This window comes from Anser brachyrhynchus, assembly GCF_964034855.1.
Source record: "Anser brachyrhynchus genome assembly, chromosome: 1".
In the NCBI taxonomy this organism is placed as follows: Eukaryota; Metazoa; Chordata; class Aves; order Anseriformes; family Anatidae; genus Anser; species Anser brachyrhynchus.
In genome coordinates this window covers 102,722,725-102,999,803 of record NC_137694.1, presented here as the reverse complement: position 1 = coordinate 102,999,803, position 277,079 = coordinate 102,722,725, and the positions used below count along the sequence as shown (strand labels likewise).

At 48.6% G+C, this 277,079-nt stretch overlaps 15 protein-coding genes and 4 long non-coding RNA genes across 65 annotated transcripts; 10 read left to right on the top strand and 9 right to left on the bottom strand.

The window, feature by feature from the left end:
• The first annotated feature begins 912 nt into the window (after nt 1-912).
• Nucleotides 913-23,467, top strand: ZNF384 (zinc finger protein 384). 26 transcript variants are annotated; one of them, XM_080585893.1, is made up of 12 exons: nt 913-1,003; nt 1,478-1,526; nt 2,310-2,499; nt 5,219-5,285; nt 5,436-5,676; nt 6,016-6,346; nt 11,049-11,129; nt 18,374-18,598; nt 19,248-19,430; nt 20,242-20,320; nt 21,173-21,331; nt 21,498-23,467. In XM_080585893.1, the coding sequence occupies exons 3-12, from the start codon at nt 2,447-2,449 to the stop codon at nt 21,771-21,773; spliced, it is 1,695 nt and encodes a 564-aa protein (XP_080442019.1). In that variant the 5' UTR covers nt 913-1,003; nt 1,478-1,526; nt 2,310-2,446; the 3' UTR covers nt 21,774-23,467. The 26 variants fall into 26 exon arrangements, with proteins under 26 accessions (XP_080442019.1, XP_080442002.1, XP_080442003.1 ...); XM_080585888.1 differs by having other exon boundaries at nt 988-1,003; nt 1,921-2,499; XM_080585891.1 differs by lacking the exon at nt 913-1,003 and adding an exon at nt 1,024-1,213.
• An 8,054-nt stretch (nt 23,468-31,521) lies between these two features.
• ING4 (inhibitor of growth family member 4) lies at nt 31,522-45,469 on the top strand. 2 transcript variants are annotated; one of them, XR_013948823.1, is made up of 9 exons: nt 31,522-31,663; nt 42,048-42,119; nt 42,513-42,679; nt 42,873-42,987; nt 43,309-43,417; nt 43,751-43,898; nt 44,297-44,358; nt 44,599-44,772; nt 44,866-45,469. XR_013948823.1 is itself a non-coding variant. In XM_080586073.1 (8 exons), exons 1-8 carry the CDS (start codon nt 31,627-31,629, stop codon nt 44,636-44,638), a joined length of 750 nt encoding a protein of 249 aa, XP_080442199.1. In that variant the 5' UTR covers nt 31,522-31,626; the 3' UTR covers nt 44,639-45,469. The 2 variants fall into 2 exon arrangements, 1 of the variants encoding a protein (XP_080442199.1); XM_080586073.1 differs by having other exon boundaries at nt 44,599-45,469.
• A 9,941-nt stretch (nt 45,470-55,410) lies between these two features.
• ACRBP (acrosin binding protein) lies at nt 55,411-69,614 on the top strand (the record flags this gene model as incomplete). The annotated part of the gene is made up of 9 exons (XM_080575826.1): nt 55,411-55,921; nt 60,029-60,123; nt 60,265-60,373; nt 60,936-61,341; nt 67,945-68,077; nt 68,280-68,459; nt 68,564-68,722; nt 68,795-68,881; nt 69,475-69,614. Coding segments are annotated over 9 exons (1,794 nt in total), but the record flags the coding sequence as incomplete, so codon positions are not given.
• Nucleotides 69,615-70,495: 881 nt separating this feature from the next.
• Nucleotides 70,496-74,301, bottom strand: LOC308192342 (protein Wnt-4-like). The gene is made up of 5 exons (XM_080585820.1): nt 73,080-74,301; nt 72,494-72,732; nt 71,643-71,774; nt 71,335-71,477; nt 70,496-70,970 (listed from the first exon to the last, which is right to left on the bottom strand). Exons 1-5 carry the CDS (start codon nt 73,142-73,144, stop codon nt 70,503-70,505), a joined length of 1,047 nt encoding a protein of 348 aa, XP_080441946.1. The 5' UTR covers nt 73,145-74,301; the 3' UTR covers nt 70,496-70,502.
• Nucleotides 74,302-74,498: 197 nt separating this feature from the next.
• Nucleotides 74,499-89,462, top strand: LPAR5 (lysophosphatidic acid receptor 5). 5 transcript variants are annotated; one of them, XM_080585775.1, is made up of 4 exons: nt 74,511-74,641; nt 75,060-75,288; nt 75,904-76,126; nt 82,965-89,462. In XM_080585775.1, exon 4 carries the CDS (start codon nt 83,283-83,285, stop codon nt 84,393-84,395), a length of 1,113 nt encoding a protein of 370 aa, XP_080441901.1. In that variant the 5' UTR covers nt 74,511-74,641; nt 75,060-75,288; nt 75,904-76,126; nt 82,965-83,282; the 3' UTR covers nt 84,396-89,462. The 5 variants fall into 5 exon arrangements, with proteins under 5 accessions (XP_080441902.1, XP_080441901.1, XP_080441900.1 ...); XM_080585774.1 differs by having other exon boundaries at nt 75,863-76,126; XM_080585777.1 differs by lacking the exon at nt 75,904-76,126.
• Nucleotides 89,463-89,610: 148 nt separating this feature from the next.
• Nucleotides 89,611-98,945, bottom strand: LOC308192363. The gene is made up of 2 exons (XR_013948753.1): nt 94,674-98,945; nt 89,611-91,587 (listed from the first exon to the last, which is right to left on the bottom strand). It is a non-coding gene; the product is annotated as an uncharacterized lncRNA (long non-coding RNA).
• Nucleotides 98,946-106,466: 7,521 nt separating this feature from the next.
• On the top strand, nt 106,467-128,052 carry CHD4 (chromodomain helicase DNA binding protein 4; the record flags this gene model as incomplete). 8 transcript variants are annotated; one of them, XM_080585683.1, is made up of 40 exons in its annotated part: nt 106,467-106,600; nt 107,385-107,546; nt 109,551-109,678; nt 109,865-110,056; nt 110,463-110,581; nt 111,033-111,274; nt 111,358-111,485; nt 111,615-111,750; nt 112,199-112,380; nt 112,512-112,751; nt 113,677-113,880; nt 113,987-114,192; nt 114,473-114,604; nt 114,902-114,998; nt 115,398-115,589; nt 115,688-115,888; nt 116,854-116,991; nt 118,930-119,051; nt 119,165-119,338; nt 119,676-119,817; nt 120,275-120,406; nt 120,514-120,631; nt 120,843-120,967; nt 121,263-121,500; nt 121,674-121,846; nt 122,003-122,183; nt 122,285-122,371; nt 122,541-122,626; nt 122,707-122,840; nt 123,308-123,452; nt 123,634-123,799; nt 124,174-124,283; nt 124,493-124,628; nt 124,876-124,953; nt 125,062-125,199; nt 125,292-125,400; nt 125,724-125,856; nt 126,864-127,059; nt 127,174-127,349; nt 127,470-128,052. In XM_080585683.1, the coding sequence occupies exons 2-40, from the start codon at nt 107,450-107,452 to the stop codon at nt 127,485-127,487; spliced, it is 5,751 nt and encodes a 1,916-aa protein (XP_080441809.1). In that variant the 5' UTR covers nt 106,467-106,600; nt 107,385-107,449. The 8 variants fall into 8 exon arrangements, with proteins under 8 accessions (XP_080441809.1, XP_080441808.1, XP_080441807.1 ...); XM_080585682.1 differs by having other exon boundaries at nt 122,538-122,626; nt 124,496-124,628; XM_080585681.1 differs by having other exon boundaries at nt 122,538-122,626.
• Nucleotides 128,053-128,185: 133 nt separating this feature from the next.
• Nucleotides 128,186-133,862, top strand: NOP2 (NOP2 nucleolar protein). Its single transcript, XM_080585756.1, has 16 exons — nt 128,186-128,368; nt 128,443-128,488; nt 128,573-128,649; nt 129,207-129,475; nt 129,774-129,817; nt 129,986-130,146; nt 130,963-131,162; nt 131,264-131,353; nt 131,433-131,520; nt 131,614-131,754; nt 131,942-132,081; nt 132,362-132,451; nt 132,750-132,872; nt 132,949-133,046; nt 133,148-133,278; nt 133,389-133,862. Exons 1-16 carry the CDS (start codon nt 128,266-128,268, stop codon nt 133,640-133,642), a joined length of 2,055 nt encoding a protein of 684 aa, XP_080441882.1. The 5' UTR covers nt 128,186-128,265; the 3' UTR covers nt 133,643-133,862.
• Nucleotides 133,863-138,653: 4,791 nt separating this feature from the next.
• LOC308192359 lies at nt 138,654-140,526 on the bottom strand. Its single transcript, XR_013948741.1, has 2 exons — nt 140,400-140,526; nt 138,654-139,895 (listed from the first exon to the last, which is right to left on the bottom strand). It is a non-coding gene; the product is annotated as an uncharacterized lncRNA (long non-coding RNA).
• IFFO1 (intermediate filament family orphan 1) lies at nt 140,027-161,792 on the top strand. Its single transcript, XM_080585760.1, is given in 10 exon segments — nt 140,027-140,310; nt 140,312-140,941; nt 145,339-145,399; nt 145,478-145,573; nt 145,894-146,034; nt 147,018-147,178; nt 148,099-148,219; nt 148,843-148,938; nt 149,109-149,239; nt 149,548-161,792. Coding segments are annotated over 10 exon segments (1,656 nt in total). The 5' UTR covers nt 140,027-140,194; the 3' UTR covers nt 149,651-161,792.
• On the bottom strand, nt 161,490-165,657 carry GAPDH (glyceraldehyde-3-phosphate dehydrogenase). The gene is made up of 12 exons (XM_080585831.1): nt 165,542-165,657; nt 165,059-165,101; nt 164,343-164,442; nt 163,920-164,026; nt 163,745-163,835; nt 163,458-163,573; nt 163,269-163,350; nt 162,948-163,099; nt 162,733-162,811; nt 162,382-162,465; nt 162,130-162,227; nt 161,490-161,787 (listed from the first exon to the last, which is right to left on the bottom strand). The coding sequence occupies exons 2-12, from the start codon at nt 165,079-165,081 to the stop codon at nt 161,718-161,720; spliced, it is 1,002 nt and encodes a 333-aa protein (XP_080441957.1). The 5' UTR covers nt 165,082-165,101; nt 165,542-165,657; the 3' UTR covers nt 161,490-161,717.
• A 110-nt stretch (nt 165,658-165,767) lies between these two features.
• LOC308192356 (C-type natriuretic peptide 2-like) lies at nt 165,768-170,434 on the bottom strand. Its single transcript, XM_080585841.1, has 3 exons — nt 169,846-170,434; nt 167,925-168,221; nt 165,768-167,661 (listed from the first exon to the last, which is right to left on the bottom strand). The coding sequence occupies exons 1-2, from the start codon at nt 169,942-169,944 to the stop codon at nt 167,943-167,945; spliced, it is 378 nt and encodes a 125-aa protein (XP_080441967.1). The 5' UTR covers nt 169,945-170,434; the 3' UTR covers nt 165,768-167,661; nt 167,925-167,942.
• A 4,558-nt stretch (nt 170,435-174,992) lies between these two features.
• NCAPD2 (non-SMC condensin I complex subunit D2) lies at nt 174,993-197,128 on the bottom strand. Its single transcript, XM_080585627.1, has 31 exons — nt 196,953-197,128; nt 196,752-196,827; nt 196,610-196,668; nt 195,992-196,173; nt 195,402-195,541; nt 194,946-195,073; nt 194,737-194,860; nt 194,508-194,655; nt 193,757-193,954; nt 193,089-193,223; nt 192,460-192,544; nt 191,695-191,866; nt 191,312-191,433; nt 190,166-190,375; nt 188,082-188,256; nt 186,355-186,439; nt 186,067-186,200; nt 184,968-185,100; nt 183,371-183,455; nt 183,106-183,267; nt 182,638-182,852; nt 181,340-181,451; nt 180,910-181,033; nt 180,539-180,694; nt 180,205-180,382; nt 179,091-179,185; nt 178,235-178,315; nt 176,003-176,189; nt 175,619-175,745; nt 175,320-175,487; nt 174,993-175,127 (listed from the first exon to the last, which is right to left on the bottom strand). The coding sequence occupies exons 1-31, from the start codon at nt 197,077-197,079 to the stop codon at nt 175,045-175,047; spliced, it is 4,206 nt and encodes a 1,401-aa protein (XP_080441753.1). The 5' UTR covers nt 197,080-197,128; the 3' UTR covers nt 174,993-175,044.
• A 77-nt stretch (nt 197,129-197,205) lies between these two features.
• MRPL51 (mitochondrial ribosomal protein L51) lies at nt 197,206-198,565 on the top strand. The gene is made up of 2 exons (XM_080585654.1): nt 197,206-197,494; nt 197,625-198,565. Exons 1-2 carry the CDS (start codon nt 197,239-197,241, stop codon nt 197,819-197,821), a joined length of 453 nt encoding a protein of 150 aa, XP_080441780.1. The 5' UTR covers nt 197,206-197,238; the 3' UTR covers nt 197,822-198,565.
• Nucleotides 198,566-201,878: 3,313 nt separating this feature from the next.
• VAMP1 (vesicle associated membrane protein 1) lies at nt 201,879-206,171 on the top strand. Of its 2 annotated transcripts, none has more exons than XM_080585656.1 (5): nt 201,879-201,954; nt 202,160-202,295; nt 203,084-203,242; nt 203,476-203,527; nt 203,929-206,171. In XM_080585656.1, coding segments are annotated over exons 1-5 (366 nt in total). In that variant the 5' UTR covers nt 201,879-201,952; the 3' UTR covers nt 203,946-206,171. The 2 variants fall into 2 exon arrangements, with proteins under 2 accessions (XP_080441782.1, XP_080441781.1); XM_080585655.1 differs by having other exon boundaries at nt 201,882-201,954; nt 204,503-204,703.
• A 7,380-nt stretch (nt 206,172-213,551) lies between these two features.
• On the bottom strand, nt 213,552-221,144 carry SCNN1A (sodium channel epithelial 1 subunit alpha). 5 transcript variants are annotated; one of them, XM_080564589.1, is made up of 13 exons: nt 221,013-221,144; nt 220,080-220,453; nt 219,402-219,657; nt 218,386-218,573; nt 217,501-217,601; nt 216,667-216,830; nt 216,245-216,343; nt 215,957-216,074; nt 215,598-215,676; nt 215,232-215,289; nt 215,049-215,104; nt 214,461-214,536; nt 213,552-214,241 (listed from the first exon to the last, which is right to left on the bottom strand). In XM_080564589.1, the coding sequence occupies exons 2-13, from the start codon at nt 220,427-220,429 to the stop codon at nt 213,915-213,917; spliced, it is 1,872 nt and encodes a 623-aa protein (XP_080420715.1). In that variant the 5' UTR covers nt 220,430-220,453; nt 221,013-221,144; the 3' UTR covers nt 213,552-213,914. The 5 variants fall into 5 exon arrangements, with proteins under 5 accessions (XP_080420715.1, XP_080420714.1, XP_080420711.1 ...); XM_080564588.1 differs by having other exon boundaries at nt 220,080-220,488; nt 221,013-221,141; XM_080564585.1 differs by lacking the exon at nt 221,013-221,144 and adding an exon at nt 220,697-220,860.
• Nucleotides 220,937-223,347, top strand: LOC308181381. 2 transcript variants are annotated; one of them, XR_013941440.1, is made up of 3 exons: nt 220,937-221,118; nt 221,815-222,864; nt 223,212-223,347. It is a non-coding gene; the product is annotated as an uncharacterized lncRNA (long non-coding RNA). The 2 variants fall into 2 exon arrangements; XR_013941441.1 differs by having other exon boundaries at nt 223,174-223,305.
• An 81-nt stretch (nt 223,348-223,428) lies between these two features.
• Nucleotides 223,429-226,556, bottom strand: LOC308181390. Its single transcript, XR_013941450.1, has 3 exons — nt 226,301-226,556; nt 225,204-225,850; nt 223,429-223,565 (listed from the first exon to the last, which is right to left on the bottom strand). It is a non-coding gene; the product is annotated as an uncharacterized lncRNA (long non-coding RNA).
• Nucleotides 226,557-233,399: 6,843 nt separating this feature from the next.
• TAPBPL (TAP binding protein like) lies at nt 233,400-240,130 on the bottom strand. 4 transcript variants are annotated; one of them, XM_080565283.1, is made up of 7 exons: nt 239,131-240,123; nt 238,772-239,014; nt 237,764-238,045; nt 236,833-237,171; nt 236,330-236,653; nt 235,492-235,584; nt 233,400-235,159 (listed from the first exon to the last, which is right to left on the bottom strand). In XM_080565283.1, exons 1-7 carry the CDS (start codon nt 239,177-239,179, stop codon nt 235,119-235,121), a joined length of 1,371 nt encoding a protein of 456 aa, XP_080421409.1. In that variant the 5' UTR covers nt 239,180-240,123; the 3' UTR covers nt 233,400-235,118. The 4 variants fall into 4 exon arrangements, with proteins under 4 accessions (XP_080421409.1, XP_080421408.1, XP_080421407.1 ...); XM_080565282.1 differs by lacking the exon at nt 233,400-235,159 and having other exon boundaries at nt 235,167-235,584; nt 239,131-240,125; XM_080565281.1 differs by lacking the exons at nt 233,400-235,159; nt 235,492-235,584 and having other exon boundaries at nt 235,591-236,653; nt 239,131-239,289; nt 239,469-240,130.
• Nucleotides 240,131-277,079: the final 36,949 nt, after the last annotated feature.

Sequence of the window (277,079 nt, the reverse complement as noted above, 5' to 3'; positions counted from 1 at the left end):
AGAAGATAAGAGAAATCAAGTGCCTGTGACAGATGTTAGTCACGCTGCCTCACGTGCTGCTGGAAGGTGCTTGGGGGAGGGGAGCGTGACGCTCTAGGCACAGTTCGAGAAAATTAACCACCTTGTCCCACTCCTCTGCTGGGAATCATGACTTCTCCTTGTCTGCTGTAGGGCGTTTTGACGAGCTCTCCCAGCTACCAAGCCTAGGGCAGCCCTCTTCTCGGAGGAGGCGCTCGGCTTCATTGCTTTTGGGAAGCACACGGAGGAAAAGGAGGAAAGCTGAGGGGCTACAGGGGACTTTGGGGCGTAGAAGAGGCCACAGCTCCTCCTCCCAGACGCAGGACTGAAACTGTTTGTTGTGTTGTGGGATGAGACGTGTCACCTTCAGGGGTGGTCTGACAACCACAGAAACAAATTACACAGGGGAAAAAATAAAAGGGATGAGCGTTTGTGGATATTCATCAGCAAGTGGAAACCCCCAAATTAACAAGGAAATTTAACTTCTTTACCGAAAGGGTTGTTAGGCATTGGAATGGGCTGCCCAGGGAAGTGGTTGTGTCACCATCCCTGGAGGACTTTAAGAGACGTTTAGATGTAGAGCTTAGCGATATGGTTTAGTGGAGGACTTGTTAGGACTGGTTAGGACAGAGGTTGGACTGGGTGATCTGGGAGGTCCCTTCCAGCCTCGGTGATTCTGTGTGATTCTGTGTGAAATTAACTCCCAAACTGATCAGTCAATCAAATCCTTTTATTTAAATACACCGACGGTCGTCCTCGCCTGACTCCCGCCGGCCGACCCCCCCCCAATTCGTGCATTATTCATGACCCCCCTCATGAATATTCACGAGGCCCGCCCGGGCCGGAAGCGGCCCCTCACGGCCGGCCTGGGGGGGGAAGCGCCGCGCGCGCGCGCCGCCCGCCGCCGCCCGCCGCCGCCGCCGCCACTTCCGCCCTGCCGCCAACCGCCGCTCCCCGCGCGCGCCGCCGCCACACGGCGCTTCCGGTAAAGCCCCGCGCGCTTCCGGCCCGGCCGCTCGCAGCCCCGCCGCGGCGGGCGGGGGGGGGGGAGGGGGAGCGTCCCCGTGCCGGCGGCCGCCGCGGCCCCGCCCCCTCGCGACCGGAGGCGGCGGTGACGCCATCCCGCCCCGCTCCGCGCCCCCGGAAGAGCTCGGGCCGCTGACCCGGAAGCGGCACCGCCGCTCCCCTCTTTCCGGTGAGGAGGCTCCGCCGGAGGAGCCGGGGTCGGGGTGGGCGCCGCGGGGCGGGGGGAGGCGCTCGGTGAAAATCCGCCGGGTGAGGGGCAGGCGGCGGGCGGGCGGGCGGGCGGTACGGCGGGGCCGCGCTTCCGGCCGTGAGGCGATCCGGAAGCGGAAGCGGCGGGCTGCCTGCCTGCCTGTCCGTCTGCCCGTCCGTCTGGCGGGCCGTCTGTCTGTCTGCCCGCCCGGCCGCCCCCGTAACGCTGGCGGTTTGTTCGCAGAGCCGGCCCTGGAAGGAGGAGAGATGCGAGAGGAGGGAGAGTGAGAGGGGTAAGGAGCTCCCGCAGCACCGTGAGTCAGCCTCGCCCCCGGGGGGGGGTGGTTGGGGGACCGGGACGGGGTGCGGGGACCCTCAGCCCCGGGGGGTCTCACAGGGGGGCCGCTGGGGGGGGGGGGGCGGCGCATGGGCGGTTCCGAACTCGTCGAGCTCGGGGTTTGGGGCTCAGGGCCTCGGGTGTTACGTTGGGGGGGGGGGTCCCGGTGTGCATCCAGGTGGGCTTGGTCTAAAGACGCGGCAGTGCTTGAACTTCTTGGCGCTTAGGAACTTAGTTGGAGGCGTTTTTCCATTTGATCCAATATCCCGCGTGGGCATCCTCAGTGTTTTGCAGCGATTAAGCCTAAAACCTCCTCGTTACCGACCAGTTATTCCTTGTTACTTGCACAGACATAAAATGACAACTTAAATCACTCGGGGCCTTTTATCACCTGAAAACTGCCTAGAAGATAAACGTCAGGTGTCTGGAGAATAAAGAAAACCACATTACAACTTAATCTCTAAATACCTGCGTATCCAACCTTGATTGTGCCTTCCAGAAACGCAGCCTCTACCTCACCGTGTACTTGCACGTGCTTTTGTCTGTGTGTTTATGATTAAAGTGATGATCCTGCAAAGAAGTATAAGCCCAGCACGTTAAGTATGCGGTTCTGTGAAATACTCTGAGAGCTAAACTTCAGGTTCCTTGTCCCTTGTGAGTTCCCTGGTTCACTCGGTTGTTTATTTGGTGTATGTAAATTTGTGGTCTGTACATAGAAGGTGTTTTTGGTTTATATCAGGAGGGTACGTTGACATCTGTCTGATACTAGACTGGTGCGTAGGAAGAAGGTCCCATCTCTGGCCTGTTTGTGGAAGCTGGGATGATGAAGGCACCGCAGTGGGAACACGCTGTGGTACAGGGTTGAAGCTCCAGCCCATGTGTGATAGTTATAGAGCAATTGGAAGGGTTACGAGCAGAGTTCTGGTAAAGTAAGTGTGAGCGGTGGTAAAGTGGGGGCTGTGGATAGGGGTGCATGTTTTCCGAAATATCCTTCAGCCTAAAAGTGGGATAGGGGAGGGACATCTGCGGGTGTTAGGACAGTAGGTTGGTGCAAGGATCTTCATCTTTGTTTTCTCCCTTTGGAAGATTGGCTTGCCAGTGAGATTGCATGAAAGCTTTGACTCTTACACCGTTTCTCCTTTTTCTCCACATTCTTATAACTTTGTTACACTTCAGTCTTTCAAGCTGATTTTTTTGAGGCCTGACATCTATTCAAGCGTGAAGACTGCTGGGTGGGGAGATGGATTTTAAGAAAGTGTAGTAAAAACAGAGTAGTCATCTTTGGAGAATTAATACAAACTGTTTTGTTGGTGGTGGGTTTTTGTGTGTTTTAATTTTTTTAAACATTTTGCAAAGCAAAGTGAACAAACGTTGGGTGCTTTGTCGAGTTCTGACAGGGGACGGGGTAGAATCAGGAGGCCACTGAGTGCCCCAGCCTGTGCTAGTTCGAATTTTACAGTTTGAAGATGGAGTTGCCTTTCATACTTTCTAAATAAGAAAGCAGTTACGAGATTTTTGTTTAAACTGTCATCTTTCTGTTTTACTCCTAAACTTTGCAGTTGAATCCAAGGAATCTGAGGCTGGACGATTACAAAGTTTATTTGAAAAACAAGCGTGTGATTATTATATGAGACATTTTTTTCGCAAAGTCAGGTTTGCTTAGGTTTGTCTTTATTTTTTGATGTGGAAGCTGGGCAAATAGAGGCTTACTCATTTAAAACAACAACCCCCTTGACTTCCCAAACAAAAAAAGATCCCTCTTGATTCAGGGGCTCAATTGCTAAGGAAGGCCTTATCTCTGTATGTATGCCCATCCCGTGGAAGAAAACAGTCATGTACTTAAGTGTTAGATATATAGGGCCTTGTTGTGGGCAGAGTACTTAATTAATCTGGCTCAGAAAAGAAATTAAAGGAAGCTAAGATACCTGCCCCATCGGATTCTGATTGAATCACAGCAATGTAAATCCAGAGTAATTCAGTCAGGCAGCTAGCAGTCTGACTGCATGCCACTGATGCAAGGTAAATAATTCATCCTTAAGTGGGTTTATTGGTTGATTTGTAGTGAGCAAGTGAGGCAGGAATACTTGGCTTTGCTGTTGTGTGAGCAATTCATAAAAACAAAATTAACAGGTAATTTGGTTCATTTAAATACTGCTACTCTACATAGAGGAAAACTGCCTTTGCATTTTGGCTCACACACAGCAATTCCACATGTATTTATTCTGTCCTAATATACTCCTGGAAAGTAAGGGTTTCGTGCTACTCGGGGCATGCTCCTCAGCTTATCTGATGCTCGGGATAGGCCCTTCAGAAACAATATTTACTCGCTAATTAGACTACTGCCACATCACAACAGAAATAGGACTGGTGCTGTTTGCAGATAGCTGCATGAGAAACCTGCAGTGTTTTGTTTTCTCTAAGCAGCTTGCTCTGCCAGGCATAGCGTTCGTTGAGCAGAGTTTTTATCGTGTTTGTTTTACCCATCAGATTTGCCATACTTGTTAAGGAATCGGCACCTCTTCTACTTCAGAAAATACCGTTTTGTGAATTTCTTGAGGTTTTCAGTAGCATTTTCAGAGCGTTGCAAACTTTGATTGCTAATGATACTGCACAGAGGAATGAGAGGATCAGAATGGAAAGGACTGGTGAATTAGATTTCCTCAGCCAGGTGTTTCTAAGAGATTAAGCCTCTGTCTTCAGACGGCTATCTTCTGGTGTCTAACTGGTCCGTGGAGAGTTGAGATAGAGCCACGGGCACCTGATGGGACAGAATCCTACAGAACCTTGTCCCAAAGACAGAACTGAATTGAGCAACAGAGAGCCCTTCCGTGATCTCACTTGGAAGTCCGTTATCTCAGGAGCAGGGTAGTCAGGTTGTTTCCCCACTGTGCAGTCTGGTTGGATGAAAGGGGAGGATCTGGTCTGTCAGGAGTATTGAGTGACATCTCCAATTTTCTTCCGAGAGTCGGACTGGAGCGGTCAGAGCAGTGGGCAGTGGGAAGTCAGGAGCCCTAGGTTTTACTTCTTGGTCTGCTGTGGCTGTCTGTTACCTCGGGCAAGTCTGTTTCCCTCTCTCTGCCTGTCCTTCTTCCTGTGTAACATAATGCTAATGTGCCCTTGCTGCATCTGGGTCCTTAGAGAGCTGGGGTGGAGGGACAGGCAGGGTCCAAAACTTTCACTGCTTGTGGGGTCAGACTGTCTGTGACAGTGAAAAATGTTTTTCAGCTGTGTTTGCCTGGATGCAGATGCACAGACTTCATCATTTATGGCATGTACTTGGGTAGAGGATAACTGGGGAATCTTAGAGGTGTTTTGGGTCAGATGTAGTCTTTTTTTTTTTTTTTTGCATGGAGGACTGGTGGGCAAGAGGCATTTGAGATGGACCCAAGCCTGTGGGAATAGCAGACATCTTTTTCTCTGAAAAATAACATGATTTGGGCAGATAGTTCAAAAGTGGGGAGCAGTTGCTTAAGTAAGAACGGGGAGATTAAGGAACTGTCGCAGCATCAGACTGAGTCAGTTCCCTGTTGGAGTCTTTTTGGGTTTAATGTTCCTTTTGTGTATGTGTGTGTGTGTGCGTCTGTCTGTCTTCCTTCTCCTCCATTCCTCTTCCCTTCCCCCTTCCTCTTCCCCCCTGTGCCCAGCTAGGATGGAAGAATCTCATTTCAACTCCTCCCCGTACTTCTGGCCAGCAGTGCCCACCGTCTCGGGACAGGTAAGACCGTTGTCTGCCAACCCGTTATGCTGGCCTTGCTTCCCCCTAGAAGTCCAAGCGCGATACACGTTTGTTGCCTTTCTTGCTCAGCCAACTGCTGGGAGGAGCTGTGGCACAGCGTTCTAAAAGCCATTCTCCCCACCCTTTTAGATTGAGAACACCATGTTCATTAACAAGATGAAGGAGCAGCTACTGCCCACAGAGAAGGGCTGCAGCCTGGCTCCCCCCCACTACCCCGCCTTGCTGACAGTACCCACCTCCGTGGCCCTACCCACCGGTATCGCCATGGACTCAGACACCAAGCCAGAGCAGCTGACACCACACAGCCAAGCCCCTGTGACTCAGAACATCACCGTGGTGCCAGTGCAGTCTGCTGGGCTCATGACAGCAGGTAGGGGACTCCAGAGATGTCTGCAGCAGAGGGGTAGGGGTGGCAGGGAATCCTGGAGAGTCCTTTTTGGGCCGGGGGTTATTCTGAGCATCTGCGATGGTGTGGACTGCCTTGGCCCTGGCCGTGGTTTCACGGCGGATCTCCGGGCAGTCTGTGCACCCGCCCTCTGTGCTGAAGTTTGGCTTCCAGCAGTGGAGACCGGGAATGTTTTGGGCTACTCTGTTCTCTTCTGTTTGGGTTGTGTTTAAAAGTAGACGTATAAAGCTTCCTTCTGTGAAGTGAGGAGGTTGGGCGCCGTTAGAGATGTAACACCTGACTTCCATCTTCGTTTGTTTGCAGGTCCTGGTCTGGTGATAACTTCCCCATCAGGTTCCCTGGTGACCACAGCCACCTCTGCACAAACCTTTCCCATCTCAGCTCCCATGATTGTCTCTGCGCTACCCCCTGGCTCCCAGGCAGCCCTCCAGGTGGTGCCTGACCTGTCCAAGAAGGGGACGACCACCCTCTCCGAAGGTGCTGGGGGTGGCGGGGGTGGGGGAGTTGCCCCCAAACCGCCTCGGGGCCGGAAGAAGAAACGATTGCAGGAGTCGGGGCTGCCAGAGATGAGCGACCCCTTTGTGCTGTCAAACGAGGATGATGAGGACCAGCACAAGGATGGCAAGACATACAGGTGGGGAGCAGGGTTAAACCATGACTGTAACGTTGCATGGGGTTGGGGGTGTGTTCAGCCCTTCAGAGGCTTACGCAGGGAAGAAGAGATCTTGGCCTCTTCCCTGTGGAGTCCCTGAGCAGAGAAGCTTTCAGATGCAGGGAGAGCTGAGTTTTCTTTCTAATCGGGAATGTTTGCAAACCAGTGGGTTGACCCCCAAAACTAAGGACCTCCTTAGTGGACAACCTCAATTTCCAAAATGTACAGATGTTAATATTGCTAGGTTGATTAACGACCAGGGTCTTATGGAGGCTGAGCCATATGTCCTTGATGCCACAGCAGGGTAGTATGGCTGGCGTACTGCCGAATGCAGTGCTGTTTGGTGCAGCTGGAGCACTTCTGGTGCAGTTGAAAGCCCTAGCGTACCGGGGTGCCCCTGAAGTAGGACTCCAGTCTGTCCAGTATAAATACCCTAGACTGGATGCACAGAGAGCTGGAAGTGAACCGTGGTGATAGTGCCTGCTCCTGTGTTCATTGCCCAATGTGCTCTCCTCCTGTTTCAACAATCCCAACAAAACGGGAAAAAGTACATTTCTGAATTAGGTATAAGGGTGTTTCTAAGCCCGAAATGTAATGGATGAGAGGGGAGAGTGTTCTGAGCCCTGAAGTTGGGTTTCTGGGCTTGGAGGGATGTGGCTTTAGGAACCTCTACCTGTGAGTCCTGGGAATGGGGGAGAGATTAGCTAGGAGGGAATGCTTAAAGCAGAGGGAAATGAGGGTGGTTGTTTCTGAGAAGGTGGGAACTGGACAGAGCAGCTGAGTGCTAGGAAAGAAAGGGAAGCAATGCGATAGTCTGTTGGCTGGGAAGCAGGAGCAAGTACGGGTGATTCAGTGATGGGCATTTCTCAAGGATGATCAAGATCAATAAGAGACAAATTAGCAGCTAGGTGAAAACAAGTAGGAGGTGGGTTCCTCGTTCTTCTCGCTTCCCTGCTATGTGCCCATGAATCCTTCTGAGGCAGACCGTTTCCCTTTAACCATCCTAGACCTTTTTTTCTTTTCGGTAGATTTAGCTACGTTTCTGGAATAAGAATAACAATATGAAGGCACCTACACAGAATCAGTGCATCCACCGCAGGCACTGTTTCATTTTTAACTATAGCATTTAAAAAAATGTTTATATTTTTAAATCAATGCAGTTAAATAGCTTCAAAACCAGAGCTTGGATCAGCCTTTTTATTCTCTTGCCCAATGTCCCAGTTTTTCCACTTTGAAAATATAATCAGCGTATGGTGAAGAAGGGTAGGAGTGTTAGGTAGCCTGCTATTTGTAATCCCACCATTTATTTTGGGCCCTAGCCACAATTCCACACTCAAGCTGCTTACAGTCTGGGTTGCTAATTAGGTTGTTAAATATGTATTTACAGGGGACACAATTGGCAGTGAATGCTAGAATTAAAGCTGAACCAAAGCTTTAATTATAGCTCCTTGTTTACTTGTAAGTTTGGAAAAAAAAATGCCAATGACCAGGTGGAGTGACTCAGCAGAAACTTCATGAACATGCACAGTCTGTGTAACTGATCATGGGGGAAAAAAATGAGTTTATATGTAGGAGCATGTCATCAGGAAGACTTTCAGTCTTCATCTTCAGTCCAAGTGTGGTACCTCTGCCTCTTCATCCAGCCCCCATCCCAACCCAGACTTCGTCTGGGCACTATTAAGGTGCAAGATAACTAAATTGGTATTTATTGAAGACCACCAAAGAGTATTTCTGCCTTCCTTGGGGTTTTCTCTTTGATGTTTTCCTTGTGCAAGTTTGGAACTAAAAATAATTGTTCAAAAATAAAAGAAAAGGCTGTTGTGTTCTGCAGCTGTGGAAGAGAAAATCTTTGCAATACAGTTTGTACGTAATATGCATATGAATAGAGTTGCAAGTTAAAACTTTGAGGACTCCTGGGTTCCATCTGTATTCTAGATTATGATAATTTGGGTAGTTCCCATTACTATAATATGCAGACATATACTAGCTAAATTAAGACCGTGTGAGGTTTGTCTACTGCTCCCTTCTCAGGCTGAAGGAGGAGTTGCTTGTGGTATACATGTGGATATGTTTGTATGATTTCATCGATTCTCATGGTGATGCGCTAAAGACAATCTAGTCAGATGCCTGGAAGGAGTTTACTATATTGATCAATCTGTTTATTTTTTAATAGTTTATTCCTAAAGCCTGGAAAGCTTTTGTCAATTTGATTATTTTTTTTTGTTTGTTTCGTTCTAAATCCTGTGAGCTGTCTTGTTGTGGGTGTCAGAGCAGGTGTCTGATGTTCCTAACTCCAGCTCCTGGTGTCAGCTCCAGCTTGCTGACGGCAGAGCAAGGCCTTGAACAGGTAGCAGTGAGGGCAGGTTTGGAAGGGATTGGAGCACAAAGATGATACCCCCATTGCAGATCAGTCCGCTGAATGTAGCGATTCCTGTGCCAGCAAACGGAAGATGTTTTGCTGCTCTAACATCTTTGGAAGTGAATTAGCCTGCTGTGAAATTGGTGCAAGAATCTTTTATGACTAGGTTTTTCTTTATAAGAAAAGGCGTGAAGCTTTTGCTAATTCAGGTGCTGCTTGCGGATCTTGGACACCTAGCCTTAGGATCAGTCTGGCACAGTCCTTGGTGCTTTGCTTTGTGATATTAGAAAAATGCTCATACCTGAAGGGGACAGCATCTGAATCTGTTCCGTGAAGCATTTTCCTTCGAGAGTAATGTCACTTCAGTCTTGTCTGGATTCATTGTCAACTTTATTAATCTTCCCTGACATCCTTGTAGAACTTACTTTTTCTGTGGAAAACAAGATCATCGAGAGAACATCTTTCTAGAAACAGGCAGTGTGCGAAGCACATGGTTTCTCATCAGAATTTTCAAACATGCTGAGGGAGAGCATGAATCCTGGAGACAGTAGTATCATTTCTTAGCACTGTTCTAGTGCTTGTACATATGCACTTCTTGAAGTTTGTGGTGTGACGTGTTAGACAAGGCTGATTAAATGATGGTTCAGCTTAATCTGTTCCAGATCATCAGTTTTTTGTAAAGGCTCCAGTTCTTAATCTGGAATGACTTTGCAAGCTATACTTCTGAACCTAGTACACCAAGAGCAAAGTTCTTGCCTTGAGAAGAGCCTTGCTGTGATACTTGTGACCAACGAGCTCTCTGTTTCCCACCGTCATTTGTGAGTTCCCTTACTTTCAGTAGGGTGTGGGAAAATTAGGGTGTTTTGGTTTGGAAAACAGTAAGCAGCTAAGGGACATAAGCTTCTGTGGTGTGTACAGGGAGAAAAAGTGCGCAGAAGCCCTGGAAGGCTTAGCAAGAAACAAAGATAAATGAGCTGTGGAAGGGGGAAAAGCCCAGCAGAGGACCTGTTAAGGAGGAGATTAGGGACACAAGAGGAGCCAGTGGTTTGAATACAGCAGGTGGGCATGTTCTTGGATAGCTTGTTTTCAGCCTTTTTTTTTCCTGCCGTATACTGGATATAATGTTGCTCATTAGTGATTTTCTCATGTTTTTTTTTTTCCTAGATTTGAAGTCAGGCGATTATGGCTTTTCTAAGCCACAAATATCTGTTAAAATGTGGCCAAATTTGGCCAAGTTGTAAGCTTTGAAAAAAAATCTGTTAGGCATGCCTTGAGAAGCTTTATACTTCAGTAGTTGAAACGTGCAAAGATTATTATATCCTCTTTGATGTTACTTGAGGCTTGCATGACTCCGGGCGCTGACCAGACTGTCCATCTGCACAGAAGAAGTAAATACACTCCGACCTCTAGACCTTTATGTGAGGCTGGGCTACTCCTGTACTCTCTCTGCAGTGATAGGCATCTTCTGATGCTGAAGGGCCAAGCACGCTTTTCCTTCAGTCACAACTCCTCATTCTGCTTCGGAAGGGAGTCCTTATGCCCGCCTTTACAGTAACCTTCCCCCCTCCAATGGGCTCAGCGGCAAGGTGAAAGAAAGCTTGATTCAAATGCAGTAGGGACAGGAGTGAGATATGGCTAGGACCTAGAGCTGATTGTGTCTAGGAAGTCTAGAAAGTTGGTAGAGCAGAGACGGGAAACAGAAAGGAGGGAGAAGAAAAGACTAGAGCCTACAAACCAGAGGGTGTGATGGAGAGCCTGTTTGAAAGGGAGAGGTGACTGAGAGAAGATGGGGAAAGAGCAGATCTACTAGGGGCTGGAAAACGAATAGGTGTCTAGAATTAATGGAACAGATGTGGACAAGAGCATGGGATGTGGACAGACAAATAGAACTATGAGAACTAAAATTTGAATATACACTGCAGTGGAGGATGAAGCTGAGGCACGTGGGTAAAGAACGTGGGACTGGGTCGTGGTGCAGGAAAGAGGGGATTGCAACAGGCTGAAAGGCTAGGGGCAAAGGGAGAATAAAGTTTGAAGTATTAGGCAGAAAGTTTGACCACATTCCCTCCAAAGCCTAGAAATATTAAATCCAATATTCCTAAATTTTGCCGTGTTTCTGCTGTCAGCACAAGAATGTGACTTCCTCTGGCAAAGAGCCTCATCCCCCTCTAATGCTAGAAAAAGATGTCAGACTACATTACTATCACTAATTGTCCTTGCTGTGGTGGCAGAGGTCTGTGCAGTGGATCTTAAGATTGCTGATGACCAATGTGGGTGTCGGTACGATGCCACATGTTGGAATTTCTGTTTGCTTTTTTTAACAAGTAGTTCCGTGAGCAGCGGAACTAATGAAGCCTGGTTTCCAGCGGCTCTCTCCTGTGTGGATTCTCTGATGTCTAATCAAGGGTGAGCTTACTAGCCTTTCCCTCAGCAAGGGGCTCCAAGAGGGTCTCTCATCTTTCCCAGCTCCGTATTTTTGTGAAACTTGTAGTGACTTTAAAATCCTTACCCCTTTTTTAGCTTCGGTTGAAATTGGCTTATGATTTCAAAACTAAGGAGGACAGGTGTGCATGAACTTCCATATCTACACACACTGTACACATAAGCTTTGCTTTGGATATGAGTGCTGTGCTTGAAAGTTAGAAATAGAAATAAGACTGACCATTTGCCTTAGGATATAAGGTGAAAGCTTGGTTTATGGCAAGTTCTCTCCCTTCTGCTGAGATGCTGTAACTGTGTGTGTGCATGCACAGGTGTTCTCAGCTCATCGTAGTACAAAGCAGAAGGAATTAACAGTGAAGATTCTTCAGTCATTAATTTTAATTTTAGTGCTTTTTACTTGTATGTCAGTGGAATGCTTGTATGCAAGGGAGTGAAGGGCCAGTTACAGTCTCAACTGGAGAGAGAGAACATCAAAACTCGTCTGTCACTCATCTATCTGATCACACCTTAATTTGGCCCTATTGAGTCAATGCACTTGATACATCCTTGATTATGTGACTACAGTTATTGTATACGTGATGGCCTGTCAGCATCCTGCACAATTACTTAGAGAAAGGAATAATTTTATCAAAAATAAAACAAAAATGAGTTGGGATTGTGGAATAGAGAAGGATGATTTGAGGAAGGCATTTGACTGCTAGTCTGAAGAACTGTAGGCTAAGTTTGCCTCTGCCACAGATTTCCTACAGTATTCTACAGCCATGTGGTTCAGGCCTACAGGTAATCATACCTTGAAGCATGTGCATATACGAGTTAGGTCTAGCTTTCGGTGGATTTGCATGCGCTGCAGGCTAGAAATGACCATAGACAGTTATCCTGAAGTAATTAACATTTGGTATTCCTAAAACCATAATCCCTTCGCAAGTGTCATAGAATAGTCCTCTGTTATGTGTTGGATCCTGTTTTGCTTTGCAGAAGCATTGGATCTTATATGCAGCACAGAAATCTTTCGGGAGCTGTGATTTAACTGTAAGCAGTATGAAGTTCTTTTAAAAGAAAAATAGTGTTTGCAGCTATCAGGTTAGCCACTCAGAATTATGTCTTACTAATTGTTTTTCACTCCCCTGTCTTCTGCTGCTCCTTCCCATTAAAAATAATGTAAACAGGGGTGTTGTGGAAATAAATGTGTGTCTGAGGAGCACTGATACTTCTGTGGGGGTCCAACAGAGGAGTAATTCTGCAATCTGAGGTTGGAATTGCGTGCGGTTGACAAGGCTCAAGGCTGTTCACATCACAGTGGTGATGAAGAATACTGAACACTTGCTTGTTAAGTATCTATCTGTGCAACATAATAAGGATGCAGTTCTGTGGAAACAGTCAATAAGGCTGTATCAGAACGTGCCTGCATTGCGGAGCCAAATTATGGTGACATAGATGACCTTACTTCTGGCACTCCCAAATTTGTTAGTGTTTTCTCATGGGGCTTTGGTGTTCTTTCAATTTTAGCATTAGGTATTATCACTGTACTAGGAAACATCTCATTGTATTTCGTTGTTTTGCTGGTCTCTTGCTAATGGTGACTGATTTCATAAATTGGTAGAGAAGGTCTTAGGCTTGATGTTGTTCAGTGATTTTGGAGATGAACAGAAAATCATGGCTGACAATTTACAGGTAGAAGCAGTCCTGGTGGATAGGTAAGGAAAAATAGGGGAAATTCTGCGTGGTTGTTAAGCCAGAACTGTTCAAGCAAAACGTGTTTTTATTACAGCTGAATGGAAGGCTTAGTTTCTTGGTTTATTAACCCGTGTGACTTCTCCCACAGAGTCAGGTATCGAAATCTAGATGCTCAGACACGATATAAAACAACCATCCAATTAGGCCTGGATAGAATTGGAGCAGGAGTTGGACTTGACGATCCTTGCGGGTCTCTTCCAACGTGGGATATTCTATAATTCTCTGAAGTGTCCTGTTGGCTGCTGTTGAACACCTTTGATCTAAAGATAAGGAATATTAGTAATGAGGAAACAGTATCCTGGAAAGCAATGACTATGAAAAAGACTTTTAGGAACTAAATGACATCATGTGAGCTCCCAGTGTGAGGCTGTGATGAAAGAGGGTAAATGCAGTTGCTGAAAGCTTAAGTGCTGAAGTGATTAAAAGAAGATAGGCAACTTGTGAAGCGTGCTGAAATACCACAAAATTCTGGTTCTGATATTTTTCCAAACGATCTTCGAAAAATGGACAAAACACAGGAATCCCCTCAGAAAACTAGAACTGGAAAAATGCTATACAGTGTTAAAAATATCCAGTGCCTTGCCAAGAGCGTGATGCACATTTGTTTTCTGTAATCTTATCAAGCAACGGAGTGACTGAAGGAGTGTGGAAATAAGTAGATTTAGATCTCAATGTAGCTGGTAGATTTGATAGTATACATGTCAATAGTGTAAATTGGCAACTGGAAGCACGTTAAATTTTTGATGTGATTTGGTGATACTCTAGAATTGGAGAAGCAGAGGTACAATTGTCATATGCTTTCATTTGGCATTTCTATACTCGGGCTTTATTTAGGTCTTATCCGAGTTTTGTAGCTGTGTCTCTTAAATGTTCTGACTCCTTCCCTCTGTCTCTTAAAAAACATTAGTAAGAAAGTGTTTAACTCCAGCTTTAAAAAATTGGGGAGTTTGAAGGTTAAATCAGCATTTATCATGCACTGTGCATCCATTATTATGTTATGATTGCATTAGTTACTTCATTAACTCTGCATTGCAAAGGCAGTAAATTTCTTTCCTTGCTAAATATCTGTTGACTCTGAGAGCCTAAACTTAACTAGTTTAACTTCACACCTTCATGACCTGTTTTTTATAAAAACAAACAAACAAAAACCCTTGTGGTCTAGTATTTGTATTTGTAGTCTAATAGAAAGAACAAGGGTTCAATTAATTTCTAAGACCAATCTCAGTGAATACTAGGAAATTGAATCCTCAAGGCTGTGTAAAAGCTTGCATAGTTTTTCACAACTGTGATATCAATTAATTAAGCACTTGATTGAAAAATGCTGTTAATCCACGTTAGGCAAATTTTACTATGAGATGGTATTTCAGATGTTATTTTATCTCATAACAGCATCTGATGAATGAGGCGGAACATTCCATGAAAAGTGGAAAAAAAAGGCCCTCTGTGTCTCAGAGTTGTAGTCTAGTTGCTATAAGCATAATTTTGTTTATGACTCATCGTGATGACTTTCATATGGGTGCAGAATTAGAATTGTGCATCCACCTTTTACTGGCATTTCATGATTTTTGAGGGTGTTTGTCTTAACATGCACATTCTTTTAATGTCTCACTTTATTTCTGTAGATTCCTTATAAAAAGAAAGGATTATAAACGTTGGAAGGGGTTGCTTTTGATCTCTAGCATATTGCTGAGTATTAAATTAACTATTTATATGGAGAAATACACCTCTGCGTTGTTAAGAATATGTTCTCCTAAGCTAAATTTGCAGAGCCATAACAAACAGTTGTAGGGATGTTGTATAATGCTCTCAATGGGAATGCTGCAGTCATTTCTGTTACTTGCTCTCAGAATACAATGGAAGTAGTAGTAGTTTAGAAGCACGATGGGGGGAAAAAAGATCAAAAATGTTTATTAACAAAAAAGAAAAGATTATTTCACATAGCACTATGTTCATGTTTAGCAAGCAGCACTGCCAACTTTTCCTATCCCCAGCAAGGAAAATTTCACTGAAATGAAACACTGAAGCATTGCAAGTGTCAGATGAAATGTTCTCATTATCCGTATAGATTTAACATTTTTTTGAATCCATGTTTACCCACTAGAGGGCTGATTGCATCTTCTTCTTTAATATTTGATGATGTCTGAGGCAAAATGCAAAACCCTTAATTAAATGGATCATTTGTTCCATTGAAAATGCCTGCTGCCACATAATAGAGAACTCTCTGAAGTGCAGCTTTCTGCTGTATTCCAGGGCTTTTTTAACTTACAAGACTTATGACTTTGTTAATGCTACATAACATTCTTGCCCTCTCAGGGCTAATGCTAGTTAGATTATTGGAAAACGAGTCCCTGCAAGATTTTTTTTAAATGTTGTTTGAAAAACACTACTGAAATGTCTACAGCTGCTAAATTCAGACAACTAGGGTTGGTTTCTTGTTTGATTGGTTTTGTTTTGTTCTTATTTTCTGGTTTGTTTGTTTGTTTTGTTTCTAACACTCGGATTTATCTTCCATTCTCATGCAGGTGCCAGCGAGGTTTTGAAATACCTTTTTTATACGTTTACTTTGAAAATGGAAAAGGACATTCAGTCTCTTTCTTTTCATTAAAGTTTATTCTAGGGAAATTCTGACCTGAAGGCAGATAACCTAACAAAGTAAATAAGTAAAGGAATTGGTGCACAGATATTATGGGAAATAAAGTAGATGGCTTTATGTCATTACAGACTTAATGGGTTGGACTGCTTAGACTTGATGACATAGTAAAGATCATGAATTTTTCAGAAAGGAATAGACTTTTAAAATACATGGTCATGCGTACAGCACAGAAGAGATTAGTGCCCAACGTTGTGTTGAAGCTCAAGCAAAACTTCTAGAAAGGTATTACTCACTGACGGGTAGCTGAATTCTAAAAATATTAATTGTAGGTGCTAAGCTATTGAGATTAGAACACAGCCTCGGAGTGTTGTTCCAAAGATGCATTATTCTCATGGTTGGAAGATCCTATTTCTTCTTGGATTTTTGAACTCATCCTGTCAGTTATTGTATCTCATGGTACCTTTGCTGCATAAACCAAGCCCACAGTAATTGATTTTTTTTTTCCCTGCATAGATTTATATGGGTATTGACCAAGCTATCTTTTAACCTTTCCCCCTAACCAAGATAGACTGGGCTCAGTGAATCTCTTCTGTGAAGTAGATTTTCCACACACCGTCATTCCCAAGTTCTCTGAACTTGTCTGGATCTTTCAGTAATTGTTGACTACATAGTCTTTAGCATTAGGCATGCTGTTGCAAGAATAGTTGCACCATTCCCACTTAGATACCTGCTATTCCCCTTTGATTCATTTAGCCATATTAGCACAACATCGCACTGGGAGCTTGTTCTCAATTGAATGATTCATCATCAGAGGAGTGACACTGTGGAACAGACTTCAATTGAGAATACTGGCAATAAACATCCACTGAGAAGGAGCTTGATAGAGTCATGCATGGGGTTATGAATTAATTCCTTGCGTTAGCAGAGAACTGGACTTGGTAACTCAGTGGTACTTTCGGTTCAGTGTTCACTTCAAAGTTCTTTCTAGCATTGCTTTTTTCAAGGATACAGTCGTCATCCTCTTAAGTATGACTTGATAATTGCAAAATACATATACTGTCTTCAAGTCTAGCTATCATGTTTCAGAAAGTCTGGAGCAAACTGGACAAGTGTTTGGAGATAATTTGGTTTATAAACCAAAAGCTACTTTTTCTAAAAGATGATCCCGATGTTCCTTCTTACTCCTTGTGTCTCTAGCAGACCTAGGGATAAACAGCCAAATTGCTTCTGCTTGTTGATTCCAGAAAGGATTTTTTTTTTAATGTGTGAGCGGGGAGTTAAGTAAGGATGTGTTTAGCTTGTGTGTTGTGTTCAGTTGTGCAATTAAAAGGAAATAAGAGAAAGATGAAGGTAGGAAATGCAGAAGCAACCGTTAGAGGTGATAATGAATGTAAAGGAAAAGAAACAATGTTATGGCAGGTGTGTGGTAGAATGCTTGGTAGGGAGGCATGGCTTCCAGTTATATGGCTTAAAATCAAGCTGTGGCTTTGAAGGGCCTGTGGAAGTTAAGGTAGGTGCTGGATAAATATTGCCTGCATTACATACACTAATTAGACTGCACACTTCATAAAAGCTTCTGGCTCCAACATAAATAGCCACAATAGTAGATGTAATGATGTATCGTCCTAGGAGGAAAAGAAATAGTTGAATGTGGGCACATGTAGTGGGTTTACAAACAGGATAAGCTCTCTGTGGTGTGTAATACTTGCAGAGACTTTTGTCACTGGGCATTTTTTTAAAACACTGGTAAAACTTAAGGAAATTCCCAGACAAAAACATAATCAACACACCACAGCAGGCAGAACAGAGGTCTTCTAGGTGGCATTTTTCCCTCAGATGTGACCCTGGAAGTTCCAAGTGCAGGTTCCATTTTGTCTTGTTTAATGGAGAAGTCTGCAAATGGAAGGACTTAAATTCAGAGAAACTTTAACTCTGCTCCGTGTTGTCACACGCTTTTGAAGGAAAAAATAAAAGGCCAGCAATGGATGCAGCCTCTATGGTTAAAATGACAGAGAAACAAAATCTTTTACCATCTTGAATTGTATAGCAGTGCAGGCTTCTTTTAACAACCTGGTGTCAAGATGGAGGAACAGTTTTTAACAGCAACATCCATAGCAGATAATGCCAACTGCTTCTTCCTGTTCAAAGAATCTGTGTTACCAAATATGTTTCTGATCTTTATGGGAACAGATGGGTCCAAACTCCTAGACAAAACATTTTAAAACATCAGTAAGATAGAATTGGTGAAAGCCAATTAAACCAGTGAAATATCTGATTATATTTGCAGAGTATCTTTGTGAGACCCACTAGGAAAGTAGTGCTATTGTTAATTTCAGCATTGCCTTCAAATACGTGAATGTCTTCTCCAAAAACGGGAGCAGAGTTAAGTGTTTTGGTCATGACTGCTTTTGCAGACTTTGCAGTACGTGGAATTAACTTTTATTATGAAGACACACCTTAACCTGGATTTTCAGGTTTTCCAACTTTTTTGACTGAAATAAATCATAGATGAACAAAATGTTTTTTGTCTGGGAATTATTATTCCTGTCCCCTTCAGATTGCTGTTGGAAAATTTCCGAAGTGCTACCCTGTCTCCCTTGTAAGCCTAATAAATTAATCTCTTTGATTCTTCCAAGACCTTTACTTGTGTGGCTGCAAGGTATAAGTCTGGTCTTTCCTGCCAGTTCCTAGCTTAAGTTTGTCCCTCTGGGACTGGAGTACTTGCAGCTGAGCATAATGTCCGAGGTGAAACTTCCCCTGATCCACATGGTCAGAAACTATCCTTTATTCACTCAATGTGGAAGACCCCTTCCAGTTAGAGTTGATAGATATTGGGGCTTGCCCCGTATGACACTCTCTCTTCCCCTCACCCCGGTCCCAGGTGCCGGATGTGTTCGCTGACCTTCTACTCCAAGTCGGAGATGCAGATCCACTCCAAGTCCCATACGGAGACAAAGCCACACAAGTGTCCTCACTGCTCCAAGAGCTTCGCCAACAGCTCCTACCTGGCCCAGCACATTCGCATCCACTCAGGGGCCAAGCCCTACACGTGCAGCTACTGCCAGAAGGCCTTCCGCCAGCTCTCCCACCTGCAGCAGCACACACGGTAAGGGCCAGAGGAGGCTGGGGGCCCTCCGCACTGCATGTTGCCGTCATCCCAGCATGCTGTGAGCACCTTCAGTGGGTGACTAGCTGGGGAGACCTTGCTGTTTTCCACAGGCTGGTCATGTCTCAAACACAACAAACCGGCAGTCGTGGTATCTGACACATAAGACTTGTCATTTACTGTGAGGGGCTGGGTGTGCGCAGAGGTTAGTGCTGCTTACTCTAAGGGGCGTCTGCAGTGGAGTGACACTTTCTGACAGAAGGTAGCGCTGGTTTTGTCAGCACGAGAGTAGAGTGGGCGTAGAAGGACTGTTCCCTGTCACCCCAGCCTAGTCCTGCCAAACATCTCAGTCCAGGCTTGCAGCCCCCCTGCTATTTCAGCCATAGGCTTCCCACACAGCTCTGCCAATGCCCCTCAGTCCAAACTCTATAGTTCCTCTCTCTGGATCCTCCCCCGGTGCGGACAGACCATGGTCTCTTGAATCCAAGGGGAGCACGGTTTGAGACCGAGCAAGCTCAGGCCGTGTTTGGAGTTCCTCTGTGTAGCAGATAGCGTGGTGCTGTCCCACCCCCTTTGTGCCCTCATTCCATCAGCACTAGCCAGATGGCGGTCGTGTCCAACTGCTGCTGCTCCTCCTCCTCTTCGGCAGGATCCACTCCAAGCTCCACACGGCGATTGTCAAGCCCCACAAGTGTCCTCACTGCTCCAAGAGCTTCGCCAACACATCCTACCTGGCCCAGCACCTCCGCATCCACTCGGGGGCCAAGCCCTACACCTGCCGCTACTGCCAGAAGGCCTTCCGCCAGCTCTCCCACCTGCAGCAGCACACACGGTAAGGGCCAGAGGAGGCTGGGGGCCTGGCCCTGGCCCCCCCGCGCTGCCGGCATGCACCTGTGGAGCACGCGCGCCAAGCATGCGGGGGGCGGGCGGGGAACGCGGCCGGCTGCACCCACAGAAGGAGGTGACCCACCAGAGTGGACGGAGTGGAGGCTGCGCAGGAGACACTGACCACGGCAGGGCAGAGGTGGGCACGTGCTGTCCCTGGGGATCCTTGGTCTTGCACCGCGGGGGGCACAGAGAGAGAGCAATAGAGAGAGAGGCATTGGCCGTAAGGGATCCTGGCACCATGGGGGTTGGACTGAGTGTGTGGAAGCTTGTCCTGGCATTGCAGGGGGACAGGGACACATGAACGCATTTCCCCAATAATGTGAAGGGAAGACTGTTGTAATGTGTATCCTGAGAAGGAACAGAGCTGTTTTCTCGGTACTGTGTGAGCAAGAGAATGAATTCCTCTTGGTCACAGTGTGGGACTCCTGAGCTTGGAGCAGGGAGTCTGGGCCGCCAGGCCCCTTGCCGTTCTTAGGTGACCCCCGTGCCAAGCTGGTCAGGTGTTCCTAAGCTCTTGCTCCTCAGTCCTAGCCACGTTCTGAACTCTGCTTGCATGCATATCTTTTCTAACTTCTAGCTGGACACAGGAGCTGGGCAGAGCTCTCCTTGTCCAGGTAGAACAGCATCTGGAGGCAATATCATCCCCTTCCCCGCACTGCTGAGCAGCTGTGAGATTGGATCACGGCATCAGGCCCTGGCAGTCTGCGCTGCCTGTTTGCTCACTGCCTCCTGTTTGTGCTCTTCCTCCTCGACAGTATCCACACCGGGGACCGACCCTACAAATGTGCTCACCCTGGGTGTGAAAAGGCTTTCACCCAGCTTTCCAACCTGCAGGTAAGGGACTGGACATGCCCTGCTCAACAGTGGGGGTGGCAAATACGGATGTCAAGCGGGAGGAGATGGAAAATGCTGGGAGGAAGAGTGAAAGAATACAGAAAAGCTGTTGAAGTGCTGGACAGGGGAGAGATTCGTGGCTCTGATGGCAACAGTGACCCAAATAAGTCACATAAGGAGTTGCATCCTGTAAAACTTTAAGATTGACTTGCAAGCAGTGATACCTTGTTAAAGTTCCTCTGATCTGTTCTGCAGAGTTTTCTAATGTATCTGGGGTAAGACTTTTTCTAAATCTCATACATGGAGTAAAATCTCTGTAATAGGTGTTTTTGTTTTACAATGGAATGGGGGACATAAGAATAGGGATTTAGGGAAGCAGAGATGGTGTGTCCTGTTACAATATCCTGGAGGAGGGGAACTGTAGAAAATGCCGAATGGCAAAAAGCTGTAAATGCCTGTGAGCAGTTAAAGAAGATCCTGCCTTGAGAGTTGACAGATGTGGAGAGTAAATGTGAAGAGAGGTAGAAAGAGGGGGGGGGGGGGGGGGGGAGACTGGGAATGTTGCATGGAGACTCAGAAGATGGGGATTGTGGAGAGTTAAGAGACTCTGCTCTTCAAATGCCTAATACGGCTGAGAAGATAAGGTGTCTGTGGGAAAGCTGTAGTGGACTGGGAGGGAAATAGCTGTCCTGTGCTAGGAGCCTGGAGTACCTTGCTCAGCATACTGGGGCTTAGGGAACTTGGAGCCTGACGGGAACGGAGCGTTAGAGGTAAAGCAACCTCCAGCGTTAACATTCGCTTCCTTACCTGTGCTTGTGTTCTCTTTTTTTCCACCCTGCTGCCAACCTCCAGTCCCACAGACGGCAGCACAACAAAGACAAACCTTTCAAGTGCCACAACTGCCACCGTGCATACACGGATGCTGCCTCGTTGGAGGTGCACCTGGCTACGCACACGGTGAAACACGCCAAGGTCTATACCTGCTCCATCTGCAGCCGGGCCTACACCTCGGTGAGTATTTGCTCCCCTGAGGGGGTGGCAGAAGTGGAAATACTTCTCAGGGAGTCGATCCTTCAGGTCCCATGGGAGCAGCCCCGTGAGCTGTCATATCCCTCCCTGTGGGCTGTGGCTTTTGTGAAAGCCGTCCCCTCCTCTCATGCCGTTCTTCCCGTTGCAGGAGACGTACCTGATGAAGCACATGCGGAAACACAACATCCCTGACCCCCAGCAGCAGGTGGTTCAGGCCCAAGCCCAGGCCTCTCAGCAGCAGCAGCACTTCCAGCCGCAGGGGGGTGGGGCAGCAGGGGGCCCTTCTGGAGACACTAACCCACCCAACCCTCCCCCTCAGTGCTCCTTTGACCTGACTCCTTACAAGACTTCAGAGCATCACAAGGACATCTGCCTCACTGTCAGCACCAGCGCCATCCAAGTGGAGCACCTCTCCAGCTCCTAGAGAGACCTCAACCCAGGGAGCAGAAAGCCTCTTGTGCATAGCCTGCGCCCGGGGCACTGCTTGTGCAGCGGCCCTCCTCGTGCAACAGTCTCCGGCCTCTCCTCCTGCAACAGCCTCTTCTGGCCGTGTAACCCTGTTCATGGCAGCCCCTTGAACAACAGCCTGTCTCAAGGGGGTGCTCCTTCTGTGCAACAGCCTGCCTGGTAGGAGGATGCTTCCTTGTGCAAGAGCCCCCTTCCTGTGCTGGGATCACTTCCTCATGCAAGAGCCCCTCCTTTCAAACCCAAAGAAAGGCCCCTGTTCTGCCTTCTCTCTCACTGTAGGATGTGCGTGAAGGGGGTGGGGAGGTGTTGAGACGTGCGTGGTGTGATGGGATGGAGAGATGGTCCTTGTACATACAGGGGCTTGGACACGTTTTCAGCGGGCCACAGAAGAACGTGGCAGGGTTCACAGCTGGATGGGTATTTTTGAGGATTTCCTTGAGTGTCTAAGAGAGAAATATCCATTCCTGTCCCTCCTGCTTGTGAAAGGGAGGAGGGGTCGCTTGTCCTGCCCCAAGGACTGGATGGGAGAAACCTTCTCCACAGCGGAAGGTGAAACCAGTGTGGGGGAGAGGTGAGGCTTGTTCTCTGGGCTGGACAGGTGCCTACACTGCCCGAGGGCTTTGGAGCGTTGCACTCTTTCTTCTCCCCTAGTGGAGAGCAATAGAGGAGTCTGTCTGAAGTAGCTGCTGCCTCTCCCAGCTGTCTGAGCAGCATGATGGCCAAGGCCCTGTAGGAATGTGGGTTCCTGCTCATTGCTCTTCCTGCCCATTGTGGATGATGTCCTAGCAGCTTGTACTTCTCCTCCTCTCCCTCCTGCTTCCCCCCACCTCCTCAGAAAAGCCTGCAGGCATCAAGAACAAACCAAAAAGCAATGGAGGGGAGGGTAAGAGACTGCCAAAATAATCATCACCCTTCTCTCTACTTCCTTTACTGAAAGGTGGAACAGCAGCAGTTCTGACTCTTACACACCTGTCCTGCCCCCAGTTTCCCAAAGGGAAGGAGGAGGAGGAGGAATAGACCAGTCTTTTCGAGGAGCCGGCAGGTGTCAGGGAAAGGCTAGCTTCTCTGCTCACCTCCCATCAGAGCGCTCTCCCAGGCTCCCTCTTGCCAAGACGGGCTGGACTCACATGGCAGTGGTGGCCTCTTCTGGACCCTGATCATGGGAGAGAATCCCCAAAAGGTGGACAGTGGAGAGAAAGGGATGAAGATCCCCACAGAGAGACCAATCTAATGAGAAGGGGGAGCCAAAAAGAATAAACTGAAGGCCCCTTGAATTTATATATATATATATATAAATATCTATTCCCCACCCCTGGCCCGCTCTGTCCTTGCTGTAACTGTTTCTATCTCTGTGTTTATAAAACGCATTATCCTGGCGAATTTTTATTTTCAATCTTTGTTTGTTTTTCCCTCTCTCTTCGTCTTCAGATTACCCCCCCCTTTTTTTTGGTCCACATGACTACTAGTCTTGTGTGTCACTTCTTAGTTTCTTTGGATCATGGAGGCTGACTGGGAAGAGAATGAGAAGGCAAGGGAAAAAGCATGTGTTGCACTCAAATCCTATAGAATCCCAGACTTATGTATGAACAACCAGTAGGGGCTTTTTTTTTTTTTAACCACCCTGTGTAGAAATAAATTGGTGTAAAAGGCTCCTTGAAGGTGCTGCTGCGAGCACCCTGCCCCTGTGACGTGTGTTCCTTCTCCACGCACCAAAACACTGCATGAGCATCTCGCTGCGGTGAGTCCTGAATGGCTGTGTGAACGCGAGCAGTGCATCCCTGCCTTTGGGCAGCCTTGTGGTTTGCACAATGAAAGCGAGGAGCTCTGCACCTGTGTAGCCTGCGGCGGAGAACTGTTTCTCTGCGCTTAGTCAGCAGGGTTGGCTGCAAATGGTTGGATTGTTTTTTAGATCCATAGATTAGGCCAGAAGAAGCCGTCTTACTCCTGCATTTTACAGGTGACATTTCAACCCATTTATCCTGTTCTGAGCCTCAGTAACTAATATGCTTTTGACGTACGTGTTCACAAAATGGATTGGCTTGATTTTGAGGCACAGGGACACAGCAAATCCCTTCCATTGGTAGCCTGCTGCAAGGGCTTTGTGTTCTTGCTTTAAAATATCTAAGCCTGATTTCGCCTTTGGATTTGTTTGGCTTTGGCTTCTAGTTACTAGTTCAGGTATGTCCATCCCACCGATTCAGAGACCCTTAGAGCACATTGGGGCTTTCTCCCCTGGTCTGGTGTTTAAACACTGTAATACCACCTCTTAATCTACTTCTTGACAAGCTAAACAGATGGAACTCCTTCAGTCTTCCACTGTAAGGGATTTCCTCCAGCCTGTGAATTATTATTGTCGTTTATTTCTACATCTTGGCAAATTCTTCAGTATCTTGTAGACGTGTTCATTTCAGAATTAAGTGTTCAAGCCCCATTGCCATGGACAAGGTTGCCCTGCCCTTTGCCTTAAGTCTGCAGAGGATTGCGTTTGCCCGTTTCTTGCAGCGTTTTACTGGAGCTCACATTAGCTGCTTATCTGGTGTGACTCCTAGATCATCTGAAGTCTCAGCTTTCCATGATAGTATTTTTCCCCTTTCTGCAGGCATGGTCTGAGTTCTTACTTCATGGTTACTTAATGTGAGTCTATATCAGAGTCTATTGTGTGTGAACAGACCTAGCTTACTGATGGTCCAGGTTATGCACCACTTGTCAGTTTTGTCAACCACAAACTGTATCAGTTGTTACTTTTTACTTTCTGATCCAGGTTGAAAATGCTATATTGCATCTGACCTACACTAACTTGAAAAGCGTCATTCAGTGCAACTTTTTATTAGCTTCTTCTTGAGACTTGCAGGCTAGTAGTCATTTCTTAATCTTCTTAGTATGTGATTATGTACAGTAAATCTTTTTGACTTACGGTGCTAGGTCAATGCCTTACAAAAGTTTAAGTATGTTGCACCTATGCAGTCCCCTTTGTTAAACCAAATGTATAATGATGTCTTCAAAGAATGAAATTAGGCTTTTTTTTTTCTTTTTTTCCTCTACAAAATCTATATCCTGTAAACCTTTGGATTATAGGTTTTATTCTTCATTCATTCATTCTTCATCTCAACAGCTCTTCCGTTATTTTGCCTCAGACTAATTTTGACATTGAATCATTTCATTTGCCTTTTGGGAATACTGTCATTGAATGTCTTACGGTATTTCTCTAATATCCCAAGTTGAATGAAAATTAGAATCAATGGGCTAGAGAGCTTGTTAGTCAACTGGAAAGACTCCTGCTTGTTTGCTGACTTTAAAATATATGTCCCCAGCAGATGTTGTCTAACTTCCTACTTTGATACTAAGGTACTGGAGAGAAGTTGCTATTTTCGTACTACTACTGCCACATTCTGTTTCTTTCTGAATATGGGATTAGAAATATTTTGTTGACTGATTGTCCTTGTTCTGTGTCACTAGCAATTTAATCATTTTTATTTAGCATGGATCAGTACTATTAGTAATATTTGTTTACTTTTTATTTTAAAAAATGAATGAAAGTTCCAAAATCCATATTATCTGTAGTTTTGATAGCTGCAGAGCTTTCCTTACCAGTTTTCTCTATTTAATAATACCTAATTTATGTCAGTTGCTGTCTGGCCTTCCTCTTTTCGATGTGTTATATTTTGGCCTTTTCTCTCTCTTTTTAAATTGTTTCTTCTTGCTCACAGACTTCCTCACTGAACCCAGGACAAGCTTTTACCCAGTTTCCCCCTCTTCCTTGATTGTGGAATTGGAGCTTTTTTGGCCATATAATAAATTTTTCTTAACAGTTTTCATTCACATTTTTCCGTTTTACATTTTTTTCTTATGCACAACTCAGTTTACAGTTTTGCTCACTTTGGCAATTGGCTTTGTGAGGCACAGACTCTGGATAGGTTTATTACTGCTTGTGGCTCTCCTCCACATGCCCATATTCAGTAGGAACAGGACAAAACTGCCAGTTTCTGCTCATGTTATTATCTTGTCTTGTATGCATCACCTCGAAGTCTGAAAAATTGACCTGTTTTGGGTGCAGTGTCTTGTATCAAGAAAACTAGTTTTGAAAATTGGAAGTATATTTTGCTGACTGGCTGGATTCCTTGGGGAGTGTCTTGCAAGTTACAATTCCTTGCAGTGTTTGCTTTTTTTTTTAACATGTTAAAGGTGCTTGAAATCACCTTACCTTGTTTGATTTGTTGTTTTCTAATGTCTTCTATCCTTCCCCTTCTTGGAATTGTTGCCAAGCATGGGGATCTATATGTATTTAAGGCTGTACAATTCTTTTGTTACCAGTTATTTCAAAGATATTGCTTGTGTTTGTGCAGTTTGCTGCTGTTCCTGTAATTTTTACTGTTGCCCAGGAAGAAACCAATGATTTTTATTAAGGGACTTTCCCATCAAGTTTCAGAAGTGCCACTTTATTCCAGGATTTATTTTTTTCCCCCTCATCAACGAAAAATTCTTATTTCTGTGTTTACCCAGGCTCCTGTTGGTGGTGTAGAAATAATTGAAAATACCTTATTCTCATTATCACTTACTCAAGTTTGTATCAGGTCTTCCTCATCGAATTTCTGAGGCTATTTAACACATATAAAGTACTTCAGGTGATTTTAAAAGTCTGGTTACTACCTGCAGGATGCAAAATATAACATCCACACAAAATTATCCCCTACTGAGATGAAGCTGCAATTTCCACAGTCTGCAGCTTTTCAGCTTTGTACACTCAAGGTGACAACAGTTCAATTATTTAACTTCCACTCACAAGAATGGAATATTCTCTTTACTTTCTCTTCAGCTCCCTGAATTCTTTAACTATGCATTTTCTTTGTGATGCCAATCCATTTGTTCCTGTGTGTCTGTACCCAAGAAGACCTTACATTGACTCTGGAGTTCTGCCTTAGGCTGCATCTAGAGTCTCTGCTGGAAGGCGGTAGCACTTTTTCTTCTTGTCTTTTCTGAATCCATTGTCAGTTCTAAGCTGGATTTTGCAAATTGTCACTGCTTTAAAAGGAAACATCACGTAGGCTGGAAATCATTTAGAAAAGTCACCCACAAAACAGTAACTGAACCTCAGCTGTGACTAATGATAGTATTGCTGCTCTACCATTCAGTTAAATCTTCAAGAAAGATTTAAGACTTTTCATAATTTAAAGACTTATGTTTAATCAACCATGTCCCTTATTAAATTTTTTTTGTTGGTTATCACTGCCATTAAAACTACCGTTCTATTTTACTTTTTTTTTTAACTTCATAGGGTCTTGTTATGCCTGTGTTCAGTACATTAAAGTATTCTGCTATCAGAAATCTTTTTCTTTTGTAATGAGTTACAGACCATGATCAAGCCACTGTATTCATCTTTCCAAACAGCTAAATTAAGTCAAGCTGGTTTAGGTATCTCACGATAAGGCTTAGCTCCATCATGTAGCATTTACCTATTGCCTTTCATTTTCCCTTATGAACGGCCAGGCTGTGCAGTATGTAGATGCAAGTCTTGCTACATTATTCCTAGACAGTTATTTTGAACCACCAAATTTATATGGCCATAAAAGAATATGCAATTCTTTTAATGAGATCTTTTTCATTAAATTAGATCAAATAACATTATGTTTCCTTTTTTAGCTGAGTGTAACCCAAATTGATTACACTCTGATTTTGCCAAATCAGTGTTAGGTTAACTGGCTTATAGCAACCTGGATAATCCCCCATACTTTTTCAAATATTTTTAAATGAAGGTATTTACTTGTTTTCTGGAACACATTCAAACTCCGAGGTTCTTCTGAAAGGAAAGTCCATTATTTCCATCTGCTTGCCAGATTATTCTTTTAAATCTTGATTGTGAGCTTCTAGCTATGCAACTTCTAGGATATTTTATGGGTAGATGGGTAGAACTAAACATCTTCCTGAATATCATGGACAATTGGTAATCTTTCATTACTTCACAGATTTGTCTACATCTTCCATCTTTCTTCATAATATAGAATATAATTGAGATCCTGCCTGTCTTCTATATTTTTATTATTTTATCATCTTTGTATCAACTAAAGGTTATATATCATGTCTAGGATTTTCTTCTAATATTTTGCAGGTGATGTACCTGAAAGATGCCCAAGTTTACTAGTACAGTTTCAGAACATAGAATGAAATCGCTCTGTACATTTCATTAACTACACAATAGGTACCTGTTCAATCGTCATTCCAGGTACAACAGATTAAATTTGTGTGCATGGTTTCTTGTTTCTGTATAGGACACCGAAGTACTAGAGAGATGTAGTGACTTGGTCCAACAAACATTTCGATTTCATGTAGTGTCTGTGTAATGAATGGAAAAAAAAAAACAACTGCAAGAAAAGAAATCATGACGCCAAAGAACTAGAGTCTATGCCTAGTTTTGCTGCTCAATTAGGATATGCTTTTGGAACGCGCACACTGCTATAACATGGGGCATTTGGCATCCTCTTCCGTATGTAAAGCTGATTTACCACCTTGGGGGCAGGTGCTCCAGTTCAACTGATGTTTGTGAGAATGAAGTGTGGGTACATCTACTCTTTTCTGAAGAGAAGGAAATGCAGAGCAGGGGCCTCTGAACTGAGAATGTAAAAAAGAGAAGAGTTGAATGTGTGCCTCTACAGCAAAAAGGGAACTAAACAAGAAACTTTGGAGTTGTAGGCCTACTGCTGCGGTATGCGTAACAATCCCTCTCAAGTACTGACTACCTTGTGGTCCTTGGAGAACACTTAAAGAGGTCTGTAAGGTAACTGAAAAGCTGGAGGCTTAAATTTTATGCAGATGTTCACATTTCCAAGGGAAAATGCGCAGGCATCTGTAGATCAATAAAGTCTGAGAACCTAGTCCAGACTACTTCAGGAGGCTGTTTAGTTTCCCTCTGCGAGATGCACAGGCTTTCCACTCACTGATCAGTCAGGTCCTGCATCAAACCCGGAGGTATTTATCTCCTAGCAATATGATGTAACTGAAGTAGCAAACTCCTGTGGGGGTGGAAATAACCCTTGGAGTTAAGCAGATGTGTCTTTGTTACTACAGTAGTTACATGATTATCAATATACAAGGCTGGGTGGGGCTAGATGTAGTCACATGCCTCCAGAGCATATTCCAGTTGAGGAAGCTTCTTCCTGCATCAGTGCTACAGCTTTCACCTGTAGAAGCATTTAAAAATATCATGCCTCTCACCAAATACCTGCAGTGGTGACTCTTCAACTCTTCAAATACCTGAAGTGGTAACCTGGATCAGGTTGCTTCTGGAACCCTGGGAGATACACTTCTACATGAACCTCAGTGCCTCAGCTTTTTAAAGCAAGAAAAAAGCAAACTTCTAGATTCAGAGCTCGGGAACTAGCTTTTCTTGAAAACGCTTCTACTGGCCAAAATGCCATGGGGTTATAAAAAAACTCCCTCTCCCATCTGATTTCCAACTTCATAGAGGTAGTTAACAAGGTTAAAATTCATTTGTATGCTTTGCTAAGGTTTACCATTTAGGTTTTAGGCAAGGATGTCTTTGCCCCGTCTTTTGTGTCTGCAGCTGCAACAAAGCCAGAGGGGTTTTTTCTTTCCATTTCATTGGTCCAGTATTTTGACACCTCCGTAGCCTTGACTTGGAGGATAAACTGAGATTCTCAGGTAGTCTCTTAACTAAATCAGTGATGTCTAAGAATGTCTGTTTCTTAAGATCAGCTCCATTCAGCACAGTAGCTCCAAACACAATGTATTTGGGGGTGCCTGGTTTAGTGTTGTGACAGGGCAGAGGAAGTAGACTTTCTAAGTAACAGCCACATCCTTCGCCTTATTTAAGGAGTGTAAGGCAATTTATACAATTTTAAGTACTTTAAAAACAAAGTGAGGTTTAACAATAATGTTTAGCTTAACTGAAACAAGCTCCTTTGCAACAGAACTGAAGAGCAAGAACGTTTTTTGAATAATTAAAAACATTGAGTAACTTTAATGACTTTTAATTACCCCATGCAACACTACAGGCTTGGGGCAAGTGTCTGGAAAGCTGTGCAGAGGAAAAAGATCTGGGGGTGTTGGTTAATGCTCGCCTAAACATGAGCTGGCAGTGTGCCCAGATAGCCAAGAAGGCCAATGGCATCCTGGCTTGTATCAGAAATAGTGTAGCCAGCAGGACCAGGGAGGTGATCGTCTGCCTGTACTCAGCTCTGGTACTCAGTGAGTACTCTGCACCTCGAGTGCTGTGTTCAGTTTTGGGCCCCTCAGTACAAGGACATCGAGGCCCTGGAGTGTGTCCAGAGAAGGGCTATGAAGCTGGTGAAGTCCTGTGAGGAGCGGCTAAGGGAGCTGGGGTTGTTTAGTCTGGAGGAGGCTCAGGGGAGGCCTTATTGCTCTCTGCAACTGAAAGGTAGGTGTGGGGAGCTGGGGGTCAGCCTCTTCTCAGAGATAATTAGTGACAGGACTAGAGGGAATGGCCTCAAGTTGTGCCAGGGGAGGTTCAGGTTGGAAATGAAGAGACATTTCTTCTCAGAAAGAGCAGTCAGGCATTGGAATGGGTTGCCCAGGGAGGTGGTGAAGTCACCATCCCTGGGGGTGTTTAAGGAGAGGTTGGATGTGGTGCTTAGGGACATGGTTTGGTGGGTGACATTGGTGGTAGGGGGACGGTTGGACCAGATAATTTGGGAGGTATTTTCCAACCTTAATGATTCTGTGATTTTAACAGGACTATTTGCATCTTCAGAACACAGAGGCTCAGTGAATTAACCAAACAGTGTATCAGCAAAATGGTCAGTAATTCAAACAGTTGCAGTTCATTTCTCATCACAGCTTCTCAGAGTTGGGTTGTAGGTTGCTAAAAGGCTTAATCCTAGAATGTCCCTATAAATACTGGTATGGTGCCTTGGAGAACTTTTAGGAGGAACAAAAAGAAACAAGCCTGGTCAGTTTTCCTCATGGACAGTACCTAGCAACAAGGTATCTTGAGCAATGACTGTTGTTATACAGTCTATTGGGAGAGTCGGGGAAAAAAAAAAGCAACATAGGTGATAGAGTGGGCAGGAGAAATGCAGATGAAGTTTAACATTTACCAAATACAAACCTGATGTCTCCTAAGCATTATGGATGCAAAATTAACCCTGACCTCCTGAACAGCAATCCTGAATTTAGGTCCTAAGGACGATAAGATGATAATTGTCTCGATTTATTTATAATTAAATTTGTGACCTAGCACATCTTCTTGTGTGTACAACCACTAGCAAAGAACAGTTTAGGGATGCATTCCTGAAGTCTATATCAAGTGTGTATCTCTAATCTAGAAGCCGTGTGTGGTGTATGGGCATGAAAGTAGTTCTGTCAAGATGGAGAAAAAAAGAGCACGGTAGATGTTGAGCTTCGCTTCATGGCTTTATTGGTTTGTTAGGTACCTTGGGTTTGTACCACAACCACCTTACTGCAAAGACCACCTCTGGTTATAATATAGCAGCAGTTTGTCACAGCTGGCAAATAACACGGTGAATGGAAACATATAGTGCTATAATGGACTAACGGCACCTCCCCACCCAGACTATCCACCAGGAGTGCCCAGCCAGCTTGCTGGAAATTATCTGAGGCCAGGGGACACCTCCGTAACCCTTCAGAAGCCGAAGCCCGGCGGTGAAGGACGCAGGTATTTACCCCCAACGCGCCGCCCCTCAGGGCCCAAAATGGCGGCGGGCGCCAAGCGCAAGCGCCCCGGATTCAGGGCGGAAGCGGCTTCACGAGCCGGGCAAGGGCCACTTCCGGCGGGGGCTCGCCGGCTGCCGGAAGCGGCGGTGTGTGCGGGGCGCAAGATGGCGGCGGGGATGTACCTGGAGCACTACCTGGACAGTAAGCGCCGCCGCGGCGGGGCGAGGAGGAGGACGAGGAGGAGGAGGAGGAGGGGCGCGGCCGGGGCCGGGGCCGGGGCCGGGGCCGGCCTGCCCGCCCGCACCCACACACCGCGTACCGGGCATGGGATCTGTGGCGGGCTGGCGAGCCCCAGGGCCGGCAGCCTCGCCCGGCTGCTCTCGGCCTGGCCTGGCCTGTGTCGTTAGGAAGGGAAACCTATTAAGAAAGGTTAAAATAATTTAAAAAGTTCAGGAACTGTAGTAAGTGATGCTGTGCCACGAAAGCTGAAAAGACACTGGGAGCGTGCAGGCAAGAATATTGATCTAGGGTCTGTGAAGAGGGAGCAAAAGGTAGGTAGAAAAGTTGGATGAGGACGAAAAGATACCTGAAGGATGGGGGCTAGACAGGAGGCGAATGTACAAGGTGGACAGGGAGTTAGTGCAGGGGGGGAATGCAGTGTTTCCTTACTAGGTAGAGCACAAGTGTATATTGAGAAGGGCTGCAAAGATAAAGGAGCGAAAGACTGGGATTTGAAACCAGTAGACGGAGATGAGGAAGAAGCAGCGCTGAGTGTAGAGAGATAGGGTAGACATTAAGGCAGAGATAAAAGAATCTGTAGGTTATCTTGGTGGCTAGAGAGTGCTCCAGTTCTGGATGTCCAGCTTCTGGATGTCAGTGTTACTGTTAGCTAAAATCCATGAACTCCATGGAAACTCCTCTGCTCCCCTCTAGTGCATACTTACAGAGAAAATTACAAGGTCTTATATTTTGTCTCAGCTGAGATGTGTGGTCCTGCAACTGAGTTAGAGATTCTCATCCTGCTGAAGGTGGGTGTTAATATGGTGGTGGTGTCATTTTTTTAAGGTGTGTCGCTTTACTTTTTTAAGTTCACAATCTAAAAGTACTTAAAATATCTGGCTATGAAACTGTTGGGAAGAGCAAAACAGCATTCGCTACAGTGGCTTTGCCTTTTTTGATTTTAATCTGGTATCCCGTATTATCAGATACAACGTTATTTCCCTTCATTGGCTAACTGCAGGACAGTTGCTGTGCTCAAATTAGAGTTTATTTTAGAAAGGCAGTTTATATGGATGTTAATATGTAGAGTTGAAGAGACTCCATCTCAGCCTTCGGTGAGTTAGTTTGCTGATAGGCTTTCCTGTCACAGTTTGATGACTTGTCTGTAGCTAGTTTTCACAATTCCAATACTTAGTCATTGCACCTATACCTTTTACCTGCTGTGTTGAAGTGTCCCCTTATTAAAAGTTTCTTCCTTGTGTAGATTCTAATTAATTAAATCTTAACTTTCCTTCTGGTACCTTAGAAAAAAAAAATGAATTGCTTGTGATAACATATTTTTCAATTTTCTAATTAGCCATATTGTTCTTCTCCAAGCCTGCTCTAATCTTTTGACATCCTACTTGAAATTCTGACTCTCTGAATGCGTACGGTCCTTTATTACCAGTCTTCATTACTGTACTAACTAAAGAAGTCAGGTTATTGTTCTTCTGTTGAGTAAACCCTTATCCACATTGGCCATTGTGTTTTTAGCTGTAAGCTCACGTTCAGGTAATTATCTACCGTGATATTCAAGTCTTTCTGTTCCTTAGAGATATGGTCTGGCATCCTTTATCCATCACTTATATTGATCATTTCTAAATGTATTAGCCTAAATAAGGCTGGATGGAACATACCTGTTTGCAGTCAGGCTGTATCTTGCTGTCCTAGTGGTCTGTTCCTTTCATTTTTGTTCTTCCAGTCGGTATCTCACTTACAAGTGACTTTTTTTTTTTTTGGTGGACCAAAAACTGCTTCATGTGTGATTTTCGTGAGTGATGCTGGTAGTTCTCTGTAATGCGCTGAAAAGCCTTTCTGATACCACATCAAGTATTTGATGCAAGTTGTAGTTCAATCATTGAAAAATATTTTCGCTAATGATACGTATATTCTTTAAAAAAGGAAAAAAGTTTATCAGGAAAGTTGGAGTAGGGGGGTGTCACCCACTTAACCTGTATTGTCACCCTTGTTGAATTCTTTGAGGTGATCCCAGATCAGCTGTTCCATTTCTTTTTCTGGTTTCATGCCTGCCTGATTGTTCTCCCCCTCACTCCTTCCTTTTTTTTTCTTGATGATTATTTCAATATATATATTTTTTTAAGTTCACTCTTTAAAAGTTGAGTAATGTTCCAAAATGTCCTGTAAACTGATGCAAATAAATAGTCCAGAACTTTTGGTCAGCTCTTTTCAAAATGTCTAATATTTGCTTCTGCTTGTTGCATTGAAATTCTTTTTAGTGTTCTTTTCGCATCTAATGTAGATGTGGCTTTCAGTTGATTTTTTTTTTTCCCTCCCACAGCATTTCTCTTTCATATCGTTTACTGGCTGGATCTGTTCGGGGGATGAATGAGGAGTGTGTGATGAAAGAGGGCAGTTTGCTTGTAGGACCTCTTCAAATGCTTGAAGAAAGGAAGGTGTATAATGAATTAAGTGAAGATTGTAGGAAGAAAAGAGGTGGTGTCATTTTGAATACCACCCTGACAAAGTGAGTTTGATTGATGTTTATGTTTCCTTGTAGGACACGCTTTTTACAGGTTCTCTCCAAACAGATTGTGCTGCCCTTAAAATGAGTGAGAATTTGTAGTCAGGGTGGCAGATGGGCAGGATGCTCATAGTTGCAAGTAAAGCGTGCTTTGAACAGATAATTCTGAATAGTGAGGATTTGTAGCATTGACATTTCAAGAGGTGCGTTTGCAATGAGCTGCCCTTAATCTCTTTACCTCAGTTATTCATTTTACTGGTGAGGGAAGTGGGCTATTCCACTGTGTTGGGAAAAAACATTCTTGTGTCAAAATAACAAGCACCTTGAAAAGCTGATTATTGAGTCAGTTTTTAGATTGGATTTTGGGTAGCGTATGTGTGACTCTATTGAGCAAAGAGGATAAAATAAAACTTTGAGTCACGGCATGTGAGAAACACTGTGTGTGAAAATCTCATGTCGTTAGGTAACTAAAAACCGTATGTTAAAATGCACAAAAGGTTTGACAGAGCTGTGCATATGGCCTTAGGTATTTCGGTTTGTAACTTCTTGAGTCCTCTGTTTTGGACTTCTAAAGGTTGGTGTTTTATTGTTGTTGTGTTGTTTTGTTTTACCTGGGAAATTTTTGTGGAGTAGCCAAGTTAACAACAGATCTCTCAGTAAAAGGTGTCTGGCGGTTTCTTAGTTCTGGTATTTTAGTAGCTTTTTTTCTTCTGTAATTTAAAACTGATTTTAGACCTAGGATTAGACACGCCTTTGCTCTAAGCTGTTAATTGCGAAGTACATTTGTCTGAAATGTCTTATGCTCCTAGCAGGTGTTCTTGCAGCAAAAAAATATGCATGTTCCTTCAGTGCTGAACCTCCTCACAGAGAAACTCCGTGTCTTGTCTACTCTGATCCCCTTCCTTCCTTCATCATACTGAGGCTGTCCCTCCAATGACAATACTGAGCCAAAGAATTCGGGGAAGGGGAAGAGGAGGAGTGTTTCTTGTTCCACTTCTGTTCTTCTTGCTTGTTTATTTGTATGGCTTTTTCCTCAGTTCTCCTTAACGACTGAAGTTAAGCATAAAAAGTTTTCCATCTCTTCAAATATTGTCCTCCTTCTGGTCTCAAAACAATTTTATGTCTGCTTCTGAGGGGAGAAAGCAAGATAATGAAGTGCTTTCCTTCACGCCAAGAAAGCAGTGCAACTTTAGGAGGGGGGAAACTATGGATGCAAATGAATTAGAGATGTAGAAAGGGATGGAGGAAGAATGAGATGAAAGAAAAACATGGTATTTTGTGGTTGCATGTGCATGAGAGCTCTTTAGAGGAGTTTGTGTTTGCTCAGACTGGAGTTACTGTGTTTGGCTCAGTATTTGCACTCTCACAGGCTTAGAAATACTGTAGTGGAGGCTTTGAGTGGGAGAAAGGAAAGGTGACTAATACAGATCTTCTGGAAGATGAGATGCAAACACTGTGTTTCCTTCACGGTTAGATGTTTCAAGAGGATTGTAGAGCTTCTTTGTACCAGGCATCACTGAAGTCTGTACATTTAGAGAACAATCCCAAATAGCCTTCTGTGAGTCTTTGCTCATCCGTGAAAGTGTCATGATTGTGGGGGTTATCTTTATAGCAGAGGGAGCTGCTGTTCAACCACACTTTCTGATGTCGGTGCATCCCTGTTTATCTATTTAGAGGATATGAAAATAAAGTATAGTGACACCACCCAAATCTTTTATAGCAACAGAACCGAGGAGTGTACCTCTCCTCAGCTGGCCCATTCACCGTGAACTGACCTCACTGCTCACCTTCCTGTGCTCTGCTTCTGAGGATATGTCCGACCGGTTGCACGGATAGCTGAGGTGAACGCAAGGGTCGTGTCTGTGGGTGTGCTTTCTCATTAGAAAAATGAGAAGATCAAGTGTCACCTTCCCTGTTCGTTCCAGCCAGCCTTGTCCACCACATATTTTCCTGCCTAGACTGATGAGGCTGTTGCTTTATCTGTCTTGCTGGATGTGAAACTTTTATCATTCCAGTTGGGAAGTGTGCACCGGACTGGAAGGAAATTCAAATTTCCATTTAAAGCTATAGTTAAGCTGGTCTGTTATTGAACGAATGTCAGTATAAAGTGTGGGTAAGGACTGGTAACAAAGCAATAAAAAATGTTTCCAGCTTTCCCCACCCCATACCTCTGTGCATCTAGATTCTGCCAACATTTAGTCTAAATTAGATCTAAACACTTGGGAGAGTCATCAGCAGAGAGCTAATAACCGTGTTGAGTTTGAGAAGCAGAAGAGTGTCGCTGGCCTGTCTGCTCAGAGGGCTGCTTGGTATTCATTACGTTGTCTTGGAGGCCACCAGTCAGGACCTGCTCCAGGAGCAGACGCTAGGACATACCTGCCTCACTGAACAGGATGGTGGAGACTACACACTGAGCTGAGGAGTCCTCAGTTGGTAAGTTAACACTGAGTTAATTGTGTAGTCATTGGGGGGCTTTCTTTTTTTTAAATCCTGACTAGGGAGGCGTCAAGTTTCCTTTGTTCCTGCTATCCTGCTGGTACATGGAGATGCAGCAGTTCAGGACTGTTCAATACCAGAAAACATATTCCCATGTAAGCACAGAGCAATAGTAGCAACGTACTCCCCAGCAGCATGGGAATGTCTCTCATCTCCTCCCCAGTGTAGCGTGTGGCCACACTCTCCTGTTCCTGCCTATCAAGTTTCCTGCATCATACTTCAGGTTTGCAATCTCTTAATACGTTCTTTCCATGTTGAACATTGTTTTAGTGTCGTGGACTGGAAGATGCTTTTCACCTTCATGAGGCTTTGGATTAGCTGTGTCTGTAACGCAGCACACATGTATGGAAAATTACAGAAGATCTCATGAAAGGGAGAGGATTTGGTGATTCATAGGTATCATTTGTTTCTGTGTGAAAGCTACTGGCACAACCCACACTAAGCTAATACGTTTATTGTTGTTAATGGCCAGTTCATTTAGAACAGATTTGGTCGTTGACTGGTGCCTTCATCAGAGTTGATAGAAAAGGGTTTTACAAGGCAAAGCGTAAAAAGGGTTTTACAAGACATTTTCTCTCTATTTCTTCGCACATCTGATGTGACTGTTTTGGCAAAAAGCCCTCTGATCCCTTTGGTGGTGGTCCCTGCCCTTGGAGATCTGTGACCGACTGGAAATGCCTGAAGTGTTGCAAGTCTCGTTTGACATGCCAGTCTTCCATATCCTCCAAACTTCTCACGTCAAGGTTGATCTTTAACATAGCGATAAAGTTCCCTGGTGTGAAAGTAACAACATAGCCTACTATCCTGGTTGTGGATGCTGTAGTATTGAACTAATATAATTTAAATTAAAAAAAAAAAAGGAGAGAAAAAGAACCCTCTTTCCCCCCCAGGAAAGGGTATGCTGTCTTCTGGGGAGTGTCAGCTTTCTGTGGCTATTGCACTGACTGTTGTTGCTGACTGACTCTGTTTCTTTGGGCAGTGCTTGGTGTAGGCGCACCCTGGTGGACTGGCGTGCAGTGCACTGGCCCAGAGCTTGGGATAGCAGCGCCGCAGAATTCCTGGGTGGCCTTGGGCAATTCGCTCTACTGTGCGCCTGAGTTTGTGAAAATGTGGGTAGGACTAGTCCTTACAGGGGTGGTGGTGAGGGTAACAGGTTGCAGGTCAGGCTGCATGTGCTGCTGTAGTGCTGAGCTCGACGTGAATAGGAAGAAAGGTGTATCATTATGCTCAGATTTCGATGGAATGTGTAGGAAGATCATTAACTGAGAACACAGAATAGTAGCAGCACATTAAAAGGGTTACGTTGCCTAAAAGGAAGGATGGAGGGTTATATAAGACATCGTTCCCCTTAATGAGGAAGCAAGGAAGTTGAAGATTGCCGTAAGACAGTTGACCCGCACTATACTTAAAATGCTACAAAATTCTTAAATCGCAGCGTACCAAAAAGTCCTGCGTGCTTCCCCAGTGAGATCCCAGCCACTCTTACATTCCGGAGGGCAGGGAAGTTATCCTGCCGTTGTGCAAGTCTGTCACAAGCAGGATTTCTTAATTACCTTCAGCAATGTGGTGTCTAAACTGTTTGTTGAAATCTGTATTGTTTAATAAAGCAACCGTGATTGTGTCTCAAAATGTATTTCGACATTTTTTTAATAAATGTAATCATACGTCCGGACGTGGGAGTTGAGTAGATGCCTTGGGAAAGTCACCATGTATTTGTGTAGCGCTTGGTGCCATGGATCTCTTCAGGAATTTGGACAGTCACAATACAAGCCCATCACTGGGCTCTGCTAAAAGACGTACAATGAGAGAATGCAGCATAATGAGACTTACCAGGTTGTGCCGTTGCACAGGCTCACGGGCTTGCTGTGTGTGTGTGTGTGAATTAACATCTGAGTTCAGGAGCTGGAGTTTAAATATGTCGCCTACGCTGACACCCTACATTTGGTTGTTTGAAAAAAATTGGGGGGAAGGAGAATGGTGATAGATTCTGGTTCTTGGAGGGTGAGCGCTGAGGGTCTGCGTGGTTCTTAAGAGAAAAGACAGCGCGGTTATGGATGCCTGTATGTGATAAGGAGAATGGGAATGGCAGAAGGAATGACAAGGAAAGAGGAGAGTAAGAGAGATGGAAGAAGGATAGTGAAAGGATAAGAATCAGGGAAAGGAAAGAAGGCTTTTGACGTGTGTTAAGGAATGAAAACAAGCTTAAAAAAAAGGTGGGGGAGGCAAAAACTCAGACGTGCTGATGTACGGGATGATCCTGCTGTGGCAGGAACGAATTGGGCACAGCGGGGCAGCATGTTGCTCTGTGTGATCTGTGCAAACGAGCACGGTAGCATTTGTGACAGTCCATGCTCTGAGCCAAACCGCTGGTCCTGCTAGCACTTCCTTCCCTGCACATCTTCCCCATCCTTGTCTTCCTCTCTTGCTGCTCTGCCTTTTGTGTGCTGAGAGGCCTTTGCTTTTCCTTATTTTTCTGTCAAATTGTTGCCTGTGACAGGGTGACTGCACCTCACTGGCCTGCTCTCTAGCAATCGGACATGTCTGTCAGGGTGTCCTGACTATGCTTTCTCAGACAGACAATTTCTTTTTCCTGTGATCTGTTTCAGAATCTGAGAACTGTTTGGGTATTGTAAAATACAGCATTTAGTCAAGAAGAGCTTGGGCGCATCTTACTGTGAGAAGAAAGCATAAATGGATTGCAAAGGGAAAAGGAGAAACGCAGGAGGAAGCAATTACAGAAATATCAAATCTTTTTGGAAAGACAGAGGGGAAAGGTGTTGGTTTAGTAAGAAAGAGGAAATGGAAATTTAAATTTTAGATTTTATTTTTTTTAATGGGACTATGGACAGCATCATGTAGGCCAAACAATTTCAGCAAGCGTTTGGACCACTGCGATAAATTCTGTGTGATGAAGGGCTCTGCTTTATAAGGGTCGAGAGGAGCTTTTGGTTTAAGCTGCAGAGATCAGAAAGCTCCCCCATACTTAGGTAAGCTAACTACCACAGAAATAGTTTATTGCTGGGTTAAAACTCATTTAGCTGCAGCTTTATCATGTTAGGCTTTTTGTATAGGATGTAGAGGTAAAGGTAGAACAGAAGCTTTCCAGGTGAGGGCACGTGATGGCGTTAGTGACAGCTGGGGACGGATTTTCACAGGGACATCTGTTTTAAAAAAAAAAAAAAAAAAAAGGCAGAGCAGAGTCCCTTTCAGGTTCTGTAACGGAAGCAAATTCCTGTCCGAATTTTTCCTGCTGTTAGCACATCGCTGTGAAACTTAGCCATAACCTCATTTAGGGTTGTTCTGCCCAAAGAATAGCATCCTGCTGGTTTTTTTGCTAGCCCAGGTGTTCTCTGAACCTAACGGTTTGTAGCCCTGCCGAGGGAAAACTATGCATGTGATGGAATGTGTGCTTTTAGCAGCTTTCTTTTTTTTAGGGGAGAAAAAGGAAATTACATAGATCTTTTCTAAAAACTGCCAAGTCAAGAATTCAGAAGTCGTGATGGTCCAGGATTAATAAACTCGGTGCATATTTGGCATACTGCGTGCAATGCAAGAACAAATACTGATTTCTTCTAGAGGGCACCTCTCCTAGAGGAGAGGAATGAGAAGTAGTGTGCTGCTGCATGAAACGTGTTTCATTTCTGCACAAATTGAAAGGTTTGGAGTCAATGAGGATGGGGATTACAAGAAGAAAAAGGAATGATATTAAGATACCTGAGCTGAATTTCATCCCTGCCATTAAGTTCCCTTTGTAAGCAACAATGTTTTTCAGTATTGTGTCACTGACTTTTTTTTTTTTTTGAGATGTGTTTTGAGCTGTAGGGTTGTAATATCAGCTGTGGGCTGCTCGAGCCTTGTGTAAAGTCTGTCATACTAGGCCAAAAGGAAGTATCAAATTTAGGAATATTCAGACAACCTTAGTTTTGCTGCTTCCTATTTTTTTTCAGAACTTGATTTTGCACTGTTAACCTTGGACACAGCGCGGTGATGTGTATGTGCTGCGTGATCATGTATCTGTGTGCTTAAGGACACCTACTACCTGAAAATTTCTCAGATACTTAAAGTAGAAATGGCAACAAAAACCTATTGAGGCAATAGCTTAATTACCTACAAGGACTTCGTATGTAACTTACTGTATTCTGTTTATGTGAAAAAATAAGTTTAAATATCTTCTAAGCCCAGTGAAGCCTACAATTGCTTTTACCTCTTGTAGGAATAAATTTCGCGGCCTATGTGTTGTACTTGTAAAAAAAAATAGTAATAAAAAAAAATATCTCTTTGTTTTTCAGGAAGTGTCTCTGGTGTAGAAGCATATGACAGTGAAAACAGAGACCACTGCTGGGGCCATTGTATTAGACAGTTTTGATTATGTGTAGAGATGCCTTCATTTACATTCTGCGTGTGCTGCAGAGAGGGTTCGGGAAGCAGGCATGCTTATGTTGTGTTTCTAAAGAGCTCTTCCTCCCCATCTCCCCCCTTTTATTTATACCTGCAAGAGATTTTTTTTTTCCTATCAGGTATAAAGGTAACAACAATCAGGCTTGGACTTCAGGTTAGTGCAGTGTTAGTAGACCTCGGTTTGATTAGACAGCCGTGGAAAATAAGAATTGTTTTTATCAGCTTTGTCAGTTGAGCATCTGGTGATGGCTAGGGGGTGAGTAGCATTGTGCATTGAAAATTAATTGACTCTCAGCTTCACGTTGCTCGTTCAGAGTTGTAGAAACATTTCTTATTCGTGATGTATAGCATCCTTGCAGATTATGGTATAGGAGGCAGAACAAGGGACGGGGGGGGTTAAGACTGCTGTGGCACTGCTTCCCGTCCCACCTCAGGGTTGTTTTTTGGCTCTGCAAAGTGTCTCCTACCTCTGTCTTTAAAATGCATGCTCTAAAATTGATTCACTTCTCAGTGAATTAACATTTGATCAACTCTAGTTTTGACGTCTTTGTGTAGGAATAACGAAGTGGCATTGTTTACCAGCTGTTGTGCTGTTTTGGTTTGGTTCCTTTGTTATTACCGAAGAAAGTTCTTGGTGGATACGTTGTATTAGAATGACTGTGCTACAGGTTTTGTTTTTCTGCTCTTTTAATTTAGGCCTTTCTGAGTGGCAGCCTTCCGTTAACTAATATGATCCTATAGAACTGTGCTCCTGGATTAAATATGTGAAGTATTTATAGTCTGTCTCCTTTACGGTTGACAGCAAACAGAGGCATGCTAATGTGAACCAGGAAAGCATGCTGGGAGTCACTGGGCTGGTGTACATGTTGTTATCAGTTGAGTTAGCTTTGTTCCTGCGTTGATACGGCAGACAGGAACCTGACTTCTCCATGTATTCTCCTTTTCCTGCAGGTATTGAGAACCTGCCTTTTGAATTGCAGAGAAACTTCCAGCTCATGCGAGATCTGGATCAGAGAACAGAAGGTGAGCATTGGAGAAGGCTTCTGTGATGAGACAGCACGCGGCCTGGCCAGCTTTCCTTCACTTTGCCTGTATCACAGGGTTCTCAGGGCAGGGAAGGAAACCTGCAGCTGCTCTTATCTTTTTCTAATCTATTCTTTCCTACCTTTATACTTTATGGTCTTTCCTAACAGAATCATTCCATAGAGTGATTCTAGGTTGGAAAAGACCTCCAAAATCATCTGGTCCAACCATCCCCCTACCACCACTGTTACCCACTAAACCATGTCCCTAAGCGCCAGGTCCAACCTTTCCTTGAACACCCCCAGGGATGGTGACTCCACCACCTCCCTGGACAACCCGTTCCACTAGCGTGTATGTAAGTGTATTTATTTATTAATGGTAAACCTGTTTCAGACCTCAAGTCGGAGATCGATAAGTTGGCCACGGAGTATATCAGCAATGCACGGACTTTGTCGTCAGAGGAAAAACTGGGGCTTCTCAAGCAAATCCAGGAGGCCTATGGGAAGTGCAAGGAGTTTGGGGATGACAAGGTTCAGCTGGCAATGCAGACCTACGAGATGGTATGAAGGGAAGTGTCTAGTGGTTATTGTATGAAAGGCTATACTGAAACCCCCAGTCCTGGAAGGCCCTGATCTCTTTTTCAGGCCCTGCACGCTCTTGCTTCTCTGCTCTGGGCACAAGCCCTGTCCTCTCTCCTCTTTGCTCTCTTGGGCTCTTTTCTGTGGTAATTCCTGGTCAATGTCATCTTTGCAGGTTGATAAGCACATCCGGCGGCTGGACACAGACCTTGCTCGCTTTGAAGCAGACCTGAAGGAGAAGCAGATAGAATCGAGTGACTATGACAGCTCTTCCAGCAAGGGCAAGAAGAGTGAGTACCACCACTGGGCTGCAGATTGATACAGGAGGCAGCCAAGTGACTGTGGAAGTGGTGGGGATGAAGGCAGGCACTGGAGTGGTACAGATCAAAGACTGTTACGCTGGAATCTGAAGGACAGGTAAAAAGATGGTGTCCTGGGCTCTTTTCTGTGAGCATATTCAAGGCCACTAGATAAAACTAAGATGGGGTGCGTGGCCCAAAGCCGATATACACTCCACAGCAGGAGTGCATTTTAGTGCTGGAGAGGTTGTTACTGTCAGGCGTCTGTTTTGACGGCATGGTAGATGCAACAACTTTTTCTCTTGTTACCAGAGGGCCGAGCCCAAAAAGAGAAGAAAGCTGCCCGTGCTCGCTCTAAAGGGAAGAATTCTGATGAGGAGGCACCAAAGACTGCCCAAAAGAAACTGAAGCTTGTCCGCACGTAAGCATTTAAGAAATTTGGGGAAATGAGGAGCAGCACTACAAATCAGACCAAGGGAGACTTAGCCAGACTTCCCTGTGAAGGATCTGATCCTCACCCAGGCCAGGCTGTGTGTCTTCTGTCTCTTTTTGGGAAGAAACAGGAAAGAGGCCTTTTATTTGTTTCAGGGGAGTGTGGCGTGAAGGGGAACGCAGGTCACATCGGTGGAGGTGGGTGTGTGTGCTTAAAAAGGAGGTGTGGCTGTCTCTGGCAAATAAGGGCATTGTCATGGGTGACACGAAGGGAACCGATGCTAGTTAATTTGCTGACGTGATTTATTCCTTTCTCCTGCAGTAGCACAGAATACGGGATGCCTTCAGTCACTTTTGGAAATGTGCACCCTTCGGATGTATTGGATATGCCTGTGGACCCCAATGAGCCTACTTACTGCCTCTGCCACCAGGTCTCCTATGGGGAGATGATTGGCTGCGACAACCCAGATGTAAGAGCCTGTGCATGATGGAGATGGGGGAGGAAAGTCTCCTACAGAATGTCTTGTCCTGCTTGGGGGGGGCTGATGTAGCAAGCAGTGACAGTAGGAGGTCTTATTTCAGATAGTTTGGAAGAGCAGTGATGTGGCCTGTTAAGTGCAACTTTCTCCAGGTTTTCTCCTGAAATGACGGGCTGCTTTTCGGCCCCACCCTTAGCAAGCACAGAGGGGAATTCTGCTTAATAACGTTGTATAGGTTGGGTGTGAGTCTCTGTTTTCTGACTGATCCCGTTAACATCGCTGCTAGGGATGCAGGAGTTTGTGATCAAATGTTGGGAAACTTCAGCAGTCCAGAAACAATGATTTCAAAAGAAAACTGCTCTTTAACTGACTGCTCTCCACCCCAACAGTGTTCCATTGAATGGTTTCATTTTGCCTGTGTGGGTCTGACGACAAAACCAAGAGGAAAATGGTGAGTGAGTGCTAAAAACAAACATCCTGGAGGGCCCATTGCTGTCTGGAAAGGGGAGGTCCTGGGTGGCAAGAGGGAGGATATTGTATATACGCACTTAGAAGTCCTCTTCAGAAGGAAAAATTGAATTAAGGCTTTGGTTGGAACCTTGGAAAAGAACTTTTGAGACTGTATCTTTGTATATATTTATATATGTGTATCAGGTCATAAATGCTGGCTTTTTACTTCCCTTTCTACCAGGTTCTGCCCTCGCTGTTCCCAGGAGAGGAAGAAGAAATAAAATCCCATGAGCCCTTAGCACTGCTGCAGGAGCTCTCTTCCCCCTGCCAGGGCCTCGTCCCAACTCCCCCAGCCCTTGGGGCCTTGGCTGGGGGGAGTCTTGCCCTGTTTGTGGTTTCGGCCATCCCTGGAATGGTGTGTACCCTCACGGCAGTTCCTCTGTGTTCTGTATCCCTGGTTGCTTCCAAATCCCTAAGGGAGGCCCTCTCTGTGTACTATTCCAAACAGGTGTCTGAACCTCAAAGGGAATGAATGAGGGCACCAGGGTAGCCACCAGATTCCCAGGGATTCAGGTAGCCCCTGATTTTCCTTGGCTTTCCTTCAGCCTCCTCAGAGTTCATTGCCTACTCTCTGCTTAGAGAACAAGGCTATGGGATGGGGGAAGGAAAGGAGGTAAGTCTTCAGTATTTTAGGTCTTCGATTTTCCTGGATCTTTTTCAGGAGAGAGGGAGTAACCAGGCCACTGCTTAATCTAGTGGGTTGGTTGAGAGACTGAAAACCTAATGTACTCCTTATCTTTAATCATTCCACTACTCTGTCTGGCATTGAGCTGCCTCTTTTGTTGGGTTGAGGAGGAAGGAGGAGTGTTTAGAGCTGGCTTTGTCTCCTTTACTCCTGGGGTAAACCTGCTGGCCTTTGAAGCGCGCTGTATGAAGGAGGAAGAATTTCTGGCTGCATGGCAAGAAACAATTTGATCTAGCCTGTCCTCTGGCTCCAAAATTCTCCCTCCGTTTTGTGCAGTGGAGCTTCTCCATTATGTTCATGATGAGAAGTTTTGGGATCCAAATCCCACTTGTATAATACTGAATTAAATAAAGTTCATTGGAACAAATACTCTGTTTGCCTTGCTGTCACCTCCAAAGTAAACAATGGGTCTCTTCAGTTATTTTTTTCTCTCTCAGCTCTGCTTTTGCACAGTGGCACAGCTTTCTTCATGTGATAATCCTGAACAGTTAGACATGCTGCATAAGTCAGGTTTGAAAATGTATCCAATATACTTAGCAAAGAATTACGTAGCTTTCTAGCATCTGTGAAAAACATCTGCCCATTTAGTCATGTCCCCACATGCAACGGGATGTTTATTCACATTTTTGTTGGATCACTTTTTCGTCAGTTATCCTCTCTCAAACAAGAGTGATGTAGGTTATAGAAGACCAACCCTCACTATGACTGTAGGACAGTACAGCTGAGAGAGTAAGCCATCAAGACAAAACGCGTGCATACAACAACACGGACACGTTTTTGAGATACCTGTTAACTTGCTCCCCAGTGAGTCACCTACACTTCAGATCACCTTGTTGCCAGAAACTCCACATGCTGTTAGTAAAATAGTATTAGGCTGCAAAACAGTTGCTGGAGAATTGTCTCTCTCTAGTGTCTGCAGGTAACTGTGAGGAGATGATCCATACTGAAGCTGACCTTTGTGTATTCCATTAGCTTGGTCTGGAGATTGATGAGTTTTTCTTCCTGCCTTTTCTCTGCTTTTCAGGAGGATTTAAGCTTTTCACATGAAACAAATGCTTTCCTCAAATAAGTAACTTTTATGAGTATTGGTGGATCATTTTTGTTCTTGTGGTCACAAAGCAGAAACTCTTTTAGGGGTTCATTGTTAAAACAACTCAGAGAGCTGTGTAGGTGGAGAGTGACACTATCACCACGTAATTGTATGGGGACCCTATCGGAGCCATCAGCTCAGAAGCTGATGCCAAGCCTCCTGTTCAAGTGAGTTAGCACTGGGTCGTTCTTTCCTTTTGCTTTGAGAAGGGGTGCTTGGGTTCCTGTCTTGCACAGAAAGATACTGTGGTAAATTCTTACCCAGACTGGCTCATGTGGTTGGTGTACTGCTGCCACAGTCACGATCCTGGAGCTTCCCTCCTTAAATATAGAAGAGGAAACTGCTGGAAGATGTTGGCTGTATATCTGACACAGTCAACAGGAGATGCTATGCCACCATGTATCTGTGTGAGAAGGCTGTGGCAGAAGGAGAATTAATTTATTGAGCTGGGGTTCATCCAGATAGCAAATGAGTGCTAAACTAACAGAACAAAAGAAGGGCATGGTTTGAAGTTGAAAACTGGCTTTTGGCAAAGTGCAGGGGTGACAAAGGATGCAAAAACTATTTTAAATGGTTTGCTTTTGATGGGATGTTGGCCATCACTGGATCAGTAATCACTGGATTGTGATGGCCAACATTAGCAGCAAGATCTCTAGGAAGTGCGGGTTAGAGAGGTGTTTGAAGTGGTGGCTTTCTTACAAAGCCACTGCTGATTAGGGATAATAAGTACTTTGTAAATGCATATGGTGTAAAGTGAATGCAGTGAGTGGGCAGGGGGTTATTGCATGCCAACCCAGGAAACAGGGTGACCTGTTGCTTAGGTACTGCTTACCGTGCAGACGCAGTTCTGTTCAGGGTACCTCTAGTTTGTGAAACGCAAGTCAGGTCTTCTGCAGTCAGTACAGGTCACTGAGGGAGGAGGTAGACCAGAATACACCTGTTTTCAGGCTAAAGCCTGGGCAGAAGGTTACCATTGTGTTCTTTGGGAAGAGAACAATCCCTGTTATTTTACAGTTCGTAGCTCCTGCTAGGCTTTTTGGTTGTTTACAGGGACGCAAATAGGTGGAACATCCCATCTACTCTTAACACAAAACACGTGAGAAACACCTAGGCCGGGTTCAGAAAACTGAGAGGAGTGCTAGGTGGGGAAACAGGACCCATTGGTCCTGCCATTGTGACCTGCCTCTGCTGGGTGAAAGGAAATTCTGTCCAGTGGTGTGTAGCATTCGGGGAACGTTTGCTGCAGGTGAGGGGATGCTCAAAAGCAAACTTACAGGAAGAGGAAATTTAAACAAAAATGTGAATGAAAACCAAGACTTTTAAAAAGTCTTACAGTGACAGATTAAAAATGAAAGGGCTTTAAGAACTAATGTTGGAAGAGAAGGAATGAAGACAGTAACTGTGCAATATTTAATAACCAAAGGGGGGAAATAATAGAATCAATAGAAGCTAGAAATTACAAAGTACAAAAATGAAGCCATTGGAAACAAAGCCTGTAAGTGAAGAGGCTAGAAACATAAGCAGCTTTTTTTAGAATGTCTTTTGTTTCTGGTATAATTGAACATGGCACGTGTCCATTGGCAACTGCAGATAGCAGAATTGTTTGTAATGAGAGGAGGGGGAAGTGTTCTGTAAATATTTATTCTGTGTTGGTGCTGGTGTCATATTAGGATGATGTACTTCCCAGGCAAACAGTAAGGAGGATTTTAAATAGCATCCACTGGGGTGAACAATTTTGATCAGTAATCTTCAGTAAATGCCATTTGTAGCCCTGTGAAAACCGCCTGAAGGCACCTGTGGTCTGTTCTCTGTCAGTTTCTGGAATGCTAGGGAAAGCCTCAAATGACAGAGAAGAGACAGTGCTGTGCTGGGCTTTAAGGACGTCAAGAGGACTGCTACAGGTCAGCTAACAGCAGCTGATACCAGTCTAGATGCAAAATACATACCAAATAAGCAAATTGCTTCTCTTTAAAACAAGCAAGAATTCCAGGTCAATAAAATAAAATTGTTTTGACTAGAAGTAGCGAAACAAAAAACAACCAACAACCAAAAAAGTCTGTCAAAATGACCTGATAAGATTTTTTGAAAAGGTTGCTTTTAATAGTTGCCTGTAGCACTGTTATAATCACTGGAATAAGCATCCAGAAGTTCATCTCACCTACAAGTTTACGATTGTAAGGGTTGTGTTAAAGTAATCATGAACTCCTTTAAAGAACTGGGTAACCCGCAGATTTGTTGGAGTAACTGTCAATGAAACACAACCACCCTCTAAGTGGAACTGGTGAAATTGCCTCTTGGAGTGATTGGTAATAGCAAGTAAAGTCAAATCTCAGTTTCAAGAAGCTGGAGCCATGCAGCACTGCAAGAAGTAAGACTTTTGCCAGCCTCTTTAAGCATATTTATTAATAAAAAATTGATCGTGCACACAAATGACTGGTTTATCTTCTCCAGCTCTAATTGTCTTAATGGTGGGCATCGTTCCTAGGTTAGCTGGGCAAGCGTCGTTGATAAGACTGTCTAGCAAAGTACACCCATTTGCAGTGAGCAAATGTTTTCAGTAATCTCTCATCCCTGGGACTCTTCTCTTGTGTGCGTTTTGCCACACGCAGGGTGTGTGGAAACTGTTCCAGCCATAGCTGTCACCCTGGACCAGCAAGGCTTTCGTCACCCGTTACAAATCTAACAAGTAAAAGTGTCGCCACAGGTAAAACAGTTGCCACTGCTCAGCAATAGCTTTAATTAAGCACTCTTAATTACTTATTACGTATTAAGTAAATATTATTTACCTCACTATACGCTCCATAGCGCTGTGGTAAACGGCCTGTTACTGTGTGTTCAACTGGTCGTGTAAGGCTTGCGTGCTGAAGGACAGTACTTCAAGCTCGATCGTAGAGTATCTTGGTGGTATTCACTTAGATTATTGGGGATGAAATTTTATGAGACAGTAACTGTGTGTGTGTATATATAATGGCATTGGAAACGCTGATTGGAAGGGACCCCCTGGAGGTCATCTGGTTCAGCTTCCCCTTCAAAGTAGGAGTGCTGTCAGTCCTAAATCAGGTCAGGTGTACGCTGGGTAGCAAGACACGCTATAGCAGAACAAGCCAGGGTAAGTGGCAGTTGGCTGTTTCCAGGTGAAAGGTGGTGTTGCTGAAGAGCTTAGGGCTTGCTTAAAATGCTGGGTAGGTCAGTTCAGAGACTCAAGTCGGCAGCAGAGAAGAAAAGTATTCCTAAAAGATAACTTGCTTATACAGGCTGAAAATCAGACCAGGTCCTCGCAGAATGTTTCTCACCACAGATATATGGATGCACCTTGTCAGGGAGCGGTAGTTACAGACCGATAACAGCAAGATTGCTCCCCTCCAGCATCTACAGAGGAACGGGTGGCACTTTCTTCCAAGTCCCAGAAAGGAGAGAGATGAAGGGTAGTTTAACGCTCACTTAGCTAGGTGAAGTTTCAGTGACAGTGTGGGAGGATGTTGAGGTGCCTGAGCTCAGGCTACAATGCAACCACAGTTGGCAGTCTCATGCAAACTGGGGACAGGAATGCTGGTGTTTCATTTCTCCTGGAGGACAAGGCACACTGCTCGTGTACCAAGCGCATGTTGGTAGGTTGTTTAACATAATGTGATCACCTGAACTTGGAACTGGAGTTCTGCTTCATGGAAGGGGCCTCTGGAGGCCATCTGGTTCACCCCACCTGCTCAAGCAGGGACACCCAGGGCAGGTTGCCCAGGACCACGTCCAGGTAGCTTCTGAAGATCTCCAGGGAGGGAGACTCCACAACATCTCTGGGCAACCTGTGCCAGTGCTTCAACTGCACAGTAAAGAAGTGCTTAATAATATTCAGAGAGAACCTCCTGTGTTCCAGTGTGTGCCCATTGCTCTTCTCCTGACACCGGGCACCACTGAAAAGAGGGTTCAAGATCATCTGGTGTTGAACTTAATGCTTTCAACAATGATGGTGATGGGCACAAGGGAACAGCAAACACCCAAGATTAAAAATCTGATGTGAAGTAAAAGGATGCCTTGGTGCAAACTTGGTGTCAAATATGCTTGTTTTGTCCTGTCCTGATATTCCAGTGTACCAGACCTGGCTATGATTACTCATGACTGTCTGATCGAGATTACTTCCTTGTTACCTACCAGTGCATCAATATCATCTCTGCAATGCTTTAAATAAGACATTAATCTTGTCAGTAATGGTTTAGATTTCTGGCTAAGGAGCTTGCAGAAGGCTTTGCTTGAACAGACCACATGCAAAGGTCTGTTTCCATGTGCAAAGGGTTTTATTTCTGTGCCTGAGCAGAAAGAGGATATTGTGTTTCAAAGATTAATAAAACAATTAATTACATGAAAGATCTTTCCTCTCCCTCAACAAGTCCAGGCCCAAAGTCTCCCGTATCACTTCTACTGTTGAGAAATCAAAGGACTCCGTTACCTCCACAAGACAAATTTATAAGAGGCTCTGTGGCTACATGTGGACCTGCTATGTAAAGAAGGACACAGTCCTAGAGATGCTGGTGGGAAGGGACCTCTAGGGCCTGGCCAGTCCTCCCTCACTATGGTCCTGTCAGCTTTTTATTACTGGGACTCATGTCCTGCACGAGGTGTTACTGACAGAATAATTCCTTGTCATCTGCTTGTTTGTCTGGATTGCCTAGAAGAGCGATGGAGCTCTTTACTGCACCTGGTTCTTCTTGTAGACCCGAGGTCCCACAGGTCCTTTTGTATGCCTCTGTCTCCCTGGTTAGTGTTAAAAATCAAAATAATAATGGATGTTCTCTCACTTCATAAAACTGGAGGGGGCAGGATGCTAACACTAAGTGCTGTCTTTCAAGTCTACTGCTAGGCAGTGAGCATACATACTCTCTTTGGCTGGGTGATTTGAGTTTCTTCATTCTCCCGTGGCGGGCTTCCACTGGGGAGGTGATATCTACTTGCAAGCTGACCGTAAGCATTTAACTTTTCTTGGGTAACGCATTAATAGAGTTAAATACTAGCAGAAGAAAACGAAGTGTGCTATCTTTCTTTCAAAAGACAACTGAAGGAAGTTTCTCCAACTCTGTTGCCTAGTGGTTACAGTATCAGGAGACACATGGCTGTTTTTATCAAATAAAATGCATTTCATTTACAAAAATAGTCCAACATCTTGATTAATTTATGGTAATTTATATTTATTCTTCCGAATGCATAAAAGAAATTAAAACATTAGTTTAAAAAAAGCATAATAATTTTTTGCCCACATCTTAAGGACAGGCAAACCTGTGATAAACACTAAGCTAAAGCCTAGTTTGAAAAAATGTTCTGTAAATTGCCTACTTTGGGCTGTTTTTTGAGGATTTAATTTTTGCACAATTTAGTTTTTGTACAATTTAATTTTGGTGGATTGGGTCATTGCCACTAAAGGGATAACTCATTCAAAGCTGAAAACGAAGCTGGAAGGAAAAAAAGGTTGGAATTATTTTTCACACATCAATGACAAGCATTCAGAAAAAGTATGAGACAATGAGATTTCCTTGTTCTGAAAGCCTGAAGGATTCTAATTATTTGCCACAGAGAGATTTAGGTGGGAAGGGGCCTCTGGAGCTCTGTAGCACAACCCCCTGCTTGCGCTAGGACTAACTGTGGTAAGGTTTTTCTTGCCCTAAAAAGACAAGAGCAGTTCATTCAAGCATTCTTGTATGAGCCCACTCCATTTTAGGTTGTATTATTAATTCACGAAACCATTTTTAAATACTGTTTTTTGCAATCAATTAAATATTCCATTTTCTAAATGACAAGGAAAAAAATGCTTCATTCATTATTTCCTAACAAAATAAAATGTAAATTAGGTTTCTGGATTAATGCACATTATAACTGTACTGTGCCTCTATAAATGTGAATAGATTAACATATCCACCAAGTTAAAATGAGTGCTAATCTTAATGTAAAGGCTATATTTATCAGCACATTCGAATAGCTCTCACTCAGTGACAGTAAACCTACAAAAATGAAGTGCAACTCAGAATGAAGATTAGGTAACCTGTTATTAAAGCCATCAGTTCATATCATTTTCGTTTAATTCATCACACTGTCTAATGCTTTTGTCGTTGGAGGTGGAGATGCCAGCCCTGCTCTGAGTGAGATGGTACCCGCATCCCTTCCCACACGGCTGTGGCTACCGGGAGGATGTGTTCAGCACGGGGCTACCGGGCAAGACACTGATTCTGTAATTCCTACCTGATCTTTGCAACCTCCATCTTTTTGAGTTTTCCGAGCTGACAGGACATCCTCTCCCCTAATCCAACCCCCACCCCCCAGTGCAACTCATGTAGCTGACACAGTCTAACAAACGTGGCCACTGCTGAGCAGAGGGGAAGGATCACCTCCCTTGACCCGCTGCTGATACTTTGCCCAATGCAGCCGAGAATACCATCAGTCTCAGCAGCAAGGGCACATTGCTGGCTCATGTTCTACTCAGTGTCCGCCAGGACCCCCAGGTCTTTTTCTGTGGGGCTGATTTCCAGTCGAGTGGCCCCCAGTGTGTGCTGATGCCTGGAGTTGTTGCTCCCCAGGTGCAGGACTTTGCACTTCTGGTTGAACTTCAGGATGCTCCCGTCAGCCCACCTCTCCAGCCTGCTGAGGTCCGTCAGGATGGCTGTGTGGCTCTCTGGTGAGTCAACCTCTCCCCCAAGCTTTGTGTCAGCGGGGAATTTACTGAGCACACTCTACCCCATCATCCAGCCCGTTAATGAAGGTGCTGAACGCGACTGAACCCAGTACTGACCCACTGCTCATCACTGGCTTCCAACCAGACTTTGTACCACTGATCTCTGGGCCCAGCAGTTCAGCCGGTTTTCAACACGGTTCACTGCTTGCCCTTCCAGCCCATACTTCAGCAGCGTCTTCATTAGGATCTTATGTGGAAGAGTGTCAAAGGCCTAGCTGAAATCCAGAAAGGGTATTCTAGCTGTATTTGCCATCTCTGGTCACAGCCTTTAGCTGTCTTGTGCTGAAGGCTGTGCACCACACACCATGCACCTGCACGGGGCAGAGTGAAAAGAAATAGTTGGGGAAGTGCATCATCATGTCATGTTCAGCACGTTTCTGTGCATTCACCTTGATCCTGGGATGCTTGCTATCAGCCCAGTGAAGGAAGGGACAATGTTCCCCTTGTAGCAGAGGAAGAAGGGCTTGTGAGCTACAGTCCTGGGGTTTTCAAGAGGTTTTCAAGCATTGCTGCTGTTAGTGGTGTTTGTGGGCACAGCAATCAGGTAGCTACAAGGAAAATGCATCTCCTTTCCTTGTAGCAGCAATGTGTTGCTATTCTGCTGCTGTGTTTACCTACTGCAGCAGTAAGGTGTGCTGTAGGCCCGGGGGTTACATCAGTATACATAAGCTCGCTGAGCTCTGACTAGTGCAGGAACATGGTCTGCTGGGAGCTCGGTCTTGTGGTGGTCCTGAAAATCAGGTCACAAATCTGCCTCAGTGCATAAACGATACAGCTTGTGGTGGTGCAGCCTTACAGGTGCCAATTTAACTCTCAGATGTCAGGAAATACTGGAATTAATATCACTCTCGTGCTTCACTTCACAGACCACTGTCATTCCCTAAGGAATAGACACCACCACCCCCCCAGCGTGGTGCATTGATGACTCCTGTTCAAACTCCTGTTTCTCCTGTCCTCATCCTTGCCCCAAGGATAAATTATTCTTTGCAGAAACTTGCAATACAAGTGTCCCGTAGCCACTTGGCACAAGCACAGCTGAAGGGCAGAGCAGTTTCTCCTGCACTCACCATCTCTCAACCCTGCCCGGTACACACTGCAGTTTGGTTTCCCCATGCACCTGTGGACCATAAGAGCTTCCTGAAGGATTTTTGACAACCTGAACCAAATCCAGGGTAGTCCACAGAGGTAAGCTGGGCTCTGGGCCTGAGCAAGCCGCTTTAAATATGTGGGAAGTACAAAGCAGCCAACCTGTCCTCACATCACTAAACACCATCTTAACACCTTAGCTACTAGAATATCAACAACAGATGATCTCCTTGTCAGCTCTTTCATCTTCTGCCTTGCATTTGAGCTCTCAGTGTATGTTCAGAGACTCTGGTCCATTCATTCATGTTTCCTGTTTCTGTATGCCATAAAATCTGAATAGGAGCTCCTGTGATAACACTGCATGTCATGCCACATTGGTGTGCTTCCCTAGGTAATCAGTTTCTATCAGCCACTGAGGTCAGCATTACATTCCCTTGTGAAGCTGCTCAGTGATGACAGAGCTCAGCCTGGGCTCCTTTGTCACTGGGGAGCAGAGGTGATTAACAGAACTGGGGAGCTGAGGGTGCTAGAGTTGTCTAAAATCAGCTTACAAGCAATGCATCTCAAGCTCAGCAAGAGGAGATGAGGAATCACATAAACCTTGTGAGCTGCAGCAGTGTCACCTATTTAATGAGTGGCAAGAGATAGCTGAAAAATTGTCTCTGTGTTTGTAAGAAGCTGTGAAAACATCCTAAAATTCAATGCTATTGTTAAATGGTTGGCTTTTTGGAACTGTTGCCTTCCTGCTCCTGGAGCAAATGACATCTTGTCTCCTGTAAGGAAGCGCAGAGCTACGTGCTGTTGGCAGATGCTTTTGCAATGCATGGCTGCAGTGATCTGAGCTTTCACCTTGTCAGCCTGCATGGCCGCTGGGGTTACTGGCAGATGATGCCCCACACTTGCAGCTGGTGCACCCGCAGTGCTCTCTGCAGCTGCTGCGCAGAGCAGAGCGGCTTGAATCTCCTGGGGTTTGCGCTAGGAACAACTTCTTCAGGAGCACCCTGCTATGCTTACACCTCCTTTGGGCTGTCCGACACTGTCTGCTGTGCTGGCAGCTCTCAGCCCAGGCTTCTGGATTGCTCCTTGTGCTTGCCTTGTCACCATGTCCCCTGACAGCTGCTCTCTGCCCCAGCTCTTTCATCTCTTGTGGCGTGGTGGTGCCAAAGCCCCTTCACACCCCCACATCACCAGCCTGCGCCTCGGGTCCCCTGCATTGCTCATCCCAGTGCCCACCAGCCCTTCCCACCCCCTGGTTCCAGGGGGGGCTCGTGTCCCCTTGTCCCCGGTGTCCCAGCTGTGACACCACCGCCTTCTCATTCCGCTGCTGCCAAGGACACCAAGCAGAGGGGTCAGCAGGACAGGGGTGCTGAGGAGAGGGGCAGAAATGCTGAGGCTGCCCTCCCTGGTGGGTGAGTGACCCCCCCCAGCTGCTGCCCAGCCTCCCAGGGGCATCAGCAGGGCCTTGGGACACCATACCCAGGCTGGGGGGACCTTGGAAATCCCTGCTGCTGTCCCCTCCAGCTCACACCTCCTCCTGCCCCGTATCTCTCACAAGACCACCCTGCTGGACCTGAACTGCCTTCCAGTCCTGCCAACGGTCCTTGGTGTGCTGGGCAGGGCTGCTCGTGGTGAAGGGGGCATCTGGGAGGGGTGGGCAGCAGAAGCTGCGCCGTGGGCACCTCCGGAGGCACCAGGCAGACAAGTCCCTGCTGTCTCCCCAGGCCTGCTGATCTGGCTGACGTCTGCCGCTGCGCCACCCGTGCCTCCCGCAGGCAGCCCCCTGTCTGACAGCGAATACCAGCTCTTCTTCTCCAGCCTGCGCCCACCCTGGAAGGCCCAAGTGTCCTGCCACCTGCGGCAGGTATGGGGCTGCCTCAGCCCCGCCGTCCTGCAGCTGGACCAGCAGGAGAACCACGGCCACGTCCCTGAAGGTAGGGCACTGGGTGCTCACCCCACCTCCCGAGGCAGTGGCAGATGCCGCCCCAGCTGTCACCAGCTGCCAAAACGCCACCAGATTGCAGGAACAGTGGTGGAATGGGGCCTTTGGTGGGTGTGTAGTCCAAATTCAAGCTTAGAGCAGGACAGTCCCAGCACTAGATCACCGTTGCTTTGTGCAGATAAATTTTGGAAACCTCCAAGGGTCGTTTCATTTCCCCTCTGGTCACACCTTCCAGTGCTTCTCCTAGGTTACCCACCTTTAATTCCACCCTCGGTATGCTTCCTTTTTGTGTTTGGGTTTGGCAAGGAGCGCTCTGTTCATCCACACAGGCCTCCTGGTGCACCACTCTTAAGCCTGAAGGAGGTGATTCTTAAATATTCACCAGCTTTCTTGGGCCCCTCTTCTGGAGCCTTATCCTATGGGCAGATCTTTCAAGAGGCCCCTCATTATCGGTGGGTGTGAAGTCCATCGGATGATCCCTCCTCATTAACTCCTCCATGACTGGGAGGAGGAAGCTATCATCAGTACAAACCAGGAACCTCCTGAAACACTTATGCCCTGCCGTGTTGTCCCTCCAGCAGTTTTTGAGATGCCTGAAGTCTCCCAGGAGGACTAGGGCCGATGAACGTGAGGCTACTCTTACCTGTCTGTAAACTAGGGCCTTCCACCTGACTGAACAAGTGCAGCTTCCCCGGCACCTTTCCACAGGTAACAGGCTGAAGCTCTGGCCACACCGATGGCCCTTCACTCAGCTCTTCAGTTCCTCCACACCTCCATTGAACTGTGTGTGGTGGGGAGGCAGGGAAAAAGTAAAATAACAGCCGCCACCTCTTTCTGAAGCACACTGAGTCTCGTTGGCTCTTCCTAACAGTTCATCTTATGAACTGAACAGCTCTTTCCAGCTAGATCTAGGGTTTAATTCAGAAGCTTGATTCATAGGTTCTCATAGGCCCTTAAGAAACCGTGAGCTGATAAGCTGCTTTTTTAAGTGTTTAACATCTCAGTAGACGAGAAACATCCCAGTTCAGAAAGTGCCATAGCAACAGCACCCTTTAAATCTCTGCAATCATCCTTTCCCTGAACCCCTGCATCAGTGAATTTAAGTGGCATAATTATATCTGTGCAGCTGAAAAACTTGGGACTACTTCTGTTGTATTTTTCTTCAGAGAGAAAAAAAAATAGGAACAATTTTCTCATTAAAAATATGTCTTTATATTTAGCTATGAACGTCAATGAACTGAATGATCAGCCAACTGTCTGTGCTTATTTGGACTGCAGCTTGAGGGCAACTATTTCTTGCCTGCCTCTGCAGCTGTGTCAGGGGAATGGTTCCATCCCGCATTGCCAGACCCAGGGACAGGTCCTGGGCTGCTCCCTCACTTGCTGGCACCTGCAGTCCATGATACCAAGGCTCTGGGTGCCACAGGGCTGCTGCTGGTTCTCCTCCAGGCAATGTCTGTCACCCCATCACTGTGGACCTCTGGGACACCATGGTTGGCACGGCAGTGCTTGGAGATATTCCCGCTGCTGCTCTGGGACCCTCTCTCCTCAGCACGTGCACGGCAGGCCAACCCACAATGCTGTAGGCCAACCACTTTGGTCCTTACCTGTCTCACGCTGGAGCCTCCTTCATCTCCCTCACAGCAGGGACTCACTGCTGAGGCCACACGAGCAGCTTAGCTCCTGCCCGCTGGGACCTGCATAGTCCCAGGCATCCTCACTTCTGTAGGGACATGTTTCGGGAGCCTAGGGGTTAACTTGGTAGGGCATGTGCCCTCACATGTTTTTGTCTATACTGCCCTCACAGATAACTGGCAGTGCTTTCTACTTCCAAATATTCATGAGCATTAATCGTGCTTCGTATGTGTGGCACTCAGGAAAGCTGGTAGGTTGTATTTTAAACAGGGAAAGTGCACACATAACCTTTCAATGTTCTTTGCCATGGAAGAACCGAGTCAGGATGATGTTTCCCTAATGAGTGTATGAAAACATCTTGGCTGGCTCCACCTTTCAGTGAAGGTGAAATTGTTAATTAATTGTTCTTGTTCCATGGAAGTACCCAGTGCTGGGAGATCCTGCACATGGACTTGGCCACAAAGTCCAGAGAGAGGGCCTCCTGACATCCAACAGGAGTTGTAGCTGCTTGCAGCAAGCAAATGGGCAGGGAGAGCACAGGAAAGAAGCAAAAGATCTCATGGATTAAATTAAACATGTAATAGTGGAAAGGCTCCTCTTGGCAAAAAGGTCAGAGGATTCAAAGAAAGGGCAAAGGGCAAGGGGACTGTCAGGCTTGTTCCCATCACATTGGGCATTTTTCTGGTAGACGGCTGAAATTCTGCTTTTGCTAGTGAATCTGTATGCTTGGCACAAGGGAAGAGGTATGATTTAGGCAGGGTTACGGCCTCCTGCTTATTGCATGGCATAGGGCCACTTCTCAAGTAATCAGCCCAAAGTGCACTTAACACTGGTGTTTTCTGCCTTTCATGTATTACGTGTTTCTCACTCCCTTTGAAGACTGCTGTCTTATTCATCATGTTGTCTGTATCTGCCTTTACTTGGTGCAAAAGGTCTGTATTCCCTGATTTCAATTTCCCTGATTTCAGGCCGTTTTCATGTTTGTAGCTCTCGTCCTGTCCATTGCTTTTGCCAAAATTAACAACCAAATTCAACTCTAAGCTAAAAACAAAAGAGCACGGGATGCTCTGGTCTCTGCACAATTAATGCCTAAAAATTTGGTTTCAAGGGCAATGTGATACGCCAATTACTACATGCTTGGCAATAAATGGGGGGAGGAGAGAGAGCACCTGACTGTGCAGCGTGCTGTGGCTGGCTTTGTGCACAAGGTGAGATGCTGCCACGTGCTTCTCCTGCATGCAGAAGTACAGGAGACACAATTACACCTCCACTGTTTGGCTGCCATGCGCCTACTAGTGCATGGGCCCTCGTCAGAGTGCCTTTGTCTGATCTAATTCCAGCTGCCTATAGAACTGAATAACGATGGACTGAAAAATAGGCACTCACATTATGAACAAAAGATGTACAAGTGTTTATATTATGAACAAGATGCACACTGGGAGAGTAGCAAGAGCAGTGTAATTTCACTGCTAATCTCCTCCATCTCCACCAGCACGTGACCCTCACTGGCAGGCCTTCATGGGACACTCCTGTGGTCACCACATTGTTTTCTGAGGGATCCTGAAGAGATACTCTTCTCTCTAAAGTTTTCTCCACCTGCTTGCATGTAGCTGGGCTGGGGGTGTAGTGCTTTGATGGGACCACAGGGGCTTCTTCTGGACTCCAGAGGAGCCAGGAGGATCATGAGCAGCTCCTCCACTCTTTCTGGGCTCACAGCCAGCTGCAGGGAGTGGGCAGGATGGCTGGAGGAGCTTGTGGGGCAGGTCTGGAGGCAGAAGACAGACCGAAATGGCAAGCACATAGAGCCTGAGGCTCTTCTGTGGGAATGAACAGACACAGGGATGAGCAGAGCAATCCTGCAGGGAACACAAAATTACCCCCTTCCCAAAATCTCCCAGGGTTTTCGTCTCTCCTGCATGACCTTGGCTCTCCTGCAATCACTGCAGGAAGAGCTGCAGCTTTTGACCCAGTAAGGTCAGCAGTACCTTTCAAGGCACAGGCCTGATCCCGTCATCACTTAACCCATCACACCATTACTTGCCTTTTTTTCTTTTAAGCCTTCAAGGACTATACTCCAGGTGGCCCTGCTTCAGCAGGGGTTTGGACCAGATGACCTCCAGAGGTCCCATCTAACCTCAACCATTCTGAGATTTGTGAGTAAAAACAGAGACCTTATCAGGTCCTGGAAACAAGAGGTTTGGATTTATGTAAAAAGGAAGATACCATGTGAAAAAGGGCAGATGGATGAGCTGAACCCCTGGATGGTGAATAGGGAAACAAGTGACATGAAATCTTGGTGGTTTTAACAGCACAACGCTGTGATCTCCACATGGGGGCAGACACCTCTGACTCCCCGTTCAACCACAAGCATGCTCTGAAAATACACATCTGAGAGGTGCCAGTGTTCATGCTCAGGCCAAGGGACGTCCTGTCCCCACCTCCCCTGTCTCTCACCCGTCTCTAGGACCCGTCTGCTCTGCCTTCCCGGAGGCACGGTGGTTCCAGACCTTCTGCCAGTTCGCACAGTACCGCTGCTCCAAGCACAAATTCTACATCAAGGTGAGGAGCGGGGCTGGGGTTGGGAGGTACAAGTGTCTCCTGCGAGAAGGAAGGTGCCGGCTTTAGGAGAAAGGAGCCCAGGTTGGGGTGAGAAGGAAAGTAAGAGGACACGGTAGTACTCTAGTTTTTCTCTCCACTCAGCGAATCCCATGTCCGAGTTTCTCTCCTCCAAAAGGCCTTCTTCATCCAGCAGAGAGACTTCATGCTGTGGGCTTCCAGGCGAAGGATGAAAGCTCCCCTACAGATGGAGGTATGGCTGTACTGGGATGCTCTGGGTGCCTCTGCTTGCCTGCTGACTGCCCACAGCTACTCTTCCCTGTAGAAAATCTTGGTATGAGGTTTGGGCCCATGGTATGCTGTGGGACTGGTGGACACACAGGTGGGAGCACGCCAGCACATGGCTTAGGGAATCCCCTCTTCTGTGCAGGTGATGGAGCACAGGCAGCGGTTGCTCAGAGAGGCTGTGGAGCTCCCCCGCCTTGGGGATCTTCAAAAGCCTCCTGGACATGGCCCTGGGCAACCTGCTCCGGGCGTCCCTGCTTGAGCAAGGGATGTGGACCAGAAGGCCTCCAAAGGTCCCTGCCAACCTCAACCCTTCTGTGATTCCATGAAGGGTCACAAGACTGGCAGAAACCTTCCCAGTCCCACATGTGTATGCATAAGTGCAGCAGCAGGAAGCATGTGTGCTGACTGGTCACAGCTATGGGGAGGCAGCTTTCTGTCTGGCCCCAGAAAGGTGCCCTCCACCTCCCGAAGAGCAGACACGGAGGCCAGCTCTGGTCCCCAGCCTTCCTGTCCTGTTCTCTCCCCAGCACTGGAGCAGGCACCTCTTTCGCTCACCGACATCCATCTGCACTCCAACGTGGACAAGCTCCTGAAGTACTCCTACGCGCTGTCAAGCCAGAAACCCTTGGCGAGGAAGCTCCCCCTAGCCCTGCCAGAGGTGCCGAGACCCTCGCGGGACAGGAGGCTGCCTGAGCCCCCACCAACCCTGCCGGTCCCGGCCCCCCCGGCCCCCTCACCATCCCACAGCCAGGCAGAGCGAGCCTGGGAGCGCCGCCTGCAGCACAGCGTCCGGCAGCTCATCAGCTTGGCCCTCACCTTGGAGACCTCGGCGGGCATGGAGGACTCTACTCCAGACCCCAACACCACGTCAGACCTGGGGAGCGTGCCCAGCAATGCCGAGGAGGGGATGCAGGAGGAGGCCCCCCGTGGCAGGTGAGGGGGAGACCCAGCTCCTCACCTGGTGGGGCGCTGGTTGCTGTATGCCGTGCATGCAGTCCTCAAAGGGAAATGTTCCTGGCCTGGCGATGTGAGTAAAGTGCCTTCTGACCGTGCCTGAGATTCAGTCAGGGCTTTATCCTATGCACGTGTCCCATGATACATCCCCATCCTGCAGCCAGCTGCGCGGTGTAATCACCCCTGCGCCCATCCGCCTCCCAGCTCACGTCTGCTGGCAGTGTGAGCAACCTGCAGAAGGAGCCTTCTTGCGGTCACAGGTCTTTGGGACACTGGGATGCACCACTGTCTGCCTGTGCTCACCTCCATGCAACATCAAGCAGGTGTTTCCTGAAACAGCCTGGTTTGAGGAGAGCCCTGAGCTGTGCTCTGTCCTCACACAGACAGAACTAAAGCAGCCCAAGAAAGAATTAAAAACCAGGAAACAGAGCTGGGAGCACAGAGCAGGCTGCCTTGGCAGGACCAGTGCTACTCCTGTTTTGAACCTTTCATACTTTGTGGTGGAGGACCACTTCCTCTGACTGTAATGCAAAGATTACTTTGCTTACCAAAGTCATAAATGGGCTGTCCAAATGTGATTTTCATAGATAAGTAATTTTGGTTTCACTTTGTTGCGGGCCAGTGATATTCCTGTAAGTACATCAGTTTGTGCGTGATTGCACACGTGTTTTCTACTGAAAACACTGCATGCTTCTACAGTTGTGCCTCAGATCCCGCTTCTACATGCAAAAATAAATTGCAGCATATCGTTGAAACTATAGTTGTTCCCGTACAAGGCTGCAGCTTATGTCATCCTCCTTCCTAACATTGTAGGAGGCTTTTACTGCCCAGCAAATATCTCCTGGTGTATGTACGCTAACGCAAAGTTACGTTTTGTTGAAGATACGTTCATCTTCCCTGCCACAGAAATTGAGCCTTGCTCTGATTTAGTTATATTGGGATTACCGAGGGACTGCTGTGATTACAGATGACACTCGTTGTTCTGCTGCAGAGTTCCTCAAAGGCACTAATGCTGACTGTGTCTGCAGCCTGACAGCCGAGCCCCATCAATCATGCTAAGCAAAGCTTAAATTCAAGTGAGATAAAAAAGTGAGCTGGGCTACGCCTGTCGGCTTTACTGCTCCCCACATCCTGTCTGCTCACAAGGGGACTTCAGCACATGACCTGAAACAGGAGCAAAATGCTCTGAGGCATCTCCACTCCAGCGAGAGTGATAGTGACGGGTGGGACTGGTCAGCACGCACGGGTGCTGTTCAGCATCTGGTTTAACATCGGGTGCACACAGTTGTGACGGGGCAGAGAAGCCAGGGCTGCACATCTTCTGCAGTCATATGTCTAGCAGGATATCCACCCCGCCTTGCTCGGCCCTGCTTGTGGCAGCTGCTCTGTGGTGCTTGGTGAAGCTAGCTGTGACCTTTAGAGAGAGAGAGATGGCAATTATATCAAAATAGAAAGGTGAAAAACTCACAGCACACTTTTGTGGTAGTCCTGTTAGCAGTGATTCATTGTGGGGGAAAATACGTGTCTCTTATTACATTTATTTATTTATTTTATTTCCTTTGTTGTTGTTGTTGAAAATTTGGCTGTTTGGTAAGTCCAGGGCCCGTTAATTGTTTCCATATCATCACTCTGTGTGGCTTACTTTGAAGAGGAGTTAGGTCTCATGGTACAAAGGATCCAGGATTCACCAGGCGAATGACAGGGAACTGGCTGCCCTGCCAGCACTTGGAAACCTCAGGTCCTAGAAACCAGAGCCTCCTATTTAACAAGGACCTGGCTGGGCTTTTGCACTGGTTAGCATTTGCAACAGGAACTTCAGGCAATGTAATGTCAAAAGTTTACCTCAAAGTGTAACTGCTTAAAGAATACAAATTTTCCCACAGTCTGCACCCGCTAGCTCTTGGCCAGGTGTTACGTCCCTTTCTTCCAATGACTCCTGCACCAGTTTACCTGCTGCTATCAGCCAGTTGGCTTGTCTTCTTGGCATCTGGGCCACCCGCAGGCTGCTAAGGCATCGCTGGGACTTTAATTGTCAAAGGTGATGTCAGGTGGCCAGAGATCCCCTTAGTCAGCTCACGAAGAATTAGAGAGATGTTTTTCTATAGTCACTGATTCAAAAAGATTTATTCTTAATATGTACTGTTAGAAAACCCTTCTCTGTTCTGAATGGGCTGGAACATATTGCTCCAGGTGACACAACACATCAACAAAGACTTTTTGGCTTCACAACATTATAACCATACGATGTATTGTATGGGTATGCTTTAAAAAAAAAGTAATCTACTTTTCTGTCTGAGGCTGTTAACATCGTCTTTTCCCTTAGTGGTTTTAGTTTCCTACAGCAACCCACACAAGTCAGAAGTCATAAAGTGCTGGAAAGCTGTTGTTTGCTCCTTATCGTCTTTTCTGCTTGCCTCACGCAACCAGCTAATATGAGGGAGGTTCAGCAGCTGAAAGTTAATGGCCCAAATCCTTGTCATTATGTTGAGGGAGAAGTGGATGTTGTCAACCATCCCTCTTCAGAGATGCCACATGAAGTGAAGTAGGCTGTGCATGTGTCACGCCATGTCTTGAGTTGCTAAAACAGCATGGGCTGTCGTCCAAAGTTTTCTCTTTTAGCCACTGAGGAATTACTGATCTCAGATGACAGAGTCTTCTCAACTCTATTTTTTTAGAGAGAGAGGTAGCAGCGGGGGGCTTCTCTGAGCACCACGTTGCCAGCTGTGGTGCCAGGAAACCAGCGGTGGCCCTGGGTGCGCCCAGAGCCTTGGCGTCACGGACTGCAGGTGCTGGCAAGCAAGGGAGGAGCCCAGGACCTGTCCCTGGGTCTGGTGATGCGGGATGGGAACCATTCCCCTGTTACCTCTAAGCTGCTTTCAGGGGCTAGCTGTCACTTGGGGATGTTGTAGAGTTACCTCACCCACCTGGTGCTAGTAAACCAACACACAAACGTGCAGCCGTTGTGGCCAGAAAGCTTCGCAGTGGAGATGTAGAACAGAGATAGAGCAGGAAATGGATGTGAAATAGAGAGCAGCAGAATTTCTTGGTAACCCCAGGCAGATGGCACGACTCAATTTCCTGGATGGGTGAGCGGATGCTACAGACACAATTTGTGTGCTTCTGCAAACATGGCCAACAGCAAAGTGTCAGCGGGCAGTGCTCAGGAGTATGAGGCTTTCTGACCTGGGTGAAGAGATCAGACTCAGAACAGACTCTGTTCTGAACCAAGTAGGTCATCAACATTCAGCAGATGTTTTATTGCTGCTTATGAGCTACTTATGGAAGCACTCTTCCTAGAAGAGGCTGGAGCTGAGTTCCCTTTTACTGCCCCTTTTCCTTGCAGTCCTCTATTTGCATCTTGTTTGGGCAGCACTTGCTGGACTGGTGCACGTGCAGGAGCAAGCAAAGGCTGTTAAGCCCGTTTAGTAACAGTCACATTCTCAGCTTTAGGTTGTCAATTATTTGCTTTATTATTTTTTTTTAAAGTATAGAAAGCTGGACAGTTTTTCTACCTTGTTGAGGAAAACACCAGAGCTATTCATACCGTGTTTAATGACTGTTAATATGCCTCTCACTTTAATGGCTTGATCATCCTGGTTTGATGAAGAAGCAATAAAATCAAAACGTGTCACTGGCATAACAAGTGAGCAGTGGAACAAGAGGCGATGATGATATATTTGCGGGTAAATCGTTTCAGGTAATTTTTGGAGAATAATGTCAGGTCATTAATCAAATTTGTGAGTCCCACCAAGATGACCCAGCTAATTTACCAGTTTTTTAAGGCCAAGATCCAACTGCGAATGAGCAGTCAGACTTCTGAGTGCTGGCAGGGACTCCCTTCAGCTGTCACGGGTTTATCAGCACAGCGGACAAAGAAATCTGGATCTCATGGGCTGCTCTGCAGCAGCTGCTTGAAAGAGAGAAACTGTAAGTGTTAGGTAATTCCCACTCAAAGAGCAATTCTCTATGGAGGAGAAGTGCTAGGTGTGCCCGCAGGCTGTGCCTGCTTCCTCTTCTAGTGAAGTCCAGCATCCAGTCACAGTAAAATGCTGAGAGGGTTTTATTAAACAACCACAGACAGGGTTTTCATGTGGGATCAGTACAGACCAGAGGTATTTTTTGCTAAAATTTCAAAAGCTTTCCTGTGAGTGTTTACAGAAGAACCAAGAAAAAAAAGATCATATGGAGTCAAGGGATGCAGGAGTAGACATAAGGGTCTTGCGGGTTCTGGAAGTGCTGTCTCCAGGATGAGCAGGCTTTGCTTCCCTTTTTTTCACTGGCACGTTTTCATTCTTTCCAGCTGTGTCTGTTACTGCTGTCCTGAATTTGCATTCTTTTGTCTTTTCTGAGCTCAGATCTTCCGTCCACAAACATATGACCAGGTTGTTCACAGTGTGGTGCATTGCAGTTATATATGCACAGGCTTGCAATGCATAGATTTCTAGGTTTTGAACTGCCCTCATTTTTCCAGTGGATGTTGTTGATGTGCGGTGGGTTGGCGCCGCTGCAATTTGTTCCTGTGTCTGTATCCTCGGAATACCATTTGCAGCCTGTCCAGGGTGCAGCACAACAATGTGTGTTGAAACAACAACTTCTCTTGTCTCAATGCAGGCTCAAGCAGCATCTGCAGCGCTGTGATAAGACAGGTTTGACCATAATGTCTTTTTTTAAAAATTAGCATGGAGGCATTCATGATATTTTCTACGACTGAGATTTTCCAGGTTCTCTTGTACCTAAATGAGAGTGATGCCTTCAGAGATCCTGACATGCTCATTTGCTGCTGCTTAGTGTGAGCTGTTTGGGCACAGGATCACTTGCTTCTGACTTGCTGCAAGTGCAGAGTATGTGCCGTGAATTCCTTCGCCCTTGGCAGGCCCTAGGGATGTCTTAGGGCTGGACCTCATGCAGCCTGCTGAGCTCTTGCTCTTGTATGCATGTGTGATGGACTGCACACAATTCCTGTTATATACGTACACAGCAAACAAGGCAAATGCTCATGTACACCTGCACACATATCCAGTGCATGTGTCCTCTTAAGCAGGTGCCCAAAACCTCTTCCCAAGTCCTAATGCTCACACATATTTGCAAGAGCACACACAAACACAGTGCAAATGCCTGGCATTCACACGTTTCAGCACATACAGTATAAACTGCTCCACTGTGCATGGATCTGTGAACACCAGTTGCTCCTTACAGCACTTTATCTTCTCGCAGAATGTAATTGCAAGAGCTTATTGGCAGGGAGATTGATCTCTTTTGTCCTTCAGATCTGGCAAATTTTCCTGATGCCCAGCGCAGGACACATAGAGCCATGCCTGGGGATCCCTGAAGAAAAAACAGTATCCCATGGCTGAGCTATAGCCCTCCTCCTGACTGAAATCTGGGATATCTTTATCAATCTTTAGCCGAGCCACAGATAAACTGTCTCATAAGCTGCTCTCATGGTAAACATCCTTCATTTCATGCAGCTAATTTCTGATTTGAATTCATCTCACCCTGAATTCCAGTCGTTATAAGTCATTGCTCTTCATCTGATGAAGAACAGAGCCTTCCGTCTGACTTCCACCTTGGTAAAAGGACAGACTGACTGACTGGCCACTCAACAGTGCCTTTGCTCAGCTAAGTCCAGCTTCTTCAGCTTCTCACTTACAGTGAAATTTTTCCAGGCCGTAGGAAATCTCGTCTTAATGACCTCCCTCCAGGTTCTCCACCTATTTCTTTTCTCTTTAAGGCTAATCTGAAGGTCTCCAAGAAGTCTCAGTCAGTCTTAGGACAAATCCTCTATACAGGTTAGCTCATGCATGGATTTTAAGAACATTTTAATATAATTAATTGCTGCTTTTTTCTTCTTACTTTCTGCCAGATAAAAAAAAAATTATCTGTTTATCACTGGATTTGTTTCCAGACACAGAAGAGAAATATTTAATGAGTGTTTTTACCTCTTCTGCTTCATTGCTGATAATTCACATGATCCCTGTCTAATACCAGTCTATGATTTCTGCTGTTCCTAAGATGGAAAACATTCTTATTGTCAATATCTATCCTTATACTGTCCTTAATTTTTCTGCCTTTGGCTTCCCACATCAGTCTGAATGAAAATTTAATTCACCATCATTACCAGTTTATTCCCCTTTCCATCAAAAATATTGTCTCAAGCAGGAGAGAGACTTAATAATTTGTCCATTTCAGACCCCAATGGGGCTGCCCTGTGATCAACACTCAGCAGGCTCTAACAAAGATCCCTTTGCTGTGCAGTTGGACGGACAGAACTACACAGCAGCTGCTTCAGTGGTACTGGAAAAGTTCCTGAACCTGTGCCTGTCCAGTGCCTCTCACATGTTCCTGAATGCGTTCCCATCCAACATGTTACACAAGCACATGCAGACCCTGCTGACATCCCCACTCCTCTGTGCAGTTTGGCCAGGATTATAAGGTTTCTTCAGGAAGCATTTTGCATTTGGGGTTGCCTTCCCCCATTGCACCTCCTCCTCCCCACACCCCTTCTGTTTTTATCTAAGGGTCTGTCTCTTCAGCTCATGAAAAGGGAAGAGAACTGACTTCCTCCATCCCTTTCTTTGCCAGCCTTTTAGCCCTGAAGAAGAAGGAAGCAGTGATGATCCTGTGCTATGCAGTGCTGGAGGGAATCTGTGTTTCATCAGTTGTCACCCAGGCCTGGAAGGAGATGGAAGAAAAAATCCTCGGCTTTGGAGATTCGGTAAGGATGCTGAAGTCCATCTTCGCCCCCCCGCTGTTTGCAGAGCTCCCTGTAGTACTGACAATGTTCACCAGCACTGCCATTACAGGTACCACCTCTAGGGAGTAGCTGAGCTGGGTGACTGGGTAGGCAAGACCCAAGCAGGGCTACGGGAGCTCCCCTGCCTCCTTTCTCCCTGACCTCCCTGTTGCACCAACCCTAGGTGTGCGACAGCCTTGGGCGGCGGCACATGGACCTGTGCCCTGACTGTGCCTTCTGCTCACTGAAGAGGGAGCAATGCCAGAACTTCAACAACCTGAGGCGTGTTCACTGCGGGAAAGGCAACTTCATCACCTACATCAACCCCCAGATCTCAGCCCAGCACCAGGCTACAGGCAACAAGGTACTGAGCACCCTGCCTCTGCAGCCGGCCTGTGCGAAGGCAGCCTGCTCTGGGTGGTGGGGAGGAGGAAGAAGCACAGCTCTCTTCATCCCACTCCTTTGCAGACCGGCTTCCCAGAGCCCTACAGCATGCAGTTTTCCCAAGGGCTGCGAGCAGAGTACTGGTGCAGCCAGATAGCCACCCAGGGCTGCGATGACCCTCGTGTGATGCTCTGGCTGCAGGCAGAGTATGCCGCCTTCCGAGCTGGGGACACCCCAAGCCAGGTGGGTGCCAGGTGGGTGCTCCCATCTCTCCTTCTCCTCTCCCACCCCTGGCTTTCATTCCCATCTCCCCAGATCTGCGACTCGGGTGGAGTTCAGCACCCCAGTTACTGCGCCTTCAAGAGCTACCAGTGTCTGCAGCACAGCCTCCACAACCAGAGGGTGAGAAGCAGCCAGTGACCTCGCCTTCTCCTCCAAGGCCCCACATGCTCCAGCCATCTCCAAATCCCTGCAGAGCTCACTGGTCCAGTGCTTTTCCTTCCAACAGGACAGAATTGGTTGTGTCTGGGAAGGGGGTTCAAAATTACTGACCCAAGCACAGAAGGTCTGCTGACATGTAATTGAAGCAGTGGGATTCATGCAGAGGTAGTAAGAGGTGTCTTCACAGACAGAGGAAGCCGTGGGGAGCCTCCCATCCGTCAGTGACGGATGTTCTTGTATTGCCTCTCACAGAGGAGCATCTCCCCCATATACTGTGTGCTTCCTAGCTAGCAACAAAACCCAGAAACCCCAGAGCAGGACAGAGGACTTACTATCCTGTATGCTGCAGGGAAACACAGTTCAGCTATCATCCACTCCCTAGCACTCTCAAGCAGGCTCTCCCCTCTGGTGGGCTCCTCTCTAGTGTCTGTGACATGGGGAGGGGCTGCCCCACCTCCACGGCTGCTGAAAAATGCCATCCCTCGTGGAGTCCCCTTTGCCAGGGGAAGGATGGGCAGCAGTACCAACCCTATGAACTCAGGCTCTCCTTTCAGGTGGTTCGCCATGGCTGCCTCAGAAACCAGACTTACCAGGTGCTGAGTAAGGAGGAAGGAGAGGAGGAAGTCAGGCGGTGGCACCAGAGGTTCCTCAGCCTCACCGAAGGGTGAGGCACAGTGGTGGGAGATGCACATGAGGCACAGGGCTCCAGAGCAGGCTCTCTGGAGCCGTGGCAATGCAGAGAACCTGGACAGATTCGGACGGCTCTTCAGAGACTCCTTGCTGGCCAGCGAGTTCCTCGTGGCCAGGTCTTCCCACCTGAGCACCTGCTCTGCATTCTGCTCAGCAGCACACCAGGATGGGAGCGACATTCAACAGCATTTCACTGTGCTGTCTACTCAAACTCACTTCCCGAAAGAGTTTTCTCCAGCCGAAGGAGTGGCTGAGCATCGGAGAAGGCGTTGGTCCCAGGACGTGGATTTAGACCCACCAGCCCAAGTGCCTAAGTCCCCAGCATCCTCTGGCCTTCCTGCCCCTGCAGGCCCATACCAATCAGTAACGCTCCCAAGGCTGAGTCTTATTTTATAAAGAGACCACAAACCTAACTTGTGCCCTTCGCTCTGCTGCTGCCACTCTGTCAGACCCCTGGAGACCCCTCTCACATCTGAGCTGACTCCCCCCTTCCCTCTGCATGGCTCGCTGGTGTTGCTTGCTCACCACTGCCCATGTGGCCCGTGTGATAAGGCTCTGAGGACAAGGCCTCCACCCCAGCCTCGTCCCCTCCCAGTGCAGGGGAAGGAGCAGAGCCAGGTACCTCCAGGTCTAAACACGGCACATGAGGAAGGAGTTAAAGTAGACACTCTGCTTTCTGTTGCAGCTGCTTTATTTCTAATGTTTAAGGGTTTCTGGGGCCTATGTCCTCCAACCCTCTGTCTGGAAAACAAGTTTAAACTGCAAAAATCCTGATGAGACTGGGGAGAAAGAGCCAGACAGGTTTCCCCCACACCCACCCTGCTTCCCCCCACGCTGTGCGCCTCTCCGTGGGCTGTCTTCTGCTCAGTCCCCGGCCACCCCCCGTGCCCCCTCAGCGGCAGCTGTGCACCTCCACCCGGTGGCGGCACTGCTTGCACTTGACGGAGCAGCACCACCTAAACTTGCAGCTGCACCGCTCCACCACCTCGGCCTGCGTGGTGTGGAAGCCCCTGCCGCAGCACAGGAGCTCACAGCCATCCATGGCCGGGGATGTCCGGTTGCACTGGCGGCCAGAGGTACCGAAGACCCCATGCCGGGGGTCCCGGTCACAGAAGTCTGGGCTGGCCAAGAGGTAGACCAGGTCGTGAGCTGTGTAGGGCTTGAAGCGAGAGCTCTTGGGCACCAGCAGCTTGCGGGAACCGACCCGCTGGGGGTGAACCTCAGTCGCCCCCTCAAACTTCTCCTTCAGGACGTTGCCCACCTTGCGGAAGGGGGGCATGACCCTCCAGCATGTACGCACCTCGCAGGAGCCTGACACGCCGTGGCACTTGCACTCCACCTTCATGTGGGCCAGGAGTGCCTGGGGAGAAGAAGGTGTCTGCCAGCCAGATCTGGGACATGATGTGGGGCACCTGCCCCATGCCGGTGAGCCCCAGGCAGCTGCCATTCCCTCACAGCCTTCCCATATGGGGCCTGACTGGGGCCTTCAGGAAGGGGTGTTCAGCTAGAGGGCAGGATCAACCAGAGGGATGGGAAGGGAAGGGGAGAAAGAGGGAGGCAAGGCAAGGCAGGGCAAAGCAGGGCAGCAGGACACAGACCTGCTCTGTGAGCTCGTGGCTGCCCTGAACTGCTACTCTGGATAAGGGGCTGGAGAGAGCTCTGCCCAGCCAAGGAGAAAGCCCCAGAAGCTCAGCTTGCTTCCCAGCTCTTGTTCCTGCCCTTACCTTCCTCCCCGCCTTGTTATTGTGCAGGTTCATGAGAGCTCGGCTGGAAGAGATGCCGCGGCTCCTCTCGGGATTGTCTACAAAGGCTTGAGAAAAGGCAATCCCATATGACAGGTTATCAGAGCAGCCTGACCACTGGAAACCTGCAGAGGGAAAGCAGGCGTGAGATAAAAAGTAAGAGGCCCTGGGAGGAGCTCCAGAAGTGCTGAGGGCTGTGAAGCAAAAGGAGGTCTCTTCCCCTGGTGAGGTCCTGCCCCATGGATCTCATCCTCTGTCACCTCAGCTCTGCTCCCGGCCTCTTCCATTACCTTCAGGGCTGACTCCTCGGATTTTGCGGTCGCAGCCACACTTCTCCAGCTCCCCACGGCTGCAGGCACGAGTCACGGCAAAGGCAACACCCGCAGAGGAGATGGCATGGATGAAGGCAGATTCCCGTGTGCCTGCACCGGGGTGAGAAAGGGCACCGGTCTGCTGAGCTCGGAGCTCTCCTTCATGGAGAGGGGGAAGGAATCGGTGAGATGCAGCAGGGGAGGGAGGCTGTTATTGCATGCAGGATCAATACATTCAGATGAAGACTGCTTAGGAGAAATCACCATCAGGACGTTCACCCGGTGCTGTGGTTCCTGAGGCCTGAAGCCAGCCTGCAGCACCTCCAGCTCCTGGGCCTCATGTCCCATTGATGGAGAGAAGTCAGCAGCCATGCTGCCCAGAGGCAACTGAAAGGGGAGCCTGGGGGTGAGAAGCCACAGAAACCCTGTTTATTTCTCCCTGTATGTGTCCTCCTGTGCAAGCATGTGCAAAACCTGTGCAGATTGGTTTTGGAGACATAGGCAGATCCTTTTTCCCAGGCCTGAAACAAAAAGGGACTGTGACCTTGAAGCAAAAGGCTTGATTTGACCTGATATTCCTGGGGGCTGGGCTGGTGGCAGGGGTTAGGGGCAAGATCTGCCAGTCTGCAGAGCTGATACCCAGCATGGTCCAGATGGGACCTAAAAGCCAGGACTGGCCAAATGATGAAATTTAGGTAGAATATTAATATTTGCAAAAATTGCTGTGTCAGCAGCTATGTTAGCATGTGAAGGAAGCCACACCAAGGGGACCCACTGCATATTGAAGGGACCCCATGCCAACCCTGCCAGCTCTGCCTGCCCCTGCTGACCTTGGATGGCGACTTTGCCGAAGACTTGCAGCTCCTGCAGGGTGGAGCAGTTCCACCGGCGAGAGTGAAACTGGTACTGGCACTCCTCTACAGCCAGCTCCGCTCCTCGCTTCACCGCCTCCATGGCTTCCACCTGCCGACGGCAAACCCGCACCTGCTCTTCCACCAGCCCCGTCAGACCTGCACAGACACCAGGGTCCCTGAGGGCCCCCCGCAGGGACGTCTGCTTGGCCAGGTGCCTGTAAGGCAGAAGAGAGTCCCATTCATAGGTGGGCTAGAGACAGGGTCATGCCTGCAGAGGATTAGCCCTCTATAGCTCTATTTTAGAGGAAAAATGGGCAGGGAAGGGGATGTGCACCCTCTTCTCTGTGGCAAATTGGACATTTTTGCTCCCCTGCCTGCATCTCTTCCATGTACACTGCCCCTCTCCCTTTGTGCTCACAGAGATGCTCCTTCTCAGATGCTGCATTTGGGTTGCCAAGGTTCCTTCTCCCACCCCTTTCTCACAGATCTGCCTGTTTTCTTCACAAACAGCACCTCCCCAGCTGACTTTTCAACCTATATAGTACGTGTAAAGTATACTTACAGCCAAGTCACAGCAAGGACGTCCTGCATCAGGATCAGCACCGTGCACAGCCACACCATCTCCATCCCGTCCTTGGCCTAACTCCACCTTCAGCCACAAAGCGGCAGCCACCCAAATCCCTGCCAGCGACCTCCTGCTGCCTGTGCCAGGCAGCAGCGCTCACAGCAGCTCCAGCACAGCCCTGCACAGAGAAGAGGTAGCCCCTGTCCCAGGCAACAACCATGGGCTACCCTGCTGTGCCTGTCAGCGTCAGAGACCCGGTGGCCCACAGAAACCTGCTGGATGGAGCACGTTCATGCAGTGCTATCCCCTACAGCTCCGGCAGTGTTGTGGGAGAGCTCTGAACTAGGGCTCTGAGGTGGGCACCCATCACAGGTAGCTCACGTGGCTGGGGATGGCATCAGTGCCTGAGCCCTGGTGTTTGATGTCCTGTAAGCGGGTGATCTGGTCGTCTTCCTCCGTAGACAAGTCACTTCATCAGCAGGAAGCAGCCTGAGATCCCGTTGGCAGCACACAGAGCTCTCCATGCAAGAAAAGCCTCGCAGCTCTCAGGCAGCTGTTGCTAGACACATGAGCTCGACACCGCATTGTCATCAAGTCCTGGGGAACCAGAGGCTTTCCCTGCTGTGCCAGTCCATGGGGGCAGAGAGGGGAAGACCTGCTGCCTGCCTTTTCCCCAGCCACTGTCCTTGGTGAGGCACCCTCATCTGCCTCCTCCAGGCTGGACATTCTTCTTCCCTACCCTGCAGCCCACATAGCTACAGCAAACAGACACAGCCCGGCAGCTTCCTGGCTCTCTTAACTCTTTCCCTGGCAGGTCTCCCTTCTACACCCCCTTCCCCCCATGTCAGGTCTCCCTTTGGCCCTGCCTTCCCCCACGGCAGGAGGGGCTCTCTCTGCCCGTCTCCCAGGAGGGCGTAGCATGGTGGCTGCTCCTCTTCTCAGAGGGCGATGTGAGTTGCATGAAACATCCTGAGAGCAAAGGCTGCTGTTCACTCTCTGGGCCTGGGAAGTACCGTCTGCTGTCTCTGCAAGGTGATAATCTTCACTCAGCCCTGAGGTTTCTGCTTTTCTTCTCTGAATCATTCAAAGAGCGAAACGCTGTGGCTCTGGCCTTGTTACGGTTCTTCCACCTCCTCTGTGTGCCTGCAAGCAGGTTAACACCTTTGCTGTGCTCGTCTACATCTGCCTGCACAACAAGGTCTGAAAAGCGTTGGGGTTTATCAGCCTTCCTCCCAAACCCGAGCAACTGCTTTGCTGCAGCAGGCTTTCCATTTCTCTGCTTGTCTTCCCAGCTCCCAGCTCCGCTTTGGTTCTTGCTCCTGCTTTCGGGAGCCGGTGCTCTGCGGCGGTGGGCATGTTGGGATCTGCAGCAGCACCAGGGTGTAGCCTCCAACACACACCCCAGCAATCTGGTCTTACCTGCTGGGTCTCAGGCAGCAGTGAGGAGCTCTGGGGGCTGCGCTGCTCGTCCCTGCAAGCTGAACCTCCGAGGGGCAGCAGCTGAGGGGCGTGAGCCCACCTGGCAGGGAGTCGTCTGTGGGCTTTTGAGACCCAGCGAGGTGAGTGAACCTGGGGAGCGAGGTGTGAGGGATGCAGTGGGGTGGCACAGACATGCAGGGCAGCTCTTCTGACACATGAGGTAAAGGCAGGGCTGCCAAGCTGAGCCGGGGAGGTGGGGGGAAGGCAGCGAGAGGCTCAGGGGAGGGGAAAGGCCCCACAGAGAATATTAGGGATTCTTTTTGCAAAGGGTGAAGCCCCCGCTCCTCAACATATTTGCAAGTCTTTCATGGTACAAGAAAGTTGGCAGGAACTGGGGAAAAAAAAAAAAAAGAAAAAAAAAGAAAAAAAATCACAAATAGCTGTGAGAACAAAGATCCCAGCAACTAGGAAGTGAGAAAGGGGGACTGGTTAAAAGAGAGAGGCACTGAAGCAAAGCAGAGTGAAATCAGCAGTTTGGGTGCTATTGTACCCTCCAAGGATTTACGAGCAGCAGGAAGATATATCCCTCATCGTGTCACTCCCTGAATGAGGCAGAACAAGGGACACAGGGAGTGAGAAAGTCAAACATAAGCCGTGACAGCCAGCAGGCGGAGGAGCTGGGAGCCCGTGAGCAGGGGACCTTCATCTGGGGCAGAAGGCAGCAGCTCTCCTGGTGAAGGACGACAGTCGGGATAGGAGCATTCCCATGATCCCCGCCTTCTTCCAGGTATGCTGGGACCACCGAGCAGAAACAGGACCTCAGGAAGCAGCAGAGTGCCAGATGGGCTCTGCAGAAGGGCAGACCCCCTCCCAGCTCTGCCTGGCAATGCTAGGTCTCCTAGCACCATGCCTCTAACAACAGGGATGACACTCGTGGCAAACGTGCCTTTGCCTACTGCGGGCACTGACACCCCGTCAAGAGCTCGGTTATTTGGGGTCCCTGACGCTTGCCAGCAGTGTGAAGCTGGGCCCCTGGGCAGGGCATCTGCCCCACAGTGCCCCCCCATGGGACCATCAGGACACCCAGCCACTGTGCTCTCTGGTGATTAAAACCTTTGTGTGCACGCACTAGCTCTCACTTCCCATATTTCACTTCTAACTTCTGTCTGGCAATATCGTGGGGAAGGGGAGGTTTTAATTTTCCCCGCGGAAAATTCAGCCATGGGGGTGGCTGTGTTATCGTGGGGGCAAAGATGAACAAATATTTGGCACTGTGACTGAGGGCATGCCTCCTCTGTTTCTCGTGCACCTGAGTATTGCGTCTTTCACAATTGCATTCGCTCTCATAGAATGTGTTTTAGCTTATCAGCTTCAAATAGCAAAGTTCATGCTTTGTGGCCAGTGCATCAGGAAGTGAGAAAGGAGGGGACATGAACTGCAGCTTGACAGATATAGAACCAGCCACGGTGGTGGGGACGGACGTGATTTGGATAAGCAAGTAGACAGAGAGCCTGCTTGGTTCTGTTGTAATTCAAGCCACTGGCAGCCCTGGTGAATGAACTGAAATCTCTGCAGTGAGCAGACAGCAAGCTGTCAGGCACCCTCAGCTCTTCACCAGCAGAGAGGTAAGTGAGACAGAAGCAGCTCACAAGCGGGATGGTCTGGGAGCGTTGGGCATGTGCTACCACAACTGATCATAGGGCACCAGGGAACCACCTAATGCCTCTTCAGTCACCCACTGAATTGAGAATTGCGTGGCAAATCTCAGTGTGCATTCAAACACGGGCTTTCTTTGGGGTCCTGTGATACTAGGAGTATCAGCAGCTTGCAGAGCTCGCTTGACATGGTGCCCGCAGTGGAAGTCCTCTTCCATGGGGCCCTTACGAGGTGAGGGTGCGTGATACCTCTAGACAGCGGGCAGTACCAGTGTGATCAGACTTTGTGAGTTATATACAGAGGTTTGAGCCCTGATGCCATGCACCTCATTAAAAACAAGACATCCCAAGTCCTGAGCCTTAGCTTTCGTGGTTCTAATTACCACAATAATCTAATTTCATGTTTAGAAAAAAAAAGGTGAAAAGTGAGGTTTAAATATCACCTCTGTTGAGTAAAAATTAACCACGTTTACACAAAAAAAAAAAAAAGAAGAAGAAGTAACTTCAATTTCTAAAACAAAACTGAGTGTTTTGCTGTTTTCTTATTTTGAGGTCTGGCACACTCCTTGTTATTTCCTCTTGGTGTCAGATCTACTAAGCCAGCTTGTGCAGGTTGTGTTCTCATTGGCACTGCTCTGCTCATTTGCTACCTGATGCTGTGCTTTCTTCCTGCATCTACAGGCAACCCCAGAGTGCACTAGAGATTAAATAACAAGTCACTCTCAGAAACACTTACTCTGTGGCATGCTTGGCAAGACTTTTCTAGCTCTCTTTTTTTTTTCTTTCACCTCATTTCCCTGCCCCATGCATAACTCTACTCTGCTCTCATAAGTATGGAGGACTGCATCCAGCTCTGGGGTCCCCAACGTAAGAAATACATGGATCTGTTAGACTGAGTCCAGACGAGAGCCACAAAGGTGATCAGAGGGCTGGAGTACCTCTCCTATGAAGAGAGGCTGAGACAGTCAGGGTTGTTCAGACTGGAGAAGACAAGGCTCAAGGGAGACTTAATTGCAGCCTTTCAAAATATAACGGGGGGGTTATGAGAAAGACAGACTTTTTACCAGGGCTTGTAGTGATAGGACAAGGAGCAACAGTTTTAAATTGAAAGAAGATGAATTTAGATTGGATATAAAGGTGTAACTTTCCATGATGAGGGTGGCAATATGCTGGAACAGGTTGTCCAAAGAGGTTGTGGATGCCCCATCCCTGGGCAAGACCAGGTTGGATGAGGCTTTGAGCAACCTGGTGTAGTGGAAGGTGTCCCTGCCCATGGCAGAGGGATTAGACTAGATGATCTCTTAAGGTCTCTTCATACCTAAACCATTCTATGATAAACCTGTGTCCCACTATGCTGTGGTCATTCATAATTTTTGTGGTGCTAGGCAGCAGTGGCTCAGGTAAGGTATTATGAGAAGATTCCTAAGACTAGGCAGAGAGATCTCAACTCATCTCATATCTCATCTCATCTCATCTCATATCTCATCTCATCTCATCTCATTCCAAGGCCTGCCTGTTTCAGCCCCTGTAAGGAAGTACAGCTATGGTTTCCCACCCTCCAAAATGAAAAGTCCCACAGGTTTGGCATGTCCTGTGGGATCTGCTTGCCTAGCAACTCTTTTTCTGCCTCTGATGAGAAGTGCTCACCTTGGGCCTGACCTGTGGCTTGTCCACTGCTGGTGCCACGAGGCCATCAGGAGCACCCCATACCAGCCATGGCCCTTGTGCAGCTTCCTAAGCACTTGGAGGAGGCACGTGGCTGGCTGTAGTCCATGCAGGGTGGTCACAAGAGAGTGTATGTGGGAGGGGAGTGCGACATGTTCTCTTTAACTGGTTTTCAGGTTGTTTACCAGCACTCGTGTTCTTCTCTCCCCTCACACATCATCAGCAGTCAACATTGCCTCCATTTCACACCTCTACCAGCACCTCTTCCTCCCTTGCCACTGCCTTCCCTTCGTTTTAGTTTCTTCATCTCCTTCTCCCTTGCAGAATTTGCTTAGAGTGTGTGTACATGCACACATCCATGTTGCTCCTCCTGTCCCCTTCCCGGAGCAAGAACACCAGCAACAAATTCAATTTCTGCCTGAAACTATGACAGGAAGAGGTATCTGCTTTGGTGGCATCTGCAGTTTGAATTACTCTTTTCTGTCTCCACTGGGGAAAAGGCCTTTAAGGGTTCATACTGATCTACAATGAAAGGTAAAAAGATGCTTACTCCTCCTCATGGGCCACTTAAGTCAGTTGCCAAATAGGAAGTTCCTTCAGGATTTCAAGACAGCATCTCATCACAAGGAGTATTATTTCTGTAGAAGAACGTTGGAGTCAAAATATCTATTTGGTTGCTCTTCTTCTATTGCTAGTTCAAGTTGTGGTACCATTCCCTGTGTGTACACAGCTGATGACTTGAGATCCCTCAGCAGCTTTTTTGTAGAGCTTGAGGTTCTTTTGGAAATAGCCACAAAGAATGCTGCGTGTGGCTTTTGAACATTAACTGACAAGGATAACTGAACCAGTTTCAGCCCTTCTGCCTCCCTGCTACCAGCCTGCTTTATCACATTTCCTCGTCAGCGATGAGCAGTCAAAACTGTACCTTCAGAGCTCTGCAGAGAAGTGCTCTGCTCCCACAGCTTCCTCTTTCCAAAGACTGTGTACATACACATCTTAAGTTGGGTCTCTGACATCTTGATTACAGTATCTATTACATCAGATTTGAGACTATCACCTTGTTTTTAATAACGCCATCATTAGTCTCTAGTAAAGCTCAGCTCAAGGATTCTTGCTTCTGTGTTTCCATCCACCCACAAAAAAGAAACACATTCACCTGAAAAAAAAAAAAATTATTTTTCACTCTCAGTGATCTTTGCTACCAGTTCAGAACTCTGTTATCTGGTGTCTCAGAGGCTTAAGGGCTAATACATAAGGAAAGACCACTCAGAAAAAGGAAAAGGTGAAGGTGAGTAGAAAATTAAACAGATTTATTGCCCCGGTGTTCATGTCAGGAAAGTCTGGAAGATTTCCACAGCAGAAACAATCTTTAAGGGGAAATTCATCAAAGGACTGTCTCTGATGAAAATGCTGTTATGAAGGGTTATAAAGCAGCAAGATTAAGTAAGCACTTATTAAATCTCTGGCTCTTATCCCAGTGGTCCTAAAACAACTTAAGTATGAAAGAAGTGACTATCTGTGGTGCTCACTAACAGACACAGTTTGAGGAAAGGCTTCTGGGAGATTTTACACCAGGGAGCCTGGTATCTGTGCTGAACACAGTTAGTAGAAGCAATAGAAAAAGAGGAAAAAAGTCAATTGGCATGCAGTCACATCTAATTACTGGGGAAGAGTCAACATGGCTTTTGTAAAGAGATGCTGTGCCTCACCGTCCTACTGGAATACTTAGAAGGAGTCAACAAGCACATGAACAGTGGCCTGTGTGGGTTTCCAAAAGGCTTTCAAAAAGGGCTCTCATGAATGGTGCTTAAAGAAATTTAGAGAAAAGGTTCATATCTGGATAAAAAGTTGGTACAAGACAGGTCAGAGAATGAGGGTAGATGGTCATCTTTTGCAATGGAGTTATAAGACATCCATGCTAGGGCTTGGGCTGTTTGATTTATTCATGAAGGATGAATAATGAAAAAACAAATCTGTTGGAGACATAAAATTATTCAAGTTAGAAAAGATGAGAGTGGCTGAGAAGAACTGCAGAGATTAGAAAAAGAGTGAGTGACTGGCCTTAAAATAACAGCTGAAATTTCATCTAGCTAAGTGATGAGAAAAAAAACAATCTGAACTGACCATTACTCCTAGTGAATGAGTTCTATGCCTACTCAGCTCAGTGCATACATATCTTCAACACTCCGTCTGTACAGTTTGAGCCCCTCACCACAAGGCTTACAAAGGCTGTAGAAGAGGAGGAAAAGTTCTGAGAATGGGTAACAAGAACATTCAAAATTACAGAACAGATCCTTAGAACAGAGGAGCAACTAAGAAGCTAAGACCCTTTAGCCTCAAAAAAATAAAATGAAAATAAAGTCGCTGAGGGGAAGTATGATACAAGTTTATTAAATCGTCAGTGATAAGGTGAAAGTGAATAGGAATGTTTTATTCCACTTTCTCTTCCAGTACTAAAACTAGGAACTGAATCTAGCTGGTGGTGATTTAAAGTGGGTACAAAGAGACGGTTCTTCACATGAGATGCAATTAAACTGTGGAAATCCTTGGCACTGCTGTCACTGGATGTTGTAGATGGTAAATTTTATATGGTTTCAAAAAGCAACTGGAAAAAATAATAAAAGATCCCTGAGGACTATTAAATATAAATATGTCACCTCTGGCTCAGGAAATCCCTGGGCTACAGTTTGTTGGAAACAGAAAGAGAACTTGAAGGAGTATCACTGCATAATTGCACTGTTCTTACATTATTCCTTCATCATCCATGATCTGAGCTAGAGTATTAGTTTTAGGTAAACCACTGCTCTCAAACAATATGGACCATATTACAGATTGTATTCTCTAGAGGTGTTTATTAAACACCAACTGACAAAAATAGGCTGTCTATCTAGACAAGTCACCTTCATCTGACAGCCGCATGGTCTGGGCACATGTTGGAGCAGGTCATGTTTTCTCACAGAGCCTGAGTCTCACTCAATTTGTCTCAGTCAAGATGAAAGTACTCTCCAATCTGTTCAATCTGGAGTCATTGCAGGGTTTTGGCTGTAGCAAAAGCTGGCATATCTCCCTGTAGTTTCTGTTTTTGAGGCATCTAATAATTTCACTTGAAACCAACAACATTCTTAGAATCATAGAATCCCAGAATCATTAAGATTGGAAAAGACCTTCAAGATCATCTGGTCTAACCATCACCCTACTACCAATGTCACCCACTAGACCATGTCCCTAAGCACCAGGTCCAACGTTTCTTTGAACACCCCCAGTTTGTCTGGCTGGATTATTCTATACTTTAAACTTAAGCAAGTCTTCACACAAAGTTGTCATTCATTTTTAAAGAAGGAGGAAAGCCATTCAAATGTATCCTGACAAACCAGTAGAATTTTCTCTAAGAAAAATGGCTTGGTGGTGGACCTTCCCAATGACACAAAAGGATGGGCAAATTGATAACTCTCTGCTCTTTATCCCCATTCTCTCATAGATGAGTTCCACTTTCATTGTCTAATATATAGTCACCACAGTGCATCTGTTGACTCAGTTCCCACCTATGAGACCAGCATGCCCTTCCTCTTTTTTAATAGATACTCCCTCTAGACCTGTGCATCGCCCTACAATGCCATCCAGAAGGTCTGACATGCCTGTCAAGTTGCTGGGTAGCTTCCTCTTACAGTAATATCCAACTTAGGCAATTTTTTTTCCTTTTTTCCTGCTGGTATGGGGAGTCTGCTATTACGTCTCCTGGAGCCTTCTCTTCTCTCAGTTGAACTAGCCCAGTTCCCTTAGCATCTCTTCACTAGGCAAGTGTTCCAGCCTCCAGATCTTTTTGGTGACCTTCCACTGGACTTACTCTAGTTGATCAATGTTTGCCAGGGCAGTGCTACCACTAGAATCTAGAGTGGTTACCAGCCTCACACTACTTAGGAGTCACGGACATGTTTGTCTGCATTAATCCCATGGGTTCCTTCTTTACTGTGTTCCTACTTTACCTGGGCGTTCTTTGTGTCTGTGGGACATGGACTTCTTCATACTTCACGGTGCTGTAAGCAGGAAAGTGATCTGCGGACATGCAATTGCAATAGGCACCATTTATACCATGTAAGAGAGCACCCCAAAAAGGAGCTAGAGCAGGAACTGTGTGAATGTAAGCTGCTCAAGGAAATTCAGCTACTGTAACATAAATCCTCTCTTTCCTTGTGCTTAGCTGAAATTTCATAGAGAAATTGAGGCCCAGTCATTTCTACCACCACATCAACCCTGTTATTCTGTCTTATAAATGCTGAGGAAGGAACTGAGATGGATGCCTTGGTCTCATTTGCACTCAAATCTCTAGAAAAACGAGTCAGATTTCTAGAAGATTTCCTTGGCCCTCCACATCTATCCATTGAAGTTTATCCGTTCTGGTCCAGTCCTTAGCTGGGACTCAGGTTTTTATGGGTTGTTTTACCTACAAAAGGGAGCTAGGGTGGAGTCAAGTCTAATTGTAGCGTCATTCTTTTTATCTGCAATGGTGTACGAAGTTCTGTTTCTCTGATACAAAACTACCATGCAGTTTTTATTCTCTTCTAAGTTCCTTCCAGCCAGCATTATTGCTTCAAAATGCTTGCTCTCTTCCTTGTTTTCCTTCCTTACTTCCTTACTTCCTTACTTCTTTCCTTCTTTCCTTCCTTCCTTCCTTCCTTCCTTCCTTCCTTCCTTCCTTCCTTCCTTCCTTCCTTCCTTCCAGCCAGCCAGCCAGCCAGCCAGCCAGCCAGCCAGCCAACCAACCAACCAACCAACCAACCAACCTTTCTCTATTTCTCTCTTTCTTTCTCTATTTCTCTTCTCCCCCCCGCCCCCGCCCCAAGTTGCCTTAACTACTTTCTCTGTGTGCTCTTATGCTGTCCCTTTCTTGCATGCATGTGCTCACAGCAGCAATCAAAACAATGTGTATTTTCTGGGACGTGCATATTCTGTACAACAGTTACCTTCTCTGTGTTCTGGCTTCCTCTGCTGTTTAACCACTTACTTTTCTACTGTACATTTTTCTTCATCTTTCAATTTCTTTACAAATTCTTGCAACAGAAGCCACCATGGTGGGATTTTGACCTTTCAAGAGATTTCCCCTTCTAACTTGAACTCTTATTTCTTGGTTTTCTGCTCTGCCTAGGAATTGTGCTGACACTGAATAACTGGGAATGACCTTTCATCACATCAACATCCCTGTAACCACTGGAAAGAATAGATGAACTAGAGGCTGAAGCAGACTACATTACTATCCCTGCCAGATGACCATTGACCAACAATCCAAAGCAGTGCCAGTCAAGAAAGAGAGATGTGCCCATCTAACTCCCAGTTGCAGATGAGGGGAATGCCCTACCCAGAGCTTCCTCGAGGGGAATGACTTTGTCTGGTGCTTTTCTTTCGGCCTTCTTATCTCACCAGCTGTCTCAGCCATCTCATTGAGATCCTCCCCTCACCTCTGGGCATGTTAGCTGACAACTCATCTCAGATGTGCAAGGATTACAAACAACAGCACTACCTCCTCCTGCCTGGCTACATCCTGATATTCATTACAGGTTTGGTACTGAATGTGGTGGCTCTGTGGATACTAGTTCGCTGCCTGCGCCTGAAGTCTGTAGTGATGATCTACATGTTCAACCTGGCTGTGAGTGACCTCACCTTCACGCTCCCTCTGCCACTGCGACTCTACTACTATTCCAACCACGAGTGGCCCTTTGGTGAGATCCTGTGCCAGGTCTCTGGCTCTGTCTTCCAGATCAACATGTATGGTAGCTGCATCTTCCTCATGTGCATCAACCTGGATCGCTATGTCGCCATTGTCCATCCACTTCGCTGGCGGCATCTGCGGCGCCCCAAGGTGGCCAGGCTCCTGTGCCTCGTTGTCTGGGTAGTGATTCTCATGGGCTCCATCCCCACAGCTATATACCACAAGCAAAACCACTGTGTGTCAGAGAATCAGACCACATATCTGTGCTTTGAAAGCTTTAGTGACAACATGTGGCAGAACAACCTCTTCCCCCTAGTTGTCCTGGCTGAAATCCTGGGTTTTCTCCTGCCTCTGAGCTCTGTGACATACTGCTCAATTCAGATCTTTCGGGAGCTCTGTCAAGCCAGCCAGACAAAGACCCTGCGACAGCAGAAGACAGTCCGTCTCCTCGTGGTCAACCTGGTCATCTTCATCATCTGCTTTGTGCCCTACAACACTACCTTGGCAGTATACGGGTTGCTAAAGGCCAAGGTGATTAATGTACGACCAGAAACACAGACCTCTGTGCGTGACGTGTTAATTAGGACAATGCTGTTGGCCAGTATGAACTGCACGCTGGACCCCCTGATCTACTACTTTAGCACTGAAGGTTTCCGTAACACCTTTAAGAAACTGCGACAGGGACAAACCTGGGACTCAGATACAGGGATGCTTAAGAGTCAGGTTGTGGAGCAAAAGTCAACGCAAAACCATTCTGCCACAAAAACAAAACAGTTCCCATCTAAAAATGTTATCTGTCCCAATGAATCTTTGCCAACTCTTCCTACTGCAGTATTTTTGAATGACCGTATTGAGGACTCAGAAATATAACCACAGGAAGGTCATAGCATTACTGAGTTGCAGAGTGGCCCATTCAATAATTACAGCGAGACTGTGGAAAGCAGCCCAAGGTAACTTAGCAAACTGTTTGAGGGAGCACAGCAGGCTGTATGTGGGTGAACATGATGATTCAAAGCTGAAGGATGAAAGGTTGTTTTTGAATAAACAGATACATTGGTGACATGGTCCCACCTGACTCTGTTGGTACAGGAAGCATAGTGGGGAACAAGTACTTGAAAAAAGTCTGCTGTGTCTAGGTCTGGTTCCTGTGATAAGTTGATCCTGCCTGAGCACCTCCTTGATGTACTGTAACATTAAGCAATTTTGAGAATAATCAGAACACAGATACAGTACTCATTGCTGACAGAGTGAATTTAGTAGTAAATATTGAGGGAAAGTTTTTGTTTTGTTTTGTTTTCTTGTTTTTTAGATGCCTCCAATTCAGTCTTAAGTCCAGCGTGGGGCACCTAAATAAATGTCTTAATTTTCCAAAAGAGTTGAAGCATTTAGCAACTCTTGTTGGAGTCAAAGAGAATAGCTGAGTATTTAGTACGCTTACAGAAAATAAGTTACTAATTGTAGAGCAAGTCATAGACCTTAGCAAAACCACGTTTAGGAAATACATTAAATGTGCTTGTGCAGCTGTACACACACACATGCAGCACAATGCCTATACATTTACATGAAGCAAAACACCTTGGGAAACGCTAGCATACTTGAGAATACACTCAGCACTCATAATGGCCCCAGGAAAAAAAAAAAGCGAGAATACCAATACCGTGGTCATTTCTGAAGATCACACTGACGTTAGTGCTTTGCACTTTCTTGTCACTTGGCCTCAGGCTGATTGATTTCAGCTCTGGGTGATTTTCACTGTCAAAGCGAAATGATGTCACAGAATGAGGCCACAGTGAAATACATTTGTTTGCACTGTTTGTACAAGCTTTCCAGCCTGCACTGTATGCTAAAGCCCTATAAATCTGCCCAGAAGCGAGAGATGCAGCTGTCCAACAGTAGTGCCAAAAAAAAACAAACAGTTATTCACTCCTGCTAGTGACCAAGGGTTACCTTCCTACTTGCACTGCAACTGAGCCTCTCTTTGGATTCCAGCAGGACCCAGGTCATCCCAGAGAGGGTCCATTACAGTATATGTGAAGTTGGTTGGTTTTGTTTGTTTGTTTTTGTTTTTTGAAAGAGTTGAAGGAATGGTAAGGGAAGTTGATGAGAAATGTTGTCTGGGGCAAAGTCCATGTTCTTAGGCTGCCTTCTAAATTAGCAATGAATCACATTTCAAATCCCTACCTTGTGAGTACTGGGGGGAAAAAGGTATTGCGATGCATCAAGATTTTGTGTTACAATACAGTTTAGGAGACAGAGAGATTTAGAACCCCCTTTCCAATCTCCCTTGTTACAGCAGGTGACTCCAGAAAGAAGTCTAGATGCTGAGCCTCTCCACAGAGACACTTGTGTCGCAGGTTGACCTGGGAGACATATGTCCTAGGCAAGTCAGCTGCACTACCTTTCTCATTGCATGCATCACCAAGAAGCCAGCCTAGAGATATGTCTGCAGATGAAGGACTAATGGTGTCTGAGAGATGCAGTGAGAGGGATGGAGGAGGGCTAGAGGGGCACCAGGTACTTCTGTTTTCAAAATTGAGGACTGCCATGTGAATGTGAATCACACGTGATATGGTGTAGCTGTAGAGGCCTGTGTGCTTATCTTCTGGTAGGTCTGATTTTACTCCTTTGTTCTGGGATTTATGGGGTAGTGGAGTGGTATTACAGCAAATTTCCTTGTCCCTCTTCTCATTCTTTCTCCCTTCCCCAGATCACCATGCACCCGAGCATCAACACAATGCCTTTGCTGCTACATTTTCTACCTTGCCCAGAGAAGCTGACTTTTTCTTTCCTTTTTGCTTGGCTAGATCACCACTGCAGATTCACAGAAAGATTCGGGTGAGAAGGGAGCTCTGGAGTCCTCTACCCCAACTCCCTGCCCTCAGCGGGTGGCAGGGATCATCAAGGGCTGGCTGCTCCTAGAGGAAGGCAGCCGAGAGCCCGGAGTGGTAAGGCCTGAGGCAGAGGACCGGCCCTCACCAGCAAAGGCCCCGTGGCACAGCACCCAGGCGAGGTGTGCAGGGCGTGTACGATGATAGCAGCTGAGCTCAGCTGAGAATCCAGGTTGTCCGATTGCCCATGGTGACGAGGCAAGTCCAAGGTCACACCAGGAAGTCGAGTCAGTCAGTCAGCTTTGGGACCGGGTCTGGAGGCAGTCACCAGGGCCAGACACAGGCTGGTGACTGCCAGACAAGTCCACAGTGACAAAGCAGGTCTTGGGTCAAGCCAGGGCGCCTGTCGATGGGTCTTGATCAGTATGGTACATGGCCAGGCGCAAGCAAGGCTGCAATCGCAGCTCAGGCAGGAGCCCTGGGCAAGAGCACGAGTTTAAAAGCACCTCAGGACAAGAGCTCCAGCTTCCCTGGATGAGGCTCCCAGCAGAGCTTTTCAGAAGCGCACCCCAAAATCACCAGAGGGAAGGGGAAGCCACTGTCTCTGACTTCGCTCTCTTGCTAATAGCACCCTGTATGTGGGAAGCATCAGGGAAAGCACCAAGGATGGTGCTCCCTGGACACCAGTGCACATTCCTGGTAACACAGGAGACCTCTGGGATGGGTGCACGTGCACCATCCTTGCACAGGTACCTCCAGGGCATACTTCTGCAGTTGTCATCCTCACAGAGGCACCAGACTCCCCAAAGCTGGGGTAAACAGGGATCGTTCAAGGGCCTGCAAGTTTGCCAAATATGAATGAATTGTCAGGTGGCAAACGCCACTCCACTGAAAGAAGCTGCTCCTCTGCCAGAGTTAAAGCATGCTCCCAAAACACAGAGCTTCTCAAAAAGAGCATGAGAAAACATCATCTTTTCTTGTAGTTTTATTCTTAAAAATAGCTAAACTATTTTTACCTGGAACATTTTATAAATATACCACCTCCAGCAGAGGAAATTTTAGCTCAAATATTTTGACAAAATTATAAATAACTGAAAAGTTGATCTCTTAATGGAACTCATCAAACAACTTAGCAATAAAGAGTGTTGCTGGCCACACTTTGTGCAGTGGGAAAGTTTCTGAATTTGGGTTTCTAAAGGCTTTCCATTATTGTTATATATAGTCAATGGTGTGCCCAGTGTAGGTTGCTGGCTTTTGTCCTCTGGGTTTTAAACCATTTCTAGCTTGCATTGGTTTTGTTTCATTTTTCAGAATTCTAGTCAAGTTTAATCACTTTGGATTCTGGAGGGGATTTGGGTTATTATTCTCTGCCAGAAAGAATGTGTGTTAGCTAGGTATTCTTTTTTTTTCTGCATTTTTGCTTTTGTTTGCCTGAAGTTTTTATTCCATCATGGGGTGATAAGTAAGAGAACATGTATGTACTGTCTTCCAGTGAAATGAGTCACTAGCCCTATATTGCTTTACAACTTAATGAGTACATATAAAACAAACAAATCTAAAAGACTCAGGGTATGATGATGCCCATTTCACCTATTTAAAAAAAGCTTTTGACACAATACTGATTGCCACGAAAGAGAACAACTATAAAGCATGTGTTTAAAACAGCAGAAACAAACAAAACCCATGAGGCAAAGGTATTCAGGAAAGAAAACTTAAATGGGAAAGTTCACCAGAGCCTTTTCAACCCATGTAAGTGACCCTTTATGCCCTATTGCAATAATTCTTTAATAAATATTCTTGCTAAGTATGTCAGGTGAAAAAAAAAAAAAAAGATGCCATTCATTACTCTCCTGCACTTTGTGTCATTTGCAGATGTGCACATAAAACAAATGTCTTCTTATCAAGTAAGACTAAACAAGTGAAAGGTCAGAGAGATGGCAAATGAGCACAGAATGCTTATTCTGTGTGGATCAGACAGGTTATCTGCAAAAGTCTTAAGTACATGAGGATTTCAAGTCTTTTGATTTCCAGAACAGACATCCACTTTTGGAAATGGCTCCTTGTTTGGACAATTTAGAAACATGTTGTTATTACTATTAATCATGATCCTAAATGATTTTTATGCTTTCTAGAAATCCACAGACAAGCTGGATTCTGCAAGTCCACTTAAAAAAAAAAAAAAAACATTTCAGAAGTCCCAGAACAAGCCAGACTTAATCTTAAAATTGTTTTTATTACTCCTTGTATTCCTTCCACCACATACGAGCTGTGTGTGCCTCCCACCACTTGGTGCATTCCTCCAACAAAATACGTATGTCGTATTACAAATGTCCTTGCCAATTTAAGTCGTCCCTGCTTTGGGCTTGGGTACTTTCTCCCAACACTCCGGTCTCTGGGAGTTGAAACAGTTGTCCTCCAGAGGTCCTTCCAACCTAAATAATTTTGTGATTCTCTGCTCCTGTGTTTTAGATGCTGATTTGGTATCCCAAGCGTTTTTCAGTGTTGCACAGAGAAGTGTTAAAGAGAGAAACCCTCACCCCACCACCAAACCCTACCAAATCCTGGTTAAAGGCTTCACAGTGTAGTGATGTTTGGTGGTGTCTGGTGCTTCTTTAGTATCACCCACTCTTAGAGTTCTTCTTGCTTGGATAATACTCTGATGACATCCTGACTGACTTCCAGCTGCAGCTGTAGCCCTTGTCTCTGCAGCTGAGAATCACTAGTTCGTCTAAGCCTCATGTTTCATTAATTTCTTTTGAAGCCTTTCTTTAAAATTTGTATATTCTGCAATGCTGACAGAATCTCAGCAGAGGCCTGGCCACTGCTGTGTTGATAGCAGTGTACATCCTGCTGACCGAAACCATCTCAGGGTTTCCTTGTGTTTTCCCGCATTTCCATGTCATCCGCTGTCTCTTCTCTTACAGTGCAAGAGATCTTTGAGCATGGATCATCGTTTGTTTGCCTTGCACACCATCTTGCCCAATGGGATAGTGGTCTCTAAGGACTTCCAGACAAGATGAGAAAAAATAGCACAATATCACTGAAAAACTTGCTATGCTGCTAGTTTTAGCAGAGGATAATAGGAATGGGTATGCTAAAGCCCAGCGTAGTTATCTATGCTTTAACCTATTTAACTCAGGTAGGAACAGTGACAAGGGAATGGTGAGCTAGCCTTCTTTGTAAGCTGTAACACCTCCCTGCTCTGCAAATGCTTGCCTCTGAAGAGCAGGCAGTCATTCTCCACTTCAGTCCCTGAAATGCAAGGGAACAAGAAAGCGCTTTCCTCCAGGGGGCAGGGGTGTAGGGGAAGGATCAAACTTTCCACCACAAAGTGATGATGAAAGACCTCTTCTGTGAGGTTTAAAAAAAAAAAAAAAAAAAAAAAAAGAGTAAAAAAGTAAAGGCATCAGTGAGCTACAAAGCAACCTGTCACTGCATCAGGAATGGACGCAGATGACAGGACCAAACCCTGAGAACGATGTGACACTGGGAACAGCCTGTCCCAGCTTCAGACAGACACCTGCAGGGTCCCGGCCTCTTCTTTGCCCTCCTGCGAGTCTGGAGTGTCTGTGTAGGTGAAAACACCGAATCAAGGCGTAGCGAGAGTTTGCTGAACTGGGGGTGGCGCTTTCACCAAAATTAACGTTTTGCGATGAAAAATTCACTTTTGGACAACGCTGAGCATTGGTGTTTTTTTGTTGGTTTTTTTTTTTTTTTCCGTGTTTCGGTGTTTTTTCTTCCTTTTAATCTGAAACCACAAAAGACTTAATCCCAAATAGCCTTTCTACGATCGCACTGCACACCCCTCAGCGCCCACCCACGCGTGCACACACTCGCGGGGTGTCAGGAAAAACACGGTGGGGGGGGTGGCAGCAGCCCCCAGCCCCCCGGCCCTGCCGCCGCCTTCCCGGCTCCCAGCCCGAGCTCTCCGCGGCCAACAGCGGCCCCCGGCGGCCTCACGGCGGCGGCGCTGCCGGGGCCGCCCCGCGGGACCCCCCGCGGGTCCCCGGAGCCTCGCCGCGGCCCCTGGAGGGGCTCCACCCGAGGATGGGTTTCCCCGGAGGGTCCTCGGGTCCTTGCCGGGGCTGCAGCAATGCCCGGCGGGGCGCGGCGTTATTTGCGGGGTGTCTCCTGCTCCTGAGCCCGCTCAGCCCTCGGGGAAAAGCCAATTAAAACATAAATAAATAATACCGATAATAAGGAGAAGAAGCTGTAAAAGGAAGGACGGGAAGGTGTGAGCGCCTCTTTCGCGGGGATGGAAGGGGAGAAGAGCGAGAAGGGGAGTTAATTTTGTTGTCAGTGGAGCAAAACCCGGGATGAGATGAAGAATGCAAAAGGAACACCAATAAAAGCCTTTCAGAGTAATCTTGCCCATCACACAGGCCCGTGTCCTTCGTGGGGACTTTACCTAATCACAGACCGGCAAACGCTGGATTCGCACACTTAGGGAGTGCTGCAGGAAAGGAAAACACTCACTAGGAAGGTTTCAAAGCCCTGCACTTTCGGTTCAGAAATGCCAGAATTAGTTTCCTCCTTGTGGGCTCCTTGTGCATAGGTGTTGCGGTTGTCCTTGGTTACACAATGAGATTGTTTTCTCCACGAAGTCCCTTCTTTGTTCCCCGCGTAGGAAGAACACTGCTCACAGAAAGAAGAAGAAAAGTAGCTATTTGCTCTTTTTTTTTTTCCTCATATGCAGTACACAAAACTATGAGCTATTTAATGCACATATCCAAACGCCACTCTGCAAATAGGGCTACCGATCTTCTCATTCCCATGCTTTTCTGTAGTATTTATCCTTACTGCATCCAGTGCCTTCATAAATTTGAATTAACTTCCTCCACAAGAGGCCCGTAAGCCAATATGGTATTACTGCTAATTTATAGGCAGGAAATGTTGTAGCTAATACATATGTTCTGAATTACCTCAGATGTCACTTTTCAGAGTGCTACATAGCATGTGTACATTTTCCATGCAGCTCCTACTGATTTCATTCACGAATACAAGACATAAGCAAGTCTGCAATTCAAACTCCAAAGTCTCAAGCTGAGAGCTATTACAAGAAGGGTCAAAAGAGCAGTGGTTTCCAGGAACAGCTTGGCGTACGTCCTGATGCCTGGTGTCACCTGGGGGCTCCGGGCAGAGGCAGGGGCTGCTGAGGTGGTGGCAAGGGGGTCGCAAACACCGTGTTGTGGGGAGGTGGATTCTTCAAAGGCTTCTTTATCAGTGTGTGAAATCTGGATAATGAGCAAGGGGAATTAGACATTTTTATTGATGAGCATCCATTTGATATAATTAGCATTACAAAAAAAAAAATTAACGGTGGGACAATTTGCATGATTGCAGCACTCAAGTCTCTGGTTACAGCCTATTCAGAGGGGAGAGAGAGGTTAAAAAAAAACTGTTGGGGAAACTTACTGCTGTGTGTTGGGGTAGTGGTCGCTACCGCACCGCACCTGAGATGTGGGGGAGTCTGGGTGGCAGCATGCACAGGGGAAGCCTTAGGAGAGAACTGACTTTGGGAGACCTGCGAGGGAAATCTCATGCAGCCATAGTAGGGCTGTGTCATTAACACTTGTAGAAATTATTGGCAAGGGTTTGTAAGCTCAGAAAGGATTGGTGATGCCACAAGATGGTTTGGTCTTGGAGGGTTTTGCAGTGGGTAGTGAGGCATTAATTTGCTGGACTGGAAATCAGAGGCTGTCTTTGTGATCTGATTGCCTTATTTGCGCATCTGGAGTGTAACCCGCACAACCACTATGCATGCTTGGAGGTCCAAAAGGACCTGCCTCCAGAGAAGGGAGGTGATGAGGGAAACTGGTCAGTCAGGAAGAAAAGCAGCGACAGAAAAGTACCGGTGTGATCTGGCAGCTGGTCAGGTGAAGTTTATTATCTAGCAAAAACACCTACATTTATAATCAATGTGAAAATGATAGTTCAGCAGTAATATGAAAATAAAATTTTGAAAGTAGAAGCAAAAGAGAGACAAAAAGGCAAGATAGGTTGCTCTACGTCATTCTGCACTTTGTACCTTCTAAAGTGAGGGAGAAGCAAGCTATTGGGCAGGTTGCTGTGACTTACTGGACAAGGAAGAATTAGATAGATGAGAAGCAATAGGAAAATACTCTGGGTACTTAATTTAGAAATGGTATTTATTGACTTCAGCTGTTTCATAGTAACTGCCAGTAACAATATATTGTCAATCTGATAAGTAGATCATTGCCACAGGGAGGCTGACATAGATGCTTCAAAGGAAGATGTCCAGACTCATAATTTGAGTTATTTTTGAAGCTTGGAAGGGCCCTGTCATACATAAAATCATCTGCTTTGTTTTCTTCAAACCCAACCCTATGCTACTCAGTTCCCTCCATACTGTTATTCCTTATGTCATTTTCTAAACATGCAGTCTGAAAGTACTAAGAAAAACAATTATTTTCCAAAAACCTGAGGCCATTTATGCCAAAAACATGATTCAATGGGGAGAGTAGCTTCCCAGGGACACCAAAACATGGGATGAAGCTGACTGTGCCTGCCTTTTTTCACCACTTCTCTTTCTGTCCTTGGGTTGACTTCTGCAGTCCTCTATAGGAGGTAGCTTTCACCAGTTTAAAATAAAAAAATGTCTCCTTCTGGCTCGGATTTAGCATGGAGATGGTTTTAGTGGTCTTGAGAAATAACCTCCTCAGAGCTGATGGTTGGATCCAGCTGAGCTTTGTACTGCTTTTCCTGCCTGCAGGGCTAAGCAGGGTGGTGGGTGGGGATTTCAGAGTCTGACAGCCCTTTTCCTTGCAGAGTTTCTGCTAGCAGCCGAGTGTCGAGTGTCGTGGAGGGTAGTTGTCCTGCTTTAATGTTTCAGATTGGCGGGGCACTCACTGCAACAAAGCCAGAAAGGAACGGGCAAAGGCTCTGAGAGCTGCTGGAGATGTTTGTGCTCCTTCCCAGAGGAACATTTTGAGATGGTAACAGAAGAGTGACCCTACCAAGAACGCAGTGTCTTCATAGCACTGCCTCTGCGCTTTGATGCTAGGGAAAACGTCCAGAAAGACATTTTGTTTTGTCTCTTTGGATTCATGCCACAGCAATGGATGCTTTTGGAATCTGAGATGGGGCTTTGCTTATGTCTGAACCTGCTCATGTCTGAATCTTGGAGCTTAGAGCTTCCCAAACCCGTATAGCTCACAACTGCTAGTTGCTACTCCTCATCCTGCACCAAATCCGTCTCAAGTTCCTTCTTCATGTAGCACAGGGGGTGGTTCCCAGACTATTATTTTGAAGAGTGAGCTGATCAAGGAGAGGCAGCATTACTTTCTACATCCTGTTAAAATTATATAGAGAACCCTAATTGGAAAGGACCCACAAGAATCATCAAGTTCAACTCCTGCTCCTACACAGGACCACACAAAACTCAAACCGTATGTCTGAAAGCATTGTCCAATTGATGTTGCTCCTATGGCTTCTCCATTAAAAAAAAAAAAAAAAAAAAGGTCTTGAGAGTCCATAAAATGTGAAAGACCACAGAAAGTGAGATTTCACTTGGCTCTACATGCAACTGCTACAGGGCAAACTGGAAATTTTGTTGGTAAGTTGCTGTGTCCTTGTTTTGGCTGGCTGGTGGGGTTTATTTGGCTGGTGAAGGATTGTTTTAAAGAAGATGGTACCAGAAAGACTTGAAGACCAGTTTTAACACCCAACATTGTTCCTATGTACAGCTTCTGGGGTTTTCCTATTGCTATCCTTGTTTCTCCTTCAAGTCTGGGTGACTGCATCTGTCAGCAAACATGCCAGATGTTGTTGTAGAAAGAAGCATGCCTGGGAATGGCACACCTTGTAGTGCTCTGTCACTCACTCAGTCTCAGTCTTTCCCACTTTATCCTCCACAGCATCACAGTGTTTCAAGAGGGTGGGTAAAGGAGAAGAAACAGAGCCTTCAACGGGTGTTGGGTAGACCCCATCCAGCTCTGACATCCTGCCTCACCAGCAGTTCTGGTGAAACCCCTTACAGCCTGGGCAGTAAGTGAGCGTGGAGGGCTGGTATGGTAATTGTAAGGGGAACTGGTATCATGACCTATAGGAATTACCCAGCTTGCAGGTGTGTAAGGATCACGGTTGTGAGCTTGTAGGAATCCGTAATACACAATCACACAGGGATTCCTTTTGTTAAACATCTTTATCACAGATTACTGCAAATTACTATTAGTAAAGGAAGTAGATATTAGAAGTTACAACAAACTACCAGCAGTAAAGCAACTGTACTTATGATTAACAACTTACATGCATGCCTATATATATATAGTATTCAAAGAGTTACTGGTGCAGCACTCACCAAACCTCTCCCAGGAGTGAAACTAATGAAGTGGATGAAGTCTGACTTCACAGGTGATCCAGGCACAGACTCTGCAGACAGCCAGGTGAGGGTGCAGTCCCCAGCGAGGGTCTGGTCTGTACAACAGGAGACTGTGAGTAGAGAAGTTCACGCAGGGAGAGATCTCAGAAAGAAGCTCCATTTTGGGTGGAAACCGAGTGATTTTTTTATATTAGAGACATAAGAGGGAATAGGACACCACCACCTGGAGCAGCTAGTAGATGTTGCTAACTTCTGTTTTTTACCTGGAATAGCCAATAGATGATGCTGTTTTTCATTTTCTCAGACCAAGCTTTACTTTCCCAGGCTGTTTTTCTGTTTTTCCAGATAGAGCCACCAAAAGATGTTGCCTGTTCCTACTTTCTCAGGCTGTTTTCCACCTTTTGAGACTATTTTTCCACTTTTCCAAATGATAAGTTTGTTGTTGTAGTTTTCTTCCTTCCCTTTTTTTTTTTTTCTTTTTTTTCCCCCATTTATCAAGGGTTTCTCAGGATGTCTTGGTTTCTCGGTAGACAGTTGCCCTTCAAGGATGCCAGCTGTGCTTTCCAAGGATGCTTATGGTTCCCAGGCCAGGTTCCCAGACCAACAATTTCCAACCTGGCAGACATTCTCTTCTGTACATATTTTTCCTATTATACCTAGGTCACCTTTATGGCTGGTCTCACCAAATGGGCAGAGCATGTAGGAATTAGGAAGAGGTACAGCTCAGGAACACCTTCCCCTTTTTCACATACAGAGCTTTCTTTCTGGTCTCTCTTCCCTGAACTCCCCACCCTCTCCCCTCTGTCACTCACCCCACCACCACCCCCAGAAATAAGGGGGGCTGTAGGATTTGTTAACAAAAGACATTAAAATAGATGAGTCTTGATTCATTTGGTTCAGTCTCGGTGACATTACTGAGGAGTATAGGGAGAGAGTGGATGAGAATGTGGGCACCAAAAGGGATGCTTTCTTGCTCGTAAGATGGCCTCAGGATCTCATTTATCAGGTGAAGGAAGCAGATCTTTTTTAGGACTATCTCATTTGTTTTCTTTCATGTGAAGAAAAGCAGCTCGAATTTCTTGGAGAATCCCCTCCATCTTACTCTTTCTTCTTTTTCCTTCTCTCCTTTGGCACTTCATGGTAGCAGTGCTGCCAGCCTGAGCACTCCCAAATCATGGAAATTCGGGAATGATGAGTTGAAAGATCCTGGGGGTTTGCCTTTGTCCCCAGAATAGAACAGATATTGGCAATTGCTTGTCCAGCTACTTGCCTACCCTTCCATCTGAAATCTCTTTGCCCAGTTAATCTGAGTGCTCTTCCTGCCCTCTGGCTTATTAATGCGCCTGTCACAGCTTGTTCTTTCCTATCTCTACGTCCAGTGTTGTTACTCCCTTCCCAACACTTTTAGCTCCCCTTTTCTCCTTATTTCGCTGTCTCCCTATTCCTGCCTTCTCTGCAGATCCCAAGACTAGTTTGCTTGTCCTAGTCTTCCCTCTCTCTAAGCTCTGCTTCAGTACATGTACAGTCTTTTTTTATTGATCCCACATACTCTGACTTCCAGTCTAGCCATGTTATTCAGCCAGTCAAGGCTCTTTTCTCCCTTTTCCACACCTTCTTTTTCCAGTAACTGCTCCTATCTCAACCCACATACCAGCTCCAGCATCGCCTGTCCCCAGACTTGCTGTCCTCCTTGCACTCCCTTGCTCCAACTCCACCTCCCCTGGGCCCAGAACAGCCAGCAGAGCACGTGTGCTTGCCCTGGCAGCTCAGGCAAAGCAGTGGTTGCAGAAAATGTGTGGCTTTCCCTCACAGTCCTAGACAAAATGCTTTTCTCTGCCTTTTTTTTTTTTCTTCTTTTTTCTTTTTTGAGTAAATTAAATGTTCAGGCTGAAGCCATATTAAAAAAAATAAAGGTCAGATTCTGGCAGACAGCCAGAGTGGAAAATTTCAGTTCCAATCATAAAAGTTATAAGCAACTGAACAGGACTGTCCAGACAGTCTAACTCCAGCTCTGCTTTTAACTTTCTTCTTGGTTTGCCTGCAGCTTGAACTTAGCACTTTGGGATCTGTCACATTTCTGTCCTTAGCAACTTGAGAATAACTGGCAGAAGAAAAAAAATGTTTATCTACTCTGCGGACTGATATGAAAGGAATACGGCACTTGCTTTGCCATAGATCATGCCTTCTCAGAAGCTTTGTCTGAACTGTGAGGCAGACGGGGATGGAGAAATCAGGCTTGATAGCTAGAAACAGCTGCTTCAAATGCAAAGGCTGAAACATTTATTTGAGAAGAGAGGGGGGCAAAACTGAAAACTGGAGTTTTTCATAAAATGGTTTGTCCATTTTACCAATGTCATAGGAATAAATCAATCAATTAAAAAGCAGTCTAAAAGTGTGGATTTTTAAAAGCAGTAGGCTAAATGTGGTTGTGTGTAAGCCTCATCAGAGATACAACATTTTGAACTGGTGTAATTACATTTGTTGAGTTCTTGCACTAAAGGATTAGACGCCTGCTCACTGAGTATAATCGTGGTGACAGCCCGCAGACTGGCACGGCTTGCTGCCTGGTACATGAGTGCCCCTCCTGGGCCTGCTTATGGTGCCGATGCTGAGCTGTTGCCGTTGCCCCTAAAGAAACATTACTCCTGCTCCCCGGGGGCAGCAGCCCGGCTCTCTGAGTGCTGCTATGGGCACCGAAGAGGAGGAGAGGAGAGGAAGGAGGGCATGCAGAGGGGAGGAGGGAACAACTACTGGTATGGCATGCAGGCAGGGGGTGTCCCCGTGGGGTCCCAGAATGGCCACTGAGGTCGGACCACCTGCCTCAGCTCAGGCCTCCTCCTGCAGCTCATGTGCTGTGACACGCTGGACTTTGCACTGGAGCAGGAGCAGAATATTACACGCATGCTTGCTGCTTGCTCTGCACACCAGAGCTGAGAGGAGCAGCTGCTGCTACAGCAGGCCAGTAATGGATGGCCAGGGTGCAGGAGCGCCTGAAGAGTAGCAGGTTGTTACTGAGTGTATGCTCAAACCACAAATCCACGCAATTAAAGCCAGGCTTGAAACAGTGCAAGTTCCTCCTCTGCATTAGGTGCTCACAGTATTTCACTGAAGAGACGTAACATTGATCTAAATGCGTCGTGTGCAGGCGGTACAGGTCACTCCTTGCAAACCGAAGCTCTGCGTTAGCTTGTTAGCTCAGCCTGACATCAACCCCTTTGGCCCTTAAGCTTTTACACAAGAGAAGTGAAGGACAGCTGTCTTCCTGACGAGTGGAGACCTATTAACGGGTACCAAAGTGCACAGAAACACGAAAGATATTGAGCAGGAGGCATTGTCGAAGGGACTCGGTGCTTCCAGGCTCTGAGTCCGGAGCTCCTTCTCCAGGCTACGGGGAGCGCTGTGTTTGTTCATCCGTTTGTTTCTAGCCGGTGCCAAAAGATCACGTGGAAACAAAACAGGCAGGCCCGACGTGTGACAGCCGGAGGAAAACGCACGGTGCTTTGCAGGCTGCACCCTGCACCACGCCGCGCTCCCTCCCCTGCAGATGCTTTCTGCGCTAACCGATCTGCCACAGGGGGACTCTGTAAAGCACGGAGTTTGCCAAGGGGGCTCCCGCATCCACCGCCAGAAAGCCACCAGACAAAGGGACCACACCTCAATGCCTTGTGCTGCCGTGTGCCGCTGGCGGGCAGAGGGCCGTCTGCGTGCTCCTGGCAGACCCTTCGTCCGGCTTCACCTGGAGCAGCGGCGGTGGGCTTTTGGCAGGAAAAGTAGGATCTTTCCTGCAATTCCTCTTGCTTGTTTTGAAACTCGCTGCTGCTGCTGCTGCTGCTCTAGAGCCTAATCCCTGCGCTTGTTGCGCGAGGACCTAATGGGATGAACGCAGAGGCACCTTGGCTGTGTTTGTGGTCCTCACCACAAAGGAAACATCTGGCTGCTCTGCCACCGCCTGTTACTGTTTCCGAGTCCAATAGATACTTGTAATCCACTGTTATTTTGGAGTCTCCATTCACAGTGTGGGAAACGGCATTTTTTCGGTCCTTTCCTGAATGCAAACATTTTACATTTTACTATTTCGCACCTTTAGATGTTCGGAGACTTTTGCTTGCTTTACCAAGAAATAAACGTATTTTGCGGGTGCTGAGCTGTGCTCACAAGGACGGGCAGCGAACGCAGCCGCCACGGCCACCAAGCGCTCAACAACGCTACGGTGAGCCGATAATAAACATGAGACGCAACAGAGGGACGGAAGCAGAGGTGAGCAAAACCCGAAGATGGTAATAACCACATCGAGGAGCAAAATACACTCCTGTGAGCAGAGGGCAAGCTTGAAGTTATCTTTCACAGCAGGCGCACGATAGCGCAGATGGGAGCAGGCAGCCCGCCGCCCACAAAGCTCCGGTGAGCCCACCAAGACGAGGGCCAGGCCTTCCCATGGGCAGCAGGGCGACGGGTGAGCCGAGTCGGGGCTCCGCAGCCGCTAACACCGCACGCAGCGGCACAGGGCCCGTCCGGACCGGGCGCGTTTGCCACGGCATCGCGCTCTTCCGCTGGCCGGTGGTGGCGGGCGGCGCGGTGCCCCACCGGGGCGGAGAGGCCACGGGGAGCCGGTGGCTTTGCCGGGAGGGTGCCATGACGGGGCCGGGGACGAGCCAGGACGGTGGCGGCAGTCGAGCCGAGCCGGGCCAAGCTGAGCCAAGCCAAGCCAAGCCCGCGGGGTCAGGCTCCTGCTATTATGGGATGGCGAGGCCCTGAGTTGGGGGGGGGGGGGGGGGAGAGAGAGAAGGGGAGGGAGGGCAGGCGGTGGGTATTATGGGATGGCGAGGCCTTCTGCGGCGGGGGAGGGAAAGGGAGAGCCCGCGACTATTATGGGATGGTGAGGCCTTCCGCGACCGGAGGGGGGCAGGTGGGTGGCAAGGGAGTATTATGGGATGGGCAGGCCCTTCTGCGGCGGGGGAAGTATTATGGGATGGGGGTGCCCCATGAGGCGGCGGCGGGGAGGGGGGGGAAGCACGCGGCTATTATGGGATGGCAGGGCCCTCTGCAGCCAGAGCGAGTGGAGTATTATGGGATGGCACAATTCCCAGTGCGTGTGACCGGGCGGTTATTATGGGATGCCGCTGTACCTACTGCCTCCCTGGGAAATATTATGGGATGGAGCAGACGGGGGGGGGGAAGGAGGAGGAGGGGGGATGCTATTATGGGATGTCGGTGCAGCCCAGGGCGGGGGGGCTGCAGCCAGAGCCGCAGTTCGTGGGGTGCCCATCGGGACCCCCGTTATCCCGCTGCTCTCCCGGTGTCCCCATCCCGTCCCGTCCCGCACAGGGCCCCTCGCCCCGGCTCCCCCTCCCCAGCCTCCCACCAAGTCGTAGCCAATAAAGCCGGCGGGAGGGTTATTATGGGATGGCTGCTCCACGGTGCGGGGGTGGGGGGGGTGGTTGCCATGGAGCATTTCCCGTGGGTGGCTATTATGGGATGGACTCGCCTTTGTGGACTATTATGGGATGGATGTGCCCGGCGCCGCAGGGTGGGGCTGCCCAGGAGGGCTGCGGGGGGACCTGGCTGGGGGGGCACAGCCTGGGTGCGGGGACGTGATCGGGACAAAAAAACCTGCAGGGGCCATGGACACCGAGTCGGAGCATGTCCTGCAGCAAGCCGCTGCTCGGTGCCCGGGGTGAGGGGACTGCCGCTGAGCGTTCCCCACCTCCAGGAGCCTGCGGGCTGCTGCTCTCCTTCACAGTGCGTCCTGCTGCCTTTGTAGCGGAGAAGGATTTAAAAAAAAAGAAAGGAAAGGAAAAAAAAAAAAGCCAGCCCTTCAAACCAGGACCCCAGAGCGTTCATGCAAAATAATAAAGGCATTGATCCCCAATGCATCTTTTTTTTTTTAACCAAGAAACTTACAATGTAAGTCCAAGTGTCGCAAAGGTAGGAGCTGGCAACTTCAAAAGCAAGAAATGTGCATGTGCATGCTGCAAGGCGAGACCCATTCCTGAGCAGTTTGTCTTAGAGCAGGACCTGATACACGATTGTTGCTTTCTGTACTGAGGGTGCAGCCCTCGAAGCTACCTGGCTGGTTATTGCCTGTTGTGAGACAGGAGAAAACCTCTCCCAGAAGTTTTCTTCTCCACTCTACCAGCTTTGCAAACCCCTGGCCATCTCTGAGCTGAAGGTGTCTTAGCAGATATCACCCAGAGCAGCAGCATCTTGGGGGCAAATGCACTCATGAAAATTAAAGGGAAAATGTAATTCCTCCTCCCTCCCCTCACCCCCCCTCCCAATTTGGATCTGAGTTATGCAGTTATACATGTACGTTTCTCAAACACACCCAAGTCCACCAGCTCTGTTCAGTGGCAGTGGGGTCCATACACAATTCCAATGAGATATGCAACCTCTAGACTCATCTGCGCTGTTCCTTGTAGCACAGATGTTGCTGGGTGCAGCGATGGAGAGACCTCTCCCAGATCCAGCTGGAGGTAGGAGAGGAAAGAGGAGTCTGTTCCAGCCTGTTGTTGTTGCTCTTTTTAATATTTCTGCTAACTGAGCTTAAGAGATGTGTTTCAGTGCCACTGATTTTTTTGCCAGGGCACACAAACGTTTGTACAGGACACGAAAATAGGTATCACAGAATTGTAATCTGGGCAGCTCAGAGCAGTAGGGCAGTATTGCAGTCCCTTTGAGACCACGCTTGCCTCTTCTCTGACTGAATCCAACTGTTTACTTCCATAAGAGGGTAACAGGGCATCTATTTAAGGAATTTTAAGGAAATAGGAACATAAAAATGATAATTAATAAGCAACCTGAACTTTGTGTCTTGCTTCCAGGTTTCATTATTCAGTGTATATAAAATTCTGTGTTAAAAGACTGGTAGTGTTGCAGGGTCAATTTTTTACAGTTGCATAACATTTATTTCTTCCATCTTACTAAGTGCTTCCAGCTTCAGAAAATAAAAAGGTGAAGATAACCATGGAAAATTCACATCTGAATGCCTGGTGTTCAGCAAAGTTCTGAGTAACTGAAAAGAGTTGTGATGGAAAATATCAAGTAACCTTAGCTAAAGGTGTCACTACCAAGCATATCTGTGATGTTTTTTAGAGTGAGCAGACTAGCAAGGCATACAAAGATAGAGATCAACTCTTCAGATTCACAGGGTGCAGAGCAATCTCCTATCCTCTCTCTCTCTCTACCCCCACCTCAGTGCTCCGCCACTGAGCACTGCTTCATGCAACACGCGCAGCCTGGCTGACGTGGTGCGGCTCTGGCTGCAGGGCTGTGCCATCCACCCTGCCCCCTCCTTCTCCTGGCAGAGCAGGAGGCGAGACTCAGGAGCAGTGCAGAACAATGTCTGAGCGGCTGCTCTCCTAACGGCGGAGTGGGTGCAGAGTCATGCTGCTGTGCGAGCAGTCCTCGGCTAGGTGGTTGTTACAGTGACGGGATCCTCCATTGACAAGCACGTTGCTGTCAAAAAAAAAGAAACACAGGTAGTCTGTTCAGTGGATCTTGATCTTATTCAGGTTGTATGCTAGTGAATTCTCTGTGTGCAATTTTGTTTCTGACTCCTGTTCCAGTGGCATTTGTTTGCTGCAGGAGCAGCTACTTGGGCATGACAGGAGAGGCAGTCGTCTCTTCCGTAAGAAGAAGAGACCGTTCCTTGTGTCGTTTGCTTCCACTTCTGACACCAAAGCAAAGATATGTCTATTGTGCCAACCAAGTTAATACTTCTTTATGAAACAAACAAACAAACAGAACAGGGGGGAGGGGGGCACCATGAAGAAGGCAGCAATGAAAATGGATCATTAAAATTTTTGATTTTTTTTTTTTTACAGATTTCGACTTTGTGGAAATCTGGAAGTGGAGAAGAGTGTCTTGGGCAGAGGAATGAGATCTGTAGTGTTGGAGAAAACCTGAAGAACTCAGGACGAATCTTATGGCCAGTGTTGGGGACACAGGATTCTCACAAATCTGTGGAATAGTGTGAAATGTGGGACTGAAGGGACAGACACTGGGATAATAGTAGTGAGTGAAAGTTTGGACCAGTTTCTTACTGATTTCAATGTACAAATTGAAACCTGGGAGTTTGATGCCCCTCCCCTGTCAGGATGGTCCGGGGCAAAATTCTCTGCATTACCAAAGAAAAACAAAGGCAAGGCTTCTCAGAAATCCAGAGATCGTCAAGGTTACTTGGCAGAAAGTGCAAGGCTTCAACTCAGAGTTATGGCAAGCATCAGTATGACAGGGAGAGCCTACAGGGTTGCTGAACAGAAAACTCGAGAGATGAATGAATCCACATTAACTACAAATGGGCAAAACAAGGATAAAGAAAGGCAAAACGTATCTGCAGCCGTTGGGGAACAGAGTCACATTTATGAATACATCAGATGATGCTAGTTTTACACAGATGCTGGTAGATAAGTTTAATGTTACTAGTTGTATTTAACCTGACAAAGAAAGAGGAGCTAGAGGCTAGAGCAACCCTCAGTCAGAGGAACGGCTAAAACGAAGAAGACTAAAACAGAAGCGGGTCTGTTTCCCAGGGCCCAAATGAAGTAACTGAGAGGCAGCATCACAGTACTCAGCATGTGAAACCATTAACACCTCCGATTTGTTACCGGACACAAAAGGAGCTAACAGAAAGCAACCTGAGAGACAGCAAACTGACCGCTAAGATCACGCTGTCGGTACCACTAGCGAGCCACGGTTACAGTGTGTTATCTGTGTCCTACATACGAGAGCTTAACGCCGGCCTGGGAAGCCTCTCTTCTTCCCAAAGGGCTCCTGTGTCCCTGCCCCCCATGCATGCCTCCCACACGCGGCAGCACTGAAATGCTCAGGGGGTGGTTTCTGGCCTCCGCTCACGCGTGAGTGAAAACACTGAGCAAGGGCCATGGTGAAACAACGGCACGCTTGGCTCTTGTTGTTACCGTGAAGAAACACGTCTCTGCTGAAAGCGAAACCTGAAGAGGACCATGAGCCTGATAAAAGGCTGGGGGCAGACGGTCCGTGGCTAAATGCGACAAGGGCAGTGCAGGCTGTTTGCGGGGTGGAGAAAGATGGGGCAGGTCTCCTGGATCCCCAGAGCGGGACACAAACCTTGGATGCGTTCACTTCACGGGTGAGGACTGTACCCCAGGAATATGGGCCGCGCATGGAGCTGCAGAAATAATTTTAGCAGAAACCCCACCACCATGTTGCCACGGGGATAAGCAGCCCCTCTTACCCAGTTAGCCTCAGAAACAGAGCTGGGCAGAGGTCCATGAGGAACCTTTTGGATAATGTGGGTTTCCTTAACCAGGGTGCAGGGATATCACGGCCATTTTCCCAAACAGAAGGGCGCTATAGTGTTGTTCAGGGCATTGACGTGGATCAGCAGGCATGGGAGGTTACACTGTAGAGACCCTGTGGTAATTGTTACCCAGACAAGTGCTATAGACTCCGAAGTTGCTGTTAAACCGGCTAAGTAGAGAGGTCGGGCAGCTGAGAATCTGTATTGTGGTATTGTCACAAAAGACATCTCATTGTCATTTGTAAGTATCATATTTCTTTTTTTAATTCATTTAATCTCGACCCTCAAAAACAGTGAAAACACCTTCATCATAATCGCTTGTACCCTGCATGGGATTTTTAGAGAGAAAAGTAAGGTTTCTGCTGGCTGAGAAACTCCAAGTTACGAAGAAAAATGAGTTGGAGCTGAGGCGGGGAAGCTCGGCGTTGATGACAATGTGTTCGAGACTTCAGCAAAGCGGTGTCTCATTGGGAAGCTTGGGACTTTGGGCGTCCAAGGCTGTAGGACACATGTTAGGGAAACGGTAGCAAACAGCCCTCAAGATCATAACCCTACTAGCACGAGTGCTACCAAGTGCATGTAGAGAGTGCAGTAACCCACCTTGAGGGGTCTCTGCCGGCATTGTGCCTCCTGCCAGGTGACCGGACCGCTGCAAGAGGCGCGCTGCGAGCACTGCAGTAACTGTCTGGGCTGGCCTGCCTAGCACAGGAATTTGGCATGGCTGTCTGCACTGCTCCCATTAGAGGGGATTACGGCTGTCAGCGCACAAAAGAGGGAAAAGAAAAGTCCTGCGGGGGTCCGCGTGAGCTTGGTGGTAGCGCTATCAGCCGCACGCCTCTGTAAGGCAGAATATTCTGTTAGGGTTTATCCACGTGAAGGATAGATGATAGCATCTGTGGTGTAGTAGCACGGCTCATTCCTGCCGCTTTCCCTCCGTAGAGCTGACGTAGACATAGCGTCGTCATCGTTCAGGCGAAGGTATAGAGGCAGGGGCAGTGCACGCGTGTGTAACGCGGATGGCTGGAGGAATGGTGGAATTTCGGTAGGTGTAAGGTGAACAATGAAGTCGCGTTTCAGAGCGCACAGCCCTGTCTGTGCCAGCAGCGCAGGAAGGGTGAGCACGGAGGGGCGGCTCGCGCTGCGGCGTGGCTGCATGCGTCGATAGCGTTACGGACTGCCCCAGAGCAGAAGCCGTTGAAGGGCGTGCGGACACAATGGTGGAGCTTGGCAGCGTTTCAGCACGCAGGTGCTCACCGCAGGGAGGTGGCAGGCTGGGGGCCACACGTGCAGGCAGGCGAGGTTTGCCGGCCAAACAAGACACCCTTGGCGCGCGGCAGAGGCCAAGGGGTGGCCTTGTGGGATATCCACGTGCACGGGGGTACTTCTGGTGTGGCGGGGCACACGCATTGATAGCAGGAACGCCAACACACAAGGTGTGTTTCTGTCTATGGACCGCACACGGTGATGGTGCCTGGTGGAGGGCAGCAGGTACAGAGGGGCATCACTGGGGCATGGACAGCTTTATAGGCACCAGCGCTCGCGACAGCACCATGCCGTGCGTTAGAGGCCCACATACATGGCGGGGAAGCGACAGAAGTCACCGCAGCACCCGCACAGCTGATGGTCGCTGGGGTCCTTGCCACCAAAGGGGCCCGCAGCTCGTGGGTGCAGGCGCAGGACAGCGAGCACACCCGCTGCGACGGGCACGGCGGGCCCGATCCCGGGGCACACACGCAGGAAGGGGCGACGACCCCTAGGGCAGACCCCACTCGGGGAGGCTCCAGCGGGCAGGACGCTCAGCCCCACCGCACGGGGCCTGTGCCCCGGTGCTCCCGGTGCTCCCGGGACCTGTGGGGTGGCACGGAGGGCCCGGGGCCCGGCGGCAGGTGGGCCGTGGGCGCGGCGGAGCCCCGCGGGCTGGCACGGAGGGCGGCTGTGAGTATTATGGGCTGCCTGGCTGGCTGGACGGTGGCTCCCGGCGACTATTATGGGATGCCTGCCCGCGCAGGGGGGGTGGTGGTGGTGGTGGCGGCGGTGACTATTATGGGATGTGCGCCTGGGGTATGACTATTATGGGATGTTCCGGGGGTTACTACAGCTTGCTGTCCACCCCCCCCCACCCCAAGCGGGAGGGCCGTGACTATTATGGGATGGCGGGCGAGGGGCCGCGCCGCGGGGGGCGCCTGCCCCGGCGCGGGGTCCCGGTCGCGGGGGGGGGTGGTGGTGCGGTGTGTATTATGGGATGTCGGAGCGAAGGGGTGAGAGGGTGGGGAGTATTATGGGATGTTGCTCGGCTGGGGGGGGGGGAGTGGGGGTATATTATGGGATGTTTCCAGCCGGGGAGGGGGGGTATTATTATGGGATGCCGGGCCGGGCAGTGAGTGGGAAGTTCTGAGGGGAGGACGAATATTATGGGATGTCTCGGTTGGGGGGGGGGTTGCCGGGGAGATGGAGGCGGAGCCTGTTGCCGGGGTCCCGGGGCATATTATGGGATGGAGGCGGGAGGGGGCGGGGCCTGGCCGGGTTTTTTCCCCTTTAAGAGGCGGTGCCGGGGCCGGAGCCATTTTCCCTTCAGCAGCAGCAGCAGCGGCGGCAGAGCGGAGCAGAGCTGGGGGTCTGGAGCCGGGTGAGGAGCCGGGAGGGGACGAGGGCGGGCAGAGCCTCCCACCACCTCCCGGGGCCTCCCCTACGCGGGCCGGCGCCCCCCTCTCCGCCGGTTCTCGTCCGCGGCTACCCCCGGGGCCGCGCTGTCCCCTCACGGGCGGCCGCAGGACGCGCCCCCCTTCCCCCTCCCGGCGCAGCACCGGGTCGGGGGGGGGGGGGGGTGGCCTCCCCGCCGGGCCCTGCCGCTTGCAGCTCGGCCTCCGCCCCGGCGGCCGTCCCCGGGGAGAGGCGGCCCCTCGCTGCCTGCGAGCCGGACTTCCCCGGCCCCGCCCCGCCCCGCGCCCCCGCCCGAGAGACCGTGCCCCCCCCCCCCGCCACCCCCGCCCTGCGCCGCGCAGCCCCGCTCCGGGCGGGGGCGCGGGAGCGGCGGGCAGCGGAGCGGGGCTGCGGGCGCCGCCGAGACGACGGCGACGACGACACCTTTTGTGCGGGGTCCCGGGGGTTCGAAATGACCTAGGGCTGTCGTTCCGGGCTGCAGGAGCTGGGAGGGTGTTCCCCTAGGACAGCTGCTCTGGCTGCCTTGCAGGGGATGAGGTGCTGACTCAGTTTAACGTCTAGTGCCTTCAAAGCCTGCCTCGTCGCGACTCCGATCTGATACCTGCTGCCAGCGTTTCTGTTATCCGTAGGCTCCAAACGCAGTGAAGTTGCTAGCTAAGCTTTCTCGCAAGGATCCTCTTGGTAGCACTATTGCTTGGAAAACCAGAGTTCGTACCTGCTATAACTTTCTCTTTTTCTTTTCAATGAAGTACTGGCTTGACTGGCAAGAAGACAGCACCTTCTATAAGCCCGGGCCTCCCCCAGTCTGGAGGACATGGCATCGGGCATTGGATCTCCCTCACCGTGCTCCGGGGGCAGCGATGATGATGAGATGGAGATTCTGTTGAACAACGCTATCCCCCAGCACCAAGGTATCGAGGGCCTGCAGGGCCCGTGTGTGAAGTGGGGTAATGCTCCTCTCACGATGGGTATGTGAAACGCGTGATCTGCGGGGGGGGGGGGGGGGGTGTATCATTTTTGACTAGGAGTCAGGCGTGCGGTTTTGATTTGGATATCAGAATCCTGGGGTTACTTCAAATCGCGAGGCTCGTGGCTTCGCGTCAGGTGGAGCTGACTTTGTTCCGAGACATCGCGGGTTGTCAGGGGCGCATGCTTTGAGGAGGTGTGAGGGGTGGAGGCAGTGTGTCCAATTCTGACAGGCTATGAAAATGTCTGCAAGTTTCATCTCTCACGAGTGGGGAGGGGAATGGGGGGCACTATGTGAAAGGGCAGAACGTCTGGCTTTTTCATCAGGGATCTCAGACCTGCTGACGTCCAGAGCCAACTGCCCTGGGCTGTTGCGTGACCCACTTTTTCTTCACCACACCCAATTATTGAGGCTTCTTGTGGTTCTTGCTCTGTGCTGTCTGCTCACCTTTGCTTTTCTTGTAGTCTTTGTACCTTGCCTTTTCCCTCTTGCTTGCATCCTCATCAACATCAGACTGGAGTTAGAGCCCTGGGTACTCTTCTGTTTCTGGTGGTATCGCTGCATGTCCATGGAGCAAGTCCATAAACATCTGGATTCTCTGCTTCCTTGTAAAATGGAACGCGTATCCTAATGTGCTGGACTGTAAGACAAGTTTGACTTTTCTTACCAGGTCATGCTGTAGCGTTGTTGTAGTATCATATGAGAAAATGTTGCATCTGGAAAGGGAAAGTGATGTTAAGGGCTTCTTGGCTTTTTTGTTTGCTTGGCTTTTTCTCTTGAGGTTTGACTCTAGGTGCCTTCTGGTCCCGCTAAAATCTTAGGTAGGGGGAAGATTGTCAGTAAGCCTTGTAAGGAAAATCTTGGTGAAGAAAAACTTAAAATCATTGCAAACTTAAGAGCTTTAGGAGATGCATTGGAAGGGATGGGACACTAGAGGCTCTAAATCGGAACTAGCAGGAAAGGAAGATGTGGAATCTCTGAAGGAACTGGTGTTGCAGGACCGTGCGAGTGAACAGATAACTAATTGGCTGGCAGTGTGTCAGGGATGCAGGGACCCCAAATTCTGAGAGCTCTACCTGCGTCACCTCATCCCACCGCTGCAGCTCTCTCGACCTGTGGCTTCCTCCATCCTGCCCAGCTCCTGTGGTCAGGAGGCCATTTTCCCTTGGAGGGAGAAGGAGTGACTCTGGCTGTGTGCGATGGGCGGGGCGGCAGGGGAGGGCGAATGGCTGGGCTGCTCCTGCAGACTGCCACAAAGGAGCAGCGGGCTGCCCCTGCCCCGGGGGCCTCGGGGAGCCAGGCCGCTGCGGGGAGCCAGGCCGCTGCGGGGAGCCAGGCCATGGGGATGGGAGCTTGCACCGCCCTGCCCAAGGGGTGAGCTTGCTAGCTGTTGGCATAGAGGGAAGGGCTGGGGGGAGAAAGCTGCGCCAAATCCAAATCAGAACCGAGCTGCTGAGTAGCAGCTTACCTATGGAGGAGGCCAAGTAGTGGCGTACTGGACTGTACTTTGCATGCTGCTGTAGGATGCTCTGCCCAGGTAAAGAGGTTAAGTAACTTATCTTATGGAGACCTGAGGACTGAAACAGTATCCTATTCATGTTCTCCAATAGATTCACTACTTCAACTCCTTTAGATGTGGCCATCTACTCTCTGCCCTTTCCTCTTATTCAGTTAGGGCAAACTTCTGGTCCTTGAGATCTGAGTGCAACTCTGCTTGGAGAAGGAATACTGTGGAAATAGGCCTTGTTGAAGGGAGGGAGGAAAATGTGTTCCTTACCATATGATTAAGTAGTATGTGTTATAAACTGTAACAGGGTAAGAGGTTGTAAATGCTTCTGTATTTGTAAGTATGTAGCAACTAGACAAATCAAGTGAAGTCTGTGAGAAGAGGGCTATGGTGTAGTGCACAGATGGGGGTTGAAATTATACGTCACTGTTTCCCCTCCAGAGCCTGAAGAAGAGCCGGAAGAAGAGCTTCTATCTGAAGCTGAAACACCCAAAATCAAGAAGAAGAAGAAGCCCAAGAAACTAAAGGAACCCAAAGTGCCCAAGCTCAGCAAGCGTCAGAAGAAGGAGGTGAGGAAAAGGATGTCTTGGATGATGCTCAATGGATATGTGGCATGAGCGGACTGGCTTTGTTGTTGACCTAGAGCAGCAGTCCGTTGTACAAATCCTCTAGAGCTTGGGGAGAATGTGGCATTTAGTGCTTATCCAGGGTATTTTCTCACAGCTGCCTGATCTTCTCTCTCCCTCCCTCCCCAGCTGGGGGACAGCTCTGGTGAGGGCAATGAGTTTGTGGAGGAAGAAGAAGAGGTTCTGCGCTCGGACAGCGAAGGCAGTGACTATACTCCTGGGAAGAAGAAAAAGAAGAAATTAGGGCCTAAGAAGGAAAAGAAAAACAAAGCTAAGCGCAAGGAGGAAGAAGAAGAAGAGGAAGAAGATGATGACTCCAAGGTGAGAGGATACCCTGCTGATAGACTGCTTGTTACTCGCTTCCGTGTATCCGATTTTGGGGATCAGTGCTGTTTGTGACTGTGCATGAAGTGGGGATGGTTCAGTTTCTGCCTCTCCTAAACTTGACTGACCTGAATGCTTTCCCATCTTGCATGCCTTCCTCTCTCCTACCTTAAACACACCTAGAAAGTATATTGAATCAGCAGACTTTTCCCACCTCTGATGTTCTAGTGAGGCTGTGTCCTATGGTAGTGACAAGTGAAGGGGGGGGCTGGAGGTGAAAATCCCCCAGTCTTGACCCACTGGGTCATCTGTAGATGAAAGGTATATGATAATGTAGATTTATGGAAGCTCTTTTGTAGAGCATGTGCTTTTGCTCAGAGTTGCTGTGATTCTCTTTGCACAGGAGCCAAAGTCATCTGCTCAGCTCTTAGAGGATTGGGGCATGGAGGATATTGACCATATCTTCACAGAAGAGGATTACCGCACTCTCACCAACTATAAAGCTTTCAGCCAGTTTGTCAGGTGATCTGCAAGCCTGTAGCACTTGGAAGGGCTGCTGAAGGGGGAAAAAAAAAAGATGGGACAAGGACTGACTAGGTTTCATGGTTTTGGAACCTCAAGACACATTAGAGACACTAGCATCCTACCTAGTGCGAAAACTGAAGCAACACTAAAATAATTGGTTCACATCTTTTGTTTTCGGTGATTGAAAATGATGCAAGTCCTTACTCCTAGTCCACTTTTTTCCCCCTAATGTGCTAAATTCCATTTTGATCTCTAAATCCTGGAGCATTTACCTCCACACTGTGTGAAGGATGGGAGTGGAGAGATTCATTGCCTGTTGAGATCAGAGATTAGAAAGGAATGTAGTTTGGGAGAGAAGTGCTGCTGAGGGGGGGGGGTAATGGGAGGAGAAAGAATCATCTAGACTTCAGGCTGGTTCAGTAACTCTTCCTTCCTTAACTGTATGCAGGCCACTTATTGCAGCCAAGAACCCTAAAATAGCTGTGTCGAAGATGATGATGGTACTGGGAGCCAAATGGAGGGAGTTTAGCACAAACAACCCCTTCAAGGGAAGTTCAGGTGCATCTGTGGCAGCTGCTGCAGCTGCAGCTGTTGCAGTAGTGGAGAGTATGGTGACAAACGTGGATGCTGTGCTGCCGCAGCCCCCTGTAGAGGTGCCGCTCAGGAAAGCCAAGACAAAGGAGGGCAAAGGTGAGATGAAAAATCGGACAGGGGTGGTAGAGAGTGATGTCAAGGCAGTAATCCTTTTGACTCACAGGCTCCTCTGTTCGCAGGACCCAATGCCCGGCGGAAGCCAAAGGCCAGTCCTCGTATTCCTGATATCAAAAAACCTAAAACAAAGAAAGTGGCACCTTTGAAAATCAAACTGGGAGGATTTGGCTCAAAGCGTAAGAGATCATCAGTAAGTGACCCTCCTTCCTTGATATTCTGAGGAGGAGCTATGACATGGTAGAGATGCTGGGATCTGGGTCTGATTGCTGTCCCCAGCGTGCATGCCTGAGAAGCACATATTTCTTCTTCCCTACCTCAGAGTGAAGACGATGATCTGGATGTGGAGTCAGACTTTGATGATGCCAGCATCAACAGCTACTCTGTTTCAGATGGATCTACCAGCCGTAGTAGTCGCAGTCGCAAAAAACTCAAAGCTGGGAAAAAGAAAAAGAAAGGTATTGCTGCTTTCTGTCAGTTGGAAACAGAATTGCAGCTAAGTGTATAGAGAGATGAGAGGAATGTCTGTGCAGCATTTGGGTCCTTATCAGCGTACTTGAGGGAGGAGAATCCTTCATGGAGGAAGGACCTGATATTACTTCCAGTAAAGAAAAGGTGTCCAGGAATTCTTTTTCTCTTTGGTAGAGGAACAGATAGTGCTGAGTTTCCCTGGCCTAAGCTATACCTTTAATTTCATGGGTAGAAGGAGTCCCAGGTGGTTTTGTTTCACTTCTGTTTCAGTTTTTACCCCCCTGCCTTGTTTATTACAAGGATAGAGAGATACAGAATCCAAAACTCACTCTGCAACTGTGTAGTCTGTTGGTGCTGAGGGAGCACCAGCCCTTGCTGCAAGAAGCTTGTATCTGCTGTGCCTTGTACTATTCTAACTTCCCACATCCTCTGCAGGTGAGGAGGACTCCACAGTGGCTGTGGATGGCTATGAGACTGATCACCAGGACTACTGTGAGGTGTGCCAGCAGGGAGGAGAAATCATACTGTGTGATACCTGCCCTCGTGCCTACCACATGGTTTGCCTCGACCCAGACATGGAGAAAGCCCCAGAGGGCAAATGGAGCTGCCCTCACTGTGTGAGTACTGGATTCCTCTGAATTTGTTGTCAAGGGGGAAGGTCAGTTGACTTGATACTGTTCTTCAGCGCTAACGAAAGATAATCATGAATGCGTCAGTCTGATTTTTTTCTGATTTCCTACTCCTGTAGGAGAAAGAGGGCATTCAGTGGGAAGCAAAGGAGGATAACTCTGAAGGTGAGGAGATCCTGGAAGATATTGTGGGGGATGCTGAGGAGGAAGATGACCATCATATGGAGTTCTGTAGAGTCTGCAAGGATGGAGGAGAGCTGCTATGCTGTGATGCTTGTCCTTCGTCCTATCACATCCACTGTCTGAATCCCCCATTGCCAGAGATTCCCAATGGGGAGTGGCTGTGTCCTCGCTGCACTGTAAGTTTCTGCTATACCACTCTCCTGTTGCTAAAAGAGCAGATGGATCTGTTCCCTTTTTGAACATCACATTTTCCTGGAAATGCTAGGTCCTCAGAGAAGGCTATTACATTTTTGTCATAGTTTGCTGAGGTCTGGATCTCTATGGTTGGATGTAGCTTGGTTGTTTTTACTCTAGAGAGCAGGAAGTACAGGATTACAGCAATTGAGTTTCATGAGGTTTGCCCATGTGTGAAGTAGTTGAGCAGTCTTGGGTCCAGGATGCCAAAGCTGTTTTCTTGGGCCCTGTGTGTATGTAAAAGCAGCAATATGAGTGCAAGCAAATTCAGCACTTAAATATTTTAAGCTGATACTGAGCAAAAAAGATTTTGTACTGCAGGCTCTGTAATGCCAAGCCCTCTCTTAGTAGATGGTCAGAAGTTTCACACTGTTGCAAGATGTTACTGAAATGAAGTATTATAAATGGCATTAGATGCTTTCAGTAAGTGATGAGGACTTCAAAGATAACGAACAAAATAGAATCTGCTTCAGGGTATATCCCTATACTGGGCTGATAGTTCCACAGAAAAACATTTTCTGTACATTGGAGTTCTGGTTGGATGGACTGACATTAAGCCCAGTAATTTGTGTATTTCATGTGGAACTTCTGATTTTTTTTTTTGTGCCCTGGGGAGACAACTAAATTAAGATACTGAATTGGATTCCCCAGTCTTGGTTGGGAGGGGAGGGAAGACAAACTAGAGAAAGCTCAGGGAAATGCTGGAAATAAGAGGATAAAAGCTTCCAAGCCCAAAGAGCAAACTCCACCTGTGTAGTAAAGCTATAACTAAGGAGGAGAACTGTGATGCTTTGAACACCCTCTACTCCTCAGCACTTGTGGTTAGAATACTTGCAGTCTGATATAATAATCTGTCTAACTTTTTAGTGCCCTGCTTTGAAAGGAAAGGTGCAGAAGATCTTGATCTGGAAATGGGGTCAGCCCCCAGTTGGTCCCCCACCACCACGTCCACCTGATGCAGACCCTAATGCTCCTCCTCCTAAGCCTCTGGAGGGTCGGCCTGAAAGGCAGTTCTTTGTCAAATGGCAGGGCATGTCCTACTGGCACTGCTCTTGGGTGTCAGAGTTGCAGGTGAGTTTAAGACTCTTAGCTATCCACCCTTATGATAAGGTTATTTCTGTGGGTAGTTGAGGGGGAGAGATACTTATGATCTTTTAACTCTTTGTCCTGACTCCAGCTGGAGCTGCACTGTCAAGTCATGTTTAGGAATTACCAACGCAAGAATGATATGGATGAGCCACCCTCAGGGGACTTCGGAGGTGAAGAGGAGAAAAGTCGAAAGAGAAAGAACAAGGACCCCAAATATGCTGAAATGGAGGAGCGCTTCTACCGATATGGGATCAAGCCGGAGTGGATGATGATCCATAGAATCCTTAATCATAGGTAGGGAAGGAAGCAAAGACAAATTACTCTCATTTAAATACCTGTCCCTGTGGAAGAGCAGGAGGATTTTCAACAAATGCCTTAGGGTTAAGGGAGAACTGATGAGCTAAGCTGCATTGTGAATGAGGGGGAAAAATGGGAGTTCTTTTGTTTATATGACAAACATTGTTCTTGTGTTTCTGTTGCTTCATTAAGGGATCCTTTTCTTCTCTCCCACTTGAGTGGATTGAGTGAATGCTGTCTTTTCACTGTGCTTAAGACTTACTGGTTTCTCCCTCAGTGTGGATAAGAAGGGGAATGTCCACTATTTGATTAAATGGAGAGACCTGCCCTACGACCAGGCATCATGGGAAAGCGAGGATGTGGATATCCAAGATTATGACCTTTACAAGCAAGCCTACTGGAATCACAGGTAGGAGAAAATATCTAGAGGTCACGTTCCTCTATCTCAACAGAAAGTATTTGAGTATGTCATTACCTAGCACTGGCTGCATATATGGAGATAGCAAAGAAACATCTTTGTGTTGCTGTCTCCTTATTCCTTTGGGCAGGAACCTTATACCTCTCCATCAGTTCATGAAGGTTCCAACTTTGTTCTCTTGATCATATTTGAGTTACCTGATTGCCCCCCTGTTCTTTGTGATAGTTTTCCCTTGGACTATTACAAAAGCCATTAAACTTGCATATTCTTGGGACTGTCTCTGCATAGGGAGCTGATGAGGGGTGAAGAGGGAAGGCCTGGTAAGAAGCTAAAGAAAGTGAAGATGCGGAAACTGGAAAGGCCCCCTGAAACTCCCACGGTAGATGTAAGTTACTGTTTACTGCTTTGGTGCCATCTGATGGAGCTGGTTATTTCGAGTGGGGCCGGGGCTTGGTAAATGGGCAACCAAAGGGGACAAACACAAGGCTTATAATTCCTTCCAGGCCTAAAAAGTAAATGGATTCATACAACCTTCAGACAAAGGCCTAGCTTTTCTAAACTGGAAACAGACTGGCTGGCTATTGGTAGAAAGAGCTTGTTTAAAAAAAAAAAAATGGGCGGGTTGATGGACACCTTCTGGCTCTTTGGGGATTTAGTACTGGACTTAATCTGGTGGTTTTTAATGGAGTCTCATCTACACTAGGGAATATGTATTGACTAGGAAAGAACTCTTGGTAATTGTATTGCTAAGGTAAATCTCAACTCTTCCTTCTTTCTGCTGTAGCCAACAGTGAAATATGACCGGCAACCTGAGTACCTTGATGTAACAGGGGGTACCTTGCATCCATACCAACTGGAAGGACTGAACTGGCTGCGTTTCTCTTGGGCTCAGGGCACAGATACAATCTTGGCAGATGAAATGGGTCTGGGAAAGACTGTGCAGACAGCTGTGTTCCTATATTCCTTATACAAAGAGGTGAGAGGCAAAACATAGCTGGGAGAACACTACCCAGGAAGATGCTGCTTGAGTGAGTGGATGCATTCATCTAATGGTCTTACTGATTCTGTTCATAGGGCCACTCAAAGGGACCCTTCTTGGTGAGTGCCCCACTCTCCACTATCATCAACTGGGAACGAGAATTTGAGATGTGGGCACCAGATATGTATGTAGTGACCTATGTTGGGGACAAAGACAGCCGGGCCATCATCCGTGAGAATGAGTTCACTTTTGAGGATAATGCCATACGTGGAGGCAAAAAAGCATCCAGAATGAAGGTACAGAACTCTGCTGTATTGCAAGCCTGAGCTGGAAGAAGAGATGCACTAGACTGGCTTTCAGCAGCCAAGATTCAGATATTCTGAAATCCCTGGGAACTGACTATACTTCTAGCTTTGCAGGGGAAATAACTACAAATCGATGGCTACTGGGTATTTAGTTAGACTCGTTTTCTAGACTGTTCTAAGCACTTACCGGTCTGAACCATACAGCACTGAAGAAAAAGGGTGTTGGCTAAAGCAATACTGGCTATAGGCAAGCCTTTTTATTCTTCTGCTTAATCTGTGAAGTTGTATATCATACTTCCTACAGATCTAAGTCAATGTCAGAATTGCCAACCTGCATCAATTTGACTCTTCCTCCTTAAGTCTGTATGAGGAACTGGCTGGTGGTAAAGCCACATCTAGACATCCGAGAAGTTGCGTCCTGTGCCCAGATAGGAAGGAAGATCCTGATATAGGTGGCTGTTTTTTAATAGAATTTTAGTCTAGCTACCAGCTTTTTTTTTACTAGGAAAAGTTTTCCCAGTGGCAGAGTTAAATAGGACTCCTTGGTTTCAGTTCCCTTGAAGTTTATCTGCACAAAGTACTAACAAATTTAAATTTTTCTGATAAGCTATTTATCTAAGTCTTAACTTTTTAATGAGCTACATATCACCAGATCTTTCCATAACATTCCTCTATTCACTGCTTATTTGTAAACTTGTTTCAAGACTTGGTTACTGTCCATAAGTAGTAAGTAACAATGGGGTTGAGGAGACTTACTTGAGTAAAACAAGTAATAGGGGTTTGAAGAACTGGAATGCTTGGGTAGTATTTTGAATCTGTTGACAGGAAACAGCGTGTCAAAACCATTTTTCACAGTTCAACCATGGCTTGTTGGAACAGCTTGGAGAGACCCTGCATCCCCTTTGTCTTGGGGCATTCCCTTATCTCATTATCATGTCCCTCGTTTTCCTTTGCAGAAGGAAGCTGCTGTGAAGTTCCACGTGCTTCTCACCTCCTATGAACTGATCACAATTGATATGGCCATACTAGGGTCTATTGACTGGGCCTGTCTCATTGTGGATGAAGCTCACCGACTGAAGAACAATCAGTCTAAGGTACAGAAAAGCATAGGTAATAAGGTTTATAGGCATGACATGTGTTGCAGAGATTGTTCAGAAGAATAGATTGCTGTTCCTAAGCAAGTAAGTTTGTCTGCCAGCTCTTAGTCATATGTTTGACAGCAAATTTGATGCATTATCTTAAAGGCGGGGAGGGGTGGGGGGATCAACCTTCATTTTGATTATAACTGGTAACAATTTCACTTGTCATGTCTCATTCATTAAAACAGTTTCCTTTCTGGTTGAGTAGGCAATTGGTATATACTGGAAAACTAAAAAAAAACAACTGGATGTTTTAAAAAAAGACAACAAACACACGCAAAACCTGGATGTTTTTTCTTAAAAACAGGCTTCTCTGGAAGCAGATCATATACCTGCAACAGCTCTATTCTGAAAGGGTTTACCATATTGAGTGTAAAACAAGCTTCGTGAGTACAATCGTCCTGCTTCCAGAGTAGTCTTGGTCTCTGCATTCATCGAGCTTTGTAGCAGAGCTAATCAGATGTTATAGAAATGGGAGAGGTGGCCAGGGGTGTTCAACAATGCCTGGGCAAATGCTGAAAGCCATACAGCTGCTTTCATACAAGGCTGCACCTTAACTAAGCTTGTTTTAATTCAGTTGAATTGACTGTACTTTCTTAATCCAGCCCCTCCCTAAGCCCTTGTGCTTTAATTCTGGTATTGATTTGTCTGTCTTCAGCTGGATTCTAGGGCTTAGTACACTAAAAACAACTGTTACTGGAAATCTGGTTTTATAGGTTCTTGCAGACTGTAAGAGAAAGTTACTTCTTTGTTTAAAGAAAAAAAGTTTTAGCTTTTCAGATCCAAGTGTGAGGTATCTTTCTAATATATCACAGCTGTGCTTGATATCCAGTTTCCAGATCATGTTTGATTGTAGGCCCTAAAACTGGATGTTGTTCTGTGCTTAGAACTGAAATTATTGGAAATGGTAAAGAACACTTACTATTCATACTCATGAACTGAAAGAGAATATTAAGTCTCAAGGCTTCACTATGACTAAGTTGCAATTGGTTATCCACCAAGACCATTAAGTCTACCTTTTTCTAGATTGGTTTCCTGTCCCTTAAGGACAGCTTTAGGTGTTTGGATGCAAGACAGATCAGCTTTTTTGACAGGTGGTGGTGTTTACCTACCAAAGGGTATCTTTTGCAGATATGAGTAACTTCCGTATTTGATTCCAAGAAAGGAATCCTTCTGGTATGGTAACCAAAATGAGTGGTGGTATTTCTTTTGATTTTGTTTGCCACCTAGTACAAGCTACTCTCACACTGTTTGATGCTGTATCATGTTAAGTTTAAAACGAGCAAACAAATGGCCAAGTTCATAAATTACTGCTTTGTCAATTTGTGCTAGCAAACACTATATACTTGTGCTTTTCAGTTCAGAACCTTACCTGCTCACTAGTTCTGTCTGGAATTACTTCATTGTTGTGAATACCAGCACAAATTACTTTAAAGGCACATTGGCAAACCCTTAGCTCTTTCTCCTCTGCTTGTTCAGAACTCTGGAATGCTGCCAGGATTGATATGAATAGGAAGACTGACTTAGTTATTTCTAGAAGTCTCGAGGCAGAGAAGTAAGAATGTAGAACGCTAATTTAGAGGAAAAAGTACGTAGTATAGCAGTCTGGAAAAGATTGGTGGTCTGAAAGCTTGTAACTTAAAAAAGCAAGGGAAACTTTCTAGCACCTGATGGCTTGTAGGACTTGCTGCAGTCATTTGTTATGCAGAAGAGTGATCCAAATAAGATCAGTCTAGTGGCCCTGACTGGAATGAGAGCTACTTGGAGATCTTATCCAAACAGCTGATACGATCTAAATCAGATTCTAGCTTGTTCTTTTTTCTAGGACTTTTTTTTTGTAGGATTGTGACTTAAGTCTTTGTGTCTCTCCCTCTTCCTTCCCTGCTTTTCCAGTTCTTCCGTGTGCTGAACGGTTATTCACTCCAGCATAAGCTGCTGCTTACAGGAACTCCCCTGCAGAACAACCTGGAAGAACTGTTCCACCTGCTGAACTTCCTGACACCAGAGAGATTCCAGTATGTCTTGCAGTGCAAGTCCAGGCAAAGCCTGCTTGTCTTCAAACTCCTATCCCCCCCTTTTTTTTTGCTTTTTCCTTTGTGGATTTTGCTGAATGTCTGTTTCTCTGCAGTAACTTGGAGGGCTTCTTAGAAGAGTTTGCGGATATAGCCAAGGAAGATCAGATTAAGAAGCTGCATGACATGCTGGGCCCACATATGCTGAGGCGTCTCAAAGCTGACGTTTTCAAGAACATGCCATCTAAGACAGAACTTATTGTCAGAGTGGAGTTGAGCCCCATGCAGAAGTGAGTGTGGGGATGGATGGAGCGTTTGCTGTGGAACTACTGTTGCTCTGTTCTGCAGTTCCAAAGAAGCTGCTGAAACAGCCTTAGCCTCACTGTAGAGCTTTCTGCACAGCGGATAGGAGGAAAATTTCCTGCTGCTGCTGTAGTTGAGGGGAGGAATAGTCCTGTGGTCTGATGTAAGGGTTAAAAGGATAGTAACTGCCACTGGCAGAGCCTAGGTAGTTGCCAGGTAGTGCCAGGAGCTGTACAGAAGTTAACAAAAGAGTATGTTGCTCTCATGAGGGGTGCCTGGGGCGTGTGTGTGTGTCTATATGTATATATTTTTTTCCCTTTTCAGGAAATACTATAAATACATTTTGACAAGGAACTTTGAGGCACTGAATGCACGTGGTGGTGGTAACCAAGTTTCCTTGCTGAACGTTGTTATGGATCTGAAGAAGTGCTGCAACCACCCCTACCTCTTTCCTGTGGCTGCTATGGTATGTCCAGTTGCTGACTTACTCTTATATAAGCAAATTCCCTGCTGGCTGTTACCAGGGAGACCGTGAGCTCCATGGCAAGTATGGAGGGATTCCCTTTTCATTCTTGTGCTTTTTTTCCCCATCTTGTATATTTCTGCCTTTATGTAAACATCACATACTGGAAGGCCTCTCCTTTTCCGGTATCTTTATTGAGAAGTAGGAACATCTTTTGATTCACACAGGATGAGGGAGACAGAGTAGGGACTGAGTCAGAAAGAAGAAGGGATCTAGGAGTTAAATTGCAAAATAAGTAGCACAGGCTGGCACTGATGTTTTGTATAAGTAATGCTATGCATTGTGGTTTTACTGAGTTAAATGACTAGACGTGAGTCAGCATCTGAAGAACACAGCTAGGGACTAATATCAAGCAGAAGCAGTTTTCTTCTCTTACCCCTCACTTTTTTTTTCTTTTTAGGAAGCTCCAAAGATGCCAAATGGCATGTATGATGGTAGTGCTCTTATTCGAGCATCTGGAAAGCTGTTGCTGCTCCAGAAGATGTTAAAGAATCTCAAGGAAGGAGGTCACAGGGTGCTCATATTCTCTCAGGTATGTGAGGGAAAACCTTAAAGCTGGGACTTCTGTTCCTGAGGAAAGGAGCCTGTTCTGGTATCCCCTTGTCCCTCAATTTTTTTGTGGTGATTTTTGATATGCAGATGACTAAAATGTTAGACCTTTTGGAAGACTTCCTAGAACATGAAGGATACAAATATGAGCGGATTGATGGAGGAATCACAGGCAATATGCGTCAAGAGGCTATCGATCGCTTCAATGGTAAGAATTCTCCTCTGTATTTTATGTACAAAATTAAATTTCTTGCTTTGTATGTGCTTAGTGTTCAATATGGGATTGTTGATAGTGGCCCGAGTCTTCTGTTGCTCTCTTGGAATCTTAAACTGGTAGTGATTCCCCTGAGATGGTAAAATCCTTGTTTGAGTAATGTGCTCTTCCTTGATTACTTCTGTTCTCTTCTTTTTTTTCCAAGCTCCTGGTGCTCAGCAGTTCTGCTTTCTGCTTTCAACTCGAGCTGGGGGTCTTGGTATTAACTTGGCCACAGCAGATACTGTGATTATTTATGATTCAGACTGGAACCCCCACAACGATATCCAGGTGAGTTTGAATGAGACTACTCACTATATGGAGTCTTTGTGAGGAAGAAGGGAAGTGAAAGCATCAGAGGGAGTGAAGGAGTTTGTGGTGACTTCCCTTCTAGAAACATGCAAAATTAGAGCAGTGAGGATGGGTGGAGGTGGAAAGTGAACAAGCAGAGGATTCTTCCAGGGCATGTCTTAACTAATGTTAAGAGCAAACATGAAGGCAACTGGGAAACTTGCGGAGGTAGGTGGGGTGTAGCAGGCAACTGCTTGTGTTGCTCTAGACTGTTCTGAGTGTCTCCCTCTTCCAGGCCTTCAGTCGTGCACATAGAATTGGACAGAACAAGAAAGTGATGATATACCGCTTTGTGACAAGGGCCTCAGTGGAGGAACGTATCACTCAGGTGGCCAAGAAGAAAATGATGTTAACTCATCTGGTGGTGAGACCAGGATTGGGCTCCAAGACAGGCTCCATGTCAAAACAGGAACTTGATGACATTCTCAAATTTGGCACTGAAGAGCTCTTCAAGGATGAGGCAACTGAGGGTGGTGAGTGCCTGAAAGTAGAACTGAAGGAGGTGGGGAAGGACTGAATCCTTAGCCTAGCTAGTAACTGTAGGCACAGTACTGATCAGAGCTCTACAAAGAGGTCTAGGGTGCCATATCCTCTCATAGTCCCTTGAGATCCACATAGCAGATGTCTGTCTGTGCTTCTCCCTCAGGGGATAACAAAGAAGGTGAGGACAGCAGTGTTATCCACTACGATGACAAAGCAATTGAGCGCCTGTTGGATCGGAACCAGGATGAAACAGAAGACACAGAACTTCAGGGCATGAATGAGTATCTCAGCTCCTTCAAAGTGGCCCAGTATGTAGTTCGTGAAGAGGAGATGGGGGTGAGTATGAGGTGGATATCAGCTAGGGTCTTCTGGTGAATTGTATAAGATCAGTTAAGTAAATCAAGCTCTGCTTTTAAGGGCAAGTAGGCATAAATCTACTCAGGCAGTTGGGATATGTAACATAAGGCTCTTAGTTGTACCTCTGTGTGGCAGGAGGAAGAAGAGGTTGAACGGGAGATCATAAAGCAGGAGGAATCAGTGGATCCCGATTACTGGGAGAAACTGCTCCGTCACCATTACGAGCAGCAACAGGAGGATCTGGCCAGGAATCTGGGCAAGGGCAAACGTATTCGCAAGCAAGTTAACTACAATGATGGCTCTCAGGAGGATAGAGGTACAAAAATCCACAGGAACCTGGGGGAAATGGGTGTAAGTATATGTTACTGGGAGAGTAACGGAGTAGCGTCTCAGGCTCACGTGCTGTTTTTCTTTCAGACTGGCAGGATGACCAGTCAGATAATCAGTCAGACTATTCAGTTGCTTCTGAAGAAGGAGATGAGGACTTTGATGAGAGGTCTGAAGGTAAGTTCTGGTGAAGCCAGAGTTCCTGGGTCACTTTCTCTGCATGTAGTAACAGCTGGGACTTTGGATGCTTGGTACACTTTGTGGTGCCCTTCTGTAAGGGAAGTATTCACGCAACAATATGCTGTGCATTGTCTCTCCTCCTTAGCTGCGTTTCTCTCTTCAGCAGCTCGTCGGCCTAGCCGCAAAGGCCTGAGAAATGATAAGGATAAGCCCCTGCCTCCTTTACTTGCCCGTGTAGGAGGGAACATCGAGGTAAGTAGCAGCAGGATAGGTCTTTAAATTCTAGCTGCTTCTATATGGCTGTTTCCATATCCATCTTTCCTTCATTCTAGGTCTTGGGTTTCAATGCCCGCCAGCGGAAAGCCTTCCTTAATGCTATCATGCGCTATGGAATGCCACCTCAGGATGCATTCACCACTCAATGGCTTGTTCGGGACCTCCGGGGCAAGTCAGAGAAAGAATTCAAGTAAGTGCATTAGGCAGGGATTGCAACATTTAGCCCCTTTGAGGAAGAATGAAAAATGGCCCTCTTCTGGCCTTTTTGTAAAATATTAGTTTGTCCTTTGCGGGGGGCAATGAGGAGAGACTAGGACCTGGGGGAGACTAGGGTATTGCTCCTAGTTCTCTTCCTTGGACTCAATTCATCAGTCACCAAAATCAAATGCTTGCATAGCCAGGCAAGCACATAATAATACCTTCCAAGTTCTTTCCAGGCTTACAGTTGCTTCTGGCTTAACATTAAGTCAGCTGTGTCCTCTGTGAATGTAACAGTTCTGTAAGGAAACTCTCTTGAAGGGGGCCTGGAACCTCAGAAATTGTCAGTCATGATGGTTTAGAATGCTTGGAGTGACTTCCATTGTCTGGGAAGGGGTCTGATGTATCTCCAGCTAACCTGTTTTGTGGTCTAAATTACTTGTCTTTTAACTGCTCTAGGGCCTATGTCTCACTGTTCATGCGCCATTTGTGTGAACCTGGAGCTGATGGTGCAGAGACCTTTGCAGATGGGGTCCCTCGGGAAGGTCTTTCTCGACAGCATGTGCTTACTCGCATTGGGGTCATGTCACTTATACGCAAAAAGGTAGGTGCCTGAGAGCACGGTAGCCTTTTCTCTCCATACAGCTTCTAGTTACTGGGGTGCTGAGCTACTGAGTTCTCTTCTTCCCCACCTATTTCTTCGTGTTGAGTGATCTGTCTCTGCTAGTTTGAGGACAAGTTTTGTATGACTCTTCCTGTGATGTCTTTCTCTCCTTCTCTTGCAGGTGCAGGAATTTGAGCATGTGAATGGCCGCTGGAGTATGCCAGAATTGGCAGAGATAGAGGAGAACAAGAAACTTTCACAGCCAAGCTCCCCCTCTCCCAAAACTCCAACCCCTTCAACACCAGGGGATACACAGCCAAATACACCTGCCCCTGTCCCTCCACCTGGTGAGAGCTTCCCCCTTGTGAAATCCTGTGTCCTGACCTCATCCTGGCTCTTCCCCTCACCGGAGCTGTGGTGGTGGGGCTTGGGGGTGGACACAGATCAACTTACCTCTCGTGTTAGGAGGGCTGCCAAATATATTTGCAAACCCTTAAAGGCAAGAGAGGACACTAGCTTTCCTTGGATGAACAGATATAAGTGAGAAGTCCTGTGTTTGTGGAATGTGGTTTCATCTTGGGTGTTATTGGTCCCGTTTGTTTGGGCATAATCTCCAGGAGTGAAGGAGATGTGTGTTTGGTTACAATGAAGGAAAGACCTTACTGATGGCTTTTTTTCCTTCTCTTTTCTGCTGTGCTGCTGTGGGATGGGGAATATACAGAAGAGGGAGTGAAGGTGGAAGAAGGAGCCAGTACCAAGGAGCAAGGAGAGTCAGCTGAACCAGAGAAAGAGCTTAGTACCTCTGCTACGGAAACAGAGGTCCCTATGGAGGTGGGTGTTGTGTTGCTTGTTTGCCTCATGCAATTGCAAATGTCTCTACTTCTGCCCACGCTTACAGTTCTTGGAACAATGCTTAAAGATAACTCTTAGGTCCTCAGAGTTGGCCTAGCAGTTTTGTGCATCTTTACTTTCAAAACTGATTTGACTGTATTCTGTTTCCATGTGCTGCTTTGTCTCACTTCTCAATGACTTGTCCTCAGCAGTGTGCCCAGCCTGTGGAGACACCACCACAGGAAGCAAAATCCCCAGCGAATCCCACAGAAGCAGAAGAGAAAAAAGTAGAGGAACCGGAGGTGAAGGAAAGACCAGATGAGCCAATGGAAGTTGAAAGCAAAGGTATTTCTAGAGAGGTTGTTTAATACCTTCAACATAACATGCACTAAAACAAACAAACATACAAATGTCTTCCTAAAGCTGCATCTTCTCTGCCCTAATATTGCACCCTACAGAAACAGACATAATCAGTGGGGGACAATTCCAGGACTTCGAACAGGGAGTCAGGGAGCAGTTTTAAGTTTCACAGATTCAGGAATAAAGCCTTGTACTTGCCAGCTACATTTTGTGTTCCCCTTTTCTCCTGCAGCTGATGTGGAGAAAGTGGAAGACAGAGCACCTATTGAGAATACTCCTGAACCTCCTATAATCACCTTGGATGAGAAAGGTGAGTCATGTTCCATCCTCTTCCTGAGTCTATCTTTTGCAAGGATTCATTGTGGGTTCAACTTGCCTTGTTGTCTATGTTCTTTCTAATGACTTCCTGTGTGTACAGATGAGAAAAAGGAGGATGATAAGAGAGATGTGGTGATGCTGCAGAATGGGGAGATGCTGAAAGAGTCAGTAGATGAAAGGCACAAGAAGGCAGTAAAGCAACGGTTCATGTTCAACATAGCTGATGGTGGCTTCACAGGTACCAGACATCTTTATATACCTGGAAGTATAAGGTACTACTTGTTTTCGTGAAATAACTTTCAATTATTTTTGTGTATCTTGCCTTTCCAGAATTACACTCCCTGTGGCAGAATGAAGAGCGGGCTGCAACTGTCACAAAGAAGACCTATGAGATATGGCATCGGCGTCATGACTACTGGCTCCTTGCTGGAATTATCAAGTATCCTTACCCTGATAGACCAGTTCTCTCCCCTTGTACATAAACTATTCCTGTGAAGGTGACCGTCTCAGGTCTGACTGCAGTACATTCAGTGAGTGTTTTTATCTTCTTTCACCAGAGTGAAAGTGATGGTGGGAGGAGGGTTTTCTTGTCAGCACAGTTAAGATTTAGTAGGACATAGTTCTCATTCCTTTTCCTTGGCTCCTGCTCCTCCCCTCTCTGCAACCCCTTTTCCCCCACCTCCTCTTGAGAACTGTGTCTGCCTGAGCTGCATATTCCCTTGTTCTCACTGCCTTTGTTTGCCTGAGCTCATCCCATCTCAGTCATGGCTATGCCCGTTGGCAAGATATTCAGAATGATCCACGTTACGCCATCCTCAATGAGCCCTTCAAGGGTGAGATGAACAGGGGTAACTTCCTGGAAATAAAGAACAAGTTCTTGGCAAGGAGATTTAAGGTAAGGTGCTCTCTTCAGTGTGACAAGTGCCTTTCAGCTGGATGGGCCTTTAAGAACAAGATGATTGCCTTGTTGAGCTTGATGTTTTGATTTTTACTTTTTTCACTGAAGGGAAGGTTTCTGTAGTGCCTTTTATTTAAAAAAAAAAGTTACCAAAATCATGTAGTAGTGTCATGATAGGAGTCCTTTTCTTTTGAAGTGGTGTTGAGGAACTTGGTTCAGTGCACTCTCCGCTTCCCCCTCCTCCCAATGTTGCTTCAACTGGCATGTAGGAGGCTGAAGGTTCAAGCAGCTGTTCCCACCACAAGTTCTGCCTGATGTGCTACAAACCATTCCATATACCTAAGCAGAATTTAGAAAAGTTGAATAACATTATATTGGTGAAAGAGTAGCTTTCGGTTTGTCCAAACCTACTTGGGAGTGACTACCATTTAGCTCTGGAAGTTAAGACCGACACAGATTAGGCCATGTAATTCCGAATCTTGGAACTAAACATTAATTTGATATAGTCTGGCTGATCAGCTCTGCTGTAATAGTATTCAAATTAATTTCTCCAAATGTCCCTGATATGCTGAACTGTTCTTTAAACACTTTCTGTACATAGCATAGGATACTTCTCACTCAGGTTCTAAGGAAAAGCTTTATCCCAAATGCTCCATGCAGAAAGAGTGAATGAGCAAGTAACTTGGTCCTCAAAAAGCCTTTAAAAATCTGAGCCATCTTAGCAGAGGAATAAGAATTTGAGTTTGTAGTAGTCTTATTAGACTAGACATACATAGCCTGGTTTTCCTGTGTACCTGGTCTGGCTTAATGGAGCTCTTCATTGTTTTGTGGTGTTTTAGGCCTTACTCAAAGATAAACAGAAGCTGGTGAAAGGGGTCTCGGGTGCAGAATCTCATCTTATGAAGCAGTAGAGAACTAGATCAAGAGCAGACTGAGGGGTGGTGCGAACAGGCTGCTTTTCCAGCAACTGCTGGAAGACTTCTCATTACTACCCTGTCTTGCAGCTCCTGGAGCAAGCACTGGTGATTGAGGAGCAGTTGCGACGAGCTGCCTATCTGAACATGTCAGAAGACCCATCTCACCCCTCAATGGCTCTGAACACACGATTTGCGGAGGTGGAGTGTCTGGCTGAGAGCCACCAGCATCTATCCAAGGAGTCGATGGCTGGGAATAAACCAGCCAATGCTGTGCTGCACAAAGGTGATTGTGTGTGCTAAGCAAGAGTGGAGATGTTTAGCATCGCTGCCCCCTCCTGTCTCTGTCCTGTGCAGCACCTCTGCTTTCCTCCCCTGAATGTGTCCGTTTATCTTCCAGTTCTGAAGCAGCTGGAGGAGCTTTTGAGTGACATGAAGGCAGATGTAACTCGTTTGCCAGCCACTATTGCCCGCATCCCACCTGTGGCTGTGCGCCTCCAGATGTCGGAGCGCAATATCCTGAGCAGATTGGCCAACCGCAGCAGTGAGCCCCCTCCACCGCCCCCTCCTCAACAAGTACGTACCCTTGCTCATCCCTAAGCAGGCCTGTCTAGGGGTGGAAACAGCCCTGGTTAGGGATGTGTTGATGGTATAATATGATAGTATTGATTCAGGTCGTGTTCTCTGGTCCTACAGGTGGCCCAGCAGCAGTGAGCCCCCAGCCCAGTGCTGTTAATCTTTCGGCCGAGCTGAAGTGACCCTCCCTCCCCTACCCCTTCACACTCTACCCCTCTGCCTGACATTCCTGACTGGGTGCTGTTTCCCTCCATGGAAGCTGCTGTGCAGGTCTCGGGGAGGAGGAGAGACTCCTTCCGCTGCAGCCAGCCCGTTGGAGCAAGGAGTGTGCTGAGGAGAGAGGGGGACATATGATGGACTCTGTACATAGTGACTGGAGGCCGCAGCGCCACGTCTGTTACACGGAGAGCCTGGCTACATTGCTCGCTGCCTTGGCCTGGGATTCCAGTTAATTTTTTTTGTTTTCTAATTTTATTTCGCGTTTGTTTACTGAGACGAGTGCACAGGTGAGACCAAGCAAAAAAAAAAAAGCCAGGACAGAGACAAAGCTACCTCCATCAAGATCCTTTTTAATACAGAAACTGACCGGACTTGTCCACTAATAACTATAATAAAAAAACACCAACAACAAAACAAAAAACATAAAAAACAGAGCAAAATCTTGGTAAAACTGAAAAAAAAAATAAAATTTCCTTGTATTTTATTTCGTTTCCCTTTAACAGCGTGGGGGGTAACAAGCTGTGTGGGGAAGGCGCTCTGTGGAAATGAGGGAGGGGCGGCCCTGAGGGGGAGGAGGGCGACGCCGCCATGTTCTGTGCCGCCGCCAATGGGCGGGCAGGGGCGGCGGCGCCGCGCGTGCGCGTGGCCGTTCTCGGCGGCGGCGGCCTCCACGTGTGGTGGCGGCGGCGGCGGCGCCATGGGGCGGAAGCAGGACCCGCTGAGGGAGAAGCGCGGCCCCGGGCGCAAGGCCCGCAAGCAGCGGGGGGCTGAGGTGGAGCTGGCCCGCTTCCTGCCGCACGGTAAGTCCGGTACGGCCCGGCCCGGCGCGGTGCCGCCGCCGTGGGCCGCCTGACCGCCGGTTGTCTTCCCGCAGAGGAGGAGAGCGGCAGGAGGAAGCTGTCCAGCCACGCGCGGAGGAGGTGAGGGGGGTCCCCTTCCCGCTGCCGGTCCCCGTCCCGGTGCCGGTCCCGCAGGGCCTGACGTCCCGTTCCCCTCCGCTGCAGGGCCGCCAAGAGGCGACTGGGAGCGGCGAGCGGCCCGGCGGGGAGGAAGGAGCCGGGAGGAGGGCGGCAGCCGGCAGGTGAGCGCTGGGCTGGCGTCGGTGTCCCTCAGGGCCTTGCTTTGGGGACGCCTTCGGGCTCGCTTCTGGGACATGCCGCACCAGGTAGGAGCGCACTCACTGAGGAGTAAAGCGGTGAAGAGTCTCTCTTCTGAGCTACAAAGCCACTTCTGAACTCGCTCTCTTTGTGTCAAGGTTGTCATAGGGACCTTGAGTAGATGAGGCTTTTAAGAGCACTGCGTTAAATCCTGTGCACCTGAATATGCTGTCACGGTAGGCAGGTGGGGATCAACACAGACTTCAGGAGTAAGGAGGACTTTACAATACATCAAAGTAAATACCGTAAGAATTTTACAACAGTGTTTTAACATGGTAGTCTACTTAAGCTTTTTTAAAGTTGCTTTGGAGAGAGTTAAGAACACGTCTTTTCTTTTTTGACTGGTAAAACTAATGTGGAGAGTAAGCAGACCCCTCTCATTGACAGGCAGCTCAGGTCCATTTTGCATACCAAGTCAAAAAAACAGGATAATTTCTTTTGAGAACAACACCTAGCTTCTAACTGCTTGTTCTGCCTGTAGCTAAAGAGCAGGTATCCCCTCAGAAGGAGACGCATCCCAAAAGGGCAGCAGGACAAGCCCCTCAGCGCAAGTCTGGCTTCAGTGACGGCAATGCAAAATGGCTGACTCCAGCCAAAGCCAAAAAGAACTTGTCTAAAGGAAACAATGTGGAGTTATCCAGCGATGGTGAGGTGGAAGAGTGCAGCTGGGAGATGGAGGAGGAGGAGGAGGATGAGAGTGGGGAGGAGATGGTTGATGATTATGGCGCCTCATCGTCTGAAGAGGAAGAGGTAAGAACTTTTTGCATTTAATTTTGCAAGAAATACTTGACTTTTCTGGCTGCAAAGACCCAGCAAGTTTAGGGGAGAAGGGTGACCTTACTGGGAGGGATGGATGATGAGGTGGTGGAGAGCTTTGTCCTTCTTCACCCCACAAGAGCAATTTCAAGTTTAGCAGCTGGTACCAGCACAGCATTCAATGTCTTTTTTGTTGTCCATTTTAAGCACAGCAGATAAATTTCGCAGATGGCAAGGAGTTAAGAGGGTATTCATCAATACTGTTTCATTAACATTTTGTCTTTCTATTTAGTTGCTGCCTATTGAAAAAGCTGCCCTGAAGCAGAAGTCTGACAGGTGAGGATTCGAGAACGTCGCAAGACAGCAAAATCTTTCTTGGTTGGATGAGGAACCTGAGTTGTTCATTCTTTTCTATCCTCTCTGACATCCAAGAGGCGACGACTGTGAAGAGCCTGTACAACAGATTGTTTTGTATAAAACGTCCATTCTTTTTCTTATACCTAGGGGAGGCCTCAGTGAAGATGACAGTGAAGAGGAGGAGGAGGCTGAGGAGACAGGCGGGCAGAAGACAGGACAGAAGGAAGAAGAGGGCAAAGATCTGCAGCTCAACCTAGATATAGATGAACAGTTCAAATTGCCAACTAACGAGCAGATTGAGAAAGAGAATATCCTTTATATCTGTGACATCTATAAGCCATATGCACGCAGCAGTACGGAGCCTGAGCACAGCTGAAGAGCTTCCAGTTTTATCATGCGTATTGTTTAGCAAGATGCCTGATGAGGCATTTTTAGATGAGCTGCCCTAGCAGTTGCTATGTAGTGCTACAATACAGTATAGCTAGGAAATATGTTATGCCCTGTAAAGGGCTGAGAGCCTGCCCCAATCTTCCTTCTTTTTAGTCCTAAATGCATATGGATATCTGTCACATAGTGTATTCCCCTCTACCCTGATTTCCCGGCAGGTGTTTGTCTAACCCGTTCATAGAGCCTCTGGCGGTAGCAATTCCAGCATACAAAGTGCTTGCTCTTGGGCTTTGGTGATTTTCATTTCCTGCCTCTCCCTGTGCAGTTTAATCTTGCTTCTTCTCTTTCTCTTCTGTTCCCTGTCGTTGTCTTTGGGGAACTTCTGGTCTCCTTTCTGATGCAGATAACGTTTTCAGCATTGGAAGACCTTTTTCATTGTCGTCTTTTTCCTATTTTTTCCTGTTTATTTAACTAACTAAACCATAGTCTTTCAAGTGTATCACAATTTCTGCCTTGTGAACTTTTCTGTCCAGTTCTGTCCTTTGAATCCCCCTCCTGGTGAACTCTGTTGGAAGCTTAAACGCTAAGTTCCGTAGATGTGAGTGATCCAACAAGGCCTTTCTGGTGCTTGGTGATGTGGCAATTCAAGACTCCCATGTGAGTGATTGTGCCTGTGAAGAAATTAAAATTAAGTGCAAGTTTATTGGTTGTTTGTGATCCCTTAACGGTCTTTCTACCCGATGAGCCACTGGACCTGCACATCATTCACCAGCGCATCAAGGGCAACATGGAGGTGCTGCAGGACTTCAAGGTGAAGCGGGAGGAAGGACGTACACGACAGGAGTACCTCGCGTTACTGCGCCGGGACATGGCTGCCTACTACTCCTACAGTGACTTCTTGCTCAAGAAGCTCATGGATATCTTCCCACTCCCCGAGGTAGAATCCTCCCTAGGCTGTATCTTGGCTGACAGGTGAGGATGTGGCAGCCTCCCTAGATCTTCATTTTTACCTCCTTTCTTTTGCTTTCTTCTGTCCAGCTGATAAACTTTCTGGAAGCCAACGAGGTTCCCCGTCCCGTGACCATTCGTACCAACACACTCAAGACGCGGCGACGGGACCTGGCACAGGTGAGCAGAAACCAGTGGCTGTTTCCTGCGCTGCCTGTCACACAAGGTTGTGCCTCAGCCCCATCTCGTTGTCTTGCAGGCTCTCATCAACCGTGGCGTGAATCTCGACCCCTTGGGAAAGTGGTCAAAAACTGGACTTGTTATTTATGACTCTTCCGTGCCCATTGGTGAGATCACCCTTCCTGTCACAGGGCTGAGCTGACCCGCTCTTGGCTCTCTTTATTTCATGCGTCTTCTTTTGTTCCACCTTCCCTGCGCAGGTGCCACCCCTGAGTATCTGGCTGGGCACTACATGCTGCAGGGAGCTTCCAGTCTTCTCCCCGTTATGGCTCTGGCTCCACAGGAGAATGAACGCATCCTGGATATGTGCTGTGCCCCGGGAGGCAAGACCAGCTACATAGGTACCACCCAAGAGCCTTTCTTAGTCTTGGGAGGGATGCTCTGCAAAGTGATGCGTTTCCACTAGTCTATGCGGAAAGGGGAAACAGAATGAGACTGAATTCAGGGAAAGAAGGGGGGCAGCTGTACCTGTGGGCAAAAGTGCAGGAGGTTTTCAGCCCTTTGCTGATGTGTTTTGCCCTCTAACAGCTCAGCTTATGAAGAACACAGGTATGATCTTGGCCAATGACAGCAATGCTGAGCGGCTGCGTAGTGTGGTGGGGAACTTACATCGTCTGGGAGTCACTAATGCTGTCGTGAGCAACTGCGATGGACGCCAGTTCCCCAAGGTATGTGCCTATTTGCTCCGGGGTGTTCTTCCTGTGCTTACCTCTATGCAGAGTTGTGCTGTCCCTTTAGCAAAGCTTTGTTCTGAGAAGTCATTTCTCACAGGAGAATGAGCAGAGCTGCAGGGGACTGTCCTTGTTACTTCATGTGGAAACATGAAGGTAGACAGGAAGGAACGAGAGATCTTTCCTGCTTTCCCAGTCATCTGGTTCCATTTCTAGTCTCAGTCTTGTTCTCAGTCCCTACCAATAAACATAACTCTAAACGCACGTCTGCCTGTAGGTACTCGGAGGGTTTGACCGCGTCTTGCTTGATGCTCCTTGTAGCGGAACAGGCGTCATTTCCAAGGATCCTGCTGTCAAAACCAATAAGGTGAGTGGCTAGTGGGGATGCTAGATGAGGGATCAGGTATGCGTCGTGAGAGGGAGGACTTTAGGGCAACTGCGTTCTTGGGAGATTTCTGTAGTAGGAAAATTGATTTTTTCCTGGTCTTTTCTATTCTTCCTGTTGCATTGGAGCTAGCTTTTTTTGAGGTTAGTTCTTCAGAAGACTCCAGAATCTCGTATATCTTGTGCCTTGTTCTCCTGTCACCCCTTCATCCACAATAGTTTCAGAAGCCTGGGGGTGCTTCCCTGTACCTCTGGCATCCTAACCTGTCTTTCCCTTTCAGGATGAGAAGGACATCCTGCGCTGTGCTCACCTGCAGAAGGAGCTGCTTCTCAGCGCTATAGATTCAGTCAATGCTGCCTCAGAGACAGGGGGCTACATTGTGTACTGCACCTGCTCCATCACAGTAAGTCCACACTGTGCCATGGTTATCTCCTCAGTGGGCTGGCGAGCCTTGGATCCTAATGTTTAATCTCTGGCAGGTGGAGGAAAACGAGTGGGTGGTGGATTATGCCCTGAAGAAACGCAATGTTCGTTTGGTGGCCACAGGACTGGACTTCGGCAAGGAAGGTTTCACCAGGTGCGTGCCAGATCACAAGCTGCACAGGTGACTGACTCTTCCTTGCTGACCAGGGTTCATCAAGGGCATTCTGTCATTTCTCATCCCTTTTCCTCCTCCAGGTTCAAGGACCGTCGTTTCCACCCGTCCCTCAAGTATACACGGCGTTTCTATCCCCACACACACAATATGGATGGGTTCTTCATTGCCAAATTCAAGAAATTCTCTAACGCTATTCCCAAGGCACAGAAAGGTAACCTGGCACTGGAGGTCTACTGAGCTGCCTCGGCCTGCTCTCACAGGCAGCTTACCACGCAGAAACCACATGGGTTCTTCCTACAGCACTTCTCTCTCTTGTTTCAGATGAAGAACCCGCTGTGGAAGCAGCAAGTCCGTCCACTGGCCCTGAGACTGTCGTGGAGCCTCAGCCAAAAAAGAAGAAACTTGAGGAATCAAAAATTGCCCAGGAGCAGAAAAAAAACCAGCCTGCTTTGAAGAAGAGACATTCTTTGCAGGGTCAGAAGAGACCTTTGAAGGCTGTCCAGCGTTCTTCCCAGAAGTCACATGCTCAGGTCCCTGCAAGGAAGAAGCATAAGGTGAAACAGAATGGACAGTGAGAGGAACTGCTCTTCCAGGTGTTGTATCCCTCCTTAGGGAGCAGAGGTCGGGGGGCTGTCCTGGCTGCGTGTGTACCATGTTGCTTTTCCTGCTCTGTGCAGATAATCACTGCAGTACTGAGTGCCCAGGACAGCCACAACAACCCCTTTCACTCCTTTCTCTCCTCTGCATCAAGGACTGACACGCTGACACATTAAAAGTTTTATACTCTTGTTCAAATCTTGTCCTTTTCCCTCAAGCATTGAATGGAGAACTCTGTTCCCTTTTTCCTTTGCAGCAGAGGCCCCTTCCACTTCCATCTGATGCCCTGGTTATTTTCAGTGTCTCTTCTTACTGCTGTTGTCACTCTGCAACATGGATGTTTGGGAGCAGCAGTGAAATCGTAGCTGCCTGAATGAGGTTTAAGTTGAATGGTGCCTGTCAGCAGAGCGCTTAGGGCAGGGCTGGAGCTCCTAGGTCAGTGCTCCTTTGATGGTCCCTAGCTCCATGTCGTTACTGTCTGCTGGTCCATTTCACTCTTGTGATTGTCCCCAGTTCTTCCCTGTGCTCGTCAGGGAATGGTTAGGGTTGGAAGGGACCTCCAAAGGCCATCTGGTCCAACCCCCTACGCAAGCAGAGCCACCTAGAGCAGGTTGCCCAGGACCATGTCCAGGAGTTTTGGAGATCCGCAAGGAGGGAGATCCCACAACCTCTCTGGGCAATTCCAGTGCTCTGTCAGTCTGTCTCCAGTATCTCCCAGTTGGCCTCCCAGACAGCAAATGGGGTTGCTGCTGGTCCTGGTGCTGTGCGATCATGTTCTTTTTGCCTGTTTGCTCACCCATATATATGGTTGGTTTTCCTCAAGATGTAACAAGCAATGGTCTGGGCTGTTTCTATTTTCTAGGTTCCTTTCCCTTGTCAGTGTGACTTGGTATTCTCACCTTTGATTCTGCTTTCTAGTGAATAAATCTTTTTCTAGAGACAATTTATAAGTAAGCTCTCTGCCACGAATGCTCTCCAGTGTCTGCTCCACCATCGTTCTGGAGTTGGGTTGTTTAGCCAGCTAACTTCACATGGGGCTTTGCCTTGGTTTTCTTCCCCACACTTTGGGTTTGCAGGAGAACTTGTTGTGCTATTACAGTGTTTTGTGTCTGGTTTTAAGGACAGCTGAATGCAGTGAGGTATAGGATCTGGGGAATTACCTTGCTCCTAGTCTTTTCCAGGTTCAGCAAGTAGTGAGACTGAGCATGAACTCCAGAAATACGTGTGCACACACAAGTGATAGATACAACCAACCTCAGACAGATTAGCAGGAACAGGAGAAATGGGCTATGATGGGTGCTGAGAAAAACACAAATAGCACTCAAAAGCGGAAATGGAAAAAATGGCCCAATCTTGTTCTTAACTGCAGGCTGATCGAAGTTTGGGTGTGTTAGCGGACCTTGTGAATGCACGCTTTGTAGATCTCTGGTTGCTGGTCTGCAGACTTGTGGTCTGTCCAGTATCTGGCTCTCAGATCTCTTATCCTGTTGGTTGGTTACTCCAGCTTGAAGTTTGATAGCATTTTTCAGATGCTCATGTTTGCAGAGAAATAAATATATATAAAGGTATAAATAGCTTAGTACGAAGATAGCGCAACTGGACAAACTTACTAACCAGGCAGTTTCCAGGTGACTGGCCCCTCATATATATTCCTCTCCATTTTCCCATGCTTATTTCTCCCTCATCTAGCTTGATGCCTCCTTTTCCCCACCTTTGATCCTTTTTAGCATTGCATAAAATTTACGAAGTACAACAGTTCCCCTCAAAGGTCCTGTAACAAATTTTCTTTTTCCTTCCTCCTGCTAATCTTCTTTTCTTTTGAGTTAAAAAGTCTCTGGCTGAACCTCTTCAAGGATACCCTTGAATGGTTGCTGTACTCCTTCAGTATGTCAGTCTTAGGAGTCCTGGTGTTTGTTACAGCCCTTGTTATCTTCTTAGGGCTTATGTATCCGTGTGTTTAATTTATTACAGCTCTGCTTTTTTTTTTTTGTAGTGTTGACTAGCCATTAAACATATCCCTACAGCTATAAATTACTTTTCCACCTGCTTCACAGCGAATTAGGGCAGGGAGGAGCCTCTGAATGAATCTGTCTCACTTCAAGCTTGTGTGGTGAAGTCTCCGGACTGCCTAATATATACCCTAGGGTTTTCTAGGGTTCAGAAAAAAATAAGTCAATGCTAGGCACTGATATGAATAGAAAAATTAGTAAAATGGAGAAGGTTACTTCCCTGTCTAAAATAACAGTGCATGTACTACTTCTGTCTGCATTTCGAGTGTCCTCTGTCAGGAAAAAAAGGATTGTAGGGATAGAAAATGTTCAGAGGACAAGTATAGCTACAAGAGGAGCAGCTAAAGCCTAGGCCTTCCTAGCTTGGGGAAGAGACCACGGGGAAAGAAGTAATACAGTGGTGTGTAAAAGTGTGAGTAACGCTGAGAAGACGAACAGCGAACAAATGCGTGCTGTTTTCCGATGAGAAGAACAGATCCTAGGACCCATCAACTTCACCATAAGCTTCTAGCATCCACAGGATGTTCCACGGTTGGTGTAGATGGCTGTGGAACATCCTGTGCATGCTAAAAACTTACATGGGTTAAAAAACTAGCTGTATGCACAAGTAAAAAATGGTTCCTTTAAGAGCTAGTAAACACAGTTGGCTCATAAAATCCATAAACCATGAATGGCTAAAGGCTGGAAGGGTGTTACGAGGAGGTGTCACTGCTTGCTTTGCCCTGTTCACCCCCTGTAGTCACCCTCCGCTGGAAGCTGCTTCTTAGGTGGACCTTTGGTCCAGCTCAGGTGTCCCTGGGAGATGGTCCTACTGCTGTGCCTGCCCTTTGTGTTCCCAAGGTGATCCTGAGCTCTACCCTGCACCTCCTGTCCCTCAGCTAGGTCCTGTACAGGGCTGCATGCGTGGCTGCAACAGCTTCCCATTAGGCTAAGCCCTGACTCTGCTCCTCAAGCCTTGTTTCTTTTCTGGTTCCAGCAGATTTCTCCAAGAGTGATAAAATATAGGATTTTAGCTTAAACCTGATAAGTGGAATTATATAGCAATCTCCCAGCTATAGCGTGGTTTGTATCTAGAAATGCTTTACCTCTGGAAAGCTGTGAGCACATCCTTTTGGCAGAGATGCCAACCTGTCTCACTTTGTTGCTGATACATACTGAGGTTCCTACACTGTCATGGAGCCTCTTGGCTTGGCAGCCCGTCTGTCTCGATAACCCTAGTGGCAGGGATAGAAAGTGCTTGGTCGGAATCCCACTGTAACAGCCTGGTTTCGAGCGGGTCTCCAAATTAGGTCAATCCCCTCTGAAAAGTGGGAATAGACAGTGTCTTCACCGGGTGAGTAAAACCAGTCTCTTACCAAACATCATTCCACTTGCTCTGCTTGCCTGCAAACCTTTCGCTATAGGCTGGGGGGAGATAGACGGAAGGTGGAGCTTTATTAGGTGGTTCTCCCCAACTCTGATTTTTCTTTCAGGCACTATGGTTATTTCTTCTCAGATAACATTGAGGTGGCACTGAAATGCTAACATCAAGCCGCAGAGGCAGTACCTTGCATCCAGCAGCTGGGAAGTTTGGTTGTTTGCCCCTGCACTCTGGTCTGAGGCTGTTTATCTGAATATCAAAGCTGTTGGTAGTATGACTTGCAAAAGCAAGAGTTGGGGCAGAGCAAGGCAAGAACTGAGACAAAGCAAGATTGCAAACAGAGCTGAGGAGTAAAAACACTGTCATGAATTAAAAGCTGGTCATGAAAAATTGGTGCAGTGTGTCTTGGGTATCTATTTCTCTGTGCCCTGTGCAAATCTTACTGAGGTGGCATTTAACTACTTCAAGAAAAAAAAAAATGGGCAAGCAGCTCTGTAATAGACCTACCCCATGTAATGAAGTTATTTAGGTAAACAAGGCCAGAAGCATGCAAAGCAAACTTGGAAAATGGAAGAAATGAGCTGCTGTGTTAATGACTGCCCCTGTGAGGAAAGTATTAACGCATGTTGTAAGATCTTAAGTAGGGATGCTACACCACTGCAGCCTTGCTGTGATGGAGGAAGGAAACCGAAGGCTTCCGGGGAAGAGGCTGAAGACAATATTGAAGGCATAATGGAAACATAAGAGAATCTAATAGCAATAAGAGAATCTAATAGCAATATAAGTCTATCACTGATGGCAGTGATGTTGTGTTCAAAACAGGGTTTGCAGCCTGCAGCAGCGTTGTCTCTTGTCAAGCTACATTCAGAGGAAGGGACTGAAATACTGCATGTTTCAGGAATTTGGGCACAACATTTAGATCCTGGATTACTGGCTCTTGTTGTACATAACCACATAGATACACTTCTAGAAGCTTACAGCAGTAGATTTTTGCTCATCTAAGCTGTCCATCTGTGTTCCTAATAGGCAGAAGGTGGAGAGCCTACGAAGTATGTACTTCACATACGAGAGCTGGCTACACAGCTGTCCTCGGCTGGTGCTTAAGGCGTTTCTCTCTCAAAAGAAAATATGTTTCCTCCTTTGCTGGTAGATAGTGACGTTTCTGTGTATAGGTTAGTATGGTGATTTCCCAGCTTCTGCTGGCAGCTACTGCTGCTAGTCCTTGATGCCTCCCCGTTTGCAGCCAAATCTAGGCAACTACCTCTGGGCTGCTGGCTTTACTAGGCAGAAATGTATCCAAAAGTTGTGTGCTCATTGCAGCCTCTAGCTGTAGACAGAAGCAATTTTAGGAGCAGGTTAAAGTGCAGCATCTTGGAGGTTGCAAGACTTGAAGAGTTCACACTGGATGCACAGTTCCAGCAGAGCCTGGTGCAAAGGAGGTTGTAATACTAGGGAAGGAGAACAGGGAGTTGGGTTATATGGGGATATTACATGCACTAGCATCATGTATGTCTTAAAATGACAGTCTTGAGGAAAGCAATGGAGCTAATTTGAGTAACAGGTAATATGTTCCATCTACGAAGCACCTGTGCCAGGAAGATGCATCAGCTAGTAAAAGGCTCTGTGATCTGGGAGAGGGGGAACATCTCAAAGGAGCAGTGAAAGTTAAAGCAGGGTAAGACACATGATTTTAATATGCAGTTATCCACCTGGGGAATCTACCTTGATTTGCCAATGAAGGGAAGTGGCAGAGTATCAATGTCTTTTTAGCATGCTGTCTGCAACTAGAGACGCAGTCCCCCAGAAGTACCTGACTTGAGCAACAGAAATTTGCACCGTGTGTTTTGCACGGGCTCAGAAAACATGGTTGTCCTTTCTTGGCCGTAAAAATCTGTGGAAGTAAGATAAACATCAGCACGTCTGTGACTAAGAACCTATTTTTACATCAGTTACGGTTGTAAGAGATGCAGTGAGGAACTCTGCCTATGCAAGCACCTGGGGTCCAGCAGTGCCACTGCTGAACGTGAGCTGATAAACACACGTTTGGAGAAGTGCCGTGGGTTTTGATGAATGGGTGGCGATGCCTTCCTCCACTGGCATCTCGTTGATCAGCTCCACTTGACGGTCTCCCCAGCAGGAGAGAAGCAGGCCACGCAGAGCTTAGGCAAGTGCTTGCTGCACAGGCCGTGGTGCTGCTATTGCCACTGGGATGTTGCAGGCTGTGGGGTTGCTCTACCTGCGGGGGTAACAGCAGGGGGGATGCGAAGGAGGAGGAGGGCTCCAGATTCCAAGAGAAGGGCTGCAGCATCACCTTTAATCCACACCCACCCCACGCTCATCCTTTGCTGGCTGCTCGGCTGAGACCCGAGGAGCTGGTTTGCACAAGCGCCGCGCTCAGCTGTGAGACACGAGTCCTGGGGGAACCAAACACATGTACAGCAAGGGAACACAGGGCCCGGGCATCCACGCTGGGCCGCCCAGATCAGCGAGTGTTTATGCACTGATCAGCTTGCTCTGCGTCCTCCCACTCGCTAACAGGGTTAAGGGCATCCAAGCATCTTTGGCAGCACTGACGTAGGGCTGGGGAGAGGGGCTGTAGAAGATGGCCTACGAAGGGCTTGAGTGGTGGGCAGGAAAAAAAAGATCTGAGTCCGCTCAGGGAACAATGAGGAGAAAGCCAGTCATGGGACGAGGCCGGCTGCCTCCGCACGACCTCCTGTCCGCTCGGGCTGGCAGCTTTCCGTAGGCGAGCTGGTGACGGAGCAGCGGCAGGGCTGCCCCCAGGCGCGGATAATGTGGGGCTTCGGAGAGGGAATCACGCCGTTTCACGGGGGGCAGCGCCGGGGAAAGCACGAAAGGGTCCTGCAGAAACAAAACGCGGCACAAAACACCGGGAAACGAGCGCTGGGGGGGTGAGGCGCCGGCAACGGGAGCCCGGCGGGCCCTCAGCTGGGGATGCCGGGGCGGGGCGGGGCGGAGCGGGGCGCTGCTTCCCCCGGCAGCCCCGGGACCGCCCGCTCCGCTCGGGGCCGGCCCCGGTGCCGCCGCCGCCGCATCCCATCCGCAGCGGAAGCCGCGCCCCCGCCGCCGGGGCCGGCCCCCGCTCCCCGCGCTCCCCCCGCTCCCCCCGGCCCCGTGGCCGGCCCCGTCCCGCCGCAGCCATGAACCCGCTGTTCGGCCCCAACCTCTTCCTGCTGCCGCAGGAGCAGCAGGGGCTGCCGGGCCCCGAGCCGCCGCCGCTGCCCTCCCCGCGCCCCGCCGAGCCCTTCGCGGCGGATCGGGGCCCCCCCCCCGCCGCCCTCCGCCGCCGCCGCCGCCGCCGCCCCGTTCCCCCCGCCGCCCGCCGCCATGGCCCTCCGCAACGACCTGGGCTCCAACATCAGCGTGCTCAAGACGCTGAACCTGCGGTTCCGCTGCTTCCTGGCCAAGGTCCACGAGCTGGAGCGGCGCAACCGGCAGCTGGAGAAGCAGCTGCAGCAGGCGCTGGACGAGGGCGGCCGGGCCCGCGGCCCCCCTCGCCGCGACCAGGCGGTGCAGACCGGCCTGGTGGGCCCTATCCGGCCGCTGGGGCTGGGGCTGGGGCTGGGGCTGGGGGGCACCCGGCCCGCCGCCCTCTGCGGCCCCGCACGGCCGCTGGGCTCCCCCGGCTGCCACCCCGGCGCCCCGGCCCAGGCGCCGCCGCCCTTGTCGGCCGCCTCCTCCCGCTTCATGCCCGGCACCATCTGGTCCTTCTCGCAGGCCCGGAGGCTGGGCCCGGGGCCGGAGACCACCCTGGTGCAGGGCCCGGGGGTCTCCTGGATCCACCCGGACGGGGTGGGTGTGCAGATCGACACCATCACGCCGGAGATCCGGGCCCTCTACAACGTGCTGGCCAAGGTGAAGAGGGAGCGCGACGAGTACAAGCGCAGGTGAGGAGGGGGCGGCCGGGGGGCCGCAGGGCTTCGCCCAGCCGGGGCGGTGTGGGAGAGGCTGGCAGCCCCTCGCCTGGTTTCTCCGGAGCCTGGGCTCCGGGAAGCGTGAGCATGGTAAGGCGAAAGGGACGGTGGACCCCAAAAAGCAGCTCTCGACGTTCGGATCTCCTCGCTCGCCTCCCGGTGTTCGAACGCCCTCGGGATGCTGGGGATGTGTTTTCTGGCTTCTCAGCCCAGCGCCCGGAGGAGAAACGCCTTCCCAAGCGGGGACTCGGATGGTGAAGGAATAGCGGGACTCCAGGAGCCGGGGTTTGAAAGGGGAGGGGATCTGGGGACGCTTAGGAAGGAGGAGCAGCCGGAAAGTAGGTGAGGAAGGTGAAGGTGCAGCAGTGAAGGAGCAGGGCAGGTATGGGTGGGAAGAGGCTGCGAGGAGGAGGAGGAGAAGGAGGGCTCTCTGGATACGTGGGGATGTGCTGAGAAGCCCTTGGGCAGGCTGGGCGGCTGGCTCCCCCGGGCCCTTTCCTTCCTGCCTTGCTCTCGCAGCCTGGTATCAGCTGGCCGGGGCTTTCTCCAGCAATCTCCCACCAGGCATTTTCAGGGCAGTTTGTGAGGCTGCTCCAGGACCCGCACGTAGGATGAGATCAGGCAGCGAGCTGGCGTTGCTGGGTCAGGGCCTGGGGGAGAGCACGGGGCAGGGCGATGCAGTTACTGGCTGTTTGCTGCCCCAGTGTCTGACTTTTGAAGAGGATAAATCGCTCTATGATGCTGTAGAAGCACTTAGTGCTTAAGTACCCGCCCAAAGGAGCAAAACACAGCGTGTTACCCAAGTGAACCATACTGCTGGCCGGTGCCTTGGAGCTGTGGGGTCTGGTGCCAAAATCAGGGCTTGGGATCTGAGTTGACACCTTACATTTCTGGCTTTATAAGGCGTCGGCTGAGCAGACGTGCCTGTTGCATGGCCGGTGCTCCAACGGCACCAAGAGAGGATTGCAGGAAGAAAGGTGGCGCCCCATCTTTCCCACTGATTGCCTCTGCTTTTCTGTGCACCTAAGGCCTTTTTATTAAGCAAGGGTCAGGTTCCTTCCCCGGGGGTGGTCTGCTCTCCTTGCGTTGCGTTTTTAGATCAGATAGCCTGGAGCTAGTGCTGCATCAGGGCAACCTGAGCTGGGAGCGGAGCCACCTTTTTGGAAAGGGAAAGTGGAGAGAGCGCCAAAGGAGGATGGGAGACGGTGTTTGGATACAGCTGGGATGCCAAAGCCTCTGTCTGGGCTTGTGAGCATGTAAGCTGCTGGGTTTGGGAGTGCCTGACTCTGTTTTGTTGGTTGGTGCTGATGAAACCTGGGAAGAAAGGAGAATTTCTGGTGGTTGTCCCTCCTGGGAAAGCAGGTTTTGGTAAAGCCTGCTGGCGTAGTGACTGAGGCAGCAGGGACGAGCTGCCGTGGGCCAATGTTGGTGGTGGGATCTATTTTTGGACGGTGTTACCAGGAGCTGGGAGGAAGCAGACCCCACCCCCAGACCCTTTCCTATACCGGGTCCCAAACAGGGGACGGGAGAGGAGGATCCCGTTTCCATGCCCTTGCCTGTGCTGAGGGCCAGCCCCAATGCCCCTCTTGCCTGTGCAGGAGCAGGGACAGCTCTGGGCTGCCGTGGGGACAGTGTGGACGGTGTTGTCTCCAGGCAGCCCTTTGCATCCTGCATGGGAGCAGAGGCAAGGGGTTGTATCAGTGCAAGGTGTGCTGGTGGTTCTTGTGCCTTCTGGAGGAGCCGGTGGGTCACGGGGCAGCATTGCCTTCATGCAGTGCAGCAGGAGGAGCTTCTCTTTGGATATGCAGGGCCTTAAGTTAAAGCCTGGGATCTAGGAGGGGTTTTAGGGGCAAAAGGAAGGAGAAGAGCTGCAGGAACCACACTTGGGAAGGCGTCTGGGGCTAGGTGTTCTGCAGGGGGGTGAAGGATGCCTGTGAGTAGCATACAGACCTGCCAAGCGCTTTGGGGTCTGAGAGTCTCATCGGGTCTGTTCTGCCCACTGCAACTATATTCCCAAGTAGTTGTCATCTTTGGATGCTGCAAGCACCCACTGGAAGCGTGGCGTGAGGAATGCCACAGTACACATGCTGCAACTGCCCTCCAGCAAGGCGTGCCAGGCTGCAGGGAGTTCACCATTAGCGTTAAGCTCAAATGTAGCTCAAAAATAGCACGAGAGAGAGAAACGTGCAGCTTCAAGCACCGAGCAGTCTGAGGGGCATCCTGCAGCGCCAGCCTGCCATAAGCGTGCAGCCGGGAGTAAGGCACCTAGCGTCTGCAGTAAATGGGATTTCTAGAGGTTTGGGGGTTCGCTTATTTTTCCACGAGAAATTTTGGGGACACGCACCTGAGGGAGTGGGATATGTGGGCTGTAGAGACGGCATCTTGTCCTGTCCCCAGCTTTGGGAGAGGTGGCCCGAGCTCAGCAAGGAGGTGGCTGGCTCTGCCTGTTGCTGGGACCTCGCTGTCTTCCCTCTCCCTTCAGGCAGGTCGCTGTGCTGTGGTGGCACGGGAAGGATGCGTGTCCCCCCTGGCGTGCCCTGGCGATGGTGGAGCAAGGAGGCTGCGAGCCGGGGCTGTATGGCAAAGCCTGGATCCGACCAGCAGCAACCTGGCAGAGGCTCCTGGCTGCTCCGGGCTGTGGGTGCAGTGATGCAGTCGGGTTATTATTAGGAGTGGTGCATTGCAGAACAGAAGAGGGAAATGGAGCCAGGCAGGAGACAAGCGCGAGAGAGAGGGGTTCGTGAAAGGATGGGCACGCAGGTTCGTCGCTTACGGGGCAAACAACCGTTCTTGCTTTCTGCCATTAGATCAGCGTTTGTCTGATCTGTACTCATCTTCCATGGCATCCATGTGAAATGAATTCTTCCAAGGTTTTGGAAGTCCGGGCTGTACAGAGACCCAGAGGGAGGTGGAGACCAAAACAGCGAGTAAGCTCCGTGCTGAGGAAGATGCTGACAATTTTTTTTTAATGGTGGAATGCGTTTTCTCCCCTGGGACAGAGGCCTTGTTTGAGCAGTTCCCATATAAGGAAAATTATACCTTTTGACTTTCTCTTTCCCTCCTTCTTTGTCTTTTTCTTCCCACAAAGGGATGCAAAACCCCTTTGACTCCCCTTCTGGAGCTGTGGGATAAAACCAAAGCTAGGAGCGCACGCTTTGTCCTTGTTTGAGTAAGGAGAAGCACTGCCAGCTTTAAGAGCTTAGAAATTCATAAGTCAGGACTCGCCCAAATCATCAGATTGTCTCCTTACCCTAGGATAACAGGAGTGAGGACTTTTATTGAGCTCTCTGGTTTCCTGGTCCTCAGGATTTGTTTTCCATGCTGGGTGCAAGTAAGCAGGAGAAGAGGTTTTTCCTGTCCTCATGCCATTTAAAAGCTGGGGTCGTCAGTGCTTGCAGGCATTAAACAGAAACCAGAGCTCCCAGCACCAGGCAGGGCCCAGCTCTGGTTGCTTTCCCAGAGAAATCCTGCTGTCCCAGAAGAGCCAGGGGTAGGACTTGGAGCAGCCTTGCAGCACGCTGCATCGCACGGGGCAGCAGTGGGCACGGGGTGCATGCCAACCCGTTTGCTCTCCCTGATTGTCCTTTAGCAAACAGTCGTGCAGCCTGGGGGCCTCCCAGCTAAACGCGGACCGGGCCAACGCCGCAGCACGGCCCAAGACGATGATCTCATGGCTGCGAAGCACGGTGGAGTCCGCTGCTGGGTGACGTGTGTCTGGGCAGGAAGGCTGGGCACCTTGCAGCTCAGCCCAGTGCGGTCTTTTGCACAGCTTTTTGCAAAGCCTAATGCAGTACCCACCACCCAACCCAATCGATCCGTGGGCTAATGTGGTGCAACCTGGCACAAAACGGGCCAGTCCGTCACTGTTCCTTGCAGGACAAAATATTTTTTATTCTAACCTTCACATCGAAGCACAGAACAGCAGTGTAATGTGGTCTGATATTAGACCGAGTTTTCTGCTTCTGAAGGGCAGGAACACAAATGCAGCCACAAATATGGTGGAGGTGGGCGCAGCTCTGCTGTACCCGGAGAAGCTCAAAGCCCATTCCCACGTGTTGCAGCTGCTGCGCGGAGCCTGCGGTTGGTGTCCCCAGCTCCCCCCACCACAGGAGCTGCTGGCCAGCCCAAAGTGAGGTCAGCGAAGAGCGTTGTGGAGCTGGGTTTGTGGCCAGGAGGGCTGACGGGCATTTGGCAGCTGTGGCTGCCTGGAAACAAACGGCAATGCATTCCTGGGCACGTTCTCCCTCCCACCCTGCTGCCACCCTCACCCCCTCCGGGATAGCTTTGGGGTGAGCAGCTGCCACTCGGTTCTCTCCAGCAGCCTGCGATGCGAGGCAGGTGGGATCTGACCGGCACGTTTCTCTCCCTAGATGGGAAGAGGAGTACACAGTGCGTGTCCAGCTTCAGGACCGAGTCACTGAGCTGCAGGAGGTGAGCATTGCCGCCCCTTTCCCCTGCTCCCCAGCTGCCCCTGGCTGATGTGCACGTCTCCTTCTGCCCTGGGTGCAGGAAGCCCAAGAGGCTGAAGCGTGCCAAGAAGAACTGGCCATGAAGGTGGAGCAGCTCAAGGCAGAGCTTGTTGTCTTCAAGGGACTGATGAGCAACGTGAGTCCGTAGCCCATCTCTGAGGCGGCAGCGGGTGTCCTGCTTGAGTGGTGGGGTCCAGGCTGTGGTGTGCTTCCTCAAACAGCAGACCTGCATGGAAAGGCATCTGTGCTGGCTCAGAGCCCCGTGGTGGGGCACATCACCACCACACAGGGGTGGTCCTGGGTGCAGTGAGCACAGTGGGAATGCAGGTGCAGTCCTGCAGCATGGGAATTATCTTGCTAAGGGAACGTGGGTGCTCTGGCTGCCGTTTGCCTTGCCTAACCCTCCTCCTCCTCTGTCCCTCCCTTGTGGTGCTGTGACCGTCACTGCGGGTTCAGAACATCACGGAGCTGGACACGAAGATCCAGGAGAAGGCCATGAAGGTGGACATGGACATCTGCCGGCGCATCGACATCACTGCCAAGCTGTGCGACGTGGCGCAGCAGCGGAACTGCGAGGACATGATCAAGATGTTTCAGGTGAGATGCGCCTGTCCCAGGCTCAACAGCCAGCTCTGGGGAGCAGAGTTCCCAAAGGAGGTAGAAGAGACAGCAACACGACCCCGCTAGGGGAGACACTTGGTCACCCTGCCCCTTACTCCTTGTGGTCCCTTGCTCTCTGTCTCTCTTGGATGCTGTGCTTTGGGAGCATCAGACAAAAGGGCACAGAGAGGAGTCGGAGAGCTCCGAATGTTGCTTCAAGCGTCAAGAGTCCCCTCAACCTCTTGCCAATCTGTTGTGTTGGGCCCTGGGACACCACAGCGATAGGGGAGCAGCTGCAGGAGGGAGACGAATTTCTTGAGTGTCTGTCTCTAACTCCATCTCTCTCCTTCCCCTTCCCCTCTCCGTCATTTTCTCTGTCACTCTTCTCTGTCTCTGTCTCTCTTCTCTTTCTGGATGTTGCTGCATTTCTGTCTCTCTCTCTTTTTTTCCAACAGAAGCAACTGGTTAGTTTCATTCAGTTGAGAAATTGTACAAATTATAAGCTTTCTATAAGGTTGGACTGTAAATATGGACATATTTCACTTTTTTTAGACTGTCTCTTTTTTCCCGTTTCTGTCGCTGTGTTTCCCTCTGTTTCTGGTCTGGGGTGGTGGGTGTTTTGAGTTCTTCTGCAATAAAACATCATTGTTTGTCTCATCAAATTCATGGAATTCATCTTTGGTTGCTTAGTTTTAATTTTCGAAAATGCTAAAACCATATTTTATTCATTGCACCACCTTCAACCTGATCATAATAAGCCCGTCTCTCTCTCTCTCTCTCTCTCTCTCTCTCTCTCTCTCTCTCTCTCTCTCTCTCTCTCTCTCCCCTTCTTTCCTTTCTTCCTTCCTTTCTTTCTCTCTCTCATTCCCTGTCTTTCTGTCCCTCCGCCATTCCTTCTCCCTCCATCTCCTCTCAACTACCTACTCCCGACCTCGGACCCGGCCTCGTTTCTGTAGTCTCTGCACTTGTCTCCCGTTAAGGTCCCAGCCTCGGTGGGGCGGAAGCGGGAGCGGAAGCAGGTCAGCGATGAAGATACGTCGCTGTCAGAGAGCGATGCCTCCAGGAAACCTGAAGAGGAAGAGGAGGATGAGACCACAGCCATGAGTATCAATGAGGAAATGCAGAGGATGCTGAACCAGCTGTGAGTGCGGCCCAGCCTCACTCTTGCAGAGAGCCTTGCCTCTGCTGTCCCACCTGCAGCAAGGTGCTTGGGCAAGCTGCCCCGCTCCTGGCGTGGTGCTGAGCCCCAGCTCTGCCACCCGAGGGGGTGCGTGGCCCACCTGGCTGCAGGCTGCGGCTTCGGGCTGCAGCTGGGGGCCGCGCTCCCAAGGGGAGGCTCTGTGATGGAGCGTGTCCTCCTGGCTCTTCTCCACCCCGCTGGGCACCAGGTTCCCCTGTGGGCACCCTGGATGTGCAGGCTGATGGCTGGGGAGGTAAGGGATGGGAGCAGTCTGCAGCTCCTGATTCAGGGTGAGGGTGAGGTGGGAGCTCCATCGGGGCTGGTGTTTGTGCCCCGTGCCCTGTGGCTGCACCAAGGTGGGACTGACCAGTACCTGAGCCCTCCTTGGCTGTGGGGAGGATGCTGCTCCCGGTGCCTGGTTGCACTCTGTAGCTGTGCCCTCCTGTCCCTGGGCGCTTGCAGCCCTCTCCCATCCCCACAGCCTCCTGAGGATGATGAGGATGTTTAATTTTCCCGTTAGGGCTTGATTCAGTTCCCCTGTGCCTTCGCCTCCATGGCAATGCCCTCCTGGGTGGCACGTGCCTGCTGAGCAGCAGTGCTGAGCCACCCTCCCTCTGTCCGTGCCCCTCCCCTCATCACTGCTCCTGGATTTTGTGAGTCACTGCCTCGGTTTGGGGCTCCTGACCGTAAAGCTGGCCCTTTCTCCGTCAGCTGTTGGTTTTGGACATGCCTGAACTCACCCATGCGCAGACGTCCAAGAGCTGCAGCCCTGCCCACGAGCCGGGGCAAGGGTTTCAGTGCCGGCACAACTCCCTGCTCTGCCTGTCCTCCCCGCGAGGGTTTTTCTGCTTGGTGCTGACATGCCGTCCCCTCACCCCCAGGAGGGAATACGACTTTGAAGATGACTGTGACAGCCTCACGTGGGAGGAGACAGAAGAGACGCTGCTCCTCTGGGAGGACTTCTCCGGATACGCCATTGCTGCTGCAGAGGTGCAGGGGGAGGTAACGGTGGTGCCAGCCTCCATCTTGGGTTTAGCCCTGGGCTCGTGCTTGCTCTCTGGGGTGCTTGGTCCTGCTGGAGCCTGGGGACCTGCTCGTTCAGTGACCAGGCTTCAGAGCCCCTTTGTCGCTCAGAGGCCCATGCAGATGCTTTCTCCAGTCCCAGATGGATCTTCAAGCTCTGCTGAGCTCTTGTGGCCCTCTCTCTGTCTCTGCCCACAGCACATCTAGGGCAGCAACTCTGCCCAAACTGAGGCCCCAAAGTCTGGCCAAAGCCCCTGCTGTCCTGTACCTTTGAACCTCAGTGGTCCGCTGGGGACATGTGGTGCTTGAACACAGCCTGTGTGTAGGGCATCAAGGCATTGGCTTTGTTCTCCAAAGTTTTTGGGCTTTGCTGGGCTTTTTCTGGGCTGATGTATTTGCTGTCCAGTGTGGCGTATCTCAGGTCTCTCTGCCACGTGTTGACAGGACTGACTCATGCCCCGTCTGTCACCCTGGCTATATTGCTCATGAATTTTCTTCTTTTATCCACTGCTGCCAGTTCTCTCTCTGATTTCTCTCTCTTTCCCCTGGTTCATCACGTTGGACGCTTGCCTGCCTCTAAACATGCTTTCTGCTCTCCCCAGCAACAGGATGACAGCCTGGAGAAGGTGATCAAGGACACAGAGTCGTTGTTCAAGAGCCGTGAGAAGGAGTACCAGGAAACCATCGACCAAATAGAGGTGTGAGGAGGAGGGAGTGAGAGAAGGGTGGGAAATGGGGGAGTGGGTCCCTGGAGGAGGGAGAAACCAACTGCTAGAGCAGGTAGTTGGTCACAGAGAGGATGTCATGCCCCCTTCTCTGCAGTGCAGTGTGCCCTGGGCTTATCTCTGCACCATCTCCCTTTTGGCAGCTGGAGCTGGCCACGGCCAAGAACGACATGAACCGGCACCTGCATGAATACATGGAGATGTGCAGCATGAAGCGAGGTCTGGATGTGCAGATGGAGACTTGCCGGCGGCTCATCACCCAGTCTGGGGACAGGTAAGCGGGAAGGCCAAGATACCAGTGGTAGTAGTCGGTAGTGCCAGTCCTGACATGGTGTGGGGAGAGGGCAGGTCCCGGAGCTGGGGCTGTTGGACTCCCAGTGAGCAGCCTCCGCGCAGGCCATGGTGCCGTGTCTGCAGAGGGTGAATTGCGCACTGGAGTCAGTTCTGACAGGCGAGGCCCCTGACAGAGAGAGGGGAGCTGCCATTGTGCAGAGGTGTGGGGCATTTGGAGCCGGGCTGGACACCCTGCCAGCACCCAAGGGCTCCCCCTGACATCGCCGTGCCCTTTATCCTTCTCCACAGAAAGTCTCCTGCCTTCACCCCGGCCTCCACCAGCGAGTCGGCGCCCAACGAGGAGAGCGAGGAGTCCGACCGGGATCCCCCCAGCGACGCTTCCATCAGATAATGAGGGGAGGCCCCGCTCCCTTGGCCCTCCGCTCCTGGCAAAGGGGTGTCTGAGCCACGCCTGGGAGAGACTGTCAGGGACACGGAGCTGCTGGTAAACGCCTGTCACCCAGGCCCACCCCCACCTTGGGGCAGATCCGCCTGCCGCCAGGTGTCTTGCGAATGGGAATAGCTAGGTAGACCCTGTCTGGGCCGCTCACCCTCCAGCCCCTTGTCTGTTCCTTCTCCCCGCTTCGGTTTACCTGCGGTTCAGGCAGGGTGGCCCCAAACTTGCCACAGCAGCGCTCTCCAGGACCTGTCCCCCAGGCCCTCTAAACCCACCTTCTCCAGGCTCTGTCCTGGTGCACCTGGCCTGCCCCCTGTCCTCCTCGTGCCGCGCAGGAGCCGAACTAGAGCTGTACCTCCCTGCAAACTGGACCTGACGCTGGTGCCAACTGGACCGAGCCCTGGGCTGTCCCCATCCTCGCTGCTCCCTGGGCACTGGGGTAGGCCTGGCGCTGTGCCGGGCACCGCCGCTGTCCCCTCCTGTGGGGCAGGGACACCGAGTCCCGCTCACCGTGCACTTTGCTTTGCTGCGCGTCGGTGGCGCGTTTGTTACAGAGACGAGGGATCATTAAACGGGACGGTTGCCTTTTCTACAGCTTCTCTGGGCGTGGGCTCTCACTGGGCTGCAGCAGGCACAGGACTGCATTGCTCGAAGCGGGGCCTCCTCTGCCCGGCCCTGCTCCCCGGGATGCTCCCATCCCTCGTGCAGGAAGGTGCTGGCGGTGAGATCCCTCTTTGGGCAGCTACAGGCCCTCAAAGGGCCACATATAACGCTGGTACTGCGTGTGCCAGGCTCCAGGCTTAAAATAAAACCAAACCGAGTTGTTTTATCTGCACTGATGCCGATGGCACCTTCCTCTGATGTGTCTGCACCCCTTCACCACAGGCCAGCATCCTCACTCCAGCTTTCTCCCAATTCCCATTTAAAAACCAAACAAAAAAACACTTACACAAAGCTGACAGCAGGCTGAGGTTAGTTGCTGAGGGGAATGAGTGAGCAATACTGAGAGACGGGAGAGGTTTGTGTTTCTGTGGAGGAAACAAAGCTGAACATGGCTTGTGCCTTGCAGAGACCTTCCTGCCTAAGAGCTGGGTCTCCTCTGCTACGTCAGCTTTTTACCAAGGTGTGCCAGAGCATCTCCTTACCTGTCCTCAGTTCTGCATCCAGCCTAGGGTGCCCCTGTCTCACCATCTCCTGTAGCATTTACCCGTGTGGACCTTGCACTTCCTCCTCCAGTGACGGGATGTTTTTGGATGGGAAAAGTATCCTGCTGAGAGGCAGTGTTTTGCAGGGTCGTCTGCAGATCAGTGGACCCAGGCTGCACAGCAAAAGCAGGTGAAGCTCCAGAGAAAAACACCTCTTGCAAAAGGCCCCGAAGGGAAGATAAAGTAGATCACAGTAGAGTTTTTTTGGATCACCCATAAGATTAGGTAAGGTAGATAAAATACGGGTTGGGGGAATGCAATAATTTACCTTCCCAGGTTTGGCTTGCATAACTAACGCTGTCGTGCACATGAGCACCTGAGCATTTGCACGTCACAATGCAGAGGGTCGGCGTTTAAGCAGGGTGAGGTCCTCTGCGCGTGGCTGCAAGACGTGTTACAGCACGTGTTGGTGTTTCGGCGTACGTGAAGCTGTCTGGTTAGGTCTGGTTCCTGGGGGTGGGAGGGTGAGGCTGTGCCAGCTGCAAGGAAACCTCCGGGCCAAGGCACTGCTGCTGGCCTGGGGACACTGCAGTTCGTTAGCTGATGGTCTGCTGCTGCTGGGATCAGTGCCACGCTCGCCTCTCACCGAGAAGATGGGAGAATGTTTGATGCATGCAGCAGTGTGCTTAATGCCAGCACAGGGGTGCTCCCCTCCTGCCCTTGCAATATGCGGTTGCGCAGACAGGAGGTCTCGGGAGAGACTGGGCATTCACCCTCGTGGCCTTACCTCCACACCACCTTCCCTGGTTTCCATTTCTTTTCCTCTTCCCTCTTATCTTTTCTTCCTAAAAGAACTGAAAACAGACCAAATACTTTAATCCATGGTTTTTCTTTTGAGTGATGATGCCTCACACGCAGTAGCTCAAAGATCGCTTTCTGTCCTGCCCAAAGGCTCTTGTGGTTCATGCAAATCCCCTTTCCCGTATATTTCCTTGCAGCATTTTCTGCCCTTTCTCTGATGTGGAGATCTCTATGACTAGCTGGCAAAGTCTGTCTCTCCCCGTGTGTAATCCATGGCATGCATATCTTGGCCTCTGATCTGTTTGTGCTGCTTCAGAAATCCACTACTCTAAAATATGTGTGCTGAGAGATTTCAAGCATGAAGAGTAGAAGGACCAACGTCTCTGCCTCTAGAAATCATTGCCTAGATGACCACCTGGTGCTGTCAGGCACCCGTGCACCAGGACGCATGGGTATCCCAGTCCCACACTAGTCAGAATCTCATTTGCAGTGAAACTGAGATGTCTCCATCATGCTTCTGCAAGATGATGTCCTTTGGTGAATTGCATTGCCGGTCACAGGTTCTGATTCCCACCAGTATGAAAGCTCATGAGATCTCGCTGGCAGGACATGCAATGCTGATCCTTTCCCTCTGTGACTTCTCAGCACGGGAAGCATGGCCCAAAGCCTCTGATGGTGACTGGACAATCTCCCCTGCATCTGCCTATCCTTCAGTAGTGACTTCACACCTTTGATGCTGGATATGAGGAGATGTGGATCTTCCATTTATGTAACTCTACTCTGTAGGGTCCTCTCTGTTCCTTTTGGGGAGTATCTAGCATGCTTTCTCTGGAACTGTGGTATCTAGGAACTGTTCAGCACTGTGTTGCTTCTTGATGCCCCAGCCTCACCCCTCTTCCAGGACACCTCACTGCAGCGCTGGCTCAAGAAGCAGTGTCAGAAGAAATTGTCTAGTGGAGACCCAGGTCTTGGCTGCTTAGTCTTTGTGAACACCTGTAGTCGTCTCATAGGGCATAATCATGAGTCTCGTTTATCCTCAGACCACAACCCATTCAAAATCTTTGTTTGGCCTAAGCTTTCTCAAAATCTTGGTTGCAGGGGCAGCTTGTCGGTGGATGGAGGGGGCCTTTTCCTATCCTGGACCCAGCAGATGAGTTGAATGTTGGAGGAGCAGGTCAGGTACACTCTCCAGCTGACCCTGCTCACCTGTGAACATGTTGCAGCTGAGCCTAATCTACTTCCTAGTGCACCAGAGTGGACCTTGGCATGCAGAGGACAAAGTCCTATCTCAGCATCCACGTATTAACGTGAATGTTTATTGCCCAAGTACAGTCCAGACATGGATGTGTCTTACTGAATGGGGTCCCATGGAAGGATGCATCTGGGCCAGTCCTTCTGCCAGCATCCATCTCAGGACCCTTCAGATGTGACTGCTGTCTAGTTATCTACATGACCATCCGTCAAAGACCATGGTTTTATGATCATGTCTCTGGACTGATGGTGAAGCCCTCCCATTGAGTATTTAGGCAGGCTGCTTCAGCTTCCCCACACTGTGGAAGTCCGTGTTGGTGCAGACTCACTGTGGCAGTCTGGGAACATGCTAGTGTTTGCTACGGCTTCTCTCTCTCCAACACTTGGACTATTGTGTATTGGTGAGGACAGGTGCAAGTATTTAACAGCAGTGGGAGTGGCATGAAAACCATCCCTTGATGCATCTTGCATCCCTTGATGCAAGAGCTGGGACATAACCACTTGTCAGCATCCTGCCTCCATAAGGCACCGGGGGAGACTGCCAGCCTTTGAGCTGGAGGGAGGGATGCAGTTCTTTACCTTGGCTGCTGTACTCCATGCTTTCTGTGCTGAGATCAGCCTCTTGGTGAGGTGCTCCAGCAGAAAATGCCAGGCATTTTGCTGTAAGACAGGACTAAGCCCTGTCTCCCTGCTGAATGTGTTTATGATCCAGTGGCCGGCAGAGTGGCCTCTCTTTCCTCTTTCATGTAGAAGGTGAATTTTCATACCAAAGACAGTGTCTGCCAAGATAGGCTGACTGAGTTTCTTCATGAAGCCTACCATATTTTCCCACATCACCCTCCTTGCACCTCATCACGGGGATGTGGGATGTTCTTACAGGCTCTAGGAAGGGTTCAGTCACCCAACCACTACATAGCCCAGGTAATTTTTCCTTTTGTTAAGCAGGTCTGAGCCCTCTCCCTCCCTTTGCTCATTCCTGGGTCCCATCTATTTTAGATCATACATCAGAACTGAAAAAGCTTCTTGTCTGTCTGTTCAGCTGTCTGGTGGTGCTTTCCACCCAGCAACCTTCTGCTGGAGGCTCTGTCCCTACCCCATGAGTCAGCTTTGTGTGAATTAGCTTTTCCCTGTTTTAGGATCCCTTCAATGGACCTAAATGTGGTGCTGACAGCCTTCACTGGAGCAGCTTTTGATTAACCTGTTTAGTATTCTATTTATCTTGTTCTTGTGCTAAGCTAGGAGGGCAGGAGCAATCAAAGCTGCATAAAAACTTGCTCTTGCTTCTATATTCAAGCTAGGAGATTGGCTTTCCCGAGCCTCATACCTCTGCTGCAAAACTCTTTCTATGTTTAGATGGCGGTGGCGATCTTCTAAGGAGAGATCTGCCTGTCAGCTCTGCAGAAGAGCTGAGAATAGATGGCAGGCCTTGTTTGAAGTCCTGCTGTGAGTCAGCCAAGGTGGAGCTAGGCCAGATGATAAACCCCCACCAGGGCCTCGGCTGTGTCAGCAGCTCTGTCGATTCCAGCTGCAGTCGAGTGATCCTAAGAGCACCCAACGGTGGTGCAGACTCGTGCTGATGTTTTCTACACGAAGAGCTCCACTTCTACATGAAGAGAGGTCAGAATTAACTCAGAACACAGTGGAGTGCTGTCTCCTTGGAGATGCATCTTATGATGCATGGGCAGACTCATGAAATCATCTGACAAGCCCCTACTGATGGTGACTAATGCTGGGAACAATTGGTAAGGCAGCAAGGAGGACTGGATGGGCTACAGGCAGCTTAAGGGAAGTTCGGTCACCATTGAAAATCTTCCAAAAGAAGTTGAGACTGCGAGAACTGTTTTAGATGTGAATTTGTTAAATGATTGAGTCATTTTTTTCTTGGGACGTGAGCAAGGAGAGGATGCTATAGGCCCCCTGACAGAAGGGGTGTAGATTTCTTAGCTTGGAAAGCAGCTACAATAGCCAGGAAGATACTAAGGTAATGCTATGGAAAAGGGGTTCAAGCAGCCACTAAAAGATGTCACCATCAAGTTGAATCAATATTACAACACGTGGGAAGAGGCAACAATTTAAGCTTCCGCAGGAGACTGTGCATCTGGGCAACATGCAAGAGGAACTAAAAGTTCTCAGGACAGGAAGAAATGTGATTAACTGACATTTTTGAAGTTCAACATCACATCATAGAACTCCCAGCTCACCAGTCTAACCCACTGGTAAAGGTGGAATAGGGAAGGGCAATCATGAATTGCAGTTGCAAGCTGTGCTAAAAAACACATTCCCTCTAGAGCCAACAGCAAAACAGTATGATCTGACACACATGTTCATTAGGGCTTTGGAAGGTCTTTTGTATAATCCTCAGTCACCAAACAAAACACAGTGATTTATTTCTTAAGTTCCTCTCTGCTTCATGTGAAAAGGAAAAATATGTCGTCATGGGAGACTTTGGATGGGAATACTAAAGAATATGCTATGCCATGGGGTGCTTCTCAGCAAGTTACAAATAATGGCATGCCCAAGTAAGGCAATGATTTTACATGTCCTTGTGACAGATGAAGATTGAGTTAGAATTGGTGGTTGCCTAAAGACAAGGAATCGACTGAGAAACAAATCAAGATATCACCCAGGACAAAAATATCATAACAGAGAACTGTATGGTATTATATAGCCTTTTCTTACAGTGGAATTATTTAGGAGAAGTATCAGGAAAGTGTGATTTAAGTGGCAGATCTTTGGAAAGATGAGAGGTTTTTTTTTCAGTTATCCGAAAAGCTGTGATTTAGTATGCATGAGAAGATAGCTTTCAGTAAAACAATTCCTTGAGTAAGTGGCCATGTGACAGTAGTACTTGAAAATAATTAATAAAAGTAATAAAAAAACCTGACCTCAATTAATAAAAATAAAATAAACATTGTAACAACTGCAGTGACTGTGTGTGGAGGAAGATGAATACAGGGATGACAAAATAATTGAGATGTATAAAAAAAGTTATATGAGTGGCTGATGACCTCAAGAATAAATACCTATAGGTGGATATCTAAGGATGCTAACACATTGTTCAAGTTATATTTAAAGGAAAATCAATCCTTGCAGTAATATAAGCCTTTTTCTTGACTGGGATTAAAAAAAAGTCCTAAATGAAGGAAAAAAAAAAAAAGGAAGTACTCATCAGATATGTCTGTTCTATATTTGCAAAGAGCAGAATGTGGTCGTAGGGGAATGTAGCACTTCCAAGCCATTAGTAATTACGGAGAATTCTTGACAGGATCTTCTCAGGATGAACACTTTCACTTTTCCAGGTACAGGTGACCTAGAGTGCGCTGATGGGGAGAAATGCATGGGGTGCTGTGGTGTGAACAAACTGCTTCACAATGCCTGAGGCTGCTTGACAGAGATGGAGTGAGTGACCCTGGAAAAATGCAGTGTTGCAGCTGCTTTTCTGCAAACATCATTTTAGAAAGTGCTCTAATCTCGTTGGTGGTGAAGAAGTGCTGGCTGCTGAAATTCATGGTTTGTTGATGTCGATTCTTAGATGAATTGGGGAAGACCCATTTAAAAATGACTGGGCAGATGGGTGAACAAATTACCTAAGTGATGAGCCTGACAGCCCACATATGGAAACCAATGAGAAACCAGCGGGGAGGAGAGTAAAAATCAGGAATAATGGAAGAAGTCTGCACGGACATGGAGGGAGAAGAAGTCGATCGACAAATCTGTTACCATTTTTGATATGTAGAGATGATATCCCAAGAGTCTCAAAAGGGGTAAATGCCTCAAACAAAATGCTGAGAGGCATTGAAATATAATTTCATAATTTAAGTTTTTAAATAGGGCTAAAACAGGCTCTGTTACCATACACATATAGCCAATATGTAACTATGGATAGATAAATCTAAGAGCAAGGAATAATAGTGTTTGACCATATCTGGGACAACAGGAGCTCTGGAAAGGCTGAGGAAGCAGCAGCCTCATGCGAGTTCTCAGCCAGTTGTTTTTAAACATCTTTTATTCCTGTTTGGCACTGGTGTGGTTTTGTCCTGGTTCCCATCACATTTTGCAGTAGTTGGAGCAACGAGTCCTAACTCTGATTCCAGGCTGGAGAAAAATGCTTTGAGAGTGAAAAGTTTAGTCTCTTTAGCTCCTCAAAAAAAAAAAGGCGAATGAGAGTTTTTGCCCTTGAGGATGAGCTAGAAGGCTGTTTAATCAGGCTGAGAAAGGCATACAAGGATTATGAGGAGTTGGGGAGGCTGGAGGCCGTACGCATTCAGTGAAACTTCAGCGTGCTCTTAGGGGTCCAGCACATACGCCAGGCTGGTAACTGAAAAGCTGGAGATTACAAACTACCTTTAAAAGGTTTGGCCACCCTTGTCTTCTCTAAATCCACTTGATCTTCAACACGAGTTACTCTTACTAGCAATCACATTGACAAATGCAGTCAAGGATGCAAACAGCCCTCAGAGGCATGGTTTATTGCAATGAAAGCAACACGGAGCCTACCCCACTGCTTCACTGTCAACCAGGTGCTGACTAACTCTTATCTTCGTGCTGGGCTTCAGCTGAATTGTCTTATACAGAGGTAAAATTGATATTTCTCTCTACTTTCTGGACTCCTTGGTGGGCCTTTCTAAAAATCTGCCATCACATCTGTAATTTTCTAATCTCTGGTGTCGGGTCTGATGTGCATAATGAATTACAGCTTAGTTAACTGTTCAGCTGTTTCATGCCCCAAACCATCTGAGATTTACACTGGGTACTGACAGGTTGCTGCTTCACATCGTGGAGATATTCTCAAGTTCACTTCAGTTGGCAATGGTGTCTTTGTCTCACCTCTGCTGAGGGAAAAATCTGTTATCTGGGAATACCCCTACTGATGGCAACAACATCGCTTTTACTTTTCTACCGTGGCCTTCCCTAAATGCTCCCATTCCATCTTATGGCTCTTTGGCAGCTTTCCTGTGTCTGAGATGCATTTAAAAAAGATTTTAATACTACCTTTTTTATTTCTCACATATTTTCCTTAAAACCTGCCTTTTTTAAGGCTCTTTTAAATTGAATTTGCTATTATTTATGAGTTTTTCTTCTATTTTCATTTGACTACAGCTACTGCTCTTTGAAGGCTGTCTCTTTGAATCTTGTGCAGTAAACTATAACACATTACTATTGTTTCTTCTAGGAGATGTACATTTAATTGAAAATAATTCCCTCGAGAAGATAAGATGCCACTGCTATAGTAAGATAATACATGGAGGTAAGTTAGCTGTGCCGTAGTAAGAAATTATATTCAGCTCACAAGAGTAAGCAACAAATTATTTGTTTTTGCAGTGTTTATAAATAAGATTGCCAAAATGTAGGCAGCTTGTTTTTAGTGAAACGCCTGCTTTTTGTGAGTGACTGTGCACACAGCACTGTTTGTGTACTACGACTAAGCTGTGAACCTGTGTTTTGTGAATGGCATCTGTTACAAAGAAGAGTTTGGAACGTTGTCATTTAAGGTGTTTGTCTCGTACTAATGTCCAATACGTGCGTTGCCTCATAGTCTTTTCTATCCAAGACCTGTATCTTCCTTGCACAGAGCTTTTTTATTGATTTGATCAGCCACTAGTTTACTTGAGAAGTGGACAGTTTGAGTGGCCAAAGCTTTCTTTTTACTGTGCTTATGCAGTTGCTATTTTGTTACATTTTGTTGTGCTATTTGCATAGCATGAATTAGTTTCCACAACTGCTCAAGATGATTTTTCACTACACAACATTTTGCTTAAGGCTGAATTTTCACGCTGACATCTTCAGAAGGTGGTCTGAGGACTACTCCAGCCATTTCTTGGGGAGTAATGCGTGTGTGATAGTGTGTGCAAAAGCCAGCGATGTATTAAATTATTTTAATATTTAAAATTGCCATAAAAGGGCATTTTCCTCTAACAGCACTGCTAATTATCATACCGCACCTTTATTTGAATTTCCTCTGTCTTAAAAAAAAGATGAAAAAAAAATAATTTGCAGTTGACCACCCCTAGAAATGATTGGCTGCCGGGGATCTCCCTTGGGTCGACTGGTGTGCTTTGTGTCAGCATAACCCTGCAGAGGACTGAACCCGTCTCGCAGGTACCTCTCCCTCCCAGCTGTGCTCAGAAGTTCAGAAACCAGAGTGGTTTCTGGCTAACCGTAGCTGTTCTTGGAGCCGGTTTGTCCTGGCAGAGTGGCATGATTGCTTCTAGCTCCTTTGCTGAGCAAGAACCTCTTTATGTCGGTCCAAGAGCCTGCCTCCCCTGAGCAATCGTTTCTATGAGTTTTCCTTCGAACTGTTTTACGAGCAAACCTAGAGCTCCTCTGCATAGTCAAAAATTCTTCTACAGAGTAAGAGTCAGCCACAACAGCAGAGCTCCCTTCTTTATCCCAATGGCCATCTTTCAAGTTGGCAATATATATATATATATATTTAATCAATTTTTTACAACAGAGCTGCAGTTTACTGGACAGTGTGGCACCGGCGGTGGCTAGACACTGAGCTAGATTTTCCATCTGTCCAGAGGGGCCTTGCTGTGGTGCCATCTGCAGGCACAGTGTCCGGATGCAAAACGAGGATTTGGAGGAAGGAGCTAGGGAGCTTGTAGGATGATTCAGGAAACTGAGCCCTCCAGGCGGTCTAAGGGCTGCACAGCTTTTTTTGCCAAGCTCTCTCTCATTATTTCCATACAAGAGCAACTGTGTTTTAAATTCTGTGGTTCCCAGCTTGCTCCCCCTAGCTGCCTGTATCATTCTTCAAGGAAGATTATAAATGGCTTGAAATAGTATTTTAATGAAAACAGAATGAAACTTTCTATCCAAAATGTTCACAGCAATTGCTGTTCTTCAGAACAACAGGTACTCTTCCTCCACTCCCTACTCTACCCCACCTCCCAGGTTGTATTAATTTGCTCTCGCTCCCACAGTAATTTGATAGGACTCTTTCTTGATAAATAACAAGATCTCTGCTCTAGGTGAATTTTTCAGGCAGCCTTAGCTTGCTCAGGAAACATAAGACTTAAATGAAAAAGGCAACTACCTTAAAACCAGGCTATTCAGTTCAAAAATATCTTAATATCTTTGTTTTACATGGAGAAAATAGGCAACTCCCCCTCAAGGTGTTTGCCTCCCAGCACTTCCATGTCATCAAAGGAGCCCACTGGCACGCACACAAGTATGCAGGCAGTAGCACACAGGGCAGCCATTCAAAGCACCCAAGCACAGCGATTTAAGACAGGATGGGACCCACACAGGGCATGCTTGGAAGCCTGACAGGGCCACGGGCTAACCCGCTCCATGGCAGAAACCCACCAACACAGGAGGGCTGCCTCTGGTGAGCCTCATCACAGCCGAAGACCTTTTGGCAGCTGAAATTTATCTCCAGAGCTACTTAAAGCTCCATCAGGGCTGTTTACAGGGTAAGTCAGGTATTGCTGCTGTCCCAAAGCTAACAAGCTGCTCAGAGTCCCAGTTCATACAGAAAGGTTGAATAACCTGCCTTTGGTCTATTTTCGCTAAACAAAGCAACTTTGAGTCATTGCCCCCAGTCCAGTAAACATTTAGTTTTTACACAGCTATACCACTGGAGACAAGCAGCTCCAGGAAACTGTATTCCAGCCCAAATCCTTGCTCCAGGATCAGGCTCTAAAAGCAGCTGGGCTGGGCTCCATACAGCAGTTCCAACCCTGCCTCCCTCACAGACAGCAACACGAACCCTCTGATACCGCTCACAGCCCCGGTAAATTTAATAGAAAAGGAGCGTCACACAGTTGTGGTGGCAGTGCATTGCTTATCTACCCTACCACTCATAGGTCAGGGAAGGCTCAGCTCCTGCTCTGCTTCCAGGAAGAGGTTATGCAGCTCCTGGCAGAGGGCTGATACTTGCAGAGATTTAGTACTCAAGCTTGACTACAACTGCTGCTCCTGCAAGTCAGGGCTGTGCTTAATTCTAGCTACCACCACAGGCCTCCTCCAGGGCAATTTGATTCACTTTAAACTCTGCAAAAGTGAATGAAAAATCCTCTTTGTAACTTTGCTAGTAAAGAAGGGGGAGAAAAACTGCTTTCTGTGCCCTTTTGCCAAATCAAATGCAGCAAAGTCATTTCTCAGCACTTCATTCTGCATGCACCCATCAGACAAGCAAATCCAGAGAGCTGGAAGGGAGATGGAGAAGCAGAGCTGCTTTCCATTCTACCGCAGTCTTGCAGTCACAGCCCTGCACCGCACCTTATTCTGGCTCAAGGGCAGAAGTCCCACCCCTCCCCGCAGGCATGGGTAGCTCATCAGCCTGCATACCACAGCTCCCCAGGCAGCAGCCTTGTGCTCAGTGAAGCTGGTTGCTTGCTGTTCTTTACAGATCACATATCCCAGGACTGCTCCACGCCTGTGCGTGACCAGAGCTGTCCAAACCACCAGCTGGCATTCCCCATGTCTCTGGTGCCTGGATTCGTAGCCTGTCAGCATAGAACTGGGCACGGAACACTATAGAGCACTTGTTAGAGCTGGCCCAGTTACGCTGGGCTGGCAGGCCCCATCTTAAAGCAGGCGCCTAACATTTGCCGAATTCCTTCTGATTTCCCACTAAGACAGACAAGGCATTTCAGATGGTGAACACTTTTATTGATGTAAGGTGGTACACAAACAGATCAGTTTCTATCAGCCTCTCCACCTCCCCCAGGTGGAGGAAGAAGTTGGAGGAGTGGGGGAGACAGAAGGGAACAGAACTGGCCTCTCACTGCAGGATGCAGAGCTGAGCGGTGGTGAAGGGCAGGGGCTCCAACAAAGGGTCCTGCTTCCCTAGGCAGCAGGGGGTCTGCATGCTTGGCTTACTCCTTGGATGCCATGTGGACCATCAAGTCCACCACACGGTTGCTGTATCCATACTCATTGTCATACCTGGAGAGACAGAAATGCTGTCAGGATCGACCTGTTCCTGTATGTTAATGCTCTTCCACCCAGAACACTTAAATGCCTCAGAAGACTTCCCATGCACTTCTTATAAAGTAGGCAACATCCCACCCACCTACCTTCCATTAAGGGAAGAAAGCTGCAGCCATTTCAGATATGAAACCATTTCCCTCCAGAGACTTTTACATGCTGGAGCCACCCCAACTCTACAAGTGCCTGTGTATCACCATGCACTGTCTGCTGGTGCTTATGAACAGAAGACAGGCAACAGAACTGCCAAGCCCCTACCCGACACAGAGAGCCTTCCCACCACCCCAAGGCAGTGCATACCAGGAAACTAGCTTGACGAAATGGTCGTTCAGTGCAATGCCAGCACCCGCATCAAAGGTGGAGGAATGGCTGTCACCATTGAAGTCACAGGAGACAACCTGAACAGAGAAGATGCGGTAAAACATTTTCAACCCCCCAGTCAGCTAACAGCCTGAACCAGAAGTGTCAAAAACAGAATTCCAGCAAGGCTGGTACCATCAGCAAAGTGACGCAAGCACCCCTAATCACAGGCTGATAATAGAAGCCATTTACCTGGTCCTCTGTGTATGCCAGGATGCCCTTCAGGGGCCCATCAGCAGCAGCCTTCACTACCCTCTTAATGTCATCATACTTGGCCTAAGAAGAGGCAAAAGTTAAGACTGTCAGATCCCAGCTCACACAAGTGTCAGCAGTGCAGGGGAGGGCAGGGAGGAAAAACACAGCTGCAGCCCAGACACTGGGAGCTGTACAGCAGTAGTCATACATGTCAGGTGCTTTTTTTCACCAAGATCATTTTTTTCTAGGGAAGAGATGGATGCACAAGGGGTAATTCCAGGTAAAAATAATCTTTAGAGGACGCAGGAGCAAGCCTGGAGATTGTTAGTCCTTGTCCACAACACTTACTGGTTTTTCCAGGCGGCAGGTCAGGTCCACGACAGAGACGTTGGGGGTTGGCACACGGAAAGCCATTCCGGTAAGCTTCCTGCAAGAAACATGAGTCAGCAGGGAACGGCACCCAGCATCCCTCTGCCAGCACGCCATTCTGCTAGGAACAGGTCAGAGCCAGCCAAGCACTGGCTGCCACCTCCTCCTTACACCCAAGGAAGGCCAACACTCACCCGTTGAGCTCAGGGATGACTTTTCCCACAGCCTTAGCAGCCCCAGTAGATGCTGGGATAATGTTCTGGGCAGCACCTCTGCCATCCCTCCACAGCTTCCCAGAGGGGCCATCCACTGTCTTCTGTGTGGCTGTGATGGCATGGACAGTGGTCTGGTGGGGGGGGGGAGGAGCACAAAAGTGAGAACACAGCTATGTCTCAAAAAAGCATCTCAGGCACCTCCCCTCCATCCCAAGGGAGGTAGGGAGTACAGATGCTTTTCTTCACACATGAGAAACCTGGAGGTAGGGCTCCCTCCTGATCAGCAAGCTCCAGACCTACCATAAGACCCTCCACGATGCCAAAGTTGTCATGGATGACCTTGGCCAAGGGCGCCAGGCAGTTGGTGGTGCAAGAGGCATTGCTGAGGAAGAAAGACATATCAGCCAGAGGCAACACTATCTATAGAGACGAGATGAGATCCCAAGCAGCTGGTCAAAATTCCAGGCCAGGAAGCATCCTTCTCCTTACCTGACAATTTTCAGGGACTTGTCATACTTCTCATGGTTCACACCCATCACGAACATGGGAGCATCAGCTGAGGGGGCGGAGATGATGACACGCTTAGCACCACCCTTCAGGTGAGCCTGGAAAAAGGGAAAGTGATTAGATAACCTGCAATGCCCCACAGCTAAGCAGTAAGACGCTTCCTCAGACAATCTCCTCCCAATCTTGAAGAACCCACAGGGTTCTCAGTGTGACCCACATGAAGGAGCAGCAGTATCCCATCTCTCCACATGCCACAGTGGCATACTTACACCAGCCTTCTCCATGGTGGTGAAGACACCGGTGGACTCCACAACATATTCAGCACCAGCATCTGCCCACTTGATGTTGCTGGGGTCGCGCCTGAGGATAGATGAAATCTTGAGAGCTGTTCTGCAAGACACTTGCTTTCATTCTCCAAAGAGGCAAGCAGAGAAAAATACTTACTCCTGGAAGATGGTGATGGCATGCCCGTTAATCACAAGTTTCCCATTCTCAGCCTTGACTGTGCCCTTGAAGTGGCCATGAGTAGAGTCATATTTGAACATGTAAACCTAGCAAGGAGAACGGGGAAGGAAGGTCAGACATCCTGGCTGCAATCTCCCCAGCCCTTGCTCTGCCTATGCCACAATCTCAGCTCTCCACCTTCTCAGTGACCTTGTCCAACTGCTACTCTGTACTTGGCTCTGCCGTATCTCCCTAGCTTGCACCACTATGTTTCGTTTGTCCCTTAATCCACCTGCAGCCCCACACATAGTTTCCATGGGGAGCAGCTAGAACAGAGCTAGAGGAACTTCTTGCCACACTGTGCTATCCAAGGAGATGCAAGGCACACACAGTGCCCAGAGGGGGCACTCCAAGGCAACTCACCATGTAGTTCAGATCAATGAAGGGATCATTGATGGCTACCACTTGGACTTTGCCAGACAGGATGGCAGCCCTGGTGACCAGGCGGCCAATACGGCCAAATCTGGGAAGAAAAAGAGATGCAGATGAGGAGGACCAGCAAGCAACATGCCTGACTGGGCATGGAAGAACATCCACTGCTCCTTGCCCAAAAGGGCAGGAGGGAGTCCCACACCAGTGTCCAAAGGCCAAGAAGCCATGGTTAAAGATTAAGAGCGACCCCCAGCCGGAGCAACCTCGGAAGAAAGGTCAGGCGCTAAATTTACTGAAAGCCCCGGGGGATCCGGTTACTCCTCAGCAGGGTGGGAGAAGGTCACATTCCCGGGGCGCTGCCGACACACGATCCACCTGGCGACCTTTCGATAGGGAGCCGCCGGCCCCACAGCCCGCACTGGGGTGCGGGGGACCCCCAAATGGAGACGGGGCCGTACCGACAGCGCCGGTACTTCCTGGGTGACTCACCCCGCGTCTCTGCGGGGAAGTGACTCAGCACCCCGCCCTCCCCGGGGCCGTTAGTTGCGGGTGCAGGGGGCCTCCGTGCAGCACCGCTGCTCATCCCCAAGTGCTCATCCCCGCGTCCTTCAGGCGACCTTGCCCCGTCCTCCTCCCCCCAGTGCACATCCCTGCAACCCCGCCCTGCCGGGCGCCTCCCGGTGCCGCAGCCCGGCCCTGGCGCTCACCCGTTGACTCCGACTTTCACCATCTTGCCTCTCGGGGATGTTCCTGCGGGGAGAGAAGCAGCCGTGAGGCGCGAGGACGCCAAACCCCAGAGCCAGGCCCGGCCGCCGCCCCGCCGCTCCCTGCCGTGCCCGGCCTCCCGCCCCGCCGCACCGTTAACGGGCCCCCCCCCCCCCACCGCACGTTCGGGGACCGCCCCCAACCGCCCCCCGCATCCACCCCCCCCCCCCCATTTTACCCGTGAAGCTCTCCCCTCCACCCCCCTCTCTCACCCCCCTTCCCCACCGCCTCCATTTTGTGCCGCCCGCCTTTGTGCCCCCGGGCCCCACCGCCACGCGGCCCCGCTGCGCACAGGGGGCGGCCACACGACGCCCCCCCCCCCCCCCTCCTCCTTCCCGGCCTCCAGCGGGGCTGCGGTGGCGAACGCCCCCCTCCCCCCTCAAAAAAAAAAACCGGCAGCCCCCCACACCCCCCCCGCCCGTTACCGGCTGCCTCCGCTCGGTGCCTGGCGCGCAGTGAGGAGGTGGCTCGGCGCCGCGCCGCCGCCCTTTATAGCCGCGGAGGCAGCGCCCCCCCCCGCTCCGCCCCGCCGGGCCGCCGCCGAATGGCAGCGCGGGGGCCGGGCCGGGCTACGTGCGCCCAGCGATCGCCCCCGCCCGCGCAACAAAGGGCCCCGAGGCGGGCGTTGGGTTGGGGGGAGGAGGGGGGCGAGGGTCTCTGCGGCCATGGGTTGTGAGGTGTGTGGGGGGGTGTCCCCCCTGTGTGTAGCAGGGCAGACAAAGCCCCTCGTGGTGGTGGTGGTGGTGGTGGTGGTGGTGGTGGGGTGTCGTGGTTGCAAAAGGGGGGCTGGCACCTGGGGGCTCGCTGCTGTGTGCAGCACGGGGAATGGCCTGCGATCCTTGGGCAACAAAGGAGAGGGTTGTGCTGGGCTGCTGCCTGCTTCGCTCCCCCTTTTTAGGCCCTCGCACGTGGCAGCAGTGGGTCCCCCAAGCCTCCCACACCGAGGGAGCAGAGGGTCTCCAGGCCCGCTCCCTGCCATCACGACGTGAGCAAGGATGGCCGCCGGTCCCTGCTCTTAGGGCCCCATTCCTTTCTCTGTCTCCCCTGCATGGGTTTAGCCAGGCGTGCTCTGAATGCGGCTGCCTCCCCAGCAGGCTGCGCGGCACAGCGTGAGGACCATGTTAATGAGGAACTGCAGCGCTGCTGCTACCCGCGGGACGTGACGGCGGAAATCCTGCCCACTGCCCCGAGAGCTGACGGCGTGCCTCCACCACCTTGGCCCGCCTTTTGCCGGCTGGCTGGGTTTGGGGTGTGTGAGAAGGGAGTGCTCCCCGCGTGACAGCCACCGTGGCCCAACTGGCACCCCACGTGCTGGAGAGCCTCTCCAAGCTGTGCCGTGCTGGCTCAGCGTGCTCCGCTGGGAAGCAGTGGGGCCAGTGCAGCCCAAGCCTGGGCTCTGTGGGACAGACCCACGCTAGGCTTGAAAGCCTCCATCCCTTGGGAGGGGGGTACCCAGGGAGCAGGCACCTGAAATGTGGTGCCTAAGATGAGACGGAGGGAAAGGGAGAAGGTTTGGGAAGGCATGGGATGTGGGCTTGCAGATGTGGAGGGCCAAACTGGCCTCCCTCACGGCTCAGCCAAGCAGGACTCCAGCTACACTCTCAAGATGGAGAGGGAGGGTAGGGGGGGGTGGGTGTCTAGCAAGGGGTCACACATCTCGTACGTAACCCAACTCTCCTTATACAGCTGCTATTCCCGGTGCACGGAGGGGCAGGCGGCTAAGTTTAGCCCCGGCCGAGGTTACGACCTTTTCTTAAAGGCCAGGGGGGGATAGCTGGTGCAGCACAGCCGCGGAGCTGGAAGGGGTGCGATCCCTCGGCGGGGGGGAGCCCCCCTGCACCCCCTCCACAGCAGCCGGCCGCGGGGTCGGGGGAGCTGCCTGGGCACCCCCTGCACGCACGGGAGGCCCTCTGTTTGCTCGGCAAACACTCCGGCAGCCGAGCTCCCCGCGCAGGGGGGCAGAGTGCGGGCGGGATGAGCCAACGCAGCAGCCCCGTGCCCCCGAGCGGGGCCCACGATCGATATTTCAGCCGGCTGCCCCCAGAGCCACCTGGCAGCGGCCCCGCAGCGCCGGCCCCGGCCCGCTGCGTGCCGCCCGGCCCACCCGGAATGGCGGCGAGCACCCAAAATGGCCCCGCGCGTGGGGGCCGCGCCGCCGCCGGGGCCGGGGCCGGGGCCGGGGCCGGAGCCGTGCCGCGGGCTCTGCCGCCACCTCCCGGCGGGCGGCGGCGGCCCGGGGTGGGAGAGGAGGTGCGGTGAGGGGCCGTGGGGGGTCCTGGCCCCCCCCCCCCCCCCCCCCGCGCAGCCCCTGGGTCTGAGCGAGGCGCCGCTCGCGGGGGCGGTGCTGTGAGCTCGGACACGGCAGTTAATTAGCTCTGTTTAATTAGCGAGCGAGTCCTCACGCACGAGGAGCGGGCTGAGGGGCAGCAGGAGCGCCACGCGTCTCCTCCACGCTCCTCGCCCGAGCTTCAGGGCTGCAGCCGCTGGCTGGCCGTGCTCCTTCCCGTCTGGTCCCGAGCTGGTCCTCCGCAGGCTCCTTCTCCACCTGCGGACAGGCATGGCCGGTGAGCGGCCCAGCAGCCAGACACTGGCTGGGCCCTACGTCCCCCACACGGCTCAGGCAACATGAAAGTCAGTGCTGCCATGTCCACGCTCGTTGTGTTTACCCCACCAGCACTCAGCTCTTTCTGCCCCACAACCCATCCTGGGGCCGGACCCCCCCCCCCCCCTCACTCCAGACACTCCCCACAATTCATGCCCTGAAGTCTCCCCTTACATTTGCTGACCCCTCGCTGCCGGCCCGCTCACCTCCAGGTCTCTCCAGGCCTAACACCCCAAACCACTGAAGGTCCCGATCCGATCCAGTTTCAGCCCAAAGCAGCCCCTGGGCACGGCCTTCCAGGCCCAGTCTCCAGGGAGTGCCCACTTGCGACTGGTGAGCGTCTTGCGCCAGAGCGGGGCACGGGCAGCTCTGGCCCCAGAAGGGAGGAACGGGAGGGTGGGGGAGAGCAGCTGAGGTCCCGAGCTGGACCCCTCCTCCTTTGTGTTCTCTTCTTCGGCCTGCGTGGATTCAGAGTCCAGGGGCAGCAGCTGGGAAAGGAGCATCTGGGAAGGTGGATAAACGGGGAGGAGATGTGGTAACAGTTGGAGGTGCCTGTGCTCCCGTTTCTCATTTATCTATCCTGGTGATAAGCCTTGCACCCCAAACCCACTGTCCCACAGCCCCACACCTTCCCCCGGACTCAGGCAGGACATAAAATAGTGTCTGTGCACGAAGCACTGCGTCTGTGACATTGCATCCAGACCAAGGTCACCAAGAGAAGGGCTAGAACTGCAGCTCCTGCAGTCTGAAATGATTTTGCTGTCCGTAAGAGCAGGTAGGAAGCTGGTGTGGGTGTGCCTCTCCGTGCACCCCTTGCCCTGCTGTTGTTAATAGGATCCCCCCTCTGCACTTGAAGATAATCAAGGCTTCAGGCCTTGGTCCTTTTGCTGATGCTGAGCTGTGCGCTCAGACTGCTTCGTGGCATTTTCCAGAGGGCTGCTGGGGAAGCAGGACCTAACCCAAATACTTGGTTCTAAAATAAGGGAGAGGCAGGCATGGCAGTGTCGTGGAAGAAGGCATGAGGAAGGCAGACTTCTCATCTACTAGGAAATTCTCTAGGTTTTCGGTGCAGGTGGGCATGTGCTAATTCAATTATATGCCTCTGTCACTGCCAGCAGCCTCCGGCTGTAGGGAGACGAGTCAGGAGGTACGCTGGGCCTGAGGAGGCACAGCATTACTGCCCATGGGGTCAGCCTGCGGTAGCTGTTCCACATCTATTCCTCTTGTGGATGCTTGCTGACCTAAGGCTGGAGATGCCTTTCTGCAATTTATCTCCATTCTGTTCAGCAGTGAGTTAATTGAAGCGGACACAGACATCTTCAGCGAGGAGTGAAAGCGTCTCCATGGTGAGTCATAGCAGAATCGGTCTTGTGTTTTTAGTTCATATCCTAACTACTTCCCTGCAGTTTTCCTTATTGGACAGGGTGAATGATGTGAACACAGTGTGTCAGAGCACAGGTTAGGGGTTGGAAAAAAAGAAGCTGGGTAAATTCAAAAGCCTGAAATATTGTTTCTGCAATTGGTGAGAGTAAAAGATTTACCAGAATGAAGAAGCCCTTAGCTAGCATCTGGACTCTTGGACTAAAAGAGGGCCTACTGTGGGGTATGACTGAGCTTAGGAGTGAAAATCCCAACATAACATGGTGCACCTTCCTTCTGAAATGTCAGAACCAGGCCACTGAGCATAATAGATAACCACTATGTACAGTATTTCTCACAGATCCCTCTGCATGCCTGCTTGTCACTTAATGCAAGGGACGTGGCTGTGATTTCTGCTGGCTGCTGGCACAGGGCTGAGTTAGATAGGACTAGTCTCTTTACAGCTAAAAGCCTGTGCAGGCAGTGTGGAGTCCCCCAGTCAGCCTGCCCCAGACCAAAGAGCACTAAAACACTTTTGTCTGTTTTCTGCCTTGAAATGCTAGTGCTCCCCAAGGAACTGCGTTATAAAGATACAGTCATCCTAGAGCTGAGGTTATTAGACTGAAGGGGAAAGAGCAGTGAGAATAGACAGCACCCTCTGGCAGCTGGAATTTGGGTTCACGACTCATCCCAGGTTCAAACACGACCTCCCCAAATTGCCCCTGCTACTCCTGAAACCTCCCTCAGCTCCATCCCAGTCCCTCCTACCTGTAGCCTCTGTCCTGGTAAGGACATAGCTTGAACGCTGGCAGAGAGCAGAACTGAGAGGAGGAAAAGTGAGCAAGGCCATGACTGGAGCCCCAGCATCTTCTTATCCCAGGGCTTGTGGGAGGTGAGGCAGGATCTGCAGCATCTGTGATCCCTGTCCCCTCCTTGCCTTTATAGCTTTGGTTCTGGCAGGCGCCTGGCCCCCAGCTCTCTGCTGAACTACCCCCCGGAGCTCCTTAACCTTTCAGCCCTTTTGTCCATGGTGATATATTTCAGGGTGAGCTCAGCAAGACCCCTTCCTCTAAAGAAAAAAGACACAAAGGTGTTTACTGAGTGTCTGGGATGACAAATGTGAGTTGAGCTGCTTCTGGCCAGGACCTGGAGGTGTCTGTTAGGGTCAGAAACAGGGTGAGACTTCAAGACACATCCTGAAGAAAGGTATTGAAGGCTGCGTTGTACAGTGATACTGAACACACTCCTCTTAGGCAGAGTGCTGTTAATGTTATTTCTTTAACCAGCGTGAGCATGAACTACAGCTCATCTGGTGACAGTCACACTGCTCTCTACAGGAATTGTCACGAATTCGACTGCACGACAACACGGACTCTAGTTTTTAATATTTATATATTGATGAGCCAGTTGGCCTGGGAACACAGAGCCTTGCTGCGGTAGATGTGTGAATTCCAGCACTAACTCTGTGGGATCTGTGGCAGTGACAGGAGCATGGGTCTAAATACATGTGGGCACACAACATGCACACTGGTTGTCCTGAGTCATTATTCAACGTACACCATCTGGAGGGCTGGGCTGAGTTTCCAGAGGAACCAGCACAGAAAAGAGCTCATCGAGGCTGAACTTGCACTTTCTCAAGCTCGGGCACACAATGGAAGTGGGACGCCGAGGAGCAGACTCTTACCTCCTAAATCTTCTGGCCGTTAGTTCCCCCCCTTTATTTACCTCTCCCATTTTACTGTAGTTTCTCACCAGCTGAACAAGGCAATGAGGTCACTGTTTGGAGACCAGAGTGCAGAAGTCAGCCTGGGTGTGAAGACAGAAACTAATCAGGAAAGTTTGTTGAGGGAGAAAAAGGGAGGACTGTACCCCAGTACAGGAACAGTAGTAGTTGTGCTAGGTGAGTTTAATACCTTCAATACCGTTCTTCAGTATCCTTGCACAAAGCAGTTGGGACAAAACTTGACAGGCAGTGTTCTGCTGTCTGTTATTTACTTTCTTTTTTTTTCTTTTTTTTCTTTTTTTTTTTTAAGAGGAAAATAAGAAAATGAGTCTTTTGCAGAGGTAGCAAAAGTCACAGTTCAGTTATTTGCCGTGTCTTACTTTTCTCCTTCCATCCCTCCCTTCTTTGCAAGCATTTTTCACCTGTAGATGCAGATTTGTGGGTCCCTTTCTTCTCTGCCCAAGGAGCCAGAGAGTATTACGAACCATTTTGCATCAACCCTGTGAAAAGTGAGCGTGGGGCTTGAGTCTGGAACGCTGAAGCTAGAAGCAGGAGAGATTTTGCACAGGTAGGGTAATGTGCGTGGGCATATCCAAGTATATTGACTCCACCACTGACCCATGGATGATGTTGGCTTCCAGGCAGTGCTCTGCTGATCCTCTCTAGCAGTCTTGTGTCACCCCTCACCCGGGCCAGCTATCCAGAGCAAGCCTGCAAATGAAATGGCTACCTATGCCTCTGGCTAATGGGCCCCACCGAGACATTTTGTGGGTGAATTGCAGGCATTACTTTTGTACCGGACTCTTACACCACGGGTGACTGCTGGAGAGTCACAGGATGTGCTGCTCACATGGGCATTCAAATGGAGTGCCTGTGTACAAGAGGAGTGCACGATGCACATGCACAGCCAGCCCTTCTATGCGCTGGAGCTCTGCAGTGGGAAAATGTGTGAAAGTTTCAGAGGGCTGGGAAAAAGGGGAGGGAGCGTGCGAAGTGGACATGTGTTCATCCCACGTGAAAGATGTCTCTGAAAATGTTATTCTGTGCTACCTGTTCACATTCTACCATCTTGAAGCAGCAGAGTCAGTCTGTCAGAGTGTTCATGCTGCTTGCAAGGTGGCCACAGAGAGAAAAATCTCAGTTTGAATGCACAAATTCTGTGAGTCAACTGTTTTCCTGAGTGAAAGGTAAGAAAAAAAGCAATGATGTTTTGTTTTTGATACAAAATGTGGTGGTGGTTTGGTCTGGCATCCCTTGAATGTGGTAGCTCCCATGCTGTAAAAAGAATGCCAGAAATGTGTTTGCAATTGCTGCAAATTCCAGCCCAGCTGCACGCAAACTGAGCTCTGCAGGGATGGATAGGCTCTGCGCTCTCAAGTGACTGGTCCCCTTCTTGGGTCCAGCAAAAGCTGGGCCTGGCAGGAGGGAAGGAGTCACTACTGTCCCATATGAAGCAAGAAACTTAGGAAACTGGAGAAAATGTAATATTTTTTTTCAAATCCTTGCAAATTTGCAAATCCCGTGAAGCCTGGGTAAATTGCAGGTACTCCTCGACTCAGGTGCAATGAAGTTGCAGCTGCTTTGTGTCCCAGATCCTTGCTGGGACTGCAGCGTAACTGAATAGTTGCTCTGTCATGTCCTGGCAGTGACTGTAAAGTAAAAAGGCTCTGGCAGACGACGAGTCCCTGATTGCCCCAGTTTTCTCAGTCTCAAATAGGTTATTGTCCTTCTTTCCTCTCTGGTGCTAACAAGTTTCTTCTGTAAAAACCCTTCCCCCTCTGATGCTGGGACACTGATTCTAGAGCTTGCAAGACCACCAGAAATGAGGTCTCCTGCTGAATCACAATCAGTCTTTTATAAACAAAATCGCTCAAAAGGAAAGGAGCAGGGCAAACAGAGAGTGGGAGGACTAGGAGCTGGGTGAAGTACTCTGGGAACACCCGTTGGCCCACGGTGATACAAAGGGCTGATGGTTGCTGCGGGCTCCAGCAGTAAGGACAATATTTGTGTCATTCCTTTAGTGCAATGGGTATGAGTCTGGAGCAGCCATGCACTGGAGTCCCTCAGAGAACGCAAACTCCACTGATCTTGGTACTGACTAATCCCCCCCACAGTACAGGCTGTCTCCTTCAGTAGCAAGTCATGGTCATCATGGCAACCACAAGCGGAGCTGCTTGTGAGCAAACGGCAGCAAATGGCTGCTTAAGGTAGCAGTCTCTGTGTGACTTTTCAAGCACCTCTTCCATCCACAGGACTTCTTTTGTCCACGATACAGAATTGCTAATTCCTCCAGTACCAGGAGAGGCTGGTGGGGAGAGGGGGATGCTCCACCTGAACAACCTGCAGAAAGGGACCATCAGAAACTCCCTTTTGATGAAATACCACTCTCACTTGAACAGGGAGTGCTGTGCCCATGGAAGAGGGAAGGACAGACTGCAAAGCAGCAAAGGATCCGCTGTGCCAGTCCAGTCACTGACTGCCAAACCTTTGTACTGTCTTAGGGAGTTGCTCTCTTGAAGGAAGTTTATCTGCTTGTAATGGAAAAGGGCAGCACATAGCCTGAAGGTAAGCCAACACTTAGACACAAATTTATGGCCAGATTGCTACCTCCATTCACACTAGGATCTCCCTCAATGAAGTATTGTCACACATTATATCATTCTCATAGGTACAGAAGATTTACTATGCACACTTGTAATGCCTTGAGCTTAGGTAGGAATCCATCATATACACTGTTTTTTCTTTTGTTCCCATTTGTGAGTGACATACGTACGCTGTGGGTGCTGGTGGAAGCATTGTGTACAGTACACGACTTGTATTTACTGTTTAATGCAGAGCTGCTGCCTCTGTTTCTTGTAGCCTTCACTGAATATTAATGGGGGGGAGTAGGACAGTATTGCTGTAACTTTCTGATCTTTGTATTTCATGCAATTGTCCTGTTCTTATAGGTGTGCTGGATTGATGTTTGGCAATATTATACGGTAGTAGCTGCAAGGGCACACATCCCCCTGGTGAGTCATGGGACGTAGTCCACATGAGCCATCTCCATTAATAAAGCTGACATGACACCCCATGGGTCCCTTGTTTCTACAAACTGCTAATGTGCTTACATCCATTGAGGTGTTGGCATAAAAACCATTCCCAGACCACTGCAAAACTATGCACTTTCTGACGCTTCTTCTATATAGCGATCAAAATAAACTATTGCAGTCTTTTGTCACTATTTACACAGCCGGACCAGAGGAGAACTGAGCAACAGGCTCTATTTGCTGGTAAACTGAGGATACCACAATGACCATAGGAAGAGGGAGATCCTCAGAGAAAGGATGGGGAAGATCTGAAGGAACCTGCAGACCATTCTGATTTCTGTCCAGCAAGTCACTAGCCTAAGAAGCATCTGCTTTCTAGGCAACTGACAGGTAAGAGGAAATAACTTGTACTATAGCCCTGGGACAAATGCCAATTTGCCTGTGAGACAGGAGGTTAAAGGCTGTTTATATGATTAACATTCAGTTAAGGCACTTCTTGTTCACATGATAGTCTAAGGAGTGCCAGGCCTGACTTGAGCACTAGTATGGCATTTCCAGAAGGAAAGAGGTGAAATGCTTGTCTTATTTGAAACATAACCATAATTTTGCATATATACATTTTTTAAACTTTTTGATTTGTATTCTTGTATGTTCTCTATTAAAGCACTCTAGACAGTCTAAATGAGCCTGTGTTCTCCCCCCACCTCCTTCCCTTTTCCCCCCATCCCTCACCTCTTCTTTGAGATCTGTAGAAGAAAAAGATGCAGGTAGCGTTCCCCTCAAAGCCATACTGGGCTCTACAGAGCGAAATCAAACATAAAATGGCCTGAACCCAGCAACGGTAGTGGTCCTGTGTTCAGAGAATCTGAAAGTTGTACTTAAAACCACATACAAGATGGGGAAGAAATGAGTGTTTTTTTATTCAGGCATTAGGATAGCTGCCCTTTCTCCCATTTTTTGTGTTTGTTTTTTTAAATCAGGGCACTTTCCACCAGCAAAGCCAGGGCAAACAGTCAAAACAGGAGGCGTGCTTATCACTGTCTTTCTTTGTAGGGATATCTAAAGACAGGTTTGGTCTTCTCAGCCTGGTGCATAACTTCCCTTTTCTCTTTGTTTAATGCACTACAAGTTTATCGGGTAGTTCAGACAACAGAAGACAACTGTTGTATGAAAGGAACTTTATTTTTAGTTTACAGATAGTGGCGGATTGTTGCCTCAGCGTAGCCGTCGGGCTGAAGACCTGGTGATGGGAGTTGTTCTGGTGGGGGTTTCTTCCTCTGTTAATTCTGCTGAAAACTCTTAAGAGAGTAAAGCATGTCAATAACCAGCATCCCCTACCTCGAACAGAAAATCTACCACCAGCCCATGCAGTGCTCTGAATCCCTACACACCCTCTGCCCCTTCCAGGGGGATGTTCTTGAGGTGCCATATCTATAGTCTTTCTCCAGGTCTCCACTTTTACCTTTAGACATACATGTCCAGTGACTTACCATCCTCAGAGCTGTTCTCCTCATCACTGGAGAAGGTGATAATAGTTTTTTTGCGTGGACGGCTCTTCTGGGCAGGCTTACGGTTCCGCAAAGTGCGAGGCTGGGGGGTGACAAAAGCTTTATCCTCATCCCTGTTAGCTGTGCTCAGGGGCTGGCGGCGTGAGCTTGCTAAAAAAAAATTAAAAGAAAAATAGGGAAGGTAGCAGACCTTCTGTCTGTAAGGGTGAGGAAAAGTCCCTAGGTGTCTCTACTATACTTCAGGATAAGGGAGAAAGACAGCAGTGTCAATAGGAAGATACCTGCTGTTGGCCTTCTCTTGGCTGGCTCTGGCATTGGAGTTCTACTGCCTTCCTGGCATGTCTCTGCTGAATCCAGTCCTCGGTTATGGCAGGCATACAGCTTCTGCTCCAGCTCTTCAGCCAGAGCCTGGTATAGAGGTAACACAGTGGAAAACAAAACAAAACAAAACAAACAAAAAAAAAAAACAGAAACAGGGTAGGGAAGAAACAGAGAGAACCATTACATCCACAGCACGGCCACTTCCTACCCCAGAATTTCCATCATGATCTCTGATAAATTGCTGAGACCAAGGAAGAGCCTGTTTAACACAGAACAGCATGTCTTTCCAATCATTATGTGTAAAAAGCAGTTTTCCTCAAGTGGACACTTCCCACCATCCTTACTTTAGTCTCAGGTTTGCTGGCTGCTCGGCGGAATCGAACCAGCACCGCTTGGAAACAACTGTAGACAGCTGGGTCCTGTAGCTTGTCTGCAAAGCAGTCAAAATTGTCCTGCAGCTTGTGAAGGCCCCGTTCTGAGATGGGAAGCAGATTAAGGCAGTGGGATAGATCCCGATATTGACGCTCATTCCTGGGAAAGACAGACTGCCCTTAGCTCATATGAAAAGGGCTGTGCAAAGATGAACACATCCTACGTAGAACTACAGCACATGGGGATAAGGCATTTTCCTGCTGGTGTTTCTCCCCTTCAATACATGAGACTTATGCTATTTTGTTACAAATCTGTTACAGAGTGCCCTGCCACACCAAGCACTTCACAACAACCACTGTATCCCAGAGATGCTGATTTAGTGCCTGTCAGAAACACAAAGGCTTCACTGTTAAAGAACACAGTTGTTTGTTTAGAAGGTGTCAGAAGTTATTGTTGGCTAGTAGTAAAAACACTCAGTGAGGTGAGGACTCTTCTTGAAGGGTCTTATTTCAACTAAAAACCAAAGAAAAAAGCTGGTTGCTCATATTTTTCATGTTTGAGACTGTCTCAAGCAGAAGCTATATTTGAAATTGTCTTTCCTGGCCAGTTAAAAGGCATAAAGAAGGCTATTTTCATTAATATGGCAAGTGAACAAGCAGTATCTGCTGTATCAAAGGACAACAAGGTCCAGGTTCCAGTGAAAGTTACTATTAAAAAAGGATCTAAACTGACATTTTTAATATAGTTCACTGTACCAGAATGGGAGGAAGAAACACAAGGCTGAAGCCCCTCTAATTCATGCTTACAAAGCAGAGGGCTTGCATATGCATTTTCAGAATGCACTATTCAAATGTGGACAGATAAAGAACAAAGCTGCAGCATCCAGGTGCTTCCATTTAACATCTCAATAATACTTGGCATGCTGCTGTTTAGAACTCCAGAAATCCTAAGGATGGTGGCTAAAAAGTCTTTTCTGGTAAGCTCCTGTTTAGCCTTGAATGAGAATCTTGCTCTAGAATTACCTCTAGTGTGCACTGAGCTGATCATCTTTGTAGTATGGCAATATTAGAACAGTTTAACAAAGGCTAGATGTGTCTTACACCCAGAAAGATCTTTACAAGTGTGGTCTGAAGAGCTCACCAGTGTTCCTGGGAGGAAGTTTTGGAGAGAGGGTTCACTCTCCACTCCAGCTCAGGAAACAAAATCCAATTATTTCTGAGAAATATGCTACTCCCTGAGGCAGCTGAGCAGGTCACATGCCCAGGCACTGTGTACAAACGGCCAAGATAAGCAGACACAGCTTTAAACCTCAAGGGCAAAGTCACAGCTACAAAGAAGGAAAACCATCGGAACAGAGGAAAGCTAGGTATGCCAAATCCAGTGGCAGATAAAGATAACAATGAAAATACACAGCGAAGAGGCAAATACACTTTTACTTTCTTTTTCTTTTTGAGAAAAAAAAGTGTACATTTATGTCAGTGAATTTACCTCTTTGGGAACAGGGGGAAAGGAGCAATAAGAAAACAAAATCAAACAGGAAGCAAAAAGATACTCTAGATTCATGGGATGGGCCTTGTACTACATGCTCTGTAATCAGCACCATGAGCAAGGCACACACATCTGTGTGACAGAGCAAGAAGAGCAAAGGAATAAACATCTTGCAGCACAAGCACTCAAACAATAAAACGGAGTCCCAGGCACAGTTAGAACTGAACGGCGCATCCACGCAGAACAAGGACAGGCCTCTCAACTAGGTAGAGATCAGCCCAGGCAGGACTGATAAGGAGATTCCAACTCCTCAGCTGAACACGTTAATTTCTTAGCTGAGTTGCCTCTAAAGAAGGACAACAAAGGTGCATAAAAGCCACACTTGGGGTATCTCCTTGCCTAGCTGTAAATGATATAGATCTAAATTGTCACAAAACCTTTCTCCCGAGATGAGGGGAGAGGGTCCAATCACAATGTAATAAATATATACAACTTCGACCTTCTGTTCTTATTCAAGTATTTTTAAGAGGATGACGGGAAAAAGAGGAAAGAAAACAACATCTGAATTAGGTCTCTATTCCTTGTATCTCAGCATTTGTGACATGAAGAATATGATGGGAGCCTGTTACCCCCCCCCGTACAGAAGCTGGTTTCTTCTAACAATTCTTAAGAAACAAACAGACTTATTTGTCAGAAAATTCAGGATTTAAACCCACCTGGCAGTCCGGAATCGCTGACAAAGTTTCTCCACCAAGCTCTCTGTCTGTTTGTCTTTTGTAATATATGAGAAGAGATGTCTGCAAAGGAAAAAAATAGCAAAGCTGAAAGCCCAGAGAGGAAACCCTGTTTTTGCCTACACAGTTGCATGCTTGCAGCTCTTCTACCCAGTGATCAGCTGGGTGGTCCTTCAAACATGAAGACTAGAGAGCCCTGCATGCCTCAGACTCTGTTCGGGAGAAAACGTGTTATATGCTGATGGCTTAAGTAGTAATCACAGTTGCTGTTGTGGGATAGCTGCTATGACATAATTAAAAGTGTGTTTGTCTAAGAGTGTCTGCCTAGTATGAAACTAAGAAATCAGCTAAAACAGAGACTCTTGCAGGTCTGGAGTGAGAAGCGCTTATGTCTGTGTGAGGTAGGAGGGATGCTGAAAAGGCTGAAGTGTCTACTTCTGAGCAGCTCCTTTCACAGAATGGATGAGGTTGGAAGGGACCTCTGAAGATCTAGTCAAACCCCCCTACCAAGCAGGGTCACCTAGAGCACATTGCACAGGATGGCATCTAGGTTGGTACTGAATATCTCCAGAGAAGGAGACTCCATAACCTCTCTGGGTAACCTGTAATGCAATTCTCTGTGGAGTCTTTCCACCTCCCCAACTATGTGGCTTTAGAATTGATTTTCCTTGGCATGACTTTCAGATGCAGACTATGAAAAGTCAGACTGGGGAGAACAAGTGAAAAGGCATTTTGTATGTCACTGTAGTTTCTCTTCCCTAGATACGGCACCCCCTTTGCATAAATGTAGTCATGGTCAAAACAGATTTCATTAACCCTCATCTCAGATTTCACATACTTCATAATAGTGCAGAAGGATTCTTCATCTACGCCACAGTCAGGATCTGAGAGGCGACTGATCATGTCTGGAAGCAGGTTATAGATGGTGTTACCCTGTGCAGGACACAAGGTTTTGCATGAGATACAGAATTATGAATGACTTGAGCCAAGACAAATAAGCTGCTTACTTAAAATTACCTCTTTTCTCCCCACTCCAAAGTACTGACTGAAAGCATCAGCTTCATGAAACGAGCTGTACACAGCCAGCCAAACCTATTCAGGGCTACTTTGCTAAAGCTAAGGAGCTTACAACTGCAACTCTTGATTTACAATAGCTCTGGTCTTTGGCAGACCTGGATGCAGTTTCTTTCTTTTCTAACCTGGTCACATCCCAGCACAAAAGTGTTCTGATAAAGGAAGCAAACACAGCTTAAAGAACTGCCTCCCACCTTGCCTGAAAGGGCCCAGTGCAGATTCCCTTTCCTACTGCTTTTACGTGGCTTAGTCAAAGCCACTGCAGAGATGGGAAACCAGTGTGGTCAGGTGGCTTGCTTAGCTTTTAACAGAGCAAGCCAAGACAGTAAAGTTTTAGCATCATTGCAGCCTCTCAGGCAGTAAATCTGAAACTCTGAAGGGCCTGTAGCAGCCTTCATGTCAAATAAACAGTATACAGAGGGGAACACTGCTATGGCTCTTAACCTGCTTGGACTGTAACTGCCTCAATTTAAGTATCTCAATGTCACAAAGCCAAGAGCAACCTTGAACGGTCTCAGAGATGATGCACTGACTGAGCCCTAAAGTCAGGGAACTCTTACAAGGTGTAAAGGTAAACTGCAGAAAAATCTGTTCCCAAACTTGAACTGGGCACACAGAAAAAAGTGAGTGGAAGAAAGCTCTGCTTTGGAGCCTGGTTTCCAATGTGAATGGACGACGTCAAACTCAACAGCATTAGGGTTAAACCAAACCTCATTTAGCAAAATTCCCTTTATCTACCAACATTTAGTCAACACAGAAGAGAGACAGACAATCTCTACACCACTGATACACCTTCATACGGACTCTTGCATCATTAACCCAGCCTTCACCAGCCTCCCTCCGCTCTTGTGAACTAAGGTTCCTGATCATCCACTTGCCTTGTTGGAGAGTTCACTGAAAAAGTTCTGAGCCACTCTCACGATTGCCTCTTCTGGGTCTATAAGCAGAGCTGCCATTTCACTCACTTGGCCTTTCACCTTTACCATGTCTTTGAGGATGAGGTGAGTCATCACCACTCCAGCCGTCTGCCTCACGCTTTGACAGGGGTCCCGCAACCTGACAGAAGCATACAGTTACCAGAGATGCTTGGCTGCCTTCTCTAAGTCACCATACCTATGACAGCCTACTCCACAAGCCAGCTCTCTGTTGTCTCCTTGCACTGACACTGAGCTCTCATCACCTGCCCGCTGCCAGCAATAAGCACAGCATTACCTGGCATAGAGATGTGGTGTCCATGGCTCCACCAGATTGGGGAAACGGATGGCCAGATCTCCTGCTGCAATGATGAGGTTGGATCTCACACCAGGCAGACTGGACTTCTCCATCATAGTGAACAGCAAGCGCAAGTGGGAGTCACAGAACTCAGAGCTGGTGGGACAGGGTAAAGAAAAGAAGGCATCGACACCAAAACCCACTCTCTGATACTAGCGAGACCAAAACAACAACAAATATATTTATATATATATATGAAAGCTCTTTTGCATGTTTTTAATTTATTTTTTTATTTCTCTCCACTGCAAAGGAGCTGCAACATTTCTTGTGCTTTGGTACCAGGGAGGTTTAGAAGAGACTATTGGCGTTACCTCATCATGCAGAGTTTGCCAAGAGTCAAGGCTGCAGCAGCTCTAAGTGCTGGATCACTGTAGAGCCCAGGGTTGTTACAGATCTTGAGCACCAGTGGAACAAAGGCAGAAAACAGGTGCTTTTCTAGAAAGTGGAGAATGAAGGCAGCAGATATGTGAGCACTATTTGAGCAGTACCCTTGAAGAACAATTACTCAGTTTATCCCAGAATTCCTGAGGACAATACCAACTGGATAATTCACTTTTGCCACAAAAAAAAAAAAAGCTCCAGAGAGGCAGAACAAAGAAAAAGTGCACACAGAAACTGATACTGAAAAAAAATGACAGTATTTATGAAGGAAACAGCCTCCCTCCTTCTAGCTGTGTTACCCAGTGTACCTTTTATGTCACTGCAGACAGAACCTGTACTCTTTAGTGGAGCCACACCTACCATCTAGAAGTTCTGTTTCACAAATACTGCGGATGAGCTCAGCCTCAGTGTCATCAGCAGAGGCTCCCACAAGGCCCAGTTCCTCTTCCATAGTGGTCTCATTTCCTGTGCTCTGTGCAGAAAGGACAATTGTAAAATAAGATGATGGGCAACAATAATCCTTTCCTTCATGAAGTACTTCTCTCTTAGAGAAGAGGTGCAATGCAAGTCACCAGCAGCATGACTACAGTTTGGAAGAACAGACTGACAGATAATTTTATAACCCACTTTTTCCTAAGAATTAAATGAAGCTGTGAAGGGTATCCAGGATTTGCTAGTCCAAATGCCACCAAGTACCAAAGAAAGTCTAAGTTACCGAAGCTAACAAGCTGAGACAGAAATAAGACACACCTGGCACCAATGCCCGAGTCCAACACAATTCAAGGGACACGCAAATCCTAAAAGCAAGAAAGAAGATCAAAGCAGCCTTCGAATTGGTGGCCTTGTGAGCAAGATTACAGGAACCTTATAGCAAGGAAAAAAAACAACACAAATCTGCAGGACCAAATCTGCATCCAACTGCTACTTCTGGGAAAATCTCATAGTAACCTCACCGTGTGTGGGAAGTTACTGATAAGCAGGGTGGATGAGAAAATGAAGTACAAGTTTCTCTGAACACAGCAGTGTAGGCATCTAATAAAGACTGGAAGCCTAAGTACACAAGACTTTTCCTTGAGTAAGGATAGGAAAAAGAAAAGAAATCAACCTTTCTGGACTCCAGAAAACACTGAGGTAGACCATGGTATTTGTATCAGACAGATCCCAGTAAGAAGGCTACTGTTAAATACTTTCATAATCATTCCCTGAGAGACCGTAGATCCTCAAACCTCTACGGATCAAGGTTCCAGAAGCCCTTTTGCAAAACTCAGGGTATGAATGAGTGTTCTTCAACACCAGCAGCAATTGCAAAAAGATTGTGATGCTAAGAAAGGAGGTGATGGGTGAAGAGGAAACCTTCCTGAAGCAGGAAGATAAACCTGGTTAGGATAACACCCTTCACTTCCTCCCTGCTGCCTGTTCCAAGCCCAAGAGCAGTTGGAATTTTACTTAACAGGATTGTCACAGATCTCAGTTCTCCTTGTCAAACCCTGACCAACCCATGTCCCCTTCTATTCCCACAGCGTGCGTTACCTTGGACATCACGCATCCCAGGAACATACTCACTAGAAGCTTGCTGTGGCAGTAGCCAGGACACTAGAAAAGCCCACAGGAGAAAACAAAAACAAACAGACAAAAACACCTCACAACTCAGTTCTCACCTGAGGCCTCTGCTTTGTTGTGCTGCTGTCAAAATTCTTCTTGGTCTTCTGCTCCTCCTTGAGGATGCGGCGTCTGCGCAGCTCTGCGCTCACAGACACCTCCAAATATGCTACCTGCTGCAGTGCCACCTGTCCCACAAGGGACACCAGATGCATCAGCAGGAACGTAGGGAGGCTGCTAGCACCAGAGACCCTGCTGGGAGAAGCCTCTTGATCTAGTGGAGAAAAATTATTGCAGTTCAGTATTAATTTGGACTCTACCCCCCCACCACCAGTTACTGCCAAATCTTATTAACTGTATAACCCAACTTCATTCTCCACAGACCCCTTCACAACACCCATATCCTTCCATGCCAACATCTCCACTAGCTCCTCAACTCTGTTTTCCTCTTGCAGTTACTCCAAACCACCCCATCACAGCACTGGAAACCAGGGGTACAGATTTTCTTCACCAGCTTTTTTCCTTACCAGCTTTCTGCCCATCAGCCTCCTGCAGCTTGTCCAGAACTTTCTGGCTGCACACCTGCAGGATGCGAGCACTTATCTCCTCTGCCCCTTCTGCTAGCTGGTAGATAAGTGTTATTGCTGCCTCCATGAAAGGGATCCAGTCACCACTTGGCTGGACAAAGCCTGATGAGAAAATGGAGCCATGTACCACGCACAACAGCAACAGCACAGGCTGTCTCACAGCCCAACTCCACCTCCTCCAAACCTCCTGCTGTCCTGAGCTCACCTTTACTCACAGCCTCAGTCAGGCACCCAAAGAGCATGTGTGTCTGGGGCAGTCGAAAAGGGGCTTTGTTCCTCTCCAGTGCTGGCTGCAGAGAGAGTAGATCTTAACCACACAACAGAACTCCCCCATGCCCTCCCTGGCACTTAATCTTGCTGTGTGCACAATCCCAATTAAAAGCCTGTTATGCCCATGGCAGTGACAGTCAGCACAGCTCTGCAACTTAACACACAGCAGGGATATTACTGACACTTTCGAAGACACTGTGTCAGCACCGTGCAGATTCAAAGTTTGGCCAGAGGATGACCCCAAACCAGATAGTTCCACTACTTCGCTTTAAATCAAAATAACTCCTGAAATCTCAAAATGACTCCCTGTATTTGATGTTATTTTGCTCCTTCATTCTCCACAATGAAGGAGATGGAAACCTTTAGAGCATCTTCAGAATTAGCAATGGTAAATCAATAAGATGCCCTTGGCTATGGGTATGGTACTCCAGCACCCATAAGCTTTTGTTTAAAAGCAAAATATCATCACTAGAAATAGTGGAAGACAGCTCTGGATCCAACATCACCTTGCACTTACAGTGATTAGAACACTCTGTATCACTCCCACTACGTATTAGCCTGGGAATAAGATAACCCAGAGAACTACTAAAACAAACCTGACAATGCCTTGGATATCCCAGCACATCTGTGGCTATCTGATCAAAATAGATGAAAAGAAGCTACTGCTTGAGATTCTAACAGCTTTCACTAGCTGGAAACAAAATTTCTCAATTTATTATAATCCTATTCTCCATACTAAACTTCTGGTTTGGGGCAGAAGAGCTACCACAGTTAGTCAAGTATCAGTCCCTTCTCACATACTAACTTAACTGCAGAGTTAAGTAAACCTAAAATTAAATTACAACTATCTTCAGAACATTTAAGAGCGCTGTAACGCCCATTAATTCATGAAGGTCCTGCATTAATGTCTGCATTCTCAAAACAGAATGATCATGTTGTGTGGAGGAGGGCTGCTTTTATACTGGAACTCCTGAATTGAAATGCCCTAAATATTTGAGTCAGAAAAGAAAAAAGCTTTTCTTTGTTAATGCACTTGGGGGGGAAAAGGTATAAAATGTTCTTTGACAGAGAAGCCATGTGATAGGTCACCAGTTACAACGTGAATGAGTTTGAAAATCTTTTGTCTTATGCTCAGCTGTACAGCTGCCACTCCCAAATATCAATTAATAGGGAGGGTAAAGGCAACAACAGCAGAAAATACCAGTAGATGAAAGGATTCCAGGACCAAGGAGACATAAGTCAGCTTAGAACTGGGAGTCTGACTGAGAGAAGCGGAAGAAAAACAGATTTTCTTGTGTACTGGACTCTCTGCTACTTTGAATTCAACCTGTTGAATAATGAAAATTTTTACTGCATGTTCACTGATGTGTGATAAGCTTTCCTGACAGTGCTGCTGAATGGTCTCAACAAACAAAAAATACCCCCCTCCCCAGCTAGTAAAATTCTCTCTTATTTCTTTTCTCAGTATAAGCTACTTCCCACTTTTTTAAACCACTATTACTGTGACCTCATGGGCAAACTGGAAGTCTTACCTTACGGTTACTGGCAAGTTTGGAGATTGTATTGCATACTTCTTGCGCCAAGCAATAGTCTTCACATACCTTCTCAGACAACCCTACTGTCACCAAAACATCCAAGTTGCTACCTACGATCTCTGGCTTCCCTCTGTGGAATAGAAGACACAGGAGTGCTATGTGAGGTGCTGATTAAAGTTTACAGTAAACATACATAGACAACAGAAATGCTCCTCGTACCTTATGGAAAGTACCTTGTGGGGTCAAAAAAAAAAAAAAAAAATCTTTACACCCACCTCCCCTTTCTACCTGTGACACTAGGTCCGTTCTTTAGAATGTACAATTAACAGAGTGAAGAGGGTAAAAACAGAATTTAACATATTTAAAAAGGAACCCTGAAGAAATAATAATCCTAATGGGTTAAAACAAAAGCTAAAAGTCACCCCCTTTAACAGATTTCTGGAGAAGAAAGTGTTGTTCTTATTCCACAAATATACCCATGGTCTAGAAACACAGTGGCCCAGATATCCCCTCGTGGGATACCCCAGAAATCTACATTTTTGTAGAAATTCCATGATTTTAAAAGTATCTTAATTTTGAATTTATGTTTACAATTGTGCTGCAAGCACATGGAATGGGGTGGTAGAAATACCTTGGGAGAAATATCTAATACTCAAATTGTAGAAGCGCCTGTTCGCTCTTACACTAGAGCCAAGACCTTTACAAAGGATGTCATGAAGATCTACTTCTGACTGATGAATGACTGAAGTAGGAAGAGCAACATGAAACTAGCAGGTAAGCTAAATGCCTAAGGGTTACTAGGTTGTGAAGTGGAGGAAATGAAATTATAAGTTACTTAAACAAAATAAATTATAGTGCCATTACACTCTTTTTGACCACAGAAAGGGAAGCAGATTCTTTTCCCACTGTGCTAAGGCTCTAGGCATCTCCTTTCAGCAGCTTCTCTTGATTCTTCTCAAAACACAAATGATCTGATTACAATTTTTTAAAGCTGCAGAACCAAGGGTCAGTTGATGCAGCACCAACAGTTTTTCAATAAAAGTCAACTCCATCTACATCCTCTCACTCACAGGATCACACTGGGCCCTAGGCTCACCGTGCCATCAACCCCAGCAGCATCACAGCTGCACGTCGTTCTAGAGGCGAGCACTGCAACTTTTCTGTGAACTGCTCCCACAGCAGCTGGATCACAGCAGGTTTTATTTCATCTTTCTGCACAAACTCTGAGATCTGGAAAAGAAATACAGTAAAACAAGCAGTGAGAGGCAGAGGAGGATGGATGGACTTCAGACCAACAGACATTCACAGCAATGACTGCCATTTTAACATAACAGATATTTAAGATTACAAATACAATCTAAACCCAGACCAAGCAAATACTTACTATTTCTTCCAAGCACTGTATTGTTCCTAGCGAAGCATCCACCATGATGAGAGAGAGAGAATGCACCAGGTTCTGGGCCCTGGCCCTTTGAAGGGAAAGAAAAAAAAAAGAAAAAGCAACTGTCATGATTACTCACTTACTCAGAGAGTTGAGGACAACTATTAGGTATCAGATCTGATTTCTGGGGACAAAAAAACTTGCCCTTCCACGAGCTATAGTTCTCAGAGTCACCCAGACCAAATTTCAGCAAGCACGCCATGAGCTCAGAAGTCCACTGCTGTTCTTCTCAATGCTCCGCACCAAATGCCCAACAAGAGGCATCAGACATTTCCCAGTTTCCTCTTAACCACAAGTCACAGTACTACTCACTAGAGCATAAGAAACTGCAAAACTCTCTGTGAACAAATAAGGCCCGAGATCAATCTGCAGGAGAGTCATCTCCAGTCATTACTAGGTGTGCTGTTTGCTGCCCTGGTGGTGTAATGAGGGTGAGGTATGGTACCTCTCACCAGGGATCACACTTATCTAAGTGAGCATGCATCCAACGGTATTTGCATGTGGTCAATTGCTAAGAAAAAAAGAGCAAGTGCCAACACTACAGGGAAGATTCAGCTTCTCTCTCGTGTGGAATAACAAGCATGCAAGTGGCACCCAGCTCCCACTCCCCAAATTCTTGGTAACAGCAACAAATAAAGACCCCATTAACATCCTTTCACCCTCTGTGTGCAGAGGTTTATTACAGAAAGATTTAAGATTGATCTGAATGAAATGTGTGTGAAAGCACCTGAACCATAATAATAAAAACCACCAACCTTGTGTCGTGTGAGGGATAAAGAAACTGTCTTAATGAAAAAAAAAAAAGTCAAGGACAAAAGTGACAGCAAGAAAACTAGTAAACACCAAGGAATGTGCTGTTCACATCAGAAGCAGAATGCCTATACTCAAATAAAGACTATAGCATGCATGACTTGTCAGCAGAAACCCTGAGGTTTGGGAACAAAAACTCTTAAGTTTCCACCAAGTTGTATGCTATTCCTCTTATAACCACCCAATTGCAAGAGAGACAATACTGTTAAAAAAAAATAGAGGAACAGACATTGGGCTACAACATTGCCCAAGGAGGGTGAAGTCCCATGTCTCCAAGACTGGGAGTCAGCTGCTATGGGCTGATCCCATAAGGGATTGAAAACCTGTCCAAAAGTCAGTTCACTGTTGCCAATCAAGAACCCAACTGACATGACAAATATTCAATAGCTGACGCCCCTTGACCCCAACACATGGGGATCCTACTCAGATCATTGGAACAGATGCCTCCTGGTGTGGCGCTTTGTATGAGTGAAATTTATGAGAAAGTTCAGCGTGAGCACCTGATAGCAGTTTCATTTAAAATACTTCATAGGTTTGCCTCCTGTAAGGTCTCATGTGGGGTTCTGCTGCATTAACTTCCTACATGTGAATACTACAACAAACCAATAGTAATAAGTCCCAAAGGAACACTAGGATACCCATATATATAAAAACACATCGGAACTGCACAAGTGTTAGTAACAGTTCAAAGAGAAAACACCTTCACTAGTAGACACAAACCTTACATTTCAGCTCAGCATGAAGCGTGGCAACTTCGACTTCTCTTTCTGTCCATACCCTGTTTCCAACAGCTCTCCAAAGGAAGGAAAATGGAGAGGGAAAAAAGAGAAAAAAAGCCCTCTGAATAGGATGTCCCATACCTCTCTGAATTCCCGCTTGGGCTCAGATAGAGCTGCCTGTAGGCATTCAGCACAGCCTCCTTAACACCAGGCTCTTTTGACCATATGAGGGGGAGCATCCTGCGGATTCCAAGCAGTGCTTGGGGCACACCAAACCGGGAGACTGTCACAAAGAACTCAATGGCTTCCTGAACCACTGCAGAGGAAAAAATAGTTGCGTTAGTGAAGTTTCTTCCTTATCCTTATTAGAAAGGCCATTAAAACATATTCATAGGCACACTGCTCTCACAGCTAGCCCTAGGAGCATCTAAGATCACTGCTACTGTCTGCAGGTGACTTAAGTCAGAATAGGGTCCCTAGTACAAAGATACAGATGTCCTGGAAGAACTGGTCATAGGTTAACAATATTATAGCTAAACGTGACATGATAAACCTAGGAAATGAACACAGAAGCCACACTGCGGAAAAAAAAAAATCTGTGCTAGGAAACAACAGCTTTGAAAAAAAGATCTTTTGGTCACAGCAGATAAAAAAGCAGCTATCTCAGTACAATGTTGTAACCAGAACAGCTAAGGTACATGATGTATTGATGGGGTACAAAGTATTTGCCATGTATAAGGAATAACAAGACTTGATTCTAACTTGACAATTCCTGAAAATATACTGCCCAGTCTTCTGTTCATAAGACAAGAAAAAAACACATTAAGTTAGAGTGCATTCACAAGAAAGCCACAGTAATGATTAGAGAGTCTGTACAATGAACAGTTTATAGAGTCTGAACTCTGGTTAAGTGGAAGCTTATGGCAGTATGGGCAAAATAACGTCTCAATAAAGAGGCTGTACCCCTACCAGACATTAAAGTGTTTCTGTCTAGACAATCTGCTATGCTTGTGCTGCCCCCAGTCACACCAGAAGGTACACACTTACCAGAGAAAAATAAAATTGCATCTTCATATCTTAAATCTTAATTAAAAAATTAAATCTGAACATACACATCCCTTAGTCCCACTCAACACCACAGCAGCATACTGCCTGGACATCTAACTTGCCATCCTTCTATTACAGCATAGGACAAAAGCTAGTAAAAACTGCAACCATAAAAACAAACAAACCAACCAAAAATCAGGCACTGAAATACCAGCTGAGGGGCAGTCTCTTACCCTTAAACTACACGTGACCCATAAAGATGCTGAATTCAAGAGTTCATTCTTGTGTGTGCAATCAGCTAAAAACATCCCAACCTTGCTGAAGGAAGCCTGCATGCTTAGTACGGCTAAGATACAAGTTCTCAATACAGATGAAGCCATCACAGGTGAAGCCCCAGAAGCATCTGCATGATGCTAAGATGCTGTAGTGTCCAGAGCCACCCATGCTCCAGAAATATGTGAGTGGTTGGGGCAAGTGGATGAGCCAGGGAGGATGGGGAAGGAGGGATTTGTACCCTGCACCTTGCCCCAGGGGTGTTGATTCATGACAAGAACTTCAAAAAAAAAAAAAAAAAAGTCTAACATTAGTAGCTGAATTAACCCCATTTGGGACTACTCATCACTCCACCTTTGTACTGAAGGTACAGAACTAACGAGCACCAGGCCACAGGACCTGCTGACAAGGATTGCTTTTGGCTACAGAATAAAGTTTAAGGAGGGGTGATGTTAATGAGACATACTGCTCAGTTCCCCTCTTTTACCCAGTGTAACACCTGAGGCAGCATCAAGGCATCAAGCAGGTAACAGAACCCTGCTTAACTTGCCATGCCTGCTTTGGGAGAACCTCAGCTGAGATGAGGATCTCCTCCCTCAAGAGAGGGGAAGCCTACATTAATTAATTTTGGTAATTTTGTTTTTAAATCCTGATATTTTAAAAAAATCAATCCTACACATGCCTCAAAAGCCTACTTACACCCTAATGTAACCCTTTCACAACACGAGTTCAGATGGTGCTTCCTGTTCCCAGTGTTCCAGAGCCTGTGACATCTGCTCAGTAAACAGCAGCTCTTCCAGCCTTTTCCTTGGTGTCCCACCACTCCTACATCTCTTCAGCAAGAGGAGGGACCTAGAAAACTTTAAAAAGGGAGGAAAAAATGGCCCCATGGCTATTTCACACACCTGAGACAGAATTTTCGTACATCAGCTTGCTGACCAGGCTCAGGGCTTCTGTGATTTTCACTGAGAAGTTGTAAGCATCTTGCAGATACTGCACCAACATCTCCTGTTTGACCAGCTCTGTCTGAGCCGGCTCTTGAGGCTGCTCTTTGGGCGCAACTTCTTCGATTGTAAAACTACTGTTGTCACATGAAGAATCCTCATGGTTCTTACCTGGGCATAAACACTTGTTTGTTAACAGTATTGAAGGTACAAGAGAAACAGGCACAGCTCAGGGCATTTTAACTCTTCTCCTTCCACCCCATACTGACATCTTGTAACAATCAAGAGACTTCCACAAAAAACAAAACCAAAAAGCAAATAAAAAAGTTACAGATTTTGCCAGCAGACTTATCTACAAAGACAAAATCTCAACATGCTATAAACTCCGGTACTGTAACAAAATGCACCACAAATACCAGCTAAGACAGGGGTGGGTAAAGGCATTGTCCAATTTACTCAAACTCCATAAAAACAATGAAGGAGTTAATCTGAACTTGACAGATCCCCAAAGATGGACAAGGGCCTAAAAGGGAATCAGGGCAGAGTACAGAGAAGGCAAAAACTACTACTCTGTAGCAAAGGTTGTGCAAGTCTGGGGAACTGACAAAACTTAATATATTATTATTTAGATAGTAGTTTAAATAGAAATGAGTTCAAGGGGATTAGCTAGGAGACCTTATTCTGAACCAAATACAAAAGATAAAGCATGCAAGTCTTAAAATATAACCAGAAGCATGAGCCCTAGAGAAATAAGACTTTGCTTGAATCCTATACTTGCTCAATAGTAAGCATTATGTGCCACCACCTGTTCAGGAGGCAGAACTCCAGACAAATTCAGAAAGGACAGAAGTGCATGAGCGGATTAACACCGGCTTCACCCCCCATAGCAGATATGATATGACTTAAAACATTAGAAATGCACTTCCAGTGGGAACATTGAACATTTCCCACCAGAACTGATAAAACAGTCAATAATCCAGCTGTCAAGTACATGCAGAACTAAAGTCTACGAGTCAAAAGAAGAGATATGGTGTTCCAGAGGGGTTTAGTCTAACTCTGGTACCAGCTTGAACTCAGGGAAGTGCAAGACTAGTTTGCTGCAGTTACCTATGTAAAGTGTCTTCAGAATGCCCAGGATTGTTGCCTCCTCGTTTTCTTCCTCGGAACTAATAAAGGGCTCCTTCCCCTGGAAGCGGCACAGGGCCTTCTGCGTAAGGCGGACTGCACTCCTGGATGACAACATTGCCCAACAGAACGTCAGCAACCCGTTAGGACAGAAAACAAGGGAAAACATCCTGCTTTGCACTAAACACCTGGGAAAGTAGTTCCTGACAGCATGTTGTGCTGGGTACCCTCAATCTCCTCCCACGGAGTAACGTTACTGGAAATCATCCCTTTACCCTGAAGCTCAAACCTTCCTCAAATAAAGAATGGTCGACTGACATAGCCCTTGTTATAAAAACCTCTCTCAAACTGCATAGCCTTCTTACTTGTAATTCAGCTTCTTCAGAAGCCCAGTGATTTGCTCTGATGTACCCTCTGCTGTTTCTCCAACTTCCAGCACCTCATCTTCTTCTTCCTGAAGTGGTAGGAGCTGCTTTGTGGCAGCTCTAACTTCTGGCAGCATCGCTTCCCACTCTTCCTCTGGGGTGATTGCTGGAGCTATAATGAAACAGGGAGAATGGGGAATGGAGAAGACATAAATGATACCCTAAGCAGGGAACGAAAACTCATCTGGAAGTAATCCTACACTTTCTTCCCCCCACAGACAAGACACTATTCCCACTGCTGATCCCATCCAGGCAAGAATATGAATAGACAAGAATTTGGCATAAAAAAAATACACTGAAGGGAAGAGTAACAGCTGAGAGAACCATCATTTGCTATTTATTGCTTTGTAGGCAGCATGAGACACAAGGTTAAGCAAGTTTAAATTAATATTGGACCTAACACCTGGATGAAGCCAGGACTCCTTGAATGGTTGACAATGAAAGTCCTGGAGGATGTTCATAGAGGTTTTAAGTTCTTACCCTGTTAACAGAACATTCATAAGGTCCTTTTATTACAACATAACAAACTTTTTTGAGTTTATTTCCAGTTACCTGGCTTACTGTCTCACACGAGCAAGATCTGAGACAAAAGCCACTGCAATCTGGGAGCAAGTGTAAGATGACAAAAAATAAGCACAGAATAACTCCTACTGGCACAGTACAAGGTACACCTTGTAAAGGGCAAAGGGGAAGAAGAGAAGCTACCTGCAGTTTCTCTGCAACGGTCCCTCATTTCTTGCAGCTTCTGCACCTCTTTTTTGAGTGGGTCAGCCAAGTCAGCATAGCTTAACTGAGGATGCCAGGAAGAGAAGAAATACCTTACTTAACCTTCTTTTTCGAGAATTCTCGTTTCTCTGCTGTAAGTTATCAATCCCCTCAGAACACCTGTATCTTGGAAACTGAAGTAGCAGACTCAGGTCACTATCCTAGAATGGCTGCTGCTGTAAAATGCCAGTCTAAGCCTCAGAAAATCAGGAAGAGGTGCAACTGAACGTAAAAATCTGCAGCTCTGCGTAGAATGTTCTAAAGCCTAATTCTGATCCTAAGGAAAGAAATCCCACAGTGAATTCACATCAAACTGCTGCAGGTTTTTCCAGAATCAAGACCACAACCCTCGTGGTACTGCATACTTATCAATTATACCAAGTACACCACGTGAGCGAAGAGCCAGAGAATGTGAGAGCTGAACAACAGAAAACTCTGAAAGCTCCCGCTAGCAGTGTTAAAAGTTACACTGCCTCTTCCACAAGGTACAGAAAGAGTAATGCCCTGCCTATAACACACTGCATACACTCAGCCTGCAAACAGACATATAGCACAGTAGTAGGAATTACCTTGCAGGAGAAGGGATTGTTGGACAAAAACGCAGCCAGGAGCTGGATGGCATTTTTAACTACCACCACAGCTTTGTCTTTGAGACGCCCAACAGCCAGCGATACCACAGACTGGAACTGAGTCAAAGGCAGGGCCTAGGGCACAATGAGAGTGCAGACAAAGTTATCAAGAAGCTCTGGAGACTTGCAAGAAGCTGTTTTCTCACAGACATGTTAATATATCCGCATGCTGTTCTACTGAAAAGCTTGTCTACTGAAAGGCACAGATTATAGATTCATAAAAAAATCTGGGTCTGAAGGGACCTCCATACATCTGGTACAACTTCTGTTGAAAGCAAGGACTTTGATTAGGTTTGCCAAGTTTGCCAGTATTTCCGGTGCTATGTATTCCCATACCAATATCCAGAAAGGCTTTGCGCAACATGCGCTTCCTTCTGTTCTGTCCCAGTAATAACAAGAAGCATGCAATTTCTGATCCCCACTTCCCTTAACCCTAGGATCTTTGGTCTCTTGTGAAAAGGAACTGCAGACAATTCCTTTGGAGGACAGTATCTTTCTCACTTATACTCCAGTCTCTGCAAACAAAGAACGGGGTAACAGAAATTCCCTTAGAAAACAAATCAGGGAAGAGGGCGACTAAGGCAATACCACTTCCGCACCACACTTACCTTACCCTGAACGATTCGGGTGAAAAGCTGCAGCACCCGACTGCGCACAAGTCCATTGATGTCACAGATGTGGTCCTGCAGCATACTCAAGAAATGGTCCCGAGTACCACGGGCAACTTCCTCCAGCTGGTCACCATTCAGCACCTGCAGCAGCACTTCCGTCATAGCTGCCAGAATGGCGTTTCGCATCATGTAATTCTGCAGAGAGAGGATTTGTTCAACCAGGAACAGAAAAGAAAGCATGACTTGGTATGCCAATGGAAAGGACAGCCCAGAGTTTGGGTCTTTTAAGTCCCATGCTAAAGTCTTGAGTGAATTTCTCCATTCCAGACTTTGGAATGAAACATGAACAACTGAACGTGGCTGTGCTTGCAAGACTGAGCAATCCAGCCCTGCTATCCAGCTAGGTCTGATATGAAACCAAGGACTGACGTGAAAACCGCTTAAGGTTTTAAGGGCACTTTAGTGAAAGGTAACATGATGACAGCCAAACCCATTCAGTACTGAAGAACAAGGGACACCAGCTGTGATCTCAGACCAGTAAGCAGTCTCTGGTTCTCTGATGTCTGAAAGTGACAGAGACTAGACATCACGTTTGTATGTTTTAGGGAAGGCCATGATCTATTCCAAAGGGCAGGTTTTAGCTACTTGATCTCTGTAAAAGAGGTCCTGTTTTCAAAAAGAAAAAAATTGGAGAGCAACACTTCCACTACTTGACTTCTCCAGACATGTAAATGTTTTGCAAATGTACCTCCCCATCCAAGTGACGCAGCAGAACACTTATGTTGGATAGCACCAGAGCAGGAATTTGTTCAGCAAGTTCAGTTATAAAGGTGGCATAACCCTTCACTCTAGAAGTATCACGAGATAAATCCTGTGGATTTCTCTGTCCAATTTCCCTGCACAGAAAGATGACACAAGGAAAAGGGCACCTCGAGTTGCCAGGGTTAGAAAAAGAAGCCTTGGTGGATTTTTCTCACCTCAGAAGTTCACCCACTATACTTTTCAGACCATACTCTGTAGCCCAGACAGTCACAGCCTGAACAAACACTGGGGCCACATGTTCAAAGTGCTGCAGCATCTGTGTGATCTTCAGAGTAGCACCTTTAGGATGAAAGGAGGGAGAAAGAGGTCAGGGAAAATACCTGAGAACAGCTTCCAGAAGAAGGCAGAAAAAGCAGGAACTCACTGAACATGTGACCATAGTGAGTCAAAGCTGTAGCAAGCAGATGTGTCACTGCATCCCGCGTGGCCCGATACTTCTGGAGACCGATACTTGGATTCTCCAGGATACGGTAGCAGCTTCCTGTCATTAAGCTAAAGCCACACAGAAGAGACAGTTAACTTCCCTACTGCAGTTTGCACCAGCATCAGCCTAGCAAACTGCACTAGGTACACATCTCTCTCTGAGACCAGAGAGATTCTCCAGTATCCTTAAGAAACTGAGCAACAAACAACTGAATTCTACATGAGAAAATGAAGTGGCTCCTAAATGCCTCACTTTTGCCTCACAGTTTCCTCAGTCTCCCAGTGACATGCATCCTGCTGAAGGCTGCAACACCAGCTCACTGGCAGATTTAACATTTAACCCCTTCTTCCCACACCTGCATCCACTCCATCCCATCCCTTCTCAGCGCTCCCTTACTTGACAAAATCTTCTTCCACCACCACACCACCCCAAAGCCGACGGAGATCCAGCTGCAGCAACTGGTTGAACAGACGCAAGAGTGGCTCCCTCTCCTCTTCCCACGAGAATCCAGAGATCTTTGCAGAGTTCTTTTTGTTCTAGAAAGGAAATTATGTGATGTAATACGTTAGTAGCTTGACAACAGGAAAAAAAAACAAAACTCTATCATCCTGCTTCCCTTGAAAATGAACACAGCTGTTAAACTCTACAGCACTGAGAGGCATACATTAAGATGTATAAGACATTTATATGCCCACACCAAGTGACCATTGCTGTCATCTCTGAGCACAGGAGAGAACTCTTAAGGAAATGCTGGCATACTAAGTGCAAGCCAGACACTGAAGAGTGAAACAGAGGTCTGGGCATTTGAGTCCCGACTGATGTTTAGGCACACATTTGTCTGTCTTCCAAGAAGGATTTCACAGAAATACTGCTCTTGCAAGCTTCATGTTTAAATAAACACAGTTATACCATTTGACACAGATTTTAGCAATTTTATGCATTTTCTACATTTATCACCTTGTTTTCTCCCCAGTCTTCTCACCTACCTTTCCGCCAGGATCCACCTCTGCCAACCTACTCTTGAAGGTTTCCTTTTCAAAGGCTTCCAACAGGCCAGTCAGCAAATAGCAGTTCATCTTTAGAGCGTTCCGGTGAGCAGTGCAGTCTGCGTGGCTCAGCCCAGAATCACCCAAGATGGCAGGAAGTTCATTTGAATAATGGGATACCACTGGAGAGAGGTACAAAGAGATGAGTACTTTTGGCCAGGTTCCTCAGACATCCTCTCTGTCAGAAACGTAGAGCAGCCATCAGATTACCAAAGATGTGTGCTCACATCTTGCCAGCTGTAACACGGGTTGCCCCCTGCAACCCAAACCTGGGAGCACTCTCCTATCCTGTTCCCGCAGCCCCCCCGTCAGCTCCGAGAAGCACTTGCTCGGAGCTGATGCACCCCTAGGATTTGCCTTCCAGGGATGTGGGGAAGGGGATTTTCTGTCGGCCTGCCCTTACAGCGAGCACGCACGGCTCTGCGCTGCCCACCAAGATTACAGACCCGTACACAGGAATGGGCTGAGGGCGCAACCCAGCTGATCAAGTCACATTAGCCTTTATATCATCATGGAGCTGCTGAGCGAGGGCAAACCCCCGTTTCGGCAGGCACCCACCTTGCATCATCAGCTCCAGGGTGTCCTCCCTGAGGGCAGCCGCCACGGCTCGGAAGTTGCTGCGGGGCAAGCACAGCGCGTCAGGGCAGCGCACAGACCCCCGGGGAGGGGGAGCACCCCCCGGCAGCCCCCCGATACTCACCGCAGCAGGCTGTACACGGTGTCAAAGTGCTGCAGCACGGCCAGCGCGCCCTGCGCCCGGAAAGCGGCCCGGAAAGCTGTGGGGAGACACGGCGGGCATGAGGGGGACTGAGGGGGGGACTGGGGGGGGGCTGAGGGGGGGACATGGCGGCGGTGGCGACGAGCCCTCGCCTGGGCGCTGGGGGGGTGCGCAGGGCCCTACCCGTCAGCGCTGGCGGCAGCTCCCGTGCCGACAGCACGTCCTGCACGACGTATCGCCCCACGCCGCCGCCCCGCAGCAGGTCGTCGGCTACCAGGGGCAGCTGGAAGTCGAATGGCGCCGCCATCATGGCTGCCAGGCTGCTCCGAACTGCCCGCGCGGGCCGCGCTCGCCCCGCCCCTCGCGCCGCCTCAGCCTATCAGCGCCCGGCAAAGAGGCCGCCCTCCAGCGCCTCGCCCAATCGCCGGCTGTCTTCTCCTAGCCGGCCGTTAGCGCCTGGGTGGCCGCCATGTTGGCGCTGGTGAGGGCGGCGGGGCGGGCCCTGGCGGGCCGGGCCCTGCCCGGGGCCTCGCGGGGCATCAGCGGCGACGGGGGGCGGCCGGGGCCTGCCCGGCCAGGGTGCGGGTCCTCCCTGCCCCTCTCCTCCCCTCTGGCCGGGCTCTCGCGGACCTTCCGCGTGAGGGAGCCGCCGAAGCCGCAGCAGGTGGATCGTTGGACGGAGAAGCGGGCTTTGTTCGGGGTCTACGACAACGTGGGCATCCTGGGTAAGTGCCCCCAGCCCAGCGAGGGGGACCGGAACCCCCTGGGGACCCCTCCGGGGCTCGGGGCCGGCCGCTTTGGGGTCCCACCTCCGCCGGGGTGCCACCTCACCCCGCGTCCTCCTTCTCTTCACAGGCGGCTTCCAGATGCACCCGAAGGACCTCATCGTGGGGCCCAAGTGGCTGCGGGGCTGGCGGGGGAACGAGCTGCAGAGGTGCCTGCGCAAGAAGAAGATGGTGGGGGATCGGATGTTCGTGAGCGACTACCACAAGCTCAACAAGAGGATCCGCTTCTTGTACCGGCGCTTCAATCGCACCGGCAAGCACCGCTAGGAGGGACCGGGGGTTTGGCTTGCGGAGCGTGCTATTGCGGCGTCACGGTCTCAATAAACACAACGCTCCTACAGTTGGTTTCCCAGTGCCTCCTGCAACCTTCACCGTGTATTTCTGGCCCAGTCCCAAGGTCGTGCTGCTGCACCAGGCCAGAGCTCTTTGCAGGTTCAGCCCCCGACAACCATCTCTGGCACGCTTCTTGCAGTTCCAGCCAGCATCTTTTAACTTTTACTTAAGAGTCCTCCACTTTTTGGCCAGGCTTCTAGCTTCCTTTCAGTCTTTATGAGGCCCAGGTTCTCACACCCAGCAAATTCAGTATGCTTCATCTTAGATTTTCCCTCATAGCCAAATTATCAAGTTAGCAATAAGCGTGCCTCCTAATACCTCTTCATGCTTACTGCTTGCCCCCTGTCCTCCACTTAACCATGATTAATGCTAAGTCTGAATGATCCAATTGTTAGTTGAAATACATCAAAACGTTTTTAGAACAGGACTTTTTGCTGTTTCACATTGATGACAGCCCCATACTAATGATACTGAGCAAGTAGCTTTTCATTTAAGCAATTTAGGCACTTAACTGGTTTAAAAAAACTCCCAGCTTCTAATTTTCCGTGACTGTTACTGGTTTCTTAAGAAGCTGTAGAGAATCAAAGCTGGGATCCCTCAAGTCCAGCATCCTGTTTCTCATGAAGTCTACTGTTACGCGTTGCATAACAAAAAATCAGCATAAAATCTGGAAGATGAGCATGCCTCTGCCTGAGTTGTATCTTGGCTGTTAGGTAATTGGGAAGATATCTGCTGATGATGTATCCTGTTACAGAGTGACATTGCTCTGTCTTTAAAAGCAATTGGTTGGAAGCAGCGGGGAATGAAAAGAGGTTTGGGTCTGTGCCTTAGGAAGGTGAAGCCAAATTCTCTGTTCAAGCAACTTCAAAGTTTGAGTTCTCAGGAGCAGGGTAGTAGACCTGTGGGATTGTTACCAAAGGTGTTGAAAATTCAGAAAATTTGTGGATTCAAGTGAAGACAGCAAGCACCTGGAAGGTGCTTCTGGGGGTTATTACATGTGTAAAGCACAGGTGTAACAAATCCTTGTCTAAAAATGTCAGAAACTGGAGGAGTATCAGGAAAATATTTGGTTTCCTTTGTCAGCTCTTAGTCCCCACGTACCAGCCCTGTTTGCGCTGGGTCTTGAGAGGAATGCATACCAAGTGAAGCAAACCAGTTATTCAGCAAGCTCCACCTTCTGTTCACAAGGTTTATTGGAACAGTCCTCAAATGACAGTGGGAGTGGGAAGGCTGTCAAGCTACAGAAGCTTTTCCCCCAATTTGTCCCTTCGCAATTTGTTTGAAGACAGTTTAAAACCCCTCAGTTCTGCCAAGGCTAGAGCTGGGCTATTCACTCACACTCAGTAGTCCAATCTGCAAATCAACTGGCTGTAGTCACAGCCCTGTTTTAAGTCCTCATATTCCTTGTAGCCACAATCTTTTGGATCCTAGGTTGTAATGTACTGTTTTGTGTATCTACTAATCCTCCAGGTTTGTCATTAAAAGCTTTAAATTATGGCCTGCATTACCTTATGAAAGTGTAGTTCAACATAGCTCTGAACAAGTTGCTTGCTACCCTACTCACCACACAAAATGCTGTGAAGAGACTTCTTGTTCCAATTTGTTCTTGCTTCCCTTTCTGTACTGAATGGGAGAGTCCTCCCTTCTGATCCAGTAGGTCTCAGAATCTAAACCCTAATACTAACACTAAGCCTAATGCTAACCCAAATGCTTACACTAACCCAAACCCTAACACTAAGCCCTAACTGTAAGGCTAACCCAAACCCTAACATTAACCCTAATGCCAATGCTAACCCTAAACTTAAACCTTAACCCTCATGCTAACCCTAATATTAATCCTAACCCTAAAACCTTAAACTAACCCTAATATTAAGCATAAACCCTAACCCTAAACCATAATGCTAACCATAACTATAACCCTAGCCTAACCCTAAACCTAACCCTAACACTAAATCCTAAACAAAACCTAACCCTAATGCTAATTCTAAACATAATGCTAACCGAAATCTAAGCCTAACCGTGACCCTAACCCTAAACCAGATGTTAACCCTAATGCTAACCTTAAACCTAACACTAACCCTTAATCCTAACACTAATGCTAACCCTAAAACTAACCCTAATGCTAAGTCTCACCCTTACCCTAAGCCTAACCCTAATCCTAACAATAACCCTAACACTAACCCTAAACCTTAGCCCTAAGCCTAACCCTAAACCTAATCCTTAATGATAATCCTAAACCTAAACCTAAACCTAATCCTAACCCTAACCGTAACAGTAAACCTAACACTAAAAATAATGCTAAACCTAACACTATCCCTAAACCTAACCCTAACCCTAAAGTTAATGCTAACCCTAACCCTAAACCTAACCCTAATCCTACCCATTAAACCCTAGCCATAACTGAAATATAACTGTAACACTAAACCTAAACCTAATGCATACCCCAACCCTAAACCTAAACCTAAAAATAAACCCCAATCCTAACCAAAACCTAACCCTAAACCGAACACTAACCCTAATGGTAACCCTAACACTAACACTAAATCCTAACCAAAAACCCTAACCCTAATGCTTACCCCAACCCTAAACCTAAACCTAACACTAAACCCTAAACCTACCCAAAACCTAGCACTAACCCTAACATTAATGCTAACCATAAATCCTAACCCTAATCCTAACCCTAAACCTAAACTTAACGCTACAGCTAAACCTTACTGTAACGCTAAGCCTAAGCCTAACCCTTACACTAAACCCTAACCCTAACCCTAAACCAAATACTAGCCCTAATGCTAACCCTAACTGTAACCATAACCATAATCTAACCCTAACCCTAACGCTACTCCTAACCCTAAACCTAACCCAAAACTTAATGCTAACCCTAACACTAACCCTAATGGTAACCCTAACGCTAACCCTCACCCCAACCCAAAACCAGATACTAACCCTAGTGCTAACACTAAACGTAACCATAACTCTAACTCAAATCTAACCCTACCGCGAATGCAAACCCTATTCCTAAACCTAAACATAAACCAAACCCTAAACCCAAACACTAACCCTCACACTAATGCTAACCCTAACCCTAAACCTAACCCAAAACTTAATGCTAACCCTAACTCTAGCCCTAATGGTAACCCTAATTCTAACCCTAACCCCAACCCTAAACCAAATACTAACCCTAATACAAACCCTAATGCTAACCCTAACCGTAACCATAACCATAACTCTAACCCTCACTCTAACCCTACTGCAAGCCCTATTCCTAACCCTAACCCTAAAACTAACCCTAGCCATAAAGCCAAACCCTAACCCTCACCGTAACCCTAACCCTAATATAACCCTATCCCTAACCCAAATGCTAACCCTAACCTCAAACCTAAACCTAAGCCTAAACCCAACCTTAATCCTAATGCTACCCCAACCATAAAACTAATCCTAATCCTAACTAACCCTAACCCTAGCACTAAACCTAACACTAACCATACCCCCAACCCTAATCCCAACCCGAAACCTAACCCTAATCCTAAACCTAACCCTAACCCTAATCCTAACCCTAACCCTAACCCTAACTTTGATTCTAACCCAAAATCTTAACCCTAACCTTAATGCTAACCCTAACCTTAACCCTAACCCTGATCCTAACCCTAAACCTAACCCAAAACTTAATGCTAACCCTAACCCCAACCCTAAACCAAATGTTAACCCTAACCGTAACCGTAACCATAACCCTAACCCTAATTCTAACCCTAACCCTAACCCTAATGCAAACCCTGATCCTAACCCTAACCCTAACCCTAATGCAAACCCTGATCCTAACCCTAACCCTAAATACAACCCTAACCCTAACGCAAACCCTAAACCCCAGCCCCAGCCGGGGTCGGGCCCCGCTCCGCCACCCCCGTGCGGTCCGTGCCGGCGAGCGCTGATTGGCTGCGGCGGAGGGACGGGGCTGCTATAAAAGCGCCCGCGCGGCCCTCACCCCCGCACTGTGCCGCCGGGCGCTGTGCGGTGCGGAGGTCCCTGACCGCCGCCTGCCCGGGGGTCCCGCCGCGCTCCGGCCCGACCATGTGAGCGCCCGCGGCAGGGCAGGGGACGGGGCGCCCCCAGGGTGCTGGGGGGGAGCGGGCGACCGAACACGGAGCCGGTGGCGGCGACCCGAGCCGGTCGGGTGGCGCATTGCAGCAGCCGGGGGCACCACGGTAGCCGGGGTGGGGTCTCCCCTTCGCATGCCAGGGCTCTGACCGAGTTTTGTCTCTGCCTTCCTCCCCCAAGGTCTGAGCCAACTCAGCAGCCGGCCCCCGAGGGGGGAGCCCCTGCTGGGGGTCCCCCTGCCGCGGGTCCCCCCGGGTCGCCCCCTAACCTGAGCAGCAACCGCCGGCTGCAGCAGACCCAGGCGCAGATGGAGGAGGTTAGTAGCGGTGCCTGCTCCCCGCAGGCTGCAGCGGGGGTATTGCTGACCAGCGTGCCCAATTCTGGGAGGGGTGCATGCTTTGGGGGTGTGTGGATGCTGGAAACGCACAAATAACGCGAGTATTGGGACCAGCCTGTAAAGAGGCTGGAGGAAGAGCTGGATTAGTTTTACAATTAAAATTTACATTTAAAAGGTGCCTAATTCTAGATATGACATCGAAGGAGTAGTCCTGTTAGATTTCTGGTACCTCATCTTATGCATCTATTATGGAAATAAAGCTATATGGGTTCCAGAGCAACTCCTGATCCCTGCCAGCTGCTTCAAGAGAACAGCCTGTGGGCAGACTCGGTATGTAAAGCGAACCTTGCCTGATCTTACAGGGTTGGTGTCCGTAGTGTCTGCTGACACGCAGTAACTCCTTCATGCCTCAATGGGGCAGCAACATGTAGTGCTAAGTTGTCTCTGCGGTTACCTATGATTGAGCATATGCTTACTGTGATGAGGGTGTGGTACAGCCTTGATGGGCTTGAGAACTTCTAAAAATGGATGAGAATGGGGTACTGAGGACGCAGCTTAATTGTACTGAAGCTTTAGCAGAGTGTCTAGGACTCTTTTCCCAATTTCTAAATAGTCAGTGACTTGAAATCTGTTTATCCTGATCTTTTTTTCCTCGTTTCAGGCTTTCACTTGTTAGTATCTCATGTTGATTATTGGCTGTGTTACTGCTCTTACATTTTCAACCCTCTTTACCATGATAACTACTGCTACTGTTCTTCCTTCTCCAGGTGGTTGACATAATGCGTGTAAATGTAGATAAGGTGCTAAAACGAGATGAGAAACTGTCAGAGCTTGATGACCGGGCAGATGCACTTCAGGCTGGTGCCTCAATATTTGAAAGTAGTGCAGCAAAACTCAAAAGGAAGTACTGGTGGAAGAACTGCAAGGTGAGTTTCCTGGTGCCATTATTTCCTTCATGAGAAGGAAATTAGGCCGGTGTTCTCTCTTTGAGAGAGTAGTTGGGGCTTAATAAATATATCAAATGCTTAGTTATTTCACTGTGGAAAGTCTTAGAGGCTTTTTCTGTCCTGCTTTCAGGCTTATGTTCTCTGGTTATCAGGGAAGCTGTGAACTTGTCATTTTGTTCTTAGTATTACTGTCTGATAAAATCTCTCTACAGATGATGATCATCATGGGAGTGATTTGTGCCATTATGGTGGTGGTGATTGTAAGTAAGTACCGAAAAACCCCGCATCAAAGGTGAAGAAGCCCCAGTTCCAGAATACTTTAAAATTTTCTTTTTGATTTATGATCTGTAAGGCCTTGGTTGCATAAGTGGTAACTTCCTTCCCTGGGGAAGGGAGGTGGTGGTGCTGGAACTCCCACACTTAGTGTGGAAATACTATGATTTACATAGTAAGGAAAGAAAGTGGGGGTGGCTACTGTTGTAAAAATTGGGAATCTTACCTACTTGACCAAGTAAACGTGTAAGTATGAGGGACAGCATCTTGAAGTGGGCGGGTTGGCAAGTACCTTTCCTGGTGGGGGATTTGGACGTCTCTGGGGGACTGTTGGTGTAACTTGCCCTTTTGTTCTTTCCTGTTTTTTTTTTTTCCTACTGCTTTGTCTCCAGTCTACTTTCTTACTTGAATGTAGCCCCTTCAGTCTGCGACCTACTGTCCCCTTGCCTGTCTCTTCTTGCCTCTGAATCTTCCCTTCCACTTAGCTTCTTCATTGATTCCTTTATTGGTTCTGGTTTGTCTTCTATTTAAGATTCTGAAGTGCTCTACTGAGCATGGGTTAGACTCTACAACAGCTGCTGCAGCTTTAGGGTCATCTTAGTGTAAAAGAATGGGAAGCAGGGGAGGAGTGGGTAGCTACTGCTCCTGCTCTTCTGCAGGGGAATTTCTGTGGCTTATTTTTGGGTGTAAACTTCTCAGCTAGTGCCTGTGTAGACTCCAGCAAAATAAGAATGCCTTAATGCAGTGCCTTTGGGTGTGCAGGACTTCATGTGAGATTCTTGTGTTCTCCATAAAAAGAGACAGCATGACTTCAGCTTTTCATTGAGGTTTCTGAAACAATTGCTAACTTGTGCTGGTTAGTGACTGAACCATCTGACTGAGCTAGATGTAGTCATCTAGATTTCTCTAGCCATACAGAGATGAGCACTTAAGGAAGCAATTTATTCTGCCTATCTTTATTTTCAGGTGACTTGCTCTCTGAATGTGGCCGTTTGAGTTATAATAAAGGATATGTATGATTACCTCAGTGAAGTGCAACAGACTGAACACAGTTAATTGAAAGGAGTTTTGTTGCTTTCTGAAGGGCATGTGTAGGCATAAAATCTGCCAGAAGGAACAAATGAACAACAGTAAGGAGTATGGTGTGGCGGGTGGGTGTGTATCAAATATTCCTTTCATCTATGCAGGCACAAGCCAGGACCTTATGGTTTTCTACTATCTTGTAGCTTTCTGGAAGACTTTGAGGTAGTAGCAGAACAGGAGTGGGAATGGGAGTTTTGCTTTCCAGTGTTACTGCAGTGTTACTGTGTTGAATGTCAAAGGAAATGTACTACATAATAGATGGAAGTGATGAAGACCAGAGGTATTCCAAATAAGACTGAGTGAGCCACACAGCTTTCATTAAGAATACCTGTTCTGTTTCTTCTACCAGAAAGCCCTAAGTTTCAGCAGAAGGTAGGAAAATACTGTTATCTAGGGATTCAAAGGGAAATGCTGCTTTGGGTATGGGTATTGCATCAGATGTTAGTTTGGCAGCTTTGATCATTAGAGATCTTGCCAGTCAAGCTGAAATCTTCCTATTTGCTGTGTTTTTTTTTGAACTTAGATGTGGGGTGGTCTGTGCTGTAAATAAACTTGTAGCGTGGAGCGCTATGGCTTTCTGTAAGCAATCCCCATGTTCTTCAGAAAGAATGAGAACTGAATTGCTTGAATGTGTTGTCAAACTGGGATTAAATGAGCTGCCCTGTGCCTCAGTTTCTGCAGTCCTGTGAGCAGTGTACATCTGGTCTTTTTCTACAAGCTGTGTCGTAGCCCATAATCTAGACTAGAAAGGGCTTTAATTGAGGAAGCTCTGCCTTGGGTGTAGAATACACTGGCAGGATCTGCCGAGGCTTAAGGGGTTGTGAGGAAGAACACCTATGGAGTTCCCATATGGGAGTGCAGTACAAAAAATGGGAGGAGCAGATGCTTTTTGTTGCAGTGGGTATGCTGGGAAAGCCCCTTTCCCCCATCACAGGGTGTCTGAGGAGGGGCTAGATTTTGCACGCTCATTTCCATGCCCAAGCATTTCATTTGCACTGAGTTCATCTCCCTGCAATTCCATCCCTCCCTACCTTGGGTGAGGGCAGAGTTGAAGATCTGGAGTGATGCAGCCCTCGTCCCCTGAGCACTTTCCTAATTCCCAGTGGAACTGAGGTGTGATGGATGGTCAGAAGTGCATCTGCTGAAGAGGAGCCAGGGTTTGCTTGTACTACTTACTGCTATCGTTTAGGGGGTGGGCATACAAGCTTGACACCCCTAGACCAGCAATTCCCTTGAACTCTTCTAAACAAGCTGTTGATGGCCCATTCCTCTGGGGGCTGAGGTCCCCTTAGGCTGTCTTCCATTTCTTTCTCTTGTATGTTGTATGTTGCTGCTTCTTCTGCTACCTTTCCCCTCCTTTGCCTCTCTGTGCATGGGGGAGGAAAAACACACCAAGGCCCTCTGAGTAAAAGCGAGGGACTCTGCTGTCCACAGCATTACAGCTAGTCATGCATGTGCAGTTTATTTCCTCTATAAACACAACTGTAATCTCCTCTGGCATGTCATAGTGATCAGCTCGTGTACTTTAAACAGTCTCTAAGAAACAATTCACCACAACACTGAGTCTGTCTGGTCTGTCAGTGGGTGGGGAACGGTTGGGATTCCAAAATGCTTTTTGGAAGAATATTTTTTTGTCACTTCTATGCTATACACACACCTGAAGTTTTATCCCTCAGAGAAATGGTTGGTATTCCATTGCAATGATGCTAGTCAAGCATAAAGAATCACAGAATCGTCTAGGTTGGAAGAGACCTCCAAGATCACCCAGTCCAACCTCTGACCTAAAACTAACAAGTCCTCCACTAAACCATATCACTAAGTTCAACATCTAAATGTCTAATAAAGACCTCCAGGGATGGTGACTCCACCACTTCCCTGGGCAGCCTAATCCAATGCCTAACAACCCTTTCAGTAAAGAAGTTCTTCCTAATATCCAACCTAAACCTCCCCTGGCGCAATTTTAGCCCATTCCCCCTCGTCCTGTCACCAGGCACGTGGGAGAATAGACCAACCCCTACCTCTCTACAGCCTCCTTTAAGGTACCTATAGAGAGCGATGAGGTCTCCCCTGAGCCTCCTCTTCTCCAGGCTGAACAATCCCAGCTCCCTCGGCTGCTCCTTGTAAGACTTGTTCTCCAGACCCCTCACCAGCTTTGTCCCCCTTCTCTGGTCTCTCTCAAGCACCTCCATGTCCTCCTTGTACCGAGGGGCCCAAAACTGAACACAGTACTCAAGGTGCAGCCTCACTAGAGCCGAGTACAGGGAGACAATCACTTCCCTAGACCTGCTGGCTGCACTGCTTCTTATACAAGCCAGGATGCTGTTGGCCTTCTTGGCCACCTGAGCACACTGTTGGCTCGTATTCAGCTGACTATCAGCCAGTACTCCCAGGTCTTTCTCTGCCAGGCAGCTTTCCAGCCACTCATCTCCCAGCCTGTAGCGCTGCTTGGGGTTGTTATGCCCCAGGTGCAGGACCCGGCACTTGGCCTTGTTGAACTTCATGCAGTTGGCCTCAGCCCATCGGTCCAGCCTATCCAGATCCTCCTGCAGAGCCTTCCTATCCTCAAGCAGGTCGACACACGCACCTAACTTGGTGTCATCTGCAAACTTACTGGGGGTGCACTCGATCCCCTCATCCAGATCATCGATAAAGATATGTTGTGGTTTAACCCGGCTGGCAGCTAAACACCACACAGCCGTTCGCTCACCCTCCCCCCTCCCTCTCTGGGATGGGGGAGAGAAACAGGAAAGTGAAGCCTGTGAGTTGAGATAAAGACAGTTTATTAAGACAGGAAAATAATAATAACAATAATAATAATAATAGTGATAATGGTAATAGTATTAACAATAATAATGTGTAAGAAAACAAGTGATGCACAATGCAATTGCTCACCACTCGCTGACCGATGCCCAGCCTATTCCCGAGCAGCCGGCCCCCCACCCCGGCCAGCCACCCCTATATATTGTTTAGCATGACGTCAGATGGTATGGAATACCCCTTTGGCCAGTTTGGGTCAGCTGTCCTGGGTCTGTCCCCTCCCAGCTCCTGCTGCACCCCCAGCCTGCTCGCTGGCAGGACAGAGCAAGAAGCCGAAAAGTCCTTGGCCTGGTGTAAACACTGCTCTGCAACAATTAAAACATCAGCATGTTATCAGCGCTCTTCTCATCCTAATCCAAAACATAGCACCCTACCAGCTACTATGAGCTACTTAACTCTGTCCTAACTGGAACCAGGACAAGATATTAAAGGGGACTGGCCCCAGGACTGAGCCCTGGGGGACTCTACTAGTGACCAGCCTCCAACTGGATTTGACTCCATTCACCACAAATAGCACATAGTTCCAATACCACTGGAACCGACTCAGTGGTAAGTCCATAACAATACATTCAGACTCGCTGCTCTGGGGTGAGAGGCTTTGCAAGCCAATATTACTTCCCGCCACAGTGCAATGTAAGGGGAGGTGGACCCCAGCTGGTAGTTCCAGCTCCTCAGGCTGTGCTGTCTTTGGGTTTCAATAAGCTACCGTTGGGTCCTTCAGTCCAGAAAATAATTCTTCATGAGGGTTGGAGTGGTGCTGGGACATCTTCAGGATCCAAATGAAGAGCTCCAAAAGCATGATGCTATTCACAACATATCTTGGAGCATGGCTGGAATAAAGGTAAGTGCCTCCTTGTTTTGTTTCACATGTACATTTTAAACTTATTAAAAAGAAATGATAGCTCTGTCCAGTGTTGATTTGCTTTAAAATGAAGTACATGTGCCCTTCTCTGCCCTTGCTGTTACAAACTTTAAGTTGTAAACAATACTCCTTGTGGCTTGTGGTTTCCTTTTGATCAACATATTTTAATCACAATATTTGTCCAGGCTTAACTTCATCAGAACCGTATCAGAACAATGTATGCTCAATGGTGAAATTAAAATAGTGCAGCTAGGCTAACTATTCCAAAAATGGAAGCCTTTCTGAGAAAGAATGGTGTCTGGACTGGCCAGTGAATTGAAGTAGCACGTACAATCTAAACATCAGTACAGATCAGGCCTGTACAACCTGTGTGAACTAGCTGTGCTACAACTCCTAGCAAGATGTGTTGCCTTCCAGTTCTGCATTGTTTTTGTTGAGGGTGGGAAGGACTCTTTTTCTTGCAATCTTGTAACGCTCACATTTCCAGTTGACTGACACAGTCTCAAAATCCCTAGCCAAACCTAGAGAGGTGCTCACTCTCTAAAGCTGGCCAGCTGATGTGGAGCATAAAGGTGTGGTCTGAACATGTGCCCAGCTCATGAGTCATGTTGTAATGGTTTGCAAAGAGTTGCATGTCTAACCTATACATAGAATCATAGAATCATTAAAGCTGGAAAAGACCTCCAAGATCATCTAGTCCAACTGTCCACCTACCACCAATATCACCCACTAAACCATGTCCCTAAGCACCACATCCAACCTTTCTTTACACACCCCCAGGGATGGTGATGCCACCACTTCCCTGGGCAACCCATTCCAATGCCTAAGCACTCTTTCTGAGAGAAATTTCTCCTGCTTTCCAACCTGAACCTTGCCTGGTGCAACTTGAGGCCATTCCCTCTTGTCCTATTGCTAGTATCTGTGAGAAGAGGCTGACCCTCCCTCCTCCTTGTTCCAGTGCCCAAACCAGGAGACTAAGTGTCATGGTGTCAATAACATCAGATGGCTCCTTCTCCTGAAGTTGTGAATGTACCATGCTTTGTTGGAACTGACCTGATGTGCTATATTTTAAAGTGTCTGTACCTTTGCTACTTCTGCTGTTTGGTATCATGGACAAAACATGGTTTAAATGCGCACAAATGCTTTACTGAAAGGTAGTTATTTACATGTATAGTTAGAAAATCAAGCTCTGCTCCCCTATCTACTTACTTCATCCTGATGGTCTGTAACTCTCAGGTTTGATGATGGGGAAGCCTTAATTGTACTGCTCTTACCTGGTTATGTCTTAAACCTTCATGTTTCTAGATGTCCTAGGCTGTGCTCTGGCCTTTCCTGAGGCTTCTCTGCATTGGTCAAAGAGGTAGGCTGCATGCCTGGTAGCTATTATAGCAGTGAGTGTTTGTTTCAGCAGGGGAGTAGCCAAATGATAGTGGGGAAGACATAAAACACTTTACTTTAGAGTAGGAATAGAACATCAGCAGTTGTTTAATGGACCTAGCTTTCCTTTGAAGTGGCAGAAGGCCCAGCTCTGAAGTATCTGCTGGGGTTGGTAGCCTTGACTTGAAGAGGAGCATTAGTGGGGAAGTATGGAGGTTTTGTTTGTTCTGACTACTAAACAACTATTTACAACCTTATACGTAGATAAGGGATGTAGGTTTCACAGAATAGGCAACTCAGTTGTGTCTGTTGCCTACGTGAGTTCAGTCCAGTGTTTCATCTAGGCTCCTTGTAATGTTCCTTCTTGGAAGAGGGAGAATTGCAGAACCCTGGAGCTCTCATGAGTGGATTCCTTTACAAAACTTGTCCTGGTCACATGCCAAATAAAAGTTGCATTTAGAGCCTTCATACTTCTGATTTTTTTTTTTTTTTTTGCCAGAGTTTTTTTTGGAACATCTTTACTTGTTTTCCAAGCTTTCAGTATGAACAGCTCCTTAGCACTCTTAACTTTGTTTCATAGGCCTACCAAATAATTGTTGCAGTGGCCAAAATGTGTCCCTTCATGTCCTCTCCTGCTCATCTTCTCCAAAAGTCCAGTTGGAGATGCATCCTCTATTCATTTCTTGTAGCTGTACGTTGCTGCAGTGGGCTGGTGCTGTCTACCTGCCCATTGACCTGTGCACCAACTTTGAATTCTGACATGGGCTCTCCACAGTTCTTCAACTATCTGAATGCTATTCTCCCTCTTAGAGGTCTAAGGCCCTTCTCAAGCCTCATGACCTTTCCTAGCCTTTATGTGCTCTTGCTGGTCCTTTCTCCAAACTTCCATTTGTCCAGACATATGTACTTGTGTTGAAAATTCCCCAGCAACGCTTTCCTCCCTAAATGTTGCTGTCTCCGTTGTCCTTTCCCCAACCTCTCCTGTCACATGTTCTTAGTTCCCTGGCTTTTCTTATCACTTCAGCTACTCTACATGTTCAAGTTTCTTTGGGTGTTCTGTACAGTCTCATAACTTTTTCCAGCAGCGTGTGGAGTCTCCTCTCATTCTGTTGTCCCCTGGTTTTGTCTTGCACCCTCACATTCTCAAACCCTTCTTGCTGGAGAGGCTGAAGCATTGTTCCTCTTCTTCCAATACTACTTTCCATTTCCCTGTACTCAGCCCTGGTGAGGCCACACCTGGAGTATTGTGTCCAGTTCTGGAACAGGCTGCTCAGAGAGGTTGTGGAGTCTCCTTCTCTGGAGATATCTAAGACCCGCCTGGATATTTTCCGGCTCAACCTCCTGTAGGGAACCTGCTTTTAGCAGGGGGGTTGGACTCTATCTCCAGAGGTCCCTTCCAACCTCTATGATTCTGTGATTCTGTCCACAAAATTATTTTTTTTCCCTTGCACCTTCCTTCCCCTTCAGGCACTTGTATTCCTACGTCTGTACCTCCCCTGTGATGACAGATGCTCCCAGTTTAAAAAGATAACTTGCCTTTCTTCAGCGTCCTATGACCTGCAGTTTTTCCTTGTGTTTTCCATGTTCTTCAAGTAACTGTACTGTGCTGCTAACATACTTATGACTAATGACTCGATTTTCTCCTCTTGTACAAATTCACCACACTGAAAGCTCACTTTTTCCCCTCGCTGACCTACAAATCCCTCTGAATGCATACTTTCCTCCCTTTTCTCTAGTATTTCACATATTCTGTGAAACACTCCCATTTTCTGCACTCACATTCCAGTACTACTTGATTTGCTTCTTGTTTAGCCAAACTCATTGCACATTTGTTGAGCTGGTAATTTGTGGCATTGCCTGCCTAGAGCAAGTATAGGGATGTTCCTGGGAGGATTACCTGATCTCTCCCCAATGGCAATTTTTGTGTTGATCCTCAGGACAAGGTGGGGCTAATCTAATTACCAACCTGTATAACAACTTCATGTTTGTACAGGCTTTTAGTTCTGGATTTACAGCTACCCAATATGGGGCAATCACTTTCTTTGAGTTCATCAGTCAAAGCACATAATTTAAATTTTACTGCTTTTATAGAAGAGAGAATATGGTGCAAGCTTCCTCTAGGGAATGCATCACATTCTTCTATAGCAATATTTCTCTAAGAAGTTGAGGAGAATTTAAATATGCTTCAAGTAGTTATGCTTCTGATTAATCTTCCTTTAGTTAACTAAATTATGCATGATGCAGTGGGTTGCATCAATTTTATGGTTATCACAAGGTACTGTGTAATGTGAGGAATCATGTCTTACTCTCTGCATATTCCAGAAAGATCAGGCTCAGTGTATGAATCTCTATACATTTATGATATGCAGAGATTGTTTTGTGTTGCATCTGATCTCTTTTCTTAATTTGGAGGTGGCTTTGTGTGTTCAGTGTCACATTTTTGCTCATTCATGTGTTAGTGACTTGCTAAGGCATCAGTCTGTAACACTGAATTTCACAACCAAGAACTGGGCTGCAGGTGCAATATCCTAAATCCTTGTTGCCTTTTTCTAGTTTTAGATTGTTTTACTTGTCACCAAAATGCTGTTTGTGTCACTAGATCTAGCTTTTAACTTTGCCTCTTAGGCAGTAAGCTTTTACAGAACATGACTCCCTTCATTAAAGCAACTTTGGAATTTCATTCTTTCATTACTCTTTTATTTTGTTTACATCCTTATGTGAGCATGCAGTGGATTTTTTTCATACTTGTATAAATCATTTTTTAAATTATTTGTCGTACAGAGTATAGCATTCATGTCTGTGAGGAAGAAAACCACTGCTGGGATGCGGGAAGTTCATTTAGGTAATCAAGGCAATGGCAGTATAACAGGCATTTTTAACATTATCAAAAAGGAAAATTAGGCAACAGTTTACATACTGTAGTAAAACTTACTAGGTTCCCAAGGGCGGTGTGTCTACCTTAATTTTTAAAATATCTGAAGTTTTTCTTCTGTTATAATTAACTAGTTTCTAAATTCAAGAGTGTGTTTGCAGTATGAGTGAGTACATGGGTCTTTGTCTAAACTATCTGCTTTCATTCTGCTAGCTGTGTTTGTGTCCAGTTGAGTGGATAATCCTGTTTAAGGACATCACCCTTGCTCTCTTGAGACCACATAAAGTGCTGTGTAAACACCATTGCAGCAGAAGTCTGTCTTAAAAAAAAAAGAAAAAGATAAGCTTGCTGCAAGAAGTAAGATGTATGCTCTTATCCTAAGATGCCCAAATAGTTCCTTAGAAGAGGACTGTCTCCAGTTTAGAGGCAACCTTTGCCCTGGCCTTGATTATCTATTTGGTCCCTAAAAGCATCTTAGATTAAAGCCTGCAGCACTTCTCCTGTGATTCATAATCCTCAGCAGAGGAAGAGGGCTTCCTCTGGGCCAAGCAGATATAAAGATCAATTCATTCTGAACCGTCTGGCATACAAACAAATGGCTGGATGTACGTGTATATGGTGTTATCACAAGGAAGGAGACTACTGTACAGCTAAGATCTAACAGTGCTATTGGGTCTGTTTAAAAAGGGAGAGCTTATTCTGCTCTCTCTTGTCCTGACCTGAGAGCAGCTACAAGATTAAACCACCTCTCTTGAGTGTTGTATCATATGGATCAAGATTGTGGCTGTCAGCTCTCTCAGGGCTATACAAGCAGCTGCTCCTCTGGGAGAAGAGAGGATGGGCAGCATGGTCTTGGGATCAGAACTGGCCATTAAAAATCAGGAAATTGCAACCAGTCTTCAACCTTAGGGAAAGCTTAAGAAGGCTCAGGCTGTTGAAAGAGTTATACCTGTGCTGAGACTCCTTTTCTGTCCCTTGCCATACTCCAGAGAAGGCCAGTCACATGTGCTAAACCTCTTTTAATTAACAACAGATGAGAGCTGTGGCAGCATCCTTGTTGCAGAGAAAAGAAAGCATGCATGCACGTGTAGGTGTGCACACAGGAGGATTGTAAGTAAACCAAATCGACATCTCCCCCATGCAAACACTAGGTTGACTGTCATCCCTGGTGATCCACAGAGCAATAGTATTTTGTGAGACTGAAGAATTATCATACAATAGTGAAAGCAATTAACATAGGCCAACCACAGTGCAGTCCTCTGCTATGATCCGGGCAGAGCATCCGAAAGAGAAAGAAAGGTCCCACAGAGTGACTGCAGCCTCTGGTCTGATTGCCACCTATCTGAACTGTGGAATAAGCCACTGCCTTACTCATGTCCCACCTCACCATCCCTGCTGGGACCATGTGGTTCCAGGCTGTTGTAAGATGGCAGCATGGTTACTACAGCCTCAACAGTGAAGCGATGTGGAGCACTGAGTCCTGATGCCTCGTCTTGGAAGGCAGCGTTGTTGTGGCTGTTTGGAGGGGGTGCTGGGGAGGAGTGCCGCTTCCATGAGCGGAACCAGCGGAAGGACAGGATAAAGGTGATGGCAATGAAATCCAGAATCAGCTCTGCAAGCTCCATCACGGACAGGACAGAGGATCCAAACCAGAGACTCCACTGATTCCCCAGCTGGGACAACAGAGTTACTACCTGCAAGAGACAGAATGGGCAGTGAGGAGATCACTTGTTGGAGCGTTTTGCATCCCTGCCTGCTCCCACTGGTAGTATCCCGATGGCACTGGGGGGGTTCTTTCCATTTTGCCACAAGAAGAGATTTTTGAGCCAGCAATGCTGCTGGAATGAACACCTGCCTGTACAGATGGACATCGTGGTGCAGTGGGTGGACGTGATAGTAAATAAAGTACATACCGTGAAGGCTGGTGACTCCCCATTGGTCTTGTAGTTCCATTCCTCAAAAAAGATATTCACTTTGGCAACTCCATTCCTGTTAATGAAAGATGGGGCTGAATAACCCTAACTTTGCAGTCCTTGCATTTCTTCGCTAAGCTTGTTTTCTCTGTCCTCTTCTAACCCTTGTCCTCATGCATATACAGCCCAGAAGCTTTTCTCCATCTTCACTCTCATTCTGCATGAAAAACAATCTTTGATACTTATAGTGCACTTCTGGAACTGCACTGCAAACTAGCATTTGTGTTGTCCTAAGTCCTTCCCAGTCTTCCACTAGCCCTTATTGTGACTTCAAGCCACATGGCAGTAGCCTGAGGCTTACTATTTTCATACTAGATCATGTTCAGACTCTTCACTTGGATTCCCAGTCTTTGTCAAATTCTCAGTTTATCTCTACTGATTCAAATCCATTGGCCTTGTCCACAGGTCCATGCACTATCTCTTCCTATCAGTGATTTAGCCTAAACTATGACCACCCTGCCCACCCCCTATCCACTTGGACTACTTCTGTTTTTGATAACACCTCTGTTAAGGTTAAGGGTCTCTCACCTCTTGGATGTGATATTGTATTTGTTCTGTTGTGAAAGCATGTAAAAAACCCAATCCTGAAATGAAAGTGCAATAAATTGTGTTATATGACCCTAGTCACCTCTTGTAGGTTTAGAACCAGTTGAGGAAGGACTAAACTGGAGTTCAGAGCAGTGCTGCAGAGCCAGGAAACCATCTACTTACCTCTGAGACAGCAGAAGGCCAGCGAGAGTATCCAGCTGACAGCTGGTATTCTGTCATTCTGTAAAACAAGACACTGTGTTAGCTGTTGAAGCTGTGAGAGCCACAAGGCAAGGTCTCTCAATCCCCAGGCACACCTGGAAGCTCCGTCCCGTATTGAAATTCTGCCCACTTCCCACTGAGCTGTACAGTCCTCAGGAGCTCACCCCAGAGCTGACACCGATGCTCCTCAGCCATTTTGGCTTCCCAATGGGAGAAATATCATTTAGGTTTGCACTTCAGCTATTGAATCAATCTTTTGCCCTCATCAGTGAATGCTTTCCAACACCCCTGGGAGTACAGCGTTGCCAGTCTGACTGACAAACTTACTTGCAAGGCTTCCGACATTTGTGGAAGCAGCCCAGCACATCAGCTTTGAATTCAGCCAGGAGTTTGTAATAGCAGTAGCCTGAATAGCAGAAAAAGTAAATCCAGATAAGTTCACAGTACATATATATATATATATAAAGTATTGTGCAACAGCAAGGGGAATCCAAAGAAAGCTTCCCTCTATAGCCTCAGAGGGACTAACCATCCAAGAGAAGAGTGTCTTTTGGACGTCCCACACCAGAAAGTTGGGAAGCTCATTGCATACAATGAAGAGAGTTACTGGGACATGAGGCGAACCAAACAAGTTCAGCTGTGCATGACGTTTACTATATAATTCCTCCTGTCCTGTGAGTACTTACCCCAAGCTACATGCTTAGTGTAGTCACAATATTCTGCTCCAGCGGGTAAGGGATAGAAATAATATGCACAGCTACAGCGGTTTACCATGTTGAGCTGAAAGCAGGAACGAATGCAGACCTGGAAGGCACGTGATGTGGAAAAAGTTGAACAAGGAAACCAAAGCCATTGTAGCCTGTATCACATCATCCTACTAACAGTGGCCATGGACAAGCGTGACTGTTACAGGACTGAAGCATTCCAGGAATACAGGGAAACAAGCTGGCATGGAAGCAGTGATCAAGCATTACCTGCTCAGTGTAGCGGGATGAGTACAGGTTTTGCACTGGCACATCACTGCCATCCTCTGTGCAATCGCTGTAACTGCCCCCGAGACGCACAGTCATCTCCTAGAATATGAAATAGTCATTTCACAAAACTACTTCGCTGTCCTCCTTCTACACTTCCATGCTTGTTCATCAGAACCCGCCTCCTTATGCTTAGTTCTGGATTCCAGCAACTCCTGCTTTCCTCCATTTCATTGTTCTCTGATAAACTGCAACCAAATGCTCTCATCTAGTCCAGTAAACTGCTGTTCTTCCCTATCGCTTCACTACAGGTGATTAATCCCCTCCCTGACAACCCCTCTGTATCTATCCACCAGGTTAAACCTCCCACACCGAAGCCCATACCCTCATGTCCACAGCTCTCACCCCTGCTGCTGCCCCCTCACCTTTCTCATGCTGATGGAGGTCTCAATGCCTGGACGCACATTGAAACCCCCATCATCCATGAAGGCTGGCTCATTCTGATCGTGGACCATGACCCTGGCTCCTGTCACCGTGGACAGCAGAGGGATGAAATCGTTCTGCTCGGTGCGCACCACCAGAGAGAGACCTCAGGACATGTCAAAGAACACGGGAGGTCATCATGTGGGAAAGGAGAGGGAGCAGGATTATTAAATCTGTGTCAGTAAGAGGTAAAGGAAGAGAAACATCACCCTGGACTGAACCTAAGCTGGGCAGAAATGGGAGGTTGGCTGGAGAGAGGCTAGAGACAAGGCTGGAGGATGCAGGAGAAGCCAGAGGAAACTGGATTTCTTAATTGTGGCTTAGAAAAGGCAAACCTGGGAACAGAGAGAGAGATTTAGAGTTGGACAGAATAAAAAGATTGAGGATTGGCCCTAGAGCAGCTTAAGGGAGTCTAGGAACATATACAGGTCAGCTGCTGGAAATGGTAAGTGGGGAAGGAGGAGATCAAGACTAAACTCTTAGAGCTCAATAGGGAACTTCATTAAGGGCCAGTGCAAGTCCAGAGAGAGCAATGAATGTAAGGATCAGGCACTAAAGTGGGAAAGAGACTCCAGTGGGGCAGCAGTGAAGGGCAGCCATGTACAAGACACAGCCGTCTTCATACAGGTCAAAACAGAGCTTGGATGAGACAGAGCAGGGCTGCGATATGCCACCACCAAGGTAAGCAAAGCTGGTTGTCCATATCTCCTCCAGCCTGCCAGACAACCCTCCGTGGGGAAAACAGCCGAGCTGTGTCACCAAAAAGTGCCTCTCACCATTATTGATCCCAGGCAGAGAGGATGTCCACAGGCTGCTGCTGTTGTCATTGAAGGTGTAGCAGTTCCCATACAAGGGATGGTGGAAGTGGGTATAATTCCTGTGATGGGAACAGAAATACTCACGGGTTGAGAAGGGCTGTGAGACCAGACTTCCTGAAAGGAACAATTCTCTTTTCCACCTGCACAGAGGGGCTTAGAGCAGACGGGCAGTGTTTGTTATGTAAACTAACCTGAACAGGGAAAAACAATCAAAATATGTTGTAAAAAATGTCCTCGAAGTGGACAGGCTTTTACAATGGGTTTTTTATATCACGAGCACTCATTAGCCCAGATGGATTTTAGCAGTACTAGCAATTACTATATACTTAATACTGACAAAGCTCTTAGCTCTCTGTACCCCTTTTCTTCCCTTGCTGATGGGTTTCATTTCACTGCCTCTTTGGGGCTTCTGAACCATAATGGTAGCAGGAGAGAAGTGTGATATTGTTTTTACTGTCTTTGAGTAACAGCTTTCTCTTCTCCTCCTCCTGTATGTGGGCTGAAACATACCGTGCCACTACTGCACATCACCCTCAGCATGGACACCAGACTCCTAGATTGTACATCTGGGGTTTGTACCAGTATAGTTTGTGTGAAATCCAGGAGAAAAAGAACAGAAACCATCCTCTGAAGTCCATAGCTTCAGGTGACAGTAACTGTGACTCTGGAGAGTACAACCCACAAGAAAGACTCAAGAGATATCACTTGAGACAACGGGATCTGGACAAAGACGATCCCACCTTGGGAAAGAAGTTCTCTATGTGGGTTTCTTGAATTCCTTGGACCCAGGCACAAAATCCATGTGCCCTTAGGAATAGACGGTGGGATGTTTCTACCACTTACGCCTTGTCACATGTTGCTTCATTGAAGCGGCAAGCATAAATGAAGTTCTCGAAGTCAGACTCATCCAGGGCTTTCGCATCAGGCACCTGCGCCAGGATGTTGATGTAGTGAAAGCTGTACCATTCCCGCACTGCATCCACCCCTGAGGAGTACACCTGATGGAAACAATCCTTGTTGTTTTCACTGCACTGTAAAAAGAGAGGGAAAAAACCAGCTGTGTCAGGGAAGTCTTGTCCACGAGGAAGTGGCTGTGCTCCCTCAGCACAGCTGGGAAATGAAGCAGAATGAGCGGAAGAGCTCTGTAGGGCTACTGTGCTCAACAAAAAAGCAATCAATAGCATGGGGAAAAGCAATCCCAGGGCTGCTCCTCAGTGGAATTTAAACACCAGGTCAATGGGCATGGCTGAGTGAGAGACAGCAAATTGTAGTGAGGTATGAATCTGCTGCACTTAAAACCTATGTGTTATAAAACCAGAAGCTTTAAATTCTAGCATGGGGAGTCCTTCTTTCAGGGTGTGTCCAGAGAAACAGGTGATCCCCTGAGAGCTCCAGACAACTGGCAAGCAATTAGCTTCAGTCCTTCAGTGCCTTTTAAAATGCAAACACAGATACCCTAGGGCAAAGGAAATGCTGCCCAGGAGCAAATATGACCTGACCACATTTCACATGGCCCACAGCCATACAATACTGTCCCCTTGACTACTATTGAGCAACACTGTGGTTGATGTTAATAAATGGCTCTAAAAAACTGATGCAGCCTTCAGGAAGGGCAAGGTTTCCCTGCCCTACCTAGGAAAAGATGGGCAAGTCTCCTGTGGCCCACATGACCAGGGACAGGACTGGGGGAGCAGCAATATGTTTAGCAAAGGTTTCAGCTCTACCTTTTTTTGTCATTAACAAAAGCCAGTAACAAAAGCCCATCTATATGGGGAAGGACATGACCAAGTGTCTAACAAGACAGAAGTGCCTAGACAGAGACTGGAGTGGGTAGGACAGAAGATATCTTGGGATCTCACCAGAATAAAGCCAATTTTCCAGTCATTCTTGTCCACTGAGGGGCTGTTCTCTGGGAAGCTGACCAAGTTATCACGCTTCTGCCTTCTCAGCGGGTGGCGCTGAACGTGATGGAGCAGGCTCCTTGAGGTGCGCTTTCGTGTGGACACCGTCGACCAGTCACTCCGTGCCAGAGACATATTGTAGTCATAAAGGTCCAGCAGTGTTTGGTGGGTGATTTGGTCCAGCTCATCCAGCTTCTTCCGGATGGCACTGTATCTATACAAGGAGAGAGAGGAGCCTGCAGGTTTAGGACTGGACACACATAAACAGCTCTGAGTATGATGTGTGGCAAGCAAAAGTTTGCTGGGGTGATTCAGGTCACTCCTGCTGACAGCTGAAAATCCATCACCTTTGCTGGAGGCCACCAATCCTTCTAGGAGATAAGGAAATGCATCTGCTTCTGCCCTGTGGCAGTTTACAGTGCAGCCACTAACACACAGCACTAAGTAGAGCACCTTAAACTAACACAATTTACTGCAAATGCCCTGCAGCAGCAGAGACCTATGAGAAGTGTACCTTCCACCTGCACTCCTACTGAAGGGGACACTCAAGGACCACGAGGAGAATAAGAGTACATGCTTTTATCCCACGCCTGCAAAAGTAGAGGCAGTTGACAGCTCTGGGAGACTATTTCCTACCTGTATGGATTGAGGGTGCAAAGCGTCACAGCAGGGAAAGTCAGCCTGTCAGAGTTAAGGTTGAGGTTGAGGTTGACAGGGTAGCTGAAGTACTCCCTGTAGAGGATCCCAAACTGCCAGTACATCAAGCCGAAGGTGAGAAAGAAGAGAACGGACCAGAAGGCTGTCTTCATCTTATTCTTTTTGGAGCACACCAGGCGGATAGCTCCATGGATGGTTGTGTTGCTGCAGAAGAACTGGAAGAGCTCCTGGTAGGAGCCGTAGAACTCGATGAGGCCCTCCTGCTCATCTTCTTTGTGCTGCTGCTCCGCTTCCTGCTTGCACTGCCTCGTCTTCTCCCCTTCTGGCATCTTCCCCGTCTTCACAGACCCACCCTACAGCACAAAGTAAGCCCGAGCTGGTGGTACCCCTGCAAGACAACGCCGGGAAGCCATGTCCTGTGCCAAACCCGGCTCTGCATCACCGCCTGCCCCGACCCTTGCTGCTTTCACCCCCTCCTCCCAGACCCCACCAGGACTGCGGGTCCCCAGCCCCGCACCCCGCAGACGGTCCCCGCTGGCCCTCCCGCACCTTCCCCCCCGTCCCCTCCCAACTGCCCCCCCGCAGCCTCCCGGCACCTGCGGCGCCGTGCCCATGGCGGGGCCGTCCCGCACCGACGGGGTGGGCGGGCGGGGGGGCGGCCGGGTTTGGGAACGGGGCCGGGGCCGGGTCGCTCTCCCCCAGCGCTGCCGCCCGGCGCTGCCGCCTCGCCCGCAGCCTCCCCGGCTGGGCTGGGACTGGTTCCTTTCCAGTTGGAGCCGGCACCCCGCCCGGCTCCTGCCCTGCCAGCCTCTCCCCGCCCACCCCTCCTTCCCCTTCCCCCCCTGCGCCGCTCCCGGGGAAGAAAAGCCTCTTTAAACTCTCAAGTGTCCGCGGCCGGCCCGAGGGGGTCACCTTGGCGGCGCCGTCGGGCGGCGAGGTGATGTCGCCGGGACCCCGCTGTGCTCGCAGGACCCCCCCGGCGCCCCCATTTCGGAGCCAGCAGCCCTGCCCCGGCCAGGTAGGGCCCAGGGAACGGCGTGTTCCCCCTCCCGGCCCCCCCGCCGCCGTCGGGGACACGGCGTCCAGGCGAGCGGAGGTGATGCAGAAAGCGAGCTGGCAGCGCTCGTCCCGAGGGCGTGGGGACGGCAGGAGGCAGGAGGCAGGGCCCCCGTCCAGGGGGGGGCGGTGGGACCGTGCCCGGGGGGAGAGGGGCGGGCACGTCGGGGATCCGCGGTGGTCCTCGCGGGGGGCCCCGCCGCACGGCCGGGCTCCTTCGTCTCATCAGCGCCCCGGGGCTCTAAGAGCCGGATTTCGCAAAGCAAAGGTGGATAGAGAGTTTGGGGTGAATTTTGCTCGAGGGCTGGGGCGGAGAAGGCTCGCGGGGGCTAGGCGATACGCTTGAGGTAGCATCGCCTTTGCCGGTTCATTGACTGAAGAAATCTCTGGTATCCAGATCTAGCTGGCCCAGCCATTGCTGGCAACGTGTTTCACTGAGCTGAGCTTGGGAAATTGAGGCCTCTCGTTGTTACCTAACACCTTTGCAGAGTTTCCTCAGACCATGGAAATGACCACCCATAATGAAACGTGCTTGGGAATCCCTGACGACTTACTGCCTTTCTAACAGCAAAACCACTTTCCCAATAATTTCTCCAAATTACTTTCTCCCAGTCTAGCACTGTTTTGAAGTTTTCACTTCTTTCTTTCCTTTCTCCAGATCAGTCCTTGTTCCGATTCATCTCTCATAGTTCCTGAATTTTGATCCTCATTGGGGTGAGCAGCAGTTTGGTTAGTGACACAGCCACTTATACCTCTTCACATTGCAAAATATCAGGCTTGAAAATGTCACGGAGTACACTTTAGAGCCTGGCAATAAATGACAGCACACCAGGAGCAACCTCATGACAGCTTCTTCTTACAAACCTACAACCACTGCTGAGAGCTTTCCCCTAGTTCCATCAGGTGTCAAAAAAACAAAAGCATTTTTTTTTCTGACACTGTAAACTTTATTATACCAAGCAATTTGTTTTGAACTTTTATCATTAGAAAAATGAGTTGCAAAGAGTGGGAGGGATGGGGGGAGATGAATGAATATTGTTCTCAAATGCCTATTACAAAGCAGCTTCCTTAGAGTGTTAGAAATACCTTTCTGGATAAGACTGACAGTCTGTTCTGCTCAATATCCCATCTCTAGCAGTGCCAATAGGCAACGACATTTAGGAGAAGGATGTGAGCTCTTCTCTCTTGTGCCGTTTGTATGCTTTATGCACTCAGATACACAGGGATAGTCCCCAGAGATGCGCATCAGAATTTTGATTCAGCTTTGTACACTCCCTTAAATTACGTGAACATATACAGACATGTAACAATTACAGGACATCAGCAGTTAAATCACCAGTGTAACCTCTGGAGCTATAATCCAGTAGCCTCATAGAGTGTTTATAACTTGTTTGGTTTGCGTTATCATAATTTCCTGAAATTACGCTCATTTACACTAACGGACCATCCTCTAAAACTGCATCAGTCTTGCTGGAATTGTGCCATAAATACAAAACAAACAAAAATATAAAAAATGCCTCTGAATGCCCATTTAATACTCATTTAAGTTAGTGGCACTCACAAAACTAGAGCCCAATTTGGCAGAGCTGATAATTGGGCATTCTATGATTTCTACAGCATTTTAAACCATCTTTGACTGATCATTGCAGTTGAGTTCAGAAACACAGGACAGGAAGTCCAGAAACTTTTTGCTGGCTCTGAAGCAAAGGTAAGTGACATTTTTAAAATTTCCTTTGATTTGAAGAAAAATTAAAAAGTCAAACATCTGGACTGATTTGCTGTCTTCAAATGACAGCCTAAAGCAGTTTTCTCAGCACGTCTGTTATAGTGTACAATCTCCATCTTCAGGTTGCTTGGGAGAACTTTTGGCCTTTGCCAGTTTGGACAAAAATAGCAACTAATTAGAGTGTGGGCGTATGTGTTTTAAGTTTTATATTTATATATGCATAAATTACATACATCATATATCTATGTTTCTCAATATACACATACACATTTAGATATATTTATTTTTCAGGAGGCTTTTTCATATATTGGATTTTTTTTCTTCTAAAGGATTAAAAAACAACAACACTTGTTGGCTCTTCCATAGTTTCCAGTTGCTCTTAGCCGTGATTGAAGCAATTGCCCTTCCGCTGTCTCATGCTGGTGAGAAGCTCTTGTTGCCAGATGTTACCTGCTGCTGTGGCACACCTCAGAGCACTGCAGGATGATTCAGGCTCAGCAGCTACAGGGCGAATGGTCCGAGTCTTCCATTAGGATGAATGATCTTCCGTCAAGCATTGCAGGTTCTTTCTGGAAGTTTTGATTCATCATGTATACTCGACCTCTACGAAAGTGTTGAGTCCAAGGAGCTTTATAACAAGAAGATCCTTTCTCTTCAGGTGTTTGACTCTAGGTTCTTCCCTGCTGAAATGTGAAGCACACTGTTGTTGCAGACAGTGCTTCTGAATATCACATCTTCACAAGCTAAATGCATGATTGCTTTTTATAGCTACTGAGAAACCTTTGAGTAAACATGAATCATTTTTTATGGCATCAAATTTGAAATGTTTCCTTATCAGGTGTGTCCCCTAGCTGCCCAAGTAAGAATGTGATAATGATCTGTAATGCACACAGATTTTTAAAGTAAGACAAACTTTTTGTTATGCAATGCACTGCTACTGTGGTGGGAGAAAAAGAAAGGCTCTCTCTACAGTACTTCATCTATACCCACTTGATCTGGATTGCAGCTGTAACAAATTATACACATTTTTGAACTACTTGAAAGTCCTTTGATCATTTTAGTTCTTTTGTATAAGTATATATAAAACAGTGTCACACAATGTTTTTCCTTCCGTTGCAAGGTAGAAGCCATCAATTATTTCTAGATTACTTCTGCATTATCTACAGCTGATTATGTATTTCTGCATTAAAACCAGTAACCCAAAATGTCAAGGAGTAGAGGCACAGATGATGCTATAAGTTTAACTGAAGCATCTGACCGAAGAAACACCAGCCCAGTAGCTGGTAAAGATGGTTAGATGTGAGGCTACACTTCGTACTGCTGTTGCTTTTCAGGAAGGAATTATTTACCCGGGATCCGTGGAATCACTTGAAGCAGAAGAGAATCATTATTAAATAGCTGGCAGGGATTTGCAAACCAGTCTAATGGGCTGTTGAGTGCCTTCTTCCTGGCTACTAATGCAACTTTGCTAGCAGGCAGTGGTATCTGTCCCAAAAAAGCTCTAGTACCAAAGGCAGCAGGAGCATGTCCATGTACTCACTCCCACACCTTTGTGTCCTGAGGAGGCTCCTTTTCAGTGTGTTTATTCATTTCTACTTTCTAGGAACAGAGTGGTTGCAGAGAGCAATTCTGCTGATGCAGAGATGAGAGCAATTCTGTTGATGTGATGTGAAAATCACTGGGAAATGAAAATAGGATTTCAAGCTCTGTCTCTGCCACATATTTCCTAAACCCAGGGTTTTGTTTAGGCTCACTCAGCCAGACTGACAGCTCCTCAGATATGGACCTCAGTGTCATCCAATTGCAATAGGATCAACTGTGGAAAGGGCTGTATGAAAACTGCCTCCCACTGGCATAGCTGAGACTAACACCTGTCTGGGAGATCAAATCCAGTGAGTTCCCTGTCTGCTGTGTCCTGAGGGGCAGTCAATGTGTGGGGAGGTCAGGATGGAGATTCTCTGAGGTTTTTACCCCATCACTCTCTTGCTCAGCTGAAATCTTTCATTTCCTCATTCCAACCAGAACAATATAACCATTATAACAACCACCTGACTCCCTGGGCCTGCATCCCCACCCCTTTCACGATCTCTTCTGCCTGTTCCTGGAAACCTGAAGCAGACGCAGCCACCTCAGACCAGTTTTTCTTGACACCTGTTGTTCCTCAGCCAGCAAGGATCACGCTGTTGTGCCTAGTCACCATCTGAGCACAGCACAGCACCGGCACGGTACAGCAGAGTTTTTCTTGCTAGGCACAGATGCTATCTGCTGCCCACCTGGAGCTTTGCTCGAGCTGATGTTAAGGCAACCTAGTTTATGTTTACCTGCAGTTTTGATGCTGCCCCACGTAATTCTCCAGGTGCCCTCCTCAGTCACTTTCACTGCAGGGATTACATGTTGCTTCTGGTTCTTGGCTCTGCTCTGGTGATGGTGATCCTCTCCTTCTTTAGAATATAAGCAGCTATGCCCCTCAAAAAGGGAATCCACAGGAAATTAAGTCTTTAATTAAAGAAGCCCATCTATAAATCTTTTGTTTCTTTTACTGGTAAGGCCTAGTCTCATAGACAAATGTCTTGAGGAAACACATCCCATCACACCCTTTGCAAAAGGATGAGCAGAAGACATCACCCCCCTCTCCCAAATCCTTTTTAATAGTTCAGATGGGTTTGATTCATTCCTCTGCTTGGGAAGTTTTCCTTCTCCCCAGTCAATATGAACCAACCCTCAAAAGATCAGGCAGAACAGGCAGTCTAAAAAGTAAGTGAAGCTCTGTAAGGGTTGATGAGGCAAAGAGTCTAACTCATAGACTGTAGGGCCTTTTGCCCTCCAAATTCCCTGCTAGTAAAGGGTCCCAAAGCATTTGCAGCCCACCTCCTGATACGATGCTGTGCACATTTATCACTGAGGCAATTGATCTTCCATGCTAAGAACTTAGTAGGGTATTGATGGTATTTCATGGGAGGGTGGGTCTCTGAGAACCATTTGTATATATATAAATATATAAAACAAGAAGAGAAAAACAGCAATTAATAAAGAAATCAATACCAAGCAAACACATGGCTTCAGAATTGTTTGAAAAAGAGGAAAAGAAAATGGTGAAAAACAGTGTTGAGTATGAGGATAGAAAAGGGAGCTGAATAGAAATGTAAAAAGCGAACTCAGAAGAAAAGGAAAGCCATGCCCTCCTTCCCCCACAGATCACGCCTGGTAGTGGTGGGAAGGCCTGCAGAGCCTAGTGACACTGCAATATAGGCTAGCAAGTTATATAACTCGTAGAAGATGACTCATGCCAGACAGTTTGGAGCATAGAAGGCAAGACTTAAGTTATTCCACAAATCCTTAAAACAATGAAGTATTGCCTTTCCTGTTTTTGCAGTCATTTTACTTTCCTTTGCTGCTCCTTATTGTTGGCCCATCCTACCTGGACCTCTCCTCAGCTGTCCATCAGCATTGTCCAGTACTGCCTTGCGTTTCTGGCAGTTATTTCTTTGAAAGTTGATGATTGAAAAGCTGGAGTTGGGGATCTGCAGAAGTGTTTTGTCAGGAACATAAGTTAGGGTGTGGTTGTAACAGAGCTGGAGGCTTTTGGATAAGACAAGACCAACCCCTTCCCTTCCCTTCCCTTCCCTTCCCTTCCCTTCCCTTCCCTTCCCTTCCCTTCCCTTCCCTTCCCTTCCCTTCCCTTCCCTTCCCTTCCCTTCCCTTCCCTTCCCTTCCCTTCCCTTCCCTTCCCTTCCCTTCCCTTCCCTTCCCTTCCCTTCCCTTCCCTTCCCTTCCCTTCCCTTCCCTTCCCTTCCCTTCCCTTCCCTTCCCTTCCCTTCCCTTCCCTTCCCTTCCCTTCCCTTCCCTTCCCTTCCCTTCCCTTCCCTTCCCTTCCCTTCCCTTCCCTTCCCTTCCCTTCCCTTCCCTCTTTGAAAGAGAGAGAGAAAGGGAGTATGCAATATATGAGATCAGGAGGTTCATAACCTGTTGTACCTTAACATTGCTTCCATTACTGAACTCCAGATGAAGGATAGGCCAGAGAAAATGGTCAATGCAGAAGACTGCTGTTACTGAGAAAAGCAAGCAGACAGTCCTAATGAATACATGTCATTGAGCAACATTGCATGCTTTTTACAGAGAAAAGCCCAGGGGCAGTTTTCCTAAAGACCAGTTCTGGGGAGGAGAAACTGCCATTGTATAGCTGTGAGATGACCATCTCTACAAAAAGAGCTGTCCAGCTGTTGAAAATATCTATGAGGACTGTAATGCTAAATTCTTGAACTAGAGCGTGATGTTTCAAGCTTCTGATCTGGAAGACAAGTACAGTAGGAGGGCATGAGTGCTTGCCCTGATACCTTGTCCCACCTGCAGCTTGTTGGCAAAGACAGGGGAGATGTGGAGGTCTGGTGTTTCTGTGGTCAGTGTGGAAATCTGTTTCCTGTTGCACACTAGGCTTGAATGAGTACTGTCCATCATTGCCTGGTGGACTATGGAAGACAGGTCGTAGCTTCGAATAATTCCCCTATGTTAGGCCCTTTGTTATGAGTCCATGAGAGCTGCAGGGTGACTGGTGGAATTCGAAGCTCCTCAGCCTGAGCATGTGGTACTGAGTTGGAAATAAGCTTTATGAAGGATGGCTCTCTCAGCTGTAACACTTCATGCACAAAAAGAAGGATTCTTCCTAGTCTAGATTCTTCCTAGATTCTTCCTAGGAAGCTTCCAAACCTGGTTCGCCCCTCTGATTATTACCCGCTTTTGATAGTCCAGGCTGGCAGTGACGATGTTGAAAAGAGAAGCCTCAAGGCTATCAAACAGGACTATAGGGGGCTGGGACGATTGGTGGAGGGAGCGGGAGTGCAGGTGGTGTTTTCGTCCATCCCTACGGGGGAAGGGAGAGGCACGGAGAGGACATGGAAAGCTCGCGTGGTTAATAGGTGGCTCAGAGGCTGGTGCCAGCACAGAAATTTTGGGTTTTTTCACCACGGGGAGCTTTACTCGGCACCCGGCCTGATGGCCCCAGACGGGTCCCTATCTCCAAGGGGAAAACGGATCCTAGGCCAGGAGCTGGCGGGACTCATAGAGAGCGCTTTAAACTAGGTAAGAAGGGGGACGGGGCTCAAACAAGGCTTGTTGGAGCTGTGCCGGGGGAAACAATGGCTAGGCCGGGGAAGAAGGCGATGGCCCAGCTGAAGTGCATCTACACTAATGCACGCAGCATGGGTAACAAACAGGAGGAGCTGGAAGCCATCGTGCAGCAGGCAGGCTACGACTTGGTTGCCATCACGGAGACGTGGTGGGACCGCTCCCACGACTGGAGTGCTGCAATGCCTGGCTATCGGCTCTTCAGGAGGGACAGGCAGCACAGAGGGGGTGGTGGCGTGGCTCTCTACATTAGAGAATCTTTTGATGTTGTGGAACTCCAGGCTGGGAATGATAAGGTTGAATCCCTGTGGGTTAGGATCCGCAGGAAGGCCGGCAAGGCTAGCTTCCTGGTCGGGGTCTGTTATAGACCGCCGAACCAGGATGAGGAGACGGATGAGGAGTTTTATAGGCAACTGACAGAAGTTGCAAAATCGTCGGCGCTTGTCCTCGTGGAGGACTTCAACTTCCCGGACATATCCTGGAAACACAACACGGCACAGAGAAAGCAGTCTAGGAGGTTTCTGGAGAGCGTGGGAGATAGCTTCCTGACGCAGCTGGTCAGTGAACCTACCAGGGGTGGTGCCCCGCTAGACCTTCTCTTCACAAACAGAGAAGGACTGGTGGGAGATGTGGTGGTCGGAAACTGTCTTGGGCAGAGTGACCATGAAATGGTAGAGTTCTCTATTCTTGGTGAGGCCAGGAAGGGGACCAGTAAAACTGCTGTATTGGACTTCCGGAGTGCTGACTTTGAGCTGCTCAGGACGCTGGTTGGCCGAGTCCCTTGGGAGGCGGTTCTGAAGGGCAGAGGAGTCCAGGAAGGCTGGGCACTCCTCAAGAAGGAAATCGTGATGGCACAGGAGCGGTCCGTCCCCACGTGTCCAAAGACGAGCCGGCGTGGAAGAAGACCGGCCTGGCTCAACAGAGAGTTGCGGCTTGTGCTTAGCAGGAAAAAGAGGGTTTATAATCTTTGGAAAAAAGGGCGGGCCACTGAGGAGGACTACAAGGATGTAGCGAGGCTGTGCAGGGAGAAAATTAGAAAGGCCAAAGCTCATCTGGAGCTCAACCTGGCTACTGCCGTTAAAGACAACAAAAAATCCTTTTACAAATATATCAAAGCGAAACGGAGGACTAAGGAGAATCTCCATCCTTTACTGGATGCGAGGGGAAACCTAGTTACTAAGGATGAGGAAAAGGCTGAGGTGCTTAATGCCGCCTTTGCCTCAGTCTTTAGCGGCAATACCGGTTGTTCTCTGGATACCCAGTGCCTTGAGCTGGTGGAAGGGGATGGGGAGCAGGATGTGGCCTTCGCTATCCATGAGGAAATGGTTGGCGACCTGCTACGGAGCTTGGATGTGCACAAGTCGATGGGGCCGGATGGGATGCACCCGAGGGTACTGAAAGAACTGGCGGAGGAGCTGGCCGAGCCGCTTTCCATCATTTATCGGCAGTCCTGGCTATCGGGGGAGGTCCCAGTTGACTGGCGGCTAGCAAATGTGACGCCCATCTATAAGAAGGGCCGCAGGGCAGACCCGGGGAACTATAGGCCTGTCAGTTTGACCTCAGTGCCAGGAAAGCTCATGGAGCAGATTATCTTGAGGGTCATCACGCGGCACTTGCAGGGCAAGCAGGCGATCAGGCCCAGTCAGCATGGGTTTATGAAAGGCAGGTCCTGCTTGACGAACCTGATCTCCTTCTATGACCAAGTGACGCGCTTGGTGGATGAGGGAAAGGCTGTGGATGTGGTTTACCTTGACCTCAGTAAGGCTTTTGACACTGTTCCCCACAACATTCTCCTCAAGAAACTGGCTGCTCGGGGCTTGGACTGGCGTACGCTTCGCTGGGTTAGAAACTGGCTGGATGGCCGGGCCCAGAGAGTTGTGGTGAATGGAGTCAAATCTGGTTGGAGGCCGGTCACTAGTGGTGTCCCCCAGGGCTCGGTACTGGGGCCGGTCCTCTTTAATATCTTTATCGATGATCTGGATGAGGGCGTCCAGTGCACCCTCAGTAAGTTTGCAGATGACACCAAGCTAAGTGCGTGTGTCGATCTGCTCGAGGGCAGGAAGGCTCTGCAGGAGGATCTGGATAGGCTGGACTGGTGGGCTGAGGCCAACTGTATGAAGTTCAACAAGGCCAAGTGCTGGGTCCTGCACCTGGGGCGCAACAACCCCAAGCAGCGCTACAGGCTGGGAGATGAGTGGCTGGAAACCTGCCTGGCCGAGAGGGACCTGGGAGTATTGGTTGATAGTCGGCTGAATATGAGCCAGCAGTGTGCCCAGGTGGCCAAGAAGGCCAACAGCATCCTGGCCTGCATAAGAAGCAGTGTGGCCAGCAGGTCTAGGGAAGTGATTGTGCCCCTGTACTCGGCTCTGGTGAGGCCGCACCTTGAGTACTGTGTTCAGTTTTGGGCCCCTCGCTACAGGAAGGACATGGACGTGCTCGAGCGAGTCCAGAGAAGGGCGACCAAGCTGGTGAGGGGTCTGGAGAACAAGTCTTACGAGGAGCGGCTGAGGGAGCTGGGCTTGTTCAGCCTGGAGAAGAGGAGGCTCAGGGGCGACCTTATCGCTCTCTACAGGTACCTTAAAGGAGGCTGTAAAGAGGTGGGGGTTGGTCTGTTCTCCTACGTGCCTGGTGACAGGATGAGGGGGAATGGGCTAAAGTTGCGCCAGGGGAGTTTTAGGTTGGATGTTAGGAAGTACTTCTTTACCGAAAGGGTTATTAAGCATTGGAACGGGCTGCCCAGGGAGGTGGTGGAGTCACCATCCCTGGAGGTCTTTAAAAGACGTTTAGATGTAGAGCTTAGCGATATGGTTTAGTGGAGTACTTAGTGTTAGGTCGGAGGTTGGACTCGATGATCTTGAGGTCTCTTCCAACCTAGAAATCTGTGATACTGTGATACTGTGATAGTCTGATCTGTGATGGCCTTGGTGATTACAAGTAAGGATGAGCACCGCCCAGGGAGGGTGGACTCCTGATATTTTCAGAGATGTCGTTCTCAAATGTTTCAAAAGTGACATCTCCATGATTTTAAAAGCAGCCTTTGCTCAGCCTGTCCTTACTGTGGTGCCTTGCAATGGGAACACTGAATTCCAGTGGCATGCAGGCAGCAGCTGCGTGGCTGGAGAGGGCTGGTGAGGGCCTGCACACTGTCCTTCAGGGTCATGAGTCACCACTCATATAATGTGTCTGCCATTTTCCAGAAAAGGGCTTTGACTGAATAAGGCACCCGTGCTGCAGTCTGGCTCCAGAGAAGAAATGTCCTGAGTTGCTCTGGATTATGATGTACACTGCCAGGCTGAAGTGAACACAAATTTAATTCAAATACTTTACAAATGCCTTCTAGTTAATGCATGTTCACTTTGAGATGCATACCAGCCAAAATTCAGCTATGTTCATAAACTGCATCTAAACAAATGTAGTTAGACCTCTGGGTCAATTTTGCTAGCTTAAATTGAATGAGGCATAATTGAACAAGGGGAACCTATGTGGAAGTGATAGTCTTGTGCTCAGCTTTGCTCACAGTGACAAATCTTTCAATACCAAATTAGAAGTTTTGGCTTGTCTTTATTCATGATACAACACAGTCATAGCCCCTAAGCAGTCCTGTATTGACTCGAGTGCAGAGAACTTCATCTTATGTTTCGCAGGTTGACAAAATCCCTATCAAATTTCATACCTTATATCAAACAATTCTCCTAAAGAACTAATTTAAAACCTCTGCATTTAATGCCTTTTTTTTTTTTTTTTTTGTATTGACACATACCTTATAGCGGGTTGGTCTGACTAGCAGCTAATCAGATGACGAAGAGATTCCTACTTCTCAGTTCACATGGGCAGGCACTGATGCCAAGTGGCACTTGGCCACTGCACATTTGACCTTGGAAGGCAGAGTGGCTGTCTCCCAGAGACACAGAACATATAGTATTAATTATTCATATCCTTATAATGCAATCAAGTTTATCTTTGACAAACTTTTAGTCTCTTGGTGGTATTTTCTGTAACAAGCGTTTTATATTTAAATGTAAGGAACATTTTTGTTAAACATAGCATCACTTTATTTATCAGTATTACTTTTTCTCCTTTAGGGTGTATGTCTGACTTTTTGTGGTTTAAATTCAGCTTGAAAACTTCAGGGGCACAGTAATACAGAGACATAAGTGGGGAGAACCAGAGAAAAGGCTGTCGAGTAAAATCAAGTGCCACAGTATATTTCTCCTTGCAAGGGATACAACCACTCCTAATACATCTCCTACATCTTTCAATTACTTTCTCTTTGTTTTATGCTGTTTTATGGGCCAAAAAAGTAGACAAATCACCAGCTCACGCTTTGCACACAACACAGGCCTGGGCATTTTGTTAAATAAAGAGACCAATCTCTCTTTTAACTGAGGTCATTAACTGTTTTGGTTAAAGAACAGGTTCAGAACAGTAATCTGTCCTTTATTTGAAGACTTTGTGAGATGGTCTACCATTTTTATTGACAGGCAGCTAGGACAATCCTCTTTACCACTGGGTACATTATATCTTATTCTGCTCTGTACATGCCTAAATGTAACTTGCGGCCTTTGGTTCTCACTGGGCATCTCTCTGCAGGTTATGGTGCCATCAGTACCCTACCTTCTGTAATGTAGTTAAGAGAAACTGTCTTAGTAAGACGAGAGCAATGTCTCAAAATGCCTCCCCAGAAGGCATTTTCTGAGCTTCCTAATTGTTCCTGTCGTTTAGCTCTGTACCACCTCCAAGCTTTCAGCATACATATATTTTTAAATGTGTGCACCTGCACTGCAGACAGCTGTGGCAGCTCCAGGTTTTTGCTGTGCTTCCAGCTCGGTGTTCTCAGTCACAAAGAGAAGGGACTTCTCCAAACAAGGTTCCTGCTCCTGGCAGTTTGTCCTTCCTCCTTGGCTATGCTGCCACATACCTGCATCCAAACACTCATCCCTTATCTGTGGGTTGCTTTGAATACACTGGGCAGTGCAAAAAGCTCCAGATTAGCACGCTCTGGGAGTGAAGGTATGCATCAAAAAAATGCTACAAGCAAAAGCTGCTTCTGCCAGCAGTTACCTTCTTCCAATGGTCGCTCTAAGGTATTCTGCTTACTAACAGTGACTGACAGATCATTGAGATCATTGAGCATTGAGACAGCGTGGTGGTCCAGTACCCAGGGAGATGCCACCAGGATTACTGAGCATCTCGTCTTGTTTGATTATGGTCAATTTAACAGATGAGCATTGCTGAACATCTAGTGGCTTATGTAGGTCTAAAGGACTCCCTCCACTTTAGCTACCTATCTTGCCATTTGCAATTTTTTATCGACAATAATTTTTATAATTGTATCTCCTGATCCAAATGTGGAAAAGCACTGGGATCACCATCAGTTCTTGCAGAGACACACACTTGCAGCAGTGACTGATACTTCTTTTTGAACAATTAAACTTTGACATTTGTCTGTTAAGGCAGTAATTAATACACATGATGCAAATTATGATGCATACATACACTATATATATATTTTTTTCTAAGGAATGTCTTGCTGATTTACAAATTCATTGGTTTCTTAAATCTGCAGAAGTATTTTTATCAAACAAATGTATTATTTAATCAACGAATTGAGATATTTTTCTCACAACTTTTTAAAAAATAAAGCAACATACAAAATTATTAATGTTATTTTCATTTTTGAAGCTGTTGTTAGCTGATTTGTGTTAGCTTCACACCGTCTTACCTATGACTATTGCTATTTAACAGTCATGTAGTTGTCTTACTTTTTGTCTATGAACACGGGCACAATTTGCTCTTCCAATACCTTGACATTTCTCTAGTATTCCAGAATGTTTAAATATCTAACTCCATTGGACCTTCTCAGCCCAATCTTTTGTGATGTAGAGATGCAGATTGTCTTGGCCTACTGATCTGAAAATACTTAAGCTTAATAAAAGCTGTTAAAAACCCTCCTTATTTCACAGGTAGATTAGAAAGTTGCTACTCTCCTCATGTAATCTGGATACATAATTCTACTTTTTGCAACATTTGTCTTCTCTGTATCAAAAAGTCTCCATCTGAAATCTTCTCTGTTAACAGCTTTACCTATATCCACCTCTTAAGAGGTTGTTGCTAGGATTTCTTGGATTCCAACATATTTTGAAAAAAATCTTCCAAGAGCCTTTAGCAGTTGCAGCAATCCATTTTTTCCCAGATATTTTGAGCAGTCCTTATCAGTCTGTATGTTTCATGTATGCTTCATAAGTTCTCACTTGTGTACCATTAACTTTCTTTCCATTTACACCTTCCTTCTACTATTAATTAATTAATTAATTAATTAATTTATTCCCATTGGTTATATACAAGATTTTTGAGTGTTACCTTCAAATTCCCTGTTAGGCAGAAAAAGTTTTTAAGTGAGTCTATCTTTTTCACAACTACAGAACCGCAGATCTTTTCCACCTTATAAACTTCTGCCAGTGAAATTTCTATTAAAAAAAATACTGTAACTTTTCAATGGAGAATTTTCATCGTATTTTTCTGATTGCTGGACGTGCAATCAGTTTAAGCAATAACTTACCCCAGTTTGAGGGTTAACCATTTTGAAGTACCAATTTTGAAGTACCTACTTATTTGTCCAACGCTACAGATAAAACATATACATACATAAAAAATAAATATCTTACTTAAAAAGCTTAATATTACCCAAATGTACTTACACACATTTGCAGACACATACCTATTTACAACATGTACATGTACATACACATATCTATACAGACACATGCACAAATACAGTAATACAAGCACTTATATATATATATATACAAACTATTTTTCCCTGAAATTGAAAAAGGGTAATTTCTAAAAATGCATGCATGTTCCATCTGACACGGCATCCCAGCCAAGAGCTGAGCCTGTCAGTGTTGCCCTCCTGAGATGAAGGCATATTTTCCAATGTTTCTTTTCAGCCTCTGTCTCTGAATGGCCACTCAGCTCTTCCAGCAAGGGCAGTCCTGCTGTTCCCATACTGACCAATAGCTTTCATCCAATATTTGGACAAGACTGGCTCTCCTGAGCAGGATGTGTCAAGAGAAGGGAGACAAAGGAGGGCGGGTGGGTGACATGAGCTTCTTTTACTCCAAAACTGTTAGAAGTTGCTCAAACTTTGGCTTAGCTGAAAATAAGAGGGGGAAAAAAAAGAAGAAAAAGAAAAAAAAAACACACCTAAGATTCAGTAAGACCAAAGTGGTACAGAACATCACCCTGTGCAGGGATCCACCAGAAGTGAATGGAGAAGAGCACTGCATCCTTGCCCTGCCAAGAGGCATTGGAAGGGCAGGAGGACTGCAGCTATGGGATGGTAGCCCTGCACACTGCAGGGGCAAGGGAGGAAAGGGAGAGGGCAGCAGGACCTCTCCACCAGTGGCACCGAGCTGCCAATTTAAGGAAGATGTCCCTTGCTCCATCTCCCATACCAGGGAAGTGGCTCGGTGCTTAACCTCCTACCTGCTCTTTTCCGTCTGAGCACAGCGAAGAGGACAGCAATGAAAATGGCAGTGGCAATGAGCACCCCCATCAGTCCTTCCCATCCCTTGTGCTCTGTAGAGGAAGAGGATGTTACACTGATGTTACACATCAGGGATGTTACACTCACTTGAGCAGCTGAGCAGACAGTGAGTTGTCACAGTTCAACAAGCCCACACAGCACGTGCTCTAGTCAGATACGCCAATGTGACACGAAACACGTGCACTAAAGCCACAGACACAGGGCCAGTTATACTGGCTAGACTGATGTGTCGTAATTTGTTAAACGGCAGCATTGCTTGCTTTTCCCTGCTGGGTCAGAAGGATACATAGAAGCAATGACCCATTAGGAAGGAGAGCAAGAAGAGCAGCAACTGCACATCAGCTCCAAAGGGGAGAAGCACTCGTTGCACTGCTGGGACTACAGCTCCTGAGCAGCTTCAGCCTCCAGCTGAACATCATCTCCAGCTAGGCACCTAACTCCTTGGGTCATGGCTGTTCTCTTGTGTCTGTCCAAGTGGGCTCCAGCCCACGTGCTACAAACTTTTGCTCTGTTGCTTATCTTTCGGTCATAAAATTTCTTTTCCCCTCAAGGAAATTAGATACTTGCTCCCTGAAAAATCTTCAGGGGCTGATATGCAGGCTAAGAGATTGAAAGCAGATGGGAAGAGAAGATGAATACAAGAGGACACCAGAAGGAGAGCAGGAAGAAACAGGCAAGTGTGGTGCATTTCAGAGATTTTAATCCTTGTGGTGGGTGATGAGGTGGTAGGAGGTCCAGGCAGGACAAAGGACTTGTCCCTCCGCCCCTGGCACTTACCTGGTGCCTTCAGATGGGCACTAACAGAGATGGGCTCCTCTAGAGCCACGTGTGAAACATGGCAGGTGTAGGTGGCTGGTGCTTGTGCTGTGGTGGAGCTGAGGCTGAGGTAGGAGGTGATGCTGTAGGTGCCGTCCTGGCTTTGCCGGTGACTGGAGAAACGCGTGTCTGAGAGACGAATTTCTGCTTCATGCTCAGGAGACCTCTGTGTCCAGCTCACCGAGACATCCAGGGGGTAATAGCCAGCAATGATGCAGGACAGTGTAATTGTTTCATCGTTCTCGAATGACACCACTGATGGAAGCACACGGACCCTTGGGGGCTCTGGAGAGGGAAAAACAGGGATTAGACTTAGTAACTGTTAGCAGGCAACACGAGTGCCATCCACCCACAAGCTGCCTGTGACAATGTGTGTTGGGTGCAACAGAGTAAAGGTGCTGAGTGAAGTTTCAGTGCCTGGGAACACGGGACTTCTGTAACCCCCAGGGATTTGCCTTCCTCACCAGTCACAAGCAGCTGGATGTTGTGCTGGGCCTGGTGCTGTGCAGTGGACACCAGACAGATGTACATCCCTTCGTCATCCACAGTTGCTCCTTGCAGGCTCAGTGATGCGTCTCCACTCCCCAGTTGTGCCATGTCCACGTGGACTTTCGGCTGCATTGCAGGGCCTGTGCTCCCCACCTGGTACTGGTAAATGCTCTGGCCTCTGCCTCGGTGCTGCCTCCTCCACTCCAGGGAGGACAGCACGGAGCTGGGGGCCAAGGCAAAGCGGCAGTCGAGCGTAACAGAGCCGCCGAGACGTGTGCGCAGGGAAGTGTTGCTTGATGATGATTGAAATTCAACTAGAAACAGAAAGAAGGATACAGACAAGCAGGGAGTTAAACAGATGTGGTTAAAAAAGGCACCCTCAGGTGGGAAGCGCGGGCAGTGGTGTCCTCACACAGAGGTGGCACCTTATGTGGTGCCCTAGGGGTCACGTGGGCTGAAGAACTGGAGGAAACCAGCCCAGTGGGGTTAGTAGGTGGACAAACAGGTGGACACCAAGTGCATGCCATGGTCTTGAAGCACATGCTTGAGTCTCCCTCCTCGGAGATCTTGAAAAGCTGACTGGACATGGCTCTGGGCAACCTACTCTGGGTGTCCCTGCTGGAGCAATGGCCCAGAGGGGCCTGCCCACCTCAGCCACTCTGTGACTCTGTGCTATCCTCAGGGGACAGGGCATTGGAAACTCAGAGAGGAGGCACAGGGGGTGGCAAGACTGTCCCCGAGGAAGGACCTTTATAAAAGGGGTCTGCACAACCTGTCTTTTCCTAAGCAACTCCTCTGGCAGCCCTCAGGGCCTGATGAGAGGTGGGTCATAGGGCTCTTAGGGTGGAAGCCTCCCCTTCTTCATGTCCCTCAGTGCTGTGGGGATACCCCCAGCCACCTGGTCACCTGTGGTCAGCAACGTCCCTTCCTTGCTCATAGGAATCCTCAGCTTTGGGTGCAGCACTGCATCGTGTCCCTCCTCCTCCTGTCCGCCAGGGCAGGGTCCTCTGAGCACCAGGGCGATGCTGATCCCACTGGAGAGCCGCAGAGTGGCCATGAACCAGGAGGCTCGGCAGGGCCCCTCGCCGTCCCACCGGGAGCTGTACAGGGAGACCTCACAGCTCACCTCCTCCCCGTTGCAGTCCATGTGCAGCAGGGCCTCTGCATGTGGGATGGACACCGACTGGGCTGTGAGGAGAGAGAAGGAGATTTAGCCATCCGGGTCCAAAAGGAAGGCAAAGTAAATTGATGAGATGTGCTGTGAAGGTCAGTCAGGGTGCAGAAATGCAAGGCTAGGCTTATTAAGGCCAGTAAAGAATATGAGAGGCTAGTTGTGATTTCTTTACATCCCTCAGTCTGCTAGTTGTATTTCCTCCTGCACAGAGTTTGCTATGAGCAAAGGAAGCTGCTAGGAAAGGAGAATAAGCAGAACTGATTCCCCTCAGCTAGCTCAAAAAAGTAAGCTGTGTATGTGATCTACCCAGTGAAGACTTGCAATGTTTATTCTTTTGGGGCCAGACACAAAGGGAACACTGAAGCATCTCAATTAAGGAAAGAAAGTGTGGCAAGAAGGCAGGAGTGGCTGGATATAGGGACAGGCTGTGTGTATTTTTGATCAAAGCACGGGCTTACGTGTAGGCATAAGCATCTTACATGACCACCCATAAGTGACCTACATGCTTCCCAGTACCTGCTACTGGCCTTCTGAGAGGGACAGCTCGGCTTCATGCACACTTACCAAGACGCTGATATTAGCAAAGACAAAAGATAGGAATGCTCTTTAAGGTTGCAATAACAACACACAATGACATAATTACTCAGTTGTTTTTGGCAAGGGATCTTTTGTACAAGCCTGGTGCATGTGAACAGTCAAAACCCTGGAGGCAGCTCTCATACCCCAGCTCTCCCACTCACCTGAGGCTTCAAAGATGATGGGAGGAGAGGAGTCAGGATTTCCCTGTGGGACTTCGTAGTCAGTTACATCTCCCAAGCTCCCGTCGTCTGTGAGGCTGATACCCCTTAGCACTAGGGTAGCAGGGTGCTTGGAGAGCGAGCCACCGAAGCCATGCAGCAATCCTCCATCCCACACGTAGGAGCAGCCCAGGACGATATCCACCCTGCGAAACTGAGGCACTGTTGTGGGATCTTCCGCTGGCCCTTTAGGGAGGGAAGAGAAACAGTTTAATGCATGAACCTCTTCCAGGCTGTTCTCCCAGCCCTGCTGAGGGTGCAGCCTTTGGGGGGTGGAAGCGCAGGATCCAGCCCCGACTCACCCGCATGCAGAGCCAGCACGCAGCAGCACAGGATGAGCTCTCTGATCATGTTGAACCCAGGGAAGGGCTTCCAGCCGGCTGAAACGCAGAAAAATTTACGGCAATCAGCCCCTGCCGCAGACTGCTAGCAGCACTCGTGGTTTTAATTTCACTTTCACTCTGGCAAAGCAGAAGGAAAAAGAAAAAAAAAAGCACAACACCATTAAGCCTGTTAACTCTTTCTTTACCAAGCACAGGAATCTTAACAGGAGGGCATAACGCTGAAGGCTTGAGACAGCAGGGAAATGGGATCAAGGAGCATCCCCAAACCCCAAAGAAAAGCTGCTTTTGCTGGATACCTTTTTAAGAGTCAATTCTATGTCAGCCTTTCTCACCACCCTTGGCTCACTGAGCACCCCGTGAAAGCTGCTGCATCTCTGTACGCTTGCTTTTTAGAAGATTTTAGTTTTGCGAGAAGTTTGGAGCTTGAAGCTGTATTTTTTTTTTTCCCTGTGGATCCTTCTCTAACTGCCATGAAGCACATGGGAGCTGTTTTGCTCGGTGACTGTGGAGCCACAAGCTGCCAAGTCAGCCCTTGCTTCATGGGAAAAAAACATCATGGAAAAAAAAAACAAGCCTGAGCACACCTGTTAGAGAGAGAATGGATGAGCTCTGATGACATTTTAACTGCTGCCTTTTTTCACATCTTTCAGATGTACTGGGAGAAAATGGCATTTTTTTTTCCTCTGGTGGTCTGTTCCTCTCTTCTGTCTTTCAAGCCCTGCAGTAACACAACCTAGACCTGCTGAGGCCTGCTATAACCATGTGTACGCATGCGCAGCAAACACGATAGCAATCTCTCCATCTCTTCCAATACAACTTCCTGAAGCCCAGCCCAAGCAGGATTTGTGCTGGACAGACACCTGCTCAGCAGTGAAACCACCCCAGTTTGTTCCAATTAATTCTTGATATGCACTTATCCCTTGCATCCCCATCCCATCCTCATTAACCACTCCAGTCCCACTTAGAAAAGCCTCACAGGGAATATTAATTCTCCCTGCTGCACCAGTGGGGCCAAAACTGCATTTCAAGCCTAAAGGAGATGATTTGGCCGGTAGCTTTTTATGCACAGGAGCTGGGGGAAGTTGGGTCTGTGAAATGAGTCATGGCTTACTGCCTCTGGAGTGGCTTGAACACAGTAGTTGCGACAAAGTTTGTCCTCCTGAGCAGCAAGCCACTCCTAACAGCTTTGTGTAATCAAATCCCTTCAGAGGTCTGCAGAAGCTGGGGCTCTTTTCCAGTCTCCAAAGCTGCAACACACTGCATGCTGGACTGGCCTGGCTAAAGGAAACAGCTCCGGTAAAATGTTGTGCATCTTACTGAGCTAGCTAGTAAATGTAATTTTACAGTGTATGTATCACATGCAAAAGATCTCTTTGACGATGATGCAACTGCTGGGAGAGAGCAGTGTACCTATTTTTGTACACAGGAATACAAAAAACAGTTAAATAGGTGTATCATGACAGATAAAGGGGTATCAATGGGCAGAAGTCTAGACAACAAGGGGAAGAATATAGTAATTGTGGTAAGAGAATTACAGCAGACAAGGCAGGCAGCCAAAGGTATGTCGGGCTCAGTCCTGGGAAGGGGGTGACACCAGAGGGCACTGAGATAGAACCTCACCAAGCTTCAGCATGCTGCCATTGCCCTTTTTTATATTAGCTGCTACTATTAGGGAGCCTTTGGCTCCGTTATGTTTTTAACTCCCTTCCAGATATTTGTATGAAATAAATATGAACAACTAATATGAAGTGGAAACTAGTTATCCTGCAAGTAACAGAAATATGGTAGAATACCAGTCATCCCTGGTATTAAAATATCCTGCCATTCAGGACAGATAGAAATGAAGAACAAAAATAGTATAATAGGTGAAATTGCCAAAAAAATTCAAAAGCGGTGCCTTTTTTTGGTGCAGCTCAGAGACAACTGTGAACCACTCCAGTTCATAATTGGATATGTAGAGAGAGTGCTAATACTGGGTGATAAATCCCAGTAGGAGCTATGCTACCATGGGAAACTTGTTTCACATTTAATGACTGGAGAATAATCTCTGATAATCGTAGTGGTGCTTAGGCCTATAAGTCTCAACATGACAGAACAAATTCCTTCACAAAACAGTCACTGAGCCTACAAAAGATTTGTTCGTTGTAAATAGCAGTTAAGTCATAGAGCAGGTGGTCATTAAAAATAACTTTGGAGCATGTGATCATAATTTGCTTACATATAAAAGAAGCAGGAAGCTGAATAAAAATAGGTCTGTACAGTACTTGGAGGTTTTGCTTCAAAAGGGAAACAAACAAACAAATAAATAAAGGAAATGAGAGAAGTCTTTGAAGTGGACTGTAGCAGTGAGGGAACTGGATGTGAAAGAAGCCCAGAATTGCTGTGAGGGATGCACAGCGGTCATGGAAATTGCACCCCAAGAGGAATAAAAGCTCTATGTGGCTACCAGGATCAACAGTCACAATGTTACTGAATATAAGTGATGAATAAGGAGATAGATTGTCAAAGAAAATTCTTCTTCAAGGGTTTGTAGACATAATGTGATGTTCATCTGGAAAATTAATTTTTAGAAAAGAAAGTTTTTCATACAAGTAAATAACTTAACGAGGAAGGATAAAGTGACTATGCAAAGAGGACGAGGTCAAGAATAAAAATACTTGTTGCTGATGCATAGCCTTAGTCTTCAACCAGAAAAATTATACTGAATGAAGCAGATGAAAGTAATGAATATGAGGGTACAGGAACCACATCTGATTAGAAACCAAAGCAAATATTACTGTGATGAAACTAAGAAAACAAAATAAGACATAGATTTTGACGCATTTTTTAACCATAATTTTTTTTATTCTTAAGAAAGCAACAGGGAGTTACACAGTTTTGCAAAATAACATTGTTCAGAGAAACTTCACCTTATCTGTGTTCAGTCGGTTTTGGGAAATAGAGGCCTGGAGAGTAATTTCTTAGTCCAGCCTGGATTTATGTGTCAGTAGCTAACCTACCCTTTCACCCCTGAAGAAATACCATGCCATGTTAATATATAACACTGATAGGGAGCTTCCAGCCCCTTCTCCAAGGAGAAGCATTTATCCAGAAAATCTGCTGTGGGCAGCAAATGATGAGTGCGCAGGAATGTCAAAACTGGTGACTCTTTGTGGTTTCACAGTGGCCTCTCAGCTTGCGTTTCAACAATACATTGGCTGAATATTCTAACCCAGAAAAGAGATTGTGCCACAGAGTGAGGTTCACTGTAAAAATTACAATCCAAAATAGAGTCTGCAGTTCACCGAGTTCACCAAGCTCATCTTACTTTGTCAGTAGAAACCAAATAATATAAAATAATCTCTCTATTACCCTTAATAGGTCTCTGCTGCTCTAAATGTCACCCCTATCCTCCTAGCAGGTCTTGAATTCAGACATTTCCTCCTAGCATATTTGAAGCCCCATCACCTCTTCCACATCCCTCTTCTCTCCATTCCTGTGCCCTTTTACCTTTCTCCATTTGCCTCTCCCCATGACACCCATATTTAATCAGCTGTCCTTTATCCAAACCACTTAACCTTTCTTCTTTCCAGTCTTCCCATTCTTTTGCCCTAAGACTTTTTGCCCTGCTCTGACCTCTCTGATATCCATGGTGCCATCATTTCAGTTCCAATTCTTCCAACGAGAGGAAACACCACAAAATCTGTCAGCCTTATTTATTTGAACTTTCCATCAGTGAAGCTACAAGCTTAAATTAGGAGCCTAAGGACTTGCTGAATCCAAACCATAGCCTTGGTTTTTACACTAAGCCAGCATTATGCTCATGCAATGCTCAGGCAAATTCTGTTCCTTGCAGCTCCCCAAAAGCTTCTGCTGACTCTGCTAATGAGTGGGACCATCAACACTGAGCTAGTTTGGCATGCCTCCTCTGATTAAACAGACACCATCTAACACCAGCCCGCAGCTCTCCTCTAGTGTTAAATGAGAGGTAAAGTATGAAGTGGCTACCAGCTGGCATTTGCTAGGTGGTTACATGCTGTTCTGGAAGTGACCTCCACCTCCTTGTACTGTCTTCCCTCTCCTAGTGGTGGATTAACCAGGCTAACCTGGAGATCACTGTGGATTTCAGCTTGCACAGTATATGCTTAAGGCGAGATTGTAAATGAGTCTTGTTGACTCAATCAAATTTACAGCTTACAGAAATATAGATGTGTATTCATAGGGGCAAATTTGTCTCTTTCTCTGTGAATTGACACCTTGTGTCTCTCCAGTGCATCCTGTAGTAGTACTAGAAAGAAAATGATCCATATCTAGTTTCCTAGATGTTGTATCTATACCCAAAGAGGTAGAGGTTGTGGCATCCCTATCTCTAACCCAAACCTTTAGCTATCTCACATTGGCTGAGGTTGCATCCTCTCTGTACCTAATGCTGGCACCTCCTGGCTGGGGAAGAAGCAAGGCCAGTGGCAGCGAGGCTGGAATTTAAGTCATGTGATCTCCAGGAAAAGGGAGATATAAGAACAAAACCTGCTGGCATTGACAGAAGTAGGCTAGAACCAGAATAGCAGCAATGCTAGAGGTGAAATGAGACTGATTCACACCTACCATAAACCACTATTTCAGCACAGCCATGCCAGTTTACAGAATCTAAGTAGCTGATGAAATGGTTAATAGGTTGGACTAACTTTTTAGTGGTCTCTTATACCAGCCATGAACACTGACTTACTCTCAGGCGCTATCATTTAAGGGTCTTTCTTTTTTTTCTCTCCAAACTGTCCATAAATTTGACTGCCTCTATTTTTAAGCACCAAGTATAGATGCTGGCACCTGATTCTTGGACAGCTGTGGTCTACAGTTTGGTGCTCAGCTTCTTTCAAATTCAAGCACGTGACACATGGAGGAGGAGGAGGACGTAATGGCAGCCAAGAAAGCTGGGTAACTGTACGTTCTCACCTCTGACAACTCCCCTGCTTAAAACAGAGAGCAATAATACTGGGTGACCGGTTTCATGGCTTTTGAAGACAGAATGAGTATCATGGATGTTTTGAGGACAGGTGTGTTTTTGTAAGCAACTTTAAAGGATGACCAGTTTGCTTTTGTGAGGCGGTTAAGGCACAAGGCAAAGAAACAGAGCACCTGACTTCAGCTGCACTTGTCCCAGCTCACATCTCCTGTGTTCATTTGCTTCTGCTTCTGTTGCATAAAATTGAGGTGCTACTTGAATTTTCCACAGGGCACCTGTGCAGACAAGTTTATGGGTGAAGCATGATGAGACTTCCTAAAAGAAAGATCTCTAGGGGAAGAAAATTGTTTTAAAAATAAAAAATAAGAATCTATCACTACTGCTACTCCTGCTCCTGATGTCAGGACCAACCCACCATCCCAACAGCTCTAATTATGTTATTCTGAGGGCATACGTCTGGTGAAGAAATCATTCTCATATGGTAAAATCTCAAGGGCACCATTTAGGCTGCAAGTCCAGTGTAGCTCATGCTTTCAGTACCCAGTGCCCAGCTCAGGTTCATCAACAACTATGAATGGCTGCCTCCATCAATAAGAGAAGGCTCTTTGCATAGCGAGCTTTATCCTACATGTGCATCAAAATCAAGAGTCACAAGTGTGGCATATATCTCTATTCAATGTTGCCCATTTTCAAATCAACAGCCACATTTGTTGTCTCAACAAACACATTTTATTTTTAAATGAGTGTACTTGTTAAAAACATCAACCAATTCCTAATCAGTTTTCTGGTCTAAAAGAAAAAAATAGGTCTTGGCAATCTCCCCAACTCTTTATTTATTTATTTATTTTTTTGTGACAACGAGGACTTTTGAGTGCAATGTTATGCTGCTAGGTCTTTATAATCCTCCTTATAACACTGAAAGGAGTGAGGGTATCTGCTGTTCAAGTGCAGATGTGAGAACACAGCAGACTCCGGTGTGCAGTGCTGTTGACAGAAGGAGAATTGTGGCTGTAGACTTGAGGGTGGAAATTCCTCAGCTTCCCATGTCTGTCACAATTCCTTCTAAAACACCACTTTTCCATGCTCAACTTCAGTGAAAAGGAATTGGCAATTGATGCCCCAAGAGCCTTGCTGGGGTCTTAGGTCCCTCACAAAGGATGCTCGTGCCAACGCGCGCCTCAATTCCAAATGCTGTCCCCAAGACTGAAGCTGCACTGAGGCAATGCCCTGAGGTGCAGCGGAGGGATTTGAGGATTTCTGAGGCTTCACTTGTGGCACAAACTTGAAGGTCTCCTCGAACACTAATGATCCTATGATTCCTCCACCACCTAATCCTCCACCACCTCCTCCTCCTCCTCCTCCACCTCCACCGCCTTCTCCTCCTCATCCACAACGTCCTCCACCACGGCCTAATCTTACTTGTAGACTGCCTCTTCCTCCTCGTCCACTGCCCCTTTCTCCTCGTCCACCGCCTCCTCCACCTCCTCCACCGCCACCTCCTCCACCAGAGCCTCCTCCACTGCCACCGCCTCCTCCACCTCCTCCACGGCCTCCTCCTCCTCCACGGCCTCCTCCTCCTCCACGGCCTCCTCCTCCTCCACGGCCTCCTCCTCCTCCACCGCCTCCTCCTCCTCCACCTCCACCTCCGCCTCCTCCTCCTCCTCCACCGCCTCCTTCTCCTCCTCCTCCTCCACCACCTCCTCCACCTCCACCACCTCCTCCTCCTCCACCACCGCTACCTCTCCTATTCTGACACTGCCAGTTGCAGTAGCATCTGCCGTCTCCCGTCTCCAACTCTCTGCCTCCCACTGCCACCCTTTGGCCCTTATATAGGGAGGAGAAGACACACCCACTATTGATGACAAGCCACTTACAAAACGCCTAACAATCACTAGGCAGCCAATCAGGGGACAGGCAACGCATCACACAGGGTCATGAAGATGCTGGGACCCGCCAGCTGCTGCCTTACAGGGCCACGGAGACGTGGTCCTGCCGGGTGTCAAATGGAACTAGAACTAGGAGCGGTGAGCAGCGCTCACCACTCGACCCTACCCGGGAAGCCACCTTTGCACACCTGGTCCCTTGCAACTGCTCCTGACATCGCTGGGCTCACCACCATTGCTACCACCATGCCCTAGCCAGGGGCACGCAGAGCCATTTGGCCAGGAAGTTTCTGCCAAGGAAGAGGAGGCGGTCGAGGAGGAGGAGGAGGCGGCGTCGGTGGTAGAGGTGCAAAAAACCAGGTCCTTGCAATGTCCCTCACTCTTTGGTTTTTTTTTTTTCTTTTTTTTGGGACAAGGAGGATTTTGAGTGCAATGTTCTTTATAATCCTCCCTGTACGCACTGAAAGGAGTGAGGGTATCTGCTGATCAAATGCAGGTGTGAGAACACAGCAGACACCGGTGTGCAGTGTTGGTGACAGAAGGAGAATTGTGGCTGTAGACTTGAGAGTGGAAATTCCTCAGCTTCCCATGTTTGTCACCATTCTTTCTAAAACACCACTTTTCCATGCTCAACTTCAGTGAAAAGGAATTGGCAATTGATGCCCCCAGAGCCTTGCTGGGGTCTTAGGTCTCTCACAAAGGATGATCCTGCCAACCCCTGCCTCAATTCCAAATGCTGTCCCCAAGACTGAAGCTGCACTGAGGCAATGCCCTGAGGTGCAGCGGAGGGATTTGAGGATTTCTGAGGCTTCACTTGTGGCATAAACTTGAAGGTCTCCTCCAACACTAATGATCCTATGATTCCTCCACCACCTAGTCCTCCACCACCTCCTCCTCCTCCTCCACCTCCACCGCCTCCTCCTCCTCATCCACAACGTCCTCCACCACGGCCTAATCTTACTTGTAGACTGCCTCTTCCTCCTCGTCCACTGCCTTTTCACCTCGTCCACTGCCTTCTTCACCTCCTCCACCGCCTCCTCCTCCACCAGAGCCTCCTCCACCGCCACTGCCTCTTCCACCTCCTCCACGGCCTCCTCCTCCTCCACGGCCTCCTCCTCCTCCACCGCCTCCTCCTCCTCCTCCACCGCCTCCTTCTCCTCCTCCTCCTCCACCACCTCCTCCACCTCCACCACCTCCTCCTCCACCACCACCGCTACCTCTCCTATTCTGACACTGCCAGTTGCAGTAGCATCTGCCGTCTCCCGTCTCCAACTCCCTGCCTCCCACTGCCACCCTTTGGCCCTTATATAGGGAGGAGAAGACACACCCACTATTGATGACAAGCAACTTGCAAAACACCTAACAATCACTAGGCAGCCAATCAGGGGACAGGCAACGCATCACACAGGGTCATGAAGATGCTGGGACCCGCCAGCTGCTGCCTTACAGGGCCACGGAGACGTGGTCCTGCTGGGTGTCAAATGGAACTAGAACTAGGAGCGGTGAGCAGCGCTCACCACCCGACCCTACCCAGGAAGCCACCTTTGCACACCTGGTCCCTTGCAACTGCTCCTGACATCGCTGGGCTCACCACCATTGCTACCACCATGCCCTAGCCAGGGGCACGCAGAGCCATTTGGCCAGGAAGATTCTGCCAAGGAAGAGGAGGCGGTAGAGGAGGAGGAGGAGGCGGCGGCGGTGGTAGAGGTGCAAAAAAACAGGTCCTTGCAATGTCCCTCACTCTTTGTTTTTTTTTTTTTTTCTTTTTTTTTTGGGACAAGGAGGACTTTTAAGTGCAATGTTATGCATATAGATCTTTATAATCCTCCCTGTACGCACTGAAAGGAGTGAGGGTATCTGCTGTTCAAGTGCAGATGTAAGAACACAGCAGACACCGGTGTGCAATGTTGGTGACAGAAGGAGAATTGTGGCTGTGGACTTGAGGGTGGAAATTCCTCAGCTTCCCATGTTTGTCACCATTCTTTCTAAAACACCACTTTTCCGTGCTCATCTTCAGTGAAAAGGAATTGGCAATTGATGCCCCAAGAGCCTTGCTGGGGTCTTAGGTCCCTCACAAAGGATGCTCCTGCCAACCCCTGCCTCAATTCCAAATGCTGTCCCCAAGACTGAAGCTGCACTGAGGCAATGCCCTGAGGTGCAGCGGAGGGATTTGAGGATTTCTGAGGCTTCACTTGTGGCACAAACTTGAAGGTCTCCTCCAACACTAATGATCCTATGATTCCTCCACCACCTAGTCCTCCACCACCTCCTCCTCCTCCTCCACCTCCACCGCCTCCTCCTCCTCATCCACAACGTCCTCCACCACGGCCTAATCTTACTTGTAGACTGCCTCTTCCTCCTCGTCCACTTCATCTTTCTCCTCGTCCACCGCCACCTCCAGCTCCTCCACCGCCTCCTCCTCCACCAGAGCCTCCTCCACCGCCACCGCCTCCTCCACGTCCTCCACGGCCTCCTTCTCCTCCACGGCCTCCTCCTCCTCCACCGCCTCCTCCTCCTCTTCCACCGCCTCCTCCTCCTCCTCTTCCACAGCCTCGTCCTCCTCCACGGCCTCCTCCTCATCCACCGCCTCCTCCTCCTCATCCACAACGTCATTCACCACGGCCTAATCTTACTTGTAGACTGCCTCTTCCTCCTCGTCCACTGTCTCTTCCTCCTCGTCCAACGCCTCCTACACATCCTCCACCACCAGAGTCTCCTCTACCGCCAACGCCTCCTCCACCTCCTCCACGGCCTCCTCCTCCTCCACGGCCTCCTCCTCCTCCACGGCCTCCTCCTCCTCCACCGCCTCCTCCTCGCCCACCGCCTCATCCCCCACCTCCACCGCCTCCTCCTCTACCTCCACCGCCTCCTCCTCCTCATCAATGTCCTCCACCACGGCCTAATCTTACTTGTAGACTGCTTCTTCCTCCTCGTCCACTGCCTCTTCCTCCTCGTCCTCTGCCTCCTCCACCTCCTCCACCGCCTCCTCCTCCACCAGAGCCTCCTTCACCGCCACCCGCTTCCTCCACCTCCTCCATGGCCTCCTCCTCCTCCACGGCCACCTCCTCCTCCACAGCCTCCTCCTCCTCCACAGCCTCCTCCTCCTCCACAGCCTCCTCCTCCTCCACGGCCTCCTCCTCCTCCACGGCCTCCTCCTCCTCCCCACGGCCTCCTCCTCCACCACGGCCTCCTCCTCATCCACCGCCTCCTCATCCTCGTCCACAACGTCCTACACCACGGCCTAATCTTACTTGTAGACTGCCTCTTCCTCCTCGTCCACCGCCTCCTCCACCTACTCCACCGCCTCCTCCTCCACCAGAGCCTCCTCCACCACCACGGCCTGCTCCTCCTGCACGGCCTCCTCCTCCTCCACCGCCTCGTCCTCCTCATCCTCTACTGCCTCCTTCTCCTCGTCCTCCTCCACCTCCTCCTCCTCCTCCACCACCTCCTCCTCCTCCTCCACCTCCACCGCCTCCTACTCCTCATCCACAACGTCCTCCACCACGGCCTAATCTTACTTGTAGACTGCCTCTTCCTCCTCGTCCACTGTCTCTTTCTCCTCGTCCAACACCTCCTACACATCCTCCTCCACCAGAGTCTCCTCTACCGCCAACGCCTCCTCCTCCTCCTCCACGGCGTCCTCCTCCTCCACGGCCTCCTCCTCCTCCACCGCCTCCTCCTCCTCCACCGCCTCCTCCTCCCCCACCGCCTCCTCCCCCACCTCCACCGCCTCCTCCTCCACCTCCACCGCCTCCTCCTCCTCATCAACAACGTCCTCCACCACGGCCTAATCTTACTTGTAGACTGCCTCTTCCTCCTCGTCCACCGCCTCCTCCACCTCCTCCACCGCCTCCTCCTCCACCAGAGCCTCCTCCACCACCACGGCCTGCTCCTCCTGCACGGCCTCCTCCTCCTTTACCGCCTCGTCCTCCTCCTCCTCTACTGCCTCCTTCTCCTCGTCCTCCTCCACCTCCTCCTCCTCATCCACCACCTCCTCCACCTCCACCGCCTCTTCCTCCTCATCCACAACGTCCTCCACCACGGCCTAATGTTACTTGTAGACTGCCTCTTCCTCCTCGTCCACTGCCTCTTTCTCCTCGTCCACCGCCACCTCCAGCTCCTCCACCGCCTCCTCCTCCACCAGAGCCTCCTGCACCGCCACCGCCTCCTCCACCTCCTCCACGGCCTCCACCTCCTCCACAGCCTCCTCCTCCTCCATGGACTCCTCCTCCTCCACCGCCTCCTCCTCCTCCTCCACCGCCTCCTCCTCCTCCTCCTCCTCCTCCACCGCCTCCTACGCCTCCTCCACCGCCTCCTCCTCCTCCTACTCCTCCTCTACCGCCTCCTCCTCCTCCTCCTCCACCGCCTCCTTCTCCTCCTCCTCCTCCACCACCTCCTCCACCTCCACCACCTCCTCCTCCACCACCACCGCTACCTCTCCTATTCTGACACTGCCAGTTGCAGTAGCATCTGCCGTCTCCCGTCTCCAACTCCCTGCCTCCCACTGCCACCCTTTGGCCCTTATATAGGGAGGAGAAGACACACCCACTATTGATGACAAGCAACTTGCAAAACGCCTAACAATCACTAGGCAGCCAATCAGGGGACAGGCAACGCATCACACAGGGTCATGAAGATGCTGGGACCCGCCAGCTGCTGCCTTACAGGGCCACGGAGACGTGGTCCTGCCGGGTGTCAAATGGAACTAGAACTAGGAGCGGTGAGCAGCGCTCACCACCCGACCCTACCCGGGAAGCCACCTTTGCACACCTGGTCCCTTGCAACTGCTCCTGACATCGCTGGGCTCACCACCATTGCTACCACCATGCCCTAGCCAGGGGCACGCAGAGCCATTTGGCCAGGAAGTTTCTGCCAAGGAAGAGGAGGCGGTAGAGGAGGAGGAGGAGGCGGGTAGAGGAGGAGGAGGAGGCGGCGGCGGTGGTAGAGGTGCAAAAAGCAGGTCCTTTCAATGTCCCTCACTCTTTGTTTTTTTTTTTTTTTTTTTCTTTTTTTTGGGACAAGGAGGACTTTTCAGTGCAATGTTATGCATATAGATCTTTATAATCCTCCCTGTACGCACTGAAAGGAGTGAGGGTATCTGCTGTTCAAGTGCAGATGTAAGAACACAGCAGACACCGGTGTGCAATGTTGGTGACAGAAGGAGAATTGTGGCTGTAGACTTGAGGGTGGAAATTCCTCAGCTTCCCATGTTTGTCACCATTCTTTCTAAAACACCACATTTCCATGCTCATCTTCAGTGAAAAGGAATTGGCAATTGATGCCCCAAGAGCCTTGCTGGGGTCTTAGGTCCCTCACAAAGGATGCTCCTGCCAACCCCTGCCTCAATTCCAAATGCTGTCCCCAAGACTGAAGATGCACTGAGGCAATGCCCTGAGGTGCAGCGGAGGGATTTGAGGATTTCTGAGGCTTCACTTGTGGCACAAACTTGAAGGTCTCCTCCAACACTAATGATCCTATGATTCCTCCACCACCTAGCCCTCCACCACCTCCTCCTCCTCCTCCACCTCCACCGCCTCCTCCTCCTCATCCACAACGTCATCCACCATGGCCTAATCTTACTTGTAGACTGCCTCTTCCTCCTCGTCCACTGCCTCTTTCTCCTCGTCCACCGCCTCCTGCACCTCCTCCACCGCCTCCTCCTCCACCGCCACCACCTCCTCCACCTCCTCCACAGCCTTCTCCTCCTCCACGGCCTCCTCCTCCTCCACCGCCTCCTCCTCCTCCTCCACCGCCTCCTCAACCTCCTCCACCGCCTCCTCCTCCACCAGAGCCTCCTCCACAGCCACCACCTCCTCCACCTCTTCCACGGCCTCCTCCTCCTCCACCGCCTCCTCCTCCTCCACCGCCTCCTCCTCCTCCTCCTCCACCGCCTCCTTATCTTCCCCCTCCTCCACCACCTCCTCCTTCTCCTCCTCCTCCCTCCACCACCTCCTCCACCTCCACCACCTCCTCCTCCTCCACCACCACCGCTACCTCTCCTATTCTGACACTGCCAGTTGAAGTAGCATCTGCCATCTCCCGTCTCCAACTCTCTGCCTCCCACTGCCACCCTTTGGCCCTTATATAGGGAGGAGAAGACACACCCACTATTGATGACAAGCCACTTGCAAAACACCTAACAATCACTAGGCAGCCAATCAGGGGACAGGCAACGCATCACACAGGGTCATGAAGATGCTGGGACCGGCCAGCTGCTGCCTTACAGGGCCACGGAGACGTGGTCCTGCCGGGTGTCAAATGGAACTAGAACTAGGAGCGGTGAGCAGCGCTCACCACCCGACCCTACCCAGGAAGCCACCTTTGCACACCTGGTCCCTTGCAACTGCTCCTGACATCGCTGGGCTCACCACCATTGCTACCACCATGCCCTAGCCAGGGGCACGCAGAGCCATTTGGCCAGGAAGTTTCTGCCAAGGAAGAGGAGGCGGTAGAGGAGGAGGAGGAGGCGGTAGAGGAGGAGGAGGAGGCGGCGGCGGTGGTAGAGGTGCAAAAAAGCAGGTCCTTGCAATGTCCCTCACTCTTTGTTTTTTTTTTTTTTTTCTTTTTTTTGGGACAAGGAGGACTTTTCAGTGCAATGTTATGCATATAGATGTTTATAATCCTCCCTGTACGCACTGAAAGGAGTGAGGGTATCTGCTGTTCAAGTGCAGATGTAAGAACACAGCAGACACCGGTGTGCAATGTTGGTGACAGAAGGAGAATTGTGGCTGTAGACTTGAGGGTGGAAATTCCTCAGCTTCCCATGTTTGTCACCATTCTTTCTAAAACACCACTGAGGAGGAGGCGGGTAGAGGAGGAGGAGGGAGGTGGCGGCGGTGGTAGAGGTGCAAAAAGCAGGTCCTTTCAATGTCCCTCACTCTTTGTTTTTTTTTTTTTTTCTTTTTTTTGGGTAAAGGAGGACTTTTAAGTGCAATGTTATGCATATAGATCTTTATAATCCTCCCTGTACGCACTGAAAGGAGTGAGGGTATCTGCTGTTCAAGTGCAGATGTAAGAACACAGCAGACACCGGTGTGCAATGTTGGTGACAGAAGGAGAATTGTGGCTGTAGACTTGAGGGTGGAAATTCCTCAGCTTCCCATGTTTGTCACCATTCTTTCTAAAACACCACTGAGGAGGAGGCGGTAGAGGAGGAGGAGGAGGCGGGCGGCGGTGGTAGAGGTGCAAAAAGCAGGTCCTTTCAATGTCCCTCATTCTTTGTTTTTTTTTTTTTTTTTCTTTTTTTTGGGTAAAGGAGGACTTTTAAGTGCAATGTTATGCATATAGATCTTTATAATCCTCCCTGTACGCACTGAAAGGAGTGAGGGTATCTGCTGTTCAAGTGCAGATGTAAGAACACAGCAGACACCGGTGTGCAATGTTGGTGACAGAAGGAGAATTGTGGCTGTAGACTTGAGGGTGGAAATTCCTCAGCTTCCCATGTTTGTCACCATTCTTTCTAAAACACCACTGAGGAGGAGGCGGTAGAGGAGGAGGAGGAGGCGGCGGCGGTGGTAGAGGTGCAAAAAGCAGGTCCTTTCAATGTCCCTCATTCTTTGTTTTTTTTTTTTTTTTTCTTTTTTTTGGGACAAGGAGGACTTTTAAGTGCAATGTTATGCATATAGATCTTTATAATCCTCCCTGTACGCACTGAAAGGAGTGAGGGTATCTGCTGTTCAAGTGCAGATGTGAGAACACAGCAGACACCGGTGTGCAATGTTGGTGACAGAAGGAGAATTGTGGCTTTAGACTTGAGGGTGGAAATTCCTCAGCTTCCCATGTTTGTCACCATTCTTTCTAAAACACCACTTTTCCGTGCTCATCTTCAGTGAAAAGGAATTGGCAATTGATGCCCCAAGAGCCTTGCTGGGGTCTTAGGTCCCTCACAAAGGATGCTCCTGCCAACCCCTGCCTCAATTCCAAATGCTGTCCCCAAGACTGAAGCTGCACTGAGGCAATGCCCTGAGGTGCAGCGGAGGGATTTGAGGATTTCTGAGGCTTCACTTGTGGCACAAACTTGAAGGTCTCCTCCAACACTAATGATCCTATGATTCCTCCACCACCTAATCCTCCACCACCTCCTCCTCCTCCTCCACCTCCACCGCCTCCTCCTCCTCATCCACAACGTCCTCCACCACGGCCTAATCTTACTTGTAGACTGCCTCTTCCTCCTCGTCCACTGCCTCTTTCTTCTCGTCCACCGCCTCCTCAACCTCCTCCACCGCCTCCTCCTCCAGCAGAGCCTCCTCCACAGCCACCGCCTCCTCCACCTCCTCCACGGCCTCCTCCTCCTCCACAGCCTCCTCCTCCTCCACCCCCTCCTCCTCCTCCTCCTCCACCGCCTCCTTATCTTCCCCCTCCTCCACCACCTCCTCCACCTCCATCACCTCCTCCTCCTCCACCACCGCTACCTCTGCTATTCTGACACTGCCAGTTGAAGTAGCATCTGCCGTCTCCCGTCTCCAACTCTCTGCCTCCCACTGCCACCCTTTGGCCCTTATATAGGGAGGAGACGACACACCCACTATTGATGACAAGCCACTTGCAAAACGCCTAACAATCACTAGGCAGCCAATCAGGGGACAGGCAACGCATCACACAGGGTCATGAAGATGCTGGGACCCGCCAGCTGCTGCCTTACAGGGCCACGGAGACGTGGTCCTGCCGGGTGTCAAATGGAACTAGAACTAGGAGCGGTGAGCAGCGCTCACCACCCGACCCTACCCGGGAAGCCACCTTTGCACACCTGGTCCCTTGCAACTGCTCCTGACATCGCTGGGCTCACCACCATTGCTACCACCATGCCCTAGCCAGGGGCACGCAGAGCCATTTGGCCAGGAAGTTTTCTGCCAAGGAAGAAGAGGCGGTAGAGGAGGAGGAGGAGGCGGTAGAGGAGGAGGAGGAGGCGGGCGGCGGTGGTAGAGGTGCAAAAAGCAGGTCCTTGCAATGTCCCTCACTCTTTGTTTTTTTTTTTTTTCTTTTTTTTGGGACAAGGAGGACTTTTGAGTGCAATGTTATGCATATAGATGTTTATAATCCTCCCTGTACGCACTGAAAGGAGTGAGGGTATCTGCTGTTCAAGTGCAGATGTAAGAACACAGCAGACACCGGTGTGCAATGTTGGTGACAGAAGGAGAATTGTGGCTGTAGACTTGAGGGTGGAAATTCCTCAGCTTCCCATGTTTGTCACCATTCTTTCTAAAACACCACATTTCCATGCTCATCTTCAGTGAAAAGGAATTGGCAATTGATGCCCCAAGAGCCTTGCTGGGGTCTTAGGTCCCTCACAAAGGATGCTCCTGCCAACCCCTGCCTCAATTCCAAATGCTGTCCCCAAGACTGAAGCTGCACTGAGGCAATGCCCTGAGGTGCAGCGGAGGGATTTGAGGATTTCTGAGGCTTCACTTGTGGCACAAACTTGAAGGTCTCCTCCAACACTAATGATCCTATGATTCCTCCACCACCTAGCCCTCCACCACCTCCTCCTCCTCCTCCACCTCCACCGTCTCCTCCTCCTCATCCACAACGTCATCCACCATGGGCCTAATCTTACTTGTAGACTGCCTCTTCCTCCTCGTCCACTGCCTCTTTCTCCTCGTCCACCGCCTCCTGCACCTCCTCCACCGCCTCCTCCTCCACCAGAGCCTCCTCCACCGCCACCGCCTCCTCCACCTCCTCCACGGCCTCCTCCTCCTCCACGGCCTCCTCCTCCTCCACCGCCTCCTCCTCCACCGCCTCCTCCTCCTCCTCCACCGCCTCCTCAACCTCCTCCACCGCCTCCTCCCCAGAGCCTCCTCCACAGCCACCGCCTCCTCCACCTCTTCCACGGCCTCCTCCTCCTCCACTGCCTCCTCCTCCTCCACCGCCTCCTCCTCCTCCTCCTCCACCGCCTCCTTATCTTCCCCCTCCTCCACCACCTCCTCCTTCTCCTTCTCCTCCTCCTCCTCCACCACCTCCTCCACCTCCACCACCTCCTCCTCCACCACCACCTCTACCTCTCCTATTCTGACACTGCCAGTTGAAGTAGCATCTGCCATCTCCCGTCTCCAACTCTCTGCCTCCCACTGCCACCCTTTGGCCCTTATATAGGGAGGAGAAGACACACCCACTATTGATGACAAGCCACTTGCAAAACGCCTAACAATCACTAGGCAGCCAATCAGGGGACAGGCAACGCATCACACAGGGTCATGAAGATGCTGGGACCCGCCAGCTGCTGCCTTACAGGGCCACGGAGACGTGGTCCTGCCGGGGTGTCAAATGGAACTAGAACTAGGAGCGGTGAGCAGCGCTCACCACCCGACCCTACCCAGGAAGCCACCTTTGCACACCTGGTCCCTTGCAACTGCTCCTGACATCGCTGGGCTCACCACCATTGCTACCACCATGCCCTAGCCAGGGGCACGCAGAGCCATTTGGCCAGGAAGTTTCTGCCAAGGAGGAGGAGGCGGTAGAGGAGGAGGAGGAGGCGGTAGAGGAGGAGGAGGAGGCGGGGGCGGTGGTAGAGTTTCAAAAAAACAGGTCCTTGCAATGTCCCCTCACTCTTTGTTTTTTTTTTTTCTTTTTTTTGGGACAAGGAGGGACTTTTCAGTGCAATGTTATGCATATAGATGTTTATAATCCTCCCTGTACGCACTGAAAGGAGTGAGGGTATCTGCTGTTCAAGTGCAGATGTAAGAACACAGCAGACACCGGTGTGCAATGTTGGTGACAGAAGGAGAATTGTGGCTGTAGACTTGAGGGTGGAAATTCCTCAGCTTCCCATGTTTGTCACCATTCTTTCTAAAACACCACTGAGGAGGAGGCGGTAGAGGAGGAGGAGGAGGCGGCGGCGGTGGTAGAGGTGCAAAAAGCAGGTCCTTGCAATGTCCCTCACTCTTTGTTTTTTTTTTTTTTTCTTTTTTTTGGGACAAGGAGGACTTTTCAGTGCAATGTTATGCATATAGATGTTTATAATCCTCCCTGTACGCACTGAAAGGAGTGAGGGTATCTGCTGTTCAAGTGCAGATGTAAGAACACAGCAGACACCGGTGTGCAATGTTGGTGACAGAAGGAGAATTGTGGCTGTAGACTTGAGGGTGGAAATTCCTCAGCTTCCCATGTTTGTCACCATTCTTTCTAAAACACCACTGAGGAGGAGGCGGGTAGAGGAGGAGGAGGAGGAGGCAGCGGCGGTGGTAGAGGTGCAAAAAACCAGGTCCTTGCAATGTCCCTCACTCTTTGTTTTTTTTTTTCTTTTTTTTGGGACAAGGAGGACTTTTGAGTGCAATGTTATGCATATAGATGTTTATAATCCTCCCTGTACGCACTGAAAGGAGTGAGGGTATCTGCTGTTCAAGTGCAGATGTGAGAACACAGCAGACACCGGTGTGCAGTGTTGGTGACAGAAGGAGAATTGTGGCTGTAGACTTGAGGGTGGAAATTCCTCAGCTTCCCATGTTTGTCACCATTCTTTCTAAAACACCACTTTTCCGTGCTCATCTTCAGTGAAAAGGAATTGGCAATTGATGCCCCAAGAGCCTTGCTGGGGTCTTAGGTCCCTCACAAAGGATGCTCCTGCCAACCCCTGCCTCAATTCCAAATGCTGTCCCCAAGACTGAAGCTGCACTGAGGCAATGCCCTGAGGTGCAGCGGAGGGATTTGAGGATTTCTGAGGCTTCACTTGTGGCACAAACTTGAAGGTCTCCTCCAACACTAATGATCCTATGATTCCTCCACCACCTAGTCCTCCACCACCTCCTCCTCCTCCTCCACCTCCACCGCCTCCTCCTCCTCATCCACAACGTCATTCACCACGGCCTAATCTTACTTGTAGACTGCCTCTTCCTCCTCGTCCACTGTCTCTTTCTCCTCGTCCAACGCCTCCTCCACCGCCTCCTCCTCCTCCATGGCCTCCTCCTCCTCCACCGCCTCCTCCTCCTCCTCCACCGCCTCCTCCTCCTCCTCCTCCTCCCCCACCGCCTCCTCCTCCACCTCCACCGCCTCCTCCTCCTCATCAACAACGTCCTCCACCACGGCCTAATCTTACTTGTAGACTGCTTCTTCCTCCTCGTCCACTGCCTCTTCCTCCTCGTCCTCCGCCTCCTCCACCTCCTCCACCGCCTCCTCCTCCACCAGAGCCTCCTTCACCGCCACCGCTTCCTCCACCTCCTCCATGGCCTCCTCCTCCTCCACGGCCACCTCCTCCTCCACAGCCTCCTCCTCCTCCACAGCCTCCTCCTCCTCCACAGCCTCCTCCTCTTCCACAGCCTCCTCCTCCTCCACGGCCTCCTCCTCCTCCACGGCCTCCTCCTCATCCACCGCCTCCTCCTCCACCTCCACCGCCTCCTCATCCTCGTCCACAACGTCCTACACCACGGCCTAATCTTACTTGTAGACTGCCTCTTCCTCCTCGTCCACCGCCTCCTCCACCTACTCCAACGCCTCCTCCTCCACCAGAGCCTCCTCCACCACCACGGCCTGCTCCTCCTGCACGGCCTCCTCCTCCTCCACCGCCTCGTCCTCCTCCTCCTCTACTGCCTCCTTCTCCTCGTCCTCCTCCACCTCCTCCTCCTCCTCCACCACCTCCTCCTCCTCCTCCACCTCCACCGCCTCCTCCTCCTCATCCACAATGTCCTCCACCACGGCCTAATCTTACTTGTAGACTGCCTCTTCCTCCTCGTCCACTGTCTCTTTTTCCTCGTCCAACGCCTCCTACACATCCTCCTCCACCAGAGTCTCCTCTACCGCCAACGCCTCCTCCACCTCCTCCACGGCCTCCTCCTCCTCCACGGCCTCCTCCTCCTCCACGGCCTCCTCCTTCTCCACCGCCTCCTCCTCCCACACCGCCTCCTCCCCCACCTCCACCGCCTCCTCCTCCACCTCCACCGCCTCCTCCTCCTCATCAACAACGTCCTCCACCACGGCCTAATCTTACTTGTAGACTGCTTCTTCCTCCTCGTCCACTGCCACTTCCTCCTCGTCCTCCGCCTCCTCCACCTCCTCCAACGCCTCCTCCTCCACCAGAGCCTCCTTCACCGCCACCGCTTCCTCCACCTCCTCCATGGCCTCCTCCTCCTCCACGGCCACCTCCTCCTCCACGGCCTCCTCCTCCTCCACAGCATCCTCCTCCTCCACAGCCTCCTCCTCGTCCACAGCCTCCTCCTCCTCCACGGTCTCCTCCTCCTCCACGGCCTCCTCCTCCTCCACCGCCTCCTTCTCCTCCTCCTCCTCCACCACCTCCTCCACCTCCACCACCTCCTTCTCCACCACCACCGCTACCTCTCCTATTCTGACACTGCCAGTTGCAGTAGCATCTGCCATCTCCCGTCTCCAACTCCCTGCCTCCCACTGCCACCCTTTGGCCCTTATATAGGGAGGAGAAGACACACCCACTATTGATGACAAGCAACTTGCAAAACACCTAACAATCACTAGGCAGCCAATCAGGGGACAGGCAACGCATCACACAGGGTCATGAAGATGCTGGGACCCGCCAGCTGCTGCCTTACAGGGCCACGGAGACGTGGTCCTGCCGGGTGTCAAATGGAACTAGAACTAGGAGCGGTGAGCAGCGCTCACCACCCGACCCTACCCGGGAAGCCACCTTTGCACACCTGGTCCCTTGCAACTGCTCCTGACATCGCTGGGCTCACCACCATTGCTACCACCATGCCCTAGCCAGGGGCACGCAGAGCCATTTGGCCAGGAAGTTTCTGCCAAGGAAGAGGAGGCGGTAGAGGAGGAGGAGGAGGCGGTAGAGGAGGAGGAGGAGGCGGCGGCGGTGGTAGAGGTGCAAAAAAACAGGTCCTTGCAATGTCCCTCACTCTTTGTTTTTTTTTTCTTTTTTTTGGGACAAGGAGGACTTTTCAGTGCAATGTTATGCATATAGATCTTTATAATCCTCCCTGTACGCACTGAAAGGAGTGAGGGTATCTGCTGTTCAAGTGCAGATGTAAGAACACAGCAGACACCGGTGTGCAATGTTGGTGACAGAAGGAGAATTGTGGCTGTAGACTTGAGGGTGGAAATTCCTCAGCTTCCCATGTTTGTCACCATTCTTTCTAAAACACCACTGAGGAGGAGGCGGTAGAGGAGGAGGAGGAGGCGGCGGCGGTGGTAGAGGTGCAAAAAGCAGGTCCTTTCAATGTCCCTCACTCTTTGTTTTTTTTTTTTTTTTCTTTTTTTTGGGACAAGGAGGACTTTTGAGTGCAATGTTATGCATATAGATCTTTATAATCCTCCCTGTACGCACTGAAAGGAGTGAGGGTATCTGCTGTTCAAGTGCAGATGTAAGAACACAGCAGACACCGGTGTGCAATGTTGGTGACAGAAGGAGAATTGTGGCTGTAGACTTGAGGGTGGAAATTCCTCAGCTTCCCATGTTTGTCACCATTCTTTCTAAAACACCACTGAGGAGGAGGCGGTAGAGGAGGAGGAGGAGGCGGCGGCGGTGGTAGAGGTGCAAAAAGCAGGTCCTTTCAATGTCCCTCACTCTTTGTTTTTTTTTTTTTTTTTCTTTTTTTTGGGACAAGGAGGACTTTTGAGTGCAATGTTATGCATATAGATCTTTATAATCCTCCCTGTACGCACTGAAAGGAGTGAGGGTATCTGCTGTTCAAGTGCAGATGTAAGAACACAGCAGACACCGGTGTGCAATGTTGGTGACAGAAGGAGAATTGTGGCTGTAGACTTGAGGGTGGAAATTCCTCAGCTTCCCATGTTTGTCACCATTCTTTCTAAAACACCACTGAGGAGGAGGCGGTAGAGGAGGAGGAGGAGGCGGCGGCGGTGGTAGAGGTGCAAAAAGCAGGTCCTTGCAATGTCCCTCACTCTTTGTTTTTTTTTTTCTTTTTTTTGGGACAAGGAGGACTTTTGAGTGCAATGTTATGCATATAGATGTTTATAATCCTCCCTGTACGCACTGAAAGGAGTGAGGGTATCTGCTGTTCAAGTGCAGATGTAAGAACACAGCAGACACCGGTGTGCAATGTTGGTGACAGAAGGAGAATTGTGGCTGTAGACTTGAGGGTGGAAATTCCTCAGCTTCCCATGTTTGTCACCATTCTTTCTAAAACACCACTTTTCCGTGCTCATCTTCAGTGAAAAGGAATTGGCAATTGATGCCCCAAGAGCCTTGCTGGGGTCTTAGGTCCCTCACAAAGGATGCTCCTGCCAACCCCTGCCTCAATTCCAAATGCTGTCCCCAAGACTGAAGCTGCACTGAGGCAATGCCCTGAGGTGCAGCGGAGGGATTTGAGGATTTCTGAGGCTTCACTTGTGGCACAAACTTGAAGGTCTCCTCCAACACTAATGATCCTATGATTCCTCCACCACCTAGTCCTCCACCACGTCCTCCTCCTCCTCCACCTCCACCGCCTCCTCCTCCTCATCCACAACGTCATTCACCACGGCCTAATCTTACTTGTAGACTGCCTCTTCCTCCTCGTCCACTGCCTCTTTCTCCTTGTCCAACGCCTCCTCCCGCCTCCTCCTCCTCCATGGCCTCCTCCTCCTCCACCGCCTCCTCCTCCTCCTCCACCGCCTCCTCCTCCTCCTCCTCCTCCCCCACCGCCTCCTCCTCCACCTCTACCGCCTCCTCCTCCTCATCAACAACGTCCTCCACCACGGCCTAATCTTACTTGTAGACTGCTTCTTCCTCCTCGTCCACTGCCACTTCCTCCTCGTCCTCCGCCTCCTCCACCTCCTCCAACGCCTCCTCCTCCACCAGAGCCTCCTTCACCGCCACCCGCTTCCTCCACCTCCTCCATGGCGTCCTCCTCCTCCACGGCCACCTCCTCCTCCACGGCCACCTCCTCCTCCACGGCCTCCTCCTCCTCCACAGCATCCTCCTCCTCCACAGCCTCCTCCTCGTCCACAGCCTCCTCCTCCTCCACGGCCTCCTCCTCCTCCACGGCCTCCTCCTCCTCCACCGCCTCCTTCTCCTCCTCCTCCTCCACCACCTCCTCCACCTCCATCACCTCCTTCTCCACCACCACCGCTACCTCTCCTATTCTGACACTGCCAGTTGAAGTAGCATCTGCCATCTCCCATCTCCAACTCTCTGCCTCCCACTGCCACCCTTTGGCCCTTATATAGGGAGGAGAAGACACACCCACTATTGATGACAAGCCACTTGCAAAACACCTAACAATCACTAGGCAGCCAATCAGGGGACAGGCAACGCATTACACAGGGTCATGAAGATGCTGGGACCCGCCAGCTGCTGCCTTATAGGGCCACGGAGACGTGGTCCTGCCGGGTGTCAAATGGAACTAGAACTAGGAGCGGTGAGCAGCGCTCACCACCCGACCCTACCCGGGAAGCCACCTTTGCACACCTGGTCCCCTTGCAACTGCTCCTGACATCGCTGGGCTCACCACCATTGCTACCACCATGCCCTAGCCAGGGGCACGCAGAGCCATTTGGCCAGGAAGTTTCTGCCAAGGAAGAGGAGGCGGTAGAGGAGGAGGAGGAGGCGGTAGAGGAGGAGGAGGCGGCGGCGGCGGTGGTAGAGGTGCAAAAAAACAGGTCCTTGCAATGTCCCTCACTCTTTGTTTTTTTTTTTTTCTTTTTTTTGGGACAAGGAGGACTTTTCAGTGCAATGTTATGCATATAGATCTTTATAATCCTCCCTGTACGCACTGAAAGGAGTGAGGGTATCTGCTGTTCAAGTGCAGATGTGAGAACACAGCAGACACCGGTGTGCAGTGTTGGTGACAGAAGGAGAATTGTGGCTGTGGACTTGAGGGTGGAAATTCCTCAGCTTCCCATGTTTGTCACCATTCTTTCTAAAACACCACATTTCCGTGCTCATCTTCAGTGAAAAGGAATTGGCAATTGATGCCCCAAGAGCCTTGCTGGGGTCTTAGGTCCCTCACAAAGGATGCTCCTGCCAACCCCTGCCTCAATTCCAAATGCTGTCCCCAAGACTGAAGCTGCACTGAGGCAATGCCCTGAGGTGCAGCGGAGGGATTTGAGGATTTCTGAGGCTTCACTTGTGGCACAAACTTGAAGGTCTCCTCCAACACTAATGATCCTATGATTCCTCCACCACCTAGCCCTCCACCACCTCCTCCTCCTCATCCACCTCCACCGCCTCCTCCTCCTCATCCACAAAGTCATCCACCATGGCCTAATCTTACTTGTAGACTGCCTCTTCCTCCTCGTCCACTGCCTCTTTCTCCTCGTCCACCGCCTCCTCCACCTCCTCCACCGCCTCCTCCTCCACCAGAGCCTCCTCCACCGCCACCCGCCTCCTCCACCTCCTCCACGGCCTCCTCCTCCTCCACGGCCTCCTCCTCCTCCACCGCCTCCTCCTTCTCTTCCACCGCCTTTTCCTCAACCTCCTCCACCGCCTCCTCCTCCAGCAGAGCCTCCTCCACAGCCACCGCCTCCTCCACCTCCTCCACGGCCTCCTCCTCCTCCACCGCCTCCTCCTCCTCCACCGCCTCCTCCTCCTCCTCCTCCACCGCCTCCTTATCTTCCCCCTCCTCCACCACCTCCTCCACCTCCATCACCTCCTCCTCCTCCACCACCGCTACCTCTGCTATTCTGACACTGCCAGTTGAAGTAGCATCTGCCGTCTCCTGTCTCCAACTCTCTGCCTCCCACTGCCACCCTTTGGCCCTTATATAGGGAGGAGACGACACACCCACTATTGATGACAAGCCACTTGCAAAACGCCTAACAATCACTAGGCAGCCAATCAGGGGACAGGCAACGCATCACACAGGGTCATGAAGATGCTGGGACCCGCCAGCTGCTGCCTTACAGGGCCACGGAGACGTGGTCCTGCCGGGTGTCAAATGGAACTAGAACTAGGAGCGGTGAGCAGCGCTCACCACTCGACCCTACCCGGGAAGCCACCTTTGCACACCTGGTCCCTTGCAACTGCTCCTGACATCGCTGGGCTCACCACCATTGCTACCACCATGCCCTAGCCAGGGGCACGCAGAGCCATTTGGCCAGGAAGTTTCTGCCAAGGAAGAAGAGGCGGTAGAGGAGGAGGAGGAGGCGGTAGAGGAGGAGGAGGAGGCGGCGTCGGTGGTAGAGGTGCAAAAAGCAGGTCCTTGCAATGTCCCTCACTCTTTGTTTTTTTTTTTTTCTTTTTTTTGGGACAAGGAGGACTTTTCAGTGCAATGTTATGCGTATAGATCTTTATAATCCTCCCTGTACGCACTGAAAGGAGTGAGGGTATCTGCTGTTCAAGTGCAGATGTAAGAACACAGCAGACACCGGTGTGCAATGTTGGTGACAGAAGGAGAATTGTGGCTGTAGACTTGAGGGTGGAAATTCCTCAGCTTCCCATGTTTGTCACCATTCTTTCTAAAACACCACTGAGGAGGAGGCGGTAGAGGAGGAGGAGGAGGCGGCGGCGGTGGTAGAGGTGGAAAAAAACAGGTCCTTGCAATGTCCCTCACTCTTTGTTTTTTTTTTCTTTTTTTTGGGACAAGGAGGACTTTTCAGTGCAATGTTATGCATATAGATGTTTATAATCCTCCCTGTACGCACTGAAAGGAGTGAGGGTATCTGCTGTTCAAGTGCAGATGTGAGAACACAGCAGACACCGGTGTGCAATGTTGGTGACAGAAGGAGAATTGTGGCTGTGGACTTGAGGGTGGAAATTCCTCAGCTTCCCATGTTTGTCACCATTCTTTCTAAAACACCACATTTCCATGCTCATCTTCAGTGAAAAGGAATTGGCAATTGATGCCCCAAGAGCCTTGCTGGGGTCTTAGGTCCCTCAAAAAAGACGCTCCTGCCTAAGCGCCTCAATTCCAAATGCTGTCCCCAAGACTGAAGCTGCACTGAGGCAATACCCTGAGGTGCAGCGGAGGGATTTGAGGATTTCTGAGGCTTCACTTGTGGCACAAACTTGAAGGTCTCCTCCAACACTAATGATCCTATGATTCCTCCACCACCTAGCCCTCCACCACCTCCTCCTCCTCCTCCACCTCCACCGCCTCCTCCTCCTCATCCACAACGTCATCCACCATGGCCTAATCTTACTTGTAGACTGCCTCTTCCTCCTCGTCCACTGCCTCTTTCTCCTCGTCCACCGCCTCCTGCACCTCCTCCACCGCCTCCTCCTCCACCGCCACCGCCTCCTCCACCTCCTCCACGGCCTCCTCCTCCTCCACGGCCTCCTCCTCCTCCACCGCCTCCTCCTCCTCCTCCACCGCCTCCTCAACCTCCTCCACCGCCTCCTCCTCCACCAGAGCCTCCTCCACAGCCACCGCCTCCTCCACCTCTTCCACGGCCTCCTCCTCCTCCACCGCCTCCTCCTCCTCCACCGCCTCCTCCTCCTCCCCCTCCACCGCCTCCTTATCTTCCCCCTCCTCTACCACCTCCTCCTTCTCCTTCTCCTCCTCCTCCTCCACCACCTCCTCCACCTCCACCACCTCCTCCTCCACCACCACCGCTACCTCTCCTATTCTGACACTGCCAGTTGAAGTAGCATCTGCCATCTCCCGTCTCCAACTCTCTGCCTCCCACTGCCACCCTTTGGCCCTTATATAGGGAGGAGAAGACACACCCACTATTGATGACAAGCCACTTGCAAAACACCTAACAATCACTAGGCAGCCAATCGGGGACAGGCAACGCATCACACAGGGTCATGAAGATGCTGGGACCCGCCAGCTGCTGCCTTACAGGGCCACGGAGACGTGGTCCTGCCGGGTGTCAAATGGAACTAGAACTAGGAGCGGTGAGCAGCGCTCACCACTCGACCCTACCCAGGAAGCCACCTTTGCACACCTGGTCCCTTGCAACTGCTCCTGACATCGCTGGGCTCACCACCATTGCTACCACCATGCCCTAGCCAGGGGCACGCAGAGCCATTTGGCCAGGAAGTTTCTGCCAAGGAAGAGGAGGCGGTAGAGGAGGAGGAGGAGGCGGTAGAGGAGGAGGAGGAGGCGGCGGCGGTGGTAGAGGTTCAAAAAAACAGGTCCTTGCAATGTCCCTCACTCTTTGTTTTTTTTTTTTTCTTTTTTTTTGGGACAAGGAGGACTTTTCAGTGCAATGTTATGCATATAGATGTTTATAATCCTCCCTGTACGCACTGAAAGGAGTGAGGGTATCTGCTGTTCAAGTGCAGATGTAAGAACACAGCAGACACCGGTGTGCAATGTTGGTGACAGAAGGAGAATTGTGGCTGTAGACTTGAGGGTGGAAATTCCTCAGCTTCCCATGTTTGTCACCATTCTTTCTAAAACACCACTGAGGAGGAGGCGGTAGAGGAGGAGGAGGAGGCGGCGGCGGTGGTAGAGGTGCAAAAAGCAGGTCCTTGCAATGTCCCTCACTCTTTGTTTTTTTTTTTTTTTCTTTTTTTTGGGACAAGGAGGACTTTTGAGTGCAATGTTATGCATATAGATCTTTATAATCCTCCCTGTACGCACTGAAAGGAGTGAGGGTATCTGCTGTTCAAGTGCAGATGTGAGAACACAGCAGACACCGGTGTGCAGTGTTGGTGACAGAAGGAGAATTGTGGCTGTAGACTTGAGGGTGGAAATTCCTCAGCTTCCCATGTTTGTCACCATTCTTTCTAAAACACCACATTTCCGTGCTCATCTTCAGTGAAAAGGAATTGGCAATTGATGCCCCAAGAGCCTTGCTGGGGTCTTAGGTCCCTCACAAAGGATGCTCCTGCCAACCCCTGCCTCAATTCCAAATGCTGTCCCCAAGACTGAAGCTGCACTGAGGCAATGCCCTGAGGTGCAGCGGAGGGATTTGAGGATTTCTGAGGCTTCACTAGTGGCACAAACTTGAAGGTCTCCTCCAACACTAATGATCCTATGATTCCTCCACCACCTAGTCCTCCACCACCTCCTCCTCCTCCTCCACCTCCACCGCCTCCTCCTCCTCATCCACAACGTCCTCCACCACGGCCTAATCTTACTTGTAGACTGCCTCTTCCTCCTCGTCCACTGTCTCTTTCTCCTCGTCCAACGCCTCATCCACATGCTCCTCCACCGCCTCCTCCTCCACCAGAGCCTCCTCCACAGCCACCGCCTCCTCCACCTCCTCCACGGCCTCCTCCTCCTCCACCGCCTCCTCCTCCTCCACCGCCTCCTCCTCCTCCTCCTCCACCGCCTCCTTATCTTCCCCCTCCTCCACCACCTCCTCCACCTCCATCACCTCCTCCTCCTCCACCACCGCTACCTCTGCTATTCTGACACTGCCAGTTGAAGTAGCATCTGCCGTCTCCTGTCTCCAACTCTCTGCCTCCCACTGCCACCCTTTGGCCCTTATATAGGGAGGAGACGACACACCCACTATTGATGACAAGCCACTTGCAAAACGCCTAACAATCACTAGGCAGCCAATCAGGGGACAGGCAACGCATCACACAGGGTCATGAAGATGCTGGGACCCGCCAGCTGCTGCCTTACAGGGCCACGGAGACGTGGTCCTGCCGGGTGTCAAATGGAACTAGAACTAGGAGCGGTGAGCAGCGCTCACCACCCGACCCTACCCGGGAAGCCACCTTTGCACACCTGGTCCCTTGCAACTGCTCCTGACATCGCTGGGCTCACCACCATTGCTACCACCATGCCCTAGCCAGGGGCACGCAGAGCCATTTGGCCAGGAAGTTTCTGCCAAGGAAGAAGAGGCGGTAGAGGAGGAGGAGGAGGCGGTAGAGGAGGAGGAGGAGGCGGCGTCGGTGGTAGAGGTGCAAAAAAACAGGTCCTTGCAATGTCCCTCACTCTTTGTTTTTTTTTTTCTTTTTTTTGGGACAAGGAGGACTTTTGAGTGCAATGTTATGCATATAGATCTTTATAATCCTCCCTGTACGGACTGAAAGGAGTGAGGGTATCTGCTGTTCAAGTGCAGATGTGAGAACACAGCAGACACCGGTGTGCAATGTTGGTGACAGAAGGAGAATTGTGGCTGTGGACTTGAGGGTGGAAATTCCTCAGCTTCCCATGTTTGTCACCATTCTTTCTAAAACACCACATTTCCATGCTCATCTTCAGTGAAAAGGAATTGGCAATTGATGCCCCAAGAGCCTTGCTGGGGTCTTAGGTCCCTCACAAAGGATGCTCCTGCCAACCCCTGCCTCAATTCCAAATGCTGTCCCCAAGACTGAAGCTGCACTGAGGCAATGCCCTGAGGTGCAGCGGAGGGATTTGAGGATTTCTGAGGCTTCACTTGTGGCACAAACTTGAATGTCGCCTCCAACACTAATGATCCTATGATTCCTCCACCACCTAATCCTCCACCACCTCCTCCTCCTCCTCCACCTCCACCGCCTCCTCCTCCTCATCCACAACGTCCTCCACCACGGCCTAATCTTACTTATAGACTGCCTCTTCCTCCTCGTCCACTGCCTCTTTCTCCTCCTCCACCGCCTCCTCAACCTCCTCCACCGCCTCCTCCTCCACCAGAGCCTCCTCCACAGCCACCGCCTCCTCCACCTCCTCCACGGCCTCCTCCTCCTCCACGGCCTCCTCCTCCTCCACCACCTCCTCCTCCTCCACCGCCTCCTCAACCTCCTCCACTGCCTCCTCCTCCACCAGAGCCTCCTCCACAGCCACCGCCTCCTCCACCTCCTCCACGGCCTCCTCCTCCTCCACCGCCTCCTCCTCCTCCACCGCCTCCTCCTCCTCCTCCTCCACCGCCTCCTTATCTTCCCCCTCCTCCACCACCTCCTCCACCTCCATCACCTCCTCCTCCTCCACCACCGCTACCTCTCCTATTCTGACACTGCCAGTTGAAGTAGCATCTGCCGTCTCCCGTCTCCAACTCTCTGCCTCCCACTGCCACCCTTTGGCCCTTATATAGGGAGGAGATGACACACCCACTATTGATGACAAGCCACTTGCAAAACGCCTAACAATCACTAGGCAGCCAATCAGGGGACAGGCAACGCATCACACAGGGTCATGAAGATGCTGGGACCCGCCAGCTGCTGCCTTACAGGGCCACGGAGACGTGGTCCTGCCGGGTGTCAAATGGAACTAGAACTAGGAGCGGTGAGCAGCGCTCACCACTCGACCCTACCCGGGAAGCCACCTTTGCACACCTGGTCCCTTGCAACTGCTCCTGACATCGCTGGGCTCACCACCATTGCTACCACCATGCCCTAGCCAGGGGCACGCAGAGCCATTTGGCCAAGGAAGGAGGAGGAACTCCAAGGAAGTTTCTGCCAAGGAAGAAGAGGCGGTAGAGGAGGAGGAGGAGGCGGTAGAGGAGGAGGAGGAGGCGGCGTCGGTGGTAGAGGTGCAAAAAGCAGGTCGTTGCAATGTCCCTCACTCTTTGTTTTTTTTTTTTTTTTTTCTTTTTTTTGGGACAAGGAGGACTTTTCAGTGCAATGTTATGCATATAGATGTTTATAATCCTCCCTGTACGCACTGAAAGGAGTGAGGGTATCTGCTGTTCAAGTGCAGATGTAAGAACACAGCAGACACCGGTGTGCAATGTTGGTGACAGAAGGAGAATTGTGGCTGTAGACTTGAGGGTGGAAATTCCTCAGCTTCCCATGTTTGTCACCATTCTTTCTAAAACACCACATTTCCATGCTCATCTTCAGTGAAAAGGAATTGGCAATTGATGCCCCAAGAGCCTTGCTGGGGTCTTAGGTCCCTCACAAAGGATGCTCCTGCCAACCCCTGCCTCAATTCCAAATGCTGTCCCCAAGACTGAAGCTGCACTGAGGCAATGCCCTGAGGTGCAGCGGAGGGATTTGAGGATTTCTGAGGCTTCACTTGTGGCACAAACTTGAAGGTCTCCTCCAACACTAATGATCCTATGATTCCTCCACCACCTAGCCCTCCACCACCTCCTCCTCCTCCTCCACCTCCACCGCCTCCTCCTCCTCATCCACAACGTCATCCACCATGGCCTAATCTTACTTGTAGACTGCCTCTTCCTCCTCGTCCACTGCCTCTTTCTCCTCGTCCACCGCCTCCTGCACCTCCTCCACCGCCTCCTCCTCCACCAGAGCCTCCTCCACCGCCACCGCCTCCTCCACCTCCTCCACGGCCTCCTCCTCCTCCACGGCCTCCTCCTCCTCCACCGCCTCCTCCTTCTCTTCCACCGCCTCCTCCTCCTCCTCCTCCACCGCCTCCTTCTCCTCCTCCTCCTCCACCACCTCCTCCACCTCCACCACCTCCTCCTCCACCACCACCGCTACCTCTCCTATTCTGACACTGCCAGTTGCAGTAGCATCTGCCGTCTCCCGTCTCCAACTCCCTGCCTCCCACTGCCACCCTTTGGCCCTTATATAGGGAGGAGAAGACACACCCACTATTGATGACAAGCAACTTGCAAAACACCTAACAATCACTAGGCAGCCAATCAGGGGACAGGCAACGCATCACACAGGGTCATGAAGATGCTGGGACCCGCCAGCTGCTGCCTTACAGGGCCACGGAGACGTGGTCCTGCCGGGTGTCAAATGGAACTAGAACTAGGAGCGGTGAGCAGCGCTCACCACCCGACCCTACCCGGGAAGCCACCTTTGCACACCTGGTCCCTTGCAACTGCTCCTGACATCGCTGGGCTCACCACCATTGCTACCACCATGCCCTAGCCAGGGGCACGCAGAGCCATTTGGCCAGGAAGTTTCTGCCAAGGAAGAGGAGGCGGTAGAGGAGGAGGAGGAGGCGGTAGAGGAGGAGGAGGAGGCGGCGGCGGTGGTAGAGGTGCAAAAAAACAGGTCCTTGTAATGTCCCTCACTCTTTGTTTTTTTTTTCTTTTTTTTGGGACAAGGAGGACTTTTCAGTGTAATGTTATGCATATAGATCTTTATAATCCTCCCTGTACGCACTGAAAGGAGTGAGGGTATCTGCTGTTCAAGTGCAGATGTAAGAACACAGCAGACACCGGTGTGCAATGTTGGTGACAGAAGGAGAATTGTGGCTGTAGAGTGGAAATTCCTCAGCTTCCCATGTTTGTCACCATTCTTTCTAAAACACCACTGAGGAGGAGGCGGTAGAGGAGGAGGAGGAGGAGGCGGCGGCGGTGGTAGAGGTGCAAAAAAACAGGTCCTTGCAATGTCCCTCACTCTTTGTTTTTTTTTTTTTTTTCTTTTTTTTTGGGACAAGGAGGACTTTTGAGTGCAATGTTATGCATATAGATCTTTATAATCCTCCCTGTACGCACTGAAAGGAGTGAGGGTATCTGCTGTTCAAGTGCAGATGTAAGAACACAGCAGACACCGGTGTGCAGTGTTGGTGACAGAAGGAGAATTGTGGCTGTGGACTTGAGGGTGGAAATTCCTCAGCTTCCCATGTTTGTCACCATTCTTTCTAAAACACCACATTTCCGTGCTCATCTTCAGTGAAAAGGAATTGGCAATTGATGCCCCAAGAGCCTTGCTGGGGTCTTAGGTCCCTCACAAAGGATGCTCCTGCCAACCCCTGCCTCAATTCCAAATACTGTCCCCAAGACTGAAGCTGCACTGAGGCAATGCCCTGAGGTGCAGCGGAGGGATTTGAGGATTTCTGAGGCTTCACTTGTGGCACAAACTTGAAGGTCTCCTCCAACACTAATGATCCTATGATTCCTCCACCACCTAGTCCTCCACCACCTCCTCCTCCTCCTCCACCTCCACCGCCTCCTCCTCCTCATCCACAACGTCATTCACCACGGCCTAATCTTACTTGTAGACTGCCTCTTCCTCCTCGTCCACTGTCTCTTTCTCCTCGTCCAACGCCTCCTCCACCGCCTCCTCCTCCTCCATGGCCTCCTCCTCCTCCACCGCACACTCATCCTCCTCCACCCGCCTCCTCCTCCTCCTCCTCCTCCCCCCACCGCCTCCTCCTCCACCTCCACTGCCTCCTCCTCCTCATCAGCAACGTCCTCCACCACGGCCTAATCTTACTTGTAGACTGCTTCTTCCTCCTCGTCCACTGCCTCTTCCTCCTCGTCCTCCGCCTCCTCCACCTCCTCCACCGCCTCCTCCTCCACCAGAGCCTCCTTCACCGCCACCGCTTCCTCCACCTCCTCCATGGCCTCCTCCTCCTCCATGGCCACCTCCTCCTCCACAGCCTCCTCCTCCTCCACAGCCTCCTCCTCCTCCACAGCCTCCTCCTCTTCCACAGCCTCCTCCTCCTCCACGGCCTCCTCCTCCTCCACGGCCTCCTCCTCATCCACCGCCTCCTCCTCCACCTCCACCGCCTCCTCATCCTCGTCCACAATGTCCTACACCACGGCCTAATCTTACTTGTAGACTGCCTCTTCCTCCTCGTCCACCGCCTCCTCCACCTACTCCAACGCCTCCTCCTCCACCAGAGCCTCCTCCACCACCACGGCCTGCTCCTCCTGCACGGCCTCCTCCTCCTCGACCGCCTCGTCCTCCTCCTCCTCTACTGCCTCCTTCTCCTCGTCCTCCTCCACCTCCTCCTCCTCCTCCACCACCTCCTCCTCCTCCTCCACCTCCACCGCCTCCTCCTCCTCATCCACAATGTCCTCCACCACGGCCTAATCTTACTTGTAGACTGCCTCTTCCTCCTCGTCCACTGTCTCTTTTTCCTTGTCCAACGCCTCCTACACATCCTCCTCCACCAGAGTCTCCTCTACCGCCAACGCCTCCTCCACCTCCTCCACGGCCTCCTCCTCCTCCACGGCCTCCTCCTCCTCCACGGCCTCCTCCTTCTCCACCGCCTCCTCCTCCCACACCGCCTCCTCCCCCACCTCCACCGCCTCCTCCTCCACCTCCACCGCCTCCTCCTCCTCATCAACAACGTCCTCCACCACGGCCTAATCTTACTTGTAGACTGCTTCTTCCTCCTCGTCCACTGCCACTTCCTCCTCGTCCCTCCGCCTCCTCCACCTCCTCCAACGCCTCCTCCTCCACCAGAGCCTCCTTCACCGCCCACCGCTTCCTCCTCCACCTCCTCCATGGCCTCCTCCTCCTCCACGGCCACCTCCTCCTCCACGGCCTTCCTCCTCCTCCACAGCATCCTCCTCCTCCACAGCCTCCTCCTCGTCCACAGCCTCCTCCTCCTCCACGGCCTCCTCCTCCTCCACGGCCTCCTCCTCCTCACCACCGCCTCCTTCTCCTCCTCCCTCCTCCACCACCTCCTCCACCTCCATCACCTCCTCCTCCTCCACCACCGCTACCCTCTGCTATTCTGACACTGCCAGTTGAAGTAGCATCTGCCGTCTCCCGTCTCCAACTCTCTGCCTCCCACTGCCACCCTTTGGCCCTTATATAGGGAGGAGACGACACACCCCACTATTGATGACAAGCCACTTGCAAAACGCCTAACAATCACTAGGCAGCCAATCAGGGGACAGGCAAACGCATCACACAGGGTCATGAAGATGCTGGGACCCGCCAGCTGCTGCCTTACAGGGCCACACGGAGACGTGGTCCTGCCGGGTGTCAAATGGAACTAGAACTAGGAGCGGTGAGCAGCGCTCACCACCCGACCCTACCCGGGAAGCCACCTTTGCACACCTGGTCCCTTGCAACTGCTCCTGACATCGCTGGGCTCACCACCATTGCTACCACCATGCCCTAGCCAGGGGCACGCAGAGCCATTTGGCCAGGAAGTTTCTGCCAAGGAAGAAGAGGCGGTAGAGGAGGAGGAGGAGGCGGTAGAGGAGGAGGAGGAGGCGGCGGCGGTGGTAGAGGTGCAAAAAAACAGGTCCTTGCAATGTCCCTCACTCTTTGTTTTTTTTTTTCTTTTTTTTGGGACAAGGAGGACTTTTCAGTGCAATGTTATGCATATAGATGTTTATAATCCTCCCTGTACGCACTGAAAGGAGTGAGGGTATCTGCTGTTAAAGTGCAGATGTAAGAACACAGCAGACACCGGTGTGCAATGTTGGTGAGAGAAGGAGAATTGTGGCTGTAGACTTGAGGGTGGAAATTCCTCAGCTTCCCATGTTTGTCACCATTCTTTCTAAAACACCACTGAGGAGGAGGCGGTAGAGGAGGAGGAGGAGGCGGCGGCGGTGGTAGAGGTGCAAAAAGCAGGTCCTTGCAATGTCCCTCACTCTTTGTTTTTTTTTTTTTTTTCTTTTTTTTGGGACAAGGAGGACTTTTGAGTGCAATGTTATGCATATAGATCTTTATAATCCTCCCTGTACGCACTGAAAGGAGTGAGGGTATCTGCTGTTCAAGTGCAGATGTAAGAACACAGCAGACACCGGTGTGCAGTGTTGGTGACAGAAGGAGAATTGTGGCTGTAGACTTGAGGGTGGAAATTCCTCAGCTTCCCATGTTTGTCACCATTCTTTCTAAAACACCACTGAGGAGGAGGCGGTAGAGGAGGAGGAGGAGGCAGCGGCGGTGGTAGAGGTGCAAAAAAACAGGTCCTTGCAATGTCCCTCACTCTTTGTATTTTTTTTTCTTTTTTTTGGGACAAGGAGGACTTCTGAGTGCAATGTTATGCATATAGATCTTTATAATCCTCCCTGTACGCACTGAAAGGAGTGAGGGTATCTGCTGTTCAAGTGCAGATGTGAGAACACAGCAGACACCGGTGTGCAGTGTTGGTGACAGAAGGAGAATTGTGGCTGTAGACTTGAGGGTGGAAATTCCTCAGCTTCCCATGTTTGTCACCATTCTTTCTAAAACACCACTTTTCCGTGCTCATCTTCAGTGAAAAGGAATTGGCAATTGATGCCCCAAGAGCCTTGCTGGGGTCTTAGGTCCCTCACAAAGGATGCTCCTGCCAACCCCTGCCTCAATTCCAAATGCTGTCCCCAAGACTGAAGCTGCACTGAGGCAATGCCCTGAGGTGCAGCGGAGGGATTTGAGGATTTCTGAGGCTTCACTTGTGGCACAAACTTGAAGGTCTCCTCCAACACTAATGATCCTATGATTCCTCCACCACCTAGCCCTCCACCACCTCCTCCTCCTCCTCCACCTCCACCGCCTCCTCCTCCTCATCCACAACGTCATCCACCATGGCCTAATCTTACTTGTAGACTGCCTCTTCCTCCTCGTCCACTGTCTCTTTCTCCTCGTCCAACGCCTCATCCACATCCTCCTCCACCGCCTCCTCCTCCACCAGAGCCTCCTCCACAGCCACCGCCTCCTCCACCTCTTCCACGGCCTCCTCCTCCTCCACGGCCTCCTCCTCCTCCACCGCCTCCTCCTCCTCCTCCACCGCCTCCTCAACCTCCTCCACCGCCTCCTCCTCCACCAGAGCCTCCTCCACAGCCACCGCCTCCTCCACCTCTTCCACGGCCTCCTCCTCCTCCACCGCCTCCTCCTCCTCCACCGCCTCCTCCTCCTCCTCCTCCACCGCCTCCTTATCTTCCTCCTCCTCCACCACCTCCTCCTTCTCCTCCTCCTCCTCCACCACCTCCACCACCTCCTCCTCCACCACCACCGCTACCTCTCCTATTCTGACACTGCCAGTTGAAGTAGCATCTGCCGTCTCCCGTCTCCAACTCTCTGCCTCCCACTGCCACCCTTTGGCCCTTATATAGGGAGGAGAAGACACACCCACTATTGATGACAAGCCACTTGCAAAACACCTAACAATCACTAGGCAGCCAATCAGGGGACAGGCAACGCATCACACAGGGTCATGAAGATGCTGGGACCCGCCAGCTGCTGCCTTACAGGGCCACGGAGACGTGGTCCTGCCGGGTGTCAAATGGAACTAGAACTAGGAGCGGTGAGCAGCGCTCACCACCCGACCCTACCCAGGAAGCCACCTTTGCACACCTGGTCCCTTGCAACTGCTCCTGACATCGCTGGGCTCACCACCATTGCTACCACCATGCCCTAGCCAGGGGCACGCAGAGCCATTTGGCCAGGAAGTTTCTGCCAAGGAAGAGGAGGCGGTAGAGGAGGAGGAGGAGGCGGTAGAGGAGGAGGAGGAGGCGGCGGCGGTGGTAGAGGTTCAAAAAAACAGGTCCTTGCAATGTCCCTCACTCTTTGTTTTTTTTTTTTTTTCTTTTTTTTGGGACAAGGAGGACTTTTCAGTGCAATGTTATGCATATAGATGTTTATAATCCTCCCTGTACGCACTGAAAGGAGTGAGGGTATCTGCTGTTCAAGTGCAGATGTAAGAACACAGCAGACACCGGTGTGCAATGTTGGTGACAGAAGGAGAATTGTGGCTGTAGACTTGAGGGTGGAAATTCCTCAGCTTCCCATGTTTGTCACCATTCTTTCTAAAACACCACTGAGGAGGAGGCGGTAGAGGAGGAGGAGGAGGCGGCGGCGGTGGTAGAGGTGCAAAAAGCAGGTCCTTTCAATGTCCCTCACTCTTTGTTTTTTTTTTTTTTTCTTTCTTTTGGGTAAAGGAGGACTTTTCAGTGCAATGTTATGCATATAGATCTTTATAATCCTCCCTGTACGCACTGAAAGGAGTGAGGGTATCTGCTGTTCAAGTGCAGATATAAGAACACAGCAGACACCGGTGTGCAATGTTGGTGACAGAAGGAGAATTGTGGCTGTAGACTTGAGGGTGGAAATTCCTCAGCTTCCCATGTTTGTCACCATTCTTTCTAAAACACCACTGAGGAGGAGGCGGTAGAGGAGGAGGAGGAGGCGGCGGCGGTGGTAGAGGTGCAAAAAAACAGGTCCTTGCAATGTCCCTCACTCTTTGTTTTTTTCTTTTTTTTGGGACAAGGAGGACTTTTAAGTGCAATGTTATGCATATAGATCTTTATAATCCTGCCTGTGCGCACTGAAAGGAGTGAGGGTATCTGCTGTTCAAGTGCAGATGTGAGAACACAGCAGACACCGGTGTGCAGTGTTGGTGACAGAAGGAGAATTGTGGCTGTAGACTTGAGGGTGGAAATTCCTCAGCTTCCCATGTTTGTCACCATTCTTTCTAAAACACCACTTTTCCGTGCTCATCTTCAGTGAAAAGGAATTGGCAATTGATGCCCCAAGAGCCTTGCTGGGGTCTTAGGTCCCTCACAAAGGATGCTCCTGCCAACCCCTGCCTCAATTCCAAATGCTGTCCCCAAGACTGAAGCTGCACTGAGGCAATGCCCTGAGGTGCAGCGGAGGGATTTGAGGATTTCTGAGGCTTCATATGTGGCACAAACTTGAAGGTCTCCTCCAACACTAATGATCCTATGATTCCTCCACCACCTAATCCTCCACCACCTCCTCCTCCTCCTCCACCTCCACCGCCTCCTCCTCCTCATCCACAACGTCCTCCACCACGGCCTAA

Excerpts from the sequence above, each read along its gene's own strand:
- ZNF384 (XM_080585868.1), top strand. The coding sequence starts at position 5,118 with ATGTTCCTTTTGTGTATGTGTGTGTGTGTGCGTCTGTCTGTCTTCCTT. Across the intron at positions 11,130-18,373 it reads TCTCTGATGTCTAATCAAGG|GTGCCGGATGTGTTCGCTGA; the intron begins GTGAGCTTACTA and ends CCCCGGTCCCAG. Across the intron at positions 18,599-19,247 it reads CACCTGCAGCAGCACACACG|GATCCACTCCAAGCTCCACA; the intron begins GTAAGGGCCAGA and ends CCTCTTCGGCAG.
- LOC308192356 (XM_080585841.1), bottom strand. The coding sequence starts at position 169,944 with ATGCTGGGGCTCCAGTCATGGCCTTGCTCACTTTTCCTCCTCTCAGTT. Across the intron at positions 168,222-169,845 it reads TACCAGGACAGAGGCTACAG|ATGCTCCTTTCCCAGCTGCT; the intron begins GTAGGAGGGACT and ends CCACCTTCCCAG.
- NCAPD2 (XM_080585627.1), bottom strand. The coding sequence starts at position 197,079 with ATGATGGCGGCGCCATTCGACTTCCAGCTGCCCCTGGTAGCCGACGAC. Across the intron at positions 195,074-195,401 it reads GTGGAAGAAGATTTTGTCAA|CTTAATGACAGGAAGCTGCT; the intron begins GTAAGGGAGCGC and ends GTGTGGCTTTAG. Across the intron at positions 181,034-181,339 it reads TGAAACAGAACTTCTAGATG|AAAAGCACCTGTTTTCTGCC; the intron begins GTAGGTGTGGCT and ends TCCACTTTCTAG.
- LPAR5 (XM_080585776.1), top strand. The coding sequence starts at position 83,283 with ATGTTAGCTGACAACTCATCTCAGATGTGCAAGGATTACAAACAACAG.
- ING4 (XM_080586073.1), top strand. The coding sequence starts at position 31,627 with ATGGCGGCGGGGATGTACCTGGAGCACTACCTGGACA. Across the intron at positions 42,680-42,872 it reads CAATGCAGACCTACGAGATG|GTTGATAAGCACATCCGGCG; the intron begins GTATGAAGGGAA and ends TCATCTTTGCAG. Across the intron at positions 43,899-44,296 it reads TTGGCTGCGACAACCCAGAT|TGTTCCATTGAATGGTTTCA; the intron begins GTAAGAGCCTGT and ends CCACCCCAACAG.
- TAPBPL (XM_080565280.1), bottom strand. The coding sequence starts at position 239,179 with ATGATCAGAGAGCTCATCCTGTGCTGCTGCGTGCTGGCTCTGCATGCG. Across the intron at positions 239,015-239,130 it reads CGTGCTGGCTCTGCATGCGG|GGCCAGCGGAAGATCCCACA; the intron begins GTGAGTCGGGGC and ends CCCTCCCTAAAG. Across the intron at positions 237,172-237,763 it reads AGGGACGTTGCTGACCACAG|TTGAATTTCAATCATCATCA; the intron begins GTGACCAGGTGG and ends TTCTGTTTCTAG.
- SCNN1A (XM_080564585.1), bottom strand. Across the intron at positions 216,075-216,244 it reads CATCCCGCTACACTGAGCAG|GTCTGCATTCGTTCCTGCTT; the intron begins GTAATGCTTGAT and ends CGTGCCTTCCAG. Across the intron at positions 215,290-215,597 it reads AAATGTCGGAAGCCTTGCAA|AATGACAGAATACCAGCTGT; the intron begins GTAAGTTTGTCA and ends CTTGTTTTACAG.
- GAPDH (XM_080585831.1), bottom strand. The coding sequence starts at position 165,081 with ATGGTGAAAGTCGGAGTCAACGG. Across the intron at positions 164,443-165,058 it reads GTGAAAGTCGGAGTCAACGG|ATTTGGCCGTATTGGCCGCC; the intron begins GTGAGCGCCAGG and ends TTTTCTTCCCAG. Across the intron at positions 163,100-163,268 it reads GCATCGTGGAGGGTCTTATG|ACCACTGTCCATGCCATCAC; the intron begins GTAGGTCTGGAG and ends CCCCCCCACCAG.
- MRPL51 (XM_080585654.1), top strand. The coding sequence starts at position 197,239 with ATGTTGGCGCTGGTGAGGGCGGCGGGGCGGGCCCTGGCGGGCCGGGCC. Across the intron at positions 197,495-197,624 it reads CGACAACGTGGGCATCCTGG|GCGGCTTCCAGATGCACCCG; the intron begins GTAAGTGCCCCC and ends TTCTCTTCACAG.
- VAMP1 (XM_080585655.1), top strand. Across the intron at positions 202,296-203,083 it reads CCCAGGCGCAGATGGAGGAG|GTGGTTGACATAATGCGTGT; the intron begins GTTAGTAGCGGT and ends TTCCTTCTCCAG. Across the intron at positions 203,528-204,502 it reads TATGGTGGTGGTGATTGTAA|GTGACTTGCTCTCTGAATGT; the intron begins GTAAGTACCGAA and ends CTTTATTTTCAG.
- LOC308192342 (XM_080585820.1), bottom strand. The coding sequence starts at position 73,144 with ATGGAGATGGTGTGGCTGTGCACGGTGCTGATCCTGATGCAGGACGTC. Across the intron at positions 72,733-73,079 it reads GTCCTTGCTGTGACTTGGCT|GCACCTGGCCAAGCAGACGT; the intron begins GTAAGTATACTT and ends TCTGCCTTACAG. Across the intron at positions 70,971-71,334 it reads ATAACAAGGCGGGGAGGAAG|GCACTCCTGGCCCACATGAA; the intron begins GTAAGGGCAGGA and ends TCTTCTCCCCAG.
- NOP2 (XM_080585756.1), top strand. The coding sequence starts at position 128,266 with ATGGGGCGGAAGCAGGACCCGCTGAGGGAGAAGCGCGGCCCCGGGCGC. Across the intron at positions 131,755-131,941 it reads AGGCAAGACCAGCTACATAG|CTCAGCTTATGAAGAACACA; the intron begins GTACCACCCAAG and ends GCCCTCTAACAG. Across the intron at positions 132,082-132,361 it reads ATGGACGCCAGTTCCCCAAG|GTACTCGGAGGGTTTGACCG; the intron begins GTATGTGCCTAT and ends GTCTGCCTGTAG.